General features: G+C 49.4%; 1 protein-coding gene across 1 annotated transcript; it reads right to left on the bottom strand.

Annotated features, from left to right (window-relative positions):
- Positions 1-12,850: 12,850 nt before the first annotated feature.
- JPH3 (junctophilin 3) lies at positions 12,851-179,464 on the bottom strand. The gene is made up of 5 exons (XM_089781538.1): positions 178,349-179,464; positions 130,794-131,571; positions 57,387-57,511; positions 34,008-34,927; positions 12,851-15,359 (listed from the first exon to the last, which is right to left on the bottom strand). The coding sequence occupies exons 1-5, from the start codon at positions 178,728-178,730 to the stop codon at positions 15,279-15,281; spliced, it is 2,286 nt and encodes a 761-aa protein (XP_089637664.1). The 5' UTR covers positions 178,731-179,464; the 3' UTR covers positions 12,851-15,278.
- Positions 179,465-217,013: the final 37,549 nt, after the last annotated feature.

Below are 217,013 nucleotides of genomic sequence, written 5' to 3'. Positions count from 1 at the left end.
CTTGCTATCCTTAAACACTAGGGCTGTGTCTACACTGGCCATTTTTCCGGAAAATCAGCCACTTTTCCGGAAAAATTTGCCAGCTGTCTACACTGGCCGCTTGAATTTCCGCAAGAACACTGACGATCTCATGTAAGATTGTCAGTGTTCTTGCAGAAATACTATTCTGCTCCCGTTCAGGCAAAAGTCCCTTTTGTGCAAAGCTTTTGCGCAAAAGGGCCAGTGTAGACAGCTCAGATTTGTTTTGCGCAAAAAAGCCCCGATCGCAAAAATGGCGATCGGGGCTTTTTTGCGGAAAAGCGCGTCTAGATTGGCCACGGACGCTTTTCTGCAAAAAGTGCTTTTGCGGAAAAGCGTCCTTGCCAATCTTAGATGCTCTGTTCCAAAAATGTTTTTAACGGAAAACTTTTCCGTTAAAAGCATTTCCCGGAAAATCATGCCAATCTAGACGCAGCCTATGCATTCCATCCACTCCTGTCCTTTTCAAAGGGAAGGCCTTGGCCATACCCCTGCCAGGACCGGGGAAAGGGCCACAACCACTCCTGTGAGGTGTCCAAGGGCTTGCTTACACTGGCACATTTCGTCACCCAAAACTGCCTTTTGGCGACAAAACAGTGGGAGGATGTACACCACAATGCAACTTTTGTCCGGAAAAGCACTCAGTTTTGGCAACAAAAAACTTCCGCTTCAGAGATACACTTTTGTCTTTTCCCCTCCCTTTATTGTTGACAAAGAGACAGTGTGGACTCTGCTGTTTGTTTTGTTGAGAGAACTGGCTTCTACCAGTATCCCACAGTGCCTGCCCTGATGGCTCTGCTCAGTGTTCTGTGATCTCTGCTGCCCTGCAGGCCTGCACTACTCCTCTTTCAAAGTTCCAGGAAGTATCCAACAGCTGAGCAAGTGGCTCCATTTGGGGAATAAAAAAGAACAAATCATTGGCGTGCTCCTGTTCTGTCCTGCTAGGAACACAGCAGTAGGTGGGATGCTGCAGGGGGAGGGCTGGAGAGACTGCTGTGCTGTTTGACGCTCCTCAGCCCGGAGAGCTCCCAGAACTACAAGGGAATCCCAAAAAGCGCAGGGACCAGCTCTGCCTTCCCACAACACTGCCCTGCGGGATGCTTCCCCACATGGCTTTGCTTTATCTGTCGATGGGGGAGCTAGCCATGTGGCCATGAAATGTGGACCACGAGAGGTAAACAAACTGGTTTGATGCTTTTCACTTTTGGCGACTTTTGCATGGCGACAGCGCTTTTGCTGCCAAACCTTCCCAATGTAATCGTAGCCTAATGCTGCAGAGCCCTGGGAACCTGGCTGTCCCAAGTGCAGGGGCATGGAGGAAAGTGATCCCTCTACATCTCTTGTGCTCATCCATGTGAGAGCAATCAGCCCTGTTTTGCATAGCGAAACATTCTGGGAAACTAGTATGTCTTGGATTTTGGGGGAGCATTTTGAAGTGCTCGTCTACATCCTTACTCCCTGAAACATCCTCTTTGCTCAGGGCATTGCTGTCACAGGGATAACAGGAGGGAGGGGGGGATGTCTCAGTTGCAACAACTCAACACCGTAAGGAGCTTGTGGGGAGAAACCACAGACTGTTTTGTGTATCGCTTTTGTGGGGATGCCTCCAGGGAAGGTAGCTCCCAGGAGAGTGGCATTTGGTTCCTTGAGACTAATTAGAACAAAATGGAGATTAAATAAACAAGGTTCCATAAAACAAGCTGTCCATACTCTTTAATTGTTAAGATAAAAACATAGCTGATAAGGAAGCACCTTGCATGCAAAATTGCAGGTGCATGATACTGAGGGAAAGAAACTACCAGCGCTCGCTCCATTAAATGCACCATACGGTGCCTTATCTTGCCAGTGGGGTTCATTTACAAGGCCTCATCTCACTGCCAGTTAGTCCATTTTGTGGCCCATCCCTGGCTGGGTGTAGAGACTCGTACAACTTGCAGTTTTGCTGTGTTGCTGATTTTTATTGCTTGAAAGTAGCAATTAAAAAAGAGCTGGATAGCATCTGGAAACAGGGCTATATTTTAATGTTCTCTTCCAGAATTCTAAACAGATTGGGTAGCTTGCTTTTTTTTTTTTTTTGAGGGGTGGGGCGTCTGCCAAGTTTCTTTTATTATTTTTGCATCTTTCTATTTTCTGCATCCTTTGGTTCCTTAGTTGATTGGCCAAAAAAAAAAAAAATTAAAAAAAGGGAAGTGCATTAGCAGCTGTATCAGAGAGGGTTCTTTATCTCTCTCTCATACTCCCCCTGCTAAGATTGCTGAGAGAGCCTTATGCAGCAGATGTGCTAAAAAGTGCCTGACGGTGGTTTGAATTTTTCCTCCCCCCTCCCCTTTATTCTTTAAAGGCTGAATCTGAAATGTAGCTGTGTATGTTTATGCCAAAATAGATTTTCCCTGCAATGGGGGCGAAGTATGTGTGGGGTGCTTGCTCCCTCTTTATGCCTTTACATTTTTTTCCCGTATGGAAACATATTGAGCAATTCTGGCCTGGGGTAGAAATATTCTGTAAAGGAGCGTTTGCTGAGATTCACTTAAAAGAAAAACCACAATAAAGCTCAAATTAGAGAGAGAGAGCGTGTGTGTGCGCCAGAAGGAAAATCAAAGTGTGTTAACCTGCTTGGAATGCTGGTGGAGAGTCACTGGGCTAGGAATACCTTGCTGTTGATGGTGTCCAAAGGCCGCTCTCAAGGGTTACATCTACACTGCCAGTTTTGCCGGCCGTGAGTATACAAATGAGGCACAGATTAGCATATTGCCATACATCATTTGCATAATTTATGCAAGCCGTTTTGGAGGGGAGGGGGAAGTAGTGTGCACGTTTTCTTTTTGCGCAAAAACCCCCTTTTCCCACCAGATCGGTAAACCTTTTTTGGGGCATAAGGATCTGGCGGGAAAAGGGGGTTTTGTGCAAAAAGAAAACGTCCACACTACATTTTTTTCTGAAAAACGGCTTGTATAAATTACACAAATGAGGTGTGGTGATATGCTAATCTGTGCCTAATTTGCAAACTCGCTGCCAGCAAAACCGGCAGTGTAGACATAAGTCGTTTGGGCCCAAAACATAGGTTTAGCTTTTTTAAAAAAGCAAACAGCTTTTGCCAAACCCAGCCTTCATCCAGCTATTGCATGTTGTTATTTAAATGAAATCTTCAAAAAAAAATATACAGTTTCCTGCCAGGTTGGAATCCTAGCTACAGCTGCACAGCCAGCTTGATTGTCCAGAGTAAAACCAGAAAGCAACAGCAACAAGGCTGGTTTCTTTGCTGAGGGAAATGCAGTATCTAAACAAAAAGGCTGTGTCTAGACTGGCCAGTTTTTCCGGAAAATCAGCTGCTTTTCCAGAAAAACTTGCCAGCTGTCTACACTGGCTGCTTGAATTTCTGCAAAAGCACTGACTTCCTACTGTAAGAAACCAGTGCTTTTTGAGGAAATACTATGCTGCTCCCATTTGGGCAAAAGTCCCTTTTGCGCAAAACTTTTGCGCAAAAGGGCCAGTGTTGACAGCAGAGATTTGTTTTCCGCAAAAAAGCCCCGATCGCGAAAATGGCAATCGGGGCTCTTTTGCGGAAAAGCACGTCTAGATTAGCCACGGACGCTTTTCCGCAAAAAGTGCTTTTGTGGAAAAGTGTCCGTGCCCATCTAGACTCTGTGTTCCGAAAATGCTTTTAACAGAAAACTTTTCCATTAAAAGCATTTCCGGAAAATCATGCCAGTCTAGACTTAGCCAAAGTGTATGTGGGGCCAAAGTATGTCAAGCAATAAACGTGCCTGGCTCTTTTAGGGACCAGTCTCAAGTCCCTTGATCCCTTTCAGTTGACAATGGACAGCACATTTTTTCCAGAAGTCTTGAAAGGCTTTAAAAATGTACTATTATGGCCATGGGGAAACCGAGGCACAGAAAGATGAAGTGACTTTGTGTAGGCTCATACTCCAGGTTGAGGAGGCTCCCCTATGCCCCACAGCACTCCTCTCCCCCAAATTCAATCAGAGATATTTATGCTATAGGTCATAGGCAGGTCACTGGCCAGGACTTTTCTGTTTCTTGCCCGTGATCCTGTCCATGACTAAATTGTAGCCGTAATAATAAGCAACACGCAGAAGAGTTTGTGCCTTTTTTTGTGGCTGTATCTGATTTTTATCTTGGCAGTATCTCTTTAAATGTATTACGTTGGGATGTTGTTTCTTTTGCTCCTAATTTTTTTGGGGAAAAAAAAGGTTATAATTTAAACATTCAGGAGAGAAAAATGTATTTTGTAATAATCAAGCTGCTATTATTTTCCCCCCAGATAAAGAGAAAAGATGGAGATGATTCTTTTTTTAGCCACTGCGTGGATAAGAATGATAAGAATATATTTAACATTTCCTTTCCTTTCCAGTCCACATACACAATAATTGCACTGTCACCAGAACACAGTTGGTGGGGGGGAAAGGGGGATGGAGAACGAATGAAGATGCCAACTGAAAACTCTCATTTACTTCAGGACTCAGACAAAAGGCAACAAGGTAAAGATTAGCGGTTTCATGTCTAGTTTAAGGTTATCCTGGGTTGTAGCCCTCCACAGCAAAAAAAAGATTGTTCATCCTTATTAATGTAGGTGTGTCTCTCTTTGTGGGTGGGTGGCTAATGGATAGAAATGAATGAGACTTGACATAAGAGCTTATTGGACCCCAGCTGAGATAACACAATGCTCTGGCTGCTCCAGAAACAAACTGTCTCTGTGTGTCCGGAGAGAAGATTGGATACGTTGTTCCACAGCGTGGCCCCCGTGGCAGCTTTGAGCAACTGCCCAGTCATTTCTGATTCCACGCGTAGGTGCTTGAGACAGGCCAGGTGCCAGCTTGAGAAACCTGGAGACTGGCGTTTGTCCATGGAACAAGTCTGGGCCATGTGTGACTTCTGTTCACGTGCATGCTGCCTGACCAGCGTTCCTCAGCTAGGGTTGCCAGATGGTTGAAACAAAAATACCGAACACTCCCCCTGCAAAAAAAAAAAACCAAACAAAAAACAGGAAAAAATTCTGTTGAAGGGGGAAAAAGGGGGGGAGGGAGACCAAAGTTGTTGAGGGGAAAAAAAAAAAAGGACTCCAAGGACTTAAGACAAAAAAACCCCAAACAGTTAAAATAAAGCAGCATTAAAACAGCATGTCCTCTTTAAGAGTGAGTACAAGGATAGGAACAGGAGAGCGGTTGAGCACTAGATCTTTTGGCCGCCAGCCATTTTGTGCCAGCAGCCTTGGGGAACCAGGTAAGCATGGGGGCTGGGGTCGGGGGGGGGGGGTGTTGGGGGATGGGGGAGGCCAGGCACTGAGTGTTTGTAGGGTTGCCAGGTGCCCGGTATTTTCGCCTCCTGTCAGGGGAAAAATTCAGAAAATACCAGACATCTCAGGTGTTCGGTATTCTCTGAATTTTTTTTACCAGACAGGAGGTGAAAATACCGGACTATCCAGGTGAATACCAGACACCTGGCAACCCTAGCCTCAGCCCTTCCTTCAGGTGCTGCCCCTAACCAAGCTAGCACAGGGTTGGTGTTTACAGCCCCCACATGAAGAGAAAGGGGCAATATGAGGCCAGAAGGTCCCCACCCCTTGGCAGTTGTGACGCATGTGCCGAAAGCAGGTAACCAAGAAACTCTGCTTCTCCCGGTTGGGACCTGGGTCCCCCTAAATCCTGCCTAGGATTTTGTGGAGGTGGAAGGACTGTCAAGCCAGGGTCTACCCACTAAGCCTGTTGACCCCTGAATGAAACACACTACAAGCATGATGAGCCTTTCATCTCTCTGTTAAAGCTGCTGTTAGTTTAGTGGGCCTTGTTGGAACCGGACTGAAATCCACCAGGCCATTTTGCATGGGCCTTCCTGCTGCCATCAGATAACCACTTTCAGTCACAAATGGCCAGGCCTGGATTTGAACTAGTCACTGGCCACTAAACACCTCAGATCCCAGTACTTTCAGGTGCTGTCCAGTCCTCATTTTAAATTAGAAGCACTGTCTGTATCTACCTTGCCATCTGTTGTTCTTGGTACAAGAGGAACTAAATACCGGGAACGTTTGATGGGATGGCTGTCTGAAGCCCTTCCTCATAAAACAGGGTCCAAACTTCCTGGCTTCCCCAAGTGGCTTTAGATAAAGGAGGTCAGATAGCAGAGGTGTCAGCAGCAAGGCAGATATAAGTGTGAGGAAGAAGCAGTTACAGTAATCAAGCTATTTAGGCCAGCAGGGATGACAGAAGTATTTGATTTATGTTCATGGATGGCCAGAGAGGTCTACATGTCTCCAGTTGTGCATGTCCCAGCTCACCGCCCATCTAATCTTTTTCTTGCCACTTGGCCAGGTCATGCAGGATGACAAGTGAAGAGACGTGCATCTCACAGCACGAGAGCCAGGGAGGACATGGTTTTTCCTGTGCCACTAGAATTTTAGAGAGGACCAAAAGTGAATCTGGAAAAAAATGTCACAAAGCCATAATCTGAGCAAAAGTTTGGAGCAGGCCAGCTGAAATGGTTTGTTTCAGAAATTGCAACAGTTTCCACATTGAAAATGTTGAAACGGGCGCTTTTGACAATTCTGAAACCTCTTCTGGAAAAAATGTCATCAAATGGGAAGATTTGTCCGAAGATTTGTCTATGAGCACCCTTAACCAGCCAAGTGTGAGGCATGCACAGAATGCAGGTACTTTCCCCTCACTCCCTTAGTGTCCGGGGCACCGGATGAGTGTCCCGGAGCACATGGCTACTGCCCCCCTACCCACCCACAATTCCACCCTTGTGGGGGAGGGATTTCAGTGGAGAATTTTCAAGCAGCTCTATTCACCAGGTGTTTCCTTCCCTCAGTGGTATTTCCAGCAGACGAATACTGTTGGCATTTCCTGGCCCCCTTCATCTGGCATGAATCTGGACATATTTTCCATTTGCAGGCTTTTGAGAAATGACCTCCCTTCTGCCTAACCCTCTGCCGGTCTGTCTCTAATGGAGAAAACCTTGAGCTCCCTCGCCTCTGAGTGAGATGGGACGAGAACATGGAGTTTTTTCACAAAAAGCAGAAGCTCATCAAATGTTTTAAATCATGTCAAGAAGCTCTGCTTTATTATCAACCTGTTACATGGAGATGTGGCCAGTGGCTGCCCGGGCCTTCACCCCTAGAGCAGAATGCCTCAGCATTACAGCTAACCAAGAGACTTGCTTTCTGGGATGCTGTCAGCATGCGGAGCGGCGGGAAGGCTAGTGGGCAACAGTGAATTACTGAAATTATCCATTATGAGTCACATTGCCCCACACTGCTTTTTATTATGTTCCCAGCAGGATCACTTTGCTGGCACCAAAATGCAGCTACTTCTTGGGGGTGGCAAACCTTCCCTTAGGCAGCGAGGTAGAGATAGGAAGCGAAGGAGGAAACCAGAGCCAGGTAAAACAATTCAATCTAGGGGGATCGCTGCTTTGCTAAACCACCGGGGCTCACACACTTGAAAATGAGGCCAAAGAGCCTTTAATGATGAGTGGTCAGGACTGTGGCTTTGTGGTTCAGCCAAATTGGCAGGTGAAAGTCAACAGGTAAATGCATCTGCATTGTCTGTGCAACGTACTGAAATGTAATGGAGCTTTTTACACCTGTGCTCTCTCTTGGCTGTATGGAAGATGTGTATTTGAGTGAGGCACACCCTCACCGTCAGAGGCGTGCAGGCGTGTAAGAGGCAGAGAGACAGACAATCTGCATGGCGATGTAAACGGTCCAGACCAGAACCCTTTGGAGTGATAAGCTGAATCGCTTCTGCCAGACTGTAGGTGTCAGCTTACATCACTGTTTCTTAAACTGTGTTCCATATGCCGCAAGGCAGTTGGAGGTGTGCCGCAGAGAACAACAGGTGACCTTTTTAACTTTCCCCCAACCCTTTCCCCCCACCACCACTTTTTTTTGCTCAACAAAAAAATCCTCATAAAAAAAATATTTTGGTGTTCCTCGAGAGATCATCAAGTCCAGTCCCCTGCCCGCCCGGCAGGACCAAGCACCGTCTAGATCATGGGTTCCCAAACTGGGGGGCATGCCCCCCTGGGAGGGCGTGAAGAAATTCCAGGGGAGGGGAGGAGTATGAGGCAACCCAGCCACACACACACTCCTGTCAATCACACCCCAAGTTTTGCTGCTATTTTTTGGGAGGAGGGGCATGAGGGTTTCTCAAAAATCAAAAGGGGGGGCGTGATGCCAAAAAGTTTGGGAACCAGTGGTCTAGATCATCCCTGACAAGTGTCTGTCTCACCTGCTCTTAAATGTCTCCAGTGATGGAGGTTCCACAACCTTCCTAGGCTTCCTTCCTTCCTCACCTTGCTATACACCCTGCATGCTATGGAAGCACCTGATTTTTTTTTTCATGCCTTTGCGCTGACAATCAGCCCCTGATAATGCCCTGGGCAAGTCATGGAGCATGGGAGATGGAGCATGTTCCCTTGGCCACACAGACTGCTGCTGGAGATCCCCTATAACTGAAGTCACTTTACAATAAGGCTTGCGGCTGCTGTCCCCCATCTACCTCCAGGATGCTCCGTGCTGTTCTGGACTGGCTTACGCCCAGCGTCATGTTTATACCCCGAACGTCTCTGGGTAGCGTGCTGACTCACCTGTGCTCCCGCTCTCCGATCGGAATGTGCACTTGCTCTTCTTTCGCCTGTGCTCTTAGCACTTGTTCTCATTAGTGTTTAATTGCTGCAAACCACATGCTGCGGCTTAGCCCCCTGGATTGCCCCAGTGTCTGCTCTTTTGGGGCTACACTGTGCTTTCCCTTCCCAGTGTAGGCCTGCACTGCAAGTTCCATTGTGGTGGTGCGGCGAATTCACGAACCTGCTTTTGCAGAGGCGCTTTGCCACGGACCCGTCCTGCAGCCCTGCCTTTGTGCCTGTTACTCAGCCTTAGCTGCACTCCTCAGCATCTCTGTCCCTGTGCCTAGTAGCCTGCTCCTTGTGTTTGATTTCAAGTGGCTCCAGACAGCATCCCCCGCCACTGCAACCGAGCAAGAAACTAGAGCCCAGTGATCAAGTATCAGCTTCCTTGGGAAGCCAGACTTTCAGACTTCAGCCCCATGGATCCCCTTCCCTCAATGTCAACTTGTCTTCGGGAAAATGCAGCAAGCGCCTACGGTCCGTTCCAGATGCACCACAACGCAGGTCCAGTCTATACAGACCTAGGGTGGTACCCAGAAAAGAGAGAGCAAGAGAGTCTCTGAGGGCAGGACAAGAAGCAATGGGCTTAAATTGTAGCAGGGGAGGTTTAGGTTGGACATTAGGAAAAACTTCCTGCCTGTCAGGGTGGTTAAATATTGGAATAAATAAACCTAGGGAGGTTGTGGACTCTCCATCACTGCAGATATTTAAGAGCAGGCTGGACAGACGTCTATCGGGAATGATCTGAACAGTGCTTGATCCTGCCGTGAGAACAGGGGACTGGACTTGATGACCTTTCGAGGTCCCTTCCAGTTCTAGTGCTCTATGATTCTATGAGTGCATATATGGGACATTGATGCGATTCCAGTGCTCTGCTCTGAGAATCCCAGGCCAGGAGGGACCATTGTGGTCATCTAGTCTAACCTCCTGCATAGCCCAGGCCAGAGAACGTCCCAAAATATTTCCTACAGCCAAGCGTTTCACAAAACAGCCAATCTGCCTCGACAGACGGAGACAGTGACCAATTACCCCCTAACACACGTGGAGCCAGCCCTCCTTGCGGGTGCCAAAATCCAGGCTGCTCCACTGCGTCACAAGTTGTGCAACTATCCTGTGTGACCATGGCCCCAAGAGCTACCCAAGCCATGATCTGCTGGACCACTGACGTTCTGCTGCATGGCAGGGGTACAGTGCCTGGGTGTATTTGTAGCAATCCATGGCAGTCAAGCCTTTGGCTACTTTTCCACCCTCAAGGACAAAAAAAAAAAAAAAAAAAAATCCTCACACCCTGCCAAAGTCAACTCTTAAGAAGTCATAAAGGGTGGGGGATTGGGGAGGGCGCTATTCCTATGAGGCGCGAATGCTCCTATGCGTACTCTGTGTTTGGACCTTTTTGGACACCATTTGAGAACTGTGGGATTCACTGGTCTTGGTAGTCACCTTTGCTCAGTACGGTCGTTATCCAGGCCTGCCACTGGGGGAGGGAGGGAAAAGGGGGCAATTGCCCAGGGGCCGGGCGATTTAGGGCCCCGGGATCCAGCCGCCACCACTATAGGGTGGGGTGGGGGGAAGGTGAGAGGAAAGAGCGCTTGGGGCTTTTCTGCCCAGGGGAAGGCATCTAGCTCCGGCTGAGGTAAAGGATAGGGGTGGGTATCAGGGTAGGGGTTTCTGAGTGGGTGGGGGGAATTACGCTCAGGGCTTCTCTGGGTGGGTGGGCGTCCCATTGATTGTTTTGTCTGGGGCCCGGATTCATGCCAGCAGGCCTGCAGTTACCCCTACCCCACAAGAATGAGCTGATGCTGACATGCAAGTTAAATGCCAAAAGGATGGCCCACGGTGCTGTTGGAATCTGGAGTCCTACTAAGAGGAACAAAGCACGAAGGAAGAAAAGCAACTGTAGGGAATCATGAGGTTTGAGGCCCGGTAACAAGTCAAGGGAGCTATTATGGATCTCTGCTCCACAGAGCAAGCTCTAATGTGCACTATGTGCTGGTCCTACACACAGCATGGCCTTCAGGAATAGTCCCAAAGTTGGGTTTGGGGCAGGACTTGCCACAGAGCTACGCAGTGTGGATTGGGAAGGAAAAACAAGAAGAAGAGATCAAGCATTGTTTCTGCACAGAAGCAGGGGGGGGGGGGGGGGGTGTAGACCTCTTGCAGCAGACTTCATGGCCCTGCCACACCATCCCCCAGAAAAGGGCAGTGAAGAGGGTCTTCTAAGCTGCTTAGAGTGGATGCCATAGAACACAGGCAATCAGGGCGGTATGTATAAGAAGAGTTGCGGGGCTCGAGTAAGTTCCAGTTCCTGGTGCGAGCTGGAGGACTGTGGATGGGGCATGGCAGCTGAGGAAGCTACAGGGCTGGGTTGCCAGAAGCCAGCGAGAGCAAGAAGGAGCCCTGAGCTGGGTGTGGGGACGCCCTCAGGCCAAGGCCCTGAGGGAACAATGAAGACTGCACAGGGCCCCAGGAATTAGAGCAGCAACACAACTTAGAGAAAGGGATGTGGCAACCGCTGCTACTTACAGGGTCCCTGGGCTGGGACCAGGAGTAGTGGGCAAGTCTGGGGCCTCCCGGTCACTAGCCCCCGGCACGGGATTGGCCTGGACGTTGAGGTGCTTCAGTGGGGAAACTGCACTGCTATGGCCCTGCTGGAGTGCTGCAGCCAGAAAGGCCGTGGAGCACAGCTCTGTGCAGGTGCATGGACACCTCATGGGAGCGGTTACAGAGAGAGGCCCCCCTGTTGGCCTTGTATCTGAGAAGGGGTTTTGCTTTGGTGTCATCACACAGACTGTTATGTGATGCGGCTGGAGGGCTGAGTCCCCGAAGACTCGCCGCAGAGAGCACCAGCCACGTGCCCTCAGCCAAGGGGGGCGCTCGCGAGAGGAGCGTGTGCCTGTTACGCGTCAGTTCAGCGAGGGCCTGAGTGTCAGACACAGTGAGGCATCCACCCCCTCCAGCCGCAATTCCTCGGAGCTGCAGGGGCTCAGCATCTCTGAAAACCAGGCCTTCAATTACTGACCTACCCATGTGCTCGAAGCTTCACTCTCCCCTCCCCCCTCAGCCCAACCACATCCAGTTTCTTCAAGGCCTTTCAGCTGCACCAGCAGGGTCACCACGAACGGCGCGCTCCTGATTAGCATGTAGCGAACGGGAGCTCTGCAAGAAAACTGGTGTAAAGTTTGTTTCAACCACGTGCAGCCCTCAGTGGTTTGAGTACGTGACTCCCCTGTGCAAAATGAGCCACTGGCTGTTACCAAATGTCCCAAGGGGCCCTGCCATTCCACGTGGTTCCTGGCGGCGAAAGAACAGACCACAGTGCTAAACCAGTTCAGGGAATTTTGTATCCCTCTTCCTAACGCTTCCCTGAAAGACGTGGCTTTATCGTGACCCAATGGTGATCCAGGTGCAGTCTGAAGGTAGCCTTTCTGGGGTCCAGCTATGAAAACCATGAGCATCTGAGCAGGGTGGGGCTGGGGAGCTTGGCTGTATTCCTGCAGCTTGAGGGCACGTTCCAGACCCGAGGTTGGATTGGTGTGAAATAGCTACAGGAAATAGGAAAACGAGAAAATCCCTAAGCCTGAAAAGCAAATTCTACCGACTTCAGAACAGCACAGCTGCTTGCATTCATCTGTCCAGCAATGCGTGAGTATACATGTAAAACAGCACGTAGATGTGGTGTCCAGACGCTATGGTGATGGGTGCCTTAGACATGAGAGAGCCACGAGAGAGCCACGACTACAGTACACATGTGGTAGAGTATCTCTTTGGGTTACTTGTCAATAATATTTTTGGTCTCTGGGTGGATGTGACAGTATAGAGCTGAGACAAATTGCTCAACTTACCTCAGTTAATCAAGGGATTTTTTTATAATCACATTATTTGGGAACCAATTAATATTGCTCTTCAGATGTCATTCAGACCCATTGAATCTTAGACACCGTGATTGAACGTTAAGTTCCATGGAAACTCAAACATAAGAATAGCCATAGTGGGGCAGACCAATGGTCCATCTAGCCTAGCATCCTGTCTTCCAACAGTGGCCGATGTTGGATGCTTTAGAGCAAAACCAAGTGATGAAAGACAAATGGAATTATACTGAATTTGGAGTAGCCGTGTATTGATTTCTTGGAGGCCTGAGAGAAAAGCAGTAATAACTAGTAAGTCACCGGTGTGAAAAAAGCTAGTCATGAAACCACTAGTACTTTTATTTGATAATGATATGCATTTTTGTGCTGTTTTATACATATCTAAATATTGTACTGTGTTTGCATGTAAATATGTAACCTGCTTCCGTAGGTATCTCTGTGTCATGCACTTACTGGAATGTACAAAAAAAGTTCTCTAGAATCTTTACAAAGAGTTGCAAACAGATTTACAAAACACATTGTAGCATGTATGATTCCCTAGGGCTGCAATTACACTATGTCGTTATTTGGTTCACTTAAGGTCTGCAGCAACCATTCAATATTAAAAAAGATGAATGGGGGAAAAAATGAAGGTGACCAAAAACAGATGGACTGTTCCCCTGGAAACAAAGTGATCAGAGAGGTTATTAGGCTCACATTATCTGCCATTCATCCCTTCCCTCCCACACCCTCAACCCAAAAAGAAAAACAAACACAAAAGAAAGAAAGAAAACTGCAAGACGGAATGAGCGTGGCTGTTTAAGGAAAAGAAGTGAATTTAACTGGCACATGCTCTAATCTTTAGTTTATTTCTGGTTAAAAATATAGCAATCCAGTGCAGTGTAATAAAGAAATCTGCTCAAAAGGTAGCAGAGAAATAGCTAAAATATAAGCAAAGCAAAGCCAAGTCCACACGTCAGGGGGCTGTGCCCAACACTCGGTATGTAAAAGGAGAAGGATTTGGTGACCGTGCTTGAGGATTGTATATGGGCCATATCTGATCCTCATAACTCCCCCACCCCTCTTTATCCAATTGATTTGCTGTGGGTGTCATTGTGGGTTGGACACAGTGGATATCGGAATGGTATCTAAGAGGGGGCAGTTAACCATTTGAACTGCACCTTGCGGTGATTGGATTCTTGTGCACAGCGGACGTATCAGGCAGGGACTTGCATGTGGGCTTGGGGATGGAGGTGGGTGGGGAAAGCAGTTAAATTGTTTTTGAAATGCCACAGGACTTCAGGAATTTCCAAGCAACTGAGCTAAAACCATGCTCTTGTCATTGCGACCATAACAGCTCAGGACCGGGGTACTGCATCTTTAATGGCTGTATATTATCAGGGCAGGGGAGTGGGGAGGGAAAAAATCAAGGCAGGCATTGACTCATAGAAGGGTAGGACTGGAAGGAACTTCAGCAGGCCACTTCCATATGACAAAGATGTTAAAAACAAACAAAACTTAAGTGACAGATCGAAAAGAATACATCCTTAGAGGCTGCCGTTGCCAATGACGGTTTTGTACAGGGACATGTCGGAAGCTGGAATATACATCCTGCATACAAAGTGCAAAAATACGACATGCTCAGAGCCCAAGCATGATGTCTGAAGCGGTCCATGGCAAGATGTAACAGGCATACCCAGCCACGCTCCTCTGCTCCTGCCCGCTGGGACCATGCACCTCCCCAGATGTCCTTTGCAGGCTCGGAATGGATCCTCCTACCAGATAGCTTCCTGGCCTTCTCTGCAGATTGTGGGGGCAGGTGGTGTCATTTCAGGATGGGATAGCTGGTGATTGTGTCAATATCCCCGCTCCTGATGTGTGTGTGTGTTGGGGGGGGAGGGAGTGCGGGGGTAATAAGCCACCAGGCAATTTACTTGGAGGGGCGGGAGGAGGACAAATTCGTAGCTAGGAAAAATCAGCTTTGAATGGAGAGTGTGTGTCTTTGGCCGAGTGAGGATGGCAGGTCCAATGTTTCCACCTTGCAGTCCCTCTCTCCCCTGCCCCCCAGACCAAGCAAAATGCTGATTGCTTCAGAATTGTTTTAAATGGCAACAAAATAGGCCACTTCATCCTCATCCCCTATTCTGTGTATCCAGGAGGGGTCTCTTCCCCTTCCCAAACACCCCCTTTTCTCCTCATTCCTGCTTTTTTCTGGTAGCAGAGAGAGGGGAAGAAAAATATGAGGGTTTTTTTTTGGGGGGGGGGAGTTTGGACAGGGCTGAATAAAAGGGGATTTTCCCGCCATCAACTTCACAACAGTGGGCATTGTGTGTTTCCACCAGTGACTCATTCACCACCACACCCCCCTCCATGTCCTGGTTCCATCTGCCCAACCTCTCCCTCCCCTGCATTTTTTTTCTTTATTTAGTCTGGAGGGGAAACGTAACTGATTCTTATTTTGCTGGGGTCCTGTCTCATCCTTTCTGGTGCTGGGAGGGTCAAAGAGTTGTTAGCATTCTGCCATGCCACACAGCATAGTGTTGTACAAGCAAAGACTTTTGGCTAAAATCCAAAAAACATTACCCAGGAAAAAAAGGCAAACTGTGAGTGAGACTCAATCATTTGTTCTTCTTCTGTGGAAAAACTCGGAAGTCGTCGTAGGACAGTTCAAGTTATGATCTTTCCCTTTTTTTGGATTTGTTTTTGTTTGGGTTTTTTTTTCCCCCCGTTCGTACACGTAACTCTTATTTTTGCAAACAAGACAGTCTCGAGTTAGATGAAAAAGTTAATAAACAAAATGGCGACGCCAATGTTCAGTAAGATCACCATGACGACCAGAATGGGAGCCGAGCCCTGGAACAGAGAAAGAGAAGGAAAGGCGTTACAAAGCATGCCGGAATTTTGGTGGTGAGCCAACTGTTGGTAGGACGGCTCAGAATCTGTAATTATACCGTAACCTCACAGGGCATGTTTTGCTGAGGGGCAGAGCATCTGCCACTTCCACTGAAGCTGTGGGGACCCCCTAAGCATGAGACACAACAGGTTGAAGGGATGAATAAACAGTACTTTACACTTAGGTAGCATTACCCATCCATGCCTGTCGAAGTACTTTGCACCAGCTAGTGAATTTTTCGTCACTGTCACATTTTTGAGGCAGGTAAAGATTCTACACACCAGGACATTGAGGCTACGTCTATGCTGCAGGTTTTGCGCTAAAACTCGTGGCGTGTCCACATCTCAAGCACGTTTTCGCGCAAGAAAATGTACAGTGACTTGACAGAACAGAGGGGTTTTTGCGGTGGAGGTATTCCGCTTTCTCTGAGGAATAAGCCTTTTTGTGCAAGAGCTCTTGTGCAAAAAGGTGTGTGTGGACGGGAAACAGGGTTTTTTGGGCGCAAAAACAGCTTATCGGAAGAAGCACAGGGGCCCTCGTGGCCATTCTGTGAATGGCAATCAGAGCTTTCTTGCGAGACAGCGTCCATGCAGTCTGGACGCTCTTTTGTGCAAAAGCACATCACTCTTCCGATGCACTTTTGCAGCGTGGACGCGCTCTTTGCGCAGGACGTTTTCGCAGATCTCTTCCGCAAAAAGCTTCTTGCACAAGAAGCCTGCAGCCTAGACGTAGCCTGAAGTGCAGTCATACAGCAGGTTTTGTGGCAATGACCCCAGAGGTCTTGACTCCTAGGCCTTTGCTGATCACAGGAGCTCTACCCCCCACCCCCCATCACCCGCGCCTGGCTTTTGTCTGTGTACCATTCAGGGCACAGGCAGTTTCGGAGGCCTCAAGTGAACTTGTTGTCTTCTCCATGAAATAAGTGAATTCTGTTCACCATGGGACACGCTACATGCACCCTAAGGGTCAGATGCCATCCCTGGCAACCCAATCCCTGTTACGGTGGAGTGAAAACAAAGCTGATGGACTCAGGGATACACCTCATTTAATTCTCAGCGGGGGACATTGGAGCAAGCCAATGAATTGGTGCCAAGTTGTGCCCATGACAGTGGGTTGACTGAGGACGTTTATAGCTGGTGGATTAATATCTCTTGGCAGCATCTGACCTGTGGAGGCCCTTCTCTCCTGTACACAGTGAATCCTGCCTTAAAGGACCCACTAAAACCAGGGGTTTAGCTGAGGTGACGATCTGAAGAAAAAAATAGTTCAGACTCTTCCTCACTGTTGTGGGACACTTTGGGGTGGTCTCTTCAGAGCGTCAGTTGTCTAATAAGTGTGAGCTCTTGTGAGGGGTGCACCACACCCCAGAGGTGGGCCAGCACTGGGATAACAGCAGTGGCAGCAGATATAAGAGGTGGGGGAGGCATCGCCCATTCTCCGCCCCCAGAACGCCTACTGTAGGTGTATTGGGGGTGGAGTATTGCTTCCCTTAGAGCCTGCCCTCCCCAAGTTCTGGGACCAGGGAGGGTGGGGCCATGCACCGCTCTCCCCCCTCCCTGTGGTGCTAGGGGTGGCAGCTTGACTCCTGGGGGACAGGGGTGGGGCTGTGGGCAGGGCTGGGGGACTTGCCTCCCCCAGACCTACCTTCACCCACCGCCCATGGACATCCGTCTTCTTTGCTTGGCATGCTAGGTCGCTGCTACCTCCTTTAACACTAAGCCTCTGAGTGGGACAGTGGGCTGGCATGGCTGCTCACCTCTGCCAACCTGATTCGGGAGGATCCAACTCCTAGGGCAGGCCAGTGTGTACAAAAATGAATGGGAGATGGCGGGCGCAGGATGGAATAACCGGCACCTCAGGCTAAGCTGCAGCTGTTGAGTAGTGCTGGGAGTGAGCTACACAGCTGGGAAGCCAGAGGCACTGAACGCCCCCCCCCCCCATTGATGCGCATTTTAACGCTATAGATGTGTTTATTTCAAATGGCAGCGTTCTTCCCCCGGCTTCTCTCCCCTCCCTTCTCTTCCCTCCCTTCGAGGTCCCTTCTGGGTGGCACCGGGCAGGGGAGGCTGCCCTCCTTCAACCCGTCTTTGTCCCACCGCGCAGCTCGATTTAAAATGCTCCTAGCGCGACAGCACGCATGGCGCTCGTTGATTCATTTCACAGATGGGGAGGCGGGAGCCCAGGGGAGGCGGCCCGGGAGGCCGGGGCTGTGTCTTTGAAAAGCTGAAGCTTGCTGGAAAGGCATGTGCTGTTGCGTAGCAACGGGGCCCAAGGAAGCCAACCCAATGAAAGGCTTTCTGAGGGAGCTGCCTAGCAGCCAAGTATGGGTTCTGGCCTGGCCTGTGCAGTCTCTTTGCCTGGGCTCAGCCAGCCTTTTGGGAGGGGGGGCAGAATCCTCCCCGCTTGCTGCCAAGCTGGAGCGAGGCTAAATACTGTGAGGCAGATTGTTGTTTATTATCCCTGCATTAGCTCCATTTCAAAAGACCACTGGGTTTCAGGTGCTTGCCCCTCGCGTCGATAGGAGAATAGGTTGCTGATGGTTGTTTCTGCTGGCAGGGCAGCGCAGAGATGCAAAAGTCTGTTGGGTCTCAGCCGTCCATCAACCACTACAGAATGGCTCCCTAATGCCTTTGGTCCAGTCTCCATTTACATGTCCCTAGTGACGCTGCTTCTGCCTCTTTTCCTATTCATGTGCTTGATTTTGTAGATCAAATCAACAACACACAGGAGGCCAACTTATATTCCAGCCATGTAGGTAGATGGCTTGTGTGCACCATTCTCATCACTGCACCGAGTTGTAGTAAGGTGACTGGATGTGGCTAGCCAAACCATGTCTAAATTCTCTTGTCACGCAAACTTTCCTATGTTAAAATGCTAGAAACCATAACCCTGCAGTCTTTCTCGAGATCAGACTCTCATGGGAATTGTGGAGTTCAATGGAAAATCGATTGGATTTTACCCGAGTAAAGGTTGCAGGATTAGGCTGTTAACATGTGCACTGGGATACCTACCGTACGTTTTTACAAACCCTGCACCTCCTCCCCTCCCCCGCGGGCGGCACAGGAACCGGGCGAGGGAGCGCTCACTGCCCGGTTCTTGCACAGCTGGATGAGCGCTCCCTATGCCCCTTCCTACAGCTGCGCAGGAACTGGGCAGTGAGTGTCTGGCTAATTTCTCCCTCCCCCCACCATAAATATACCCCGGCACAGCCTTGTGTACCACGCGGGTTATACTTGTGTGTGGGGTATACAAGATTTTTTTTAACTCAAAAAGCAAAAACCGCAGGGTATATTTGGGTGCGGGGTATATTCGCTAAAAGACGGTAAGTCTTGCCGATGGAGGTCCGTAAGCATATGAATAAAGCAAGCTGGGCTTAAAAATCCTTTCTGCCCATGCAGTTGTTTTTGGGGGGTCCTTGCAAAGGGGGCAGCCGATGTCTGACATTCTTTCAGCCTATTGCATCTCTTTGCTTTTCACATTGGCCCTTTCTCTCCCTGTCCTGACCCTGCTCCCAAGATGTAGCGATTGCTCAGCTGTAAAGTCACTGGAATGTCTTTGCAGAAGGGTCAGAGTTCTGGCTCATCGAGGATAAAGCGTTGTAACCTTTCAGGGTTTTGCTTCAGCTTCAATTATACGTCCTGATGAACTTGTAAATGTTGCTTATGCTGGGGCTTCTGATTTGACAGCTTTGTGCTTTAACCTCCACCAAAGATCTACCCATGCCCCTCCCATCCCCTGCAATCATGAGGGAACTGATTCACCTGGGAGATGCACCCTCTCTTCCTGATTGGTGCCCTGGAGGAAGATGAAACATGCCTCAGCATGGGCCAATGCACTCTGGAGGAAATTCAGGCCTGTCCTCAAGCTGGCAACAGGTTGGTAAACTTCCATGAACTGCAGCATTTTAGAACCAGCAGATAAAGTGACTTTATGGAGTAAAGGCGGCAGGCGGAACCAAACTTGGGACCTCTGGAGCTTAGTGCATGAGCCTCTAGAGTGTCAGTTAAAGATGGCTAGCTCTCAGATAAGGCTATAGAGTATTGTGAAGGGGCTTCCTCTCTTGTGAACCCCCCCTTGTGGCGAAGGGTGCGTCCGTGACTTCTCCACTGGACTGGCGGTGTCTCTGATGGCTTTCCTGGTTGGTCACCTGGGACCAGGCTTCTTCTTATTCCCTTTTGTAGCTGTTGGGAGGGGATTCAGACCCACCCTCTCCTCTGGGTCCCAGCTTAGGGACCCTGACTCGCTCCCTGGGCTACTTCCCCAAGAAACTGCCCTCTCCCTCTCCCGGTTCCCAGGTCACGTCCTCCCAGTACCCTGTCCCGGGTTGTGTAAACTGTTGTAGTCTGTTAACGGCTGGTCTTCAGCCGCTGGACCTGGCTTTAACCAGGTCTAAAGTCCAGCTCATACTTGGACGTGTCCAAGGTGCCACTGTCTTCCCAGTCAATCCCTAGGTCTGACTGCACCAAACGCCAGCAAGGAACTGCCTGCCCTTGGCCCCGCAGCTGCTTTTATTTCAGGTTGCTGGGCCCTGACTGGATGCAACAGAAGCCTCTACTCTAGTCCGCCTGGAGGACCTCTTTTCTGCTCATCTCCCTGGGGCAAGGTGCAGCAAGGCCTCCAGCCTGCAGCGGGGGGAGGAAGGGTGTGGAGGGTGTCAGGCCTAGTCCACCCCATCACAAGCACACTCATTCTTTCTCTGTTCATGTGGTCTAAGTGCCACTACATGGGACGGTGCCACAGCCAGAAGGTGTGTGGGTTACACCTGCACTGTAGACCATGCTGGGATCTTTAACCAAAGAAACCCACATTCAGACAAAAGTCCAAAAATCCCTTTCACCCGAGTGCCTGGTGCCTGAAGATGCCACACACCACTCCAGTAGGTCAGTGGCATTCCCCCCCGCCACTCCCCGCACACACATTAGTGATATGGTAACTGATCCTTTGCCACAGAGAGAAGCCCAGACCAACACCTGGGACTGGCTTTCCTGCAGACTGGGGGGGCTGCCAACGCCATAGGCTGAGCTGAGTTCTGCGGCTAGCGCTCATGCCTCCTTGGAGCACGTGGAACTTGATTCACAGGACCTCCAAAGAGCTGCTGTGCAGGAGAACAGCGAGAGACTCTAGGCAGTGAGCCCAGGCACGGCAAGGAGCTATTTAAACTTTCCAGTCCATGGCCCTTGTAAAGGCTGGGCATAGCTTCAAAATTTCACTCCCCAGCCCCGCGTCAGATTTCCAAACCCTGCTTTACCCTGAAGGAGCCATGCAACGACATGCAGGGGGAACAGCAGGCTGACCACAGCCGCAGAAGGGAATTAGTATATTGATACACCTTTCACTCACTCACCTTTCCACATGGGGCGGTGGGGCCTTTCCACGTGGGGCGGTGGGGCCTTTCACGTGGGGCTCTGGGGTCTTTCCATGTGGGGCTCTGGGGTCTTTCCATGTGGGGCTGTGGGACCTTTCCACACGGAGCTCTGGGGCCTGATGCTTATTTATCCTAAGGCCTCTTTATTTCTCCCTGGCAGTGTAAAGGGGCCTGGAATTGGGGGGGGGGGGGTAAATTGGGTGTAAATGGGCTTTAATGAGAATCAAGTCCTTGGCCTTTAAACAGAGACGTCCTTACTTATAGGCAGAATACACCATTGGGTAGGGCCCCTGAAAATTTGGGGCACTACTTGGTCTTACTAGCCACCCTCCTGCCTCTTCCTATGTCTGTTCTGTGGCTCTGCTTCCTCCGGAGAGCATCTAGTTCACTAAGTGAAAAGGCTTGCCAGAGCTAGTAGCGATTCAAGTGGCAATGAAGCTATTTAACAGGCATTTGCCAACCCCAGGTAGATGCTGTCAGTTTCTGAATTGACTGTGTTAGTCTATAGGACCTTAGTTTAAAATGTGCGTTAAAATATTTCATTAGCCTGTTGCTGAAGACTGTAAAATCACATCTCTAAAAAAGCATCATTTCCCCTTCCCCCGGGCTGTCATTGGGGGGCACAGATTTAACAGTATTGCATATGGGCCCATAAATCCTAAGGACTTGAAATGCATGACTTCCCAAATGATGCATGCACTGGGGGTGTGGCCCAAGGCAAGGATCTATGAGAAATAAAATGGACCCCTGCTATCATATATATAGTAGCCCAATGTCTGTGACTCTGTAATGCTGAAACACTGGCTGTTCCCTCTGGGTGGCGCTGTTGCCGTGCTGCACGGGGAGGGAGGGCGGGCCCAAACGGCCACTTGCCCCGCTTGCTGCCCCGCGGTGGCCTTGCTGCGCAGTGCAGAAGTCAGTCAAGCGCTACGGAGGGAGGCGAAGGGGGGCGGGGTGGTGACGTGCGGCGTGACAGCGGCTCCAGGCCCCGCCCCCGGCCGTGTCACTGCCCCCCCCTTCGCTTGCCACCGTGGCGCTAAGCTGACTTCTGTGCCGCTCAGCCGGGCCGCCACGGGGGAGCCCAAATGGCTGCTTGCTCTGCTTGCTCAGCCGGGCCACCGTGGGGGAGCAAGCGGAGAAAGTGGCCGTTTGGGCTCTGCGGTCCCCCGAGTGAGAGGCAGGAGGGGGCGGAGAAGCGAAAGAGCGAGACAGAGAGAGAGGCAGGAGTGGGAGGAGAGCTGAGGCAGGGAGGGAGGCAGTAAGAGGAGGAGAGAGAGAGACAGAGCGAGAGAAGAGACGGAGGCTCAGGAGAGAAGACTGACGTGGAGAAGAGACCTGAAAATCCCATCTTATGACGGGCTAATTGGCTAGTGAAATAATAATGAAGCATACATATTTCCGTACGCTTTCTGTTTTGAATGTAGCTTCCAACCTGGCTCTAGTAGTGCTGTTTAATAATCTCATCCATGCCGAATCTAAATACCATCATGTCTGTCTCATGATTCTGTGTGTTACTAACTTGTACATCAACCCACGTGTCTTTCTGGGAATGTGGGCAGGCGGGGAGGGGGATGGAAGGAGGTGTACTTCACAAATAAAACCCTGGGATTGTTCATTAAAATATTAATACTCCATTGATATTTGTTATCACAGCATCTGACCTTTGTTATCTCTGCCATGGAAACTGTAGTGCGGTTACTAGGAATCCCTCTGGGATCTCTTGAGTGTAATTACTGTGGATGCTGCTCAGCAAAAAACCTCAGCCCGGGGAAAATGCTGAAAAATCTGCAGATGGATGTCAGTTTTGCTGAACACTAGATCCCATGCAAACTGTAGGAACAAGTTGCTGCTCAATAGTTAAAGAGCACTGGCTAAGTGACACATGGGGGGCAATTTTCATTTACACCCATGCAAACAGGGTTGCTAGGAAGTGAGCATAAAGAGCGTCTGACCCGCATGTAGTTGCCTAAAAGAAGCAGTCATCCTTCGGCGCTGGGGCATTACCGACAAGCCGCATAATGCTGCCGTGGGGCGGAGTTAGCTGGCAAGCTGCTTTGTGGTGCCAGTAACAAACACTGTCTACAGTTCTGTGGGCTTTTGCTGACGCCCATCACCTTAGTCGCTGAGCACCTGCCAGGCTAATTACTTGGCCCTGCAAGGGCTCTGAGTGTATTGCATGGAGCCTTTGTATCCTCTCGCTGGCCTGGCTACAGGAAGGGCTGATGCTGGGCAGTGTGTAAGTCGTAAGAAGCTGACAGGTCAGAATGGAGAGCTCATAGAAATAAAATCCTCGTCCTGGAGTCCCCACTCAGAAAAAAAATTCCCATTGACGTTCATTAACCCTTAGGAATTGCACCTTCGATCCATTACTGCTGTGATATGGATACATATATGCCAGGGGTGGCCAACCCATTACAGACGAAGAGCCAAAATAGTGGTGGATACAGTGCAAAGAGCCGAGGGAAGTTGTTGAGCAAAAAAAAAAAAAAAAAAAAAAAAAAAGCTGCCCCCTTTAAGAGCCACATGTGGCCCAAGCAGGCTTCTGTTGGCTGCAGCGTCATCTCTCTCTGCGCCAAGCGGCGCCCTGCCCTAAAAAGTTCAGAGCAGGGGTCCGTGAGAAGAGTCGTGGGTGCGGGAACTGCAATTTTTCCTTTGAAGAGCTGATGCAGCTCATGAGCCACAGGTTAGCCACCCCTGCTATATGTCTATTTGGGGACACATCCTGCAAGATGCTGAGTCCCAGTGAAGTCAGAACATCACAGGATGAGGGCCTTATATAGTGTGTGAAGGTATGTTTTATTTACATTGCACCTAGCTAAAAAACAGTCATCTGAGAGATTTTACAACAAACCAAGAACAGCTCAAGGGGCTCCCTGTTCAAGCAGGCATTCCTAAATGGTACCTGTGAGGCTTGTGTCTGGGTGTTTGCAACTTTATTGCAATTCCGTCATATGGGTTAGTGCACATTCTGCCAGCACAGCCTAAGTGCCCATGGTATGACTAGCTGAAGGGGTGGGGATGAGTGGAAGATTCTAGCTCCAAATGCCAACGTTTCCAAAGTTAGGGGGTGAGCTCAGATTTTAGTTTGTTTAAGTATCAGGAGAGGAGGCAGGCCACAAAACTGCGATCCAAATCTTGATCCAAATTTTTCCATAGCTGGGACGTAGGAGGTGAAAGAGTTCACGGTGTGAGAGGTTGAGTTAGGTCCCTCTCAAAACACATAGGCTGTGTCTAGACTGGCAAGTTTTTCCGCAAAATCCTCTGCTTTTGCGGAAAAACTTGCCAGCTGTCTACACTGGCTGCTTGAATTTCCGCAAAAGCACTGACGATCTCATGTAAGATTGTCAGTGCTTCTGCGGAAATACTACGCTGCTCCCGTTCAGGCAAAAGTCTTTTTCCGAAAAACTTTTGCGCAAAAGGGCCAGTGTAGACATCTGAGATTTGTTTTCCGCAAAAAAAGCCCCGATCGCAAGAATGGCAATCGGGGCTTTTTTGCGGAAAAGTGCGTCTAGATTGGCCACGGATGCTCTTCCGCAAAAAGTGCTTTTGCGGAAAAGCGTCCTGCCAATCTAGACGCTCTTTTCTGAAAATGCTTTTAACGGAAAACTTTTTCATTAAAAGCATTTCCGGAAAATCATGCCAGTGTAGATGTAGCCATACAGGATGACAAGGACAATAAAAAGGAGGCTAAATCCTTCAGCGGCATCAAAAGGCCTCTTGAGATCAAAAGGGTTTGAAAAGGACGCTGTCAAGTTGAACACCACACTTCTGCCTGAGAACTATTTACTTAGCATTGTTACACGTACTCCTGTGATGGCTGTACATGAAAGAGATTAGAAGAAAAAAAATAGTATTGCATTTCTTTCCCCATGCCGTAGTTCATTTGACAGCACTTTGTCGAGTCAGTTTATGTATAGGTTTATGTATAGTTCTCCATGCCCACTGATGGGAGAACGAGCCATAATGAGCTTAGTTTGCAGCAAGAAAGCCTTAGATTTGATATTAAGGAAAACTTTCTAACGCTAAAGACAATGAAACGAATTAATTGTGGACTCGCCATCAATGGAGCATTTTAGGAACAAGGTAGACCGGGGTGGGCCTGGGATCTGGGGCTTGCTGTGCTCTGAGTGTGCTGTGGCGCCGCATGGCTCCTAGAAGCATGTCCCTCTCCGGCTTCTTCATGTTAGGGCAGCCAGGGGGCGCCGTGTGTTGCCTCTGCTCCTCGCATCACCCCAGCAGCTCCCATTGTCTGGGAACCACAGCCACTGGGAGCTGCAGGGCTGGCACCTGCGGACAGCGCAATACACAGAAACACCTGGTTGCGCCTCTGTATAGGAGCTGGCTGGGGGAACATGGAGTTGCTTGAAGAGGTAAGTGCTGGCCAGAGTGTGCACCTCTGAGTCACCCCCACAACCACACCCCAACCTCTTACCCCAGCCTTAATCCCCCTCCCGCTCTCTGAACTCCTCAGTCTCAGCCCAGAGCACCCACCTACTCCCCAAACTCCTCATCCCTGGCCCCACTCCCAGAGCCCTTCCCCCCCACTCACCCCAATAAACACACACTCCAGCCCCAATTCTGAGAGCACGGGGCTGCCATAAAGTTACCATTCCCTGATCTGGCCCTTGGGCTGAAACGTTTGCCCACCCCTGAATCAGACAGATGTGCCAGGGATGACTATGAGAGCCCTTCATCCTGCCTCAGTGTGTGGGGATGGACTAGGCGCCCCCTTGAGGTCCCTCCCAGACTTATGTTGCTGTGCCTCTACAACGTCACTGCTTGTTGTGTGTAGTCACTGTGACATAGTATCCACGGGCCATAAAGGGAGGTGATAGGCAAGCATGGCCCCATCCTGGCTCAGCCCCAAACAAGGGCCGACACAGCCACGTGGCTAAAAGCTGTGTGGTGTAGACAGAGCCTTAAACACCAGTTAGAAAGAGTCTTTGTTGGCACAAGAGGTGGGTGCTTGTTCATTGCAGCGGCAACAGCAAGTTGCTATTTTTATCGGTTGGTTCATATTCTTTGGGACGGGAGGTGACTACGTTTTCCGACGCAAATTCTCCATCCCAAAGTGCAATCCCTTTAAAATATTTTGAAAACCCCTGAAAGAGCCGAGAAAGGAACATTTGTCACCTACGTAGGTTGGGAGGTTCTATTTCTGGGGAGAGCTGCTGGATTCCATCCGCCCCTCTTCCTTCCCCCCTTAAGCATTGACTCATATCACCTTCGTCTCTCAGGTATCCTCCCCCTGGCTCAATACCTGGCCAAGCAGCCTCCACTGGCGCCTGCATCACTTCCAATGTGATGCCTCAACTGAGAGGTGCTAATTACAGGCTGGCTGGCTCCCTTTCACAGGAAGAAAAGGAAAGAAAGAAAGAACGAAAGAAAGGAAGAAAGAAGCTGCCCACTGGAATTTATTTTTCTTTTTGTTTATAATACCCTGCTAGTACAGGCAGTCCCCAGGTTACGTACAAGATAGGGACTGTAGGTTTGTTCTTAAGTTGAATTTGTATGTAAGTCGGAACTGGTACATATTGTAGGGGAAACTCTAGCCAAACATTTCTCCAGAGCTCAGTTTTATTCTCCCACACCTCACTTCCCTCAGTCCTTTATTCTCAAGCTGAGGTGTCTGCTGAGAAAAGCTGCTCTGCGTCTCCCTGGTCTGCTGGAGGGAGTGGGGGGGGGCGCTAGCTTCGCATCTCCCTGGTCTGCTGGGGGGAAGCAGCTAGTGTGGGGTTGCCTCACCCCGTTTGTAAGTAGGGATCCGATGTAAGTCGGATCCATGTAACCCGGGGACTGCCTGTAGTAGAAGTTGAACAGGGACATTTCTGCGGTCCTTAATCAAATACAACTTTCGCAACCTTCACTGAACATCTGGCTCCACTGAGGCCCATGATAGTTGTCCTTGAGTAGTTTGAAATAGGACAGGATTTTAGCACATAACTGAGAATACCAAACCTGTATCTGACAATGTGTGGAGGCGGGGGAAAATGTGTTCAAGGTGAACACAGATTTTTGGTAGCGCAGGGTGTACCCAAAAGTGGACAGGGCTTTAATAACTAACATCTGTGAAAGGAGAATGACAAAGGCCCAAGTACTGGTCCTGTTGAAATCAACAAGTGGTTTGTCATAGATTCCAGTGAGACCAGAATGTGTCCCGCTACGTGCTTCATCATCTAAATGTGATCACACCTGCTACCTTAGAAAAGTCAAATGAATGAAGCGGTTTGGTATAGCTCTGAATTCTTGCCTGAACAAGGACCCACCAGCTCATCATCTTGCCTGGGAGATGCAGTTGCTTGGCCCATTTGTAACTCAAGTTACGTGTTTATTCTCCTCTTCCTCAAAATGGGATGAATTTTGCACTGATGAGTAAAAGGCAGTTGGCATTGTAAAGACTCTCTTCCCTATAACACCCCAAAAGTGACTTCTCTTTTTCAAAGAGTGGCCTAGTGGATACAGAAATCTAAGGACCACACAGGACAGATTTCTGCATCATACAGTTGGTTCCCTCCCCAACCTCACAATATAGCTGCCAGTAGTTGCCCGTCCATTTCCCTATTCCTCTGCTGCCTGTTGATGTGAGTTTGTTCTGGGTGTGCAGGATCACACACTCAGAACAATCAAGAGAATTTTAAAAAAAACCCTTTTTTTAAATGTTTCATATAACTTGAGTTCAGGCTTGAGCACCCCGAAGACTGGCATCCCCTGACTATCCCCGGAAAAACAACAAGGCATCCCATGGCACCGTAGAGATTACCAAAAAATACATAGAGAACATTCTTCTACAAAGGAATTTCACTACCTACAGAGAGGCTGCAGAGCTGGAATTCATTTGCAAATTTGGTAGAGATGTAGCCGTGTTAGTCTGGGGTAGCTGAAGCAAAATGCAGGACAATGTAGCACTTTAAAGACTAACAAGATGGTTTATTAGATGATGAGCTTTCGTGGGCCAGACCCACTTCCTCTGAGGAAGTGGGTCTGGCCCACGAAAGCTCATCATCTAATAAACCATCTTGTTAGTCTTTAAAGTGCTACATTGTCCTGCATTTGCAAATTTGACACTGTGACCTTGGGCTTGAATAGGGACATTAACTGGTTAATGCAATACAAAGCCATTTTCCCCTGCCTTTAATATTTGCATTTCCACATCAAAAGCTATGAATGGGACACATCTAGCCTACTTACTTAGCTTAATTAACACAGCTCCTACAATTGGCAGGTAAATGCCTTTTTGCTGTTATTTATCTCTTGGATTCTGTTATTTCCACTTCAACTCATTTGATGAAGTGGATTTTACCCACAAAAGCTCATGATTATATATATTTGTTCATTTCTAAGATGCCAACAGGACTACTAGCTGTTTCTAAAGTTACATACTAACGGTGACCCCTCTGAGACATTTTAGCCACAGAAAGTACATGCCAAGGCCGTGCCTGTTTCCCAAATTCCTGCCAGTGTTGTTCGGCTCTGGCCTGGAGGGATCACCACTCAGGGAAGGTGCAGCCTCCACAGTACTTCAACTCTTATCACAAGGAGTGGGACTAGAGCCAGGCATGGGAACTGGGAACGGTACGGAACCCACCCTGATCACTTCACATGGGGCAACCTAGAGCTATTGGATGGTCATGACTCGTGGCCATTACAGAGCGGGACTGGATTTGGACCGGCCACCCATAGGAGAGAGGCTGTTGCAACGCCATGTGGCACCTCCCTAAATCGGGACTCTGGTCCGGCAACACAGATGTTCCTGGATGAGAGAGCCCCGGGGCAGGAGGCCCAGCAGCTTAGTGCCCCACACATGGTGACAGCAGGGCAAGGCCGGGACATGGCAGCCCAGCAGGGGAAACCCATCCACGGCTGGGGCAGCAAGGCTGTGACTGCGGCAACCCAGCTAAGGCTGGGGCAGGCCAGCAGCTTGACGGGATCTGTGCGCAGGCCCAACAGCAGAGCTGGTGCTGCTATGGCAACCCAGCTGGGACCAGGTCAGGCCAGCCAAGGCCCCATGTTGCCCAGCAATGGGTCTGGAACCACAGGAGCAGGACCAGGGCTAAGTGCTGCGTAGCTGAGGGGCCCTTCCTTGGTCCAGCAAATCCCTCATCCGGGACTGCTCAAGTCCCAAGGGTGCCTGACCAGGGAGGTCCAACCTGTAGGACCTGATAGTCTGGTCTCATTAGAGGCTTGTGTGGTGCTGGTTTATGGTAGATTATTTTTAAAACAGGTTGTTGTGAACATAAGAACATAAGAACAGCTGAACTGGGTCAGACCAAAGGTCCATCTAGCCCAGTAGCCTGTCTGCCGACAGTGGCCCCAGAGGGGGGGGGACTGAAGACAATGATCAATTTGTTTTGTGCCATCCATCTCCAGCCTCTGACAAACAGAGGCCAGGGACACCATTCCTACCCCTTGGCTAGTAGCCTTTTATGGACCTAACCCCCATGAATTTATCTATCTTCTCTTTAAACTCTCTTATAGTTCTAGCCTTCACAGCCTCCTCTGGCAAGGAGTTCCACAGGTTGACTATGTGCTGTGTGAAGAAGAACTTTTGCTTATTAGTTGTGCAAGGGTGATTCTCAGGGATGCTCCGGGAAGGTCAAAAATAGCCCTGCCCAGCAATGTTCCCACTAATCTTTTCCATCCAGATTTTTTCCAACCATGTGCAGAATAATTTTTTTTAATGTGCACTGAGGCAACCCGAGTAGAAACAAACACCTAGCACTGCTAATCAGCTAGGTGGCATCAGAAGTGATCCTGAGCGGCCGCACAAGCACCCAGCTAACAGCATCCTTTTCTTCCTTTCTCGGAGCCGTCTTTGAGAGGAGAAATGTCTTTTTCAGCAAACAGGTTTGCAAACGGCAGCGCTGGGAAGGGCAGGAAAGTGGGGCCACTGGGCAAGCTGACAGCTGTGTGGGAGCCTGCAGACTTCTGCAGGAGCACAATCTCTCCATCGGGAGGCGCTGCATCGGGGCTCTCTGCCTGCTGGAAATAGGAAGGTATGTCTAAAACTGGCATTTTAGGGGATTCTCTGGAAAGGTTGGATAGACTTAAGCCTGCTTTGGAAAACTGGATGCCTGTCTGGGAAATCCACGGCTGCAATACTTTGCACAGGTTTGGGGTTTCCACTCATGAACCCTATCGTTCTGATGGCACAGAACTAAAAGGTGCTATGTCTCTTTCCAGGCTCTGATACTGATTCACTGTACGATCTCGGACAAGGGGCTTAACTGCTCTGTGCCTTGGTTTTCTCATCTGTAAAATGGAGCTTATCCTACGTGGCTACCTCTAGTCATAGTGAGACGAAACTCATTAAGGTGGGTGAAGTGTTTGGTGGTCCTTGAAGAGGTTACATGCATGCCACATGTTACATGCATGCCACACAATCTTCTTATGCTGGGGGTGGGTGATGTTTTGTGTCCTAGATACAGGGGAGTTGACAGGATTGCTGGGCCCCTCAGCAACGTGGGGGCCCCCAGCTCCCAGAAGGGGTGGGGCGTTGGTGGAAGGGCTCCCCCTCTCCGCTGGCCCTCAGAGCCATCCAGAGCGCAAGACACGGGCCTGTGAGCCATGTGGCGCTCTCACAGCGATTCTAAAGGACCTGAGCTTCCAGCCACTGCTGCTACAAGTTCCGGGCCCTTTACAATCACTGGGCCCCGAGTCAATCACCTCCCCCAGATCAGCAAGCCTGCCTAGGTATACTCATTCGACAAAGCTCTTTCTCCCTTCCTCCCTGTTAATGCAACAAAACTCCTTCTAGAACAAAGAGTCTCCAGCAACATGGGCTATTTACATCCGCATATCCTCTCTCCTTCTGTCTTTCGTTAACTTCAACCCAAACCTTCGCCATCTGTTCCACGCTTGGTTAGGAATGTGAGAAAACCAAGCATGCTGCTTCACAGCTATTGCGCTGCAAAGGACGACGTGCATTCTAATGGCTTGTGTGTGCGTCCTTCCATGCAGGCTGGGCCTGCTTGCTAGTCCGTGAGGTCTGTCTTGTCGTCAGGTTTCTTTAGCTCTGAAGCCAGGATCTGAATGCTGGCTCCCGGTGTGTATCGAAGTCTCCAGCAGGGAGGTTGGGTTCGGTGCCTGCAAACTGCAGAAACTTGTCTAACTCTGGGAGAGTATCTGATGCACTGAGTTTGTGTGCCCAAGTGAGATCACTTGCTAGGCTAGGGCCAACCCCACTAGAAAGGCTGGATTTCTCCTTTAGTTCTTGTGAGGTCACCCTGGGTATTACAGGTAACAGACATGTGGCTTAGCCCAAGCTCCTGCCAACACTTACGGTCAGACAAAAAACCTACAAGCTCCCAGGCTGTGTCTAGACTATACCTCACTGTCGATAGAGCGATGAAGATTATGCACCTCGAAATTGCTAATGAAGCAGGGATTTAAATATCCCGCGCTTCATTAGCATAAACATGGCTGCCACTTTTTTTTTTAAATGGAGATTTTTTGAAAAAAACCCAGCCATCTAGATGAGGAGCTGTCAAAAATAAACCCTTTTCGACAGATCCTGTAAACCTCATTTCTTAAGGAATACAGGATCTGTCGAAAAAGGGTTTATTTTCGACAGATTCGACAGCTCCGTTTCGAAAAAAAGCAGCAGCCATGTTTATGCTAATGAAGCTCGGGATATTTAAATCCCTCCTTCATTAGCAATTTCGACGTGCTTGATTTGCATCCCTCTGTTGACAAGAGGGATGCAGTCTAGACGTACCCCAGTGACTTCCACAGGCTTTGTGGATATTTACTGCTAGTTAGCTCTCACAGATTATGTCTACACTGCAGCACTATTTCAGGATACTGGAGGTGTCCCAAAATAGCTATTCCGTGTCCTCTGAGCACGCCCATTATTTCAAAATCTAACAGGCTCGCTATCCCAACGTCCTTGTAAGCCTCGTTCCATGAGGAGTAAAGGACGTTTCAGAATAGCGATTTATTTTGAATGGCTCAAATTGCGTCTCTTATTTCGAGCTGTGGGTGCAGTGTAGATGCACCCCCATAGGGATCCCAAAGCTTATCAATAATACTTATAGACTTATAGACTCATAGACTTTAAGGTCAGAAGGGACCATTATGATCATCTAGTCTGACCCCCTGCACAGTGCAGGCCACAGAATCTCACCCACCCCTCCTAAAATAATCCTCTCACCTATATCTCAGATACTGAAGCCTTCAAATACTTTGAAGATCCCAAGAGGCAGAGAATCCTCCAGCTGTGATCTGTACCCCATGCTACAGAGGAAGGCGAAAAACCTCCAGGGCCTCTGCCAATCTACCCTGGAGGAAAATTCCTTCCCGACCCCAAATATGGCGATCAGCTAAACCCTGAGCATGTGGGCAAGACTCACCAGCCAGACACCCAGAAAGTTCTCTGTAGTAACTCCTATCATCCCTCCATTGACCTATACTTCTCGCTTCTCTAGCATTAATCTGCTTGTGCAAACAGAACCCAGTTATCTGAACATCTTTGGGAGGGAGGTAAAGATTATTATCGCTCCCCAGCAGTGAAAGGAACTTAAATGTCTTACCGGTGCTGTCCTATCACAACCCAGGTCCCAGCCAGCTCTCTGTTGGCCTTTGCTGCAGCTCAGCCAGTTCTTGACGGAGCTGCACCCCAGGGTGCACCCCACCACCTTACTTCCACCTCTGTCATTCCCATTTGATAGACAGACCCAAGGAACGCAAGTGACTCCTCCTGTCACCCTAAAAATCTGGGTCCCAGGCTGGGTTGGAATTCAGGAATTCCTGCCTCTCAGCCCAATGCTCACGCTAATAACCAACAGCACCCTTCTTACAGTTTCGTACACTATGGGTCAAACCCTGTACCAGGCTCACACTGGGGAGAACAGCTGAATAACTGGGATGCTGACGGACCATAAAGTAATAACCCTACTTGACACGGTGATAGCGCCTTCCATCCAAACATCTTACGAGTATGTTGCAGCCATGAATGAGGTGTGATAGCCCCTCTTTCGTGATGCAGGTTAAGCTTCTGCTTCCCCTGTGGAGCAAAAGGTGGGATGTGGCCCCTTTGTTAAGGATTCATTCCATCCAGTCCAGAAATGCAGCCACCTCTGGGGTGCAACACAATCGCTATTAACCGGGTCAGATCAACACGTCAGTACAGGAAGGGATCTGTGCTTCCGCCAAGTGCGAGTACCAGCGGGACAATTAGGGAGGCAGAAGGTGGACTTACGTCTAGGGCCACCAGGGTTTAATAATATGTCTTCCCTCAGAAGTGCGCTGGGAACGCTGATGATCACAAGCGTTCTGGTCCTCGCCTGCCTCATCTAAGACATGGCACTTCCCCGGCACTGCACTGAGGCACTGGGTACGGTACAGAGCTGGAAGGAAAAACGTCACCCATGCCGTGTCCTGCACCTATAACTTCTCCTAACACGCCACAGACGCCTTTAACTTGCAGGGAAAGTGTTCCCAGTTGCGTCACCGCTACAAAATGGGGCATGGCTCGCCGGATGCAAGTCCTGATGAAAAGAGCTGGGGGGGTCAGAGTGGATCACAAATTAAATATGAGTCAGCAATGCGATGCAGTAGTGAAAAAGGCTGCTATCGTGCTAGGTATATTAATAGGTGGTATTGGTATCCCATGTCGGCAACGGTAACTCCCCTTCTATTCCTAAAGCTCCTGCTCAGCAGGGCCGACGGACACTGTGGGACTCAGGCAAAGGTGTGGGGGGACCCCAGCTCCATGCCCCTGGAAGTGGACCTGCCAGCAAAATAAGCTCTTGCAAGCTGCAAAACCCACCTTTCATTGTACAGGTTGGACCTCCCTGGTCTGGCACCCTCAGGACCTGACTGGTTCCAGATGAGGCATTTTTCTGGACCAGGGAAGTCATGTCTGGCCCTGTTGCTGTGAGCCTGCCACCCCCGCACTGCTCCCCTCACAGGCTTCCCAAATCCCACTCCCCCTGCCCTGCAGCCCAGCTGGGTCACGTGTGCTCCCCGCCCCACACCCTCACCAGCATGCCGGGATTCCCTGATCCATTGGCGGACCAGAGAGTTCTGGTTTAGAGAGCTGCAGCCTGTACTCGATCCCTTGTGTGGAGTGAAAGGGGGAGAAGTCAAGGTACTAAAGGGGGTTGGTTGGGGTGGGGGTCAGTTTTTCTCATGGTGTGAATTTTCTTCCACATCTTTGTAGCACGGCAGTGGCCCTGAATCAGCTCCAGTTCGCCTGGGCATCCGATTTCTCAGTCACCTTCACGACCCACGTTTGTCTACTTACCGTACTGGATTTGAGCTCGTCCCCATTTTCCTCTTCCGACTCTAGTGCAACAGGTAAGGATTTCTGTGGCGGGGAGAAGGTTAAGTCCCACCTTAATAGCCGGGGTTCAGCTTTGTCCCCGAACCTCAGATTCTCCAGTTTCTGCACTGTGGGCTCAGCAGAGGAGGCTGGCCTGAAATTCTCTTTGTTCTGGGACTTAGACCTCAGTCTCTGAACCCCAAATCCCCGGTCTTCCCCACGGTGGTCCTCAGCCAGGCTCCTGCAGGGGCCTGCTTTACTATAATGTCTTTTTTGGGTGTGAATCTCTTGCATATAAGAATCCATCCTCAGGAGGGGTTTCATTTCCATCTCGTAATTGCTTAGCTTCTCCTCCTCCAGCTCGAGCAGCCGGGTGCTCCCTGAGCTGTGGTTGTGGGACCGGTGGTGTGAAGTCCAAGACACCGTGGCCGGGAGCTCTGTCCACCTCTCTCTTTGCTTGTGGTTGGAGGCTGCATGTTTGTGCCTTCCGCTCCGGCCTCTGTAATCTTCGGGGAGGGAGGCAGGCCCCAAGTGTCCGCTGCGCTGGGTTCCGCTTCTGACGCCACATGGCCCACCGGCTTTGTCTTCGCTCCAGCTGTTGGGCCTCAAGTAGTCCCCGCCACGTCCCTCCAGCAACATCTGGATCTCCCCACCCCTCTCTTCGTCCACCGAGATCTGTCTGGAGAAATGGGCGCTCTTGGTCCTGCAGGTGGGGCCCAGTGGCGGGGTGGAGGAGGGGCTGGCGGGGAAGCTTTGCAGGGGGCTGTCATCGGGCGTGAGGTCCGAAGGGGTGGTGCCTTTCCTGTAGAACTCCGGGCTCTCTTGCTGGAGCGGGCTTTCCGTGGAGAGGACCTCGATGTCGTCACTTGAGTTCTGACGCTTCGGCCTCTGGCATTCGAGCCCTTTTAAATGAGAAGAGAAAGAGAGAGAGAAACCGGGTTACTGCTATTCTGGGAGCGCATCACGGGTCAGGACACAGAACCGGACTGCAAGTACCGGAGACCAGAGCCGTCCAGCGAAGCCCCAGGTCAGGACCATGACAACAACCTTCCCCCTGCTCCGAGAACAGAGGCTACTGGTTCCACACCATGCCGGACACTACACGCAGCCTCTGCGGTGCTGCACCGCATGACAAGTGGGAACCTGGTAGAGCAGGGATGGTGCAAATGGGATAAAGTGGCACCCCGTGTGTTCTGCAAGGGCTTGCCTGGTGTGGAGTACGGGGGTGCTGGCTGGGACACCAGCTGATCGGCTAGGCCTGCCGAAACACCTTCTGCCTGGCCTGCTCGCGGCAGACGGGCGTTCTGACAGCACCGATGTTCCCATCTTCCCTTTGAGGCCCTGGCGGCACCTGGCCCATTATGAATTAAGCCTCACAGCCCTGCGTGGGGAAGGGGAGTTCTACCTGGCCAGAGAGACCACAAGTCTCTTTAAGGAGCCCATTGCAAAGCTGAGGCTGGATCCAAGATCTCCCTGTGCTCAAGCCCCATGGTTTGTGCATTTCATCCACAGCACGTGCATAAACTCTCCTTTCTCTTCCCGGCTGCTGCACATCCAGCAGCGGGACTGAAACCCCCAGGCAAGTGGGCTACCCGTCTGACAACACCTTGAGTCTTTGCCTGGGACAGGTCAGGTGAGAGAGGTGCTTGAATCGAAACCCCAGACCCAAGCAGTCAGGAGCTTTGGGAACGTTGGCAGACGGATCCGAACTCGACAGCCGTCCCCTGCCACCTTGCGCCGTGCGAGCAGCAGGGCAGGAGTCCGAGCTGAACTTGACTCTGACGACGGACTAAAGTTGCAGGCTCCTTAGGGCCAAATGTTGGGCTCCTGACTGAAGCAAGACTCGCATTGAGAGCAACTGGGTCCCAGGAATTGGCCCAAAAGGATCAGAGGATATTACATTCTTATAGGCCAAGTGGTATCATGATTAGCATCCTGGGCTTTCAAAGCAATGCAGGCTGCTTAGGAGACTGGAACCTCACGAGGGCAAAATGCCTCCACAATCCAGGAGAATCCCACAGAGTCTCTCTTCTTGGTGAATCTAGTTTCAATTACACTGTTTAACGGGAGTCCTAATGCAGCCCTCTGGCACCCAGACAGTGCACCCTGCAGAGAACTTTTCTGCACAGCACAGGGCACTGTCTGAGCCTGCAGGGGTTGCACGCATCCTCATTGGCCAATCAGCATTGAAATTCCCTCCACGCCAAATTGTCAAGCCCTGCTGTTTTGCTGATGGGAGGCTGTGGTGGCTTTGATGTCAGTGGTCAACTCTTTTTTGGCCAGTTATATTAAACGTACTTTGTACTTACATCTAAGGGGCTCAAAGCGCTTCATAAATTAGTGAAGCCTCATAACTCCGCCGAAGTGCCCGGGTTTTATTATCCCCGCAGAAAAGGGAAATTGAGGCACAGAGATTAAGTGACTTGGCCAAGGTCATGCTGTGAGTCAGTGGCAGAACCAAGAATAGAACCCAGCCGGCCTGCCTCCCCGTCGCTTGCCCTACCAATGTAATTTTGCTGCCTCTGTTGTTTACAGACACACTTGCACTCTGATTGCTCTCAGAGAACCCAACACAATCGCGCTGGACTAGGGATATAAGTGACTAGTCGACTAGTCCCTCAACTAGTTGCTTCCCTCCCCATGCTGCCTCTATCAGAGGCAGCAAGGGGGGAGCAGGAGCTGGTGCTGGGGGGCTCTGCGGGGAGCAGGGAAGGCAGGGTGGTAGCAGGGACCGGACGTGAGCCAGGAATCTGCTGATTCCCAGCTCATGCCCAGTGCCAGACCCTGCGGCTCTGCTTTTTAAATGTATTAAGAGTCTGTCAGTTCTTAATATATTTTAAAGGCTAAAGCACAGCCAGAGGGACCCAGTGCAAGCCAGGACAGCTGATTCCCAGCTCGCGTTGGGTCCTTCCTGCTGCGCTTTAGCCTTTTAAATGTATTAAGAACCAACAGGCTCTTAATACATTTAAAAGTCAGAGCCACAGCGAGCCAGGAGCTAACCCAGCTGCAGCTCCACTGCTTATCGACTAATCGCTAGTCGATGGAAAATCCATCAACTAGTCAATTAGTTGATTAAACTAAATTTAACATCCCTACGCTGGACTGCAAGAATGAAAATGTGACTTTGCCATGCTTGGGCTATGCTGGTGACTGAATGTTCTCATTAAGGATGGTGGGAAAACAAGATAAATTTCACAAGTCAGACTAATTACTAGGCTATGAAAGCAGCATTTTTATTAATCCCTTTAATACCACTGAGTCCAACGAGGCAGGGAAAGCCAAAGGTTCTTAAGTCTTGTTTTATACACCAAAGGCATATTTGTTCCCAGCTAACGCCATGCTAAGTTACGTGAAAGATTTGATAAATATACGAACTGCCTTACGCCCCTCAAATGCACCTAATTGAAATTGCTATGGCTAGACGAGAAATGAGTCTCAGAAAGGAAGAACTCATTTTTTCTTGCCAGGGTTTAAAAATAAACGCTATGAAATGCCTACTTTAATCTCTGCCTGATGCTGCTGGATAATTTGCTTTATCTTGTTCCTCAAGCACTCGAGAGAGACTCTGGCTCAAGAAGGCAAGTCGGGAAAGAAATTACAGTGAAGAAATAGCAGAGGTCTGTTTGCTGTCTCTGAAGCAGCATGGGACCACAAGGTATCCCCAGATCAAAGCAGGATCCCTGAAAGATGTCTCCTAGCAGAGGTCACTTCCACAGCAGACTCTAGGCCGGGCTATGTCTACACTGGTGGCTCCTTGCACAAGAACTTGTGCAAGGCGTCCTACGCAAGAACACGTCCACACTGCCATGCGTGAGATGTGCTTTTGCGCAAGAGCACCCATGGCAGTGTGGATGCGCGGCAGGGATTCTTGCGCAATAAAACTCTATAGCTAAAATAGCTTTCTTGCACAAGAGAGCGTCCACACTTGTGCTTCTTGCACAAAAGCTACGCTCTTTTCTTACAAGTGGAAGCTGTCTTGGCAAAAGCTCTTGCACAAGAGAGCTTATACTTGTAAGAAAAGTGCGTAGCTCTTGCGCAAGCTGCCGTCTCTTACCACGCCATACTGTACATCTTCTTGCGCAGGAGTGGGTGGGCAGTGTAGATGCACTGCAGATTATTGCGCAAGAACAGGTGTTCTTGCGCAAGAAGCCGCAAGTGTAGACATAGCCTAGTAGCCAGGTTCCTGGGAATAAGAACCTGAGCCTGTAAATCCGATGCAGTGACGTTCACATTTCATTGTCATTTTGCCTTAATAAAAAGTTTAAAAAACAATGAGACATGCAAGTGGGAGTTCACCCTAACCAAAGGAAGGCACTCAGATTTTGTAGCCGAGACTTGGCCAAAGCATCAAGTGGTCCCATACACAACTCAAAGCAAACAGTCTGTGAGTCCATAGTTCCTATTTTAACACAGGTCTGGATTCACAGCACACCCAGATCTAAATCTTGATTTCTTTGCTTAGATTTTTTTAAACAGATATTGCAATTGCTCCTAGTCCTGATCTACACTAGGGAGTTATTTTGAAATACCCCGCCCCCCCTTAGGAGCAATGGTCTCAAGTTACAGTGGGAGAGGTCTAGGTTGGATATTAGGAAAAACTAGGAGGGTGGTGAAGCACTGGGATGGGTTCCCTAGGGAGGGGGTGGAATCTCCATCTCTACAGGTTTTTAAGTCTCGGCTTGACAAAGCCCCGGCGGGGTTGGTCCTGCCTTGGGCAGGGGGCTGGACTGGATGACCTTCTGAGGTCTCTTCCAGCTCTATGATTCTATTTCAAAATAGCAAGCAGAGCGTTTGTAATCACCATGCAGATTTGAACCTGAGACCCCTGGAACTTAGCATCGGAACCTCTACAGCTTGAACTATAAAGCCAGCTGCTTCTCAGTTTATGCTGTAGAGCTCCTTTGTTCTTCTCTCACGCTGTACGTGGTCTAAGTGCCTCTACTTAGGACAATGAACCACACTAGGGCTATGTCTACACTGACAGGATCTTGCGAAAGAACATCTAGTGCAAGACAAGAACCCTTGTGCAAGAACACATCCACACTGCCATGTGCTTTTGTGCAAGAGCATCCATGGCAGTGTGGACGCTCTCTTGTGCAAGAAAGCTCTGATGGCCATTTTAGCCATAGGGCTTTCTTGCACAAGAAGCCCCTGCTGGATGTCCACACTGCCCTCTTGCACAAGAGCTCTTGCACAAGAGAGCTCACACTTGTTAGAAAAGAGCGTAGCTCTTGTGCAAGAAGCCCTCTCTTACCACACTTTACTGTAACTCTTCTTGCGCAAGAGCGGGTGGGCAGTGTGGATGCTCTGTGGAAGAACAGCCATTCTTGCGCAAGATCCCGCCAGTGTAAACATAGCCTAGGGATGCGCCTACACCTTAGGGCTTAACTCGAAATAAGCAATGCAAATTGAGCTACGTCAATTGCGTAGCTTATTTCGAAATAGCTTATTTTGAAATAGGGAGCGTCTACACAGCACTCATTTCGAAATAGAGCCCTCTTCCTCTGACTTCTCTCGCTCCTCGTACATAGGGGCTGTGTCTACACTGGGCCACTTATTCCGGAAAATCAGCCGCTTTTCCGGAATAAGCTGCGAGCTGTCTACACTGGCCCTTGAATTTCCGGAAAAGCAACGATGCTCTACTGTACAAAATCAGCCGCTATTCCAGAAAAACTATTCTGCTCCCGCTCGGGCATAAGTCCTTATTCCGGAACACTGTTCCGGAAAAGGGCCAGTGTAGACAGCCCAGTAGTCTTTTCCGGAAAAAAGCCCCGATTGCGAAAATGGCGACCGGGGCTCTTTTCCGGAAAAGCGCGTCTACATTGGCCACAGACGCTTTTCCGGAAAAAGGGCTTTTCTGGAAAAGCAGCCTGCCAATGTAGACGCTCCTTTTCTGGAAAAACTGAAAACGGAATAGTATTCCGTTTTAAGCAGTTCCAGAAATTCATGCCAGTGTAGACACAGCCGAGGGTTACAGGAGTTGGAGTAAGAAGTCCTCCAGCTTGACAGTATTTTGACACTATTTAGAAATAATTGCCTGCTATGTAGACGAGGACTAAGTTATTTTGGAATAGCACTAGTTATTTCAAAACAGTGTTGCAGTGTAGATGTACCGTAGGTGTGGGGTTATATGGCCATTCCACCAAGCCTGTTTTTTCAAAATAACAGGCTGGTTGTTTTGAAATCTGTACACCTGCTTTCCTTGGGGAATAACGCTTATTTCAAAATAGTTCTTTCGGGAGTTAGTACTTCAAAGTTAGTTATTTCGAAATATTTCCTAGAGTAAACATCCCCTAGAGGTCTCAACTGTGACTAGTGCTTGGTGCGGTACCAACACACAATCAGAGACCATCCCTACTTCATAGAGCTTGTGATCCCAACAGACAAGACAAAGGAAGGATCATTAGTTGGGCTGCTAAAAAAAATGTCTGTTGAAATCAATTTTCACTGATAACCTGGGTTTTCAATTCAATGCTTCCTTTCGTGAAGAGTCTATTTGCCACAGAAAATTGTTTTCTGTTGAAAAATACTGGCTGAAAACAACTATTTCAGCTGAAAATGAGAGCAGAAGTGCCTCATGGTTTGCCATTTGCTCTATTTGTCATTGTTCTGCGGGCTAGGATCTCCCGCTAGACTACATCTTCCATAATGGACCAGGAACAGGGATTCCATAGTTTCCTTTGGTGAAGGGGGGGGACCATGGTGCATTATGGGAGATATAACCCAGCTGGGGATTCCAGCCCTCAGAAGGGAATGGGGACAAGAAGGCTGAATTACAATTCCCATTCCCTGAAATAGTTTGGTTTAAAGAATTTTCGTTGAAAGCAGCCAACTCCCATTTGACAGATGGGAAAACTGAGGCACCAACCGATTTAAATGGCCACACAAGAAAGCCATGCCAGAACCAAGAACTGGCTCCAGGTCTCATGAGTCCTAGTCCAAGATATTATCCTGCCTTCTTACTCTCGGTCTCATGAGAATTTGCTTGAGTTAAAACTGAGTGGGGAACGGAGGGTTGGCCCCTTATGCAGTGAGAGTGAGGAGGTCTCATATAAGGATCTCTTCAGATTGCTGTTAGGAACATCGGCACTGTCAGACTGGATGAGACCTAAGGTCCATCTACTTCAGGATCCGGTTTCAGAGGTGGGCCAACACCAGATGCTTCAGAAGGTATCAAAACCCTGCAGTAGCAGATAGGTCTCATCCTGGTCTCTCTCAGTTAGACATTGGTTTAAGCCCTGAAGAAGGAGATTTACTATTCCTCCCAGAATTTTTGTTTATTAAGTATTCTGACTCTGGATATTCCTCTTATCTGTATTAATGTCCAGTCCCTTTTTGAATCTCGCTAAGTTCTTGGCCTCAACAATTTGCTGTTCAGTGACAAAGTATTTCCTTGTATTGGTTTTGCATTCGCCATTTTTTAATTTAGTTGCATCTCCCTTTGTCAGCCTCCAAAGGGTGCAGCTGCCAAGGAGAGTCAGCCTGGGCATCGCACCAAGTTGCATTTAACAGGGGTGCATCTACAGCATTGAAACGTGGGTTTCCTTCACATCAAGGACACAGGCCAGTCTGGGTGTGTGGAATGAGCTTTGCCCCTAAGCCCTTTTCTCGCCCTGACTACACCCTAAAGTCCCCTCCCCCATTAAGGTGGTTCTTGAACATCCTTTTCTAGAGAAAACTTAACACAAGAGGCAAGAGTTCCAAAAGAGCCCAGAATCCAGCAGCTCAGTGAGGCGATGCCTACACGGGCGGGATTTTTTGGCAGAAGATATGTAAATCACACGCTCATTTGCATATCGGCCACCGATCCTTTCTGCGGAAGAGGTTTTGCCGATAAAAAGCCCCGTGTAGATGGGGCCATTTGTCAGAAAAAACCCTTTTTCGCAAAATCCCTTATTCCTCAAGAAATGAGGTCTACAGGATCTTGCGAAAAAGGGTTTTTTTCCGACAAATGGTCCCGTCTACACGGGGCTTTTTAACGGCAAAACCTCTTCCGAAAAAAGGATCAGCAGAAGATATGCAAATGAGTGCACGATTTGCATATCCTCTGAAGGGGGGGGGGAAGGAAGGGGAGTGATAGTGCAGACATAACCTGGGGGATGGGATTCCCCAGTGTTCTCAAAGGGGAGTGAGGGAACAGGGAATGCCTCGATGTTCGATGGGTGGGGAGTGTTGGAAATGCGAATTCCCCCATTTTTCTCAGTGAGAGCTGCTGAGTGCTAAACACCTTTCAAGGCCAGGTGATTGGCGTGGCAGAGAGAAGTAATCTTGGGCGTAAACCATGTTCTCCATATTGCACTCCAAGCCGCCTGGTTATCTGCACCTTTTGTGGGAGGGTGAGGTGGACTTGAAATTTCTTTGTGTAGTCTGAGGCCCATTCAGAAATCCATGCCTGCTGTATTGGGGTAAATGGTGACTTTTACCTGTTACCAGAGGCCCTCTGCTGGAAGCCTCGTGGCCTTGCATCACCCTGCCCTGAGACAGAGTAGTGGAAAAGTCCTCCAAGCAGCCCAGAATGGCTACAGAGAAGCAACCAATTGGATGGGCTGCTGAAGCAACCCATTAGGGGCCAGAAGAGCCATATGAAAGTCAAGCAGCAGAGGAGTGAGTGCAGTTCCTGTCTGGAGCTTAAAGTGGAAGGACTAGGTGCCTGGCTGAATGAGCAGTAGGGCTGTATGCAGGTCAGCGTGAGCAGGCTGAGCTTGGGGAACTGAGCCTGGAACCTGGCCCCCAGGAGAAGGCACTGAGATGGCTTAGCTGGTCTGGTGGCAGACTGGGGCCAGGGAGGACAGCTGAAAGGACTCCCGCTGCAGGAACTGAGATGAGCGTGGATTGGGCTGTCGAAGAAGGCAGGATCTCTGGGAAAATGCCTTAGAGCTATGTTAGAACTGCCTTTCCAGGGCCATGGAAAGAACCAAGACCGTATACCCTGGATGGGGGCACACTGAAAGCAGCACAGCCGGAAGGCTGAGTCCCTGAAGACTGGCTCAAAAGGGCTGTGATCACTAGCACTATCAGCCAGGGAAGGGGCATTTGCGAGATGCAGGTGGGGACCTCGTTACATGCCCGTATATGACTTACTGGATGTTGTATGTGATACGACTGCAGCCAGAGAGATCTTTGTGCCAAATATTGACTCAGCAATCTCATCCTGCTGACTCCTTCCTATGGAGCAGAACCCTGATACTACCGCAGATCTCTGGCTAGAATAAAGCACTGCCAATCACAAGGGCTACTTACATCCGCATATCCACTCCCTTGCGTTGGCTTCACCCTGAACTTTCACTCTCTGCTTCAGACTCCGCTATGAGGCTATGTCTACACTGGTGGCTTCTTGCACAAGAACATCTTGTGCAAGGGTTCTTGTGCAAGAAGTCTTGCACAACAAAACTGCCATGTGCGAGATGTGCTTTTGCGCAAGAGCACCCATGGCAGTATGGACACTCTCTTGTACAAGAAAGCGCTCGTGGCCATTTTAGCCATAGGGCTTTCTTGCGCAAGAGCAAGAAACCCCTGCCAAATGTCCACACTGCCCTCTTGCGCGAGAGCTCCTGAGCAAGAGGGCTTCCACCTGTTAAAAAAGAGCATAGCTCTTGCGCAAGACGCCCTCTCTTACCATGCCGTACTGTAAATCTTCTTGTGCAAGAGCCAGTGGGCAGTGTGGACACTTTCCAGAAGAATGGCTATTCTTGTGCAATAACCCGCCAGCGTAGACATAGCCTGAATGTGAGAGAACCCAAATGTACTCTGGCATCTCCAAATCTGGAGCCCAGTCCTGGACATTTTTACTCTGGGGATAGTGCTATTGACTCCATTGGCCTTATTCGTGCGAGAAAGGCTTTGCCAGGTTAGGTGATGGCCAGAGGAGAAAGGAAGCGGGTGCGCTGTGGCGCGCAGCTCCGGCAAGAGCTGGCAGGGACCCAAGTTGCGACTGGACAGTACCTGTAAGAAATGTAAGTTCCTTTCACCCCCTGGTAATGGCCTTAAAGGATGGCACACCCATGAAAAAATGACGCCAGACATGCTTATGAAGCAACCCGTCTTATAAGAGCTCCTTAAAATACCTTTTACTGTATTGAGTATAATTCTGCTGCTCCTTTTTTAGCTCATTTAAGCCACTGTTCTTTCTCAGTCCCTTGATGAATGGTTTAAGACAGGTCTCATTTCTCCACATGATATTTAGCCCTTACGCAATATACAGCATGCCAGACAGATGCACTTTGAGTCAATATTAACCCACCACCCGGGGAAAAAGCATTCAGTTCTCTGAAATACAGGCGTTGCCTTTAAAAGGAACTTGACAGCAGCACAGGGCAATCTTGCCTGCTCGCAGCCTCCAAGAATCTTCAACGATTATGACAAGCTAAAATTAGCATGGTAGCATGTGGTATTCCTGGAAGAACCACAGCAAAATTGCAAAAGAGAACACACCGCATTCATGTCTGGATTTCAACATGCTAGCCGAGCTGAAATGGCTGTTGTTGATACCCAAAGCCATGGAGCAAAGCTCTGAAACGTACCAGGGACACTTTGGCTGTGTCTAGACTGGCAAGTTTTTCCGCAAAATCATCTGCTTTTGCAGAAAAACTTGCCAGCTGTCTACACTGGCCGCTTGAATTTCTGCAAAAGCACTGACGAGCTCATGTAAGATTGTCAGGGCTTTTGCGGGAATACTATGCTGCTCCCATTTGGGCAAAAGTATTTTTCCGAAAGACTTTTGCGCAAAAGGGCCAGTGTAGACAGCAGAGATTTCTTTTCCACAAAAAATTCAAGAGCTTCCCCCAGACCCAACAGTTTCCTCCTTTTGGCCTCAATCAAGCCCCTCACCCGTGCTCACACGCTCCCCTCTCGTGGCAACTGCCCCGTTCTCGGCTCTGGGTTTTGAATGACCCGGAGGAGGCTGCTGATCATCCCCCTGTGTGTCATTCACTGTGTCCCCCCTCTGCATTGACTCTCCCCAGTGGCTCCCCCTTCCTCCCCCCGTGTCTTGCTCAGGTTTGTTGCCCTCACTCTGTGCTTCCCCCCCCCCCCCCCCCCCCCCCCCCCCCCCCCCCCCCCCCCCCCCCAATTTGTCTGCTCTTGTGACTCATCGAGTTGCCCCTGCCCGGCCTCTCCCGGCCCTGCTCTGCTTCACCCACAAGCATCTTGGCACCTTCTTACCATGCCCTAAAACGTTGGATACCCTCCCCCAATGGCTCCGTCCAAACCCCTTCCCAGACCCACATCCCCTGTGAGGGCGGCAGCTACGCAGGGGACTAAGTGATGTCATTTCCAGCACCTTGATTTCTCTCCCCTCCCCCTTCTCCTGTGTGTGTCACACACCTGTTGCACTCAGAGTGGCCTGTGAGCTCTCCGGGGCAGGGCCCACATTCTCCTCTGTGCCTAGGCAGAACTCTTCACTTCAAGGGCCTGATCTTCTTGCATGCTAGCTCTCCTCCACAACCTATACAGCACCCCCATGAGACAACAGCAGCCTGCCAGTCTTCCAGCCACTCACCAGCTGGGCACCTTTGCTGCAATTCCCCCTCAACCAACTGCTACAGCCTGCCCCCACATTACACCCCTATGCTGTGACCCCACATTGCTAGAGGTGCCTGAAAAAAAGCATGGTATGGCTCCGATGTTGGTTTTATTGATAGTGGTTTTGGACTCTTAAGAGGCAATAGAGAGAAAATATAGAAAGAGAAAAATCAGACACGGTTAACCTGTGGAACTCCTTGCCAGAGGATGTTGTGAAGGCCAGGACTTTAACAGAGTTCAAAAATAACTAGATACATTCATGGAGGTCAGGTCCATCAATGGCTATGAGCCAGGATGGGTAGGGGTGGTGTCCCTAGCCTCTGTTCTCTAGAAGTTGGGAATGGCTGCAAGGAGATGGAACACTTGATATTTCCCTGTTCTGTTCACTCCCTTTGGGGCATCTGGCATTGGCCACTGTCGGAAGACAGGACACTGGGCTAGACGGACCTTTGGTCCGACCCAGTGTGGCTGGTCTTATGCTAGGCCAGCTGTAGAAAGGGAGGGAAGTCTTTGAAAGATACTTTTTATACAAAACAAAATATAATATCACGTTTCTGTAGCATCTTTCACCCTATAGGATCCCAAATTGAGGGGTCACTACGTCACTGGAATGCAGCCACCTCTGAGGTAGAACGTGGCAGCTGTTTCGTGGTGCTGTTAAGGAACAGATTACACAAACATCTGGAGACCACAGGCGGCGTAGAATGCCAGGTCCCTCTGGAAGTGCAGGGGGACTCTGAGGGAGGCAGACTGTAATGTAAGTTAGGAGGCGGCCAGGGCATTGCCTGCTTTCACAAAAAGGCCAGTGGGCTTTTTAAGGGACCTTCTATTGTACTTCCTCCCCAGTTTTATGGGGCTCTAGCACATCTCCTGCAGCACCTGGCTTTCTCCGGAGGACTCTCATCCAATGCCTGACCTTGCTCCGCTTGTGCATGCTGAGAAGTTCATACCCTGAGGTTACAGGGCTGCAGACAGGAGAGGTAGCCAGACAGAGAATCACACTCCTGGCTTTTATCTGCCTGAACTGTTCAGCAGGCACGTCCAGGTTTCATGCCCCATCTTGGTTTGGGGGAGTTGTTTCTGAATGCGTTCTAAGTGGAAATGCACATGCACACGCACAACCCACCCAGACACCAACAGCAGACACACACACCCCAGCACGAATCCAACCCTGCTGAGAAACTAATAAAAAATGGATTGCCTCAAAAGTCTTTTTCCAAGAGGCAATGAGAAAAAGGAAATGTCTCGTGGCAATAGGAGATGAAGATACTGACTATCTCAGGGTTGAAAAAAGCCCGCTGGGAGTGGGAAGACCTGTTAAAAAGCTCAACTCTCTGATATCCAAATTGCAATTCGGAGAGGAAGTGATAACCCGGAGGGCTATTTCAGTCAGATCCACATTTATCTGCAAAACCAACATGGTCCTTGTACTGAGTTTTCTTGCTTATGTTTGAAATGGTTCTGACTAGCAAAGGGAAATACACCAGGCATGAGTGGGTATGTGCCTGGCCTGTAACCCCAGCACGTAGGACTGGAACGGACCTCCTAGGTCCGCCAATCCTGGCCCTGCGATCTCAGACACCCCCTCCTATAATCCCACTCACAGAAACATTAAGCTCCATCTTAAAACTAGTTTGGCTGTTTGCCCCCACTTCTGTTGGAAGGATGTTCCAGAACCTCACTCCTCTGGATCCAGAACCTCATAGACTCATAGAATTCTAGGTCAGAAGGGACCATTATGATCATCTTACTCCTGGACTAAAACCAAACTCATTTTGATTTAGGACAGTTGAGATTTAGAGCCGGCTTTCCAACCCCACCTCCCACACTCAGGGGCATTCATATCTGAGCTCATCCCAGACATAGAATCATAGAATCACAGGACTGGAAGGGACCTCGAGAGGTCATCGAGTCCAGCCCACCGCCCTCAAGGCAGGACCAAGCTCCACCTACACAATCCCTGACAGATGTCTATCTAACCTGTTCTTAAATATCTCCAGAAAGGGAGATTCCACCACCTCCCTTGGCAATTTATTCCAATATTTGACAACCCTGACAGTTAGGAATTTTTTCCTAATGTCTAATCTAAACCTCCCCTGCTGCACTTTAAGCCCATTACTCCTTGTCCTGTCCTCAGAAACCAAGAGGAACAAATTTTCTCCTTCCTCCTTGTGACACCCTTTTAGATATTTGAAAACCCTCAAGGCAGGACCACATGCAGACTGGCACCCATAATTAAGGTCTTGGGGGCTATTTCATGCTCCTCTTTTGCCATTTGGAAGTGCAGGGTAATGTACAGATTGGATACATGGAGATGGGACCTGATGTAAAGGATGCTGGTCTGACCTCTTGTAAACCTGGGGTCGCGGGGGAGGTTCATGGACAGCTAGAGGGGGAAATGGTCAGAATGGTTCAGACAGACACAGGCGCTGTCAGAACCAAGAACAAACGATCTAACGCCTGCTGTCCTTAGGTGAAGCGCAAACGCAGAATGCCAGCCCCATCCTACAAATGGGCCAAGCGCTGCTCAGCAAATCTGGTGGACGAACCATTTCCGGTGGGGGGGGGGGGGAAGGGTTGTTTTGTGGCCACGCGGAAAGAGAGCTGTCGAACTGCAAAGGCGGCGACAGCGAGGGGGCTCTCAGAGGAGCCCTCTTGGGGGCGGGGGAGGGATTCTCACACCTCGAGGGTCAGATCCCCTGAACTGCCGCATCCCCTCTGTGCCATTCTGGTGGCCCAAAAGGGGCCAGAAAGTGTCCGCATAACTCCAGCCGGGAAGTCCCTCCCCCAGCGTAGCTGGGTCCAATGCCAGCTTTTCTGAGGTTCCTGGTTAAGGCCTTAGTTGGATGGCCAAGTCACTGTGGGGAAACTGAGGCAGGGGTGCTGCTGGGCTTGGGAAGGAGGCAGAGGAAGGACGTGGCTTGAGTGCACTGTACGTCAGCAATTCCCAGCTAGCAGATGGCTCCCAGGGGCTAAGGCCAGCTAGCATATGTTACAGCTGGCCCTCTGGGCCATGGGAGGCATAGAACAGCCCAAAGTTTAGGGAGCTTCAACTGGCCCCCTTGTGGTCTCCTTTCCTCTGTGCTGTCTCCAGTGGAAACTAGGCAAAGCCGACCGTCACCCCTACCCCTCCAACGCCCGCTGAATACTCCGTGCTGCCCAAGAGTACAGGAGACGTGGTACACACGTTCCCAGGTTCTTTTCACCCCCTTCTTTTCCCAGTTCCAGACTAATCTACTCGGATGCGACACTCCAATAGTCTCCCTGCTGGTACCCCCAAGCCAACCCAGGTATCTCCCTGGAATATGGGAGTCGCACACAGTGGCAGGGTAAGGCCAGAGACTTTTTTTTTAATTGCACGGTAGAGATTTATGAAGTTTTCAATCTACATTCTTGTTGTATAACCCCTGGGGTCTGGAAACAACCTGAACCTCCTGGACAGGTGAATGAAGAAAGGAAGATGGAGCACAAAGTGGGACTATTTAACACAGGGGTGAGGAACCTTATCTAGCCCCTGACTTGCCTGGATCCAGCCCTGAAGACTTGGGGCTCTCCCCTAGCACTGGGGAGCCCACACTGATGCGCCTGCCCCCTCGCCATCCCCGTGAGACTGGAGCGTACAAAATCTACTAGCCTAGGCCCCCCAACGCGCTGGTGTACAAGGGGAATGTGGAGAATGTTTTTCTCCTTCTCCGTCAGGGGCCGCCTCAGAGAGCAGTTTGGGGGTTTTTTGGTTTTGTTTTTTCTTCTCACTCGTGTACGGTCCCTGACTGACTTGTCTGTGGGTCAGCGTCCCCCGACCCAAAAAAGTTTCCATGCCGCTAGTTTAACAGTAGGTGCCTGGAGCTCTCTCTGTATTTCTCTCGATCCTGTATGGGGTACTGAGTGAAAACGATGACAGAGTTTTTAAATCCTCCATTCGAATTCAGGAGAGAATTACATCCCCGTCTAACAGATGGCCAGCCCCTCTGAGGTCAGTCAGCCCTGTGCAATTAGCCCTGCCCTGCTACACCTGCCAGGGTGGGACTTTGGAGGATGCCCAGCAGTGGCTAGCTGGCTAAAGAGAGGAGCAGATGGTTGTAAGGAGTTAGTGGAGAGCACAAGTCAGGCAGAGAGAGGACTCTGGGTAGGACCCCGAGAGTGGCTCGGGGAGGATGAAAACGGAAGGGTGTAAGCTGCGTTCAAAGTGGAGTGTTTGAATTAGAGAAGAGAAGACAGTCCCCTGGGGAAGAGAGGCTGGGCCTTGCTGGAGACTGGGGCAAAGAGTTTGTGTTTTCTTTTTGGAATTGGGTATCCTGGAAGGGGTGGACTTTTGTTAAGGCCTTAGTGGATGTCCAAGTCACTGTGGGGAAACTGAGGCAGGGATGCTCCAGGGCCAACCTAGGCATGGGGGAAAAATGACTCTGGAGGTGGTGACTCTGTTGCACCCTGCCAAATAGGGTGGCTATGGTTAATACAGCAAATCCCCAACTTACAAACAGGTGGTGTTCCAAAAATTTGTTTGTAAGTCAGTTGTTTGGAACTCTGAATGCATTTTTCCATTGAAACAGCATTATTAATGGTAGTCATGTTCCCAAGCTAGCCAACAAAAACCTATCATGTAGCTGAGATGTACCCTAAATTTTAGAGAGTTTGTCTGTCTGTTTGATCAACGGAAAGAACTAGGACCACCAAATTCAGTATACAGGTTTCTCTTATTACTTAAAGCAACGTACAGGTTTGATTGTGCCAGGAAAACGGGATGTGCCTGGAATAGGATCGTTCTCCGAAAACCAAAAAGAAAAGAAAGTGGATTACCAGATCAAGAACTGGTCTCAAAATGGACATAACTGAGTGAATGCTGAAAGAGACTGAACCAAGATGAGCCAGAAAAATAGGATGAACCTGGAATAAGTTTGCTTCTCAGTAACCCTTACAGAAGAGAGATTAAATGGAGAAATGTGGAGCAGTGCTCTGTTTCAGCCCAGCTAAATCAATCCTTAAGGTTTGAAAGCTAGAAGAAAATGTTATTGGAAACCCAATTGACTATAGCCTTCTTTTATTAAACCATAACAAATGATAAGTGTTTATAGGGAAGAAGAAAAAAGACAGGTGATGGAGTTCCCATTTTAAAAAATTTACTTAAAAAAGGAAAAACTTTAACATCCCTTTTTTTAAAAGAAACCTAAAATAAAAATTAACGTCATAAAAATAACACCGTCTTTGAAAAATACAATAATTTACAATAAAGCATGCACATTTTCCTTTTATTAAAAAACAAAACCAAAAACTTGAGTTAAGGACCCAAGCAACGCTGGGTAAATCTGCTAGTACTGTATGTTTGCAATCAAAAATAGTAGAAATAGTTTTTATTCAATCTTGAATGTTGGTGCTTGAGAAAAGGCCGGTTTAATTAGAGGAGGATGAGGAGGCAGGTGGAGATTGTGAAGGGGACTTCTGGGCATCCCCTGGCTGACACCTCCGCCCATGGGCTCTGTACTGGCCTCCACTTCTCCCCTCCCACCTCCAGGCTGCACCTAAGCCCCACTCACCAGGATGGGGTGAGCAGTGTGACCGTGGGCTGGAGGAGCACGGACTCAGGAAGAGCCAGGGGCAGCCGTGCAGCCAGTGTCTGGAGAGAAGCGCTAGTTTCCCCTTCAAAACCAGAAGGGAAGTTCTCCGGAGTCCTCCAGTCAGCCCTTACACCACTCGCTGCAACCTGCGCCTCTTGCCTGCTCCTCCGAGGCTGCAGGTGAGCTCGTTTGTTTGTGCACATGTACGTACGGCGGCTGTTTGTAACTCGGGGAGTGCCTGTACCTCTACAAAAGGAACACAGCTAATCGGATCACTCAAAAACACAAAACAAGTCACGATCAGATTCCCCCTGGCAGCTTTTGTGGGTTTGCAGCCACATTGGCCTGCTTGTAAAAAAATCTCCCTTATTGCTGTGTGTAGGGTTGCCAGATGGTTTCAACAAAAATACTGGACACACTTGACATTACATCTCAATCTACATTACATCTCATTTAGAAAATACCAGACATTTATATTTTCTCATTAATATTTTCTCAATTTGTTTCCCGGACAGAAAGCTCAAATACTGGACTGTCCTGTTCAAAACCAGACACCTGGCAACCCTAGCTGTGTGAAAGACCTACTGAAAACATAGGGAGCTAGCAGAGCGATTCCAGAAACATGCTACGTACACACACAGTGTGGCCACATTAAAAATACAGAAAACATTTTCTCTAATTTCTTTTGGCTATGGTTATTTTAGAGTAGGGTGGGCAATAACACAGCGGCAGTTCACCAGGGTTAGCGCTGGTAGGCCACTGTTGGTGTATTTACCTGCCCGGCCACAGGTACCCATGATTGGAGCTCCCATTGGATGTGGATTGTCATTCCCAGCCAATAGGAGCAGAGGGAAGTGGCACGGACTTCCTGCAGCTCCCATTGGCCGGGAATAGAGACCTGCAGCCAATGGCAGCTGTATTAGCTGGTACCTGCAGCCATGCAGGTAAATACAGCGATAGAGACCAACCAGGAGCAAACCCTGGCGGTTCCGATCTGGCCCATGGACTGGAATTTGCCAACTCCAGTTGTAGGGCTTAGTGTTAAGAAGAGCAAGTGAGGAAAAAAAATTTGAGCAGCACTGTGATTTAAGTGGGCGGTGCCCCTTTAAATTCAATTGGACCTCTATAGAAATGACTCTGGAGGCCTAACGTCCTATCTACATTTCTATGGAATTTTCCACACGGAGTGCATTAAACTAATGCTTAGCCCCAAAGCAACGGAGAACTCTCAAATGTGGGCCCCTTAATGGTTGCGGCGATAGAGCCCTTTGGTTATGTAACATTTCCATTGTCACCCTGCTCTCAACCAGAGGGCATCGTGCCTGTGAATGGATTTCCGTCATCAGCCGGAGAAGTCTCTGGGGTCGAGCCTAGTCCGTCTCCCGGCTGTACGAGGACTTTCCCAACTCTTCTCTGAAATGTTTTATGTCCCGGTCTCACAGACTGACACGTATCAGCAAAGAGAAGGGCTCCCCTGATGTAGCCAAACACCATGGGTGGTGAGTTATATGGGCCTGTGGGGCCCGGGCACAAGGAATATTTCTGGGGTCAAAATTTGGGGCCACCCCATCATACCCCCCAATGCATCCCCAGGGTCCACTTGCTGCCCCCCATATCGGCCCAGGGGACCCTACCACTACTGGCAGCACTGCAGAGCTAGAATAGCATCCTGCCACCTGCTCAGTGCAGCTGCTTGCATGCAGCTCCCAGGGGAAAGGGAGAGTTTCCACACGCTGCCCCCACCCTGAGCGCCCCTGCAGCCAATAGGAGCTGCGGGGCAGTGTCTGCGGACAGCAGCGTGTGGAAACCTCTTAGCCCCCCCCTTGCCTAGGAGCTGCTGCCAGAGGGGAGTGCAGCCCGACAGCCCCTCTCTAGCCCTCAAACTCCTTCCCAGAACCTGCACACCTTACCCTCCCCTGCAGCCCTTCCCCCTGCCCACAGCCTGCACTTAGCTCCCAGACTCCATCCTAGAGCCTGCATTTCAGACCCCCTCTCCCACCCACATTCCCTTCCAGAGCCTGCATCCTTCCCCCTCAAACTCCCTCTCAGAGCCTTGGGCAGGTGGGGGGAGGGGGACGAATTTGGATAGGGTTGCCAGATGGTTTCAGAAAAAATACACAACACCACCACCACCACCACCCACGCCAGGAAAAAACTTGTTGAGGGAAAAAAAAGGACCCCTTTAAAAACCGTGTATGAGGCTTTCTGGCCCTTACAGGCTGCCGGCGGCCGCCCACCATCTTGCCTCCCTGCGCCAGGCTGGACAGCTCCCCTGCAGAACCCGGTAAGCACTAGCGTTGCCAGGCTGCCTCCGTATTGAGCCGGACAGCCTGGGATTTTTGACTCCTGGCTGGGAAAAAATCAGAAAGTACCGGACATTTTAGGTGCTCGCTATTTTCTGAATTTTTTTTACCGGACAGGAGGCGAAAATACCGAACTGCATTCAATACTGGACACCTGGCAACCCTAAATTTGGATGGGGGACGGGTGCGAGCTCTGGCCATTTGAGGCACCACCAAAATGTTTGCAAACCCACTGTCCCTGTCAAACACATGATCTCAAAGGGGAGGGGAGCTTGTCTGCTATTCCCCCGCTGAAAGGGCCCAGGGCTTTTGATAGTTAATAGTATAATAACAAGGGTATCTTACACTTATGCGGCGCTGCGCCTACTTAATGATGCCGAAGGAGTCACAAATTATATCTAGCGTGGGCTCCCAGGGTAACTCTGTGGAGCCAGTGGGCTCACACAAGGGATGGATTCAGCTTTCTCTCTCTCTAGATGAGAATCACAGCAGATAGCAGTGAAATGCAGCTACCTCTTGGGTAGTGCAGATAAGCTGTAGATCAGCTTACAGCAACAGTACCCCATGAGAAGCAAAGATGAACTGAAACAACATAAACAAAGGCAAGGAAAACGCATGTACTCAAATGGGAACTTGGCCAGAACATGCCAACTTGCTGTCCGAACACTTATGGAAAGCACCGTGGCTCTCTGAGGACTTCAAGTGGCTGGAACATGTTGTCCTAATGATGGCCCAACCCCTTAATGCCACACTGGGGCCCTGACTCAGGGAGAGAAGCACCAATGTAATGAGTCATCACCATCAGCCACAGAAGCAATTAAGACGGATGAGTAACCTCGACTGAAGAGCTTGAGGAAAAACTGCCTTCTAATGAGAGTGCAGCCTGCTACAAATTTGTGAATAGTTCCATTCACGTGTGTTAATTGATGCAGTTTAAGTCTTGGATCTTCCCCATGACTCCCCCTTTGACCTGTCCTCCTCCTACTATCTGCGGCACAGCTGCCTTGGGAATGTTTGTGGCCTGAGCGAGCCCCACCTGTTTTTATTTACTCGCTCATTTATTTTGAGCCACGATCTGCCATGAGCTAGACCAGAGCTACTAAACTTTGGAAGCCCTGCAAATTGCTTCTTTCACACTGACGGGCATGAATACAAAGATTAAGGCAAGACGACACAACACACAGGCCCCATTTAAGTCAGTTCTGCTGATATTCATAAAATGCAATAGTTACCTGATTTCCACCCATAGGACAGCAATTTTAATGAGCAACGACAGTCCAGGAATTTAACTACTAAAATAGGGTATGTCTACACTACAGCACTATTTCGAATTAACTTATTTTTGAAATAGTTCATTTGAATTAAGCTAATTCGAATTAACGCATCTATACACAAAAACTATTTTGAAAAAGCGTTTTGCTATTTCAAAATAGCACGTCCACACTGAGTGGACCCTGAACTGAAGTTAAGGCTGGCTAGAACCAGTGCCGGCAGGGCATCAGGTTAGGACTTAGTGTGTGGGGCTGCTGCCTGCGGCTAACTGAGCTCCGTGCTTAAAGGGACCCGACCCCCACCCCGGACAGACAGTTCTCAGGGTTCCCCGCTTGCTTGTCTAACTCGATGAGGGACAGCAAAGCAGTCCTGTCTTGGAGTGCCCTGAGTGCCAACGCTTGGGACACCACAGCACTCGGCCACATGGAGACAGAGTTGCCCCTGGGCACACCGGTGCATCTCGTGGGGTCGTTGCCATCAGCCCAGCTGCACTTGCTGCAGGCTGCCATCTGGGGGGTCCATCGGGGGGCTGTCAGGATCCAGGAGGCCCTGAGGGACAGCGTCCACCCCAAGGAGTCTCCCCGGTCCTCCCCACCGGGGGCTCGTGCCCCATTCCTCCCTCGCGTCCTTCCACTTACCCCTCCCTAGCCCCCCTTCCTGATGTCAAATAAAAGACACGTGTGTTCAAAAACAGAAACTGGGTTTATTGAACAAAATGGGGGGGGAGGGAAGAGATGAACCTCTGGGAAGACTGGGAAAAGGAGGTGAGAGAGGGTGGGAGAGGGGTGGGGGAAACCTGAGAGGAGGGAGCTGGAAGGGGGAAGCCAGGGGAAGGAGGGGGAGGGGAAGCTCAGGACTCAGGGTTGGGGGTCTCACCGGACCAACCAGACTTTCATGCAAACCTGCTCCTGGGTTTGCATGTGGCCTTTGGTGGCCAGGCTGGCAGCTATCCTGCCATAGACGGCCGCATTCCTCCATCTAGGGCGGAGCTCATGGACGTTGGGGACATCCCCCCCAAACCTGAATAAGGTCCATGATCTCCACCCTGGACCAGGAAGGCGCCCGCCTTCTCCAGGCCCTGTCAGGCTCCTGGGAGCTGGCAGACTGCTCCCGGGGAGTGGTGGAGGGCTGGCTGCCAGTGGCTTGCTGGATCATGTTTTAGGGCCACTGGGTGAGGGGCCCCGGTGGCCACTGCTGGCTCTGGGCTGGCAGGCTTGGAGCTGGCACAGACACTGTGGTCAGGGTCTACCCCTTTAATGGCTCCAGCGCTGGGGGAGAGGAGAGTAAGTTTTCCTGGTTGTGCCCAGAGTGGCCACCAGGGCTCCCTGGGAAGGGTTAGAGGCCCCCTATCTCGAATTAAGTGTCTACACAGCAAGAAATAGCTATTTTGAATTTGGTCTTACTCCTCGTAGAATGAGGTTTACCAAATTCGAAATAAGGGCTCCACTATTTCGAATTTATTTTGAAATAGCGGTTTGCCTGTGTAGATGCTATTAAAGTGAATTCAAAATAACGGCTGTTATTTCAAATTAACTTTGTAGTGTAGACATACCCACACATATCAACAGAAGACCATTATATTGACTTTTTTGTTTTGGCTCCCACTTGCGGGCTGCAAACCAATGGGCTAGGGGCCACATGCTGAGTAGCCCTGAACTAGCCCCTGTTGTCTCTAAACATCCTGCAGCTCCATACCACTGTAGGCAAGACAGCGAGCAGCAAGGCAGCGCTCTGAGGAAAACAAGCTGCTTTTGGACGCGCCCTCCAACCTGCTGGTTGCTGAATCGTCTCTCAAAGAGCTTCTGCACCCAGCCTCAGGCCAGGCTCCAAACCAGGGACCACGTTCCACGCACATACCAATGCACAAACCCTCTCTTTGCTGGCATCTTATGAACAAACCCAGACATAAACACAGAATGACCTAAGATCACCAATAGACATGCACATGACATATACTGTGTCGCTCTTATAAATGCTTCTCATCAGCAACTAGCAAAGCACTTCACAATGGAGCTCAGTATCCTTATGCCCATTTTACAGATGAGCAACTGAGGCTAAGAGCAGTGGAGGTGGAGGCAAGCCCAAGGTCACCCAGCTGGCCAGGGACAGAGCAAGGAATACAATCCAGGTTTCCTAGTCCCACTCCAATGCCTCTGTCCATTAGACTACACTATCTATGACGCACATGATCATTCTCCTATGAACACATCCACACCACCTCCCTCCAACCCATATAGTTGTGGGGGAGAGGCGGAAGAAGTTAAAGAAACACAACAGCCGTGTGCAAATCCCTCATGAATCAGGCCCCTGACATTAAAAAAATCGTAAGATCCCAGCGTGTGTGGGGATTTTGGGTTCCTTGCATGTTGCAAATTAAAAAACAACCAACCTTCTATGAGTCCATACACCAGTTAGACTCCTGGAGAATCTCGCAGTGTCGGAGTTTTTAAAAAGTAAAATTTGGCTACTGTGTCCGTATTCTGTCACTATTACTTCTACTACTGAATACTAGCTTGGCACATATTTTGGCTCGCTTGGGGACCCTGGAAGATCACTGGGGTGGAGGCAAGCTTCCTCTTTGCCCCCGGCTCCAGGCCCACCCTCGAGAAGTCCCGCAATGCCCCGTGCATCGAGCCATTTAACACCTGCCCATGCGCACACACAATGAAGTCATCCTGGGAGGCTGGCTGGCGTGGCAGCACATGCGGACTGACCGTTTTCCCGGTGTTGGAAGGAGGGCGAAAACTCTTTGGCAGTGATTCTGGCAATCCGAGCTTCCTCCTGAGCTTTCTGAGCTGCTGTCACAGCCGCGTCTGCTTTAGCTCTGGAGTGGGAAGTCCTGCGAGAGAATGAGAGAGACAGACCAAGTTAGGGATCTCAGTTACTCAAGTGGGAAAGCGGCATCTTTCAGAGAGCGGCAACAGGCGCACTGACCACAGCTGCTTTTCACCTTGATCAGGGTTTCTCTGTGCAAAGGAATCAGTCGCGTCGAAAATCCCAGCTATTCAGTGTGCATTAAGAACTCAGTGCTTTGAAATGCTGAGCAACTCCGGGCTTTGCCAAGGGCCTTCAGCTTGCCCTGCCTTTCCAGGGTTTGTCAGAGCTAACTCCCGAAGCACATGGGCTGATGCTAAATTACAACACCAAGTTGGGAATCAGGTTGCCAGGCATCCGGTTTTCACCTGGACAATCCAATAATTGCACCTTCCATCCAGTACAAATGTTTGGTATTTTCTGATTTCCCCAGATGGAAAGCCATCGGGGACATTTTTCTCCTGCTGTGTCTGGGATGGGGGAATTTAAAGGCATAGCGACCTTTTTTTTTTTTTTTTTGCTCCACCAATTTTTTCCCCCACCATGTTCAGGATTTTTTGTGAAGGTATCTGGCAACCCTAGCTGGGAACAGACCACGAGCTGTCGGGAGAAGTAACCCAGAGACCTCTGAACAAAACTCATTATCTCTGGACCAAGACTCGTGATCCACCTCGCCTGGAGCAGAATTAATCCCCTGCAGTCAGAACTAGGGGGGAAACAGGTGTTTTCTGTGGCACACGTATGACTTTATGGCAAAAAGCTGTCAGCTAAAAACGTGTAGTTGAAAAGCAAACGTTCCAATTGAAAATGCCACCCCAGAGCTTCATGGGAGTTGTAGCTTGGGGTTGGGTTCACGGCTACAGCAGGGTGATTTTTTTTGGACAATTGTATTGTGGTAACAAGTCTTTTTGCTCAAATTTGGGATGAATGTGCCAAATAGTTTCAGCTGAGGGGCGGGGGGAGAAAGTTGTTTTGGGTCAAAAAAAAGAAAACACTGACCCAGAATGAACTTCCCTCCCAATTTTTCACTTTGTTTCATTCAGGAGTTTTTTGGGGAGTGGGGGTAGGGGTGAGAAGGGTTAAGCCTTTTTGATAAATAGATTTTCTTGTAGGTCTACTGGGGATCCCATTCTTTATTGGCTGATCTTGCTAGCTGGATTACATCTCCCAGGTCTCCTCTCTTGAGCCAATATGGAGTCCTTGGCCATGGTGCACTGTGGGAGATGTAGTCTGACTAGGGATATTAACCCATGGAAAAGATTAGGGGCACCAGTCACACAAACTACAGCTCCCATGAAGCAGCACTTCTGAATCAATTTTTGTGGTTGTCGGTTTTGGCCAAATCACCACCAGAACAGCAAAAAGTTCTCTTTTGATGGAAAGGTTGAAATGTTCCTTGAAAAGCAGTTGTCACAAGGTCTGGTATTTCATCCAACACAAAATGCCACTGAAAGACAATTGACAGTGAGTTTTCAACCAGCCTTTCCCGTTCTATCTTTTCATAGCACCAAATCCTGGACGGCATATTGCTTCCTTTAGGGGACTTTTCTGCTGAGTAGTATCAAGCAATATGCTTAGTAGCTCACCTTTTCCTTAATTTTATCCCACTGCTCTAGTTATTTGCCCCTTATAGGATCCCTCCCTGTCCTTGAGTTATGCATCCTTTGACTAACATAGACAACTATTCTACCCACCACCATTAGCTATAGATGTACCCTTAGAAATGTTAGTACTGTACCTTGACCTTATGGTGAAGGGACCACTATTATTTGGCTGATTCCCCGCCCAACCCCTTTGGGGTTTCATCCGTGCCTCCAGCCAGGCTGGAAGGATTCGCTTTTTATCAATAAATATTGCTAAATGGGGATTTCCCTGTACACACACAAACTGGGAAAAACATTTCCATCTATATTCATAGATATTGACCAGGCCCAACAACGGAGGAGAGGGGCCTCTAAGTGGGTCATTGCCCTGGGGCTTGGCACTTCTAACACCACCGCTACTGCAGTCAGAGTCCGGGGCACCTTTGAATTGCCACTGGATCACTACGCTAGGCATTTCACGGAGCTCTGAGGGCCGGCCAGTGCTGTACATAAGAACATAAGAACGGCCATACTGGGTCAGACCAAAGGTCCATCTAGCCCAGTATCCTGTCTGCCGACAGTGGCCAGCACCAGGTGCCCCAGAGAGGGTGGACCGAAGACAATGATCAAGCGATTTGTCTCCTGCCATCCCTCTCCAGCCTCTGACAAACAGAGGCCAAGGACACCATTTTATCCCCTGGCTAATAGCCTTTTATGGACCTAACCTCCATGAAATTATCTAGATTCTCTTTAAACTCTATTATAGTCCTAGCCTTCACAGCCTCCTCTGGCAAGGAGTTCCACAGGTTGACGACATGCTGTGTGAAGAAGAACTTTCTTTTATTAGTTTTAAACCTGCTCCCCATTAATTTTATTTGGTGTCCTCTAGTTCTTCTATTTAGGGAACTAATAAATAACTTTTCTTTATCTGCCCTCTCTACACCACTCATGATTTTATACCCTGTAGCCCATGCAGTGCTGACAGCTAGCTACCCGTGGCCCCGCCCCTTCCTCTGAGATCCCGGCCCTTCCGGGGCCACAGAGCCAGGCCCCTCCTCACACTTTGCCCCAGAGCCGGCGGTGGCTGGTGGCCTCGCTGACATTGACAGATAGGAAATGTAAGAAAACGGCGGATTGAGAACTTACCCTTAAGTCAGCCCCAATATTTATTTTGTATATTTTGACATGTGATGTTGACGAGTTGTGTGTTAACCATGATAAGGCTTTAACTAGTTGAATTGCAACACCTCCTGTCACTAAACATTGTCACTTCATTTCCCACAGCTGTGACAAAGTTAAAAAGCTGCACGATAAACCTCAATTTTAGCTGCTAAAAATCACAAAACAGTAAGGGTGCATCTGCACTGTACCCGTAGCTCAAAATAAGCTACACAAATTTGAGCTTTGCAAATTGAGTAGCTTGTTTCGAGTGTATTTCAAAATAGCCTATTTTGCAATTTGGAGCTGTCTACACAGCGCCAAATTTCGAAATAAACTGCTATTCCAAAATGTCCCTTACTGCTCATGGAACGAGGTTTACAGGGACATCGGAATAGTGAGCCTGTTCTTTTGAAAGCTATTTTGAAAGCTGTCAAGACACGGAATGCACTATTTCAGGATACCGGACGTATCCCGAAATGGCGCCGTGGTGTGTGGCTGTACCCTGACAGACCTGAAAGCTGCTATACTTAAGGGCCAAAAAAAAAAACCCTTCAAAACCATACTGCAGGTGAAACTTGACCCTAGTAAACTGGATCTGGCTAAACAAAAAGCCATTTCCCTCCTTTTGATATTCTCGCCATCTTATCAACTGTTGGGAGTGGGCCACATCTCCCCTGACTGAAGTGGTTTCATTAGCACTGGTCCGCCCCATGGTATTGTAATGCCCCCATCTCTGTATGTATATACCTCTGTCCAACTGTTGTTTCCAGTTCATGCATCTGATGAAGTGGGCCCCAGTCCACAAAAGCTTATGCCCAAATAAATGTTAGGCTATGTCTATACTGGCAGCTTCTTGTGCAAGAACAGGGGAGATATGATAGAGGTCTATAAAATCATGAGTGGTGTGGAGAAAGTGAATAAGGAAAAGTTATTTATTTGTTCCCATAATATAAGAACTAGGGGGCCACTAAATGAAACTAATGGGCAGCAGGTTTAAAACAAATAAAAGGAAGTTCTTCACACAGTTCATTGTCAATCTGTGGAACTCTTTGCCTGAGGAGGCTGTGAAGGCTAGGACTATAACAGGGTTTAAAAGAGAACTAGATAAATTCATGGAGGTTAAGTCCGTTAATGGCTATTAGCCAGTATTGGTAAGGAATGGTGTCCCTGGCCTCTGTTTGTCAGAGGGTGGAGATGGATGGCAGGAGAGAGATCGCTTGATCATTGCCTGTTCGATTCATTCCCTCTGGGGCACCTGGCATTGGTCACTGTCGGCAGACAGGATACTGGGCTGGATGGACCTTTGGTCTGATCCAGAGTGGCTATTCTTATGTTCTTATGTTTTTCATCCACCTGCAGATTTTTTCCATCCATGTGCAGAATAAATTTACGTGCACTGAAGCTTGTGTGAATGTGCACCACCAGGAAAAACAGAAAACCTAGCGGTGGGCACCCTGCTAATCAGCTAGGCAACACTGGTATCTCTCTTGAGCAGCCACACAAGCGCACAAGTTGTAGCGAACGCAGCCTGAGCCTCGCAAGTTTGAGTCAGCAAACTTAGGCTCTGAGAACCAGTGCCATGGATTTCTTTTAATCAGTGTGAATGTACTGAGTCTCGTAGAACTGTAGGTCTGGGTCAGGCCTCAAGAGGTCATGTAGTGCAGTCCCCTGTGCTCATGGCTGTGGTAGTTGACATGGACAAGTGTGCATATACAATGTCTTACACGTGGGATCCATTCAGAGCACTACATATCAACTTACACCATTGCACAATGTTGGAAAATAAGGACTAAATACCAGTAAGTAAAATTCATCATTTAAACTTTTAACCAGTGTTCCCTGTAACCTGTGAACTCATGCAGCAGCTCAGGAGAGATTCCAAAACCACCCAGCTGATCAGAGCACCCAGAGCTAAATTTTTTTGTTTCTACTGATGGTGCACATTCCTTAATGTGCATAACAAAATTTATTCCACACATCGATGGAAAAAATCTGCACGTGGATGGAAAAGAACAGTGGTACTGACTAGATTCCCCACTGAGGACCATGCTGTGCTAGGCACTGTACTTATAACCATTGTACATACTGGTTCCAGCCCAAAGGAGCTACCATCTAAGTAACAGATCTATACTATACAAAGAGCTGAGTCTCAGATGATTCTAATTCATTCATCTCCCCAAAGGGTCTGTTTCAATTCCTATTGTCTGAAGATCGGCGTTATTCTCATATCGCACTGAGGGCTGTGTGTGCGTGACCAGCATTGGGCTACATTGCCCGTGATTGCACTGACGATGGGAGGCTGATTTTCAGTGTAAGGTCCAATCGCTTCCCTTATGACCTAGAGCCTCAGTCCCTATTTATTAATTCTATTTATTTAATCATTAGCTCTATAGCACCCAATGCGAGCTAGCCGCTGTTCGGACACCTCTGAAGGAATGGCTATTCCCTCAGAGACCTTGTAGTGCAGATGTGATGCTACCAAAGGAAAAAGATTCAGGTAGGAAGTATAACAAGGCGCTTGTCACGTTGACTATATTTATCCAGCATTTTTATGTTCTTTACATTTATACTCTTCCCTCGTTCGGACACTTCTCAGAGGAGAGGACTAAGGTTGATAGAATTTATGCCCACCGGCCACACGCAATTGTCAGCATACACTCAGCTGCTCTGTTGCAGCTTCTGAAAGCTGAACTGTTGCACTTTTCTTAGACATTGATTTTTCACAGCACATGCTGCTTCATTGTTTGTCCCCTGAATCACAGCGGTCCAATTTAGGAGAGGGTAATTTGACAAAGCAGTAAATTACAGGTGGGATCCCTGAGCCTTGGTCTTAATGCCTTTCCTTCTGCACAGTCACACCTGGATCGTTTTCAAGCAAACACGCAGGCACAATAGTCGGTTCTGTCTGCAATTAGCTTCTGCCAGGGTCACAGCCAGTGCTGTGATAGCAAACTGGAAGCGCCTGTTCGCTCCAAGGGGACCCCACTGAATGGAGGGAGAAGACTCACCGATGACTGCCCGCTGGGGGCTCTGCTTACTGCACCTGGAGTGCAGAGGGGGCAAGATGCTAAATTTCTGGTCTGCTGAGCCTACAGGCCACACCAGGGCCTGTCGGTAACTGAGTGCAACTCACCAGCACAGCACCGCCTGCTGCTCACTCAGAATCAGCTCTGCTCAGCACTGGAGCCTTACTCTGGTTGGTGTCATGCCCACTGCTCCCTGATTTCTGGTGACGGCTTCACCACCTTGTGTTAAGACCCACATCCCTCCCAGACCACAGTGCTCTGCCGCAGTGCCCCCAAACACTGAACCTCCAACCCCATATATCTACATTCAGGGCCGGCTCGAGCCATTCCTGGAGCCCGGGCAGCAGGCGTGTGACACATGTGCTGCCCTGCCCCCAGCATCTCTAAGGGGCACCGCACAGCTGGGCACATGGCACCCCTTACAGCTGCCATCAAGCACCCCCCATAGGTTGGCGCTCCAGGCAGCTGCCCAGCTAGCCTCCCCCCCTTAATCCAGCCCTGCCTACATTACCTCAGTGACCCTACTGCCTACCAGCCATCACTTAGCCCCTTACCTCAGGGGCAAACTGCAGTCTGACATGGCCACTCAACATAGGCAAGGGGATACATGGACCTGCTACTTCCCTGTAGCCCTAACAGCCTTCAGGCCCCTGTCACTAGGCCTCAGCCTGGGACTACTCAGACTAGAACTCCTGTTTTTAGAACTCCCCTAGCACGGCTCTCTCCCTGGTGCTTCAGCAAACTGGCAGCTAGATCCTTCTTCTTCCAGGGCTGGAGCAAGAGTGTGCCTCAGCCTGGCCAGCCATCTCTTTTATACAGCCCTCCTGGGTTCTGATTGGCTGCTGCAAGGCCTCTCATGATTGGCCCCCTAGCTCAGCGCTCTCCCAGGTCTGTTTTAACCCTTTGGATGCCAGGAGCGGGGTGACCACTCTGCTACACGGTCAAAGTGGATACTCAGGTGTGTTAAATTAAAAACCCGCAACTGGCTCATGCCAACTGACTTGAGATTGGACTGTGTGAGTCTGTGTAAGGAGCGGATGTGGCCTCCCTCTGAGCCAGAGGGTGAGGAGCCGCTCTCTCTGCCTGAGTGGGCGGAGCCATTCCAAGCTTACTCCGCCCCCCCCAGAAGTGGAGGGGTAGAGTAGGAAGTGGAAAAGGCAGGGCGCCTAGCTCAGGTGGGGTAGCACCGGGGAAGGAGCTGGACAGGCTGGTGGCTGATCCGTGTGGACTCTTTGCGGAGCCAGGGAAGCTGGCAGATGTGTCCAACTCACTGCCGGCTGCCTCCTCAGACTGGGAGCTGGTGGGATGCCAGTGGCCGATTACCTAGATGAGCCTGAGGAGCCAGAGTGGGGGGTCTACCAGTGACCGAGTATGTGGACAGAGCTGGGGCTCGGGTAGGAAGTAGCCCAGGGGGTTTTGTGGCTTCCCAGAGATCAATGTGTTGTGGGAAGATCCCCACAGACCCAGGCTGCCCTGGGCTGGAATGCAGTGGAGTCGAGTAGGCCAGTGTTCCCCTACCTCTGCCATGCCCCCTTGGGGGGCAGCCTCCCCAACACAGGTCTCGGGGCCACTCACTCGGGCCGGTGCTCCCCTGACTGAGGAGTGCACCACTGACACTGGCCGACTTTTAAGGTGTAACCTGCATCCCTAGTGTGGGTCATTGTCTTTTGTAGTGGCACTTAGACCAGGAACAGCCAGAGATAGGAACAAGGGAGGTAAAAACAAAGGAACTGAGGTCCCAGGTTCAAATCTGCCCAGTCACAGTTACCCCATCTGGGGGTACGTGCTGCCTTGGCTGTCAACCTGCCTGTTGTTCTGACCAGGTGTCACACCTCCCTGTGCTAATTCCCCCTTTCCTAAAGAGCTGCTACCCAGTAAGGCAATGGCCCAACTGCCTGGTAATAGCCTGTTAATTGCAGGACAAATAGTTTGGCTGAAGCCTGGGCTGGAAGACCTTGCAAGGTGGGAAGGCTGCAGGCTGTGCACTGCAAGTCCCAGGAGTGAGTCAGCTGACACAAGCCAGCCCCAGGTCTGGGGATTGCCATGATGTGCCCCCAACTATTCCCCTGAAGCCCCCTTCAGAGAAGAGGGGACAGAGAATGGGTGGCCTAGAGCCAGATACACCCAAACTGCAGATGATACCAAACTGGGTGGGGTTGCGACTTCTTTGGAGGATAGAGACATAATTCAAAATGACCTTAGCAAGTTAGAGAAATGGTCAGAGGTAAACAGGATGAGGTTTAATAAAGAGAAATGCAAAGTGCTCCACTTAGGAAGGAACAATCAGTTCCATACATACAAGATGGGAAGCGACTGTCTAGGAAGGAGCATGGCGGAAAGGGATCTAGGGGTCATAGTGGACCACAAGTTGAATATGAGTCAACAGTGTGATGCTGTTGCAAAAAAAGCAAATATGATTCTAGGTTGTATCAACAGGTGTGTTGTAAGCAAAACTCGTGAAGTCATTCTGCCGCTCTACTCTGCACTAGTTAGGCCTCAGCTGGAGTACTGTGTCCAGTTCTGGGCGCCACATTTCAAGAAAGATGTGGAGAAATTGGAAAGGGTACAGAGAAGAGCGACAAGAATGATTAAAGGTCTAGAGAACATGACCTATGAAGCCAGGCTTCATGAACTGGGCTTGTTTAGTTTGGAAAAAAGAAGATTAAGGGGGGACATGATAAGCGATTTTCAAATATCTAAAAGGGTGTCACAAGGAGGAAGGAGAAAATTTGTTCCTCTTGGTTTCTGAGGACAGGACAAGGAGTAATGGGCTTAAAGTGCAGCAAGGGAGGTTTAGATTGGACATTAGGAAAAAATTCCTAACTGTCAGGGTGGTCAAATATTGGAATAAATTGCCAAGGGAGGTGGTGGAATCTCCCTCTCTGGAGATATTTAAGAACAGGTTAGATAGACATCTGTCAGGGATGGTGTAGATGGAGCTTGGTCCTGCCTTGAGGGTGGGGGGCTGGACTCGATGACCTCTTGAGGTCCCTTCCAGTCCTATTATTCTATGATTCTATGATTTTAGGTCACCGGGGATTCCCTTCCATCAGGGAAATCTCCAGGGATCAGTCTGGGCCCTTCTTTCTGTTAAAGGTTTGCCCGGAGGGGTGTGTTGCAGTGCCAGATTTAGGCACAAGCCAAGTGAGATACACCTTAAGACCACAGATTATAAGGGGCCTCTAAATACACCACCGTTACCAGTTTGTAAGTTGCATCCTCACCAATGCACCAGTATAGATGCAAATAGAAAACTTTGTTAGGATAAGCCACGTTTTTTTGGTGATGCGATGGGGCCTCTTCAACTTAACATCGCTTAGGCCTCAGCATGATTTCATCTGGCCCTTGCGGGGGTTGAATGGGAGAATGCAGCCCACCATGGTCCCCCCGGCACCCCTCTCCACTCACAAAGCTGCACCCCTTCAGAGCCCCCTATGTCACGGGAAGAAGAGCAGCACTCCCCTCTTCCCCTTATGCCAAGGGAAGAAGAGCCCCTCCCCGCCCCTCTCAGAGAGCCACATGCTCAAGCTGCCCCTGTTCACGGAAGCGGATGGGAATCTCTGGCCGTGAGAGGCATGTAGGAGGCCCGCCACAGTTGGCGGGTGTTTGCCCATTGAGTACAACGAGCGTCGGATCATACCCTGCGCGAGGGCATCGGAGCGGGCCTGGAACAGCCGGGGCTGCTCAGCAGCTTTTGGGATTTGGCCCAGGTAGAGTAAAAATAAATGCCGTTAATTAAGTCATCTCGATTATAAAATATACGCAGTTCCCGCAAAGCGGCTACAACGTACAACGCTGCGCAGAGACGGGGGTGGGCTTAATTGTTTGTAATGCGCTCTAAGATGCTTGGAAGGAAGGCGGCATTGAAGCGAGAAGTAGAATTATGATGATCCATACGTTGCATAATAAAATACATAAGTATTCCCAAATAAGTGCACGTAATCCAGTTAGTGCTAGTGTAAGTTTCTCATGTTCTGTATTTAACAGCTGTCTCCTTTATACAGGCATGCTGTCTACATGCACACTAGGTCTTAATTCCCCAGTTAATTGCTCGATTTTTTTATTTCCTTGTAAAGCAAGTCCTCCTACATCACACACACACACACACACACACACACACACACACACACACACACACACACACACACGTTAATTGCTCTTCTCCTGCCTCACGTGGCTGAGTGTAACTGTAAGTAACCTGGGGGCTAGCTGGGTGTAAAAAGATGAGCTCTGTGTATATTGCAGAGAGCGGCACATGGTCCCCCACTGAACAGCAAGGCGGCAGTTTCAGCGTCGTGGTCTGGTGTTTTGTGAATGGGACTGAGTCACTAGATGGTATCGACAGAACTATGGAGAGTTCTGCTGAGATTTTCACGTCCTTCCTTCTGGATTTTTGGTCAGATTTAGAAATGACGAATAAGGGGCAGGGTTCCCTGTAAGCGGTGCACTGCACAGGAGAGATTAGCCGAGCTCCCACAGCTCAGTTGTGTTTCTCCTGGTGGTGCACACGCCTTTACTGCACATAAAATTATTCTGCACATGGATGGAAAAGAGGAGAGGGAACATTGCTAAGGGGGTGTATGTTTGTGCAATAGTAAGTGGGGCCTAAGGGTTTGGCTGCACAGCAAAACCTGGGCCTGGGTAGCCGGCCAGAGGCAGCAGTGGGGTAGGTAACAATAGCAATGAAGATAGTATTCATACAATCATACAAGCCTAAGGTTAGAAGAGACCTCAGAAGGTCATTGAGTCCAACCCCCTCCCCAAAGCAGGACCAACCCCAACTAAACCATCCCAGCCAGGACTTTGTCAAGCTGGGACTTAAACACCTCTAGAGATGGAGATTCCACCCCCTCCCTAGGAACCCATCCCAGTGCTTCCCCATAATTTCTCATAACATCCAACCTAGACCTTCCCCACTGCAACTTGAGACCATTGCTCCTCATTCTGCCATCTGCTGCCACTGCGAACAGCCTCTCTCCATCCTCTTGGGAACCCCCCTTCAGGTAGTTAAGGCCAGGCCCTGCAGTGGGTATTGTTGGGCCTTGGAGTAGGCTAATGAGATGAATACATATGCAGGCTCTATGCCAGACTTGTGGTACCCGCCGTGTGCTGTCTTTACTGCTGTTGGTACCTGCACTAGCTGGATTCAAGCTGGCTCGGGTATGCTACTCCAAGCACAGCTTCTGCTGTGTAAACCTACCCAGAGTCCTTGCTTACATGGACATTTGGACTATATCTGCAATTACAATGGTGCACCGTGGTAGACACTCACTACAGCGACGGACAGAGTTCTCTTGTTCAGGTCAGCTTATTGACTGTTGGGATTGGGCCACATCCACCCTGATTAAATTGGCTTCGTTAGCACTGGTCCTCCACACAGTGATCTTTACACAGGTGTGCATGTATCCCTGCCAAACTGAAGACTCCACTTCATTTGATGAAGTAGGCTCCTGCCCACAAAAGTGTATGCCCACCTGAATTTGCTAGTCTTTAAGGTGCCATAGGATTGCTCGTTATTTTTGCTAAAAACAGACTAACATTTAAAGTTGGCCATGATAAGACAAACCTTTGATTTCCCCGTCCACTCATGGAGAATTACATTTAGAGGGCTTTGTCCTATCAAAGACAGCTGTCGTGAAGATTTTTTTCATCTCTTTTCCATTTGAACTTTCACAGGGCCAGAAAAATCAAACCTAAACCAGCGCTCCCCAGGTGGTATCTCTTGGGTCTACCCTGAAAGATACTTTGAACTGACAGATCTCTACAACTCTATTGCTCTGAGGATTTAGATGGTAACTCATCTGTGAGTGTATGTTTGCCTGATTTAACTCTCATTTGTTTTTCCTAGTTAATAAACCTATACGCAAGTTTATTATGGGATTAGCTACAGGTGCTATTGTGTTTGTAAGAGTTAGGGTAAGTTACAGGTCTCTGGGGATGGGAAGCTACCTGAGTATGATGTGACTTTTGGTGTAATGGATCATTTATCACTAAGTTCAGGTTGTCAAGGTAGACTGGAAGGGGTAAGGGGACGGTTTGTGACTCCATGCTAAGACTGTTAGGGTATGTCTACACTAGCTTGTTAGTTCGAGCTAGGTAGGCAAATGAGGGCAACCGGAGTTGCAAATGAAGCCCGGGACTCTGGACAAAGAGCATCTGGGTGGAACTAAATAACTGTTAACCATTGGTGTTTGTAATGGGAAGGAGACTAATTGTTATTGTTATTATATTTAATAGACAGTATATAAACTGCTTCATAATTGCTTGTATTCGAAGATCTGCCTCGGAAGGGGAGGGGACTCCCCCCCTGTCCGAACCAGTTTTTCCCTTGCTGCAGCTCGTAATAAATCTGCCTCTGGCTACTTGTTGCTTAAACACAATGCAGAGTGAGGACAATGTTTTCTTCCACAAAACTGACCAGACTACAGGCTTTTGGTAACTTCTGCTGCAAAACTCCTCATCAAAGCCACCCTGTAACCTCCTAGAAACCAGAATTAAAAACAAGGTTTAATCTTTCCCTTTGGTATAAGTGTAACTCTAACAGCAGCCGTTCGGGGCTGGAACCGCTGGTCTCCGGTGTGTCCTTAAAAATAACAGATTGGGGACAGATTTAAGTGTGGGAAGTGGGAGCTAAGTGAGAGATGGGAGGGAGGGGGATGGGGAGAGGGAAGGTCACATAAATGGACAAAGACGAAAATACAGAAATTCCTAACCATGTTGATTGTTCTTGTTTACACATATCTTTAAATCGGGTCAGAAAGCTGCTGATCATGCACATAGCTAGGTCACGTGACCATGTGTTCCGATGAGGTTTAGTTACCATTGTTCTCCTCCTCCCATTTATTATCCTCACAGGTGGCCTCTTCTCCCAACTCAGTCCCTAACTTTTTCTGGACAGGGACCATCTCTGAGTAGGTTTTCAAACTGTGCCCAACCCAACTGGGCCCTGACCTTCAATGGGTCTCCCAGGTGCTACGGTGTTATTAACCTGACAAACAAAAACGAAGATACTCTACAATTAGCTTTAATGTTTGGAGTGTATCCGGTCATCTGGTCATCCTGTAGTCAGGATTTTAGCTCAGGCAGAGCGGCCAGGGCAGCTGGAGCAGGAGGGCAAAGACATCTCACATCTCAATGCTCACCGTCGGGTGGAGTGTCAGCTCTGGTTTGGTTGAGGCAGATGTGTGTGGGGGGGGGGGGGGGGGAACATTTGAGGCTGGTTCTGATTCTTTTCCCTAACCCCTCAGCTCTCACCCAAATCACTTCACTTATCCCTGATTTCTGGACAACTTGTCAAATTGGAAGGCAAGAACTGGCAGGAGGAACAAATAACAACCAAAAAGATTTCTGCAGATCTTTCCAGATCTGTGTCAATTTGGCCTATGCAAATGGGCGGGGACGGGGGGTGGCAGATAATACCTAAGAATGGACTGTAATGCCAAGTGTATCTGCTATAAGATGGAATGCACAGATTTGAAAGGAAGAATACAGCCAGGAATGCAAACAGGCCACTCAGGGCTTTGTTTGGGGAAAGAGACACTAAAGACGTTTATTACATGTTGTGAGGGGGTGGATTAAACCCAAAGCCCCCCTCCTGGGCTATGTCTACACTGGCGGGTTCTTGTGTAAGAACAGCCGTTCTTGCGCAAGAATCCACAGAGTGTCCATACTGCCCACCTTCTCTTGCACAAGAAGAGTTACAGTACGGCGTGGTAAGAGAGGGCTTCTTGTGCAAGAGCTATGCTCTTTTTTAACAGGTATAAGCCCTCTTGCGCAGGGGCTCTTGCACAAGAGGGCAGTGTGGATGCTCGGCAGGGATTTCTCGCACAAGAAAGCCCTATGGCTAAAATGGCCATCGGAGCTTGCTTGTGCAAGAGAGCATCCACACTGCCATGGGCGCTCTTGCACAAAAGCACAGCTCGCACATGGCAGTGTAGACATTTTCTTGCGCAAGACTTCTTGCACAAAAACCCTTGTGCAAGATGTTCTTGCGCAAGAAGCCACCAGTGTAGACATAGCCCTGGAGACCTCAGGGCTCTGCCATGCCTATCCCAGGAAGGAAGCAGTAGAGAGGTCCTCCAAGAAGGCTAGAGTGGCTGCATGGGAAGCAACCAACTATGGCCCAGGAGGGCCATATAAAAAGGAGTGACACAATAAAAGAAGAGAGAGTGTCATTAAGGGTTATTGGGTTGAGCTGCCCCTGGGAGCTGGAGGAGACAGGATGGCATGCCCAACTGCCGGAGAGAGCTGGAGCACTACAATTGAGTGAGGATAGGGACCAGAGAAGTAGGAGACTCCTGGCTGACTGCCCTGACTAAACTAAGGACGGTTTGCAAACAGGGTCCAGAGAAGCACTAAGAGAGCTCCTGGCTGGCTGCACGCTGGGTGAGGACTGAGTCTGGGGAGAGCTCCAGATGGGGTAGTGGTTCAGGGGGAGCCCTGGGGATACAGCTCCATACCAGGGCTAAGACGACTTAAAGACTGAGTCTAGGCAGGGCTAGAGAAGCCACCTGAGAACCCTGGGAGTGGAAACTCACAAGCATTTTTATTTTAACTTAACCCAAGAGTGAATCCAAGCAGGGCTGGCCCAACCATAGACAAACTAGCTGGTTACCTGGGACACCAAATTAGACAGAAGTGGATTTTCCCCCCTTAATTTAAAAAATATGAATATGTTTTCTCTTATAACCAAAAGTATTAAATATTGTACTTGTAAACCAGTGCATTGCTGCCACATCGGAAACTGAGTTCTGTTACTGATTTCACATTGTGAAGCATGGCTGTGTATGTAACACAGTTACAATGGGACACGGCACAGCTTCAAAAGAGCGCCGCATGGGTTTGCTGCCCAGGAGCGGGGTCTCACAGTTCAGTCATTCTCAGTCACCCAGCTGTTCTGCCGCGTTCTGAGCCGTGATCCCGAAGGAAGACAGTTATAACCTGACCTGAAACAGTGTGTACAGCTCAAAAAGGTTAAAACTTTCAAAGTGGCAGCTACTGGCTGGTTTTCCCTCGACGGTATAATTGTTATGATTAATGAAATGTATAAAAAAAAATCAATGCATATTTATTTTTACATTGTTCATTTTCAAATGCCAAGTAAATAAATGTAACATTTCATTCTAGACATCTTATTTTTCTCCATATTGAATGTGGGAAGGGCAAAGTCATAGTTTGCCTCAGGTGCTAAAAACCTTTGGGCCAGCCCTGAACCCAAGCAAAGCAAAAGTACAAATCAGTGTTACCAAACAGCCTCTCCATAAAGGCACTGAGGCTTGAAAGCAAGATCCAAAACTCTGAGTGTTATTGGTCATGTATATCTGAAATCAGTGCTGCTCCGGTTGGGGGCCAGCTGCACCCCTGCCCTGCCAGCTGACTGTTAACGGGGTAAGCATGCCGGTAAGGCTAATGTTTACCAGGGTTAACCTTTTACATCCCTACTAAGGACTAAAGAGAGGGGCTGATCCAGTGTCCTGACTTGTGGTCAAGAATGTAGAAGAGGCTTCCTCCAGAGATTTAAACAGACCCCAAAACCCCACCTCTGACTTTTGCACAATTCTCTGTACTTTGCTGATTTCCTTTTGGCGTCCCAAGATTCATCACAGCTGCAGGATCGGGCCCTAAGAACCAGATTCTCAAAGATATTCGGGTGCCTACCGTCCCCTCCTGCTTCCTGCGGAGTCAATAGTTAACTTCCTGGAGGTCAGTGGGAATTCGTGAACCTTTGTCAGGGCAGCAAAGCGTGGAAGTGGCCTTGTAATCCTCCGATCAGTCTGATGGGGACTTTTTCAGAGTAGCTGGATGTCAGCTCTCTGGCACTGCCAGCGCTCTTCTAAGGGCTCTGCCAGCCTTCTAGGTTCACTCTTGGTGCACCCCAAGTCCCCAAACTCAGTGTCCCCTTCAATGTTCCCTCTTAGTTTTTTCTACCTATGCATGTAATAAATTTTGTTATGTGCACCAAGGCATATGAGGATGTGCACCACCCATAGAAACACATACTGCTGGGTGTAGCTAGATGTGGGTGCTCTGCTAATGAGCTGGGCGGCACCTGAATCTTTCCTGGGGGGCTGCTCAAGCCCTCAGCTTGCAGGGAACACTGGTACCCTTGTACTACCCATCCCTCTCACCGGACACTTCCATACTTATTGTGCTCTATTGGTGGTGCACATCTGTACATGCCTGGTGCATATAACAAAATTTATTATGCACATGGTGGATGGAAAAAAATTAGTGGGAACATTGCCCCTAAAGACAATGTCCCTGGTGGTTCCCTTGATGTGGCTCTGGCTCCACATTGTCACTCCCCACTAATGTTGGTTTCACATTCTCTCCTCTTCCAGTCCACCTGGTTTTCCTGTTGACTTTCATGTAAATGAGGCTTCCACTGTGTTGGCTTTACAATGCTTAATTTCCTTTCCCTCCCCATCCCCTCTTATTCCGCTGTTTATTTGTAACTCTAGACCCCCGCTCCACTCATCTGAAGAAGTGGGTTGTGCCCATGAAAGCTCATGATACCTTCTTCATTTGTGTTAGTCTCTAAGAGTATGTCTACACTGCCACCCTAGTTCGAACTAGGGTGGCTAATGTAGGCATTCGAAGTTGCAAATGAAGCCCAGGATTTAAATATCCCGGGCTTCATTTGCATCTTGCCAGGCACCGCCATTTTTAAATCCCCGTTAGTGCAGACTCCGTGCCCATGGCTACACGCGACACGGAGTAGGTAGTTCAAATTAGGCTCGCTCGAGGTGTAACGGTAGTTCGAATTAGAGAGCCTAATTCGAACTACCTACTCCATGCCGCGTGTAGCCGTGGGCACGGAGTCTGCACTAACGGGGATTTAAAAATGGCGGTGCCTGGCAAGATGCAAATGAAGCCCGGGATATTTAAATCCTGGGCTTCATTTGCAACTTCGAATGCCTACATTAGCCACCCTAGTTCGAACTAGGGTGGCAGTGTAGACATACCCTAAGGTGCTGCAGAACCATTTGTTGCTTTTTAATTCAAATCAGGCCGGGATAGGTGAATAAACACTTTGGCTGTGTCTACATTGGCAAGATATTGCGCAAAAGTAGCTGCTTTTGTGCAAAATCTTGCCACCTGTCTACACTGGCCGCGAGTACTTGTGCAAGAACACTGACGTTCTAATGTATAAAATCAGTGCTTCTTGTGCAAATACTCTGACGCTCCCACTCAGGGATAAGCCCTCTCGTGCAACTGTTCTTGCGCAAGAGGGCCAGTGTAGACAGGCAACGTTAATTTCTTGCACAAGAAAGCCCTATGGCTAAAATGGCCATTGGAGCTTTCTTGCGCAAGAGAGTGTCTACACCGGCACGGATGCTTTTGCACAAAAGCACATCTCTTGTGCAAAGGCACATGCCAGTGTAGACGCTCTCTTACTCAAATACTCTAATACAAAAACTCTTGCGTTAAAGAGTATTTGCGCAAAATCTTGCCAATATAGACGTAGCCTCAGTCTGACAGAGAACCTGTATGTGAACACTGCCCGGGTACCTGGTTTAAAAGATTCATGAGTACTCTGCCTCTTATACATCAACCACGTATTTGTCTCACAAAGCTTATGATGACCAGTGTGATGTAGGCAGTCATTGGACACCTCGCATGCCCTCCTTGACAGATACACACTATGACAGCAGTGTGTTAGGTCAGTGTTCCTCAAAGTGGGCCACTCCGGTTTGTTTACATAACGGCTCCGCAGCCACGGAGCCTCGTGGCTCTCACTGGCAGAGCCATTAAGCAAACAAACCGGAGCAGCTTGTTAGCAGCTTTCTCAAAGTGGGCCTGCAGCTAGTCCTGCCAGGCCTGATAGACACGGCTAGTACAACAATGGACTCTTTGCCAGTTGTCACTGAGGAGGTTTTAGGGGCGCACACAGCAAGAGCTACTCCATCATCTTATGCTTTGCTTCCCCCCCTCTACCATCGTCCATTTGCTTAGCTCTGATTCAGAGTGAATCTCGCCTTAGAAAGCTGAGACCAAGTCCCTGCCTGACAACAGGTATTGACGATAAACTTCCCATAACAGAGCACCAAGCCCCTGCAGTGTGGGGGGACCTCCCCTGTTGGTCTCTTGCCGTGTAGCATATTGAAGTATCTTGAGTCTATAGCAAAGGCTTTGTGGCTCCCTCCAGCACTGCTATGCTCATTTGAATTAAGCGATTAAATAAAAATACCCGAGTTCTTATTTACAACAGACAAAGTCACTTCTGCAGAAGAATCTTACCAAAGCTTCAGCATGTATCAGATAACGGGCCAAAATCTGCAAACTGAGGTGCTTAACGTTAAGCACCTACCTCTATTAAGTAAGTACATAAGACAAGTGGCCAAACTTCCAGAGGTGCCATACACTCATAATTCCCGTGTCCAGCATCTCTGAAATCAGGTCACCTTTATTAGGTGCCTAACCCTGGCTTTGGGTGCTCAGCTTTAAGCAGCCATATTTAAAAACTGTAGCCGGTATTTAAGAGGTGGGACGCCCAGCCAGGATCATTGTGCTAGGTCAGTACACAGACACAGTCCTGGCCACGAAAAGCTGCTGGTTTAATTAAAGCTTGAGACAAGATGCAAGAAGTAAATGTCACCTAACAAGAACTCAGGCTGGTGCATCTAGCGGCATTACAGGCCGTCCTTGCTATAAATCCAAGATACGTTCAAAAAAATTTGGACTTATAGCCAGGGCCAGTCCTATCCCTCGCCCGTAGGGATGCCAGATGGTTTCAAAAAAAATGCTGGACAAAAATTTGTCAAGCAAAAAAAAAGGGGGGGTCAGGGAAACTTGGGGGGAGGATTCGGGAGGTCGGGTCGAAATGCGGTTGCGGCTCGCTCCTAAGATCAGCTGTATCAGCGGCCTCTTGAAAATGGTGGCCCCTAAGACTGGCTCTGCTTATAGCAAAACAACTTAAAGCAGGGGATTTTTTTCCTGTGGCTGACTTCCATTTGCACAACTTTTTTAATAGAGATGTTGCCGTGTCAGTCTGGTCTTGCTGAAACAAAAGACAGGCCTATGCAGCACTTTAAAGACTAACAAGACTAACTTTTTTGTGTGTGCAACTAAAGAGCGGGGAATGGGAGGACTTATAACACATCAGTTCCTACAAGCGTCAACGACTTTAGTGTGGAACAGATGTATATTGGGATGACTTATACCAGGGATGCCCCTGTACTAGGGACAGTAAGTAGCATGGTCCATGCATTCAGTCTGGCTTAGAGTCTAACTTGCATTTTCAGCAGCCTGCCACAATCTCCTGCGTGTTCAGAACTGCAATATTCACCAGCAATGAAGCAGTTAAGGAACAAATGGCTTCATCATGGTAGATGACGGACTGTCTCAAGTTTTCCTAAGGGGCCAGAGCTGGCTCCACTGGATTCATTTAATCCATTAGGTCAATATGTAATCAGGCCGTTTTTTAAAGACTGCATTTTTATCTTCCTTGGGGAGGAAAGTGTCTTCTCTCTCCATTATGTGTCTGTGCATGGGCTTTTTTCTCCATTTTTTTTAAAAAGCAGGAATATTCACTACAAAGTGTAAGATTTGTTTTTTAAAAAAGGCAAGTTAAGAAGCAGCATTATCAGGATTTAACATCTATACATCTCCAGCTGAAATACAAAGTAATCCTAGGATGCAGGTGGAGTTCATATTTTAATACCAGTAATAATTTTAGGTGTTCTAGCTATCCAAAGGGGTAGAAAGAACCATAAATTCTGTGTGTGTGTGTGTGTGTGTGTGTGTGTGTGTGTGTGTGTGTGTGTGTGTGTGTGTGTGTGTGTGTGTGTGTGAGAGAGAGAGAGAGAGAGAGAGAGAGAGAGAGAGAGAGAGAGATTAGAAGTTCTATCACATTTATCAACTGTCTGGACAAAATAGTGGGAGCTGTGGGGAAAAATCCACATTCAAGAGGTTCTTGCTGTGTAAACCTGCACCCCCAAACCAAGAAAGCTCCTCTAATGTGACAGTGAGGGTGCCATTTTGTTGCAGGAGTGTGGGAACGGTGTATTCTCCTGCCGTTGGTTCACTGTTGGTAATTAATTATGCTGAGTTTTCTACGGAGTAGCTCCTGAGTGACTGACCAACCCAAATAACTGATACAGCTCTGATACAATGCCTTTCATCTACAGATCTCCAAGTGCTGTCAAAGGACAGCCATGACAATTGTCCCAATTTTACAGATGGGGAAATGGAAGCACTAAGTGTCTTGCCCAAGGCTACATAAGAGGCCAGTGGCAGAGCTGGGAGCAGAAAGCAGATCTCCTGTATTCCTTCACTGCTGGAACATCTGGGATCTTCTCTATGTTAGGGATATGAATGGGTAATGGGTTAACCCGTTACCCAGTAAGCAACACCTCTAAGAGGTGATGCTTATCAGGTAACAGTTATCCAATATCTGGGAGCAGCACCCTCCTCCTGTCTACCTCACCCTGGGCTGAAGCGCTCCTTCCTCCCTCCCACCACAGGCAGAAGCTGCACGAGTGTGACTGGGCTGGAGCGGTCCTCTGCTTACCCCCCTTTATTTGGTTAACTGGTTAAATGCAGTGTTTCACATTATGCTTAACCAATTCAATGGGATTTTACATCCCTCCTCTATGGCCCAAAACATTCCCAAACCTTGGGGAAGTTCAGATCTCAGCCCAGGTCTGAATTTTGCCCCTTGTGTCCATCTCTATTGGCTTGTTCATCAAGCTCATCTGATTCTATTGCTTAAACTTTGGCATTTACACAGGGCTTTTCATCTTCCGTGTGATTTCAAATACTGACCAGCATCGCAGTTACGGCAGGGAGCAGAGTGAGCCACACTGCTCTACAGACCCCAGAGAGATGCAGCTGCCTGGAAGGGCTGGAAGGGGAGGGGACTGGTGGTGCTAGAGCTGCGATGGAGGAGTACCTACCCGCTCCATGTTCTGCTCCTTTTGCTGCTGTGGTTCTGAAGCCTCCAGCACAGCGGCAGGAGGACAGACCCGCCGCACTTAGGTAACATGGGATGGACGATGGGGAGAGTGTAGGGGGGCCCTGGGCTGGAGGCGGGATGGGGAGGAGTCATGTGGAGGGTCACATGGGGAAGTCATGTAGCTCTCCTTTAACTGGTGCCATTCTTCCCTCCCCCAAGTACCTGTAAGAAATGGATTCTACTTGCCCCACTGACATGGACTGACTTCTGATGTGCCTGTGAGGCGAGGGAATTTGACCCAAAGCCATGAAATGACTTGTCCAAGGCTACAGCAGGGACTCGCTGCCAGCACTAGAGCTGTTAAGGTTGTTTATTAAGCCCTGGGTGTGTACTTAGTGTTGTCCATGACACAAGGAAGACACAATCCCTTCATGGAGGGAAGTGACAGTCCTGAGAGAATTTAGACAAGATTCCTGATTCCCAGGCCTGTGTGCAGACCACTGTTCCAGGCCTCTGCCAGGAGGCGACTCCCCTTTCATGAGACAACACCCTTCCCTCTTGACATCATGATCACCTACACACTCTATCACAGCTTGTTGCCATGGAGATAACAGCCGCAAAGAAGCTGATAGGATCCAAACACAGTTTTCCTACTGTTATCTCTGGGGGAAAAACAATAAAAGGGGGGAAGCAGGGGAAGAAATAACTAACTTCTGTAGTGTCAGCTTAGATTTACACTGGTGTACGCTGAGAGCAGACTCCCCCTCTTACTTCACTGACTTCAGCGGGTTCCTTCAGATTTACATTAATATAACCGAGAGGAGAAACTAACTCTTAAGATTCGTCTCTATGGGGGGAAACTCTTCTGGATTAAGACAGAGTGTAAACCGAAAGTGCAATAGCTACTCCATGTTCTCCATGTGCCTGCTCTTATGCTGGAGTAAGAGTTTCCATGTGGCAATCTATTCTGAAATAACGGCGTTAGTAAGGCATTTGATACACTCTCGCATGATCTTCTTATCAATAAACTAGGGAAATCCAACCTAGATGGGGCTCCTATAAGGTGGGTGCATAACTGGCTAGATAGCCACTTTCAGAGAGTAGTTACTAACGGTTCACAATCCTGCTGGAAAGGCATAACAAGTGGGGTTCTGCAGGGTTCTATTTTGGGGCTGGTTCTGTTCAATATCTTCATCAACGATTTAGATGATGTCATCCACTTTTTAAGTTTGCAGTTGATACCAAGCTGGGAGGGGTTGCAAGTGTTTTGGAGGACAGAGTCATAATTCAAAATGATCTGGACAAATTGGAGAAATGGCCTGAGGTAAACAGGATAAAGTTTAATAAGGACAAATGCCAAGTGCTCCACTTAGGAAGGAACAATCCGTTTCACACATACAGAATGGGTAGCGACTGTCTAGGAAGGAGTCCTGCTGAAAAGAATCTAGGGGTCACAGTGGATCACAAGCTAAGTATGAGTCAACAGTGTGACACTTTTGAAAAAAAAGCCAACATGATTCTGGGAGGCATTCACAGGAGTGTTGCGAACAAGACACGAGGAGTCATTCTTCCGCTCTACTCTGCACTGATTAGGCCTCATTTGGAGTATTGTGTTCAGTTCTGGGCACCACATTTCAAGAAAGATGTGAAGAAACTGGAGACGGTCCAGAGAAGAGCAACCAAAAATGATGAAAGGTCTAGAGAACATAAGCTATGAGGGAAGGCTGAAGGAATTGGGCTTGTTTAATTTGGAAAAGAGAAGACTCAGAGAGGACATGATAGCAGTTTTCAGGTATCTAAAAGGGTGTCACAGGGAGGAGGGGAGAAAATTGTTCTTGGCCTCTGAGGATAGAACAAGAAGCAATGGGCTTAAACAGCAGCAAGGGAGGTTTAGATTGGACATTAGAAACAACTTCCTAACCGTCAGGGCAGTTAAACACTGGAATAAATTGCCTAGGGAGGTTGTGGAATTTCCATCACTGGAGATATTTAAGCGCACGTTAGACAGACATCTACCGGGGATGACCTAGATCAGTGGTTCCCGACCTTTTCCAGATTGGGACCCATTTTGACAATTCAGGAAGACTTAGTGACCCAAGGCAATTCAAAAACAGTGGGAGGAGGGGGGCAGAGCCACCTGGAGAGACACTTGGCGACCCTTTTGAAATGTAATGGCGACCCATATTTGGGTCCCAACCCATAGGTTGGGAAACCTTGTTCTAGACGGTGCTTGGTCCTGCCATGAGGGCAGGGGACTGGACTTGATGACCTCTCAAGGTCCCTCCCAGTTCTAGTGTTCTGTGATTCTATGAATGAATAGTCCTGTGTCACCTTTGAGGCTAACAAAAATATATGGAGAAGAATACTAGAGGAATAATAATAGTATTTTGTAACAGAAAAAGGGGGGGTACCTGTCAATTGTAGGACGGGTGCTAATGAGGCTAATTAAGTGGGCTGGAAGTGTCCCATATTTAGCTTTTGATGTAAAAATGAGGTGTTAAATGCAGGGAAGACTGGCTTTATAAAGCACCTATACCAACAACTTTTTGCTCTGAAATAGACATTCTGGTCAATCTTCCCATATAGAGAAATCCTTACCCTACTGATTTCAGTGGGGCTACTCTGTATTCACACCAGTATACATGAGAGCAGAATCTGGCCTTCAATGCACCAATCCTACAAGCATGAAAAATTGCAAAGCAAGAGTCCCCGCTCGGAGCTGGTAAATTGATCCCTCAGCCGAAGAGAGAAGGGGGACGGCTGTGTACATGACGTAACCCTCTCCAAAGGGTCTCCGATTGTCCAAGGAACCTGCTAATGAAGGAGCAGCACTGCAGCAAGCAAAGAGCTCTCTGATTCCAGCAGTACCTGCTTAGAATCGATACGCCAGACACCCATTTGGAAGGCTTTTTTGCCTGCCTACAAAAATGCTCCAGTCTCAGGTTCTGCCTGGAAGCGACAGGATTGATTGAGATGGCAGTTTGAGCGTCCCTGCACTCGCACTAGAGGGTGCAAACTGGGACTGAATTATTAATAGCCACTGCAGAGTGCCTGGCTCCCATCTCCAGCCATCTGGCTGCCTGAGTTCTGCGGGAGCAGCGAATTTAAATGCACCGTTGCGGGGAAGGGAAGAAAGAAGCAGGAAGTTCCCATGTCGGGTGACACCGGCTTGCCCTGCAGAACCCTGCCAGGACTATGCACCATGCTTCTGCCCCCTGCAGCCTCCTCATTGGCACCTTCCTCCGCCAAATGCCCCAACCATCATCTCCTCAGCCCCTCTGAGTAGCTGTAGCTCATTCCTTCCCGTTACAGCTCCCTCTACCTCTGGGGCTGGAAGGGGGAGCCTACCCGCTACCATGACAGACTATGACAGCATTTGACTGCCCCCTGCTCCCCTGCTGCCAACAAACATTACTATATGAGCCCAGGAGGGGGGAACGGATGCCTGAGCCCGGCCACGCCCTACTGCCTGGGTTGTGTGGGTTATATCCCAAGCCCCACTGTTTGTGCGGGGGGGGGGGGGGGGGAGCTGATGCGCCAAAGCTTCAGCCCCTGGCAGGGACCCTGTAACCTGAGCTCTGCCACCCAGGGTGAAGCCCACGTGCTTTGGCTTTTGGGTGGAGAGGCCTGGACTTCAGCCCTGGGCCCCAGCAAGTCCAAGTCAGCCCTGGCGACCCCATTGAAACGTGGTCGAGACGCACTTCGGTTTGTGGAGGATCTCCCTGCAGAGGGGCTTGGGGGCCGAGTGCGGGATTCCACCCGCCCTTCCCGGACTGAAGACACTGGATGCTTCTTTCTCCAGCACTGGTCTCCCCCGTCCCTGGCCTAGCGGGAGGAGGTTCTCCAAAGCAACAGGAGCTACTCTCTCCAGAAGCAGTCTGGGACCCAGCAAGCCACCGTCCTCATACTCCCAGAGCCTGCAGGCCCAGGGGAAGCAGTTGTGTGTAGGTGGAGGGATGAGGAGGGGAGGCACTGAACTGCCAACAGACCCATCAGACCATCCATCCTTCTTGCGTTTTACTCCAGCCCTCTCTCCCTGTTCTCCCCCATGACACGTGTGCTGTGAACATTTCCTGCCTGCTCCCAGAGGCTCACGCCCTGCAGACCTGCTTTCCAGAGATCTGCCAGCCTGGCAGGGAATACATGTGAGCGGGAGGAAGTGCGAATGGGTATTAATTCACAGCGCAGGCAGAGCCTGTTCCAGAAAAGCTAGCAGCTTGGCAGCCAGGGGAATGGGCAGAGCAGACACAGGGGCTTCCGGGACGGGTCTGTTGGGTGAGCACCATCAGTTCTCAACCCTATTCGTCCTCTGATGTCACAATACAGACCCCAGGCATGTCATCACTCTAGCCCAGCAATTGCCAACCAAGAGGCACATGAGTGGGCCACATGGGTGGCCTTCCCTCATCTCAGTGGACCACAGATTGAAAGTGGGCATGTGCACTGGCCATGACCCCAAGAATATAATTAAATACATTGCCCTTGATCTTCCTCCTTTCTCCTGCCCTTTGCAACCCCACGATCAGGGGCAAATTAAACGGCTGGTGAAAGGGACATAATGAAGCAGCGAGCACATGCGGCTCTCACAATGTTGTGCGCAATCAGCGCCCTCCCCCCCCACCTGCTCTGGCTTTAAGTATGTGTCACTTCTCATTTGCCAGAGGCTGCTCCATTCTCTCCTCCCCTCCCCTCCCCTCCCCTCCAGGCCCCGCCTCCACTCTACCCCTCCCCATAACGCCTCCCAGCCTTTCCCTTCTCCTCCCCTCCCTTCCAGCATTTCGGAGCTCTGTGAATCAGCTGATTCGTGCCCCATCCTCGCTCCTCCCCCTCCCTCTCAGAGCTTGAATACCGCAAATCAGGTGATTCACAGCACTCCAGAAGTTCTGGGGGGGAAGGGGGAGGAGTTAGTAAGTGCAGGGCCTCCAGCGCGCTAGGGGCGCAGAAGGAGGGGGCAGAGGCGGGGGTTGCATGGGCTGCACATAGACCCTGATGGGCCACATATGGACCATGGACTGGAGGTTGCCCATCGCTGGTCTAGCCTCTGCCTGCCTGCTTAATCCAATTCTAATTCCTTGTGCACCGCCATCCCGCCAGCCTCTGTCTACAAAGGCTCATCATGAGACATGACAATGGCTAGCAGCCTGGCCCTCGGGCAGGGTGAACTGCAAGAGGAGGGTAATTCTTCCAGTGCGAATTGTACTTAAAAAGGCCACTGAGGCATGCGGACACTGGGACTGCCCCTCAAAACCTCACCCACATCTCAGGCTTTGTCTCCAGTGGCAGGACAGTGTGTGGGAGGGAGGATGGCTGTGAGCTGAAGGCCTGGGACCAGGACTTGGAGTTAACAGGCACAGGTCTGCCGTGGCTCTCTGGATGATGCCTCAGTTTTGCTGTCTCTCCAAAGCCAGCTCACTGACAGGGTGAGAATGAGGGCAAGCAAAGAAGGGCCCAGGGCGAAAAAGTGCTGGAAGGTTTTACACTGAGGACTTGGTTCTCCACGCCCTTACCTTATTGCTTACCGGTGTGCAAAGTGGGTATGAAACGCTCCCCAATCAGCACGGTCTTCTCACCCCCACGGGTACATCTGACACTTGAATGGTGACAGGAGGGGCCAGGTTTGGGAACATTAGGGCTTGGATCCAATTCTGCATGGGCCAGGGGTAGGGGGTGTCATGATTATGAGGGTTAGCCAGCAGTCTGGGGATTAAGGGGTTAACTACACCTAGCCAGGTGGAGTGACCAGTAGGAATGTAGGTGGGACTTTCAAACTGGGACAAAGGAATTTGGGTTTTTCCTTTCTCCCTTTTGTCTCTCTAGGGAGTTCTCTGCAGCTACAGAGAGGGACAAGCATGTCTCTCTCTCTCTCCAAGACACCATTCTTCATTTTCTGTAAGTAGGGTAAAGTTTAGGTAGTTTCGTTAGGTTTTATTGTTTTAAGGGTTGGGTATGGGATCTGAGATCTGGCACTGTTTAAAAGATGTTTTGGCTTTTCTTTGTAACTAAGTTCTAGGCCCATGGAGTTTATCCATGAGTGTATTTTGTTACCTCCCTATCTAGTCATTAAGTTTGCAACAGGAATATTGTTGTAATAATAAAATTTCTTTCTTTTCTTTTTATTAACCTGGCAGTGGTTAATTGTGTGCCTTGATTTTTATTTTAGGGGTGAGATTTCCCAAATGATCTTTCCCCTGATTTCTTTATCAACATTTGGGTGGTGGCAGCGGAAGTTTTATTCCCAAGATCTAGGTTTTTAAGATTTTGGGGGAAGTTTTATACCAAAGCCTGGTAGAGAAGGCTTTGGGGTAAACTTGCTGGCCCCCACTTCTGCATTTATCATGCTAGAGTGGGGAAGGAGCCATGACATGGGGAAGCTGGTTTACTTCTGGCAGGAGAGATTGGAACCCACACTCCCATGCATCCAAAAAAAAGTAAATAAGGAAAAGTTATTTATGTATTCCCACAATATAAGAACTAGGGGTCACCAAATGAAATTCATAGGCAGGAGGTTTAAAGCAAACAAAAGGAAGTTTTTCTTCACTGAGCACACAGTCAACCTGTGGAACTCCTTGCCAGAGGATGTGGTGAAGGCTAGAACTTTAACAGGGTTCAATAAAGAGCTAGATAGATTCATGGAGGTTAGGTCCATCAATGGCTGTTACCCACTGGGTAGAAATGGTATCCCTGGCCTCTGTTTCTCTGGAGGTAGGTGACATGTGAAGATTATCTGTTGTGTTCCCTCCCTCTGGGGCATCTGGCATTGGTCACTGTCGGCAGACAGGATCCTGGGCTGGATGGACCATTGGTCTGACCCAGTACGGCCGTTCTTTTGTTCTTATGCTCTTGGAGGAGGTGCAGTTCCTGAGCACTTCACTGCCTCGGCCTTTGGAACTTGCTTTTCTCTCTTCCCTCCATTCCTTTCCTGGCCAGTGATTTCATTCCCAGTCTTGCTTTTACTTTCCCAACTTTAGGGCAGGTCATTTGCTCTACTGTGCTGCTGATCGTTCCGGTCTCTATACCTGCATGGCTGCAGTGGAGGCAAGAGGCTGCTCTCTGCAATGGCTAGGATTCAGGTGGGGCAGCTTTTCTGGTCTCTATTAGAACGGGGCAACATTTTTCAGCTAAATGTTGTTCAGCACATCACACAGACTGAGAACCACAGTCCATTTCATCACAATATTTGTTTTGGGAGGGGAAACCTCCCTCCCCAATAAAAAAAGTCGACTTTTTTATTTTGACATTTTAAACTGAAATATTTCTGGGGAGGGGGGTTGGCTCAAAGCAAACTTTTTTCAAAGTGCCCTTCGATTTTCTTTAAAACAAATATTAAAAAGACAAAATACACAAAACATTTTGTTCTGGGTTGAGCAAAACATTTCATTTGACTTGAAATGACTTATAAAATGCTTGTTTGGAACAGCAGCAAACTGAAAAATCCACGAACCACCCAGCTCTGACCTGTATTTCTCCTCCTTAGCGGTTTCCCTAAGTTCTGTCCCTTGCCCACTCTCATCCTCAACACCTCTTGGTTGTTTTGGAGAGAGGGGGATGGAAGGAAACCGATTCTGCATGTGAGTCTCATCTTCCTTAGCACTGCAGGGAACCTACTGGGATAACCTGAACTAAACTCCATATTCCCCAGATGAGCTGTGGGTAAAATGTATTTGCCCTGGCGTGTGCTACTTCACTGCCCCCTGCAGGATGGAACCCGTCCGATCTGCTCAGGTGTCTAATAGTTCCCTCTAACTCAGAGGTGGGCGACTTGCGGCCTGAAGACCTCATGCGGCCCAGTGGGGTTCAAAGTGCGGCTCACAAGACATTTTGTTTCCTGTTGTCCATCCACAGAGTTGCCCAGACTCTGTTGGTTTCTGTCTGTGTAGGCTTTTTCCTACCAGTATTACTAAAGTGACACGCACTTGTGAAGTGAGGTGCGTGCTGACTGCATACAACATTGACTGGGAGAGCCGTGCGCTCTCTCTGCAGCCAATCACCACGCTGCTACGGTTCAACTGGCACACCCTGTATGCCATGGGCGGGTAAGATCTGGCCTATGGGCCACATTCATAGCCCTGCCTGCCCCTGCGGCACAGAGCAGCACTGCTCAAAGCAGCTAGCTGCTCCCTGTGGCTCTCTGCACTGCAGAGAGGAGGAGGGAGGCTTCGTGCTCTGCCCCTGCCACCCAGCAAAATCTCTTAGCTCCTATTGGCTGGAAACTGGCCAATGGGAGCTGAGAGATTTTGCTGAGGACGGGGACAGTGAAGCACAATTTTTTAGCTCCCATTGGCTGGTTTCCCTCCCCACCTCCCAGCACAGAAAGCCAAATGGAACAGCCAGCCAGGAGCTTCTGGCAGGCAAGGAAGCTTGTCCGAGAGTGCTGCTGGTTGCAAGCTGCATAGATCAGCACCTCCCGGCCAGAGCCTGACTCTGGCACCAACCCCCTCCCACACCCAACTTCCGCCCAGCCCCTCTTATGCCCCTCCCCCAGTCCAGAATCCTCTCCTGCAACCTTATCACCTCCCGGGCTCTGTACCCCAATCCTCTGCCCCAGTTCACAATCCCTCCGCTTCATCCAAACTCCTCCTAACTCCCCACATCCTCTCCTGCACCCCAGTCCCCTGCCCTGAGCTCCCTTCTGCACCCAGTCTCCATCCCAGATCTCGCACTTCCTCCATAGAAAAGTGCAGCCCTTGACCACTTACCAAAATCTTGCAGTGGCTCCCTATCAAAAACTATTGCCCACCCCAGCCGTACGCAAGCACATTTAGCAAAACTACCCTGTCCCGGGAGAGCATCTTGGTCACCAGTGGCTCCTCATTGCTCTACCTGCTGAGCAAATTGGACTGTTTTCTCCAAATCCAGGGGTGAATCCTAACCAGAGGGGCTGCTCCACCAAGAACCGGCCCAGGGCACGCTTTTTAAAAAGCCAGGAAGAGGGGGAATCAGTCACTGTCCAGCTGCAGCCGCCCAGCCCAACTCTGCTTCTGGGGCAGACTCCACGCTCTGGTCCTCATCTGCCACGGGAGGGTCTGGCGGTGGCCCCCATCTGGCCTCAGCAGACTGGCCCTGGTCCCGCGCCTGCCACTGCGGGGACTGGAGGGGAGGAGAAATTGGCTGTGGCAATCCTGGCGTGGTTCCTTTCCAGCCACGGCTGCCAAGCTGCAGCAGCCGGGTCCTGGCCTGTTACATTAACCCAGCCCCAGGCGCCCCCCCCCACTCCTCTGCCAGCCCTGTCTCCTGCACTTCCCCCCACACTCCCAGTTACCTGCAACCGCCACCCTAACCCCCTGCCCTGAACCCCTCATGCACCCCAACTCTGATTCCCGCAACCCCCCCCCCACTCCAAACTTCTGCCCTTAGTCCCCCTGCACTATGTCCCACACTTAAATGTCTTACAGGTTCTGTTGTATTGCAACACCCCCCCCACCCTGAGGAGCTCCCCAAAAGGGAGGGGGATTGTGATAGGACAGTTTCTGTGAGAAATTCAAGTTATTTTCACCCCCGATCCTAATGTCCCATGGATGCAGTTGGCAGACGGATCCAAACGATGCATACGAGGCTGTGGGAAATTTCGACAGCATTTCCCTATCAGAGGCGGGGCTTCATTCCAGCATGCACGGCTATCATTAAACACACAAAATGGACACACACACCCCCTTGCCCCTTTTATCTATGCCCTCCTTTCCTACTGGCTACAATATTTGCTCTCGAAGGGAAGGATGAGGTCAGGGGGTCCGGGCTCAAGATGGAATGCTGCCTCTCCTGGGAGATCGCCTCAGGTATGTCGACACAGCAGCGTTATTCCCTACAAGCCATTATTTCGAAATAATGTCGAGCTGGAGGACTTCTTATTCCGACTCCTGGCCACCCACATTCAGCGCCGGACTAAGGGGTGGGCTAGCCAGGCAGCTGCCCAGGGCGCCAACCTATGGGGGGCGCCCGCTCCCGGCGGGCTACAGCAGCCGCTCAGGGCGGAGGACATGTTAACTCCCGCAGCACCGGCCAGCAGCCCTCTTTCCCCCACGGCCACAAGGTCCTGCACGGCCAGGCGCAGCCCGCCCCGGGCAGCCCCGGGCTTCGCGCCATTGGCGGTGGCCAGGCCGACTGGGCAGCGCATGCGCCGTACGTCTGCCCACGCGCCCCGGGGGCGGGCCTGCACATGTGTCGTGCACCCGGAGGCAGAGCTGCGCATCCCGGGGTGGCGCCGTGCGCCTGGGGCCCAGGGTGCCAAAATGGCTTGGGCCAGCCCTGCCCACATTTTATGAGGAGACTTCTTGCTATGTAGACAGCGTCAAAAGCCAAATTCAGCTACAGTAATTCCTCATTTAACACTACAGAGATGTTTCAGAAAATGATCGTGTTAAGTGAAAATGTGTTATACAGGGTCAATTTTCCCATTGAAAATAATGGAAAAGGTGGGGGTTGCGTTTCAAGCGATGGTGTCTGTCGGGACTGGGACATAAGGTTGAAAGGGGACTGGGTTACAGCAGGGAGGGGAGGTGTTTGGCTCTGAGGAAGTGAAGGGGAGGAGAGGGGAGGGGGATTGGGTTGGGAGTATGCCCCTGTGACACGTCTGCCGGGACCTGCACTGCGTTCGGCAAGGGGGGGTCGCCGGGGAACGGTGCGGCGAGCAGTGAACCCTCCGCCGCTTTGCAGGGAGGCGGGGGAAGCCCCGCACAGCTACCGGCGATGGGCCAGCTGGGGAAATCGTGTTTTTCCAGGGACGGTCATGTAATTCAAAAAACGTTCCCTAAAAAAAAATCGTGCTATCACAAAAACGTGTTAAGCGGGCATGTGTTAAATGAGGAATTACTGTATTTCGACTTTAGCTGTGCAATTGACGTAGGTGAAGGTGTGTAGCTTCATTCGACTCTAGCCCTGCCGTGGAGATCTTCGCCAAGGAATCAGCCCTAACTCCTTGGTTAAGCCCTGGTCTGCTACTCCGGACTTACCCTGTTTGAAATCTATTCCCGAGAGCCTGGATAGCTCTGAAAGTAGGAAAATCAGAGGGATCCTCACAGTTAACAGTGTGTTTGTTATTTTCCTATCAGGCTTTCGATGCTTTGCTGAAACCTAGTCTCAATTCCAGTTAGACCTTTTTTTCAAAAGTCTCCTGACTATCACACTGGGGACTGGAATCAGTGATTTTATGAAGGCAGTCATACAGTGCCTGTAACTCAGGTGTGAACTATTAACTAACTGTGGATAAATTCCCTGCTTGCCACCTAAGTTTGACTCACCTGCTAACTCTGTGTTGTTCCCTCCCCTCTCCCAGATCAGGCACTTCTCCTAAGTAAGAAAAAATAGCGCCTGTGACATCTGACATGATGTTATTCAAGAGGAAGACACCTGCACTGGCTCTCTGCAACCAGAGAGAAAACAGCAAAGAGGAAGCCAGACTTTCTGATGATAATGATTTCCAAGCCCTAGCTCGGTTGACCTACTGGCCTGGTAGCTGGGGGGAAGCGGTAGATGTGATAGATCTTTGTTCTAGCATGGCTTCTGACCTGTCCCACATGACATTCTTGTAAGAAAATGAAGGAGATGTGATGGACTAGTTGACTAGTCACTTCCTCCCCCACCCCCATTGCTGCCTCTATAAGAGGCAGGAAGGGCAGGGAGAGGGGAGTACTTCAAAGTGGCAGCAACACATGGAGCCCGGGGCCAGCTGCTTTGTGTGGCGCTGCTGCTTTGAATGCCGTTGGGAGCCCAGCATCAGGCTCGTTGCAGCATTTCAAAGCAGCAGCGCCACACAGAGGCCGAGGTCAGTGGGGGAGTCCCCAGCTGACCCGGGGCTTTGGCACTTTGGGCCTGTGGCTGTTGCTACACTTCAACGGGGAGGCGCCCTATCGACTAATCAAATAGTCAATGCAAAAATGCCTGATACTTAACATCTTTAATTTAGATCAGTGGTTCTCAAATTGTGGGTCGAGTGTTCCTGGTAAGTTTCGCGCATGAGCGGCCACTCAGGAAAGATTCAGATGCCGCCCAGCTGATTAGCAGAGCGCCCATAGTTAGGTTTTTGTTTCTCCTGGTGGTGCACATGCCTTGCGGCACATAACTAAAATTTATTTTGCACATAGGTGGAAAAGATTAGTGGGAACATTGGTTGGGCAGCCAAAATGGGTCACATTTCCATTTTAAGGCGGTTGTCAGGGCTGGTGTTAGACTTGGTGGGCCCTGGGGTCCAGGCCCAAACCCCATCATCAGGCTCAGGTTACAGGCTTCCCATCTGGGGTTGAAGCCTTTGGATTTCAGATTTGGCTTCCCCTCCGCCCATAGCAGTGGGGCTCGGGCTTCAGTTTTCCCGTCCTGGGGTCCAGTGTTCCCTGTATGCTGACAGATGAGGCGGCCGCCCAGAAGAAATCCCAATGCTGCCCAGCTGATTAGCAGAGCACCTACAGCTGGCAGCAAGTTTCTACTGGCGGTGCACATCTGCACATGCGCTGGTGCACATAACAAAATTTATCCCGCACAGGGATGGGAAACAAATCAGAGGGAACATTTCTGGGGTCACGTTGTCATTTTCATTATCAGAAAGGGTTCTGATGCAATGAAGTTTGAGAACCCTGATCTAGGTGAAATTACTATACGCTGGGTGCAGAACAGGTTGAAAGACTGTGATCAAAACGATTCAGCATCAGACTGGGAAGGTGTACCTAGTAGGGCTCCACAGGGGGTCAGTCCAGAGCCTACTGCTATACAATGTTTTCATTCCTGACTTGGATGTTGAAGTAAAGAATTTGCTTATAAAATTTGTAGATGACGCCCAGCTGGCCGGGGTTGCAAGCACTTTGGGATTAGAATTCAAAATGACCTTAACAAATTCGAGAATTGGTCTGATGCAGGTTGCACCTCCGAAAACCGGCACTCTCTGGTCTGGCAACATCTGTGGTCCTGTGGTCTGGCAGGACCACCGATGCTCCTGGACTAGCAAGAGGCCAGGACCAGAGGCAGCGAGGCTGGGCCCAGAGCCCTGCAGCAGTCCCTGGCAGTGCAGGGCCAGAAGCTGCTTTTTAAATTAAAGATGAGCTGAGTACAGGGCTGGCTGGACCCATTCCTGCGCCCCGGGCAGCTGCCATCAGGCGCCCCCTATAGGCTGGCGCCCCGGGCAGCTGCCCAGCTAGCCTCCGCCCTTAATCTGGCCCTGGCTGAGTGTGCAGAGTTGAGCTATTGTCTCTGCTTCATTCCATGGGGATGCTATTAAAAAAACCCAAACACATGCTTCACACCTGGGCACAGACAATAGTCTTAGACGGTCTTGAAAGGGTACTGACGGGCCATGATAACTGCCAGCAGAAAGAGACTCTGTTGCCCCATGAGCTGCTCCCTCCTCATTCAAAGCAAGCGGACTTCATTCCCCTTCAATTAAAAGAACTATTGGACGACAGCGGACGATGATTCACGTTTTCAGGCGGTCGATGCCCGGCCAGACACAGGAAGCAACGCGATGACTGGCCAGCGGGAGGTGCTCTTTGTGAGATGTGGCATTCGAGACACTATATTCTTCCACAGCAGCGCCGGAGATGCCTCGGGAGGATTGAAGGCGTTTGCATGCAAATGCGGAGTTTGCCCACCCCTCCTCCTGCCCAGCATACCCCCAGAGTAGCAGTAAAGTGGAATCAGCTGTGAAAACAGCTAAGAGACTGCTACACAAATCTGTGTCTTGTGGTACAGGCCCCTTATTAGTGTGTTTGGAACACAGAAATATGCCATCAGAGGGGTGTTTAACAGGCCAGTGAACACACTGGTGGAGTGAAGGGCCCCAACCAAGCGAGGGAAAACCTACTATGAAGCAGAAGGATGGAGGCACTGAAAAGAGGAGATGGCCAACAAAATCAGAAAACAGAGTACACCAGGTCAGTCCAGGACTGATAGGTGCTCCTGTGAGGACTCAGCCATTAAACACCAGGGCTACGTCTAGACTGGCCACAAATTCCGGAAAAGGGATGCAAATCAGGTAAGTCAGCATAGGGAAATCCGCGGGGGATTTAAATATCCCCCGCGGATTTAAGTAAACATGTCCGCCACTTTTTTTCCGGCTTGGGGAAAAGCCGGAAAAAAGCGTCTAGACTGGCGCGATCCTCTGGAATAAAGCCCTTTTCCGGAGGATCTCTTATTCCTACTATTCACAGGGCTGTGTCTAGACTGCATCCCTTTTCCGTAAAAGAGATGCAAATTAGACACAGAGCAATTGCAAATGAAGCAGGGATTTAAATCCCCGCTTCATTTGCATAAACATGGCTGCTGTTTTTTCCGGCTCGGGGCTTTGCTGAAAAAAAGCGCCAGTCTAGACGGGGATCTTTTGGAAAATAAAGCCTTTTCTGAAAGATCCCTTATTCCATTTTTTAAGATCTTTCGGAAAAGGCTTTATTTTCCGAAAGATCCCCGTCTAGACTGGCGCTTTTTTCCGGCAAAGCCCTGAGCTGGAAAAAAGCGGCAGCCATGTTTATGCAAATGAAGCAGAGGGGGGATTTAAATCCCCGCTTCATTTGCAATTGCGCTGTGTCTAATTTGCATCCCTTTTACGGAAAAGGGATGCAGTCTAGACACAGCCCAGAAGGAATGGATTAAGAGAGCACTGAGGGGGAGGAGTGATGTGAAGGGACAAGAGGGACTTACAAGCCCACAGAGACAGCATCCAGAGAGAGTCTACAGAGGTCTCTGCGGATCGGAGAGCCAGAAAACCATCTGGAGTCCAACCCCCACGAGGAGGGAGGAGATTTCACAGAGCGACAGCTTGCTAGACACAGAGACAGAGATTGATGGCTGGTGGTGTGATCGCCTGTTGAGACCAGCCTGTCTAAAAGTCTATGTGACCAGAAGAGTCTGTGGTAAAGATACACTTTTAACTCCCTTATCTAAGACACCTGAGGCTGAAGGAACTCGGGATGGGGGTCCGATAGTCAATTATTGGTTTTTAATGTGGGAAAAACAGGGGCAATGTATCAGTGGAACTGGAATCAGAGGGCCCATGTTCCCTGGAAGGTCTGTTTTGTGGGGACACCCAGAAAACAGGGAATGTGGAAAATTAATCTGGAAGAAATTCCAGCATATGGATGGAGCAGTCATTCCTCTCGTTCAACTTAACCCACTCGTCACTCGGGGAACAGTGCTGATCTCCCTCTCATGGTTTCCCTTCTTTGCTCCTTAGCTGAGGTGAAAATAAGCCGGTGCGGCGCTCTGGCAAGAAGCCGGCTGGCTGGGGCCCTCAGCTGCAATGGGAGGGGAAGGCGCTCCCAGTCCGGCTCCTGGCTTCCTGCAGACTGCAGCAAGCAGCCTGGCAGGTTAGAGGGGCTGGCTGGAGGCATCCCCCTGGGACTGCCCCAGCCCCGAGCCCCCAAGTCCCTGACGCCATTTCAGGAGTGGTGGTGGGGGGGGCTGCCGCCACACTTACCCAGTCACTGTGTTTCTTCCCTCTTTGCTGTGAGCAGGGAGCAAGGAGAAAACACAGAGACTGCTGTGTTCCTCCTCTGCCCCTCCCCTGGCAGCTGGGAGGGAGAGGAATGCAGCAGGCTCTGCACTTTCCCCTCACTCTCTAGTCACAGCAAACAGGGAAAAAACCACACAGCAATGGGATACATGCAGCTGCAGTCCCCTACCCCCAAAATGGTCCCCTTATCCCCCCACACTCACCCTGCACTCCCTGCCCTGAGCCCCTCCTCATACCCCCAACCTTGTGCCCTGAGCCCCCCACACTCCACCCCACCTTGAAATTTCTTACCAGTACTATTGTATCGCCAACTTTCCACCACCTTAAGGCCCCCCCAAGGGGGGTGGGTTGTGATAGGACAGTACCTGTAAGAAACTTAAGTTACTTTCTCTCCTGCCCCGTAGTGCCAAGAGGATGGACGAAAGCAGCCCTGGGATGTTATTTACCAACGACAATGTAATGAACATCTGGAGAGGGAGACCCAGGCAAGCCAGTAACTGGTTAAGATACCTTGCGTCTCCTAGATGGGAAATATTTGGCCACGGGAAATCAAGGTGCTTAGCCTATATCCTCAGCCCAAGCGCCTTCTGTCTCCGCCCCATCCCCCCAGTCGTTTTTCAGGAGTCTTGCAAGCGGCAAGGGACTGCTGGCAGGGTGAGGGTGGCATACGCTACTAGAATGTCCCTTTGCACTCACCCCTTTCCTCCTCCTCCTCCTCTACCCCCCAGACAGCACAATGAACAGTGCAACAGCTACAGCTCAGAGAGGAAGGGGTGGGAGTGGGAGCTTCCAGATAGATACTTGCAGGCAATGTGGCCTGCTGCGAGGTGCTTTCGCTGGCTGTTCTGTTGCTCGGCCATGCCCCTAGAGCCTCCCCCCATGCACTGACCCTCGAGGCGATGGCAAATCCCAACAGCCTAGTAGATTTTGTGTGTGCCAGTTCCACGGTGGGGCACTGGGGGGCGGGAGCATTAGTGAGGGCTCCCCAGTGCTAAGGAGGCTGGATCCAGGCAAGCCAGGGGCAGCATCCAGCCCCTGGGCCGTAGGTTCCCCAGCCCTGGATTAGACCTTGACAAGGGAAGGGTAGACCTTGACTAGGGAAAAGTGCTAGTGGTGTCATGAAATTTACCAGACTTTGCTGTTGATTTCCTATGGAAGGTGCTCAGATTCGAGGGTAATGAGCGGCAGGATAAACCCCTAAGATAGACAGAGAGGTGTGTATGGGGATATAAAGAGAAGAGGCTTCGCAGGCACTTTTCCAGGCTGCGCAATGAAAATACCCAACTCACCCAGGAGTGCGGTGAGACGGAGCGAATGTCTGTGAAGCAAGGGCTGTCAGTGTCCAGCCAGATCCAGAGCTGTCCATATTAATCACAGCGACAGCGTGGGGACTGCACTGGAACAAGGCACCAAACGCACTCTGCCGGGCTGCAGAATCACCGTAGCACTTTCTTCGGCAGGCTGAACGGGAACTGGAAAGAGCCGGCTGCAAGGGGGATTTTTGGGGTGCATACATGGTGGGGTATTTAAAGAGTAAATGGGAAATACAGGAATTCCATCTGCCTCCTACTCACAGCGTCCTGCAGGGGGCGTGATGGAGAGTGCAAAATATGCACGCTGCTTGAATGTATCCATCCTTCCCCAACCATGTGCTAAGGTAGCATGTAACAAAGCGCCGCTCAGCAGGAGGCAAAACGTTCGGGAAGAAATCACGAGCAATCCTAAAAGAGGTACAGGCATAGACGCTCTAAGGAACCTGAGCAGTGGTGAATGTGCAATATGCTGGTGGTCTATATAGTCTATATACAGTCTACATATTTTAGAGAGTTTGTGCATCTGTTCATTTGTTCATCTGTTCAAGAACTCCTCCTAAACTATAAGAGCTAGAACGACCACGTTTGGTAAGCAGCTTCCTCTTATTCTAACTTAAAGCAAGGTCAGGGTTTGGTTGTGCCAGGAAAACAGGAAGTGCCTGGAATGGGATTGTTTTCCATAACATGGAAAGGGAGGGACAGTTAGGCTATGTCTATACTATGGAGTTTTTACGGGATACCTCTGGTATTCCGGAAAAATTCCGCCGCATCCAGGGAACGTGTTTGCTCTCCCGAAATTTTTTCGGAAGAGCAGACGCACTCTTTCAGAAGCCCTGTATTCCTCATTTTATGAGGAATAAGGGCTCTTCCAAATGAGGTTTTTCCCACATTTGGCCCTGTGTAGACGGGCCAAATGCCAGAAAAGCCTCTTCCAAAAAAAGAATAGGAAAAAACCCAACAGTGTAGACATAGACTTATCCTGCAGAGTGACCACTGGGGGAACCGCACCAAAAGGAGACTAGCTAGCTGGGGACGGGGCTGTCCACAGGGCTGGCTACCAGACCGGGTAAATAGCCCCTCTGCCCCAAACAGTGCCAAATGGGGAGGGGGGAACCAGGCACCCACTCTGCTGCTGCAGCCCCCCCAGTACACCCTCAGGGCCAGGAAGCATAGCCTTGCCCTCTGCCAGGAGATGCCCCCCCCAAAAGAGGTAAGAAACTGTGGTCCAGACCCACCTGGAAGAGCCGCCTCCCCAGAGGAGAGGCTGGGAAGCCAGCCCAGGACCAGCAGGGGAGTTTGGAAGGGAGTTACAGGCCAAAACCAGCCCCCAGAGTCCTGACCCCTTGACTAACTGTGGGGATCTGCCCTGACTTCCCCACAATCTCCTGCCCATAGCCCTCCTCCCCTCCCCTCCCCTCCCCTGACTCCTCTACCCCCAAACCCCCTGCCCTGATTTTGGCCCCACCCCACCCCTTCACCTCCTAACCCATACTCCTGCACCCCCACACTTACCGCTAGCCCCCTGCCCTGAGCCCTGCACATTTCCACATCTCTGCCCTGACTCCTGCACTCCCCACGCTCACATTACCCCTGCACTGAACCCCTCCCTAATGACATTGGGTAAATTTGCTGGTATGAAATGCAGCCTCCTCCGCCACACACATACATCAGTGCAGCACGAGGGCAGAGATTTTAAAGGCACAAAAAGGCGACGTTATGGTTCCCAGAGCAGCCATAACTCAGCTGGTTTGGACACTTTGGACACTGCCGCCTTTAATCATTCAGGGCTGGATCCTGAATTCCTTTCCCATGGCAAACCACACAACAGCTCCGAGCACGCCCGGTGTTGGCTCTGAATGAGCCCTGTATGTGCATTCACGGCAAAACCACATCAAGGGGCCTGGCTTTCCCCTTTCTGATTTTTGTAACAAAACCAGCTGTCCAGCTGCTGTTTTGACTGACAGTCCCTGCAGGGCGTATTGACACCCAGAGAGCTAAAGTGGTGTCAATGCACTGTACCAGTGGAACACGCAGGCATTCCCTAATTTGAGACCGGAGGTCCGAATAGCCCTGAATAGCGCGGGAGATCCCGAAGATCCTCTGCTTTGAACCGAATTACATTCCAATGCAGAGACTATCGAACCGGCCGCTTGTCTTTTTTGCAGCTGCCAGGGGTGCAAGGAAGGGACTGCCTGGAGGGCTGAGTGCATCGCGGGTCTCGGGTTTGCCCCGACTGAAGGCGAAGCCAGCCCCGGGTGCACGCTGCTATATCATTGTCGGAGACACAAATATTCCCAGCGGGGCTCAGCAGGAGGAAGAGGGAGCAGGAAACCAGCATGTTGTTCCCATCAGCCGTGGGACAAAGGCTGGCAGGTACCTTTTGGCTCCCACACTGAGATCGCCTGCTAGGCATGGAGGCAGGCTTGGCCAGACGCCCCTTCCGTTAAAGCGGTGGTCCACAGCCAGCCTCCCTGTGGAACATCGTCGCTGTTGCCAGGACAACCAACAAGCTCATTGGCTGCTTAAAACTTCAGAGCTCCCTTCCTCCCCCCAGAAAGAGTCAGTTTTCCCTTTATCTGGGTCCTTCCCTCCCTGCTGCATTTAAAACGGAGGAGGCAGGGAGCAGCTTTCATCAGCGCGTTCACAGCCCCCACCCCACCTCAATGCCTTCTTCCAAAAAAAGGCCAGATTCCTGCCATTCTGAATGGTCATCCAGTGTGTCACTGGAAGGCAGCTCCTTCAGGCCTAGCAAACACTGTCTGTGTTGGCCTCTGATTGTACATGTGTTAAAGGTGAGGCAGCAGGCCAGGAAGATGGGAGGCGGGGGGAGACTGGGTCATTCTTTAACCGGAGGTAGGGAATCTAAGGCCTAGCGGTTGGATCCGGCCCCCAGCTTGCCTGAATCTGACCCCTGAAGCTTCTCCCAGCATCAGGGAGCCAGTGCTGGCACATTCCAGCCCTGCAGCCGCCCCCCATCCTCCTCTGTGGGGCTGGAGTTGGGGAAGGGAGCCCCATGCATTGTGAGCAAATATCAGGCAAGCCCGGGGCAGGATATAACTCATGGACTCTGCCTGGCAGGGGGAGGAAGCGGTTCCATGTGCTGCCACTCCTTCCCCAGCTAGGGAAATGGCAGCAAAGATCCCCCACCTACAATCCCCAGCCTGCTCCTGCACCCCCCTCCCACCCAGACCCCACGCCCTCACTCTGCTCCTACGCCCAGCCCTCTAATCCTCAGCCCACTCCTGCACCTTCCCACCCTCCAACCCACTCCTGCACCCTCCCGCCCACACCCACACCCCAAGTCCACTTCCCAGCACCCCCTCCCACACACTGAACCCCTCATTTCTGGCTCCACCCCAGAGCTTAGGGGAGCCCCAAAAAATCTACAAGCCTGAGTTCCCCTAGGTGCTGGTGTGCACGGGGAATGTGGGGAGTGTCTTTCTCCTCACTGAGGTAGGTTTTTGGTTTTGATGTTTTGCTTCTCACTTTTGTGTGGCCCTTGACTGAGTTTTCTGTGGGACAGCAGCCCCCAACTCAAAAGGGTTCCCCGCCTGTGCACGTGAAAGGAAATGGAATAAGATTGCATCACCGCCGCTGTACTTCCCAGGGGCTCCAGGAAATGCTTCAATGGACAGGATACTGGCTCCCCTCATGACTGGTCCGGTGGCTATGTCTGGGGGGGGACACTATGCCTGACTGGCGCCCGGGGAAAAGCCGTGTCGGAGGCACTGTGTTTTCAGCAGAAGGCCCATGGCTGCAGAACTGTCTCCAGAGACCAGGCTGAGCCCGTGACGTCCCGGTGACGACTGATTTTGGGGGGCTACTTTTCTAATTCCACGCCAAATCTATTACCTTGCAGGGTGACAAAGGGCTGCAGCCTGGCAGCAGCTGCTCTGCCCTCGAAAGCAGAACCAAGGAACACTTCCTCCCAGGGAGCCAGCCCCTCATTCAGGGGAGGGGTGGAGGAATCTGTTCCTTCCTTCCTGAGCTATTAAATAATTCTGGATTCTCCACGCCCATGCTATGCCGATGAGAGACGGATCAGAGAGCGGCGACAGACGGATGGACAGACAATGGACGAGGATTGCAGCAACACCTGACTCCTCAGGGTGCTCATTTATACAACCTAGCAGGGCCAACAGCCACCAGGGGCTCGGGGCAAGATCAGGGGGCGGGGCTGGCGCCACGTCTCCTGAAGGGGCGGAGCCTCAGGTGGAAGGGGCGGGGCAGAGGGCAGTCCACCCTTAGCGCTGCCAAGAATGTGACGCTGAGCCCACCTCTGAGCCATCAGAGCTCTGTGGCGCGGCGCTTTGAAGCGCTGGGCGCCTGTGCAAATTGCCCCCTTTGCCCCAGCCCGTTGATGGGCCTGGGCAAGCCACAGAGCGACTGCCTCTGGTGTGTCCCATCAGATGGAACACTCCTCGGTGCTTTGTCCAGCTTCATAGCGAGATTATCTTACACCCTCCTCCCCCGTTTTTGGCAATGGTATGGACCATTGTTGGGATGCTGGGTCTAGTTTTGGTCAAAAATTCAAGAGGGAGCTTGAAAAACGGAGTCAGAGACGTGAGGAGAACGATTCAAGGCCGGGGACACGTTCTCTGCAGTGACACCACCGAGGGGTTCAATCTAGACCAACGGTTGTCAAACATTTTTCCTCACGGCCCAGTTGAAGAAAATTGTGGATGCCGCGACCCAACATAATTGGACTGGAGTGTGGGCTTCAGGGTGGGGCTGAGGAGGAGAGCTTTGGGGGGCAGGAGGGGGCTCTGGCTTTGGGGAGGGGAGTCAGGGCTAGGCCAGGAGGGGTTTAAATGGCTCCCAGTCAGCAGTGCAGTTGGGGGGCTAAGGCACCTTCCTGCCTCTCCTGGCCCCACAGACCAGGCTGTGCCCCAGAAGCAGCCAGCAGCTGGTTCCCAGCCAATGGGAGTGCGGAGCTAGTGCTTGGGGTAGGGGCAGTGCATGGAGCCCTGTGTGCTCTCCTCCACTCCCCCCACCCCGCCTTAGGAACTGGTCCTGCTGCCAGCCACTTCTGGGGCGCAGCGCAGTCACCTAATCCTCTTGCCGCAACAAGCCCCACTGCCTGGCTTCCACCACCCCATACTGGGTTGTGACCCCTACTTTGAAAACCACTGGCTAAACAAAGAGGTGATCACGAGGTAACTTGATCACGTTCTATAAGTACCTACATGGGAACCAACCTAAACCTCCCCTGCTGCAATTTAAGCCCATTGCTTCTTATCCTACCCCCAGAGGTTAAAGAGAACATTTTTTCTCTCTTCTCCTTGTAACAATCTTTTGTGTACTTGAAACCTGTTATCCTCATCCCTACCCTAGTCTTCTCTTCACCAGATTAAACAACCCAGGTTTTTCAATATGCCCCCATAGGTCATGTTTCCTAGACCTTTAACCATATCCTTATAAAAAATCAAAATGGTACTGCCATGCAATGTACATCCAACAGCTGATCTCTTTTAAATGGGGTTGAATCTGGTACAGGAGGGGAAGCAGGCTCTCTAAATCCTATATTCCTTTTGTTGCCAAGACTGGAAATAGATATGCATGTGCGTATGTAGACCCTACAGTGTTTCAGTGTTTCCTGCAGAGCCAGCTGGTAAAAGAAGCACATGTGGACCATCAGTCTCCTCTCCCAGAGCTGTGCTGTAACCATTAGTGATGCTATTGCACAGACAAGAAAGTAAGAGAGCTGAAGGCAGGCAAGCGCCAATAACAAACATAGGCAAAGAAATTAACTTTTGCCACAGGGAGAGTGTGAACGTTCGGTACGAACGGAAATGCTATTTTTGAGCACCTAAGAGATTGCTTCAAATAGAAGAAGTAATGAGCCAACATGAAAAGTTCTGAAACTGGGATTTGCCAGTGCGGTGTTTGGATTTAGATTCGGAGATTAAAAGACCAGACGGGACCATTGTGATCATCCAGCCTGACTCCCTGTAAATGCAAACCACAGGACTTCCTTGAATTCATTCCTGTTTGAACTACAGCGTATCTTTTACAAAAACAATAAAACCATTTCCAGTGATGGAGAATCTGCCAACACCCTCGGCCAGCAGTTCCAGTGGTACCTCACCCTCACTGTTAAAACTGTGTCCTTTATTTCTAGTATGAATTGGTCTAATTTCAACTTCCAGTCATTGGCTCTTCACATACCTTTGTCTGCTAGATCCACGATCCCGCTGTTATTAAATGTTGGTTCCCATGTAAGTACTGATCCCCCTGAAGCCTGGGACTGAGCCAGGCTGCTAAAAATGTACTAACAAGAAGGGAGCAGAGGAATGCGTATATCACAGAATCATAGAATACTAGGACCGGAAGGGACCTCGAGAGGTCATCAAGTCCAGTCCCCTGCCCTCATGGCAGGACCAAATACTGTCTAGATCATCCCTGATAGACATTTATCTAACCTACTCTGAAATATCTCCAGAGATGGGGATTCCACAACCTCCCTGGGCAATTTATTCCAGTGTTTGACCACACCGACAGTTAGGAATTTTTTCCTAATGTCCAACCTAAACCTCCCTTGCTGCAGTTTAAGCCCATTGCTTCTTGTTCTAGCCTCAGAGGCCAAGATAAACAAGTTTTCTCCCTCTTCCTTATGACACCCTTTTAGATACCTGAAAACTTCTATCCTGTCCCCTCTCAGTCTTCTCTTTTCTAAACTAAACAAACCCAATTCCTTCAGTCTTTCCTCATAGATCATGTTCTCTAGACCTTTAATCATTCTTGTTGCTCTTCTCTGGACCCTCTCCAATTTCTCCACATCTTTCTTGAAATGCGGTGCCCAGAACTGGACACAATACTCCAACTGAGGCCTAACCAGCGCAGAGTAGAGCGGAAGAATGACTTCTCGTGTCTTGCTCACAACACACCTGTTAATACATCCCAGAATCATGTTTGCTTTCTTTGCAACAGCATCACATTGCTGACTCATATTCAACTTGTGGTCCACTATAACCCCTAGATCCCTTTCTGCCGTACTCCTTCCTAGACAGTCACTTCCCATTCTGTATGTGTGGAACGGATTGTTCCTTCCTAAGTGGAGCACTTTGCATTTGTCTTTATTAAACTTCATCCTGTTTACCTCAGGCCATTTCTCCAATTTGTCCAGGTCATTTTGAATTATGACCCTATCCTCCAGAGCAGTCGCAATCCCTCCCAGCTTGGTATCATCTGCAAACTTAATAAGTGTACTTTCTATACCAATATCTAAATCGTTGATGAAGATATTGAACAAAGCCGGTTCCAAAACAGTAGTCTATAGCATTAACCAATGAGCTTTTGCTAATTGGTTAATTGACTAGACTATTATATCCCTACCATGGGTCCTCAAGTGACTCTCAACAGGAAGGGACCAGGGGCGTGTTTGGACTATTTTCTGAGGTGCTTTTCCTTTGATGCCTTTCCTCCGAGGCTTAGAGGGGCTGGGGAAGATCTAGGGCCAGGCAGCGGCAGGACATAGCCCAGGGAAGAAGCAGGACGTCTGAAGAAACAGACCTTCATCACCCTGGACTGGGACCCTGGAGAGGGGCAGGAGCTGGATTCCCCTGCAAGCCACCAGAGAGTGGCCTGGAGAAAGCCCCAGAGAATGGTCGTAAGGATGAGCAGGCCTAGGTCAGGCTGGTGACCAGGCTGCTAGACTGTTACCAGCCTGGCCAACACGAGTGCATCCTCACAGTGCCAGGCAGCCCAGCTTTCTCCCTCCCCCTGGCCACAGCCCAATCCCCGGAACAGCCAGGCAGCCCCACCTCAGTCTGAGTCCTAGCCTTCACAGCCAGCCAGTGTGCTGGGCCACCTTGTCTTTTGGGGAAAGCAAAGCCTTCTTTTGCCTGTATTACCCGCCATCCATGTGTGGAACCGTACTTCAGTGAACCAAAACTGGTGTGCTGGAGATCAGGCCTAATCAGTGGACAAAATAACAAAGGGTTGGGCTCTTCTTTCCATTACTTTCTGGTCGGGGAGGGGGAGGGGGGGAGTGGGATATGGACAGACAGATGGATGTGAACAGTGGGGCAAGAGGAGGAGAAGGCACAACCATTATTATCATGGCTGCTACCATCCCCTGGGACCCAAACCCTCCTGAATAGACTAGGCCAGCAAGCAGGAGCCAAAAGATATCACCAGGTAAACCCCATATACCTCCTGGGACTTGAGACCTCATCTCCTGCCCTCTCGGGTGTCCTTTTCCTCCCCTACCTTCTGACTTCCTTTCCTAGCGCTCTCCTTTCCCCTACTGCATAATAAGAGTCTGCCTTAGCCGGCCAAGGCTGTATTTCGCAGCATTGCAGCGAGCCTATAGCCAGAAAGGCAGCTAAAAGCAATGCCCTATCTAGCCCAATGCTGGTAACAGTTTGCCAGGTCTCGGAGGGGATGTCTACACTGCCATTAGACTCCTGTGGCTGGCTTGTGCCACCTGACTCAGCCTCCCGGGGCTTGGGCTGCGGATCCGTTGAACTGCGATGTGGACTGTTTGGCTCGGGCTGCAGCCTCGAACTCTGCAAACCCTTCCATCTTGCAGAGCCCTCAAACCTGTGCTCCAGCCTGAAACCAAATATCTGCACTGCAATTAAACAGCCCTTTAGCCCCTACTCCTTTGCCTGGGTCAGTGCATGTTTTTAGTTGCCATGTAGACGTACCCGGAGTGACCAAATAAGACTTTTCCCAGCAGAGAAGCTGCATTTTCTATCTTTGCTGGTCTTTTTCCTTCCCCTTTTGTTAACTTGAACAATCGTGACAATGACAAAAGTTCCAGTGCCTCTCGACTAACTTCTCTTTCCCCACCAAGGGCAGCTATGAGCAGCTAAGCGACTGTCAAACAAGTGGGGTTACGTTCTAAAAACTCTCCCACTAAAGAAAAATGGAAAAGCCTTATTTCAAGGAATGTTTCAGTTCATTCTCTCCATTTCAAAGGCTGTACCTGCATTTCCCATTTTTTCCTTGTATCCTTAATAAAAGGTTAAAAGGATTTTTAATTATGTGTTTGCCATGGGATTAAGCAGGCTGAGTCCCTATAAACCAAATAAAAAGCAATCTGTTTAGTATTGGACAGTTACAGGGTCATCTTAAGACCTTTGACACTTTGGTACCACATAGTCCATCTAATTTAATGCAACCAGTGACAGTTATAAAATAAGTTATCTATCAGTGTCAGTCAAAGGAATTTGTTCCCCCGCCCTCCCCTCCATACTAAGGCTGAATTTATTCTATTTTTGGCAATTTTGCAGCTCTGACTTGCATTCACTACCCCTAAAATCAAGCCCTTCAAACAAATACATTCTTTGAAGAATTTTGAAATGGTGTTCACCAATGTTTCCTCTAACTTTTTCCATCCATGAGTGGAATATATTTTGTTATGTGCACCAAGGCATGTGCGGATGTGCACTACCAATAGAAATGCACGCTCCTTTGAGCAGCTGTGGGCAGCCTACTTATCAGCTGGGCAGCATTTGATGCTCTCCTGGCTGTCTGCCCAAGCACACAGCTTACAAGGCAGGTTGGTTTCCACCAACTTCCAGTAAATAAACAGCTTCTCAACAGGACAGCAATAAATAAACACAGAGAAAAAACAGAATGATAATCCCTGATAATTGCACTGAAGAAACTAATTTTCTAATGACAAAAAGTGTGAAAGCATCTTTCAAAAGAAAGCGAGCAGCCGCCCGGGCATTAGGGTCTGACCTGACAATGTCAATGTTATTTCACATGCTGGAAAGAAAATCGAAACTGGTTTGGCTCTGGACTGATAATAGTCTAGTAAATCCATAGCCACCTGGAATTTCAGCTGAGAGCGAGCCATGCTCTTCCTGCGCCAACAACACAGCGACTGCTGCAGCCAAAGAGGAAGCTACAATCCCAATGAGCAGTAAAAGGCTTATGACTCATCATTTAGCAGTTCTGATTCTCCACAGTAGAGGTCAGTAGGGTGCAGACACAAACACCCACCAAGCAGTATTGGTTTGTGCACCTGTAATCTAGACCTAACCTTTGAAAATAAACACCCGTGAAGCATCCCAAATTTGGGTGAGGCGGTCAATGCAGTCGGCTTGATTCTCCACCCCACAGTCATTGACACGAGTACAAAGTGGGCGTACGACAATGAGCGCACAAGTAACATTCTGTCCCAAAGACGGACGTGATGCTTAGGTGGGAACATTCCTACTGAAGACTCAGATGAGACGTAGCCAAGAGGCGACCTTTCCAGGCATACAGAACTAGAAACTCCTAAGCTGTGGTCAGATCTGACCATTTGGATGGGAGGAAAGGCCAACTGATATTCAGGATGGAGACGATTTAGACTTTTGTTCTGATATGAAATTCATATCCTGGCAGCTAGTGAATATTTCCAGCCACTGCATACTCCATGATAAAGGTTAGGGGTCAAGACCTCATCTATCCATGTGCAAGGAAGGTACTGAATGCTGCTTCTCCCCTAACTTCAATGGAGTTGAGGGCGCTCAGTACCTCGAGACTTTTCTAAGTCGCAACATTAGAGGGATAGTCACTTAGTTCCATGGGTAAATCCCCACGGGATTTTCTGGGGGATTTGCTGAGCTGGGTCTACAGACAAAACCTTTCGTTTCCTGGATTATGAAGTCACAATGACTGGTTGTTCGTCCTTTAAGAGGGTATCAGGAGCCTCATCGCTCAAACGATTTAAAATTAAACAAGACTAAGCACTGGAAAAATGGCAGCTGCTTAGATTTCCTCTCCATCCAAGACCTACAAAAACCCACCTATAATAATGCAGGAAGTCTAACCAGGCTATGACAGTGGCTTGAAGATGTAGAAATCAATGTCTATGGGGATTCCTGGCAAGCCAAATACTAAATATTTGTGCGCAGACAATGTGAAAACACCCCTGCATTTTCATCTATATTGTGTGTCTTATATTCCTTCTGCTTCTCTCAGGGTGTGAAATAAATCAAGAGGGTCCAGAAGCATCAGCGTATTTGGCTTGCAATTGTAGGAAAGAAAGTGGGCGGAGAATTGAGTAACGGGAACAGTACCACAGGGAGAAAAATGAGCCAGAGAATGAGAAAGAGAGCAGGAAAAGAAAGAAACATCCTTGGATTTCTCAAGATGGGAGGGCAGAATAAATCATACTACAGGTTGAACCTCTGTAGTTTGGCACTCTTTGGGTCTAGCAACATCCGCGGTCCGGCATGATTTCAGTTCGCTGGATGTCTATTTATCGTGGGTGTGGCCAAGTTTCCCGCGGTCCCAAAAAGTTTGTTTACAGCCATCAGGGCTGGCTCTAGGTTCTGTGCTCTTGTTTAGCTCTAATCTGCCCTTAAATGTCTTCTAAAGCCCAGGAAGCAGTGGAAGTGTCGGTCATGCTTCTAGACAATATTGACTTCCTGTGGTCCAGCAAATTCTCTAGCTCGGCACCGGTCAGGTCCCAATGATGTCGGACTAGAGAGGTTCAACCTGTGTTGCCTTCTTTGCCCCATACATCCCAAAGTTCTTCACCAACAATTTCACTCACCACCCAAATGCATCCCTGTCTGGGGCACGACAGGGCAGCTGTTTGGCAGCACACAGCAACACCACACCACAATGGAAAACAGGAATCCTGCATCTAACTGAGATGGCAGGGGGAATGTAGGGTATCTGAATATAGTTGCCCTGAACGGAATTTGGCCAAGATACTGAGGTTAGGATGCATAAGAACATGAAAAGTGTCCCGGCTGGAATTTTTAACGCACCAAAGAGATCAGATCCTCATTGAGAACAGTGCCTGCCCCCTTTCTAATATTTCACACAGCCCCTTTCCTCCACCCCGTGGCGACGAGTTAAAAATGAGGATAGTGGGACTCAGAGGCGCATGCGCTGTTGTCGTATTGCTGGAAAACGAACTGCAGTGGGTGTGGGAGATTCTGTGTCTCTCTCCTCTGGATCACAAAGACAAGCAGCTTTGCAGCCTCTGTTCTTTGAGCAGGAAAAACATTAGCCCTGGAAACCTGGGGATTCACAGGAGGAACTTCTGCGACAAGAAGCCACCTGGGAGATACAAGCAGATCACGGAGGAACACAGCACAACACAGCTGCAGGGCCTGGTCTGGCTCTCGCAGGAGCAGGACCGAGTCCGTCTGTGCCCCACCTCACCCCGTGCGTTAGAGAGGGAGACTGGGCACATGCAGCAACACCGGGAGGTCTCAGCACTGAGGCACGGACAAAGATCAGCAAGTCAATAAGGCAGGAAGAAGTAGAGGCTTTCCAGACACTGCAGAAGAGACGGTTTTCACTCCAGCAAAGGCCGGGTCTCTGATACGTACCAAAGGGAGCTGCCTTGTCTAGGCATCTTCCCCAACCCCCCACCTCGTGTGCCTAACTCCTCAAGTCATTAGCACAGGGGTGAGGAACCTAGTTGGGGTTGGGGGCTGCTAACCCCCAGAAAAGTCAGTTAGGGGGAAAGGGGGACACACAAAAGTGAGAAGCAAAATCAATCAATAAAGACTCATTGACGTGGCCCCCAACTGAGAAGCAGAAAGACACGCCCCACATTCCCAGAGCCTGGGGGAGGGCTAATAGATTTTGTGGGCCCCCCATGCTCTGGGTTGGGGCCAAAACTAAGGGGTACAGTGTGTGAGGGGGATGCTTGGAAGTGGGGTCTAGGTGGGAGGAAGGGTGCAGGAGTGGGTTGGGGGTTTGGGAGGGTGGTAGGATGCAGGAGCGCAGTAGGGCTGAGGGGTCTGGGCGGGAGGGGGTGCAGAAGGAAGTGGGGGTCTGGGAAGATGGAGGTTGCAGGAGTAGGCTGCGGGTGAGGGGTCTGGGAGGGAGGGGGTGCAGAAGGAAGTGGGGGTCTGGGAAGATGGAGGTTGCAGGAGTAGGCTGCGGGGGAGGGGTCTGGGCAGGAGGGAGTGCAGAAGGAAGTGGGGGGCTGGGAAGATGGAGGTTGCAGGAGTAGGCTGCGGGGGAGGGGTCTGGGCAGGAGGGGGTGCAGAAGGAAGTGGGGGTCTGGGAAGATGGAGGTTGCAGGAGTAGGCTGCGGGGGAGGGGTCTGGGCGGGAGGGGGTGCAGAAGGAAGTGGGGGGCTGGGAAGATGGAGGTTGCAGGAGTAGGCTGGGAGGGGTGGGTGGGAGGGGGTGCAGGAAGGAAGTGGGGGTCTGGGAAGATGGAGGTTGCAGGAGCAGGCTGCGGGGGAGGGGTCTGGGAGGGAGGGGGTGCAGGAAGGAAGTGGGGGGCTGGGAAGATGGAGGTTGCAGGAGTAGGCTGCGGGGGAGGGGTCTGGGAGGGAGGGGGTGCAGAAGGAAGTGGGGGGCTGGGAAGATGGAGGTTGCAGGAGTAGGCTGCGGGGGAGGGGTCTGGGAGGGAGGGGGTGCAGAAGGAAGTGGGGGTCTGGGAAGATGGAGGTTGCAGGAGTAGGCTGCGGGGGAGGGGTCTGGGCGGGAGGGGGTGCAGAAGGAAGTGGGGGGCTGGGAAGATGGAGGTTGCAGGAGTAGGCTGCGGGAGAGGGGTCTGGGTGGGAGGGGGTGCAGGAAGGAAGTGGGGGTCTGGGAAGATGGAGGTTGCAGGAGCAGGCTGCGGGGGAGGGGTCTGGGAGGGAGGGGGTGCAGGAAGGAAGTGGGGGGCTGGGAAGATGGAGGTTGCAGGAGTAGGCTGCGGGGGAGGGGTCTGGGAGGGAGGGGGTGCAGGAAGGAAGTGGGGGGCTGGGAAGATGGAGGTTGCAGGAGTAGGCTGCGGGGGAGGGGTCTGGGAGGGAGGGGGTGCAGGAAGGAAGTGGGGGGCTGGGAAGATGGAGGTTGCACCACCCCTGCATTAGAGTCTCACCCTAGAGGGGTTCTATACAAACCTGCTCTGCAGAGACGGGGGTGGGGGAGACAGAAACATCACATGAGGTGAGCAGAGATGACCCCTATCTCAGGGATAGGTCTGCATGCCTTAGACATCGACACAGGAACTAGGGATGTGGGGGAGTGCTGCAGCACCCCTGGGGCTCCTGGCCTAGTGTCTGGGGTCCCAGCTACCAGCCCCATGTGCTGAAGGCTCTGCAGCCGGCCCCACACGCTGGGTTCCCGGCTGCTGCCCTGCATGCCAGGAGCCTTGCTGCCAACCCTGCACGCTGAGGTCCCGGTTCAAGCCCCACATACTGGCGTTCTCTGCTGCCAGCTCCATGCCCGGGCTCTGTAGCCGGCCCCCATGCGGGGGTCCCAGTTTGAGCACCATATTCCAGAGGCCTCTGCTGCGGGCTTTGCTCCTGGCATCCGCTAGGAGTGGGGGCAAAAGGGTGAGGGAGTTCGGCAATCCCCCTCCCGTTTAAAAATGTCCCTGCGCCACTGTCCTAAGGAGTTGAAAACGTCCCAGGGGAGGCAGGGCAAGGTGGCTGCTCTTTGCACCGGTTGTTTGGGCCACGCTGGATGTTCGGTTGCGTGTGGGCGAGACACGTAGCCTTAGAGGAGACACGTCCGTCTCACAGGTCCCCTGCCCCTTCTCCCTGCTCCTGCAAGGGAGCGGCTGCAAAGTGTCTCCAAGTAGCTGCCCTGCGGTGACAGGGAGCGTGACGGCTTTAAAGGAACAAGGTGACAACCGCTGGGGGCATTCTGCCGTCCCTTCCTCAGGGGCCGCAGGATGGAGCCATCACTGGTCCGCGCTGAGCAGGCCAAATTCATCTCTGGCGTCAACCCATTGAAGTCAATGGAGTTACACCGGGGAGCTGTTGATCCCAGTAAGCTGAACGTTATTGGGTTCTTAACGCCCTCCTTGCCTTACCCTGCCGTGGAGGTGACAATAGCCTGGCTCTGGGGGAGGCGGCGGTGATTTTCCAAATGCTGATTGCGATGGAGTGGGTGCCCAGCAGAACAGAGGTGTCATTTGCTCACTCCGTGCTGAGAGCCTGTCACCGGCTCAGATTAGAAATCAGACAGAGCATCTGGTGTGGGACGGACTGCAGCGTCTCGGCCAGGCGGGAGCAGCAGGTGGGGATGAGGAGGAGGAGGAAGGACAGGGTGAGGAAGATACAGCTGCTCTTCTTGCGGGAGAAGGTACAATATTCCTCTAGAAGCTGGCCCCGGAGCCCCACATGCTGCCCGTCTCCTCGTGTTGTTTCCTCCCTTGAAACTGATACATGCCAGGAATGAATCACCCGCAGATTCTTCCTGTCTCGTTACCGTACTGTGTCATTTCTACCGGTTCCCAGCTGGCCGGTGTGTAGAGAAGACAGCAGCGTTGGGACAGAACGTTCGGCTTCTGCCTGTTCCATCCCCAGGCAGGCCTTGCCCACACGTCCTCGCCACCCCCCACCATGAACCACTGCGCACCCTGGCCTGAGCTTCACCCTCACAGCACCCCACTGGGGCTTCTAACTTCCCTTCAGGTCACCTCTTCTCTGTTTGGTTGGTGAGTGAAAATGGCATTTCCGGGGCGTATCGCTGTCGGGCACGCCGAGATATAATCACAGGGCCTCCTCAAAGTCATGGACACCAAAGGACGATGACAGATTAGCGCCTGTGTCAGGAGATGTTGGCATCTGATAACTGTGACAGGCGGTAATCAATCCACCTCTCTTTTTATATATCGCATGGCACCGTAAAAAAAAATTGACACGGTGACGGGAATGGTGGTTCCGCTGAATAACACAGGACAACGTGATCCTTTCCGCATCAAAACGGAAAGGCCACGGAACACGGACGCCTCAGATATAAGATACTGAATGGGATAATGCCCAATTCAAGAGGACAGTGATCTCCAGTCTCACCGTGTTATTTCAGTGAGCAGTGGACATACACGATTACTATAAACCAGTGTTATGTATCTTAAGCGCGTATGTTCAAATTCTCCTTGGGCAGGGCCGGCTCAAACATTTTGGCACCTGAGGCAGGGAGCTCAAATGACGCCCCCATGCCACCTTTTCTTCTGCCTGCCTGTTATGTCTCTTGTGCCCTCCTTCCTCCAGCACAGCACTCCACCATCTCTGTGCCTCTAGAGCAGAGAGAACTCATATGCACCGGCAGGAGACACAATTTTCTACACTTCGGGTATGTCTAGACTGCAGCCCTTATGCCTCCCGCAAGGAGGTTTATAGGATCTGTCAAAAAACGTTTTCTTTCTCGACAGATCCCCCTCTAGACTGCTGCTTTTTGCCAACAAAGTGCTGAGTCAGCAAAATGTGGCGGCCATTTTTATGCAAATTAGGCACCGGATATTTAAATCACTGCCTCATTTGCAATATCGACCTGACTAATCTGCATCCCTCTGCCGACAGTCTAGACATACCCTTTGAGTCTTAATGACACCCACCCCACAGCCTGGCACCTGAGGCGGCAGCTTCAGTTCGCCACATGGTAAGGCCAGCCCTGTCCTTGGGGGGGATGCAACACATTTCAAGGTGGAAATCACCATGTCAGAAGAAGAGGAGTTTAGCTGTGGAAAGACATGACAGCCATAAAAGAAAGCTACCACAACACTGTCCTCTCCGGAGCAAGATCATGGCTGTTTAAACAGCCACATTAAACAAAGTGAAGTGCAGGCATTTAGCTTCCTGTTGGATGGGGGCGGGGGGAGTTAACCTTTTTTTTTGCAAAACCTCCTGAAGATTTTTCCACCGGCTTCATTTCTGAGCATATAAACAGTGTCCAACACACTAGCCCCTAGCCACATATGGCTATTTGGCCAGTTGAGTGTGGCTAGTTGGCTCACCAAATTGTTTCTGTTTTCAGAATAATGTGGCTAGTGCTTCAGAACTGGCTGGACACCACAGAAGCAAAGCAATTCTGTATTGTGCAGCCATCAAAATGTTTCGTCCTGCACTCCGGCTCCACCGAGGCACCAGAATAAAACTCTGCCACTATTGCAGATTGCTAAGTGCGTGGAGGCTGAGGGACCCAGCAGCCTCTGTGCTCTGAGCAGATGGCTTATTAACATAAGGGCCTAGGGCAGGGGAGGAGAATGGCTGTATCCCTGCATAAGAACAACAAGTTAGCACAATGCTGCTCTGTTCTGACTAGGCCCTTGAACACAGAGCCCGTCACCAGGGTCTCTGGGCATTGCAGCTAAGATCACACCAAGAATTTCGCCTCTTTGAGCAGGAAGTTATCAGCCTGGCCGTGCAGGGGAACTCACACAGACGCCGCCCCAAGACGGCAGACCCTGAGCGCCAACAGTCGCTAGTTATGTAATATTCCACCAAGGATCCCTTAAATGCTCGCGGAATCCAGCTGGGGATTCTTGCCCCCTCTGTGCCATTCATCCAGCTTTCTGGCCTGGAGGTGGAAGTGCTGGCTGCACAATGAGCCAGAAGACACCCATGTTATCCAGCCTGACAGCTACACAGTTTGTTGTAAGGACAAGAGAGGAATAACAGCTGATCCTAATCACATCCGAATGCGCTATCGTCTGACCCCCCTGTCAGCAAGAGACTGGCTGTGATGGAGGGAAGGAGGGAGGAGAGGCAGAAGAGGACAGAACGGAGACACTGCTAAAGGAACGTCCTGTGCTTGGCATTTGCCCGAAAACAGCTCTTCCTTTGTAACCAAACACACAGTGACCCACCCCCCACCTCACCTGAAAACTGACAAGCAGCATAGGGGACCAGTCTGAAAAGAGGATGCTGGAATGTTCATTGTTCTGTACGGCGGGCGGTAGGTAAATGTAAAATAGTCAAGTGCAGAGAACCACTTTTCCCTCCTCCATAAGAACAGACAGACCAAAGGTCCATCTAGCCCAAGATCCTGTCTTCCAATAGTCGCCAATGCCAGGTGCCCCAGAGGGAGTGAATAGAACAGGGAATCATCAAGTGATCCCTCTCCTGTTATCCATTCCCAGCTTCTGACAAAACTAAGCTAAACTAAACTTCCTGGCCAGGACAGTGATAGTGACTATGAAATGCTAAGGGAGATCAGAGAGGCTATCAAAATAAAAAACACTAATAGTGGGGGATTTCAACTATTCCCATCCTGACTAGTGACACTAGGGATGCAGAGATACAATTTCTTGATACCTTAAATGACTGCTTCTTAGAGCAGCTGCTTCTGGAACCCACAAGGGGAGAGGCAATTCTTGATTTAGTCCTAAATAGAGCACAGGATCTGGTCCAAGAGGTAAATATAACTGGACTGCTTGGAAATAGTGACCATAATGTAATACAATTTAACATCGCTGTGGTGGGAAAAATACCACAGAAGCCCAACTCTGTGGCATTTAATTTCAGAAAGGGGAACTACACAAAAAAGAGGAGGTTAGTTACACAGAAATTAAAAGGTACAGTGTCAAAAGTAAAATCCCTGCAAGCTGCATGGAACCTTTTCAAAGACACCATAATAGAAGCCTAATTTAAATGTATACCCCAAATTAAAAAACACAGTAAGAGAACCAAAAAGGTGCCACTGTGGCTTAACAACCAAGTAAAAGAAGCAGTGAGAGATAAAAAGGCATCATTTAAAAAGCGGAATTAAATCCCGGTGAGGAAAATAGAAAGGTGCATAAAATCTGTCAAATTAAGTGTAAAAATATAATTTAAAAAGTCAAAAAGGAGTCTGAAGAGCAGCTAGCCAAACATTCAACAAGCAAAATGTTTTTAAGCACATCAGAAGCAGGAAGCCTGCTAAACAACCAGTGGGGTCACTGGACAACCGAGATGCTAAAGGAACACTCAAAGACTATAGGGCCATTGCGGAGAAACTAAATTAATTCTTTGCTTTGGTCTACATGGCTGAGGATGTTAGGGAGATTCCCAAATCTGAGCCATTCTTTTTAGGTGACAAGTCTGAGAAATTGTCCCAGATTGAGGTGCCATCAGAGGAGGTTTTGGAACAAACTGATAAACTTAACAGTAACAAGTCACCGGGACCAGATGGCATTCACCCAAGAATTCTGAAAGAACTCAAATGTGAAATTGCAGAACTATTAACTGTGGTTTGTAACCTATTCTTTAAATCAGCTTCTGTACCTAATGACTGGAAGATAGCAAATGTGATGCCAATATTTTAAAAGGGCTTTAGAAGTGATCCTGGCAATTACAGACCGGTAAGTCTAACATCAATATCGGACAAATTAGTTGAAACTATAGTAAAGAATAAAATTGTCAGACATAGATTAACATAATTTGTTGGGGAAAAGTCAACATGGTTTCTGGAAAGGGAAATCATGCCTTTCTAATCTACTTGAGTTCTTTGAGCGGGTCAACAAACATGTGGACAAGGGGGATCCAGTGGATATTGTGTACTTAGATTTCCAGAAAGCCTTTGACAAGGTCCCTCACCAAAGGCTCTTAAGTAAAGTAAGTTCTCATGGGATAAGAGGAAGGTCCTTTCATAGATTGATAACTGGTTAAAAGACAGGAAACAAAGGGTAGGAATAAATGGTAAGTTTTAAGAGTGGAGAGAGGTAACTAGTGGGGAGAGGTAACTAAGAGTCTGTCCTGGGACCCATCCTATTCAACTTATTTATAAATGATCTGGAGAAAGGGGTACACGGTGAGGTACAAATTTGCAGATGATACTAAACTGCTCAAGATAGTTAAGGCCAAAGCAGAATGTGAAGAGCTTCAAAAGGATCTCACCAAACTAAGTGATTGGGCAACAAAATGCCAAATGAAATTCAATGCTGATAAATGTAAAGTGATGCACATTGGAAAAAATAATCCCAACTATACATATAAAATGATGGGGACTAATTTGGCTACAACTACTCAAGAGAGAGATCTTGGAGTCATTGTGGATAGTTCTCTGACAACATCAATTTGCAGCAGCAGTCAAAAAAGCAAATAGAATGTTAGGAATCATTAAAAAGAGATAGTGAATAAGACAGAGAATATCTTAATGCCTCTATATAAAATCATGGTACGCCCACATCTTGAATACTGCGTACAGATGGGGTCGCCGCATCTCAAAACATATCTGTTGGCATTGGAAAAGGTTCAGCAAAGGGCAACAAAAAATGATTAGGGGGTTGGAACAGGTCCCATATGAAGAGAAACTAAAAATATTGGGACTTTTCAGCTTAGAAAACAGAAGACTAACGGGGTATAGGATAGAAGATTATAAAATCATGACTGGTATGGAAAAAGGTGAATAAATACAAGTTATGTACTTGTTCCCATAACATAAGAAATAGGAGTCACCAAATTAAATTAATAGGTAGCAGGTTTAAAACAAACAAAAGGAAACTTTTCTTTATGCAGCGCACAGTCAACCTGTGGAACTCCTTGCCAGAGGACTTTAACAAGGTTCAAAAAAGAACTAGATAAATTCATGGAGATTAGGTCCATCAATGGCTATTAGCCAGGATGGGTAGGAATGGTATCCCTAGACTCTGCTTGTCAGAGATTGGAAATGGATGACAGGAGAGGGCTCATTTGATGATTCCCTGTTCTGTTCACTCACGTTGGCAACTGTTGGAAGACAGGATACTGAACTAGATGGACCTTTAGTCTGACCCAATATGGCTGTTCTTATGTCCCCTTCTACAAAGGAATTTCACAAGCCAATTACAGATTGAGAGTGCGAGATTGACCTTTGCATGCAAATTTGACATTGTTTCCCTTGGCCTGAATAAGAACATGAATTCCATGAGCCATTATAAAACCAGCTTTCCTTACATTCAACATCTCATGGTCATCAAAAGCTAAGTATGGGACATTTCCAGCCCATTCAATTAGCCTCATTAGCACTAGCACTACAATTGACAGGTACTTTTTTTTTCTCCTCTTCCTTCTTTTTCTGTTATAAATTCTGAGTGTGCCACCCTTTTTTCTTCACTCACTCTCATCTGAAGAGGTGGGTTTTGCCCATGAAAGCTCATGATGCTATATATATATATTTTGTTAGTCTCTGAGGGTATGTCTACACTACCCCGCTAGTTCGAACTAGCGGGGTAATGTAGGCATACCGCACTTGCAAATGAAGCCCGGGATTTGAATTTCCCGGGCTTCATTTGCATAAGCGGGGAGCCGCCATTTTTAAAACCCTGCTGGTTCGAACCCCGTGCAGCGCAGCTACACGGGGCACGAACTAGGTAGTTCGAACTAGGCTTCCTAGTACGAACTACCGTTACTCCTCATTTCACGAGGAGTAACGGTAGTTCGAACTAGGAAGCCTAGTTCGAACTACCTAGTTCGTGCCCCATGTAGCCGCGCTGCACGGGGTTCGAACCAACGGGGTTTTAAAAATGGCGGCTCCCCGCTTATGCAAATGAAGCCCGGGAAATTCAAATCCCGGGCTTCATTTGCAAGTGCGGTATGCCTACATTACCCTCCTAGTTCGAACTAGGAGGGTAGTGTAGACATACCCTGAGGGTATGTCTACACTACAGAGAAGATAGAAGCTGCCACAGTCGATCCTCCAGGGTTTGAATTAGCGCAGGCCTGGGCAAAATATGGCCCATGGGCCAAATTTGGCCCACCAAGCCACTGGATCCAGCATGCGGATGCAGCAGGGAGCCCCAGGCAGGTTCCCTTTGCTTGCCCCATACACTCTTCAAAAAAGCAGCTACGGGGCTGTTTCTCTTTCAAAACTGTGATCCTGGAGAGGAGGGGGGAAGGCTTCAGGTGCTGCCCCCGCCCCCAGCACAATCCCATTGGCCAGTTTCTGGCCAGAAATTGGCCAATGGGAGCCGCCTGTTTGAATAACAAGCAGCACATGAAGCACCATGCCCTCCTCCTCTCCGGCTCAGTTATTCACACAAGCACATGGGCATGCAGGTGCAGGGCAGACAGGCAGGCTGGCTGAGAAACGTTTTAAGCTCTGCAAGCATTTATCTCTGCAGGCAGGCAGGCTGGTTGGGCTGCTGGCTGGTAAGTCTCCTGGCCACAGTCTGCCTCTGGGACCTCAGCCCCTCTTTGCCCCAACCCTCTGCCCCTGCACTCAACCTACCCAAACCCTCTGCGTCCTCCTGCACCCATACCCACTCCCAGATCTGGCACCCCAATCCCTTGCCCCAGATCACAATCCCCTCCTACCTTAGATCACAACCCAAAATCCTGCACCCCAGTCCCCTCCTCTAGGTCACAAACCAAACCCCCACACCCCAGTCACCTGCCCCAAGTCACAACTGCCTCCTTCACCCAAAGTCCTTCCCAGACCACACTTTCTCTCCTGCACCCCAATCCCGTACCCCAAGCTCCCTTCTGCACCCCACCTCCATCCCAGAACCCGCACCATTAATATCAAGGAAAAGTGCGGCCCTCGACCACTTTCCAAAATCTTGGAGTGACCTCCGCTGTCAAAAATTATTGCCCACTCCCGAATTAGCGGCTCTAGTGAAGACACTCTAATTTGAACTGAGAGGGGCACTCTGGTCGATGTTGGTAGTCCTACTTCTGCGAGGAGTAAGGGAAGTTGAAGGGAGGGTGTTCTCTCTTCGACATCCTGCAGTGCAGACAATGCCAAAAGTCGAGTTAAGGTATTTCGACTTTAGCTATGCAATTAACATAGCTGAAGTTGCGTATCGTAATTCGACTTTATCCTGTCGTGTAGACATACCCTAAGGTGCCACAGGACTGCTTACTGTTTTTAAACGAAACTGAGCCTCCCTTCCCACTCCCCTGTAAAGTGCTGCAGCAAAAACGCCTGACTTCCCTGTCATCTTCACAGCTGTATGGAATCTCTCACCTGCCTGACCTCTCCTCCAGCCCCCTCTGTGACCTTCTCTCTACATCAGCTGAAGGGGGTGTTGGGTTAGAGGGAACTGGTGGGGAGGGGACATTACTGCTGAGTGAAATTCACCCAGAACACGGGACCTAGAGCAGTGGTCTCCGTGTTTTTCCCATCACACTCCCCTTTACTTGTAACGGAACCAGTGTGGAACTACACTCGGGAGCCGTGGCCGGGGCAAGGCAAAGGTGGGGGCTGAGTGGCCCTCCCTCTTCCCTATTCCCCCATGGGGACTGGCTTGGGTCCCTGAGCATTCTTGTGCACCCCTTGGGGACACACCCCATAGAAAGTTTGCCCTTTGCTGATGGGGCATGAGGGATCATGCGAGCCTTGAACCTGGCCTGCAGAGCATGGTCACCACCCAGCACCACCATACCAGGGGAGCAATGAAACTCCAGCTCGGGGGATCCTGACTGGGGCAGATGGGCAGCCCCACTGATTGGCCAGCTTGCTCTGCTTAAGCCAGAAAGCCGTGCATGTGTAAGTGAATCTCTAGCAGGCTGCTACTATGGACCCTGTCTACTTGCCTAGCTCCCAGCCCTCCACACCCCAGGCCAACTCCATCTGCCCCAGGTATCTGCTCCTATGCCCTACCCATGATCCTGACTCTGGCTATGAACCGTCTCGACTCCTGGCTCCGACCTTTGACACCTGACTCTGACTCAGGATGTGGCCCAAACCCTGGTTCTAGGCTCCTGACGCTAACCATTAGGACTGACCATCCACACCCTGGTCCCTACATGAGGTGGGTGAACTGTTTTGAGACAGAGCTGGAAGGAGCTCTTTCCTTTTCGCAGCCTTCCTCTTCGGGAAGACGGCTAGTTGTGATTTTACTCTCTTCCCCCCTCTGTACAAAGGAGCTGCAAAGGAAAGATTTCACTGAGAATGCCACAAGCAGCATCAGACAAATATCTGCCCACGGTGGTTCTATTTCCTTGGCTTACTTCCTCTCTCTGGAGAGTCTTGCAGTCTCTCAGACTTTGGGAGGGCTTGACAGAGGCTGCCAAGGGCTGGAAATATTGAGATACTTGGGGCAATTAGAAGGAGCTGGAATCACCAGTAACCCCATGTTCCGGGCCTTCAGGGTGCTGACGGAAGAGAGAGGGAATAGGGTCTCCTAGGAGGGCTTGGAACCCAAAACCACTTGCCCAAAGCTGTTAGATTGGCTCCTTGTGATAGAGCAACAGCTGTGGCTTCAGAACAAGGTGGATTACAAAGCCACCATCAGATGAAAGCCCCTAATTTCCCAAGGCAATTAAGAGGGTGGGTGGAAGTTCCCAAACGTTAGCAAGGACCAGGCCCTTCCTCGTATATTTGGGCCCAAGTGAGCTGACACCACAGCAGTCTTGGGGGAGGGGTTGTCCCCCATAAACATTTGACAGAGCTGCTTCTTGGATCCTGGAGACACAATCAGCCCTGGGTAGAAGTATCTCTGGCTGAGGAAAAAGCCAAGCTCTGCCTCAGAAACGGCCCTCCCAAAATGGCCGTTTCCAGGGCTGCTGCAGAGGAAAGGTGGCATAGTTCCTACTCCGTGGTTCTGGGCCCATCCCAGAATGACATAGTCCCTGGTCTGGGCTGTCCACTTTCCCTAACGGCATTAATGTAGGCTACGAAGAGGGCCCGTTGACTAGGCCGTGGGTTCCCAAACTGGGAGGAGTGCCCTCTTGAGGGGAGGTGTGTCTGAAGAAATTCTGGGGGTGCGAGGCAACCCAGCCCCTCCTCAGTCAACCCCAAGTTTTGCTGCTATTTTTGTTTTTCAGCCCTGGTCAGTTTCTTTTTTTTGGCTCAACAAGTTTTTCTGTTATGGGGGGGAGGGGCGGGTGTGAGGGTTTCTCAAAAATCAAAAGGGGGCGTGATGCTGAAAAGTTTGGGAACCACTGGATTAGGCCAAAGCTAAGGGGAACAGGTGGCCTAAGTAATCCCCTGACTGAATAATGAGGGAGCCCAGCTGAGGAAGGAGCTGGCTGGGTGGGTTTAAGGGCAGAAAGGTGGCAGCAGAGAAGGGGCTGTAGAGAAGCAGTCTGCAATCACTTTCTGGTGGAGTGTCTGGTGACTACAGAGCCTACGTAGTCTGCAGTTATTCCCAGGGCAGAGGGAGTTTTGGGGCTGGCAGACCCAGAGAAGGAGGGAGCCAGAAGTAAGGAAAGGCTCAGGGAAAAGGCAGCAAGGTTTAAAATGATGCCGACTTTGGCTGCTGCTAAGTGGGTCCCTGTGTGCTGGAAGCTGGAGTAGAAGGCAGGCCTGGCTTCCCCTACCTGCCAGTGGAGAAGAAGCGCATGGGAAGACTGCCTGCACTTGTGTGTGAGAAGAGTTTTTGATGCTGGACAGGGTCACATGGTTAGCCCCTTCTCACAGCCCTGTTCTAGAGTCACACTCACTGTTCCCTCAGGACACACCTCTGCCCTACACACTCAGGCTCTGTCCTGGTGTCAGAAGGCTCCCAGACCCTTTCCACAGGCCCATGTCCATTCGTACATACATGACATTCCATACACGGCACATCTCAGCTTGCGGCGCCCTCTAGTTTGTGCCTCTCCCCTGAATTCACAAGCTCAGGGGACAGTCGCAGCATGAATTATGAATGGCCGTGTTTCTGGTGCTCACTGCTTTAGGGAACGGCCGCGCTCGCTGTTTAAAATAGGTCAGTGTGGGACATGGCTCGCTGCTGCTGCGCCTCAGAGTTGAACTTTCACGCTCAGTCAGCCGCCAACATCATATTTAACCATGACCCATTTCAGCTTAAATCTGTTAGCAAACAATTCCCCTCCACCGTGGCCCCAAACGGCTTCTCACTGAAGACAGGAAGCAGGAAATCCAGCTGTCCGGGGCACCAGTGCTTCCTACGACTAGGTCAGAACCCTTACAGCTCTGCCGGCGTATGCAACAAGGACACTTCTGATGACACACATAAGGGAGTAGGAAGAAACTCAGGAGCCCTGTCAATAGCACCCTGAGGCACCAAAAAAGCCAGCCGAAACCTTAAGTGCAAGTACAGCTAAATACAAATATAAGACTCCATGCATAAATTTTAGAAAGAACTAGAGTAGGATTATTATAACGCAGTGTACTGCCTGCAGTAACTTTATTGTTGTGTAGACTGTTTTGGATTATAAGTGTTCTCTTCAGTTTCATTTGGGCTGAATTTTTGAAAGAAACCTGTAATGCTCAGATAACTTTTTGCACCTTGCCATTTAATTACAGAGGGGTTTTTCTTGCCTCCTGGCATCCTGTTATGTGTCAGAGTGTGCAGGCTTTCTTTGACTCTGTCATGGCACCCTGAAGTAGCAGCTATGCCAAATCTAAGGATTTTAATAATCTCATCTTTCTCCGGTTCTCTTTGACTCGCTTGCTCTATTTTAAAAAGTATTTTCAAGATCTCTTTTCCGAAGGTGAATGTTAGGCCGTGTCCAGACTCAGGGGTTTTTTCGGGAAAAGTAGCCTTTTCCCGAAAAAACTTCCCCTGCGTCCAGACTCAAGCCGCGTTCTTTCGAAATTATTTCGAAAGAACGCGGCTTTTCTTTCGATGGCGGTAAACCTCAATTTACGAGGAAGAACGCCTTCTTTCGAAAGTTCCTCTTTCGAAAGAAGGCGTTCTTCAATGTAAAGAGGCCGTCTTCGAAAGAGAGCATCCAGACTCGCTGGGTGCTCTCTTTCGAAAAAGCAGATTTCTCTTTCGAAAGATCCGCCTGCAGTCTAGACGCGATCTTTTGAAAGAGGCTCTTTCGAAAGATGCTTTCGAAAGAGCCTCTTTCGAAAGAAGCCTGCAGTCTAGACATAGCCTTACTGTGAAAGATTTCTCTGGCTCAATTTCTCTGCTGTGGATAGCAAACTTAATTATTTTTCTCGCCATTTTCTTGGTGGTTTAGCTATAATCCATCTTGGACCAACTCCTGAGCAGTACTTAGGACTAACCTGGGAGTCCCATCACCTGTCGAGTGATTTAGAAGCTGGGTTCTGATGAGAAGTTGGTAAAGGTATGGAAAAAATTCTTTCCATAAGACATGTCCTGACACGTGACCAGTTTATATGCTGACTATCTCGCCTTTAAAGGGATTAGAACCTATAGCAGGGGTGGGCAAACTTTTCAGATCAGGGTATGGAAATTGTACGGCAGCCCATCAATGCTCACAAAATTGGGGTTGGAGTGTGGGAGGGAGAGAGGGCTCCAGCTGGGGTAAGGGCAGGTATGAGGGGCTTGTGGAGTAGGAGGGTGCTCTGGGCTGAGACTAGGGATGTTAGATATCATGTATTTTAGTAATCACGTGGCCGCAACAATTTTTAGTGGTTACATGGATACTAAAATACTCCCCGGGGCGGGGCCGGCAGCCAGTGTGCTCCCAGCTACTGGCCCCACTCTTGGGGAGATCCCTGCCACTTTGTACTGCTGCCTCTCTATCAGAGGCAGCTGCACAGGGTGGCAAACGGAGCCAGTCCATGAGGCAAGCCAATTTAAAAGGCAGCAAGGGGGGACAGGCAGCTCCGCAGAGCCAGCACAAAGAAACTGCTTAATAGCCAGTTCCCCACATGTATCAGTTCTCACCTTCTTCTCCCACCCCGCCTTGCGGCCTCTGATAGAGAGGCAGCAACACGGGGGTGGGTGGAAGGGAGCAGGACACTCATTGGGAGCCAATATGCATGGGGAGCCGGCTTCCCGCATGTACCAGCTCCCGCCAGCCCCCTCATTCTCGGTGCTGCTATCAGAGGCAGCAGCAGGAGAGGCAGGCAGCTCTGCAGGATCTGGTGCTCGTGGGGAGCTGGCTTAAAGGCAAGCTCCCCATGGGCACTGGCTCCCACCTCTCCACCCCTTGCTGCCTCTGATACCGAGGCAGCAAGTGGGGGGAGGTTACTGGTTAATCGTTTGGACTAACCGATAAGCCAAGTCTTATCAGTTAATCGTTTAAGCAGCTACATGCTAACATCTCTAGCCGAAACCAGAGCGTTCAGAGGGCAGGAGGGGGATCAGGGCTGGGCCAAAGGGTTGGAGTTTGGGGCGGAGGATGGCTCAGAGGAGCAGGCTCTGGACAGTGCTTACCTCTTCAAGCAGCTCCATGTCCCTGCTCCAGCTGGCTCCTATACAGAGGCACAGCCAGGCAGCTGTTTGCTGCCCTGTCCGCTCCCAGTAGCCCTGGTTCCCAGCCAATGGGAACTGCTGGGGTGATGCTTGGAGCAGGGGAAACACATGGAGCCGCTGGCTGCCCCCACATGTAGATGCCAGAGGGGGGCGTGGCCAGGAGATTGTTGTAACATTACGTTTAACCAGTTACCCAATTAAACAGGATTTTGCATCCCTGTTGCATCCCTAGAATTGGCTGGGTGTGCTAACAGAACCCCAGCAGCACTTTGATTGGGCGCCGAGGGAACGCAACCAGCACGTTAGTAATAGCAGTAGGGAAAGAAACCTACGTGGACAGAAGCCAGCAGAATCCGACAACCCTGAGCGAGCAACAGTAAACCAAATGTCTCGTGGGCCCCACACAGAACTCTGATGGGCCGCAGGCAGCCCACAGGTCGCAAGTTACCCACCACTGGTAGAGGGAGCAGCCCTACAGAATGCATAGGTCAAGCTACTCGCGGCCTCCTGGTAGCATGAATGTTGCCAGCTCTACGGGAAATAGGGGAGTAAGCTGTCATTAAAGGTACTCTGTCAACTGGAAACCAAAGTTTGATAGAGCTTGGTGTGTCCAGATTTGTAAAAATCCCTTTAAAAATGTAAAGGCTTGTGATGGTTGGAAGGGTTTTGGGGATACACTCAAAAGCAACACTGTCAGGAACACGCAGGCTCCTTTCTCCGTGTATGCATACTTGCTGGCTGCCCGTTCACTTCCAGTTGTGATTTTGCTACTGCCGCTGTTCCTTTTGCAGAGTACAGGGCATGCAGTAATAACTAAGGAGTGAGACTGACTGCAGGCAAAGTGCTGTCAAAATGCACAAATAAACCAGAAACAGAGAAAGCAGTGTTTTCCTTCATTTCTTTTAGTTATAGAAACCTTAGGCGTTACGTGAAACAATAATGGGTATAAGATTTTCAGATGGAAAATGATTTTTAAGTTAGTGGTTTGTCAAAAACAGCTAAACGATACATAGCTAGCGTCATTCAAAGATCTCAGTGTGCCTAACAAACTTTACAAAAGGAGCATTTACACAAGCCGTGGTGTATGCTGGGTTCTCTTGAGCCATTCCTGAAATGCAGCCACTGCTGGGGTGGAGCGCATCAGCCATTTAACAATGCACGGCAACAGCAGTGCCGCACACCTCTGCACAAAACAATGAGGAGTACCATACCCAAGCTGGGAGATAAAATGTAGTCAGCTAAGCTGCAATTCAGCCAGGATGCTGGAATTAACACTGCTAATGTTGGGGGAAATATTTTGGCATCTATCAATGACCAAGACTGGTCAGGAACTCAGTTTTGCATCTCATCCACAAGATACAGGGCCCACTAGTGGGGGACAGTAGTTCAGTATTAACTCAAAGGAGATGGGGTCACCTATGGAGTCCCCAGCAGCCCTTCCTCTAGTGTCCTGGGGTTTTCCTTGCAAGCCTCCAAGCCAAGCACTAACGGGAGCTCATTTTTGCAAGATCTAATGACATAACTGCCTGTGGGTGCTACAGCTGCAGATCCCATGCACTCAAAGACGGCTGGCTCCCCAGGGGGGTGTGCTCCTCTGGGGCAGAGCTCAATGCAAGCTTCCTTCCATCCCACATTCTCCTGGCCCTAGACTCCTGCTGCACTGAGCGTTTGGGGGGTGGGGTAGAGGGCGAGAGCTAATCACAAGCTCATTTGTCCAATTTGGTTTTTCCTTCCTTTAAAAAAAAAAAAAAAGAAGCTGTAGCTTTAAATGCCACAAGCTAATTGGAGCATCACCAGCTCTGAAGTGTGTCTCCTCCAGCCAGGGCCGGCCTGAACCCTTTTGGCGCCCTGGGACCGGACGTGCGGTGCCGCCCTCGGGCACAGGGTGCGCGGGCCCGCCCCCGGGGCGCATGACTCATGTGCTGCCCAGCCTGGCCCGGCCAGTGCTGCTAGCGCACGCACCGGGCTGTGCATGGTCCCGCAGCCATGGGGGGAAGGGTGCTGCTGTCCGGTGCCACGGGGCCGGCGCTGCGGGCGCTGGGCGTGCTGTTCATGATGGCAGCTGTAAGGGACACCGCGCGCCCCTTACAGCTGCCATCAGGCGCCCCCCGGGAGTTGGCACTCTGGGCAGCTGCCCAGCTTGCCCATGCCTCCATCCGGCCCTGCCTCCAGCTTCAGCAGGACTATATTATTGGTCTTTCACACACCCCGATCCGCTATTCAGAATGACGTATCACCACCGGATGAAAAATTCTCCCGGGCTCAGATAAGCCATCTCCTATCAGAACAAAAGGGTGCAGCCTTTGTACGGTGGCCAATCCCTTGCAGCAACAGTGCAGTATTGCTAGGGACCAGAGGAGGATCAAACCAGCCGGGCTCCCAAAACCACATTTGCTGATCTGGCCCTGCATGCGTCCTACACTTTTTTCTTTCCGAAAGGGTGGCCATAATTTGGTGCAACACCAATTAGACAGTATCATCAAATGCAAATCTGCTCAAAGCAAGCCCACTGAACTCACTCACATGGGAGATAAGAGATCCAGCACACAGTTTGATGAAGGTTTTTAAGCGTCACTTTGCACACGGATGAGTGAAACGTACAGTTTGTCTAATCCGGGCAGATCTGGGTGGCACCAGACTTCTTTTCTCTTTCTCCGCCTTTCCTTTCTAATGTATGTCCTCTCATTCAGAAAACAGAGCGGAAACGCTATGCTGTAATAAACAATCTCTGCCCGGCAGCCTTAAGGCACTGAGCAGTAATATGAAGGGACGTTTAATCAACGGAGCAGCCTTTTCTCTCTCCTTCTCTCTTTTGCCGGGAGTAGGTTCTGAGTCATTAGGCTGCCAGGTAGATTTGGGCAGCCAAGGGGTTAGCTGAGCTCTTTGCATCTGTCATGCGTATTTGTATACATTTAGCTAGGTGGCTACAGAAAGAGAATAGTTTCATTTGTCTCTGGATCACAAGCCATTAGCACCTGCCTCTCCCTTCTCCCATCCCCCACTCCACAGCCAAGCTTCCAGAAGTCTAAAGAGTTCTATTAAGAAAGGAATGAGAGAGAGGGCACCTGCACAAGGAAAGGACTAAGCGGAACGTCTCACGGGATGACGAGTTGGAACAGATGCAACTTAGCAAGGCTTTTCAAACAGCGAGGAGACGGAATAATGGGAGGGGTTGAATAACACACCTCCTTCCTTTTGCTGGTTGCTGGGCACTGAATGGGCTGGGAATCAATGACTTTTTTGAAATGTGCAGTTTCCAGTGAAAGGGAAGCCCGCATTAGAAGACCAGCAGGGTTGGCAGGTCAGGATGGAGGAATATCAGCAGCGACGTGGAAGGAGTCCCAAAGACTAGAAGAGTTTGGACAGTGGCAGATCAGGATTGAAGGGCACAGGAGAGCCCAGGGGGTGGAGTGGTGAGGGGCACTGGAGGATTTTGACGGGGGATCCCACTTCTGGAATAGCAAGGGGGCTGCAGGCCAGAGCCAGGGTGCATCAGCACAGCTGTGTGTCGGAGCTGGAAAAGTTGGGGCGCTCTAGGACTGGATCGTGGAGCATTAGCAGAGGTGGGTGGGTGTGCTTGCACAGTGCACAAAAAGCAGCTGCACTTCACCAGCCAGCTCCACCACTCCCATGCTCACTGTCAACAGCTTCACCCCTCAGTAACACCTTAATGAAGAATGCAGGTCACTGTGGAGCAGCAGAGGCCTCAAATCCAACCCACTGTCAAGCTGTTCTAATTTGGGGGGAATGTGTGCCCACGTGACTTGAAGGACCACATACTCCCCAGGGAATTCTCTAGGGTTGCACAGGGCGACACGGAACAGAAGGATGTTTGTTTGCATAAGGCACAGTACTGGTACCTAGGAGCTCTGCACTGGATGCTTGGTTCTACTGCAGACGTCCTGTGTCACCTCCTCACTTCTCTCGGTGTCTCAGGTTACCCAGCTGTAAAATGGGTATAATGATTCTTCCTTTCTACAGCCCTTTGACTGTGTTATGTATTTAGATGGTAAACCCTTTCGGGAGCGGGGGGGAGGGGAGGGGAGGATTGACTCTTCCTATGGGTATGGACAGCTCATCAGAGAGCCCTGATCTCGGTTGGGGTCTCTACGTGCTACCGTCATACAAATAGTTTATAACAGCAAAATAGAATTTGGCTCCGAATGGTTGAAGGAAAGAGGGAGAACAAACTCTCTTTCTCCTTCCAGTTCCAGGATCTCTCAGGATAGTTTTTTCATATAAAGCTGGAGTATTGTTTGTCATTCTAGTCCGGGGGTGGATATTTTCCAGGGGGGAAGCTTGGGGGGGGATGGACTCCAAGGGAACAATGAGGAAGGCCCAGAGGTCCAGGTGATTCTTCCTCAAGGTCCTCATCCCTGCATTCCTACATCCTCTCAGGTGGGTGCCGCCGCGGTTCCGCCTTGCCCCGACGAACGGGTTGTCCCTTGACTGACAGGAATTCTCTGACTCTTGAAGCATCTCGTGGGCAACACGGGGCTTAGCAGCGTTACGTGAAGCACCATATACGGCACACGCAGTTCCTGTACCTGAGATGCCAGCGCTGTGCTACCCAGGTGAGCCATGCAGAGGGAAATGGAGTGAGAGTGGGTAGGCGGGAAATGGAGTGAGAGTGGGTAGGCGGATCACAGCGAGGCCTTCCCCCGGCACGTCCCACCTGCCCTGCCGCCGAATCGCTGAAAGCCTCAGTGGCTTTCCAGGGGCCCTGCATTCAATCATACAGCCCAGAAAGCATCTTCCAACACGTACCCCAGAGCAAGTCAGCACCGGGACAGAGAGAGAACAAATTCCAAGAGACAGACAGACAGCCCCAGATGGACACACACGTGCACAAAGGCCCAAAGAGGAGAGTGGAAAAGGATGGAGAGATGAAACAGAACGAACACAGGCCCCGGGAGAAAACATTTCAAAGCGTAATTAAAAACGAAAACTGGGTCTTTCCCTCAGGTCTGTGGCACTGCTCTGTGATTAATAAGAGGAGCCTCGGGAAGACCTGGGCTCTAGGCTAAGTGCCTGGCTTTCTGGGGTAGGCAGGAATTCCTTGGGTGGTGCAGAGCGCCCCTGCTCTCTAAGCAGAGAACAACAGAGCCTAGCAAAGGGCAAAGCCTTCCCGAAGCTGATGCTGTAATTCGGGATCTGCCTCTTCCCTTTAAAAACTTGCTTTTCAGGGGCAGAGAGAAGTAGATGGGAAGCCACATGGCATTATATATAGAGAGAGAGAGTCTCCTCCGTGCAGGGGTTCAGCACAGGACGCAGAGGAAAGAAGCACCAAAGGGGTTAATGACGCAGCACCTCTTACACGGCAGCTGTCTTGTCCCTGTGTCCTGTACATGTGAGGCCACCGATAAACAAACACAGAGAGGAAATTAAACACCAAGGCCATGCCACAATATTGACAGCGAGGGGCATGTTTCACAGTGTCTGCAGACCAAGCTGCTTGACTCCTGGGGTGTCTCTAAACTACATGGCTCCATCAATGGAGCCATGTAGATTAGGCTGATCGGCAGAGGGAAATGAAACCACAATTTAAATAATCGCGGCTTCATTTAAATTTAAATGGCTGCCACGCTGAGCCGACAAACAGCTGATCAGCTGTTTGTCGGCTCAGCGCACTAGTCTGGATGCTCCCGCAGCGACCTGAAAGCCCTTTATCGACCTCCCCTTTACGCCTCGTAGGATGAGATTTACCGGGGAGGTCGATAAAGGGCTTTCATGTCGGCAGGGGAGCATCCAGACTGCCCCGATCTGCCGACAAACAATGATCAGCAGAGCGGGGCAGCCATTTAAATTTAAATGAAGCTGCGATTATTTAAATCGCGGCTTCATTTCCCTTTGCCGAACAAACAAATCTACATGGCTCTGTCGACGGAGCCATGTCGTCTAGACGTACCCCTGCTGGCTTTACTGGTAGTTGCATGGCTCACTCCCTGTATATCTGGCTGACAGAGTCTCCGGAGAAGAGGAAACCGTGAGTCCCAGCAGGTGCCCAGTTCCTTGACCAACAGGCCTGCTGCTTCTCAGCCTTTGCCCTGCAGCAGCAGAGGTAATGCTGCGACAGAGGGTCTGCCCTTTGACCCCGAGTGTGGGTATAGCTATATATACAGTTTCACTGGGCACTGTTGTGAGGTCACCACCAGACAAATCTGGAATTCTGCAATGTGTGGCTATGGGATCTAACAGTCACTGAGATTTGATTTTGCTTTCTTCCCTGACTTCGACACCCAGCACACATTTTCTGGACCTGACAGCATCTTGGAACGCATCCCCAGTGTGGCTGAGCTGCTGTGGTTTTCACCTTTCACCCTAGGGCAAAGTAGGCTTCAGATGAGAATCATCTATCTGCCACTGTTGGCAGACGGATGTTGAGATCTATGCAGAACCGAATTCTAGGCTGGTTTAATGCAACCCACTTTCATAGCTTTAGTGCCCTGAAAGATCCTCTCCATACATCTGACCAGGACTTTGGAACAAGTTGAGACAGCCCTTGAAGAATCCATCCCTGATTTCATATGACACCCAGTTTATTCCGGGACAGGATATCTGGGAACATTTGTTAATCTCCAACAAAACCCTGGGGACCTGGCTGGTGCAAAACAAAGAATTTGCCAGATCACGAGAGGTCAATATTGTCTAGCAGCATGACCAACACTTCCCCTGCTTACTGGGCTCTTAGAAGGGGTAAATTCGAGCTAAATAACAGCACAGAACACTGAGAGCCAGGACTGGTGGCTGCAAACAAACTTTATGGGACCACGGGAAACTTGACCACATCCATGCTAAGTGGACTGCTGGCTAATTAATCATGCCAGAACATGGATGTTGCCGGACTAGAGAGTGCTGGACTAGAGAGGTTCAACCTGTACTTCTTTACCTTGATAATACTGACCCAGATTTTCAGACACACCCCAACCTGACCGGCAATTTTGCACAGACAGTCTTGCACAGCCTGTGAGACAATCCATGCAGATGGCATATTGAGGCAGCAAAATGCAAGTATCAGTGTGTGGGGGGAGGTGCAAAATGGCCCCGGGAAACCAGGGACTGAAAATCAGAGGGACTTGATCTGCGCTACAGTGATTTTGTGCAAACGCAGATTGTCCACACTTCAAGCGCGTTTTTGCGCAAGTAAAATGAAAGAACAGAGGGGGTTTCCGGCGTAGGTATTCCGCATTCTACGAAGAATAACTCCTTTTTGAGAAAGAGTTCTTTCGCAAAAAGGTGTGCGTGGACAGGCAAAAGGGGGTTTTTTGTGCAAGAAGAGGGAAGAAGAAGAAGCACAGGTGCCCATTCTGTCCATAGCAATCACTGCTTACTTGCGATAGAGCACCCAGGCAGTCTGGACGCTCTCTTGCACAAAAGCGCATTGCTGTTTCAATGCACTTTTGCAGTGTGGACGCTCTCTTGCGCAAGAAGTTTTTGCAGAAAATCTCTCCCGCAAAAAGCTTCTTGCGCAAGAAGCCTGTAGTCTAGACATAGCCATGCACTGAGTTTTGTGGCCTAACCCTCAGTCCTTGTCTCCCACTCCCATCTTCTGTTCTATGTAGCTGATTCGTTAGTTTGTAATTTGTTTACTTTTTTCATTGTACCCCTCTGTTATAGAATGGTCATGCCAATTCGCTTTCAGATTCTGATCTGAAGAAGTGGATCTGCCCCACGAAAGCTCGTCACCTAATAAACGATCTTGTTACTCTTTAAAGTGCTACACGACTACTTTTTTTGTTTGACCAAGATCAGACTAACACGGCTACCTCTCTGTGACTTTCCCTAAACCTAGATACCCAAGTGGGTTTTGCCTGCATTTCGATTGAAGACCTGAGCAAATTAAAGGGCCCCACTCTACAAACACGCTGGTTCAGACGGGTGGGGCCTTAACTGGATGCTTTGAGTAAAGTAGCACAATCAGCTGATCCCATTGGTGCAAAGGCCAGCCCAAGACGGGAGTTGCCCTCTTGAGGCCCCTTCCAGTCCTAGTATTCTATGATTCTATGACACCGAGCAGCTCAGACTGGGACTATCAGACCTGGAGAGCCAGAGAGAACCAAAGATTCTGTCTGTGTCCGGCAGCCCCAGTAAAGGATTCCCTTTCTATTCATTACAGCCAAACCTTAGGAGGCCATCGTGTCCAGGGTCCCAGCAACATGGTGGGCTCTCTGCTACTTTGCCGGCCAACGTCACCCCCCCACCGCCCACCAGCTCCCCGTCACACCTTACCTGGAGGCCGCGATCTCCGCTTTCTGCTTGGCGATGGTGGCTGCCCGCTCCGCCGCCTCGATGGCCCGGTCCACCTTCTCGCGGATCTTGCTGACCCTCAGCGGGATGAGGTTCTTCCGCTTGCCACTCACCAGCACGTTCTGCTTGTACTTCCCCTCCTCCTTGGTGCCGTCCGGGAAAGTCATGCAGCCGTAGCCGTGCCGCTTGTTACTGGCCCACTCCCCCTCGTACTTCAGCCCGTCCGAGCGCTGGCTGACCCCGAAACCCGAGCGCTTGTCGCTCTTCCACTCGCCCACGTAGACCTCCGTAGTGGTGGCGTCGATGTCGTCCTCGATGACCGACAGCTCGGCCTCGCCCTCGCCCAAGCTGATGGTGGAGTTGATGTCGCTGGCGGTGGAGCTGACCGTGCTCAGGCCCGCCTCACTCCGGAAGGAGCTCTGCTTGCTGCGCTGGCTGGCCAGGGAGCTCTTGGACTCAGACTTGCGCAGCTTCAGCCCGCTCAGCAAGGACCGCCGGAAGATCCCCTTCTTCTTGCTCTTGAGGATCTCGGCGTCGCTGTGGGCCACGAGGACGAAGCCGCCCCGGGAGACGGCGGGGCTGCCGGCTACCGCGGGCGAGGCGTCGGGGTGCAGCGCCGTGCCGTTGGTGTGCTCGCTGCGCAGCGAGTTAATGGACGTCCTCAGGGGCGACCTGATAACCGCGGCCATGCCATAGGGAACGCTCTGCCGGACGCCGTAGCCTTGGCGCATGCCGCCGGCCCACTGGCCCTGGTACGTCCCTGTGAGCAGAGATGCCGGAGGGGGGGAAAAAACAAAGAGAGCTTGATTTACGCACTGCTCAGAGCCCTGCAATATCAAGCCACTCAGTATTGGGAGGGTGGGAGATCCCAATCCAATCCACCCCTAGCCCTGGAGGTGTTCTTAGTCCAGGCCCAGTTCTATTACTGGGGGCAGCCACTGTGCTGGGGGAAGGAGGAAGAAATAGCTCTGCAAGATTCCAGGAATGCATTTTAGCCCGGAAATAGGAAGCAGCTAAAGCATCACATCCCATGGGCCTATCATTCCAGGAACTGCCTATCACAATGGCCCTCAACTGTAAGGAAAGAGAGCAGGGAGACAGAGCTTGGGAACTGCTACCCTAGAACAGACTAAAAACCCATCTATTTTGGTCGCTGGCCTCCCACAGCCATCAAAGCTGGCTGGTACATTACAAAAGGTTTCTTTCTATACAGAGCGCTTCCCATCCGAAGAGCAGCAGAAAGAAGCAGCAATCGAGAAAAAAAGGCTCCATGTCTAGAGACCCGACTGCAAATTACAACAGAAATGTCCACCTGCACTCCGACACGTGCAGGAGCATTTACCCGGATTATTTTACAGATATTTAGGAGGTCTCCATGGGCTCTTGCAATCTCGTGGGTGCAAAAGCGTGTGCAGTTTTAAAGGCCTCTGTTTAAAAGTCTGAGCTATAAGGAACAGTCTATGGGAAGGTGTAACATCCTATTACATTTGTAAGCATGCAATACATGCCTCTGGAGGGTACTGTCCTCCTGGCATTCATGGCCTGAACTTCTAGGAGCAACATCCTTTGTAATTTTATCACAGTCCTCTGTACTGCAGAGCTTGATCTTAATTCTTAGAGTGCTTAATCCTTTCTGGATGATCTGCAAGCCCAAAGCATCCACGCTACTGAGTGTGTAACGCCGACAGGCGGACGTGAACCTGGGACCTCGGGAGCTTAGTGCATGAGCCTCTACTGCTTAAGCTAAAAGCCAGCTGGCTCTTGGCTAAGGCTGCAGAGCAAACTCGTCTTTCTTTCTGTAAGTGATCTGGGTGCCGCTACATGGGAGAGTGAAGTAGTGAACCAGCCTCAGTAGGCATGTGGGTTACATGTGCAGACGTGTTTAAGAACCCAAGGAGACATGCCTTCTTTTGCCAGCCACAAAGGGACGATGCACGCCGGGCAGCAGCAACGGTTTGCTAAGAAGCTACCCACCTTCTCTCAGGCTGCTACCAAGATGCTGCCAAAAGCATTCTGCCAAGTGTGCCGCTCCCTGAGCTCCTTATAACGGGGTGGGCAATAATTTTTGCAGGGGGGGGACACTTCACAGATTTTGATAGGTGGTCGTGGGCCAGCTCCGGAAGGGGGGTGGGGCTGGTGAGTGTGAGAGAGAAAGGGAGACACTTGGTGTGTTAGACAAACTTTGGGACACAGATTGAGTGTGGGTGGCACAGAGACGGGAGAGTGTGTGTGGCAGTGATTGTGTGTGTGGGGGGGCACAGAATAGGTGTGTGTGTGACTGACACAGAGTGTGTGTATGCTGGCTACGTTTCCGAGAGAAGCCACGCTCTGTCTCTTTAAAGGAATCTGTCCTGCTCAATCGTCTCCTCTACTCCTGTTCTGCACTCTTCTGAGTCATAGGCTTCAGACTGGAGCAGCTCTGTTGATTGCGTGTCTCCATGTATGATTAGGGTTGCCAGATGGTTTAACCAAAAATACCAAACACCGCCCTCCCTCCCAAAAAAAACCACTGGGGAAAAAATTCTGTTGAGAAAAAAAAGGGGGGGGGGGGGGAGACCAAAGTTGTTAAGCAAAATAAATTAAAAAAAAAAACCCTCCTTCACGAGGAGTAACGGTAGTTCGAACTAGGAAGCCTAGTTCGAACTACCTAGTTCATGCCCCGTGTAGCCGCGCTGCACGGGGTTCGAAGCAGCGGGGATTTAAAAATGGCGGCTCCCCGCTTATGCAAATGAAGCCCGGGAAATTCAAATCCCGGGCTTCATTTGCAAGTGCGGTATGCCTACATTACCCCGCTAGTTTGAACTAGGAGGGTAGTGTAGACATACCCTCAGTCCGGCCCTGCATGCCGGGTCCTGAACCTAACTCCACTGCAGCCCTGCATACCCAGCTCCTACTACGTTTACATTGCAGAGCCACAGCGGGGCCCCTTATCAACTAATTGTGTAGTTGATACAAACTGTATCGACTACTCCATTAGTCAATTACCCGCTTCGTTACATCCTTAATTCACATTGTGCAGAACTCCCGTCCTGGGCTGTAAGGAGCCAGACTGTCCAAGGGATTCAGGCACTTATCAATGTTGCTAGCACCTACATGGTGTTACAGAGCACCTCAATGTGTTAAATATCTAGCTGACCTGTCAGCAAAAATACAATCCACATGAATAACAAAAAACAAAACAGGAATTCAACATAAAACAGGAAATCATAAAAATCCAGCCAGTCATGTCTTCCCTCCTGAGGCTCACAAAGGAATGCCCCCTGCTCTCCCAAGCACCTCAGTTTAAAGAGTTAAACACTTCCAGAAAAGCAGCAAAGCTGGGGCTACTTGGGAATGGGAGGAAGAGAATTCCAAACTGTTCCTTACTCGGGTCTCTTCAATCTACCAGTGGCCCCGTCCCTTCAGGATTTGTCTAGATGGGGAGATCCAGGAAAATTAATCTGAATTAAGAGGATTAATTAAACCACATTCAACCCTGTGTGAACCCCCTCATTCAGAATGAAAGTGCCCTTAATCCAGTTTATCTTAATTCACTTCCAAAGTGCATTAAACTACACCAAATGAAGGCCACTTTAATTCCAAATAACAGCATCCACATAGGAATTGAATGTAGTTTAATTAAAATTCACACCTTCACTTAATTCAGATTAATTTTCCTGGATGTCCCCATGTAGACAAGCCCATAAACTGAAGTGGAGTTCTAACATAAGCTCTTCTGCTGGTCACAATGGAGGCATCCTGGCACATGCAGAGAGGTGTCCCAGGACAGATGGCCCCAGGCCAATTAGGGCTTGATAGGTCAAAACCAACACCTTAAATGGCAGGCAGTGAAGATCCCAGAGCATTGGCGTGGTGGGATGGGGACCAGTGATGGCTTATAACAAAGGAGCTGATGCGCTCTGCGCTAGCATTAGCCTCTGAGTGGGTTTAAGGGAGAGCCCCCATAGAGCACTCTGCAGTCATCCAATCCAGAGGCAAGGAGTGAGTTACAACAGTGAGAGTCCTAATGTGAAAGAAAGGGGCACAGCGCTGTAACCAGATAGAAATGAGAAAAAGCCACCCTGGCTACTGATGCTGTTGGGAATGTAACCAGACCCCCAAACTGTGGGCATCAGAACAAGCAACGGACATAAACCGTCCGGTAGAACCTCAGCCAAATTCCCTGCTTGCTTCCTCCCAGCCCATCACCCTCACCTCCACTTCATCTCAACTCTCAGCAGCCCTCTGTGAGCTGGACAAGTCAGATATTAGGTGGAATGTCACTGGCACACTAAAAGCCCGCCAGGTGTACCCTCCCTTTTGCTATAGCCTTGCCACATCCTGCCCCAAGGAGAAGAGCAGAAAATAGGTCCTCCAAGCAGACTAGAGAGGCTACTTCTGCTGCAGCCAATCAGGGCCCAGCGGGTTGAAATAAAAGACGCTGCTAGACCCGGGGCTGGACCCAGTTACACCAGGGGACTGACTGGGAGGACCGCAGAACCTTGGACAGCTCCTTGTGTGAGCCGGATTTCAGACCTGGTGGAAGTTCAGAACCTGAAGACTAGATGTAATAAGACTACAGCAGCTGCAGTACCCTGGACAGAGGGAGGCGAGACTTTGACAAAGCCCTGAGAGAGAGGGTTGGTCAGAGCGGCTTCTCTGGGAAGTGGCCCAGGGGGCAAGATAACAGTGGACTGCAGAGATACTTAGCAGGCAACTGCTATTTACAGGATCCCTGGGCCGGGACCCAGAAAAGTGGGTGGGTCTGGGTCCCCCGCAGCCCCACACTAGCTAGAAAAGGGGGGATAAGAAGAAGCCTAGTCCCAGACGACCGACCAGAAAAGCCATTGGAGATACCTCCACTCCCAAAGGGGTGCTCGCAAGAGGAGGAGCCCCTTAATGGGACCCCACCCACATTCCCTCCAAGAAGGGGGAGGGAAAGAGCAGGCAGATGCGATTTACTAAGGCTTTATTGGATTAGTATAGGACAAGAGAGAGAGGAGAGACAGGATTATGGGGGGGGGGGAGAGGAAGAAATGGGAGGGAGGAAGTGGAAAGGGTTCAGGGTCTCATGGTGGGTGGGGGGATTCAATGAACAGGGGTGTTGGCTCTGTACCCCTTGGGAATGCTGATGCTGCAATAAAAGACATGTGACATATCAGCTGACTCAGGCTTGTGGTACAAGATGAACCTCTCTGGTCCGGCAAGATCCATGCTCTGGCATGATTTTAGTAGCCGGATGTCCGCTTAGCATGGGTGTGGGCAAGTTTCCCGTGGTCCCATTCAGTTTGTTTCCAGCCACCAGCCCTGGCTCTGTGCCGTTATTTAGCTCCAATTTACCCCTCAATGTCTTCTCTGAGCCCAGCAAGCCATGGAAGTGCTGGTCATGTGGCTAGACACTATCGACGCACTGTGGTCTGGCAAATTCACTGGTTTGGAAACGGTCAGGTCCCCAGGGTGCCGGATGAGAGAGGTTCAATACTTGGCTGCCTCCACGGCTATACCATTGCTTCCCTGGTCGCCGGGTCTCACAGGTCAGGTTCAAGGCTAAGCATCTACAATACTATCTACAGCCCCGTGCTCCCGTGTCCACGGAGCTGTGTTCTGAGATGTTGGGCTGCAGGCTTTTATCACAGGGTAGCAGCTGAAGAGCTGAAAGCTAGTGCTCTGAGGAGGAGCCATCCCTCCCCTCTTACCAGAGGCTATAAGCTTCCAGCCCCAGTTCCTCTCTCTCACATTCAGCTTCCCCAAGCTTCCTTTGGGCCCTGAGAAGCTGAGAGCAACCAGTGTCCTCTGGCCAGGTCTCCTCCTCCGTCTTGGTGTGCCCCTTGCCTCTGGGGCTGGCACCGGGCCATTTTGGCTGTTCACTAGGGATGTAAGAGTTTAATCAGTTAACCGATAAGCTAATGCTCATTGCTTCTGGTTAACCGTTAAACTCCCATGGAGCCGGGAGCCCATAGTAGGGCAAGGCCAGCAGCACTGGAGCCCACAGGCAAAGCCAGCAGCCCTCAAGGCCGATGGGGCCGGCAGCCCGCCTGTCTCATTTAACTGTGTAGCCAATTTAATTTTAATTGGTTACACAGTTACTATTTTCAGGAGTTTTTACATCCCTACTGTTCACTTCAAATGGGAAAGGTCCCATGCAGTGCGGTATTCTTGGGGCTGATGTCTGCCCTTAATAGGCATGTTTAGGGCACCAGGTGATGTAAAGGGGCCTTCGCACAAAAGAGATTGGCCTCTGGGGGTCAGTAGCAGAGTCAGGAAAAGTTCCTACTTCTGAGGCCTAGCCCTCTGCTGCATCCCAGTGCTGCCCCCAGAATAGCCTTGCTAGTGAGGAACGGTCCTTACTTCAGTTCCAGCTGTACAGGTATTGCTCAGTCACTCTCAGGCATAGCCAGGTTGGCAGTGAACGCCTCCCTGGGGTTATCACTGCGGGAGAAAGCTTTGGGGAACATGATCAGGGAACACCCTAAGGGCTAAAGTCAAGTTAAGCTACGCAACTTCAGCCACGTTAATTGCATAGCTGAAGTCGAAGTAGCTTAACTCGGCTTTAGGTGCGGTCTACACAGCAGGAAGTCGAACACTCTTCCTTCGACTTCCCTTAATCCTCATAAAATGAGGGTCACAGAAGTCAGAAGCCCGTTATTTTGAAGCAACGGGCTTGCAGTGTAGATGCACACTCTGTAATTTCGAAATAAGCATGCAGTGTAGACATAGTATAAAGGAAAAGGAGTGAATTCTCCCTGAGCCTTCTTGCCCAAGCCTGAAACTCCTTAGGAATCATAACCTGGCCCCAAGCAAGACATTAGCTTCTGGTCCTTGCTTCCTCTTAGAAGCAGGATTGAGAGCAAAATGCAGATCCTAATTTCTCCACTTCCCAGCCACTTGTGGAATAATTTGTGTTCTGTGCACCACGGCATGCCTGGATGCACACCGCCAGCAGAAAGAAATTCTGCTAATCTGCTGCTAATCATCTGGGCAGCATTTCAATCTGACCATTCAAACGCTCAGTTTACAGGGAACATTGGACTGGCCCCTTCGTTGCTTCCTTCCTACATTCTCAACGGCAAGAGCAGGTGCAGAGGAGCAAAGTCACTGCCAATGCAAGGAGGAACAAGGCACCACGTGGCACAGCTACACAGGCTGTCGGCTTCTCTGCTCAAGTTCTCATCTCTCCCCCGGCTGCCATCCGAGTCGCTTGACTCAGTTTCTCACCCCACACAAGCCCCTTGACCTCCCTGTATCTCAGTCAATTCCCAGCTGAAAAATTGGATTATGACAGATAATAGTAATAAATCCCGGTCTTTACTGAAAACCAGAGCCTGCCCTGAAGAGCAAACTGGAAAACGACCAGGGAGAGACAGAGCAAGCAACACGGCAAATCTCAGAGGGCCCTCGGGGAGCAAACCGGCTGCACGAAGTTACAAGCAGAAGCAATTGTCAGTGTATTTCTTTAGAGACGTGCAGGACGCAGTGAGACGGCAGCCTCTTTTTCCAGAATGACCAGGCCAATGTGTGGCCTTAAAACCCATTTCCAGAACTGCATGTGGGCCAGCTGCAATGAACAATTGCTCACCGCGCCTTCGTGGGTTCGGTTTGACTTTTTTTTTTTTTTTTTCCAAAAGAAACCCCGAGAGAACGGGAAGACACAAGGGCAGCTTTCCCATCCAGCGGTTTCCTTCTGTCATTCTATTCCTGGCGCAGCAGAGCGTGAAAGACAAGCCGTGTCACTCCCCCACTGGTAGCTTTTATTTATATTGTCCTGTGGTTGTTGCCTTTCCCGTCGCGAGACAGGCACCTTGGATTTTGCTGCTGGGAACTGGCTGGAAAGCATCTCATCCCTGGTGGATGGAAATATGTACTGGCACTAATGAAAATGAGCAAACAAAAGATTGGGAGTGTGTTTTGGGGGAGTCCAGCTACCCCCCCCCAAGGAACGCTCATTTATTTGTCAAGACTGTATGCTTTTTCAAAAGCCTAAACATTCCAACAGCTGGACGTGGACAGAGGAAGGCTGCAGCCTCTTAGCCATGCAATCTCCTCTCTCTCCCCACCGCTCTGTTCACACCGCCTGCCTGCCAGCTGGAATGCCACCCCGTCGCATTTGCACAATGCTGCAACTCTCAGAGGGCGAGGGAGATGGTTGGAAATGGATCTCTTGATAGGAAATCTCCTGAGGCTGCTCTCGTTTGCACCAGGCGCCCGAACCAGCTGCGGAATCGCCAAGCCGAACCAGCTGCGGAATCGCCAAGCCGAACCAGCTGCGGAATCGGGGAGCTGCAGAGGGAATGTAAAACAACCTTCCCTCCTCCCCACACCACTTTCCCTCCCGGGGACTTGGATCCTGTGCTGGGCACAACCGGGCTGGACAAGAAGATCAAGGCCTGCATCTCAGAAATGCCTTTCCTGAGTTGTACCAAACTTCCTAGCCATGCTGTCTCCAGGGATGAGATGCCGAGTGTGGACTTCCAAAAGGATCCTTTTGGGGGGAGGTCAGAGACAGGAGTTGAAAACTGGGCTTAAAACTGGAAGCCAGCTTGAACCTTTACTAGGATGTGGCAGCTGCTGCCGCATAATGAGCGCCGCTGGCACAAAAGTAGCACAGCAGTCTGATCCTATGAGGTTTGAGGGCCCTCCGCTCCCAGGAACTTCAGTGGGAATGAGAGTTCATTTCACTGGGCCGAGCTATCAGACACCAGACTCTACCAACAACTACTGATGTCAGAGGGGTTGCCCGGGTGTACATGGAGCCAGAACTTGGCTCGTGCGAGGGGATGTGTACCCCACACAGGCTAAGGTGCACCTGGAAAGTGAGTCCGGCATAATTAAGGATGAAGCCCAGCTGGGGAAGGTGCATAAAGAAAAGCCGCACCGCTTCTAAGGAGGCAGAGGGAGTAGGGATGCGAACGTTTAACCGATTTACTGGTGGGGGCTGGAGCGGGGGAGGGTTGCTCCAGTCCAGTGGTGGGCGGGGGGGGGGGCCCTGTGAATGCAACCCAGAATCATATTTGCTTTTTTTGCAACAGCATCCCACTGTTGACTCATATTCAACTTGTGGTCCACTATGACCCCTAGATCCCTTTCTGCCGTACTCCTTCCTAGACAGTCACTTCCCATTCTGTGTGTGTGAAACCGATTGTTCCTTCCTAAGTGGAGCACTTTGTATCTGTCCTTATTAAGCTTCATCCTATTTACCTCAGACCATTTCTCCAGTTTGCCCAGATCATTTTGAATTATGACTCTGTCCTCCAAAGCACTTGCAACCCCTCCCAGCTTGGTATCATCTGCAAACTTAATAAGCGTCCTCTCTATGCCAATATCTAAATCTCTGAAGATATTGAACAGAATACATGCAGGACTCCTGGGGTGATGCCTGTGTGATGTAGTGTCAGGACCTTGCTGGTTGCTGTGTTTGGGCTGTGGATGACCCCTCCTGGCCTCTGTCTGTAATCACTGCCCAGCGGGGGGCGCCTTGAGGGCCCCCATGACAGTGACCGAACCGGTCTTACCAGTTAAGAGAAGGGAGGGAACAAAGGAAGTGAGTTTCAGGGGAAGGGGCAGTTGCTGGCTGGGAAACATGAAGGAAACAGCCTAAGCGGAGCTCTGGAGGGTCTTGGGGGGGGGGCGATGGATCTCCTAACCCAAGGGATCTGAGGCATCCTGGCCCTGACTCCTGTAACCACATCACGTCTAGGCTGTGCTGTATCCTGGAGAAGCAATAAATCCCCTCTATTCTACTGGCTGGCGGAGTTTAGTCTTGCTGCTACGGAGCTGCAGGACCTGGGGGAACCCCGACTCACCGTCACACCCTGTACCCCATTATTGCAAAACATGCCACGTGATTATTTCAGCCTGTAGGACCCCTACTTCAATGCTGGGATAATGGTTCAATATTGATAAAGGGTGAACCCTCCCCCCCCACACACACTGAACTACTAGCAACTCTTCCTGCAACTCCCAGGTTATTTGTGATAGTCTTTCATGGACCCAGCCTGATCACGTTCATATTTCATGAGGACTGACATGATCACAAGCCAAGGTGGAACGGGAAACAGTTCTGATCCAACAGCGCTAGCAATCAGCCCTGCCAATGGCACACAATAACCAGAGCGTAAGAACACGCCAGCCACTCTCCCTGATGCTGCTGGTCCGACACAGACGACCCTTTGCACTAGGGCCTCCTGCCAGCCCCATGGCTTCCACAAACCCCTTTCTGTGCCAAGAATAAGCCATTCGCTGAGGTCTCCAGGGAACGGCGATGTGGAGTCTCTTCAGCCTGGCATAGCCCGTGCAAAAGGGCAAAGGAGCAACCATGAGCCAGCCCTTGGGCTTCAACGTTGAAAGGAAATGCTCTCTTGCTGCATTTTTTTGTCAAAAGCCCAGTACTTACTTCAATAATACCACTAGAGCAACAGCCATTTGCTTTGTAGCGCTTTCAGAGTAATCAATCAATGCAAAGTGCTTCCCGGAGCATGAACGGCATGGGAGTAATGGAGTGAGTGCATTTAGGAAAATGCAGCGTCCATTAGATACATGGTCAGCAGCCTCCCGGAGGATGCTGTGGACACCGGGGTCATGTGGTTAGGACTGATGCTTGACGGCAGTTGCTGAAAGAACAAATGCATGAAAGGTGAAGGTTAGAATCTTAACCACCCCTGTTGTGAAACGAGCCATGCAAGTCAATGGGAGTTTGGCCATTCACCGCAAGAGGAGCAGGCGCAGGGCCAAAATTATTCTAATTTCACACATGTTGGCTTTCCAGGGGGGTAACGCTATTGACTATGAGGGAGTTACATCAGCAGCCCTAAGACTGGTTTTAGCCATGGGTGTGTTAATGCTGAATGCATATTATATTATGTTCTTTGACAAGCTTTGTGAATTGGGGGAAGAGGTAGATGTGGTATATCTTGACTTAAGCAAAGCTGTTGAAACTGTCTTGCATGAGGTCATAAACTAGGAAAATGCAACCTAGATGGAGCTAGTATAAAGGCAGGTGTAAAACTGGTTGGAAAACCATTCCTGGAGAGCAGCTATCAGTGGTTCACAGTCATGCTGGAAGGGCATAACGAGGACGGTTCCTTCTGGGCTCCGTTCTAGGTCTGATTCTGTTCAATATCTCCATCAATGTCTTACATAATGGCATAGTGAGTACGCTTATGAAGTTTGCAGACAATACCGAGTGTGGTTGCAAGCGCTTTGGAGAATAGGATTAAAATTCTAAATGATCTGGAGAAACAGTCTGAAGTAAATAGGATGAAATTCAATTAGGATGAATCCAAAATACTGCACTTATGAAGGAACAATCAGTTAACACACATACAAAATGGGAAGTGGCTGCTTAGGAAGGAGTACTGTGGAAAGGGAGCGAGGGGTCATAGTGGACTACAAGCTAAATATGAATCAACAGTGTGATGCTGTTGCAAATAAATAAATAAAGTCATTCTGGGATGCATTAACCGGAGTGTTGCTGTAAGCAACTCACTAGAAGAAATTCCAGGGGGGACACAAGGTGACCCAGCACACCCCCCTCCCCCACCTCCATCACTCCCCCTCAAGAAAGAGCCCGGTCCGTCCGGTACAAAAACTCAGAAAATATCATGTGAAATGTCCGGTATTTTCTGTTTTTCCTGGCATGGGCATTTGCCAGAAAACGTGCAGCTCAGGCTGGCTGGGGCGGGGGGAGGATGGAGCATCCTGGGCAGACTTCAAAATTACTGCCTTAAAAGGGCAATGCCTGCTCTTAAAAGGGCAGCCTTTTTGGGGGGGGAGGGGGGTCAACAACTTTTCCCCTGATGTACCAGCACCTTTTTTTTTTACATTGGTCTGGGAATTAAAGGGGCTGCTCAACAAGTTTTGCTGATTTTTGGGGGGTTGGGGGGGGTGAGGGTTTCTTAAAAATCAAAAAGGGGGAGTGATGCAAAAAACTTTTGGAACTACTGCTCTACCTCCTGCTGATTAGATTTCAATTGGAGTATTGTGTCCAGTTGTGGGCAGTGGCACCATATGTCAGAAAAGATGTGGACAAACTGGAGAAAATCCAAAGAGCAACAAAAATGATTAAAGATCTAGAAAACATGAGCGAGGGAAGATTGAAAAAATGGGTTTTTTGTCTGAAACAGAGAAGACTCAGAGAGGACATGATAACCAGTATCCAAGTACGTAAATGGTTGTTACAAGGAAGAGGGAGAAACATGATTCCCCTTAATCTCTGATGATAGGACAACAAGCATTGGGCCTACGTTGCAGAAAGGGACATTTATGCTGGACATTAGGAAAAACTTCCCAACTGTCAGGGTGGTTAAACACTGGAATAAACTGTCTAAGAAGGTTGTGGGATTTCTATCACTGGAGATTTTTAAGAGCAGGTTAGACAGACACCTGTCTAGGATGGCTTAAGGAATTCATAATTCTAAGAAATGGTAGGAAGGAGACCAGCAAAATAAAGACAATGCATTTCAAGAAGACAGATTTTAGCAAACTCCAGCAGTTGGCAGGTGATATCCCATGGGAAGCAAATCTACAGGGAAAAGCAGTTCAAAATTGTTGGCAGTTTCTCAGAGATATTATTACAGGCCCGAGAGCAAACTATCCCGCTGCTTAGGAAGCATAGGAAGTATGGCTAGAGATGATCCTGGCTTAATCAGGAGATCTTCAATGGTCTAAAACTAAATAAGAGTCCTACAAAAAATTAGGCCACATTACAAAGAATGGATATAAACAAATAACACAAGTATGTAGGGAGAAATTAGAAAGACCAAGGCATCAAACAAGATTAAACTAGGTAGAGATATAAAGGGTAAAAGAAAATATTCTATTACATTCATTTAGAAGCAAGAGGAAGACTAAGGACAGGGTAGGACTATTATTCAATGTGTGGGAGAGGAAGAGAGAAAAAACAGAAAATATAAAAATGGCAGAGGTGTTTAATGACTTCTTTGTTTCAGTTTTCACCAAGAAGGTTGCTGGAGATTGGATGTCTAACATAGTGAATGCCCGTGAAAAGGAGATAGAATCCGAGACTAAAATAGGAAAAGAACAAGCTAAAAATTACTTAGACAAATTAGATGTCTTCAAGTCAACAGGGCCTGATGAAATGCATCCTAGAATACTCAAGGAGCCCATAGATGAGGTATCTGAGCCATTATTCGTGATTATCTTTGAAAAGTCATGCAAGATGGGAGAGATACCAGAAGACTGGAAAAGGACAAATATAGTGCCCATCTATAAAAAGGGAAATAAAGATCTGTCAGGGATCATCTAGATAATACTTAGTCCTGCCATGAGTGCAGGGGACTGCATTAAACAACCTCTTGTGGTCCTTTCCAGTCCACATGCCACTTCTTAACTGCTGACACTCCCAATGTCCTGCTTGACATGACTGGAGTCTCAGAAAGTAAAACAGACACTTTGCAACCATATAAACAAGGGCTTTTGATCTTGTCTGCTTGCCCCCAGATGAGGGGGAACTCCTCCAGGCTGTAAGTAGCTTTGTATAAAGACCTTTCCTTGTATTAGTTCTAAATTCACCTTTCTATAGCCCTTGTTCTCGGAGCTAAAATTCACACTCCCCCCACCCCCATGCAAGGAGCCTGATAGAAGTGCCGGCACCGTTTACACCCCGTATTCAAGGCTGACATGGGGCTTAAGTAAGATGTCAGGATCTGTGGAGTCTCTGTGCTGGAGTGAACATCGCCATGGCTGACAGCATAGAAAAGGCGGAAGGGATCGTGTTTTTCACTAGACCATCATAACTCCGTTACGTTGATGTTGTCATCGGCACTCCATACTGCTTAACAATTTTCCACATTGTATCCCTATTTACACTACCAAATGCTTTTTGAAAGTCTATGAAATTAATACTGAGGGTTCTTGGAAATTCATTCATGCTTTCAATCACCCTTCTTCAAGTGAAAATCACATCTGTGCATGAACAACCTGACCTAAAACCAGGCTGTTCCTTGTGAAGAATGGTACCCACTTTTCCTTTCACCCTGTTTAACACAGTCACAGCTATGACTTTTCTGGTGATGGCAAGAAGTCTCACTGCTCTCCAATTTGGGCAGTTGCCAAAGTCTCCTGTTTTTGGAAGCTTGATGATAATGCCAATTGTCCACTCTTCTGGAACTTTTTCTTCTCTCCATATTTTATTGCATAATGAGGTCAGAAAAATGGGTGAAGCAAGGTCCCTAACCCAAATTATATGTAAGAGAAGACATCCATGGCTAAGGCATGTGGTAGGAATGGATCATAATCGACTACCGATTATGGCTCTCAGTTGGAAGCCAGAGAGGGAGACCTAGGATGACTTGGAAGCATACAAGTATCAACATCATGGAAAAATTTTAATTTGAAATGGGAGGACTGAGGTCAGATGGCAGCTGATAAGCAAACATGGAGAATGTGGGTAACCCAGAGTGCTGAAAATCACGGGACAGACTAAGCTCTAAGGCAAGATCATCATAGCTAACCTCATATCCCTGTGTGCAGTCCCCTCTAATGCCTCCCCTGTGAAGGACTGAGTTATCCTGGCTAGTGCTCTCTCTGTTCCTGTGTCAGTAAGCAACAGGCTTCTGAAAAACACAAATTAGCAAGCAAGGAGATCACATGCGCGCGCACACCAGAATAATTTGGGAAGATAATTGGAGGTGGGGAGGAGGGGAATACTGACATGCCCAAAGATGGATTGCTTAGAATATTCCTCCTGACGATAGCAAGATCTTCAGCTGCATCCGCAGCAGATGGAGTGCGAGAGAGGAAACTGACTCACTAGAAGTAAAAAAAGAAAAGATGGTGGGACAGTGGGAGAGGGGAGGGGAGATGAAGAAAACGGCTGATTCTTTTCCTTTTCGTTTTAGCAAGGAAGGATGGCGAACTGCTAGTGCCCACAGCAGGGATCCTAGTTCTTGCTCTGGGAAGGGAAGGATTAGATGATGTACAGAGAAGATGCAGGAAATAACACTGAACTGATCCTTTCCTCCAGAGGCAAAGCCAGATAACAGGCTTTGCCAAAGGTTAAAGGGGCACTGTCTGCCTGGGATGTGCTCCAGAGTCAGACAGAATTTTTTTCATCCATCAGGACCTGCTTTGGGCAGGGGGCTGGACATGATGACCTCTTGAGATCTCCCCAGCCCTAGGATTCTATGATCTGGAGCACATGCTTAGGAGTCACACACTGTGAACAAATGCTTTTTCCACATTATTAACAAAACCACCAAGGACTGCAAGGGGAAGAATTGGAATCCATCAAATGGCTTCCCTCCTTCTATGCTTATTCTCTCAGCTTGGACTCTTACAGTCAATGAGGTCAGTTTCGTTCCCTTTGGTTGTTTGGGTTGCCAAACCCTTAGGGGAAGGTTATTTGCTTCACAACTGGTTCCGTGGTTTGGTTTTGATCTAGAAACATTTCTATTGGCCTCCAGTTTTGTTTTCACACAAGTTCAAATGTGAGTGGACAGTGTCTCGTTACAGAAAGCAGAAAGGGAAATGAGTGGAATCGGATGGGTCACTTTTGGTGGAAGCTGTAGGATAAAAGGCCCCACATTCCTGAGATCTGGAAAGCAGGGTCGTCCGTGGGCAGAATATGCAGCTGCGTAGGGCGCTCAAAAATCTGGGGCACTGCTGGGTCTTACTATCCACCCAGCTACGTCTTCCTCGCCCTGTTCTGCAGCTCTGCTTCCTCTAGAAAGGATCTAGTTAACAGTGGAAAAAAGCCTGCCAGAGCTCCTAGCAAAACCTGTGAAAGAGTCAGTCAAGTGTAAAGGAAGCCACTCAACAAGAATTTGCCAACCCCAGGTATGTACTGTCAGTTTCTGAATTTACTGTTTATACCTGCCTCTGGAATTTCCACTACACGCATCTGACGAAGTGGGTCTTTGCCCACGAAAGCCTATGCTCCCACACTTCGGTTAGTCTATACGGTGCCTCTGGACTTCCCGTTGAATTGACTGTGTGAGGCTACCGGACTTTAGTTTAAAATCTGCTTTAAAACATTTCAACAGAGTTTTCATAATCTTCAGCAACACACATCTCTCAAAAAATCACCGTTCCCCACACTGTCAGGCATGGGGCACCAGTTTCAAAGCACTGCGTAGGCAGCGCCAGGCATCCTAAGGACGGCCCTGCTGGAAAGCTGGACCACTTCAGAAAGAAGCTTGCAAGTACAGCCTTTCTCCATGTGCTGCCCCTCATCTATAGGCCATAGCCTTCACTGGCCAAGGCTCTCCATTATTGATCAAAGGAAGCTGAAGGAGTGGCGTCTGCAGGCAAGGACAGCATGTGGACAGGGCTGGCCTTACCATGAGGTGAACTGAGGTGGCCGCCTCAGGTGCCAGACTGTGGGGGGAGCACCACTAGGACCCAGCGTGTAGAAGTTTTGGCCCAAGCGAGGGGGCATGGGGGCGTCATTTGAGCTCCCCGCCTCAGGTGCCAAAATATTGTGTGCCAGCCCTGCATGTGGAGACCCCCTGCTCTGGCTTTCTCAGGGGATGCCGGGACATGCCAGCCACCTCCAGGAGTACAATTGCCACAGGGGTAATTACTCCAGACACAACATCGCTGGTCCTTGTTATTCAGCATTTGCTTGGCACTTGGCCTGCTAATCTGGAGCTCACCCGGGAAAAGAGATTTGGGAGGCGGCAACTCCCGCACTAGAGCTAGATGGGAAAATGACCAACACTGGTGTCCCACAAAGTTCCATTGAGTTTTTTTGGGTCACCTTCCATCAAAATGTTAAAAGATTTCAACACACTGGTCCCAGCCCTGCAAAACCCTTTTCTCTGAGTTGACCCATCTGCTAGAACAGCAAACGCTAATAACACGCCAAACTTTTTGTACCCTCCTCCTACTTTTCAGAGGCTCTTCTATAGTACAGCAGGGGCAGGGAACCGTTTTTGGGTCGGGGGCTGCTGACCCACAGGAAGATCAGTCGGGGGCCACACGCAAGTGAGAAGCTAAGTGAAAAGCCCCTGACTGAGAAGGAAAAACCCACTCCTTACATTTCCCTCGCACACCAGAGCATAGGAGGGCCCAGGCTAGTAGATTTTGTATGCTCCAGTCCTGTGGGTCAGTGGCAGGGGAGCTGGAGTGCCAGTGTGGGGTCCTCGATGTGGAAGGATCCAGGAGCGGCTCGAGGCCGGCTGCAGCAGCTGGTGCCCCAAGCGGAAAGTGCAATCAGCACCCCCACCTGCATGGCTGTCAATGGAGTGACATCATCATCGGGCACCCTGGGCGCACCGTGACATCATCATCGGGCACCCCAGGCACCCCGTGACATCATCATCGGGCACCCTGGGCGCCCCGTGACATCATCATCGGGCACCCCGGGCACCCCGTGACATCATCATCGGGCGCCCTGTTTAAGGCGGCACCCTAGGCGACGGCTGAGTCGGCCTATAGTCACAGGCCGCCCCTGGAAGGATCTTTGAGCCTCAGGGGACAGATTCAGACAAGCCAGGGGCTGTATCCGGGCCTAAGGTTCCCCACCCCTGTAGTACAGTAATGGATGCCACATAAGAACTTACACAGCATTATAACAGATTTGCCCCTAACAGCTCCAGCTAGCTCAGAGCTAGCCAACCCCAACTAGAGAATGTGCCACACCTGAAAAGGATCAGGTGACCCACTTATAAAAAGCTGCAGTAAGGCAGGGGAAGAGGTTGTGGAGCCTATGTCAGAGTCTTCAGAGGAAAGAATCCTGCTAAGAAAACCCTGAGATCAGGGGAGTTACTGTCTAGGAGGAAGAAGAGAAGTCTTGCGTTGTGTGGACTTAGGAATAGATGGTGTCTTGGGGTGTGGAGTTTCATTTGGGCTATGTCTCCACTGCAGGCTTTTCATGCAAGAATGCCTGTTCATGCGCAAAAGCTTGCAGAGCGTCTACTCTGCACGCGTGTTCTTGCACAAGTAAATTTACAGTACAGTCAGAAAAGAGGGCTTTTTGCAGAAGTGTTATTCCTCTCCCCACAAGGAATAAGCCTTTTTGCACGAGAGCTCTTGTGCAACAAGGCAGTGTGGACAGGCAGCATGGATTTCTTGCCCAAAAACCCCCTATGGCTAAAATGGCCATCAGAGCTTTCTTGCACAACAGAGAGTCCACACTGCCATGGACGCTCTTGCACAAAAGCACATGGCAGTGTGGACACACTCTTGCACAGGAACTTTTGCACAAGAATTCTTGCACAAAACAGTTCTTGCGCAAGAAGCCTGCAGTGTAGACGTAGCCTTGTTGTTTATTTAGCATTAATAAACCTAGCCCTTTAATTAAGGGTATTGTTGACCAAAAGGCCTGAAGGGAAGGTTTATTTGAACAGTCCACATGGGGAAACTGAGGCAGGTGTCTTTTCACATGACACTAGTGGGTGTCTGAGAGGCTGAAAATCTCCAGAAGAGGGAGAGGAACAAGTATTTTCAGAAGGATAAACCCTCTTCCCTCTCCCCCATCCTTGATGAGAGAGATACAGCAATATGCAGAATACTTCTCCCGGAGCAGGCACAGAATGACTACACTAGCTCTCTGCTAGTGAAAGGGGAGGATTCTTTTAGCTCCAGCAACACTAGGCATTGCTAAACGCAGGCATAAAACTGGGTTGGGGTAGAGGCTTTACCCCGACATAGCTGTTGGTGGCAGTAATAAATCAGTCAGCTGCTGGTGGAGTCTAGCAGCGAGATCAGCCCAGACTCCAGGAGATATCTCAAGGTGACGATTCTGCCAACAGATGCCCAGGGTTGTGCAAGGTGATCCCCCAGAAGTGAGCATAAACTTGGGCTCTGGCTGACTAATGTTTGGTATGGTGGGGAGGCAGCATAGCCTAGTGAATAGAGCGACAGCTAGCAGCAGTAGTAAAGACCTGGGTTCTGTTCCCAGTTCTGCTACTGATGGCCGGGTGACATTGGCTGAGTCACTTATCTCCATTTTACAGCTAGGAAAACTGAGGCACAGGAAGCCGAATTATATCAACCTCCTTTTTAAAATGACAAGCTCTCCTGATGAGCCACATTAGGCATTATTCTAATGGCTGTGCTGCCCTGTGCCAGTCATGGCTGAAGTCTCTCTCTCTGTGCTCTGCACTTTCCTATCTGAAAAGCAGGGATAATACAGCAATACTCTGACAACCTGTACAGGGGTGGAGAATATTAATGACTTCCTACGTCCAATGTACTCCCAAGACCCATAGCGTTACCGACTTGTTGGGAACAAGGTTCCATTCGTTGTGTTTTACCTCACTGAAGATGCTCAAATGGCAACGGGAGAGTTTCTCTCAGCCACTTAGTGATTCTACTTCCCTGACAGGCGGTAACTATGTTGAGGGCCATGCTCTCCCCTGTCTACAATGCAGGCTCATAATCTATCACTTAAATTAAGAGAGTTTTTCCACACATGTGAGCAGCATAATTATACCATAGCATAGCCCCGCGTCATGGGGCTGTCCCACCACCACGGCGCCTCCTGCCATTAGCACTAGGAATTAGCTCCTATCTGCTCACCAAATGCCTCCTGTCTCCCCATATCAGTTCAGGGCCCGTGTCGCTCCTGGACCGCGGTGTCCTCCTGAGGGCGCTGCCCATTCCAGTGACTCTCAGCCCCCTTCCAGAGGGCTGTTTATCATTCTCCACATTCCTAGGTCCTCCCCTCCCAAAGAACACCCAGTTCCCTTCCCTGCCTCAATGACCCACGGCCAGTCTCCATTTAGCCCCTGCCTCAGGGCCAAACTACAGTCTGAAATGGCCTCTCAGCATTGGAAAAGTATGGACCTGCTGCCTTCTTCTATCCTGTCTGCCTCCTTGCAGCTCTAGTACCCTCAGACCTTGCCTCAGGTCCTGCAGCCCCTGCTCTGCCTTCAGGAAGTCTAGTCACTCCTGCTCTCCAACCAGAGCAAGAGAAAGTCTTCTCCTCTACCAGGAGCTCTTCTTTATATAGCCCCCAGCTGGGCCCTAATTAGCAATAACTGCCTCAGCTGGGGCTTCGCTCGCAGCCCTTGCTCAGGGCTGGGTTTTGCCCTTAAAGGGCCAGTGCAGGGCAGATGCTCTGTCACCCCAGCTTTAAGAGGAGTATTTTTACAGCTTATCCCACAGCATTGTGACAGCTAGGACATAAAGCGCATCTGCCCAAGGGCTTGGGGAGGCTAGCCCCGACCGAGCCCCTGCCACCCTCTTCCCCCACTGAAGTTCAGAGGGGGCTCCTTGTGTCTGCCCTGCCAACCCTGGGACATCCAATCACCTCCAGCCCCAGAGCACTGGAAGAAACAGCTCCAGCCCTATGGGACCTCCTATGTTTAGCAGCCTCTGCCCACGGCCAGTCCGGTCCACCACGTACGGGAGCTGCTCCGGCCTGGCAGGCAGCCTGGCTCAGTCCCGGCTTGTGCCAGGTCTGGGATCTACCCCTGCTGCAGCTCTGCAGGTTAAATGTACTAAGAGCTGGGCAGGCAGGCAGCTTGGCTCTTACTAGGGATGTTAAATTTAGTTTAATCAGCTAATCGACTAGTCAACGGGGGAGGGGGGATCCTGCATGAGCTGGGAATTGGCTGTTCCAGCTCATGCTGGGTCCCTCCTGCTGCGCTTTAGCCTTTTAAATGTATTATGAGCCAGTAGGCTCTTAATACATTTAAAAAGCAAGGGAAGTTTCTGGGACTGGGCACGAGCCAGGAATCAGCTGATTCCTGGCTCACGCCCTGTCCCCGCTACCCCCCTGCCCCCGCGGAGACAGTGCTGTGGGGAACCAGTTTTTAAGATGACTCCCCCGAGCACCGACTCCTCCACCCCTCCCCTTGCTGCCTTTGATAGCCGGGACTGAGCATTTCTTCCTTTATCGACTAATCATGTAGTCGATAAAATTCTATTCACTACACGGTTAGCGAATTACCCTCCTCTTAACATCCTTCATCCAAATTGGCATTTTTCATTGGACAATTCCTCCCAGTGCCTAGGTTGACTCATCCACCAGAGCACTTCATACCCCTGAGGGAAAATAAACCCTGCTTTGTTGGAAGATGCTGGCTTTGTGCCTCTGCAAATATGTGCTGTGTTAGACACTCCAGCAGGAGAATGCTCCAAACCCACCTGGGCCTGTGTCATTCACACAACTGTTGCCCTCTGGTTTGAAGCCTTGATCCGGCCAAAACGTGGCTGGGTTGGGTAATTCCACTGTGGTCACCCAAGAAGTGCTGCTTGATCCGCAGCCCTGGCCTCTGTTCATCCAGATTTGTCACACACCCGGCAGCAGCGGTTCAGAACCACGTATGTGGAAGGAGCAGACTGCTCTAGCTCAGAGCAGTGTGGAGATTTCATTGTGAATGGGGGAATAGGGCGAGACAAACATCTTTGTGCAGAGACTGGCCAGCCAGGTCTGGAGCGTGTATGTCCCCTGCTCACGGAATACGTCCTGCTCTGTGTGTGTGTGACTGGCTGAATTAAGGAATCCCTGTATTAGGGTCCAGGATCAACCAGTGTCATTGTTCCTTCTCCTGGTGTGCTGCTTTTCTGTGATTCAGGAGCGCACTTGCCGGTCAGGCACTCCCATCTGTTGGGAGGCAGTGCAAGCTAGTCTTAGCAGATGGGAGAATCGGAGTCAGGACTCCTGGGTTCTCTTGCCAGCTTTGGGAAGGATGTGGGGTCAGGGTGGGTAGGCTGGGGGTCAAGGGACTCCTGGGTTCTGACCCCAGCTCGGAGCAGGGTCTAGTGGATTAGAACAGAGGAGACTGGGAAAACTCCAGAGTTCTGTCCTCAACTCTGGGGCTATGTCTACACTGCCCGCACGTTCTTGCACAAGTAAATTTACAGTCCAGCGTCGGAAAACAGGGCTTCTTCCGGAAGAGATATTCCTCTCCCTGAGGAATAAGAGCTCTTCCACAAGAGGGCAGTGTGGACAGGCAACATGAATTTCTTGCGCAAGAAACCCCTATGGCTAAAATGGCCATCAGAGCTTTCTTGCACAAGAGAGTGTCCACACTGCCACGGATGCTCTTGTGCAAAAGCACATGGCAGTGTGAACGCGCTCTTGTGGAAGACATTTTGCACAAGAACTCTTTCGCAAAACAGTTGTTGTGCAAGAAGCCTGCAGTGCAGACGTAGCCTGGGAGGAAAGTGGGGTCTAGTGGTTACAGTGAGGGGGGAGGTTGGGAGTCTCCTCCATTGACTTTTGCCAGTTAAACATCTCAGTCTCCCCAGCTCCCCACAAAGCCACCCCACTGCTCAGAAACTCCTGTGCCCCAATTTAGTAAGGGGAGAAATGTTAAAAGCCTTCACCACGTTCCAAATGGGGTCCTTCTTAGTTAAGTGCCCACCACGCAGTAAGCAGTTTACAGGCTGGTGTGAAAACAAAAGGTCACATTTTCAAAGGTATTTGGGAGCTTAAAGATAAAGCTAGATGCCAAGCCGTGTTCCCTATAAGCTGGGTGCTTGTGCAGATGCTCAGGAGAAATTCAAACGCTGCCCGGCTGATCAGCAGAGCACCCACAGCTAGGTTTTGTGTTTCTGCTGGTGGTGCACATTCACACATACCATGGTGCACATAAAAATTATTCCACACATGGATGGAAAAATCCACGCATAGATAGAAAAGATTAGAGAGAACATTGGGGTTGAGAGGGAATTTTGAAAACATCTAACTTCCCATTGATTTAAATTCCATGGTTTCTTTGGGGCCTCTATACCTTTAGAATTGTGGCCAAAGGTGTCCACACCAAAGAACTTACTCTATAACCAGACAAAATACCAAGAAGGTGCAGGAGATGCTAAATATCTAACTAGCCATAAACATCTGTATGGCTGTGCACGCAGCCATAGGAACTCCATGCACAATCTGAGGCAGTTTGAAAGAAGCTATCCAATCGGTGTAATTCCTATACATGAGTGCAAAGAGACATGCACTGGGCCCATGGTGTCAACTGGAAAACAAGAGGGAGAACATTTTGGAAAAGAGGCTCAGCTATTGAGACAAAATGCATTTCCCACCACCCTCCTACCCTGCCTCCTCTGATGAAGAGAGGTGCCAGACTGGTTTGTGGATACTGACTGACAGATGCCAGACTCAGCAAATGAATGTACCTATAGCCATGCAAAATGCAATGCAGCAATGCCAGCTCAGAGCTGCTGTCTACTACTTCAAGTTGAGTGGCCTGCTTTCTATTGTTTGTTTTGTCCTGGAGTGAGATTGTAGGAACCGCATCCCCGGGGGAAACTCGCAAAAACAAGTTCTTACTCTCTGGAGGATATCCCAGCAAGCTGCAGTTTCAAAGAAATTAACAGCATCCAGAAGGTTCCTAATGATAGAACATATAAGAGCAAGATGCCGGATCTGGCCTAGGACGGATGACATGTTAAATCGATGCAGTACCATTGCTCGTCTCTTATACCCAATCAGCATTGAAAGCCAGCCTTCCTAAACCTCAACATTCAAAATTCTTGTGGATTTCATTCACCAAATGCAGTGTCATGTCTTTGACTATAAAATCTGGCACTTTGGGTACGGCTAGACTACACCATTTTTTTCGGAAAAAGCTACGCAAAATGCACTCCACATTTTGTGTAGCTTTTTCCGATTATTTGTTGGTAGAGGCTATTCCAACATTTGGCCTATCTAGACTGGGCCAAATGTCGGAAAAAAACCCTCTTTCTGAAGTTCCCTTATTCCTCGTGGAACAAGGAATATAGGGGTTTCCGAAAGAGCACGTTTGCTCTTCTGCAAAAAAAAAAAACAGAAGTCTAAAAAAACAAAAAAACATAGTCTAGCCTTGTCCAAATTCCTGTCTACATGACCAAAATAGATCAGGAGTTGTGGGGGTTTTTTGTTTTGGGGGGTTTTTTTTGAACGGCTAAAGCTTTCTTCAGTCAAAATTTTGTCTTCTATGAAAAAGGGCTCATCAAAGATCTCTGAAGGGCTCACAAGTTGCAGAACTCCCTGGCCTTGATCCAGCGAGTAGAGCCCGAAGTGCATTCCGTACTTTAAGGCTGTTTCTAGACTGGCAAGTTTTTCCGCAAAATCAAATGACTTTGCGGAAAAACTTGCCAGCTGTCTACACTGGCCGCTTGAATTTCTGCAAGAACACTGACGATCTCATGTAAGATCGTCAGTGTTCTTGCGGAAATACTGTGCTGCTCCCGTTCGGGCAAAAGTCTTTTTCTGAAAGACTTTTCCGCAAAAGGGTCAGTGTAGACAGCACAGTATTGTTTTCCGCAAAAAAGCCCCGATCGCGAAAATGGCGATCGGGGCTTTTTTGCGGAAAACCACATCTAGATTGGCCACGGACGCTTTTCCGCAAAAAGTGCTTTTGCGGAAAAGCATCCTGCCAATCTAGACGTGCTTTTCTGAAAATGCTTTTAACGGAAAACTTTTCCGTTAAAAGCATTTTCGGAAAATCATGCAAGTATAGACGTAGCCTAAGTGCGTGGAACTGCTTATCTGTGTGCTTAATGTTAAACACATAAAGGATTGCCCTGGATTGAGGCCAGCATGTTCCACGCCTTCCAAGGATGAAGCCCAAAACACACCAAGAGGGGTGTGCACCTAGCCCTTGCCTTCAGAGATCCTTCGGCCACCTCGGCCACAATCTCCAACGTCGTACAATTGAGGCCATGCTACCTCATTAAAGTGCTTTGAGGTGTGTGGCTGTAGAGTGACACACAAGGGCTAAGTGTTGGTAGTTCTGACACGGTCATGCACTTAGAAAAATATTCCTTCCCAGTGTGATACAAACGGAGTGAAGAAATAAATAACACCACACAGACACACACACACCAGGTAAGTGCCAGTGGTTTTCAGTGCACCTAAAAGGATGGGTGTTACCCTGTAAGGAACTGGGGCCAGTTAGCTCTGTTCACTATTCAGCTGAAGCAGAGAAGGAAACCGGTGTTCCTCAGAGCTGCAGGAGAGAGGAAACAGCCGGATGCTGGTGCAGTGAGAAGCCATGCCTGGCCTGCTCTCCAGCTATTATAACCCACACACCTAGGCTACGTCTAGACTGGCATGATTTTCTGCAAATGCTTTTAACGGAAAAGTTTTCCGTTAAAAGCATTTGCGGAAAAGAGCGTTTAGATTGGCACGGACGCTTTTCCACAAAAGCACTTTTTGCGGAAAAGCGTCCGTACCAATGTAGACGCGCTATTGTGCAAAAAAAGCCCCGATCGCCATTTTTGCAATCGGGGCTTTTGTGCACAAAACAAATCTGAGCTGTCTACACTGGCCCTTTTGTGCAAATACTTTTGCGCAAAAGGACTTTTGCCCGAACGGGAGCAGCATAGTATTTCCGCAAGAAGCACTGATTTCTTACATGAGATTGTCAGTGTTCTTGAGGAAATTCAAGCGGCCAGTGTAGACAGCTGGCAAGTTTTTCCGCAATGCTTTTGCGGAAAACCTTGCCAGTCTAGACACAGCCCTAGGGCTTTGTCTACACTGGCGCGATCTTGCGCCAGAAATATGCAAATGAGGCTAAGCGTGGAATATTGCCGAGCCTCATTTGCATATCTAATTAGCTGCCATTTTTGCAGAAGAGGCTCTTGCGCAAGAAGGAGCATCTACACTGCCCCTTCTTGCGCAAGAAAAACCCTCTTGCACAATGCCGTTATTCCTGAAAATAATCAGCGTAGTGGCATTGCGCAAGAGGGTTTTTCTTGCGCAAGCGGGGCAGTGTAGACGCTCCTTCTTGCACAAGAGCCTCTTCCGCAAAAATGGCAGCTCATTAGATATGCAAATGAGGCTCGGCAATATTCCACGCTTAACCCCATTTGCACATTTCTGGCGCAAGATCGTGCCAGTGTAGACATAGACCTAGTATGGTTACCATGCAGTGGCACATAGACGACAGCAATAGCTAACATTAAGAGACCTCTACAGCATGAGCAGGAAGCCAGCTGGATTTAGTTCAGAGAGTAGAGGCTCTTATATTCTACTTCAGAGGGCCCAGGTTCAAATACACCTGGTGGTGGTTACACTACCAGGGTATGGCTACACTAGCCACCCTAGTTTGAACTAGGGTGGCTAATGTAGTCATTCGAACTTGCAAATGAAGCCCGGGATTTAAATATCCCAGGCTTCATTTGCATGTTCCCGGGTGCCACCATTTTTAAATGCCCGGTAGCTTGAACTACCTGCCCGCGGCTACACGCGGCACGGACTAGGTAGTTCGAATTAACACTCTTAATTCAAACTACCATTACTCCTCATTGCAGGCCTGAGGAGAAGGACTGCGATGGGTCTTGGTGAGGAGAGCTGATGGAAAACAACAGACCCTGAGGTAGGAGGAGCTGGGCCCAACTAAAAGTTGCGGGGGGGGGGGGGGGGGGGACAAATTTAAGGTTGTTTTTTTTAATATATTCATAGAATCATAGAATACTAGGACTGGAAGGGACCTCGAGAGGTCATCGAGTCCAGTCCCCTGCCCTCATGGCAGGACCAAATACTGTCTAGACCATCCCTGATAGACATTTATCTAACCTACTCTGAAATATCTCCAGAGATGGGGATTCCACAACCTCCCTGGGCAATTTATTCCAGTGTTCGACCACCCTGACAGTTAGGAACTTTTTTCTAATGTCCAACCTGCAGTTTAAGCCCGTTACCTCTTATTCTATCCTCAGAGGCCAAGATGAACAAGTTTTCTCCCTGCTCATGACACCCTTTTAGATACCTGAAAACTGCTATCATGTCCCCCCTCAGTCTTCTCTTTTCTAAGCTAAACAAACCCAATTCTTCCAGCCTTCCCTCATAGGTCATGTTCTCTAGACCTTTAACCATTCTTGTTGCTCTTCTCTGGACCCTCTCCAATTTCTCCACATCTTTCTTGAAATGCGGTGCCCAGAACTGGACACAATACTCCAACTGAGGCCTAACCAGCGCAGAGTAGAGCGGAAGAATGACTTCTCGTGTCTTGCTCACAACACCCCTGTTAATGCATCCCAGAATCATGTTTGCTTTTTTTGCAACAGCATCACAATGCCGACTCATATTCAGCTTGTGGTCCACTATAACCCCTAGATCCCTTTCTGCCGTACTCCTTCCTAGACAGTCACTTCCCATTCTGTATGTGTGAAACTGATTGTTCCTTCCTAAGTGGAGCACTTTGCATTTGTCTTTATTAAACCTCATCCTGTTTACCTCAGACCATTTCTCCAATTTGTCCAGATCATTTTGAATTATGACCCTATCCTCCAGAGCAGTTGCAACCCCTCCCAGCTTGGTATCATCTGCAAACTTAATAAGCGTATTTTCTATGCCAATATCTAAATCGTTGACGAAGATATTGAACAGAGCCCCTAATAAAGTAGAATCCCTTCTGGGGAATTTTGTCGCACCCCGTTTCAACTATTTGGAGTTCTTACGTGGCTCTGAGACAAAGAGAAACTGAAACATGACGCTACAGCGCCACTCCAGGCTATGAAGGGCTACAGGGAAGGCCTACGCCAGGGTGGGGAACCTCAGGCTCAGGGACCGGATGTGGCCCCCAGCTTGCCTGGATCCGGTTCCCAAGGTTCAGCACTGGGGAGCCCCCCTGCCACCCACCTGCAAGGCTGGAGCACACAAAATTTACTAGCCCAGGCTCTGATGTGTGAGGGGAATGTGAGGAGTGTCTTTCTCCTTCTCCGTCAGGGGACCGTGTACAGTCCTTGACCAACTTCTTCTGTGGGTCAGTGGCCCCCGACCCAAAAAAGATCCCCCACCCCTGGCCTATGCTATTACAATGCGTTCCAGGTTAACGAGGCTGTGTCTGTTATACACAATACTGGCTGTTTTTCAGTTTGTCTAAAACAGATGGGCAGGTAGATATAGGGACTGGGCCTTTTGCATAGGCTGTAAGTGGCAGGCTTAAAAAACTCAGCTTCTTTGTTGAAGCACGGCCGGATTTGCCTGGTGCAAAAACGACACCGGACGGAGACCGCAATCCAAAATGTGGACAGCTCTCTTTGGGACTCACTGGAGCTTCGCAATTAGGTCTCAACGGCCCAAGCTGCCTGTCCACACATTGCAAAACCAAATGGAATAAATTGTACATTGCAAACTGCTAGTTTATCTCTTTATTAAACCTTCGGGTGAGTTCACCTTCTCTCTTATCTGTAGATTCTGCAGCATGCTAATTAAAGGACTCGACTGTCACTAATTAGGCAGATTTCTCTGCCCTATCTGATTCTAACAGATCTTTTGAATTACCACACAAGAAAGCATGCTGTACAGATATCACTTGCCCACAATTCAATACCAGAGAGGCTGGGGGAGCTGTATCTCTGGTAATATTCATGAAGGTTGTTTAAAAAGCATAGTTAGCATCTCAGACATATGTAAAATATGTCCCACGGAGACTGACGGGCGGGAGGAAAATGGAGAATGGATGGCCTAGTTCAGGACCCAGGATTTTTTGCCTCTTCTTCGTTAGTTCAGATTCAGCTCAGACTGATGGTAAACAGGGATGCCATCCAAGCTGTGGCTAAATACAGGCCCTCGCCCACCCATGCTGCCAGCCCAACAACTTTCATGAGCATTGTCTCCATTTTAACGTTCAAACATCCCAGGAGGGCTACGTCTCCACTGTAGCTCTATGCTACCAGAGTATCCCGAAATCACTATCCCGTGGCTTTGCAGCAAGCCCGTTATTTCGAGCTATAATGGGCTCGCTATGCTGACGTCCCTGTGAACCTTATTCCACGAGGAGTAAAGGATGTTTCGGAGTAGCGGGTTATTTCGAAATTCAGCGCTGTGCAGAGCGCCAAATCACAACATAAGCTATTTCAAAATAAGATACACAATTTGTGTAGCTCAAATTGCAGATCTTATTTCGAACAATGGTGCAGTGTGGAGACACCCTAGGTAGGAAACGCTCGTCACTGGTGGGAAATGGTTGGGTGGGTTCTCCTCTTACTCCTGGAGGCATGAGTCATGAAGGGAGCAGAAATTCTTCAGGCCAAAATCATAGAATACTAGAACTGGAAGGAACCTCGAGAGGTCATAGAGTCCAGGCCCCTGCCCTCAGCAGGACCAAGCACCGTCTAGATCATCCCTGACAGGTGTCTGTCCAACCTGCTCTTAAATATCTCCAGTGATGGAAATTCTGCAACTTCCCTAAGCAATTTATTCCAGTCTTTAACCTCCCTGACAGTTAGGAAGTTTTTCCTAATGTCCAACCTAGACCTACCTTGCTGCAATGTAAGCCCATTGCTTCTTGTCCTAAAAATTTAGGCTCTGCCCCATGGGAGGCTCAAACTCACAACCTTCATATTATGAGACTGACCCGCTATATACTGCACTAATGAGGCTCCCACAAGCAAAAAGAAGGCAACCAGATTCAGAAATTTCCAGCATCCTTGCAAACCGGTAGTGAGACCTTCATTTTAAAAAGGAGCTTGCAAGAGGTTGTGATATGAAAGGGTTAACTGGAAGTAGAGGAAGGAGCGCACCTGGTCACACCTGGAGGGAGGACCAGGCCCAAGTGAACAGGAAGGCCAGGTCAGAGGGGCACTGGGTGGTGATCAATACAGGGAGGAAGCTCAAAGGAGAAGTCAGCTGGGAGAGGAAAAATTCTTGGGCTGCGTCTAGACTGGCATGATTTTGCACAAATACTTTTAACGGAAAAGTGTTTCCGTTAAAAGTATTTGCACAAGAGAGCGTCTATACTGGCATGTGCCTTTGTGCAAAAGCATCTGTGCCAGTGTAGACGCTCTCTTACGCAAGAAAGCTCCGATGGCCATTTTAGCCATCAGGCTTTCTTGTGCAAGAAATTAACGTTGCCTGTCTACACTGGCCTCTTGCACAAGAATACTTGCGCAAGAGGGCTTATCCCTGAGCGGGAGCATCCGAGTATTTGCGCAAGAACCACTAATTTTGTACATTACAAAGTCAGTGTTGTGTGCAAATACTCGCGGCCAGTGTAAACAGGCGGCAAGATTTTGCGCAAAATCATGCCAGTCTAGATGCAGCATACCGGTTCTCTCTGGCGACCAGAGTGGAGTCTAGAGAGGGCAAAGGTGCAGGGAGCCCCAGAAGGGGCTGTCGGGAAAGGTCAGAAGGAAAGCCCTGCTAGGAAGAAGTCCAGGGCAGCATCAAAGCACATGAGGAAGTAGACCAGCCAGGAGCAACCTAGGCTAGCGAGTGGCCTTAGCAAGATTATCGTCACCAAGACACTCTCCTGCAACAGGGCAGCTTTACTAACTGCGCTGGCGTAGCTAGAATTTATGGGGGGTGCTGACTGAACCGTAGCAACGCTGTGATTGGCTGCAGAGGGAGCGCGTGGCTCTCCCAGTCCGTGTTGTGTGCAATCAGCTCGCACCTCACTTCACCTGCCCTGGCTTTACGTGCGCGTCCCTTTTCCAATACTGGGAGGGAAAAACGACATGGACGAAAATCAGCCGAATCTAGCAACTCTGTGCATGGGCAACGGTAAAAAAAAAAAGTCGTGTGGGCCACACATAGAACCCCAAGGGGCTGTATGTGGCCCTCGGGCTGCAGGTTACCACCTCTGAAGTAGACCTTAGCTGTCTGCCACAGGTTTCCTGGACTGGAGCCCAGAGAAGGAGGAATACCTGGGCTCCCCCCATGGCTACTGGAAAGGAAGACGACAGGGTGCAAGTAACTTGCATTTCTTACAGGTACTGTCGTACTGCAACCCCTGCCCCATGGGGAAAGCTTCAGGGCAGAGGGTTGTGAGGGGATGTGATACAATATCTGCAAGAAATGTAAGTATGGGGTGGAGTGTGGGGAGCTCAGGGCAGAGGGGTGGGGTATGTGTGGGGGAGGGGGCGACAGGGCATGAGCCTGGGGGTCTGAGGGATCAGGGCAGGGGGCATGGATGTGGGAGGGTGAAGAAGTCGCGGCAGCCAATGGAAAAGTGAGGTGGGCAGGGGATTGGGAGCGTGGGGAGGAAGCTTGGGGCTGGCCAGGGTGGTCAGGCCTGCACTGCCCGGCTGCCTGATCCCCAGGGCTGGAGCCTGGGTGCACGGTGGCTGCACCACCCAGGAGGTAGGACACTCCTCTCAGAGTTGTCTGGGGCCAGAGGCTTTGAATTAAAAACACAGCGAAAGACTCGGGGCTCCTGGCCTTGCCACTACTGCATGGCCTGGCAGCCGCCCAGGGAGGCTACAGCTATTTAAAAGGCTTACGGGTCTGGTCCTAGGGTTGCCAGGTGTCTGGTTTTCTACCGGACAGTCCGGTATTTACACTGTCTGTCTGGTAGAAAAATTCAGAAAATACCGGACACGTGCAATGTCCGGTATTTTCTGTATTCCCGGCTGGGGGCCGGACGGAAGCCTGGCGGGAGCGGGGGAGCAACTGGGAGCCTTGTGGTTGCGTGCAAAAGCCAGGTGGGGTGGGGTGGGGTGGGGACTCCCAGCCACTCCCCCTGCCCGGCTTTTGCATGCGACCAGAGGCTCCCAACGTCAATCGCGGCCCCGCCTCCCAGCTGGGAGCCTCTGGTTGCAAGCAGAAGCCAGGCGGGGGGAGTAACTCCCAGCCCCTCTCCCGCCCCCGCCCGGCTTCTGCTCACAACTAAAGGGAGTGCCTGCTGCGGACGCGGCCCTAAGAACTCTGGCTGTGGCCAGTGGCTGCACCACCACTGCCAGGTCTACTTCCCGCCCCCCCCCTTTCTCCAGGTCCCCCTCTTCTCCCGTCCAGCCCTGCAGCCCCTGACCTCCCCCCCAGCTCTGCTTCCTGGCCCCCCCTTCCTCCCGGCCAGCATCGCAGCCCCCGAACCCTCCCCCCGCCAGCTCTGCTTCCCGCTCCCCCTACTCCCATCCCCCCCTTCCTCCCATCTAGCCTCAAGGCCCCGAGGCCTCCCCTGCACCAGCTCTGCTTCCCGCCTCACCCACCTCCCGGCCAGCCCGCCTCCCTCCCGTTTCATGCCCTTCAGTGTGAAAGAAGTGATTTGCATATATTTGCATGTACATGCAACCACACGTAAGTTGCGGCCTTCAGCATGCGCTGTGAGTATCATTGTGGCTCCCGGGGCTTCCAAAATTGAGTAGTCCTGGTCTAGATGGTGCTTGGTCCTGTCGAGAGTGCAAGGGACTCGACTTGATGACCTCCCGAGGTTCCTTCCAGTTGTAGTGTTCTAGGATTCTATAAATGAATATTCTATTTATAGCAGGACCAGTATAAGTGAATGGAGCAGGGAGGAGGAAAGCATTTAAGTGTCTGGTTTGGCTAGTGTGTCTTTATAGTTTTGCCTGTCATTCCCCAGGCATGTATGTGCACATACACACGTGTACATATATATCGCAAGCAGAGAGCATCCAGTGGCCACTTTATTTGGACAGTGTCTCAAATACGCTGCTGCCCCATCATCTGTGTGTGTGTGAGGGGGTATTTGGTGGGGGCTTAAGCTGCCACTGGCCCCCACAGGGACCCTTCCCCTTGTGGTCAGGGTACCCTACCGGCATCACTTAAACCCGGAGCGTTGCCAAGTGACACTTCTGCCGTCAGATCACCGGGGGCTTTGCCCTGCTCTAAAAAGAAAGGAAACCAGTTTGTTGCTTGTGCGTCCAGCCCCGTAATGACACTGACACTTTGACGCCAAGATTGTTGATCTTTCTGCTCACAGAGCCACGTGCGGGGCAGCCTTTCCCGTGCCTGAGACTGCACATTCGACCCGGGGGGCGCGCCGGCCCTGCGATCCACAGCCCAGCAGCTGCAACGCAAGATGGACGGAGGCTCCAGAACTGCCCGCGGCTGGTGAGCACAGGAGGCTGCGGGCCTGCCCCTACCACTGGAGTCTCACACATACACCACGCTAGGAAGCCGCCCCACGTGATGCTCAAGGAAGAGGGTGAGGTACGGTGATCGTACAGCAGAGGCAAAGCCAAGGAGACAGGGAGCCTGCTGCAGACTCACCGGCGACCAGCCCTGCACTAGATTATATTGCTTTAGATCAGGGGTAGGGAACGTCCGGTCTAGGGGCACCTGACACTTCTGGCTCCTCATCTTGCACCTAGGAGAGGAGGCAGGTGCAGGGGAGACGGCCAGAGAGGGAAGCCACGCAAAATTAAGCACCAGAGCCCTTTTCTGCGCCAGGCGGCGGTGGGGAAATAGCTAGAGCCCCTTCCCAGCCTGGGGCGGCTGTAGCAGGGAGCCATGGCAGCCAGCCACTTCCTGCAGAGTCCAGTCCCCGCTAGACGCTGCCAGCAACTCCTACAGATAAGGAGGTGCAGGACAGGGACCAGGAAAAAAGGGTGGGGAGCCACTTGCAGAAATGGAAGGGAAGCCTCTGCCCCAGTCTCTTCCCTGCGTGGCGCACCCTGTGGGGAGAAAAGGGAGGTCACAGACAGGCCAGTCCCCGAGCCCCTTCTCAGCCTTTTTTGTTTGTAGCTCACGTTTGTGTGGGTCCAGATTGATTTTTCTGTGGGTTAGTGGCCCCTGACTCAAACAAACATTCCCTGCCCCTGCGTTAGACCATGACTAGGTTCTACTCAATATGGCCACAGTTTGGGAGGGAATTCTCCCAACATGTAACGGTGTTAAGCCACTATCCATGCAAGATAACGCACAGAAAAATCAGTCAGAAGCTAACCGGGTTGGGTGTATATCCCCCCGCGAATATGTGGCAGAAGTCACACCAGGAAAGGACACACAAGTGTCGTTAGGCTCACACTGGTGATGGAGGAATCCCTGCAAACTAACGTCAACGATTCGGAGCAGGCTCAGCAATGGTTTCAAAGGCATTTGGATGTGAGGTTTTAAGGGGCAAAAACTCAGTTTTTGCTTGCTGCTGCAAAATACAAATGTATTCTCAGCCTTTCCGCCTGCCCCACTAACCCTCTGTCCACAACACATCCCATTCCTCCCCCCAGGAATCTTGGGTTTGTTTCATTGGCAACACTCCAGTGTTTAGAGAACCACTTCCAAAAAATTGTGGTTACCCCCAGCCTCATTGTTGCTCGCTCTGGTGAGTTTTATCATGAGTCTTCTAACACTCGCTGCATTTCTTAAAGCCTCCGTTCCTGGAGCGATAAGGTCTCCGCTTTCATTTTTATGAAGGGAAAATCTCTAGCCCTCTATTTGCAGGAGAAAGCTTGAATCAATGATCCCCCTAATAGCAAACCAAGTCTATTTACGGGGGGATCTTGATTTTTAAAGCCAACAGTTTGGCGGGGGTGGAGGGGAGGTGACGCAGGGTTTTCAGTGATTGCTGAATGCTTAGGTTGACAGTACTGGACTGCCCAGTTGGGCTAATGCCACAGGATGCTAGTGGGAACTGAGGCAACTTGGAAACATAAGACCCTTAACCCTCCCCAGGAACGGACTGACTGCTCTGGCATGAACTCACACGCACACTCCATCCGCGCTTCCTGACAAAGCAAAGCCACCACCCTACAGTCAGAGCTATGACGGGAAGCCTCGTGGACCAGATGCATGATGGTGGGCAAAAACCATACTGGGCTTTAGCATGTAGGATGCTAAATGCATTAAAACGCATTCAGCCTCCTTATTCGTACTAATGTGCTTTTCTCACAAAGTACAGTGGAATCTGGCTAATTCTCACTCTGCTAATCCTCCAGCCTTCTAATCCTCCTCAAAACTCTGCAATCTCGCCTCACTTTGGAGGAAAGCGTTCAGGGCAGATCGCTGGAATACACTCCCGTGCGGCTAAGGGTTTGGCTCCATGCAAGTGGTACTGCTGTAACTAGACGGGCAGACGCCAGGGCTTTATACCACTAGAGCAGAGATCCCTGATCAGTGGGGCACAGCACACCCAGGGGCAGGGCCAGCTCGAGTCATTCCTGCGCCCCGGGCAGCAGGCGTGCGACGCATGTGCGGCTCCGCCCCAGGCACACGGTGCATGTGCGACCCCGCCCTCCGCCACGCTGCGCACCTTACAGCTGCAATCGGGTGCCCCCAATAGGTTTTTAAAACAGGCTCCACTTGTGGGCCAGCTCCTGCATGCCACTCAGTGCTGATGCCTCAGAAAGAAGCAGCAGCATGGGGCGGGGGCCGTGGGAGTGGGAATGGTAGCGCACTGGCTGCCAGCCCCACCTCCAGGTATTGTCAAATAGTCATATAACCGATAAGATTTTGTGCGGTTACACGACGATTCAGTTACATGCTACCTAACATCCCTAGCAGTGTGATCTCCTCACCAGTGCCCAGGGCTGTGGTCTATGTCCGCGTTTGCTAAGGCTGAGATTGACCCAGCTCTACATTATCAAGTGACAGCAGCTCTCACCACTTCCAGTCTCCAAACTTCCTGCTCCCTCCTGGATCCAGGGGCTGGAAGTTGAAGTGAGACATTTTCAGACTGGAAATGAGGCATAATTTGTGAGCAGTGAGAGTTAATGGCCACTGGAACAATGTAGAAGGGTTTTGGGGGGGGGGTGTTAGGGTCATTCTGAAATCAAGAGGGGGATGTTTTCCCAAAAAGCTCTGCTCTATGTCTCTGGCCGGTGTTAGATAGGAGGGCAGAGTAGATGATCAGAGTGGTCCCTTCTGGTTTTGGAATCTGTCAATACATCAGTACTCCATGACCTTCTCACTCCAGTGCATCAAACGCCTCCTGCCCCATTCAGTTCCGCCTGCAGAGACCCACCAGTTCTCATACACACTAGTGTAATATCCTCTCCAGCAAGCATGGGAGTACAAACACACCCAGATCTCAAGTGACGCGATCGACCTCTCATTATTACTCTGGAAGCACTTCTGGACTGAGCCGGACCCCTGAGTCAGCTGCAAAGCAGGATCCGTTGCTTTATTTTATTTATTTGTTTACACTAATCTATCAGCACTCCCAGCTATCTCCGAGACACCACTGCCTTCCTGAGGAAACTACAGAGCATCAGTGATCTTCCTGAAAACACCAACCTGCATGTATTAGCTCTTTACACCGAAATTCCACACGAGGATGGACTACAAGCAGTCAGGAACATGATCCCCGATGATGCCACAGCTCACCTGGTGGCTGAGCTATGTGACTTTCTCCCCAAACTGGAAATAGTTGTGGGGAGGACAATTTATACCTTCAAGTCAATGGCACTGCTATGGGCATCCATGTGGCCCCACAACGTACCAACATTTTCATGGCTGACCTTGAACAACATTTCCTTCACTCCCATCTCCTAGTACCTGTCCTCTATTTTAGGTACATTCATCATATGGACCCACGGGAAAGAGACCCTTGAAGAATTCTACAGGGATTTTGACAATTTCCACCCCATCATTAACTTCGACCTGGACCAATGCACCAAAGAGACCCACTTCTTGGACACTACAGTACAAACAAGCAATGGTCACACAAACACCACCTTATACTGCAAACCTACTGACCGTTATTCTTACTACAAGCCTCTAGCGTCCACCCAGGACACATCACACAATCTGTTGTCTACAGCCAAGCCCTAAGATACAACTGGATCTGCTCCAATCCCACAGACAGAGACAAACACCTACAAGATCATTATCAAGCGTTCTTAAAACTTAAAATATCTGCCTGGGGAAGCAAGGAAACAGACTGACAGGGCCAGAGAAGTACCAGAAGTCACCTATTTCAAGACAGGTCCAACTAGGAAACTAACAGAATACCACTGGTCATCACCTACAGTCCCCAGCTTAAACCTCGCTAGCACAATATTGACAATCTACAAGCTATCCTGGAAAACGATCCCTCACTCTCACAGACCTTGGGAGACAGGCCAATCCTTTCCTAAAGAAAACCTCCTAAACCTGAATCAAATACTTACCAGCAGCCAGACACCACACCTCAGACACACTCATCCAGGAACCTACCGGGGCGGCCCGTCCATATAGGCGAACTAGGCGGTCGCCTAGGGCGCCAAGTTAAATGGGGCGCCAAATGGTGGCGCAATATCATTGAGGGGTTTGGAGGTGGGGGGTGCCGATTGCATGGTTGGCCTAGGGCGCCAGTTGCTGGCAGCTCGTCTAGGGCCGCCCCTGGAACCTACCCCTGCAACAAACTCCCTTTCCAACTCTGTCCACACATCTATACAAGCGACACCATCCCAGGACCTAACCACATAAGCCACAACATCAGGGGCTCATACAACTGCACATCCTCTAGTACGATACCATTATATGCCATCACGTGCCAGCAATGCCCTTCTGCCATGTATATTGGCCAAACTGGGCAGTCTCTGTGACAACGGATAAATGGACACAAATCAGACATCAGGAATGGTTACACACATAAACCTCGCAGTGGTCGCCAACCTTTTTAAGCATGAGATCACTTTTGGAATTTAAGTGCAATCCAGGATCTACCCCAAACCCAAACACTCTGGCCCCGCCTCCTTCCTGCCCCTTCTCCAAGCCCCGCCCCTTCTCACTCCATCCTCCCTCCCCCATCCTCACTCTCTTTTATCAGGCTGGGGGCAGGAGTTTGGGGTGCAGGAGGGGTTGCAAGCCCCAGCTGGGCACCACTTACCACAGGTGGGTTCTGGGTGATGGTGCAGGGGGCTAAGGCCGGCTCACCCCTACCCTGGCCCTGTATCACTCCCAAAGCAGCCAGCAAACTCTCTCCATCCCTGCCCCTCTCTGCTCTGTGGAGATGGGGTACAGGGTAGAGGGAGGGACACCCTGACATCAGCACCCTCTCCTCTTTTTCCTGTGTGCTGCACAGCAAGCAGAAGGTGAGGGTGAGGGGCACCTTCAAGGCAGAGGGCAGGAGCAGCACAGCAGTGCTGAAAGGGACAGATGAAGAGCCAGCACTTGACAGCCTCCCAGCCAAACCTCTCAGGATCACCTATCAAAGATTCCAAGATCTACCAGTAGATCCTGACCTACTGGTTGGTGATCACGGCTCTAGAGGAACATTTTAATATTCAATAATGGATTTAAAAATAGCCATTCTTCTACAAAGGAATTTTACCACCTAATTACAGAGAGAGACTGCAGAACTGGAATTCATTAATAAATATGACACTGTCAACCTGGGCTTGAATAAAGATATTAACTTGTTAACGCACTCCAAAGGCAATTTCCATTTCCTTTGACATTCACATTTTTTAAATCAAAAGCTATGACTGGGACACATCCGGCCTACTTAATTAGCTTCATTAACAGTGGTCCTACAATTGACAGGTAACTGCTTTTGCTGTTCTATTTATCTCTAATTCTGTTATATCCACTCCAACTCATCTGATGAAGTGGGTTTTACTCACAAAAGCTCATGATCCTATATATCTGTTAGTCTCTAAGGTGCCACAGGACTACTCATTGTTTTCAAAGTTACAGACTATCACAGCTCCCCTCTGAGACTTTGTATTTATTTTTGTTTGTTTAGTTCCAAACACAATGTCAGCATTCAATTAACTAATACATCATTCTACACATTAATAGATCTCAGTGTAGTCAGTGACCATTTCCTTTTGCTTAGTTTCAGCCCATTATCTAATCCTATATAATTCCTCTCCCTTCCTGGTGTTTACACCATTCTGATATTTGTTTTCTTCAGTCGTGTCAAGGGTAATGCAGAACATCAATGTTCATCAGACCAGACCAAACATTCAAAAATCATGAGATGGGTCCCTGCCTCCTCCCCACTCGCAAAAATCATGAGATTGGACTAAAAATGATACCATTTAAAAAAATAATAAACAATCGGTTCTTTTTAGTTGGGTGCTGAAGCTTTACAGGTCACCTTTTCAAGTGTTTTTCTACAGCTGCAAGGGCTACAAACTTACTTAAAAAACAAATGAAGCCAAGAATCTCACATCATCCCATGATTCCAGAAGCTGGAGCTTTGAGGGAAACCACCAAAGGTCACAATACAAAATTACAAGCACCGGCAAAGCGGTTGGATAAGGTTGTTCCAATCTGCCTATTTCAGTTATTCTGATGGTAGATTATTTTTATGTGAGTTTTGGTGCTGGTGCGAGACACTGTACCAGATGAAGGTACTGTGATTCTCCACAAGCTGGGTCCAGCAATGGGTGTGGTAGCTCACCTTTGCAGAACACGCTGTGCTAATGTGCTGTGACCCCTATTTGAAGGGACGAGCTCTCAGAGTACGAGGGGAGTTCTGTTTCCAGGTCTCTTCGATCCTGGTGAAAAACCCCTCCTAAAAAAGAAGCCACCGAGCCCCACTAGTACATGTACAACGGGAGCAGGACTAGGCCCTGAGAGGAAAACGGCAAAGCTCCCTCTGAGGTAAATAATGCAAGATCGGGCCCTGCAATCTAAGAGAACCAGCACAGCTGCTCTGCTGAGTTAATAATGGACTTTAAGATTAAAATATGAAGGCACAAAACTGGCAAAAAAAATCAGAAGCAGCATAGAACGGAGAGGGCCACTTTGTCTGAAATGCCTGCAATCTCCTCCTTGCTTCTTCTGAGTTTTGGCTGCGAGCAAACAGCATCCAATTAACATCTGATACATTCTGTGTCAGGGGACTGTCTCCTGCCCTTGCCAGAGCACAAACTCTATGATCTAATAGGTTTGTTTCTGTCTCTAACAGCAGCAGTCCTTGGCCCTGAGACTGCAGCCACGGAGGTGGTCTGGCCTAGTCCTAGCACAACAAACCTGCCTTTTGGTTTTATGCTATGGTCTTGATTCTGACACGGACGCATCTGCCAAGGCAGGACAGCTGAAACACGAGTAGTCCCATTTTAGTTTGCGGGGGGGACCGACAGATGTGCCAGGCCACTGGGCAAAGTGGGCAGGTCTGTGCTCCCCAGAAGGGGTGGAGCCTTAGGCAGAAGGGGTGGGGCTAGGACACCCAATCCTCAAAGCCGCCTGGAACACGCTGCGCCCACCCCACCCACCCAGCCAGCCCTAAGCGCCACCCAGACCACACCACCAGGTGCTCCAGCAGCAATTTAAAGGGCCCATGGCTCCAACCCCTGCCTTGGGGCATTTCCCCTTTTTGCCCCCCTGCCGGCCAGCCTGATCGTTTGGGATGGTTGTGACCTTAGGAAAATCATTCCACATTTTAGTGGCTGTTTCCATCTCCTCCTACCCTAAAATGGAGATATTTTTCTAACCTCAGTAAAGCCCTTTGTCTTATATTTCTAAATGGTCATGCCACTGGGGTTTCAGCTGTGCTCCTGTGGGGGCCAGCCAGGGTTTCCCCCATACCTGGTGGTGTTCCTGTAGTTTTTCTAAATCTTCTCCCGCTAAAGCATCGGGGATGGCCACGGGGGGTTGACTGGCTGGCTCTTGCTCACATACAGAGTCTACCGGTAACCAATGACTCCACATGGAGTTAGAAAGGAATTTCCCCCCAGGTTAGACTGGCAGTGATCTGGAGTTGGATTTTGCCTTCATCTTGTGGCTTATGGGTGCAGGTCTCTTGCCAGGATCATCTAGGTGTAGTTCACTCAATTTCCCTGCTGTTGCAGGGGCCTTGGGTCCCTCTCACCTTCCCATTTTCTGCCTGAGGCACACTGCAGTCTAGTCTCCCGTAGGATGTAATACGTGGGTCTAGTTTCACACACTGGGTTTAGCGTGTGGGTGCTGGGTGGAGGCCTGTAACTATGCAGAGATCAGACCAGATGCTCTTGTTTCCTTCTAGTTTTAGACGCTGACTTTGAGCTCTTGTGAATAAAAGCTTCAGTCTGCACTATAATAATGTTATCATAATATTCAGAAAGGGGTTGGATACTTCTGTGGCCATCAAGAATATCCAGTTAACGCAATTAACTATTACAGATTTTGGAAGCAATATTAAACAGCATGCTTGAGGGCCCAAGTCTGTCTCTGGTAGGTCTCACCCTAGTCTCTGTAGACTGGTCTATGCTGAAATGGAAGATCAACCCAAGATACGCAACACTAGCTACGTTAATTGCATAGCTAGAGTTGACATACCTTAAATCGCCATTCACACAGCAGGAGGTCAACGGGTGCAAATACTCCAGTCGGCTTTCCTTGTACTCCTACTCCCCACAAGGGGGGGGTGGGACGCCCTCTGAGTTTGATTTAGCGGGTCTTCACTAGACCTGCTAAATCAAACCCTGAAAGATCGACCACGGCAGCATTGCTCTTCCCCATAGTGTAGACATGCCCTAAGTGTGAGGCAGATGATCCCACATCTGCTTACTACAGGATTCTTACACCTTCCTCTGAGATAAGACTCTGGAATAGATGGCTCTACAAACACCTTTGTTACTCTGTGTGTGTATATTTGTTATTTTCTGAGCCAAACTCCTATTACTTGAGTACCTTTCTGCACCCACAATGAAGTAGCACATTATAGTAAGGTAAGAATTGTAAAGAGGGCCATATCACTTATTTCTGATGTCTCATTTACTATTTTGATAATTTGAATTCCATTTCAATTACTGTGCAATGATCATTATTGTATTTTAAGCGTGTACCATCCTCAGTAAGTTTCTAGGCAGCTGGTTGCTTTATAAATAAAGCTATTATTGTAATGAAATCAACAATAATTATTTTAAAATCAGCTTATTAGCATCAATTAGGTCTTTCTGTAGGACTCTGACTATCTAAAAAACACTCAGTGTTTGTATCGGTTTCCCAATGACTTTTTCAAATGCTACAAGCAGCCCTTTGTGGGAACAAAATCACTTGAGAGCGGACACTTCCATGGTACTTCTGCCATCCAGGAGATGAACAGCACTCATGGAAATTTGTCTTTGTGGGTGGCTGGCTCCTTGCAACATTAACATCAAGGCAAATAGCAATATAACAAAGACACTAGGTTCTGTAAGTACCCTTAATGGGCATACAGAATCATAGAACACTAGAACTGGAGAGGACCTCCAATCCCCTGCCCTCAAGGCAGGACCAAGCACCATCTAGATCACCCTTGATAGGTGTCTAAGCTGCTCTTAAATATCTCCAGTGATGGAGATGCCACTACCTCCCTCAACAATTTTTTCCAGTGTTTAACCACTCTGACAGCTAGGAAGATTTTCCTAATGTCCAGCCTACACCTCCCTTGCTGCAATTTAAACCCATTGCAGAGTGAGTTTAGAACAGATTGCCTCTACATTAAGGCAAATGGGTCACATCCTCTTCTCAGTTACATTAACTTCAGGCGAACTTGAATGGATGACACAGAGCAGAAATTGGTACTACATAGGTAAAAATGGGTCCTCTACTCAGCATTCTTGGTCCATCTCTACTGTGCCAATGTACACCTTTAGTTCATAGGATTTTACAGGGCAAGGACTTAATTTCATTCTCTGGCTTTTGAGGGTGGGTTATTTTGCATTTCCTTATAACAATACTTAAAATCTTTTGTTCATAGATCTCAAAGCACTTGCCAAAAGCAACACTGTTCGTATCACTATCTCCATTTCGTAGATGAGGAAACTGAGGCATGGACATGTTAAGGGTCAAGTCCACATGTGGCAGAGTTAATGGAACCCAGCCCTCATGACTCTCAACCCCAAGCCCTATCTCTCATCCACAGAACCAAGCTGCCAGTGGTAAGTCACTCCTGTGCTAGGCTTCAGCCAATCCAAGAGCCAGGATCTGGTCTTGTGACTCCCAGGCCTGTTATATAAGACTCACAGGAGGAACAGCAGCTTAGTCTGCTCAATGCCTCTCCGGGGTTTGGAACTCACTCCTGCCAGATAGTGGCAACAGCCTCGCTCCAATCCCACCCTAGTCTTTTGAGTCTGGCTCTGTCCACTAGGCCTGAATGCTCTGGCTCTGACCACTAGGCCCAACCATCCCCATGACAATTTGACACCTTCTTTTTTTTTTTTCTTACTGGTTGCAACACACTGCCATACGTACCTCTGTGGCAGTTTTCCAAAACTGTCATGAAAATTTGGCAGCCCAGGCACAAAAATCAAAGTGCTCACCCATGCCTAGTGAAAATATGAATGATATTTTACTTGCCCATCAACTATTATTATTCACCCCAGGCATGTGGACAAGGAAAACTTTGACACACTAGTATTGAGATGGCTGAGTGGTTTATAAGGCTATGAATTATTGGGGACCAAACTCCTCCAGATGTTTGCCCCAAGACTTCAAATACCAGACTCCCCTCTAAATCCTGCTAAAAATCACCTTCATATGGCACAGAAGCATTCTCACCTTTAGCCTTTGGTCTTTTACCATACTACAAAGAAACACTAGGGCAAGGTAATGGAAGAGATAACAAGAATATACACTGTGAACCAGTGCATGGAGCATTATATGCCGAGTTTATGATGGACACATTCTCTGGAGTTAAGAGAGTGCTCACTTGATTTATTCAAAGTACACACTCTCAGTTTGTTGACTAGTTTGGGTTTCCTAGGAGAGATCTGGAAGAGCGACAGAGGGTTTTTTATAAATGCCCCTCTAGGAATGGAAAAGTAGATATTCCCAGGATGGGGCTATGTGCCCATCCAACACACTGCTGCTATCTCTCTCCAACGTCCTGAAGAGAGAGACAAGCAGGTCTTCAGAGACTGGCTTGATGGAGCTGAAGGTTTTAGTCCCCTGAGGTTTGGCGAGGTTAATTCAAATTGTTAACGTCAGTCAGGCATAGTCACTATTGTATCACTTAGCTATTTTAAGAGGGTGCTGGTTCTTGGTACTCTTTACCCAGCGCTGCCTCAATTCCCAAATATAAAGCAGCTAAAATAGAGATGGGTAGGAAAGAAAATAGCTTTCAGGATTTTTTTTCCCAGTAGTCATTTTTAGGCCTGACATTGGCAATAATTTGATATTTATTTAGTTTCCCCAACCCCACCTTTTAGCAACCATCATTTTAGCAACTAGAAAATAATCTGCTTCAGAACGGAAAGTATTTCTCTCTAGTTTTTTTGTTTGTTTGTTTGCCTTTTTTTAAAAAAGGATTTCTGTAGCAGTAGTGGATTTTTCTACTTGAATTGCATCTCTATCATTTCTCCCTTCTCCCCTTGGCATAGTTCAGTTTGGGAAAAATTGTTTAACATTTTAAAATTTGAACCAAGCTATACTGAAAATTTGTTAGCACAGGCACAATTCAGTAATGAACTCAATGGGACAAATCACTTGCTTAAAGCTACGCCCACAGTAAGCATCCTTAATGAATCAGGCCCAGACCTCTAAGCCTTTGTTTATACTAGGGAGTTATTTCGAAATAACTCCCCTTATTTTGAAATAATAAGCGGAGCATCCACACTACCAAGCCCGTTAATTTGAAATACTGGGCTGGTTATTTCGAAGTCTGTACTCCTGCTTTCCTCAGGGAATAACGCTTCCTTTGAAATAACTAGCATTACTGTGGGCACGTCACTGCTGCTATTTCGAAATAACAGCTACCCAGAGTCATTCAAAGTAATTATTCCACAGTGCTTCCTGGGACTCCAAGTCGAGGTAGCATGTCCACAAAAACAGAGCCTGCCTCAAACTAATTTTGAGGCTCCTCCGTGGTGGAAACACATTATTTCAGGAGTTATTAAATCCATTTTAGTTATTTCAAAATAGTTTCCTAGTGTAGACATACTCTAAAAGAGTTCCAATCGGCGACTTCATAAACAGAGTAGATCTGATACACTTCTGCATTAATCCATTTTTATGGTAGTCTAATGCCAACAAACCTCGCCAGATCCAGTATCTCAGTCTGACATAAAACAAAGAGTAAATCAGTCATTTGAAGCCAGTTTATGAATGGGCATAAGTAGGTTTCCAGGGCCAGAGGACAGGAAGGGTTTGGGTAAAGGTAGGTAGGGGTATGATATCTTTTCAAAATATGGTTTGTGAGGGAGATGTATATCTATGGGACTGTGCATAGGGTATGCATGGAAGCGAGTGCGTGCATCTCTATGCAGCAGGCGTGGGTGGATGTGTAACTGTCTGTCATATGGAGAAGAGCGTGTGTTCAATGCACATCATGGGGGCATTTTTATGAGTGCAAGATGTGCCTGGCTATTGGAGAGAAGTGCTCTCCTGCATGTGTTACATTTGTGTAGTTTTTTGTGCTTGCGGGACATAATTATATGGTTGGAGTGGATGTGTCAGGGAGTCTGAGCATCTGTATGCGTCTAAGGGACCATGTGGGTACATGTGGCAAGACCGAGTGTGCGCCTGGGGATGAGTGTTTCTATGTGGGAGGTGTGAGAGTCTGCGATCTGCATACGGGGGATGTGTGTGAGAGACAGGTGTGAGTACAATGTGTGTGTTGAGCGGGGGGGGGGTAAGATGCTCATGTCTGTGAACAGGACAGGGCGAGTGGCTGGTGGAAACAAAACTCAGTTCTTTGCATGGCACATCCAAGCTAACTGTATAATGCATTTGTGCATTACTCGGGCAAAACGCAGCTTCCCAGCGCCAGCTCCGGGAGGTATTGCTGGAGATCTGAGACTTCTGCTGCTTTTCTATCTACTGCTCAAGAAGTAAAATTTGTGTCCACCCCATCTAGTTCACTAGCATCACACCTTCCAAACCATGCTGCCCATTTGGTGACCCCTCATTTAGCACCAGTTGATTGACCAAATGTGCAGGATGGATGTTTAGCATTGGTGGCGAGCCTCAGATGATGGAACAATGATTGTAATGCACCGGAAAGGGACAAAACCTAATAATGTGGATAGATTAATGAGATAAGCATAATTTCCAATAGTCGACTCTCTTATGCTAGCTAGACAATTATTCTTTCAATATAATGACTGCACACATCTGGCCCCAATTATCCAAAAGGATGATGATCATTAAGATTTTGCAGGAGGAAGCCTGGAGATGCTCAGATCTGGCCTTTTTGCCCAGACAGAGTGGCGACATCTATTCAGGAAGGGACAGTGGCTGGTTGGTACCAAGGGATCTTGGAGCAGACTTCACTTAAGTGTGATTTCTATAGTATTCAGTCATCCCAAAGTAAGCATCAGAATGAGATGTGATGAGCTGTCTTTTGAAAAAAATACAACCAGTTCACTGGAATATACATTTTGTGCTTTGTATTTTCCTTTTCATAATTACAGGCCTAACGAAGATAAATACATAAGGTGATATCTCTACCCTTATAATTGTTTGTAAGGGCTTCATGGAAATAATTTTGCTACAGTCACCATCTTTTTCTTTCCCCCCTAACAATTTTCTTAACCCTTCTTAAAATAAGACTCAAGCCCTAACTCAATAGGGAGGAAAACTTCATTTTTGTTAGGTTCTTGGGAAAATATGAATGGCTCATAGTCTGCTCCATTTTAGGTCTGGTGTCCTTACTTCTCAAATAACTGTTCTGCTGCAATTTGGCACAAGCACGCATTGCTGGTGACTGTGTATGCATGTGCATGCAAGCACACACTGCCGGTCTTTGTGGACATGCAGTCCACAAAAGCAGTGAGGCATTTACAGACTGACTGTTATTTGGCTTTACTGAAAATGTTATCAGGCCCAGATGTCACAAGGGGCAGAGATAGACAGTACTCTCGTCAGGCGCATACAGAATCTGTCCAGATCCTGTCATATTATTTCAAATGCATAACAAAAATGATTATTCACCAAACCTAGATCACCTCCGCACAGAAGATTATCAGTATTTAAAGACGGCTTCACAGTACAAGCTAAACAGATTTAAAATGGGATCCCGATGCTCTCCCAGCTACGGGAAGCAGAAAGCTACAACTGTATTTTCTTTTGGGGAAAAGCCGAGCAGTGCAAAGTTATTACTTTTCAATAGATTATTCCATTTCTTTTTTTGGAACAAAAAAGAACTAAAAGCTGCTTCAAGTCACGTTTAATGTCGCCTTCTTATCTCACCACAGAGCAGGGGGCTCTGTTTTCCAAAGACATGACTTGCAAGAAGAGCTTTTTCCCCAGCAAGACTGAAAAATTACCATGTTTAGGAGACACATCCCAGTCTCAAAGTTCAGGAAAAGAATGCCCCTGGAAAGCCCAGTTTTGATAGACACACACCCAACAAAAACAGGCCAGTCTCCTTAATTACACTGGCTTCTTGAAATTAGGCCTGGCTCTTATTATGGTGGCAGTTTAGATTAGATGGAATGATATGACCACTTGCAGCAGACATGCCGCTATTTGGTCTGTTAGTTAGATGGTTTTGGATCACCCTGAGTTTTCTTGTTTTTATTTTATTAAGCCACGTTGAGAGAAGAGCTCTCTCTATCCCTCTGAGCCGCCACAAGATGCATTAAGCTGTTGTGAAATTAAAGTCTCTTGCCTGGTATTACCAAGTGTATTAAATGTAGGTTTGGGCTTGGAGGGGACAGGAAAGCGATACACAGATTTAAAGATCTGACCCTTGCTGGGAGCATTCACACACTGTTTCTTACAGCTAGAATTTCAAATATCTTGTACAAGATCTCTCAGCCGTGCCACAGCCATTCCCATCACCCGGTGATGGCTTTGCAAGCTTGGCGGGGATCCTACAGGTTAGGATGGTGCAGTCATAGGCCAAGTTGCAAGTGGGGTTCACAGCTTTCAACTTGGCTGCACATTCTCCTGCCTCCCAGGGCCCTTCTGGCTCCCACATCCTCCTTTAAAAGCGTTGGGAATCTGGCCGGGAGACAAAGCTCAGCGCCCCATCGAGTAGACAGGGCTGCTGGTGGCAAACAATGGGCTCGTGCCACGCTGTTCCTGTGCTGGGTAGGAAATTGGTGCCACCATCGTGCTCTTCCAGAGAGCTGGCTACAAACTCGGAGAGTTCAGCCCCAAGGGTCCCTGTACTGAGGAAAGGGGAGAGGTCTTCTCACCTAGCCCCTTTTAGCACCGCTGGACGGGGCTCAGAAGATGCGAACACATCACCTACCTCCATCCGAGTAGGTCTCTGTCCCGTAGCCGTCCTGTAATCCATTGCTCCAGGTGCCTTCGTATTTGGCTCCGTTGCCCATGCATTCACGGACACCGTAGCGTCCCTTAAATCCATGAGTCCACTCTCCTTTGTACCCCCACTTCCCCTTGCTCTCCACGCCGATGCCGTGACGCTTGCCCTGTGCCCAGGTGCCCTGGTAAGTGTTGCCACTGGGCCAGGTGTAGACCCCCAGCACTTCAAAGCCATGACTCCAGGACCCCGTGTACTCGCCTTGGCCCTTTGGGCCGGTGCAGATCCCATGGCCGTGCGCCTTTCCGTCCTCCCAGCCTCCACAGTAGGAGCCTCCATCGTCAAAATTAAACCTTCCCCCACTGGACATGCATGTAATTCGGTTTGCAAAGCCCCCAAAAGGTGAAAAAAAAAAAGAGGGCAATCAACCAACCCACGGAATCAAATCTGAATCGTGCACCGGATCCAGGGGGAGGCGGGAGTCCATTTCCTGGGGTGCTTCATGGTCTGGGGGGGGGGGTCCCCAAGGATCAGTCCCTTCTCCTGCTGGGCAGAGGGGGGAATAGCAGCGAGAACAGCAGCTGTAAGGTTTTTTGGTGCAAACGGCTCCACCTCAAAAAAAAAAAAAATCCTCCCAGGAAAGGGAAATAAAAGGGGAGAGGAGACAGGGAGGGAGAAGCAAATGCCCGCGATTAAAAAGGAAAAAGCCAGCCCCGGTCTCAAAGCAGAAGCGAGGCAGGGTCTCAGCCCCGCAGCTGTGCGCGCCCCCCCGGCGCTGCGCGCCCCAGCCCTGGCAGGAGGGAGACGCGTGGCACAGCGGCAATGCAGTGGCTGGGTCTCTCCCTCGCCGGCGCGCACACACCTCGCCCTAGCGCGCCGCGGGGCCGCCGGGCTGCCTCCCCCCCGGCTCAGTCCGGCAGGGCGCCGCTTGCTCGGCGGGGGGGCGCCCGCATCCTGGTGCAACGAGGCGGCGGGAGGGGGGGGGTCTCTCCGGCTTGTCTCTCCAGCCTGAGACGGAAGCCGGGTCCTCTCGCCCCTTCTCCCTGCCTCCCCAGCGGAGAGCGAGCCTGCTGGGGAAGGAGACCCGCTCCGAGGCGCGCTGCTCCTGCGCGCCCCGCTCAGCCCGGATTTAAAGGGACAGGGACTGCGCAGTGGGGAGGCTCCGGGACAGACGCTTCGCTCACCGCCTCCTTGGAGGCAGCGGGTGTCTCTCGTCCAGCGGAGGCCCCCAGGGTGAGCCTGAGGCTGGCTGATTATTCCGGGATGCTGGGAGCCTAGAGAAAAACACACACGCGCGCATCCCTCCTCTGGCTGGCTTGGCTTGTTTCTTTATGCCTGGCCTCCCCGGATTGAGCAGCCTGCTTCTGGACCCTGTTGGAAAGAAAGCCAAGGCTCGCTGTATCTTGTCCTTACTGAGCCACACGTTGTTAACCAACTACCACACCGGGTTGGGGCAAAACCCACCTTTTGTACAGGGCCAAGCACACCGAGGATGCGAAACACATGATTAACATCTGACGAAGTGGGTCTTTGCCCACGCAAGCTTATGCTCCTACACTTCGGTTAGTCTATAAGGTGCCACAGGACTCCTCGTCGCTTTTGCAGATTCAGACTAACACGGCGACCCCTCTGATACATGATTAATTAGCTGTCCTGGTTGTTGTTTAATGCATATGCCAGCGGCTGAGCTGTATTAATGAACCTTTCCATCCAGTTCCCGTTGTTTCACTCCGAAACCCCACTTCAAGACCGTCCTTCAACCCCACAAAAACCATGTGTAAAGAGAGCACCTCGGAGTGGGGACACCCTAACTCCTGCCCCTAGTGACTACAAGGTCGGGGATTAAGCCCCAGGAAACCTGGGCCCAGCCTTGTTGGGGTTTCGAGGGCTCTGCTACTCAGGAGAGTGGAGGGGGAGCCCTCAGGATCAGGGAGCCGTGGGGTAAAGGAAGTGGGAGCGGGGACTCAGATCCTTTCGCTGGTTCATTTCACTGGGGTGTATAGAAGCCAGGAAAGTTCCCCACAATAGCGGGACCATTCCCCCGCTTACATAATGCAAGGTAGCAAAGGGGCAGCAACAACCACAACACGAGAATCCTACAGACACTTGTGGCATTCCTAAAGGCTAGAAAGCGATACAGTTACTGCCGCTACTGGGGGCAACGCTCGGTGGTGAATTCATGGGGCATAAGGCCCCGATCCTGAAAAAGCATGGGTTTAATTTAAGCGTCTGAGTATTCCCACTGGAGATACGTACTTACCTGTTGTCAGGATCAAGGGTTGTATTTGCAGGGATTAATTAAAAGTGGGACTTTGAATCTCAGAAAAACTATATTTTAAGATGGTTCACATAAGCTGGAGATTGATAAGGCAGAATCCTGGAGGTGGGAGGAGATTAGCCTCCTTCCAAAAATGTTTGTGATTTTGTTGACTCCCAGCCACATGCTAGAGTACCTGCATCGTCTTCCTATTCCTGCATTATTAGTAAAAGTAATTAGTGATGGTCTCAAATCAAGACAATATTTGGATCCAGACTCAGATCAGAGGCTCAAGCTCAGCAAACAAATTAAGCATCTGCTTAACTTTAAGCAAGAGCTTACATCCCACTCAAATCAGTAGGACTTGGGGGCATAAGCTCTAAGACAAGAACATGCTTAATTGCCCTGATGAATAGGGATGGATTGCTCAATTGAGATATGAATCTGGATTTGCCCAAGCTGGGGGAGCTTTCAGATGTAGGATATAGTGATATAGTTTAATATGTTTATTGCATTCTAATCTGTAAGAATATATTTGGGTTAGTAATTACTAACCCATTGGCAGGCAACCTGTGGCCCAAGGGGTTCTGTTTGTGGCCCATGACACATTTTGTTTACCATTGCTTGTGGGCAAGGTTGCCAGATTCTGCTGGTTTTCAACCCCATTGTGTTGGGAGCTGTACAGACACATAGCAAGACCATCCTTGCAGCAAAGAACGTGCAAACTAAATAAAGGGTGAACGAAAGATGCGATCAGCACAGCTCGAATAGTTTCTGCTGAAATCCTTTTTTCATAGAAAATATTTGTTCAACAAAACAGAAATGTTCACAAAAGAAATGCCTAATTCCATCAAAACTTTTTGGGGTTTCATCAAAAATGCAGAACTTGGAAAGTTTACAGGCAGCAGAAAGATCAAACTTTTTAGTTTGGTTTTGTTATTTCCAACAAACACCCCCAGAACAATTCCAAGACAATTTTTGAGGAAAATGAAATTGGTTTAGACTTGTCAAAAATTGTTAAGGGGAGAAAAGGATTTTCCTACCACCTTCAGATATATAAAGTGACCAAAGTGCTGACTGGTACACATCAAATCACTTTTATTTTTCCCCTCCGCTACTTTAAAGTAGCCTCCCTGTATTTTCACATGTGAGTCACCTGTTCTTTAAATGTAACCAGCTACCATCCCATTCCATCAGCTCACCGCTCTGTAGAAATCACCTTCCCGTGTATACTTGTCTCCACCAAAAGCCACATGTAACCCATCCATTGAGGAAATACGGTCTATACATCATGTAAAAACATTTAGGATTAAAAAACATTTAACGAAATCTTGTTCAAATAAATCAGGATAGAGTTTCTTTTAAAAAGTAAATAGTAATCTATTAATGCTGTGCTCAGACCAATTTAGGGCAACCAAACATTGCAGGGAGTTATAGGTGCGAAGTTTCATGATGGAGTTGTTTCTGGAGCTGAGCCATTTGGCATGCTTTCTGACTTTAAACTGAATATTATTTTAGGTGCAGCACCCCAATGGGCTTAGCGCAAGCAGCAATTTCTGCATTAAAATATATTAATATTGTTTTTGTTCCTTTTTTTATGAACTGGTTTCGTTTGAAGCTTGGGAACAGGATACATCCTCGCGTTCAATGTTTACAATATGGATTCAACAATGTAGGGTCATATTATCCCCTCTAAGGCCTACACTATACTACCATGGGTTGTTAATCTAATTTACTCAACTTTAGCTATATGAATAACATAGGTAAAATCGATGTACTTAGATCTGCTTACCGTGGTATCTTCACCGCGGTAAGTCGACAACGAATGCTCTCCCATTGACTCTGCTTACTCTTCTTCTTTTGGAGTCGATGGGAGAGTGCTTGGCAGTCAATTCATCGCGTCTATACTAGACACGCTAAATCAACTCCCGCTGAATCGATCACACCCCGTCAATCCACCCTATAGTAAAAACAAGCCCTAAGTGCTAGCTTGTCAAAAATTCTCAGGTCCCGTTGAAGCACCAAAGAAGCAGCAAGATTTTTCAAAAGAGCTCAGCGCATCAAATGTACATTTGGTGCTGAACTCTTTTGAAAATCTGCCTCTCCCCATCCCCCCATCCCATTGGGGCTGTTGGTCCCCTGAAAATCTGCTCCATAGGGCTACAATTTCAGCACCATGGCATCAGCCCCACAACTCAGTTCTGTGCAACTTCACCATGTGACCTCGGAGCACTTGGGCTTCTATAAGCTTGTGCAGCAGAGACTGGTTGGAGCACAGGGACAAACATATCTCATGGCACCGTTCTCCGGAAACCTACATGGATTTCTCCAGAGGTGAGAACAATGGCTTTATCAGTGTTCTATCCCCTGTTCTGCACCATCAGCACCCCCTGCGGCACACAGGTCTCGGCGATGTGTTGTTCTAGGGTACCGTGGATGATCTGTAACTTCCTGTGGGGGCTGGAAGACAGATCAACAAGCTCAGAGAACTGTGTTGCGTAGGTGGCCAGAACACAGCTCCCCAAAGCACAGGATACCATGGAAACTGGCTACAGGGCCACACATTTGTCCCCCTGACTTTGGCTTTCCCACAGTAGGGCATATTCTGGTCCAGAAAATGATTCCTTCTGGCCAGGGTTATTCTTTATTTTCACATAGTCCCCAGGATGTTTTTTGGAGACCTGTGCTGCCAGGTGATTTGATGCCTGCTGATCCGTTGAGTGATTGCTTAAGAAAAGTGTGTTTGTTTTCAAGACATTCTCTTGAAATGTCAGGGCCAACAGGAAGGGCATTGGGATATGTGTATTATTTCCATACTTTGACGTCATTCACCGTTGTTTTTACTTATTGGGGCCAGTGAATGAGCAGCACATACTGCCCACTAGTTTCTTTTGGGGTGAGGCATTATTAAGGAACGCCAAACACTCTCTACATGGCCAGTTCTGCCACCCATCTGTTAGCACATCTACACAACTCAACTTCTCTTGCTCATTGACCCTGTGAAGGATTTAGACCAAGTGAAGTCCCGATCCAGTCTATGGAAAGTTTGCCCCCGGCTAAACTGCTGGTGACATTCCTGACTGCCTCTCCTGCACATGTGGCCTCTGACTCCTCTGTCTTTGACTTTATGGGTCCATGTGTCCCACCCCAGTACAAGGCCCAGATCTGTGGATGCTTCAGAGCGAAGGAAGTGATTATTCCCCTTTATTCAGCACTGGTGAGGCCTCATCTGGAGTATTGCTTCCAATTTTGGGTCCTCCCATTACAGAAAGGATGTGGACACACTGGGGAGAGTCCAGTGGAGGGCAACAAAAATGATGAAGGGGCTGGAGCACATGACCTAAGAGGAGAGGCTGAGGGATTTGGCCTTATTTAGTCTGCAGAAGAGAAGAGTGAGGGGGGATTTGAGAGCAGCTTTCAACTTCCTGAAGGGGGGTTCCAAAGAGGATGGAGAGAGGCTGTTCTCAGTGGGGGCAGAACGAGGAGCAATGGGCTCAAGTTACAGTGGGAGAGGCCTAGGTGGGATATTGGGAAAAACTCTTTCCGTAGGAGGGTGGGGAAGCACTGGGATGGGTTCCCTAGGGAGGGGGGGTGGAATCTCCATCCCTAGAGGTGTATAAGTCCAAACTGGACAAAGCCCTGGCTGGGATGATTGAGTTGGGGTTGGTCCTGCTTCGGGCAGGGGGTTGGACTCAATGGCCTCCTGAGGTCTCTCCCAGCCCTGGGATTCTCTGAGTCTCCACTTCCTTGATCTAGCCCCAGCCATATCCGGAAGCAAGCAGAAGGGCTGCAGAAAGCCTTGAAGATATTGTAGCCATGTGGGGCAGCTTGTTGGAGGGCAGGGATTCCAGCAACGGGGAGATGGCCTCTTGGCAAATCTTTTTGTGGAACGGAGCACTACGGTGAGCATCTTCACAAATCCACCCTGGGAGCCGGGGAGACATGGCTGGTGTGGGTGCATGGCCAAATAACCCCATGAGGGGGAAGGCAGAGCAAAGCTACAGACGCTGTTTGTGGCCCTGGGGAGGAGAGTTCAGGCACCCCTCCTGCCCCAGAGAAGCCTTGGCACCGCCTGTTCACTCAGACATTGCACAGTGGCCAGGGTTTTGCTTGGAAAAAATATTTGTGCTAAGCATGGTCATCGGCTCTTCTAACTCCCTCTTGGGTGCCTGTCCTCGTGTCAGCCTCAGGCTTTCTGGCTTCTGTTGGGCTGGGGTGAAGGAAGAGGGTGAAGTTGGACAGGGAGCACTTGACAATTCTTTCTCTGAGATCACTTCCCATCCCTGGCAATCTAGAGGCCGTGAAAGATGATAACTGATGCGGCCATCCTGGGGCAGCAGCAAAACCATTGAAGTTAATTAGAGAGACCAGGTGGGTGAGGTGCTATGCTTTATTGGATCAACTTCTGCTTGTCTCTCTCCCCAGCAGAAGCTGTTCCAATAAAATAAATTCCCTCGCCCACCTTGTCTCTCTCATATCCTTGGATCAACAGAGTTGCAGTAACACTGCACACTGGAATTAATTTATTTTTTAATTCATTGGCTCAAATCTTGACATGTTTCCCCAGTCTATTAAAGGAGACTGTTATTGACTGAGCCTTCACTAAATGCAGTGGGTTTCCACTGACACTAAGCATCTTATCTTGGATTAATAAAATACAAATTAAACAAATAAGTAAAAATGAAATAGAATAATCAAATGCAACCGAAAGCCAGCCAGGCAAGCATGTGGTAATAACCAGCCTCCAATGGCTCAACCAGCTGATCAGAGATGAGGAGAGACAACTCAGCACTCAGACCGGACCTAAAAAGCAAAAAGCAAAACCCATAGAAGATGGCGTGCCTTCGCCGTGCCTCATTTACAAATGACAAGGGGCTCGTACCCTGTTTGAAATAATTTCAGTGTCCTTCTTTGTGTGCATGACGCCAGCATGGCATCCGTAAATAACAACAGGTGAATAAAGGAGAAATCACTCTGCTCTTGCTCTTGCCTTTGGCAACCTGGCATTGCAATGCAGGAACCGGCTCTCATCTGCCGTGATTAGCTGTACGTTATGAATCATTTCATAGCGAAACAGCTACACCTCTGCAAATGGGAAAATACCTTCAATTTCATGGGAGCAATAGCCAGTGTGATGTTTTGTTCACTGAATCCTGGGTTATTTTTGGCAGTTTTACTATTTTATTCATAGCCATAAATTCTAAGGTCAGAAGGGATCTCACTGATATCTAATCTGACTCTTGCATAACATGGGCTGCCGAACTGTCTCAGATTCCTTTGTTTTTACTAGAATATATCTTCCAGAAGGACGTCTCATCTCGATTTAAAAATTGCCAGTGATTGAAAATCAAAGAATGATTTCTGTTTCTTCGTTGATATCTGCATTATCATCATTTGTACCTCGAGGAAAATATTAGAAGATGTGTTTTAATAACAGATCCTCAGAAAAATTATGTTTTCTTGTGCCCCCAAGTAACTGGGAAAGCTTTAGTGTGTGATCCTACACTTTAAGTGACTCTGTAAAGGCAACTGTGTGGGGATACATGTTGATTGTGTCTCACATCTATAGATCAGATTCTCTGGCCTTAGAAGTGAAAATCTGTTTTTTTTCTAACTTCAGACTCTGGCTGGGATCTGAAATTCAGTCTTGGTTCTTTCCTTCTCACACCCAGAAATAAAGATTGTGCAAGCCAAATTCTGTTCAGTTATCCGTTGCTTTCTGATTACACCCTCAGGCATGTGTGTGCAACACCAGTCTATCTAGCTGGGTTACACAGTTGTATCTAACTGTAATTAAGGACCTCATTCACTGTCAGGGAATGTTTATATGGACACAGTGGAGTGTAACTGCAACTCAAGTAGCCAGACCGGATCTAGCTTTAATGTAGCTAGCTTAGGAACTGGAGCCGAGTAGCTGTTGCAATGCATACTTCAGTATGGGCTGTGGGAGCGCTGGATAATTATTTGCGAGGCAAGCCCACACGCTGAAGTGTGCTGCTGCGGCTTTGCTGTTCACATACCTAAGCTAGTTACATTAAAGATAGCATGGGTATTGCTACGCAAGCTGCAGTCGCGTCCCATGGTAATTCTTTATGCCTACTGCTTTTTGACCCAGACGTGCAGATTTCTATGGTATATTGGACTCTTTTCTGCATGTGAAGTCCCCGCTAGGGCTGTCAGGCAATCAAAAAAATTAATCACAATCAAGCACGCGATTAATGGCACTGCTAAACAATAATAGAATATCATTTATTTAAATATTGTGGATGTTTTTTACATTCTTAAATATATTGATTTCAACTAGAACACAGACTACAAAGTGCACAGTGCTCACTTTATATTTTATTTTTATTACAAATACTTGCACAGTAAAAAACAAAAGAAATCATATTTTTCCATTCACCTAATGAGTACTGACGTGCAATCTCTTTATCATCAATGTTGAACTTACAAATGCAGAATTATGTACAAAAAATTGCATTCCAAAATAAGATTATGTAAAACTTTAGAGCATACGAGTCCACTCAGTCCTCCTTCTTTTTCAGCCAATCACTCAGACAAATGAGTTTGGTTACAATTTGCAGGAGATAATGCTACCTGCTTCTTATTTACAATGTCACCTGAAAGTGAGAACAGATGTTCTCATAGTACTGTTGTAACTAGCGTCACAAGATATTTATGTGCCAGATGTACTAAAGAGTCATGTGTCCCTTTCTGCGTCAACCTCCATTCCAAAATACATGCATCCATGCTGATGATGGGTTCTGCTTGATAACAATTCAAAGAAAAGCGGATGATACAGGTTCATTTTCATCATTTGCATTAGATGCCACCAACAAAAGGTTGATTTTCTCTCTGGGTGGTTTGGGTCTGTAGTTTCAACATCAGAGTGTTGCTCTTTTAAAACTTCTGAAAAATGTTCCACACCTCATCCGTCTCCGTTTTTGGATGGTACTTCAAATTCTTAAACCCTGGGTTGAGAGCTGTAGCTATTTTTAGAAATCTTACCTTGGGACTTTCTTTTTGCGGTTTATCAGATCTGCTGTGAAAGTGTTCTTAAAATGAACATATGCTGGGTCATCATCTGACCCCGCTCCAGATAAAATATATGGCAGAATGTGGGTAAAACAGAACAGGAGACTGTCGAGTGGCAACCTTCCCTGGGAGGCCCCTCGAGCTAAGTTTCCTCACTAGAGACAATTCGTCCCACTGGCCAAAGTCAGTCCCCAATCCCTTATAACCGGGTTATTAAGGCTCACTGGCCAAAGTCTGTTCCCCAGTCTCTTATATTATGGTTAATACGGCCCACTGGCCAAAGTCAGTTCCCTAGTCCCTTATAACCAGGTTATTACGGCCCGCTGGCCAAAGTCTATTCCCCAGTCTCTTATATTATGGCTAATACGACCCACTAGCCAAAGTCAATTCGCAGTCCCTTATATCAGGGTTAATATGGCCCTGAGGCCTAGTTTGCAGGGACATAGGCCTCCCAAGCCAGCAACGTGGGGGAAGGGGGAAAGGGGAACCCGGGCTCTCCCACTTCTCCAGGTCCCAGCCCAGGTCCCTGCAGTGCTCAGCGGGGAATCCAGCCGCAACACACTGAGCACTCTGGGGTTACTCCCCACCCTTGGCTACTTCCTACCGGAGTAGACTCAGGGCTCTAAAGTTTTACTTTGTTTTGATTTTAGCGGAGTTATATAACAAAATAATCGACATTTCATGAGTTGCCCATTCGCGATTAAAAGAGTTTGCTCTACCGTTCTTGACTGAGATAAACGAAAAGATATTTTTTTTGCTCATTTTTACAGTGCAAATATTTGTGATCAAAAATATTAAGCGAGCACTATACCCTTCGTATTCTGTATTGAGATAGGAATCCATCTATTTGAAAATGTAGAAAAACATCCAAAATATTTAATACATTTCAATTGGCATTCTGTTGTTTAGCAGCGTGATTCATCATGAATAATTTTTTTAATTGTGATTAATATTTTTAAATTAACCATGTGAGTGAACTGTGATTTAATTGGCAGCCCGAGTTCCCGTTGTTTATGACTCAAGTGCAGGGAATGGGCACTAGAGGTACACACTGTGGATCAGCTCTAACCATGGGGAAAGGGACAGAGAATTTTGCTCTTTATGTTCAGGTCAAAGATCTATCCCTGGGCACTCTCTATTTTAAAACAAACCAAAAGCCAACCTTCCCTAGCAGCTGGGGCACAGAGTAAAAGTTATTTGCCTCTCTTCTACTCACACCTAAACAGAGGGAAGATTTTCTGTTGGCCTTCAGCCACAGGAAGTATGGGAAACAATTCTGGAATGGGGTCAAGCATGCCATGTGTGTTTATGTCAGGCCTGGGCAAAATACAGCCCGCCAAGCCACCAGATCCAGCCCGTGGACCGCCGTGCTGGGACCCTCAGGCACACAGCTGCCGCGGTTTAAAGCATAGTCCATGCAGCTCTCTGCTTTGCAGGCATGGGGAGGCTGTGTGTGATCTCTCCACCCCGAATCCTCTGCTTCTATTGGCTGGAAACAACCAGCCAATAGGACCTGAGAGATTGGTCTGGGGGATAGGGGGGGAACACAAGACTCTTCCCCCTCCCAGAGCTGAGGACCACATGGAGGGAGCAGCCTGTGGTTTCAAGCCATCTGGGGCTGTAGCAGGCAGGGAATCCAGCCTGCCGTGGGGGTGCTGCAGGGCTGCTGGCCAGGAGACACTCAGATAAGTGCCTCTCAGCCAGAGCCTGCCTCTGGCACCCCAGCCCCTCCTACACCCTAGCTCCCTCCCACAGATCACCACCCAAACCCTCTGTACTCCCTTGCCCCAGGTCACAACTCCCTCCCAGATCCTGTACCCCTTCCTACACCCCTCCCCCAGGCCAGAATCCTCTCTTCCACCCATACGTCCTCCCAGATCCTGCACCCCATTCTCCTGCCCCAGGTCACCACACAATCCTCTGCAGTCTGCACCCCCTTTTCCCTTCCCCCAAGGTCACAATTCCCTCCCAGACCTTGCACTCCCGCCTCGAGCCCCTCCCCCAGGCCAGAATCCTCTCTTGCACCCATACTCCCTCCCTGACCCTACACCCCAATCCCTTGACCTAGGTTACAACCCCCTCTTTCACCCAAACTCCCTCTCAGACCTCCCAATGTCTCCTGCATCCCACTCCCTTACCCCGTGCGTCCTTCTGCACCCAACCTCCATCCTAGATCCCACATCTTCTCCACAAAAAAGTGTGGACTTTGACCACTTTCCAAAATCTTGGCATTGCCCCCTGCCAAAAATTATTGTCCACCCCTGGTTTATGTGCTTATAATCCTGACCTGGCAGTGAGCGTCATGCACACAATTGCTGACATAGTCCAGACTCCAGTCTGCACGGGGGTCCATGTGTGTACTGCTACCTCTCACAAGATGGGTGCATATTATAGTTACTTATGCAGCACACCAGTCTAACTCCTTTCATTTACACCATAATCAATGAAGCAACACCAGTGTCAAACAGATGTCAGAAGGGCACTTGGCCCCTCTGTGCATCCTTTTGAGGACTGCTCGGGCAACATATCTCACACTGGCAAGAACGTGTTTGATAGCAATCGCCTTGCATGGATCAGTCTGAATTGCCTCCCTTTAACCACTTCTAATGACATCAGAATGAAAAAGTCTTCTCCGGAGACTTGACTGCTTTTAATTTTAACTTCCCTTCTCTCTTCTTGTACACAAATTCACTAACCAATTACAGAGAGTCTGCAGAACTCGAATTCATCTACAGATTTGCCACCCTTACCCTAGGCTTGAACAAAGACATTAACTAGTTGGCGCATTACAAAGCCAATTTCTCCTGCCTTTAACATCTGCATTTCCACCTCAAAAGCTATGCATGGGACACACCCAGCCCACTTGATTAACACAGGTCCTACAATTGACAGGTAATTCTGCTGTTACATATATATCTCTTGGTTTCTGCTATTTCTTCTCCAATTCATCTGATGAAGTGGGTTTTACCCAGGAAAGCTCATGATTCTATATTTTGGTTAGTCTCTAAGGATATGTCTACACTAGCTCGCTAGTTCGAGCTAGGTAGGCAAATGAGGGCAACCGGAGTTGCAAATGAAGCCCGGGATTTAAATATCCCGGGCTTCATTTGCATATTCCCGGGCGCCACCATTTTTAAATCCCCTTAGTCCAAACTCCATGCCCCCTTAGTCCGCACTACACGTGGCACGGAGTAGGTAGTTTGAACTAGAGATCCTAATTCGAACTACCGTTACTTGTCGTGGAACTAGTGTAGACGTGGAGCTAGTGTAGACATACCCTAAGGTGCCACAGGACCTGGTGTGTGGGGGGGAGGGGGGAGAGTGTTTTTAAATGTACAGACTAACATGGCCACCCCTCTAGGATTTTTTTTCCTGTACCCAGTTAATCATGTTTCATTGAATAAAATCAACTGAAGCAGCCCCCAAGCTTTCCCTTATCTTTCTGGTCTCTATGGGTTCGGCTACACTGCGGGGGGGTTCCCGAAAGGAGGTATGCAAATTGTACTCTCATTTGCATATCTCCTTCCAATTCTTTTCCTGGAAGAGGTTTTCCTGATATTTGGCCAGGGCCAAATGTAGGGAAAAAAAACCTCTTTCGAAAGCCCTTGTAAGCCTCATTTTACGAGAAATAAGGGGGCTTTCGAAAGAGGGTTTATTCCGACATTTGGCCCCATGTAGATGGGCCAAATAACGGAAAAACCTCTTCCGGGAAAAGAATCGGAAGAAGATATGCAAATGAGAGCGTGATTTGCATACCTCCTTTCGAAACCCCCCGGCAGTGTAGCCGTACCCTAACTGATCTACCTCAAAAGCCAACAGAACAATATTGTAACAGGCAGGATTGTTGCTAATCTCCTGGCAGGTTACAGGTTTTGAAAACAACTGAAATGTTTGGAAATTTTATCACTTGAAGGTCCACCTGTGAGTCAGAAGCAGGGATGTAAGAATTCATTAAAAAAAGGTAATCCTCTAACTGCTAAAAATCCTAGTGGTTACGCACTGCGGGGCCTTAAAGCTTTATACTGCAGAGCCCTCAGCAAAGTCTCCTTGGGAGCAGGCCTGCCAGCTCCTGTCGGCACCTCTCCCATGAAGACTTCGCTGTGGGGTCTGCAGTTGGCTCCCCGGGATTGGGGCTGGCACCCCTGTCAGGCCCACTCCTGAGAGCCAGTGTGTAACCTGCAGTGGGGGGCCCCCTTACCAGTTAACCAGAACAGTCAGAAGTAGCATTTTTCTATATTAGGCTATGTCTAGACTACGGGGAAGATTCGAAAGAGGATATGCAAATTCCGTGGGAAAGTAATATAGATGTGCTTTTTCCAGCAACCCCCCCCTTTTTCGAAAAACCACATAAACCTCATTTTTTAAAACCTCATTTTTTAAGGAAAAGCGAAAAAGGGGGGGTTGCTGAAAAAAAACGCATCTATATTACTTTCACTTTTGAAAGTTCTACTTTCGAAAGTGATATCGGAAGAAGATATGCAAATTCCACGGGAATTTGCATATCCTCTTTCGAATCTTCCCCGTAGTCTAAACGAGCCTTCAGTGTGTAACTGCTTCCATGCCGGTAATCTCTCCCAGGTCAATGAAAGCCAAGACCTGGGATAACCAGGGAGAGAAATTCTTGCATGTATTTGGGTTTAATACTATGAGCTTTAAGTGGGGAAATGCTTTATACTCCACAATCACACTCATTGTCCTCCATTCTCAAGGAAGTATATTTGGGGAGAGAGGGTTAATAGCCATGCTACATATGTGCAATAAATTAGCTTGCTTGTTTTCTTTGTGCTGGGTCCCTGCTAAGTGCATTTGCTGGTCACGGAATGTATCCCATTAACCTGCTGTGTACAGTATGCGTCTGCTTATCCAGCCACTTACTGCAAATCTGATCTGCTTTATCCGGGTAAAAATAGAGCCAGTTTCCGCGTAGAAATCAAGAGGCACAAATACAGCAGCAAAGAAGTTGATCCTGATCAGCAGAATGCAGGGAGGGCAGAAAGCATTCTGCTGGTAATAGGAAGTATTTTGTAAGGGTGGTTGGGTTTACTTTATATTAATATGACCCAGTGAATGGCTTCTCCTAAGGTCTTTGCTCAATCCTTTGCCCACCATGCGCACGTTGATACAGTACGTGGAGCAGGAGAGGGCTGGGAATGAATGCAGAGCGGCAGAGACCTCCTCTGGGCACTGAGGTGTCATGCACTCTCAGAAGCGGCTCCTTTCATTGCCAGTGCCAGCCCTGGGTGAACGCCAGGCCAGTATAAAAAGCTCATGGCTGTATTCTTTGTAAGGGGAAGCATGGTCTTGAACAGTGTATCTTAAACTTTTCAAGACTAAGGAACACCAAACAATAATTTTTTTTATGAACAGCAAGGATTTTTTGTTGTGGGGGGGAAAAAAAAAAAGGTCAGGGGGGAAAACGGGTCCAAGGGAGGGAAAGTTATTGAGAAAAAAACGTCACTTGCCCCTTTAAGGGCAGCCATTTTTTTATTCTGTTATTCTCCGTGGCACACTTTCGACTGCCTCACGGCACACCAGTGTACTGCAGAACACAGTTTAAGAAACACGGGTCGTGAGGTTAAGGCACTAACCTGGGACTCAAGAGAGCTACAGTCAATCCCTGGCTCTTCCACACACTCACTGTGTGACCTTGGGCAAATTACTTAATCTCGCTGCGGTTTTCAAACTTTTTTTCTCATGACTCAGTTGAAGAAAATTTTGGATGCCACAACCCAACATAATTTGACTGGGGTAGGGCTGAGGAGAGTTTTGGGGTGTAGGAAGGGGCTCTGGCTTTGGGGAGAGTCAGAGCTGGGGCAGGAGGAGCTTCCCAGTCAGTGGGGGGGCTAAGGCAGGGGGAGCTAAGGCAGCAGGGGGGGGGGGGGGCTAAGGCAGCTTTCTGCCTCTCCTGGCACCGCAGACCATGCTGCACCCAGAAGCAGCCAGCCGCAGATTCCCAGCTAAAAGTGCGGAGCTAGTGCTGGGGGCAGCGGTAGTGTGTGGAGCTCTCTGCACTCTCTCCCCCTCTCCCCCCACATAGGGTGGGTGCCATATAAATCCCAAGATGGACAAGCGTATGGCAAGGAAAGTAGGAGGCAAGACGGTGCATTTGCATAGCTCTACCCAGAATGCCTTTCAGTGCATAGCTATTGCATCGAACTGTATGACCCAACCAAAGGGTTGGAGGTGCATGTGCAATGGCTCTTTATTTTGTGCCGCCGACAATTTTCTACACAGCTCCTGAATGTGAGATGGTTAATATTAGCTGTCTGCCCTCCTCGCTAGCGAGGGGCTTGAAGGACCATAGTCAAGTCTTTCACAAAACTCAGCTAACGTAGGGATGTTAGATACCGGTTAATGTAATAATTGTGTAACTGCACCAAATCTTAGTGGTTACACGATTATTCGATGTTCCCAGGGACAGGGCTGGCAGCCAGTGCACTCCTGGCCCCACTGCTAGAGAGTTCCCTGCTACTCCGCATTGCTGCCTCTGTATCAGAGGCAGCGGAGTGGCAGCAGCCTCTCTCCACAGGGGGCCTGAGCTCCCTCCAGACAGGGGCTGCTCCGATATCCCGCCTGCCCTTTCCCCCACTTCCTCTGTGGGAAGCAGCAAGGAGGGGCAGGCAGCTCCATGGGAGCCAATACGCGTATGAAGCCATCTCGAAAGCCAGCTCCTCCCTCAACCTCCGCACTGCTGCCTCTGTATCAGAGGCGGCAGCAGGGGCTGTGAGAGGCAGGCGGCTCCATGGGATCTGATGCTCGTGGGGAGCTGGCTTAAAAGCTGTCTTAAAAGACAGCTCCGCACAGGCACTGGCTCCTGAGGCAGCAAGGGGGGTGTAGTCGTTAGGATTAACTGATAAGCCCAGGCTTATCGGTTAACCGTTTAAACGTCTACGTGTTAACGCCACTAGTCTAAAGAGAGAGATTTTAGAGATTTAATGAGAGAGGATTTAAAAGGGGGACAGCCTCATTCAGGCCACACCGAGGTGGGAGGGGGAATTTTACCTCTTGAAGTTGGGGGGGGGGGCCCCAATACCTCTCACACTCTGCAAACTACAGCCGTGGTTTTCATGTTTATTTAAGTGCTCTCTTGTAGCACTGTTCTTCAACCCATCAGAACAGTGCAAGTGCAAAAGACCAAGTCCTTGGGTGTCCTGACTCATATTACCCCTGCTCTAACCATTAAACCACACCACTTCTCCCTCTTGGCTGCCAGCCTGCCAGCTGTCAGGCTGGGAAGATTGCCTGATGCCCGTGCTATGTCTCTGGGGGAGAGCTTCATTGTGCTTACAGCAGTTGCTGATCAATGTATTGATCTCAGTCGGAGATGCCTTTCCGCCATTCGGGAGTAAAGCATCAGATACCAACAGTGTCTACTTAGGGAGGGGAGAGAACACCAGGACAGCACGAGCAAGAGAGAACTGGAGGAAAGCCACATGGCAGGAGCTAAGTGCCTGATTATGTGAGCCAGCTCTAGGATGTTTCGCAGGTCTCAAACGTATTATTTTAACAGGCCACGCCCCCATACACACACTAAAACCCTCCTTGATCAAAGCATTTACACAGCAAACCCGATTCGCTAATGCTGAAGGACTGGTTCTGCAGCCGTCACGTGGGAAATGTTCCCAGTGAATGCAGGATGGAGATAGGGAGAGCCTTGCAAATCCACTTTATATCTGTGGAGATCCGCATCTGCCTATATACATGCGGATAGCCATGGCTCAGTTTTTGCAGAGATAGATGCAAAACTTTGTATCCACCCAGGGCTCTAGAGATATGCATATAGGACTGGGTCACAAAGTGCCCTTTGCTGCCTCTGTAACCCACACACATGGGCTACGTCTAGACTGAAGGCTTCTTGCGCAACAGCATGTCCACACTGCAAAAGTGTCTCAGAAAAGTGAAGCAAAATGCAGGACAATGTAGCACTTTAAAGACTAACAAGATGGTTTATTAGATGATGAGCTTTTGTGGGCCAGACCCACTTCCTCAGATCAAATAGTGGCAGAAAGTAGTCACAACCATATATACCAAAGGATACAATTAAAAAAAAATGAACAAATATGAAAAGGACAAATCACATTGCAGAACAGGAGGGGGGATGCGGGGGGGGGGGAGAGGAAGGAAGGTAAGTGTCTGTGAATTGATGATTAGAGGTAGGGAGAGTGGGATGTTTGTGAGTTAATGGTATTAAGAGATGATAATTGGGGAAACTATCTTGGTAATGGGTGAGATAGTTCAAATGTTTGTTGAGTCCTTTTTGGAAAGTGTCGAATTTTAACATGAATGAAAGAACCAGACGAATACCTAGAAACCATCTACTTCAAGACAGACCCAAGAAAACGAACAATAGAACACCACTTGTCATCACCTACAACCCCCAACTTAAACCTGTCCAACACATTATTAATAAACTACAGCCTATATTGGAACAGGATACCATACTCAAAGAGGCTCTGGGAGACAGACCCATAGTCTCCTATAGACAACCACCTAACCTCAAGATGATTCTTACCAACCACCACAGGACATACCACACTAATACCAACCCTGGTACCTTCCCTTGCAACAAACCCCGTTGCCAGCTTTGTCCACATATTCATTCTGCTGATACCATTATTGGACCTAACCAAGTGAGTTATAAGATCAAGAACACATATTCCTGAGCATCCAGAAATATAATCTATGCTATCATGTGCCGAAAGTGTCCATCTGCTATGTACATTGGACAAACATCTCAGACACTTCGCCAAAGGATTAATGCCCACAAAACAGATATCAGACAAGATCACAAAGAGAAAACAGTTTCTTGCCATTTTAACCAGAAAGGACACTCTCTCAATGACTTAACCACCTGCATTCTGCTACAAAGACCTTTTACATCTGCACTTGAAAGGGAATCCTCTGAACTGTCATTCATGTTAAAATTCGACACTTTCCAAAAAGGACTCAAACATTTGAACTCTCACACCCATTACCAAAATAGTTTCCCCAATTATCACCTCTAATACCATTAACTCACAAACATCCCACTCTCCCTACCTCTAATATCATCAATTCACAGACACTTACCTTCCTTCCTCCCCCCACCCCCGCATCCCCCTTCTGTTCTGCAATGTGATTTGTCCTTTTCATATTTGTTCATTTTAATTGTATCCTTTGGTATATATGGTTGTGACTACTTTCTGCCACTATTTGATCTGAGGAAGTGGGTCTGGCCCACGAAAGCTCATCATCTAATAAACCATCTTGTTAGTCTTTAAAGTGCTACATTGTCCTGCATTTTGCTTCAGCTACCCCAGACTAACACGGCTACATCTCTATCACTATTCAGAAAAGTGATGCACTTTTGTGCAAAAGAGCGTCCAGACTGCACGGACACTCTCTCGCAAGAAAGCTCATTAACAGAATGACCACTAGGGCACCTGTGCTTCTTCCGCTAGGCTGTTTTTGCGCAAAAAAACCCTGTCTCCCGTCCCCACACACCTTTTTGTGCAAGAGTTCTTGTACAAAAAGGAGTTATTCCTCGGAGAAAGAGGAACACCTATAACGCAAAAACCCCTCTGTTCTGTCGATTCACTGTACATTTTCCTGTGCAAAAACGTGCTTGAGGTGTGGACACTCCACGGCTACGTCTACACTGGCATGATTTTCCGCAAATGCTTTTATCGGAAAAGTTTTTCTGTTAAAAGCATTTGTGGAAAAGAGCGTCTAGATTGGCACGGACGCTTTTGCGCAAAAGCACTTTTTGCGGAAAAGTGTCCGTGTCAATCTAGACGCGGTTTTGTGCAAGAAAGCCCCGATCGCCATTTTCATCATCAGGGCTTTTTTTGCGCAAAATGGTTCTCAGCTGTCTACACTGGCCCTCTTGCGCAAAAGGGCTTTTTCCCCGAACGGGAGAGTCATTGTATTTGCAGAAGAACACTGACAATCTTACATGAGATCGTCAGTGTTCTTGCGCAAATTCAAAGCAGCCAGTCTAGACGCAGCCCACAGGTTTTTGCTCAAAAATGGTTGTTTTGGTGCAAAAACCCTGTAGTGTAGACATAGCCATAGTGTGGTTCACTATCCCATGCAGTGGCAATTAGACCACGTACAGTGAGAGCTAAGAACAAGGGAGCTCTACGGTAGAGGCTCCTACACTAAGCTCCAGAGATCTCAGGTTCAAATCCGCCTAGTGGCAGCTACACCCACATCCAACAGGCAGGTGTAACACCCAGACCACCTTTGGGGGCACTGCTGAACTGCTTTGCATCCTGGGGAGGGAAAACTAAAAAGGACATGGGGTTGGTTACATCCAAGCCACTATCTGAAATGCTAACCTATTCCAGACAGCCTCTCTCTCCAATACCTGGGACTAGTTTAGTTTATATGGATATTGTAATCCCATCTCTACATCAGAGCACAGCTCTCCTCCCTGTCACCCCCGCTGGGCCCCCATCCCTGTCCGACCGACCCACCTGCCACGTGCAGAGAACAGGGAAAGGAGCCCAAGGCGAGATTCTGGGGCAGTGCAATGGGGCATGGCTGGGGAAATAGCCCCCTAGTGTAGACTGTCTGGGGAGTTGTGGCTATGGCTGGTCCGGGGAAGAGCTATCACAGCTCTTGTCTCTCTTCCAGCCCTTATGCCCTTTGCTGGGATTGTTCCATGTGGTCAGATTTAGGGCCCTGACTGTCCAGCCCAGAGTGCGTGACGGTTGAGGGGGCAGGCCCGGACAGCCTGCAGCAAGGGGCTGTCACCGGCTTCATACCCCCTGCTTGCCTCTTTTGTGACCCTTCCTTGGGGCAGCCAGAACCGTCACTCACCCCGTTTCCCCTCTACCTGCGTGAGAGGGGCGTCGTGGTGCTCTACCGTGCGACAGCTCCACGGCAGCCACACAAACCCCTTAGAACGCTGCCACTCCTGACTTTGGCCTTGGTGAAAGGGGGGAGCTGTCCACCGCACCCTCGCCCTGAAGGGGTTGTCAAAGACCAATTCGCCTATTAGGCTGAGAGGACAGCCAGAATTAGGAGACGCTCACCTGGCCAGGAAGACGTGGGGCTTCTGCAAAGGCGGGGAGCTGCTAGCAGAAAGGGGGCGGCTGGGAAGTAGTCTGCAGGGGGCGGTGTGTTTCGGGCGGTGTGTTTCGGGCTATGCAAGATAGTCCACAGGACCTCCCTGAGAGGAGGTGGTTTGGGCTGGCAAACCCAGAGAAAGGGAGAGAGCCTGAAAGGTAGGAAAGGCTCCGGGGGCAAGCAGGTAGGACAGAGCAGGGTGTGAGACAGACCAGGCAAAGGACAGTGGACTGCTTTGGATGTTCTGTTCCGAACAGACAGTTACACACACACACACACACACACACACGCCGGAGGGAACAACACAGTGACCTGCCTGAGTCACAAATTGGGGGCTGCAGGCCACGCAGAAAGACGAGAAAGAACAATGGGTATTGACACCACCAGAGGAGGGCAACATCTGGCCACACCAATTCTCAGAACAGCCAGGTGGAAGCGCTACTCTCAATCCCATGGCAGTGCACTTTCAAGAAACACCTCCCCGCAGTACCCAGGCCTTGTCACTGGGTGCCTACAGAAACACCAAGGCCGCCGTCTGCAAAGAGACACTGGTTAAAGCCACCCACCTTGCTCTCCTATCCCAGCACGGAGGCGACTTGATAATAAGGATGTTAAATTTAGTTTAATCGACTAGTCGATGGAAAATCAGTCGATTAGTCAATAAGCAGGGGAGCCGCAGCAGGGTTAGCTCCCGGCCTGGGAGGTAACCCCACTGCGGATCTGCCTTTTAAATGGATTTAAAGAGCCTGATGCCTCTTAATACATTTAAAAAGGAGAGGCATGTCTGGGACTAGGCGCGAGCCGGGAATCAGCTGGCTCGCACCTGGTCCCCGCTATCCCCTTGCCTCCTCTGCCCCCCATGGAGAAGGTGCTTGGGGAACCAGCTTTTAAACTGGCTCCCCCCAGCACTGGCTCCTGCTCCCCTCCTTGCTGCTTTTGATAGAGGCAGCAAGGGGGGGAAGCTTCTAGTCAAGAGACCCGTCGACTATCCGATAAGCTTTTGCTTATGGGCTAGTTGACTAGTCTACTAGTCGCTTACATCCCTACTTGATAATACAACACAAAGAGGTGAATTCATAAAGGACAGAGATTTAAGTGATCCCTCGCAGAGACAACAGGAAGCAAAAACGGTTACAAATAAAAGACTCACAAGAGTCCGCTTAGAAGCTTACCAGGCATTGAGCTTTGTTGAAAGCGATGTGCTCACCGACAGCTGCTTCCCAGCCTCACCAGCCCACCATTCGTAGCTGCACAGAGCACCAGCTTCTCTGTTCCCGCAGGGAACCAGAACGTCTCTTGCTTCTCCTTATCCAAAGGTCACCAGAGTCAGGATAACCCTCCAGGATCACACATAGTTCAGTGTCTTCCCATGCTGGTTTCACATCCTCCCGTTTGCTGCTGATGAAAGTGAACTGGCCATTGTCCAGCTCAATTTACTTTAGAGTCCTGGGAGGGGAGGGGGTTGGATTACTATCCTCCCCCTTGTCTGGAAGAAAACGGTTTCTCTCTGTGTTTGGTTACAGTCTTTAAAGAGTAATATTAATGCACATTCATAATTGCTCAGATACTGTTAACTCACTCACTCCATGACAATATTAATAACCTGTGTGTCACCAGCTTTCATGTGAGATCTCGCACAATATTCTTTACAGCGTGTTAGGTGTAGCAAAGAGGGATGTTAACTGGCAAGCACATTGGCAAGCAACAGGAAGAGATCAATGCACTGTTCCCAGTTGGAGATGCCTTTGCACCATTTGGGAATAAAGCATCAGACACTCACAGTGTCTTGTAGGAGTGGGTATAGAACACAAGAACTGCATGAGCAGGAGAGTACTAGAGGAAAGCAACATGGTATGAGTTCAGTGCCTGCTTACCTAAGCATGAAGCTTACCAGTTAACCGGTCCTTGCTAATTAACTCCAGTGGCGGTCAGACACGCCAGACCAGAGCAGCCATAGCAGTGGTGAGGCTGATGGGTGGGCAGTGGGATGTGACCATGGCAGGCCCCTCAGCTGTGGCGGGGCCAGGCAGCAGTACCTAAGTTAAAACAGTTAATCAGTTAAGAACTATCATTTAACTCAGGGGTAGGGGACCTTTTGGGCTGGGGGCTGCTAGCCCACACAAAAAAAAATCAGTCAAGGGCCGCATACAAAAAAACCTTTACAACACATACCCTCACTAATGTAACCTCTGAGGCTACGTCTGGACTGCAGGCTTCTTTCGGAAGAAGCTTTTCCCGAAGAGATCTTCCGAAAAAACTTCTTCCGAAAGAGAGCGTCCACACTGCCAAAGCACATCGAAAAAGCAATCTGTTTTTTCGACAGATAGCATCCACACTGAATAGACACTCTCTTGCATGTACGCTGTGATTGCTATGGGCAGAGTGGCCACCAGGGCACCTGTGCTTTTTCCTCTTTCCTCTTCTTGTGAAAGAACTCCCTCTTCCCCATACACACGTGCCTTTTCCCAAAAGCACTCTTTCAGAAAAAGGCTTCTTCCTCGTAGAAAGAGGATTACCAATGCCAAAAAAAACCCTGTTTTTTTCGATTTCCTTTTGGAAAAATGCGATTTCAGTGTGGACATGACTCAGGTTTTGTGGGAAAAACAGCTGTTTTTCCCACAAAACTCTGTAGTGTAGACATACCCTGACTGAGGAGAAAGACACTTCGCACATTCCCCTCACACCACACCTCACGTTGTGTGTCTTCGTGGGACACCAATGCTGGGGGAGGGGTGCCAAGCCCCAGGGCCCAGATCCAGGCAAGCATGGGGCCACATCTGGCCCCCGGGCTTTAGGTTCCTCACCCCTGGTTTAACGAGTTAACTGTTTTACCTTCCTTAGCAGTGAGTTTGTCAGGCCTGAGGAGAGTGGCTGACAGAGGCTAGTGATGCACCACTGGGCCTCTGTGTCTCAGCTTTATCTCCAAACACTCTCTCTGGCTCCTCAGGTCAAGTAGCCGCCGTCTCACACGCCTCGGTGCTTCCGCAGGCTGAAGAGAGGTATCAGCCTCCTGAAATCCTGTGGCCGGAGATGTTTTCATCTCCGCTCCCCGGCTTCCCCCGACGGTGGGCTTTGAGCCTGGTGTCTGAAATAGAAGTGATTAGAAAGCACAGAGCGGCCACAAGCATTTAATGAGTCATCCCCCCATTTTCAGCAGGTCACTGAGTCAGCAGGAAATAGGGGAAGAGTTGGAAATCTCACTCAGGGCAGAATATCGCAGCCCCTTCAAGTGGCAAAGAGCATTGTATTATTTTGGGCAGTTCAAAGATGCATGGGGGGGGGGGGGGGGAAGGGGAGGAGAGACTGGGATTTGCAAAATCCAGCACAGTATTATCTGTAATGGCAAAGGAAAATATGTTTGCACAGAGAAGAGGTTTTTTTGCAGCTGTTCTCCTCCTCCACCTTAAGACGTTGCAAGGCAGAAACCAGGCTGTAGACACTTCTCTATAGCCACCCACCCATCCACATCACTACCGGATCTGAGTGCACTAACGGCTGCTGAATGTACCTGGTAACCTAAGTGCACTGGGGTAGCATGCACCCGCTGTGCTGCTGAATGTAGTAAGCACACATTTAAAAAATAAGAAAGATTGACTGCGTTTCCCACCGGGGAAAGGTGCCAGCTTAACCGGCCTGGAAACAGCAACAGGTCTGATATAAGTAATGGAAATGCAAATTCCCCTCCCCCCGCACCCTTTTGTTTAATATTAGTGGGCTGCAACCAAAGTTCTCTCTAATCTTTTCCATCCGTGTGTAGAATAATTTGTATGTGCAAATGTGCACCACCAATAGCAACAAAAACCTAGCTGTGGGCACCCTGCTAAGCAGTTTGGCAGCATTTGAATCTTTCCGGGGTGGCTGCACAAGTACACAGCTTACAGGTTGCAACCCTTCCTGATGGCGTCTCCTGTAGAGGTGAAGGAGTCAGGTGTCAGATTGCAGAGGAAGTGGGGGGTTTCTCGGCTCACGTCTGGTAAAATAAGTGTCATGATCCCCAAAATCCTAGAGGAGCTGGTCGTTTCTGCTAAAAATTGCAACAGCATTAGGGCACACAGTAGTCCCTTATTTTGAAATAACAAACAGAGCATCCCCACTACCAACCCCGTTATTTTGAAATAAGGGTCTGGTTATTTCAAAATAATAATTCCTGCTTGTGAAAAGGAATAAGCTTATTTCAAAATAGTTATTTCAGGAGTTATTATTTTGAAATAACCTGGGAGTGTAGACATAGCCTTAGGTTTCAGATAAGGTGATGTCTACACTGCACAGTTATTTCAGAATAAGCTATTCCAGAATAGTTATTCCAAAATATCGTATTTTGAAATAGCACATCTACACTGCAGGGAAGCCCCAAAATTAGTCCGAGGCAGGTTTCCCTAAAGTAGATGTGCTACCTCGATTTAGAGCCCCAGGAGGAATAACTTAGAATGGCCCTGGTGAGGGGCTATTTCGAAATAGCAGAAGTGGAGCATCTACACACGCCTTATTTTGAAATAGCTATTTCAGAATAGGCGTTACTTTTCATACAATGAAGTTTACAGAAGTCGGAATAAGCTGTCCATTATTTCGAAATTATGTTGAAATAACAGAATGGCTGTGTAGACACTCGCATAATTATTTTGGAATAATGCCATTATTCCGGAATAACTTTGCTGTGTAGACACACACCCTTAATGTCCAAGGGAGAGAAATTCAGGGGAACAGGGGAGAGAGGGTGTTATTCACACCTGTCTCATAAGCAACTGATAATGCCAACTCCCTCCTTCCTTCCTGCCCCAGGCAAAGCCCAGTTCCTGAAGGGAGAGGGTAGCCCCTGCCCACACTGCTTCAGACCTTGATCTTGTATGCCCTACAAATAAAGAAAGGGGAAAAGAGCATAGGGTCTTGGAAAAGTACTGCCATTTGCTCCCCCAGACAGTCTCTCTGCCAAATGATTCAGATCGCTTTGTATGACTGCCCTGTCTTCCTCATTATTTATCACTCTGCTAATCTTTGTGTCTCCTACGCACTTTATCAGCAGTGATTGTATATTTGCCTGCAGATCACTGATTGAAATGTTAAATAGTGACTTGCTACAAGTTGAACCTCTCTAGTCCGGCACCCTCGGGACCTGACTGGTGCGGAATCAGAAATTTGCAGAACCAGAGAATTTGTAGGTCAACATTGTCTAGCACAGGGGTCTCCAAACTTTTCAGCCCGAGGGCCGCATTAACTATCAACCAGCAGTGCGGGGGCCTACTACACACTTGAGGTCCAAATAAAAAACAATCAAAACATGGATGTTGTTTTTAATTATTTATTTAATATTATTTTATTCAGTTATTATTTAATAACACATTCATACACTACACATGAACATCTGTATTAGTGTGAATGGTGAAATTGTTTCCTGGATGCCAAAATAGCAGACATTTCTGGCTTTAGATTTGTTGTCCCTAACATCAACAGTGACCTGAGATTATCATCGGACAAGTTTGTTCTCAAATTGTTCTTCACGTATTTCATTCTTGAAAATGTTTGTTCACACAGGTATGTTGTTCCAAAGATTGAAAGGTACCTTGATGCAAAAGTTTTGACATTAGGAAAGTCTTCCTTGGGCAAAAACTGGTAAAAACCCACCAGTCCTATTTTGAACTTGTCCCTAAGGAGGTCATTTGCTTGCAACTCAATGACTTCCAGCTGCAGTTCGTCTGGGCAACTGGCCACATCTGCTTCAAATGGGTTTTGAAACAATCTCACTTCTTCTGCCTTTGAATCCAAAAAGGTCTCCACGGGCCGCATGAGAGGGCCTCGCGGGCCGCATCCGGCCCCCGGGCCGTAGTTTGGAGACCCCTGGTCTAGCAGCATGACCAATACTTCCACTGCTTCTTGGACTCTTAGAAGACATTGAGGGGTAAATTAGAGCTTAACAACAGCACAGAACACTGAGAGCCAGGACTGGTGGCTGGAAACAAACATTATGGGACCACGGGAAACTTGGCCTCATGATAAGTGGACATCCAGCAAACTGAAATCATGCCAGACCAGGGATGTGCCAGGACTAGAGAGGTTCCACCTGAAGTAGTGATCCCTGTGGAATTCTACAAGAAACATCCTGCTCAAGGATGAGTCCCCTTCTATTTGAGATCAGTTGGTCAGTTCTTAACTGTGCTATTCTGATTCATAATGGACTAGGCACTGTACAAACACGGAACAAAAAGAGGTCTCTCTCCAAGGAGCACAATCCAAGTATGAAACAACAGACCACAGATGGATACAGAAGTACCAGAAAACAGTAAGACGAGTGTGGTCAACATGACATGCTGTTAAACCTGTGGCCTTACTATTGTCCTTTGCAGGCACCATGACAAAGGACAGTCTGAAAGTGGATAATGACGTAGCTTCACCTGTTTACAGGGAGCTCTGCAGAAGTGCGAGGGGCAGCCCAAAGGTGCTGGTTTGAAAATGAAGCCATTCAATGTGCTCTATTAGAATCATGACATTGCAGGACTGGAAGAGACTTCAAGAGGTCATCCAATCCAGTCCCCTGCATGCATGGTTGGACTATGTTTTATCTAGACCAGTGTTTCTCAACCTGTGGTACGAGTACCCTTATGGGGAATATGTCAACACAACTGAAATTTGGAGATAACTGAAGTTTAGTTTTAATTCTTTACAGTTGTTTATTATTTTTGCACTTTTTATGCCCCAAAATTTCATCACCCACCTGGCTATGATTAAGTTGTTTAAACAAATGTGTTGCAATGGTAGAAAATTTTTGTGTATGTCTGAACATTGTAGGTACTGGGGGTACTTATAATTTTTAAAGGGGTATTGTATAAAAACAAAAGATTGAGAAACACTGATCTAGACCATCCATGACAGGTGTTTATCTAACTTATTCTTAAAAATCTCCAGTGACAGAGATTGGTATTATATTGTACAGCAGAAACTCAGAATTATAAACACCCAAGTTATGGAGATTGTTCATTACCCTGAAATGTTCGTAACTGTGAACAAGACATCATGGCTGCTCTTTCAAAAGTTTACAGCTCAGCATTGAAACTGTAGAAGAAAAATGCTACTTTCCCTTTATTTTTAGTTGTTTATATTTAACACATAACTGTGCTGGTTTTATTTGTTTTTGTTGCTGTCTCTGATGCTGCTGTAGCGGGGTTCACGTACCGCCACAGCGCCACCTGCCGTCGGTTCTGGGAATTAGCTCGGCGGGCAGGTGGCAGGATCCTTTTCAGGACACTGCCCTCCGGCAGTGCCCACAACAGCCTCTACGCTTCCCCCCCTTCCAGGGGCTGGTTAGTTGTCGGCCGTCCGGCCTTCAGGAGGCGGCTCTTCCGCCCCGGTACAGTGTGCGGCTGGTCCACCCTACAGCCCTACCGTGCCTTAAAATAGTCCGAGTCTGTGAGTCTAGTCCCGGCCTTGTTTCAGGTCGGGCGGAGAGGCAATAGTTCAGGGGCCTGGCCTTGCTTCATGTTCGGGCCACTGGGGAAGAAGTTCTCGGTATCCTCAAGTCTCTTAATTCTCAGTTATGGGCAGGGCAACAGATCTAGTTCTGGCCCCTTTAAAAGGTCCGGTCCGGATCCCAGTCGGGTACCAAAACGCCGTACGGAAGCCCGGGCCCTCGAGCAGGGCGGGGCGGCTAATCACAACGAGCTGAGTCCAGGCCCTTGGTACAGGGCGGGGCAGCTAATCAAAATTGGCAACCAGGCCCTAGTGCAAGGCGTGGCCGCAAACAAACACACAGGTTTGTAGAAGCTCCTAGTGCAGGAGCTGGGCAGGTAGCGCACCTGCAGCAGTGGCAAGGGGGAGCCTGCCACCCGGTTAGTGGGTGGCGGGGGGGGGGTGCAGGCCCACCCACTCCACTGTGCCCCGGCCCAGGGGCCCTGAATGCAGCAGTTCAGCTGCTACTGGCTCAGCATGGGCTCCAGCCCGCAACTTGCTGGCCTTGGGCTGCTCTCAGCCCGTGCTACCCCCTGGGCCACTCCCCCTCTCCCCCTCCGCAGGTACCTGTTTCTTCAGCATGCTAGGGAGCCGAGTTCAGTGTCGTCCCAGCAGGGTCCGGACAGCCCAATCCAGGCTTCAGTGGGTTGGAGCACTGCAGCGTCCAGCGGGCTCGTCAGGCCCCGGGGTTCTGGCAGCCATCGGGGTTCAAGCCGGTCCACCGGCTCTGGCAAGCTCTCAGGGTCCCCGTCAGTCTGTAGGTCCTCTGGCTCGGGCAGGACCTTAGGGTGTCTGGGTGTCCACAGGCCTTGGGACTTAAGCAGGACCTCTGTCTCAGGCAGGTCCTCAAGTTCATCAGGCACCAGCAGAGCCCCAGGTAGCTCTGCTGGCTGGCTTGGCCAGGCCTCAGCAGCCCTGGCAGAGCCGTCTTCCCTGGCCCTCTGGAAGGCAGCTGTGGGCAGGCCTCTGTCTCCCTCAGAGGCTGGGCCCTGACTAAGCTCTCAGCCAGGCTTTTTATAGTCCTAGCCCCGCCCCTTGCCTTCCGGTCAGGTGACTGGGCGGGGCTATACTGCACCCAAAATGGCTTCCAGAGGGGTATTTTCTCCCCTTCAGTAGTGGGGGAGGTCTCCACCCCACTACACCGCCCCAGTGTGGTTCCAAATGACACGTGCGGTCGACTTGTCAATTTGTAATTCTGGTGCTCATAATGCTTCAGAGTTCTATTGTACAGTGCTAAATTTGCAATCAGAATGTTGGGCGGTACTAAGCCAAGCACCGGGTAGAAGTCTGTATCACATCTAGGCAATTACCTTTATCAACCAAACTTGTAATCGCCTCAGTCACGGGGCGGGACTCACCGCTGCGGCGCCTCCTGCTGGTTGCTCCAGGGAATTAGTTCTTCCTCCAAAAGGTGTCCCCTTGTAGCGGTATCTCACCCGTCTTCGCTCCATGTTCTCACTCCAGACCCGCATCGCTCCCAGACCACAGAGTCTTCTTCAGGACATTGCCTTCCGACACCACCCACGCAGTGGTCATTTGTCCCCCTTCCGGAGGAGTTATCAACAGTCATTTATATAGCGCCCGCCACCGTGCCCGACGGCAGCCTCAAGCCACAGTCCTTCCAGGCCACACATCGATAGTGGTTAGATGTGGTGCACGGGGGACGGAGGAACCCAGGCCCGTCCACTAACCCAGGGGCCTTCTGATGGCAGCCTTGTCCTGGCTTCCTCTACTCCCCTTTACTGCCTCTAGTTCCCTAGGCCACCTCCCCTATGACTCTTTGCACCTTCCTGGCCCTTGTGGCAAGGCCTGCAGCCAGGCAGGTCTCAGGCAGGAGCCTCCCTCTCCCTCCCCACTGAGCCTGCCCCGTACTGCTCTCCTGAACATGCTTTTATTGGAACAAAGTCCTGCACCTTCCCTGGTCAGGACCTTATTGCCCATTTTCTGCTGAGCAGCTCCTTTTATACAGGCCTGTCCCAGCAAGCTATCCCCTGATTGGCTCCATAAAAACTCCCCTCTGATTGGCTGGGACTGCACTGGCTCCTGTCTGCCTGCTTTAACCCCTTTCTGGCCAGTGTGTGGCAGTTGCCCCACACAGCCTCAAATAATGAACTCGGGGCTTGTTTGAGAAGACCTATTTTGCATAAAACCATGTGGACTGGCATTAATTATATACCCATCCTTTAATTCCACACTGATTGACTCCCATATCCACTTTTCTATTATTTTGCCTGGAACCGATGTCCAGCTAACCAGCCTATAATGGTTTAGGTCATCCCACTCGTCCATTGTGAATATTGGCATAATATTATCACTCTTCCATTCTTCTGGAATTTCCCCCGTATTCCTAGATTTATTAAAAGTAACAAAACACTACACCAAGAAGGACCAGGCATTCTTAGCCTTCTGAGTTGTCTATTTATTCCAGACAATGTATTTCAACTGCACTGACGTCTCATAATGCCCTCCATCTAACAGCATGGTCAAAAATAAAAAAACGAAGGCAATTTATGAGTGCTATGTCTCCCCATATGGCAATCTTTAGATCAGTGTTTCTAAATGATGGGTCCTGACCCATCTGTGGGCCATGGAAAGGTTTTAGGTGGGTTGTCCATTCAGGGCCAGATTATCCTGTCACAGGGCCCTGGCACAGGCAAACATATACTTCTCACGGGTCAGTGCTTCCATTCCTGACTGGGCCAGGCCTAATCCAAGTGGCACAGCAATTTAGACCCATCCCCACGGGACAGAAATGAGGTGAGTGTCTAGCAGGTTCACTCTCCAACACTCTCTCTCCTACCCTGGTGCCTCATTACTCTACCTACCAGGATAAGGTTAGGGTTGTAGGGCTGGGATGGAGAGTACATATGAGTCATGGTGAGTCACAAAAAAGACAACAGGCAATTGTTGGGTTACTTGGAAAAAGTTTGGGAACCACTGCTTTATAATGACTCCAGTGGCCTTTCCCGGGGGGGGGGGGGGGGGGGGGGGGAGGGAGGGCAGTAGATGGTGACAATCTATATTTTGTCACATTCTGGAAAAGAACCGTAGCCCAGATGCAGGCCTAGAAAGCAGATGGGGGCTGACCCAAGAGGCAAACGGCAAGGCTAATGAGCAGCACGAGGGTTTTAACTGTGGCCTTTAGAAGAAACAAGCCTGGAACTGCAGCTTTAATAATCCACTGAGCCATCCGCCGGCTCAAAGGGGGCTAAGCTGATGCAAAGCCTCGCAGCCTACAGCATCCCCCGGCTGCCGGATGTGATGCAGTGACATCTTCCAGCAGGTGGCATACCCAACACTGTGTCATTATTACACACCTGTCATATGAGCCTGGCACCTTCCATGGGAGAATCTCAAAGTGCTTTACAACCACTAAGTAACTATGAGGTAGGTCGCTATTATTTTTCCCCATGTTGCATATGGGGAAACTGAGGCACGGGGCCTGGCCATCACTTGTTCAACGCCACACATAAAGGCCGAAGTAGGACAAGCAGCCACATCTGTTTTCCCAGTGCTGTATCTGAACCCCCCTGCCCTAGCCATTCTTCCTCTAGATGATCTTCCAAAAGGCCTTTATATATTGGAGTGGCATCAATCTATGATGTGCTGCTTTTTCAAGTTACAGTGGGGGGGGGGGGGAGTCTAGGCGGGACATTAGGAAAAACTATTTCCCTAGGAGGGTGGGGAAGCGCTGGGCTGGGTTCCCTAGGGAGGGGGTGGAATCTCCATCCCTAGACGCTTTTTAGTCCTGGCTTGACAAAGTCCTGGCTGGGATGATTTAGTTGGGGTTGGTCCTGCTTTGGGCAGGGGGCTGGACTAGATAACATGCTGAGGTCTCTGCAAGCCCTGGGATTCTAGGATACTGGTTACTCTGCATGTCAAGGTGCAGTTCTCTGTTACAATACCCAGTTACAGGGCATGTGTGTGTTTAGCTTGTTGTACCTGTGAACCTCCTTGGAGTTATTCTCAGCCCACAGTAATTGTGTGGAAATCAAAGCCTCTCTGTTTCTACCAAGTGAAGTAAATGCAAGAGATCTGACTGCAAGCTCCATTTGCTAACCACCATTTGTCTCCTGCAATACTGTCCCCCGGAAGGGGAGAACATGGAATGTGATGCTTCAGTCCTTGGAATGACACAGATCCTGGAGCAGAAATAACCGCATCGAGGCACCACCCGAAAAGAGTGTGCTGGCAGACAGCGCTAATTCCCAGGGCAGCCAGCAGGAGGCGCTGCATGGTGCGTTCCCTTTCGTTTCTTCATAAGGCTGCAGCAGAGTAAGTACTTTTTTGTTCCTGCAGCACGCTGTAATAATTTCAGTAAGGGTTCAGAGCAACACTGCAATCTCCTAGAATTGAAGGCATGTTTCTTATTGATTATTGCAGAGTGTGCTGGGAACCACCCTGGGGCTGAGGTACTTGCAAGAGATTTTCTTTAGTCAGTGAGCAGTTTCAACTGTCTCTGCCTAACCAAAACAAAAAACAAAAAAAACCCTTTCCTGTGATTTCCTATCTCTAAACCACTGAAAGGCCCAGTTCCCAATACTACACCACAGGCAACGCTAAACACATCCAGAAAATCAGGAACATGGATAATCAGCTGTCAATAGACCAACAAGGCATGCTGACACTGGATTAGAAAGTGAAGGCTTCAGGTTCAGTTAATTGGGATCCTACAGTCGCTATCTCTGTCCTGTTGATTGATCAATTTGTGGAAAGTGTTTTGAGGCTGAAAAGTGCCGAGTGCTGTTGTTTCATTTTACAGAGTTCATAAAACCAACGCCAAGAGTTTCCCAGAATTGTTTGGATAGTGGCAAAGTGACGGTACAACTCCTGTCTGTCTTTTTATGTATGCATGTATTTGTTTATTTGAGCAACTGGGAAAACAAAAAAGTGTATTAAATTGTTATTTGCAGTGTGATTGGATTTATTATTTAAAAGCACAGAAGTGTGTCCATAATCTGGATTCTGATCAAAAGATGGTACTGAATAAACCCATTTATTATGGAAAACTACACTTATATTAGGTTTATTAGCTCTTTTTAAGAAATGTATATTATATTAAACAAGAACAATCAATAAACTTTTTTTCTAAATAGATAAAGGCTATCCGGAGATTTCTTCCATACCTTGACATACTTTCCCTAATTAAGTTTCCTTTTTAAAGCCACAGTTCAGAGATAATTTAAGAATGTGCTTAATTTTAAGCATAAAAGTAATCCCACTGTGGTCAAAGTGACTCCTTCCATGCTTAAATTTAGGCATGTGTTTAAATGCTCTACAGATTCATGGCATTTGTCAAGTAAGATAAATTATCTGACTTTCCGTCTACATGAAATCTGCATAAGATATCTTAAATTCAAAAAATAATTAGAACAAGAACAGCTTGAGTTGAAAGAACCCCAATAAATTGCTGGGTTTCCTTGATCTGCCAAAAATATTTCTTCAGAATTTACCATAAATTCATTATCAAACCACCACCATCATCATCATGTGTTCAATGGAATAAATAGTAACCATATTTCTGGTAAGATCTGGAAATCTACATATCAGATGTGTTTGGGAGAACAGCAAAAATCACAGGTGGCTAGATTCTGCCACCCTTGTGTAGTAGCCCCAGAAGGATTACCCTCAGCGCAAAGGACGACTCACATACATAATAGTGGCAAATTTCAGCCCTAAATACTGATTGGTTAGAAAAATAAAACCTGAAGTATTTGTGCCTTATGTCACAGGTCGGGCAAATGCACCTCTTTCCCCCCGCTATGTCTAGCAAGGGCACCTACTCTAGGCTTCCGGCTTCCCACCTCTCTTAGGCAGAGGCATGCACTTCCTACCTAAGCCAGGCTGTCCAAGCAAGCCTGCTTTCATTTTCTCCTCATAGCCAACGCTCAGTGTAATTGCCCACAGTTAGGTTTAGGGATGTAAGTGAGTAGTTGACTACTTGACTACTTGCTTCTCCCTACCCCCCTTTGCTACCTCTGTATGAGAGGCAGCGGGGGGGGGATAGGAACCAGTGCTGGGGGGGGAGCCGACTTAAAAGCCTGTTCTCCCCAGCACCATCTTTGCCGTGCCACCTGCCCGCCTGTCCACCCCGCTGCCTCTATAGGAGAGGCTGCTCCAGCTGTCACGAACAGAGGCTGCCCCTCTGTTTGCAACAACTGAGGCTGGCTGCAGACAGGGGCTGCTGCCAGAGCAGCCATTGCCTGCAGCCAGCCGGGGCCACCGTGAACAGGGGCTGCTGGACCTGGTGTGAACCACCCAGTGTGAGCTGGAACTGCTCAGTTCTGGCTTGCGGCAGCTCCGGGAGCTACCCCTGCTGCAGTTCTGCAGAGCGGCCCCCTTATCGACTAATTGTGTAGTCGATACAAATTGTATCGGCTACACAATTAGCTAAATAGTCGCTCTTTAGCCTCCTTCGTTAATAGCTCTTCCTCAGCAACCACATTTGTTTTTAAGGTAAAAGCATTACAGAGAATTCCTATTAAAAAACCAACAACAACAAAAACTCCAACCCCCATGGTCCTGCTAATGAGCTTACCAGCGATCATTCCACCATCCGGAGGGGACTCAGGCCAAAGAGCGGTCCTTCTAGCCCCACCAAGAGGGTTTTCTGTGGTCACAAATCCAGAACAGCCATTCACTCACAAGTAGCCGCCCTGGGTCTGTGAGTTCCCTTCTTTGTACAGTCTGGCGAGAGGGGTGGGGTTCACAAAACAGGTAATCAGTAAATAAAATGTCTCTCCTACAGTCCTCAGGGCAAAGCTTCTCGCTCCCATCTCTGTACCCTTTCCTTTTTTCTTTTCTCTTCAGCATCTGAGGAAGTGAGTTGTATCTCACCAAAGCTTATGCCCTACTAAATGTGTTAGTCTTTAAAGTGACACCAGACTCCTTGTTTTTGCTGAAACAGACTAGCCTGACTACCTCTCAAAACCTGCGTTCTCATAGGTTTACAGAGTATAAGGTCAGAAGGAACCATCGTGATCATTTGGTCTGACCACCGCCATGATGCAGGACACAGAACCTCACCCACCCACTCCTGTAAGAGACCCTCACCTCTGGCGGAGTTACAGAAGAGCTCAAATCATGGTTTACTGCAAGTAACTGGGGATTCACCGTTTACAAGTTTACACTGACAAGTGACCTGTGTCACAGGCTGCCGAGGAAGGTGAAAAAACACCTCAGGATCTCTGCCAATCTGATCCAGGAAAAAATTCCTTCCTGATCCCAAATTCCCTACCTCTTCTCTTCTAGAGATTTCCTAGGAAACCTTCTCTATTTTAAAAGTTCATTCTTGCCTTGACTGTTTCACATTGCTAAAGCTCGTAACACTTCCCAAAGGTAGAGGCTACATACCTCCCGCAATAATACATAAAGGCTGTGTCTAGATTGGCATGATTTTCCAGAAATGCAAAGCATCTAGATTGGCACGGACGCTTTTCCGCAAAAGCACTTTCTGCGGAAAAGCGTCCGTGCCAATCTAGACGCGCTTTTCCACAAAAAAGCCCCAATCGCCATTTTCGCGATCGGGGCTTTTTTGCGGAAAACAAATATGAGCTGTCTACATTGGCCCTTTTGCGCAAAAGCTTTGCACAAAAGGAACTTTTGCCTGAACGGGAGCAGAATAGTATTTCTGCAAGAAGCACTGATTTCTTATAGTAGGAAGTCAGTGCTTTTGCAGAAATTCAAGCGGTCAGTGTACGCAGCTGGCAAGTTTTTCCGGAAAAGTGGCTGATTTTCCAGAAAAACTGGCCAGTCTAGACACAGCCTAACAGTTGCACTGAACTCCTCAAATACTTAATCTTCATTAAACTGAGTGTGTCCAGGATACTGTAGGAAATTGCCATTTCTGTCACCTCTCTTGCCAAGAGGCAGTGTGGGGTGGTAGATACAGCATAGGTTTGCACTGTCTCTTCCTCCTCCCTTTTCTTTTTTTGTCTCTCCTTCATTTCCAGCCTGGTGTACAGTAACAAGTGTCTCATTCATGCATCCGCGAGTTCCATTAGAAAATGTTTCTAGGGACCAGAGATGGGACACTAGATGGGAGGGCTCTGAGTTACTACAGATAATTCTTTCCTGGGTGTTTGATTGGTGAGTCTTGTTCATATGCTCAGAATCTACCTGACTGCCATATTTGGGGTGGGGAAGGAATTTTCCCCTGGGTCAGATAAGCAAAGGCCTTGGAGGTTGGGGATATTTGCTGGTCTGAATTGGTGGATGCACATCAAGCTTTGAGGAGTTCAGTAACTCAGCCAGGAGTTGTGGGCCTATTGCGGGAGTAGGCAGGTGAGGTCCTGGGCCTGCAACGAGCAGGCAGTCAGAATTACTGAGCACCCAGTAGCTCCCATGGAAGCTGATCGTTCTGAGCCCGGTACTTGTCCACGCATCTGAGAGTCTCCTCCGCTGTGTGGAGCATCCTTAGTGCCCGCTGGAGGCTCTCAGCACCTCACAGGATCTGCCTCTCAGTCTGTGACTCAAGCTCCAAAACACAGCTGTAATAGGCTGTCCTTTGTTACAGGGAGGGGGGAAGTGAGTGCGCCCCACAAAAGAGCTGACAGCCTGCACGGGACCCGGGGCAAGCTGGGGAGGGCCCCTGGCTCTGTGCCCCCGGAAGGGGTTTGGCCTCGGGCAAAGCGGGTGGGGGCAGCCAGCCCTTGCGGTGCACACCGCCCCCCCCAGCCAGGAGAGCCAATGTGGCTGCAGCAGCAGCAGTGGCGTCCAGGAACCACGAGATCCTCTGAATCATCAGGCTCACTGAAGTCAATAAGAGTTTTGCCCTTGATTTCATCCGCCAGGCCTAGGACTGTCAGCGACACGATGTCTTGTTTCACTGTCCCATGTGGAACAGGCGGTGGCATATTGGCTATTGCTTCTGTCAGTCTTGATGTTTCTTCTGTGTATTTTCCTGGAAAAGTCAATTGGACGAACTGCAGTCTTCTTTTTCATTTCCTGTCCTAAAAGGGTGTGGTGCTTTGCTGGGGTGTTGCACTGATCAGCTGTCATGTTCCGCCCCTGCAGGGGGAGGGGAAGAAATGACTCCACTTTATACATAGTTCATAACATGCTTGGGGATGAAAGGGAGATTCAGAGGGCGTAAGATAACCCTCTCAATCATGTCAGCCGGCAAGGACAGAGATACAACCGGGCAATTTCTATTCCTGTCATATGAAATCAGAGAGCTCCGAAGACATGACGAGATTTGGAGACTCGCATTAGTGTGTGGCTTCTTCTTGTCCCAAAAGTAGGGCAGCGAGACAATGCCAAGAGACATTAGGGTGTCAATGGAAGGACTGGAATTGCTCCATCTGGATCAGATGCAAACTGAACAGAAGTAACATTTCATCAATACAAAGTGTTCTCACTCTGCAAAACCCACAGCAGAAGGCATGGAGTGCTTAGATCCCAGTGAAAGTGCCAAAAGGAAGGAGGAGGCTGTGCTTCATATGTAGTCCCAGAAGTCAGGAGAGATGGGTTTTATTGCTGGCTCAGTTGCAGAGTTGTGGTGTGACCTTGGGCAACTCACTTAACCCTTCTGTTCCTCAGTTTCCTCGCCTGTAAAAGAGGGATAATTCTCACCCCCCAGAATCTAATCCTCAGTGCCAATAAAAGATGACTGTCTTCCCAGATGCCGAGGAGGCAGGGAATGCTTTAGCCTTTCGGGCTTCACAGACTTTCCAATCTGAAGTTCTGCGCTACCGCTACTCCTTCTCTCCGACATGTTGCAGGCATCTGGCTTGTAGCTTGCCTGCCTCTTCCATCGCTACACCCTTCTCTCCACTTAGGCCCAGCTGCCATTCCATGCTCGTGGAGGGGATTTGATGAGCCGGGAGGGCTCTGGGCAGTGAAAGAAACCAGGCGGGAGTAGGCAATTGGGGAGCAGGTGCACAGTGCAGCTGGCACGACATTGTGGTGTGCCCATTTCACAGGCATTTTAATTGGAATTTTCAGCTCATGCATTGCAGGTGAGCAGGGGTTCAAGAAGACAGACCAAAGGAAATGATTTCTTCTCTTTTTGAAAAAAAAAAAAAAAACCCTCATGATTTTTAGGCCACTCTCGGGATCTTTTGGGTGCTGACTCATGATACTGCACTCTGCCCCGGAATAGGTACCATGCAGAGAAGTAGGAATCACATGGGGGAATCCCTCTGGCTGTCCTCATTGCAGTTGTATTCAGAGAACTGGAAAACTGTGTGCAGCCCTCAGGCCTGAAGAAGAAATGTGAAAATTAATTCTGTGCACTTTATCTAAGAGGTCTTTCCACGCATGGGCCTCAGGGACTTTTACAAACATAAATTAACACTCCGGGAGACAGGGAAGCATTATTAGACCCATTTTGTACAAGGTGTAATCTAAAGTGATTTCCCCCAGATTGCACAGTGAGCCATTGGCAGAGGCCATGGATTGAACACCAAAGTCCTGATTTCACATCCTTCGCTCTAACATTTCTAGTAGTCTAGACAGCAGGGCTGATAGCCAATGCAGGCCCCAGACAAGGTGTAGGGGGCGGGGCCTTGGACAAAAGGGGTGGAGCTGGAAGCAGCCAGTCCTCAGTGCTGACCAGATCATGGTGCAGGCCCCACCCACAGCTCGCAGCGTCCCACAGCGTGTGTGGCACTGAGGAGTACAGCCGCTCCCTGAGTTACGAACAAGTTACGGACCAACACTTGGTTCGTAACTTGAAGTATTTGTAACTCGGATCCCATAGAGTTACATGGCGACCGCACTGTTCGTAAGTGCGGATCGCCGTTCGTAACTCGGATCTGCATTTACGACTACTTTGGTCGTAAGTGCGGATGGTCGTAAGTGGAAGTGGTCATAAGTCGGGGAGCGGCTGTATACAGACATGCTCTGACAGTGGCCAGAGTCCCATGCCCC

This window comes from Pelodiscus sinensis, chromosome 12 (assembly GCF_052426305.1).
Source record: "Pelodiscus sinensis isolate ZL-2025 chromosome 12, ASM5242630v1, whole genome shotgun sequence".
Lineage (NCBI taxonomy): Eukaryota > Metazoa > Chordata > Testudines > Trionychidae > Pelodiscus > Pelodiscus sinensis.
This window is presented reverse-complemented; position numbering and strand designations above follow the sequence as displayed.

Excerpts from the sequence above, each read along its gene's own strand:
- JPH3 (XM_089781538.1), bottom strand. The coding sequence starts at position 178,730 with ATGTCCAGTGGGGGAAGGTTTAATTTTGACGATGGAGGCTCCTACTGT. Across the intron at positions 131,572-178,348 it reads AGAGACCTACTCGGATGGAG|GGACGTACCAGGGCCAGTGG; the intron begins GTAGGTGATGTG and ends CTCTGCTCACAG. Across the intron at positions 57,512-130,793 it reads GCGGAGATCGCGGCCTCCAG|GACTTCCCACTCCAGAGCTA; the intron begins GTAAGGTGTGAC and ends ATTCTCTCGCAG.